At 41.1% G+C, this 247,298-nt stretch overlaps 1 protein-coding gene across 1 annotated transcript; it reads right to left on the reverse strand.

Annotated features, from left to right (window-relative positions):
* Nucleotides 1–22,438: 22,438 nt before the first annotated feature.
* Nucleotides 22,439–235,993, reverse strand: LOC124796407 (nucleoporin Nup43). Its single transcript, XM_047260584.1, has 8 exons — nt 235,774–235,993; nt 196,708–196,815; nt 178,152–178,282; nt 123,609–123,730; nt 66,363–66,511; nt 58,050–58,188; nt 38,049–38,168; nt 22,439–22,703 (listed from the first exon to the last, which is right to left on the reverse strand). Exons 1-8 carry the CDS (start codon nt 235,882–235,884, stop codon nt 22,519–22,521), a joined length of 1,065 nt encoding a protein of 354 aa, XP_047116540.1. The 5' UTR covers nt 235,885–235,993; the 3' UTR covers nt 22,439–22,518.
* Nucleotides 235,994–247,298: the final 11,305 nt, after the last annotated feature.

The raw sequence follows: 247,298 nt of genomic DNA on the forward strand, positions 1-247,298 counted from the left end.
ACACGCTATTTATGCTGGAATAACAACTTGTAATGAACACTATGTGAAAGTGAATACTGTGCAAGATTGTCATAACACAGCGATTTTGAAACTGCCGCACGCGAAATTCAGTGATGCTATTGTGCATGCGCAACGACTTCGTGCTGCCAGAGATGCATTGGGAAACCAAGGCTGGAAGCGCACAACATTAACTGCGCTGGAGAGCAGCTTGTTCAAACTCTATGTAAACATATATTAATTGTGTAAAAAGGATCAAAACTGTAACAATTGTATGTAGTATATAGATTTAGAAAGTAAGTATTGACAAAGATAATCCCCTATGAATGCACATGGCCTTTCCTATGAATATATGTATAATTGACATTTAGATATATCTATTCTATTGTTTGCTAGCCTGCCACGCTAAATGTTTTAACGTGACAGTCGAGGCGGCGATGTAGCGGGACTTTGAACTCCGCCGCGCTACACTCGTTCCCTCAGATAAAAAATATCCCGTCGCAGCGGTATGAGCGCTCGACGGCAGAGAAAATACTAAAATTGTAACTCTCTTTTTTGTTTTCTATCCGTTTCTTGATTGTCTCTTGATAGCCGAAGCTTAAGGCAGACGTGATCTGATGACAACGTAAAAAAAATTATTAGCTAGTCTTGATCTGATTTTAATGTGTAGAGATATTGTGGAAGTTGTTAAGAAATTCGGAGGATGGAAGTAGCAAAGTAAATTAAATTGCATTTAATATCAAGGCGGTTTTTGTATACATTAGAAATTCCTGGACAATGAAACTTATTGCAAGATTTCGGAGCAGACTTTTCACGCAGAAATAAGGGAGATTTTTGAAGACCTGGACGCCGCACGAAAGAAGGCAAGTTAACCTGGTAAAGGACAAACTCTTATCTACGCCACTTTCCCCTGTCAGTTACATTTTGTTATTCTCTGTTTCCTTTCAATAATTTTTGTAGTGGAAATTGGTTTAACTTTTGCTTAAAAACGCCACAAGGACCACACCAACAATAGCTTTTCTGAACCACGAAGTCCGATAGCTTTTCTGCAATACGAAGTCCGATCTGCATTTATTTATTTCTTTCTTTCCCTTTTTTCACAGTCATTATCGATTAAAAAAAAAACCATTTTCACTTACGATTTCTTCCCACATTTTCAACCTTTTTCTTTTCTTCTCTCTTTTCTTTTTTTATTAACCACTACAACTGGCGACCGTCACAGGACGCAATTTTTGGATGTGTCGTTTTTGAGCAAATTTGAAACTTTAATTTGCATTTTTTCCCAACAGAGAATAACCAAAAATCCTGAAGTTTAAAGGGTAACGAAAACACCAACTTTATTGTACCTAAGCAAATGATTATACAACAATGTTGTAAAGAATTTTTGTAACTAATTCAATCTGTTTTCTTTTCATGGCATATATTGATGCAAAACTGTTATTCTGAGACCTTTTGGTGATTATCCGAAGGAGATGTATTAAGAAAATCCATATTTTGACAAATACGATTTACACAGAAGTGTTTGACCAGCCGCTGCAGGACAGAAAATTTAATGGTGAGTCACACAACTATGTTTCATTCAAACATTCAATAGCCAACTGCAGAATCCATTTTTCCCTTTCCTCGCATCCTGTAGTTTTCTTCTAGATTTTTCCAAAATTATCTATCTCTATTGTAGTTTGTGGTAACCATAGTATTGTTGTAACATATGAATATCGTGAATTTGACCGACAAACAGTCATTTGTTACGAAAAATTTTGTCCGCCCTCCTGCATCTTTCTCAACCATTGTTTGCAATAGAGCAATCATTTACATTGACGAGAAAATATTTCATCCTAAATTTGAGTCAAATCTTTATTAATCAGACTTATATTATTCCCTTTTTGACTTACGATTATACATCCTATTACAATGGAACGCGGTAAGGTAGAGATAATTTCGGCAGATGAGTTAAGTGAAGTAGATTCATCGTTCAACCAACAAGAAAGTCCGCGTTTCCCTCCATTGACGAGTTCACAGATCAATGCAATGATTTTGCCTCAAACTCGCAACATTTGTGATAATACACAGATGGCGACTTTAAATGACGAAATGTGGAATGGACGCGAGACTAGGCCGTCAGCGCCATTGTTAACATCAATGTCAGAACCGAATATGAGACAAATTCAGCAATGTGACACACATCGGACACAGGAAACTGACAAACTGGACCGACTATTAGAGTTATTTGCAGACATGAAATGAGACGTTAGTCAGAAAACTGACATATTAAACCATACTATGACCAAAAATTTTGAACGAACGACAAAACAGATGACAGAATTAAATAACACCACTCAACAGCTCAGCCAGCGATTTGAGACATTGTCCGACCGAGTCACTAAACAGGAAGAAACTTTGGTTACATTCACACATGAAACAAAAAACAGTATCACCCGATGTGAGAATCAGTTAACTCAAATAGTTAATGTGCAGCAGGAAGTGAACACCCGTGTGGAAGAGTTAGCTCAGGCCCACACTTCAGCTAGCTCCACCCAAAAAAAGGTGACTGAAGAAGTGGGAAATATTACCCAACAACTCACAATGGTAGTTCTTGAACAAACCCACCTCAAAGAAAAGACTGAAAACTTGGAAGACCGAGCGGACCTCGCGTCACTAAACAACGACATCAAAATGGCCGAATGAATCGTACATGAATGTAAATTGTGTGACGACTATCTGGACAAAAAACTTGAAACAATTACACAGGACATACTTTCAAACACAAAGATACATGTTAAAGATGAGACAAAACACATAGAAGACGAAGTGACAAAATTACGAGACAATGTTGTGCCGTGTTAGGCGATTGGTGCAAACGAATCGTCAGGGAACGGCTAAAACCATGGCTAATGACACAGACAGAACACCTATTGTGGAATCACTTTCCCCTGTCAGTTACATTTTGTTATTCTCTGTTTCCTTTCAATAATTTTTGTAGTGGAAATTGGTTTAACTTTTGCTCAAAAACGCCACAAGGACCACCCCAACAATAGCTTTTCCGAATCACGAAGTCCGATAGCTTTTCGGTAATATGAAGTCCGATCTGCATTTCTTTCTTTCTTTCCATTTTTTTTCACTGTAATTAACGATTTTTTTAAAAAAAAAAAAAAGAATTTCACTTACGATTTCTTCCCACATTTTCAACCTTTTTCTTTTCTTCTCTCTTTTCTTTTTTTATTAACCACTACAAATGACATTGTGGAAGTTCTGAAACATTGCTTTAAGATTAAGTCATTTGAGTTTGGGTGTGTGGCTTGATGTTTTCCTCGTCTCCCTAACTACGTACAGCAATGCCAGTGTAACTGCGGCAGCTATTCTCTGTTTGTGTTGACTACTTCCATTTACAAATGCAAGACCTTGTCGCATCAGGAGGTGGAGATTAGAACGTAGCTCGATAGAATGAAAACTTGTGACTTATGCATATTATAACTTTTAATTAAGTCGAGGAGAGGAATTAGAGGTACATAAAAAAGCAGTTTAATAAGACATGGCTGTAAAATACTAACACGAATTCTATACAGATGAATGGGGTAGAAGCCAACCTCGGGGAAGATCACTTTGAATTCCGTTGAAATGTTGTAACACGCAAGGCAATACTGACCCTACGAATTATCTTAGCAAATAGATTAAGGAAAGGAAAGCCTACGTTTCTAGCATTTGTAGACTTAGAGAGGGCTTTTGACAATTTTGATTGGTTTACACTCTTTCAAATTCTGTATGTCGCACGGGTAAAATACAGGGAGCAGAAGGCTATTTACAATCTGCGCATAAGCCAGGTGGCAGTTATACGATTCGAGGGACATGAAAGGGAAGCAGTGGTTGGCAAGGGAGTGAGACAGGGTTGTAGCCTATCCCCGATTTTATTCAGTCTTTATATTGAGCAAGCAGTCACGGAAAGAAAAGAACGATTTGGAGTAGGAAGTAAAATCCATGGAAAAGAATAATAACTTTGAGGTTTGCGGACGACATTGTAATTCTGTCAGAGACAGCGAAGGATCTGGAAGAGCAGTCGAACAGAATGTGACGAAGCAAGCTGGGATAGTTTTAATTCCCCTGTTGTTTTGCCATCTGCCTCGTTAAAATTCATTTTGTTCTTAACAAATTACCATTAACATACGAAAATAGAATCTACATTTATCATAAACGAGAAAGATTGGCCCTCAGTTTTAAAGAATATAACACCAGATCTAATTTTGTGCTTAGTTTTATGTATGTAATTGCTCTTCTAATTTATTTCGACTATTCCTAGTTAGTATCTTTCATTACAGGGTGAAATCAGTGATTGTTTCGTAACTTGAATTCCATTGTTGACATGATGATGATGTCCCACACTCCGAGGAGCGTAGGGGACGAAGCGGGAGAGCTGCACCGCCGACTAGGCAAGGTCCTAGCGGAGGCGGTTTGCCATTGCCTTCCTCCGACCGTAATGGGGATGAATGATGATGAAGACGGGACAACAACACCCAGTCGTCTCGAGCCAGGGAAAATCCTTAACCCCACCCAGAATCGAACCTGGGACCCCGTGCGCGGGAAGCATGAATACTACCGCAAGACCACGAGCTGCGATATATAAACAAATAAAAATTCTGTAATAATTGTAAAAATTTAGATGGCGAACTGCTAGTATTTTTAAAGTATGTATTTGTCTCTAGTTGGAAACAAGTTAGCAAAACCAGGCTTTAATTAATTCCAAAGTAATTTCCAGTTTCGTCAAAAGCATTGTTTGCGTAACTATATTTCTTAATTTCATAATTTAAACAAATAATTCGGATAACTCTTGCAGTAGAAGAAACTGTTAAAAAGAACCAATTTTTCGATATATTCAGTTAATATAATGAATTAAGTTTTAATTGTAATTTCTGTCAATGAAACTTCGAACAATGCTTAGTTTCAGCACCTATTATTGTGATGACATATGAGGGACCGATTTTTGGTCATGAGACAGTCAGTCCACAGCCGAGTTTCAGACGAGGAACCTGTGCTGGTTAGAACAACGACAATGCTTCACTTTAACTGTGGAGTAAGTGTTAAACAATTAGGCCATGTGTAAAAACAATAACAGTGTCTGCTCCATACGTACTTGTTTATTCTCAAAGAAAGCTTCATAACATGAAATCATGATAAGTTTACATACCTACATTTAGCTATGCCTCTGACAAGTTTACTAGGATGTGTCTACTGTTCTAGAGGAAATTTTATGGGCAGGAAGAACCATTCATTTTCACTCTATTACAGCAATCCTTCGTTCATCATGATATCTACAAACCACTTACTTCATGTTTGCTTTCTAATGATACATTCTGGCAGTACAACACTGTGTTATGCAAGTGTCATCCTCGACTGTAAACAGTTTCTATTGTGCATGAATATGTCTCTACAAGAACTTTGCCACTGACCAAGTGTAGAACAATGTTGAGTCAACACTCATGTGTAAATGTACTGTATTCATGCTTGCTTGGCCCTCTTGTCAGTCACAAGAACTTGTAATGCTTGATCTGACCCCTTTTCATTTGGGTAGCGCGAGATCTAAGTTCAGCCTTTTTATACATCTGGCGTACTGTAGCTTTCTCTCTCTCTCTCTCTCTCTCTCTCTCTCTCTCTCTCTCTCTCTCTCTCTCACACACACACACACACACACACATTTTTATACATATCATTTATTTTCAGTGCTGCCCTTATGCTTTGGTACCGAACACCTAAGTATTGTGTTCTCTATTTACTTAGGCTATGGCTGTGTATTATTTATTTTAGTCCTTCTAATACTACGTGTATAGAATATATACAAGGATATTGGACATGGTTAGGCAGACTGTAAAAGCAATTATCAATTAAATATGCATTTAGTTCAGCCTTAAAACTACTGAGTTTACTTACTGATTTAATATGATTAGGCAGATTATTGCAATTTTTTTCCCAGTACATAGAGTGCCTTTTTTGGCACACTGATGTTCTCACCTCTTTCATATGAAGATCAGATTTTTGTCTTGTATTGTATGCATGTTTATCTTTATTTTAATAAGGTATCTGGGTGTCTATCAACACATTGTTTGATGAAAACTGACATTTTGTAGATAAAAATGCAAGGTAGAGGAAGATCTGACAGTTTTTTGAATATGGGTCTGCATGATTTCCTATTGTTTACCCCTTCAATAATTCTTAATATTCTCTTTTGCAGCCTGAAAAGTTTGATATTTGTTGTTGCATTGCCCCAGAAGATTAAGCCATACATAATTACAGAATGCACATAGGAGTAGTATACATTTAACAGGCTGGCTTTGCTGCAACAAGTTTTTAAGATCCTTATCATGAAGTAGGTTTTGCTTATTAGTTTTCTTTGCAAATATTCAATGTGTACCTCCCATTTTGAGTTGTTCTGGAGCCAGAGACCCAGAAATTTTGTGCTGTCAACACTTTCAAGAAGTTCCATTTGTATGTTTGGATGGTGCCTTCCTTTCAGATTATATAGCTTGTTATAGCTGAAACACTCTTCTACACTGTTCATTGTTTGGATAGCAGAGACTTTTAGTTTTTCTTCTGTTTTCCTGCTAATAAGAAAGCTTGTATTGTCTGCAAATTGGAGGGTGGTTTGGCAATACTTGTTGTACGTAAGACCATTGACATAGAGAAACAGATTGGGTCCTAATACTGATCCTTGAGGGACGCCGTATTTCACATCCTGAATAGAAGTAGCTGATTTTGTTATGTCAGTATACTGCACTTCAACCACCAGTTTGCAACCACATAGGTATGTCCTGAGCCACTTGTTGGATATACCTCTAATTCCTAATTGGTCAAGCTTCTGCAATAGGGCATTATGATCAATGATGTCAAAAGCTTTGGATAAATCAAGACATATGCCCACCACAAACTCACTCGCAACCAGTTTAGCATAGATTTCATTAAGAAATTCAAATATTAAGCTTTCAGTTGAATAGCCTTTCCTGAAACGATGCTGTGAGGGAGAGAGAATTTTATGTTTATTTAGGAAATCAGACAATCTCTTTTTGAAATACAGGAAGTAGGGCTATTGGTCTATAATTTGAAACACCTTTTGGATTTCCTTTTTTGAGGAGTGGTTTCAGTTTTGCTGTTTTTAAGCATGAAGGGAAGGTTCTAGGTGGTAATGAGCTGTTGCACAAGTGTGTCAAGCGTTCAGTTAAGGCAAGACAGCATTTTTTAATAATCACATCTGGTATTCCACCAATTCCACATGATCACCCTGTTTTCAAGATTTTTATAACTGTGGCGCTGATATTTTGTTGTGTTCGTCCAGTCCACTCACCAACTGTTCACTTGTGTTTGTAAAATATTTGTTGAAGGTCTCTGCAATTTTTCTTGGGCAACATATCATTTGTCTTTCATAATGTACGTTTATATTTTTATATTGTTTGGTTTCGCTTGTTTGATTTTTTATAACTTCCCATATAGCATTAGACTTATTTTTTTAATTTTCAATGTATTTGTCATTTGCCATTGTTTCGGCTTTCCTTACGACATTTTTGAGGAGCCTCTTGTAATACTTCAGGTACAAATGAAATTCATGAGGTCTGTTCTGTGTCTTTGCTGTGTTGCGTTATCTTATTTTCTCTGCACAGGAGATTCTAATACCTATTGTAATCCATTTGTTACTTTTGAAGTTAGGTTGACATTTCTGGTTTTTTTTTTCTTTTATTTATTTTTTATATAGAAATGCAGCTTCAAAACATGACATGAAGATTTCCATGAATTTTTCAAACTTTTTGTTGGTATTTTCACAAGTACACACTTGATACCATGTTTCTTCATTTAGTCTCTGTATAAAAACATTTGTTTGTTAGTGAATTTTGTTTCTCCTACAAGTTTATCTTTCTCAAATTTTTCGCTTGGGGTGTGTAACGCAATAATATGTGTACAGTGATCACTGAATCCAGTATTAATATTTCTGGCACAGAAATTGTGATTTACATGTGTGTTTATTAATATCCGATCAATTGTTGAGCTTGCTGTTGGTGTAACTCTTGTAGGAGAGTCTACGGTGGCTTCTATGTTAAATGTTTCCAGTAGGGCCATTAAGCTGTGCTGGTCTTTTGAGATTTCTTGAAAATCAATATTAAAATCTCCACATATGATCACTGTTTTGTTGAAGTTTTTTTATAGTATTTAAAGCTGCTTCTAGTTGATGACAGAAATGATTTAAGTTCCCATTAGGGCTCCTATACACATAAATGGTTATTAATTTTAATGCAGAGAGTTCAACTGCAGATACTTCAAAAACTTTCTCTTCCGCTAACAGTTCAATGGGTTTTATATCACAAAATCAATACCAGTTTTAACAAATATACATGACCCTCCATGACGATGTTATTCTAGAGAATGACGATGAAAGATCGAAGTCTGCAAGTTTTGTGACTGACATTGCATCTTTAGGCAGCCAGTGTTCTAAACATTACAGAAGCGTTTTTTAGCTCATCAGTAAATAAAGTTTCAAGTTGACTTAATTTATTTAGCAATGATTGGACATTTTGATGAATCAGCATGAAATTAAAAAATTTGTTAGACTTTGGTATATTTAATTGATCACTTACCTTTATCTTGTCAATAAAAAATCATTCAGGGTACTGGAAGTACTGCTTTTCTTTTCCCTATTCATTCTTCTATTATCATATGCTGCAGAATTTTCTTCTGTGTCTGGCTCATCTGTTAGTTGTTCAGCTGCTCCAACTGATGATTTTGCTGCCGATGTTAGAGCTGTTACTGCAGACACACACACACACACACACACACACACACACACACACACACAATGGGTAGAATGTCACACCTTTCACGCAGGTCATTAACAATCTTACAAATTCTTCCACTGGTTTTACACCAAATGAATTAATGTTTTAAACCAGACAGAAGGACAAATGGGAGTCACCCCTACCAAAAACACCAGTTGTGGAAATGACATTGGAGGACAAAATTAAACACGCAGCAATCACACTGGAAAGCAGGGCTGAATGTAGGAACAAAATCTATGATCGGAGACTTAAGTGTTTTACACAGTTTACTGAAGTGCAACGAGTTCTGTTACGAACCCATCCTAATCAAGAAAAATTGGATAATAAAAGAAGAAGTGGCGATTACCTTATACAGGGAAAAATATATCTAAAAGCAAAGATGATGTAACTTACCAAACGAAAGCGTTGGCATGTTGATAGACACACAAACAAACAAACAAACAAACACAAACACACACACAAAATTCAAGCTTTCGCAACCAACAGTTGCTTCGTCAGGAAAGAGGGAAGGAGAGGAAAAGACGAAAGGATATGGGTTTTAAGGGAGAGGGTAAGGGAGTCATTCCAATCCCGGGAGTGGAAAGACTTACCTTAGGGGGAAGAAAGGACAGATATACACTTGCGCGCGTGCGCACACACACACACACACACACACACACACACACACACACACACACACACTATCCATCCGCACATACACAGACACAAGCAGACATTTGTTCTTTTTGAAGTTAGGTTGACATTTCTGTTTTTAAGGCAAGGCCTTACAAATGTCTGCTTGTGTCTGTATATGTGCGGATGGATGTGTGTGTGTGTGTGTGTGTGTGTGTGTGTGTGTGTGTGTGTGTGTGTGTGTGTGTGTGCGCGCGCGTGTATATACCTGTCCTTTTCCCCCCTCTAAGGTAAGTCTTTCTGCTCTCGGGATTGGAATGACTCCTTACTATCTCCCTTAAGACCCACATCCTTTCGTCTTTCCCTCTCCTTCCCTCTTTCCTGACGAAGCAACCGTTGGTTTGCGAAAGCTTGAATTTTGTGTGTGTGTTTGTGTTTGTTTGTGTGTCTATCAACATGCCAACGCTTTCGTTTGGCAAGTTACATCATCTTTGTTTTTAGGTATATTTTTCCCACGTGGAATGTTTCCCTCTATTATATTCATATCATTACTTTATAAAGGACCGTATATAATTTCCAAAATCCTCTATCCTAGAGATTATAGATTGATTTATGAGAGGGCTGGTCGAGACAAAGGTCTCTACCCCCACAAGGACTTGAAGATATTTGTGGAATAAACATTTTTGACAAGTATTTTTACTGAAAACGACTGTACATAGTGTACATAATTGTAATTTAATACCTGTTTTCTTTTGAATTCTAGTGTTAAGGAAACATGTTTAGATATGAGATTTTTACTGTATTTTGACATATAAAGTAGCAGGTAAATGAAATTGAGAGGGATATTAAACGATACAGTGCTTCGCTTGATGTGAAGAGCGACGAAGCAGAGCAGAACTTACAATGCACACTGTAGTGTAATTGCAACTGTTATTACATCAGCAGACAAGGTGAAAGCAACAACTCTCACGCATGTGCAGTAAAGACGGCCGCAGGAGATTTCATTATTAGACAGCTGACATGATAAACGACTGCCAGCTAACACAATTAAACACAACTCCCCCTCACACATATTTATAAGAATTATATACATGTAGGAAGGAAGAAGGAATAACTATATTATAGATATAAACTTAAGGTGGACTACATCTAATATATACACACATCAAAATTAGTTTTGCATCACCTCAGTTCCGGGAGTTCCGGAACATGTACAAAAAATTGGAACAGAGATCAACATAAACATCATTTCCGCCCTTTTTATTGCTCATGAAAACCACACATTGCATGTTGTACCATCATACAACGAAACCTTCAGAGGTGGTGGTCCAGACTGCTGTACACACCGGTACCTCTAATACCCAGTAGCACATCCTCTTGCATTGATGCATGCCTGTATTCATCATGCCATACTATCCACAAGTTCATCAAGGCACTGTTGGTCCAGATTGTCCCACTCCTCAACCGCGATTCGGCGTAGATCCCTCAGAATGGTTGGTGGGTGACGTTATCCATAAACAGCCCTTTTCAATCTATTCCAGGCATGTTCAGTAGGGTTCATGTCTGGAGAACATGCTGGCCACTCTAGTCGAGCAACGTCGTTATCCTGAAGGAAGTCATTCACAAGATGTGCACAACGAGGGTGCGAATTGTTGCCCATGAAGACAAATGCGTCGCCAATATGCTGCCGATAGGTTGCACTATCAGTTGGAGGATGGCATTCATGAATTGTACATCCATTTCAGCGCCTTCCATGACCACCAGCAGCACACGTCGGCCCCACATAATGCCACCCCAAAACAGCAGGTAACAGTCACCTTGCTGCACTCGCTGGACAGTGTGTCTAAGGCGTTCAGCCTGACTGGGTTGCCTCCAGACACATCTCCGATGACAGTCTGGTTGAAGGCATATGGGACAATCATCGGTGAAGAGAATGTGATGCCAATCCTGAGTGGTCCACCTGTCTCGTGCTGCATGGTGTCACAGTTGCCAAGATGGACCTCAGCATGGATGTCGGGAGCGAAGTTCCGTATCATGCAGCCTATTGCGCACAGTTTGATTTGTAACACGATGTCCTGTGGCTGCATGCAAAGCAATATTCAACAAGGTGGCATTGCTGTCAGGGCTCCTCCAAGCCATAATCCGTAGGTAGCGGTCATCAACTGTGGTAGTAACTCTTAGGCGGCCTGAGAAAGGCGTGTCATTGACAGTTCCTGTGTCTCTGTATCTCCTCCATGTCCAAACATCACTTTAGTTCACTCCAAGATGCCTGGACACTTCCCTTATTGAGAGCCCTTCCTGGCACAAAGTAACAATGTGGACGCGATCGAACTGTGGTATTGACCATCTAGGCACGGTTGAACTACAGACAACACGAGCGATGTACCTCTTAACTGGTGGGATCACTGGAACTGATTGGCTGTTGGACCCTGTATAACAGGCAGTGCTCATGCATGGTTTTTTACATCTTTAGGCTGGTTTAGTGACATCTCTGAACAGTCAAAGGGACTGTGTCTGTGATACAATATCCACAGTCAACATCTACCTTCAGGAGTTCTGGGAACCGGGATGATGCAAAACTTTTTTTGATTGTGTATTGGAGCCCCAAGAACATCCTCTTTCTGATACATTAGGGCCCTCCTCCAATCATGTCAGCAGGTGAACTTCCAAGAACAGTCTGGGCATTGGCCACATGAGTCGAGCAGGCAATGTGTAAGGCGCAAGTAAACAGTCACCCACAATACTCTATGTTGAACGAAGGAAATCTACAAGAGACTGTCAGTAATATCTACATACAATGATAATGTTAACCTACTCTATACAGATATGTATAGGTGTTTATAGAAAGTGAAGTGTAACATACATTTAAGGATATGAATGATGACAGCGAAGATGAAAGCAGGATACAGAGATGAGGAACATAAATATCTCACGCTTTACAGAGTAAAGGTCAGTGAAGCTGGTGATGTACTGGCAATAACTGGCGAATAAAACAGCTGCATACTGACGTAAAAGAATTACTGTATCAGTGGCCACTGAGGTACTACACATCTAGTTTAAGTTGTAGTGCCTCAAGAATTTTGGGGTAAATTCTAGAGACACTCGGTCTCCCACCATCTCGAACTCTCAATATTTTAAGTACGAGTGTGGCAGAGTGGAGATGTGTCTACCATGCCACCAGTTTTTGTGTGTGCAGGATTGACACGTATCGGGAGAATACTGCAATCATGGAAGTCGATCGGCGCAAACAAGTGTTTGCCGCTCACGCCATGAAAGCTGTATTTGACGTACAAGGAAAAAGCATGTGTTATTCCTTGACGGTGTAATGATTGTAATTGTTATGAACAAGTGTAATATAATTTGACTAGAGACTCTTAATTCGGGTGTTAGACTTGCTAAAAGCAAGAACTGTCTTTGAATTTCTGGTGGTTATTAAACTCACCACATTGTAAATATACTAAATTGTTTTTAATTAATTGTATCTGACAGTTAATGATGCAGTTGACTTGCAAGAATTTGTATACTTATGTGAGATTTGTGGAAATGGAAATATACTAGAACTGAACTGAAAGTATTATGAGAGTACCTAGTTATTTCACAAACAGAGAGAGAGAGAGAGAGAGAGAGAGAGAGAGAGAGAGAGAGAGAGAGAGAGAGGTTTTTTTTTAATCCCTCTAACCAGCATTATTTCTTCAGAGAAGAAGTTGTGGAGATCAACGCATGTCAATTGTAATAAGAGAAAAGAAAGTTCACAATCCAGTTTTGCACCGCTTCTCTTGTCACCGAAACCATTAGAAAGTCTTTTTATTTCAGGGACCAGTGCATCGACATGGCATGAAAGAAGAGACGATAACCGTCGAGAGGGGCATGGTACCATACAAGTTTAAACACACCTCAAGCAAATAAAATTTAGTTGTAAAAAATATCTATATATAATATGAATGAACGATTCAAAGTATACGCAGTACCACTCCGGTAAGTGATGTCTTAATGACAGGTTTGATGCTACCGAACAAGTAAAGGGCTGACCTACACACAGGATACAGTCACTGCTACAGAAACAACTAACACCAATTTTTTTCCTTACAATGTGTGTACAACAACAATTATGACAAACATGTGTCACGAGTACTTAAATTACACATCGTATAAAGTAAACAATTTCTATTTAATGTAGTAGGAACATAACAAGAATCTACCGTGAACAATGCTAATTGAGTCTTCTTGTAACACATGCCCTTTTCTTAGTAATCCCAGACTGTTGACCTCAGATGTTAAGCCCATAGTACTTAGAGCCATTTGAACCATTTTCGATGTATTCAGTTAATTTAATGAGTTAAGTTTTAATTGTGATTTCTGTAAATCAAACTTTGAACAATGTGAAGTTTCAGTACCTATTATTGTGAGGATATATAAGGTCCCAATCTTTGCTCCCGAGACAGTCAGTCCACCGCGAGTTTCAGACGAGAAACCTGCGTCGGTTATAACAACAACAATGCTTCAACTTAACTATGAAATAAGTGTTACGCAATTATGCTGTATTTTAAAACAATGACCGTGTCTGCTATTTACATACCTTTCTATTCTTCAAGAACTGTGAACTTTTGGGTTAGGTTTTTACTACTTGTAGATGTTCAATAGTAAGCTATTGTAGCAGTATGTGGAGGTTTACCTGCAAATTATTAATAAGGCTTACAGAAAGTTAAAACAATAGTGCACTGGCCATATATAATTGTGTATTACTGGGGGGTTGTCAACAGTGAAAGTAAACTATTGAGAAACACAATTTGCACCTGTCAGCTACATTATTTAAAGTAGTCAGTGTTGTACTTCCACACCCCATTTATCAGACAGTATCACAACGTAGTACGTCGACACTGAGGACAACAAACGAAGAAATAAATGAAGTGAACAGTCACACTAGTCCTCCACAACTGTCAAAATTGGGTTCACACTTACAAATCAGAATAGAAAACAAATACTGCATCTGGGCCATCCACTGACAATTTGAATGGTTCAAGTGGATATATAAAATGAATTATTGAATGACAAGAACTTACGCTACATTCATGAAAATATGAAGAAGCTCATTACATACTAAAATATATGGCAGAAGCAGATTCAGACAGCACTACCTATATTTTGCACAGTTCAACGCAGCTTGACAATCGTCAGTTGCAACGCTGTTCAACCCAGATGCAGCAGTCATTCATCAAGCAACAGTGCAACACAGATTCATCTGTCACTCACAGCACAAACTCAATGAAGCTGCAGTCCAACACAGATTACTCTTTCATACAAGGGCATTGAAGTTTGACGCACCGCTACCAGACAGCACTTGCAGTGCGCAGCCACCCTATCAACAATATCAGCTTGTAGCCACACCAAAGAAGGCAGTTACAGCAGCAGACGACACATGATGTGATCCATCTTCTCCCACTATTGATTAACCCGGTGGGTGCAATCATTTCTGAAGAGCGAAGTAATGTGATTTGTGGCCAAAAAGGTGGTGCTGAATCACAGATAATCATAAACATAAAACTACAGAAATTTTCAGTTTCATCTTAACTTCATATAGAAACCACATAGTTACCAGTAGTATTTGACAAAAAGATATCCTAATTAGCAAACATTTTATTACTAAATAATTATTCATAAAACGAGGGTGGCTTAGGTAGAGGGAAATATGATTATGAAAGCATTTATGCGAATGGTGCTCTTTCCACACACAAATACAAAAATTTCAGATACAGATGGCAAGTTAACTCTGGCAGGTAATAAATTTTCTCAGGCAGACAGCAAGTTAAATAGTGTAATAACGAATCTACATAAACAGAAAACTGAATACAACTAATGGATATTTCAGTGCAAGATTTCAACTCCAAATTAAATGAAATGATGGACAAAACGGATACTACAATACACTTAGGAAAAATCATGTTATCAGATTGCAAATGATCGCTTAACAGGGTGTATACGTGGACAAGGAAAAAAATTCCCGGATTTTTCCCGGAATTCCCGGTTAAAAATACACTTCCTCCCGGGTGAAAACACGCTTTTTCCGTGTTAAGTGACAGTATATTTTCCCTTATCAACCTTTGAATGGTTATGGTTTTGTACATGGGAGTAGAATTTCCCGCTATTTCAGAAAACGAAACTCAGGGAAAAAGACACGTTTTGGAAATATCTTTGATGTGCAGCAATCTGTACGCTGCGTATTTTTGTATCACGAAAGTATACATTGGAATTACACCAAACACCGCATGTTACTTTCTGAATCATTGAAATCGAGATTGCAATGCACTTTTGTTAAGTCAGTCATAGATCAGGTCACGTGATCTCGCCAGCCGATGGCAGCGGATATTCAGACCATAGGACACGTGATGTAGTCAGCCAATAGCAACATCACTGTTAAATAGCAAGAACACACAAACGGGGAAAGTTAATAGTTTAAATTAATATACATAGCGTTCCTACAAAGAAAGCAAAGCTTTCACATATAATATTGGTCTCAAGCTGCAAGAGAAGCTAAGGTTCGCATATAATGTTGATCTTTTTTGCGCGTATTACACTTTAAAATATATCACACAAATGTGCCAGTAAAATTTTAAGCAATGACATAAAAGTCTGATCTTCAGGGCTCGAAGTTCTTCTAAATGGCTTGTCATCAAAGAGTTGATTTTTAAATGAGAGTGAAATGCTCTGAGATACATGGTACATTCTTGCACATAGCTCAAATTAAGTAAAAGGATATTTACTTTAAAAGTAACGCTTTTCAAGCCACTATTTGCAATCTTTTCCCGCGACCTGTTAGAAATAGGTTCGTTTCAGCAGTGGCCAGAGAGCGCAGATTACAGGCGACATGCGCAGCTTTCATGACGAAGAAAGCCCGTATGTACGTACGCGTAAAAAACATTGAAAGATCATACATTATGTCATAAAAGAAACAAGACAACAGACGATACTCCAAGAGCATCAGAATTTCGTGAACCATATTAAAAATGTGCACAGTTAAAGGGCATAATGCACATTCGTATGTCCAGATTCCCAATGAAGTAGACCTCGACCTGATATGAAGCTTTTTAGTGTGGTTTTCGGGACGTAAATATTCTTGGAGCACCAGTACTGTATTGTATCATGTTTGGTTCTTTATTATGGCATAATGCCATACGTGCTAGAAAATGAAAACGTGCACTTGAAATGCAGCAAACAGTTGAAATTAGCCAGTACTGGGGAATGAAACATTTCATTTCAAATACATTGACTGCCTCTGCCGAAAAGGTTAATAAAAGTCAAATTTCTTTAGCAAACAGACAAAAATAACTTCCTTGTTCTGCAAGGCGACTAATGCTTGACTGTCAGAAAGGAAGAAATAAAATAAAATCTGAAACTAATAACATATTTTAGCCTTCCATAATTATGTGAATTTATTTTAATTCACTTGACAGCTCCCGGCCTCAGATATCACTTTGTTTTAATTTGACGTGAGAGTAAACGAAGGGGGAAACCTAAATCACTAAATGTAAACACAGGTCACGTGGAGACTACCCACTATAACTCAGACTGCTTTGCACATCAGCCCCGGATCTACGATATTTGCGAACCGGGTCAATACTAAAAAAAAATCAAATTTTCAAAAATATGTTCATCTTGTAGCGCACCTCTTTCTGAAGAGTCTGAAACATATGTCTTCGAGGAAATGTAAGGCATATTATTTGGTCTTACGTATGCCGAAGTGCAGTGCCACGCCTCTTCATAAAGCATTCTTCTACCGCATGTCACTGTATTTCGCTCTGTGGAATTAAAAAATGTATATTTTGTAATGGATGCCACCAAACTACATTCAGGACAGCAGCCTATCCCTCTTTTTTTTTTTTTTTAAAAAAAATCTTTCGGTTAATAGCAGATGGGATTATTTGTAATCGGGAGAAGCAGAACTCCTCAGAAAATCTGAACTCTTTATTGCCTATTAGCTATTAACTTGCTGTTTTGTGGGACATAAAATTAAATATAGGATACATAAAACCAATAAAGACAAGAGATAAGCAAGAAATTACACATTTTCTTCAATCCTTAGCTCCTGGCATTTTCTCTCACTAATCTTGCTACAGCTTTACAATGTCGTGCTTTCCTTTCTGCGAAAGAATCTATTACGTCATCAAAGTTCGTCAAACGCGTTGCTACATGAATAATCAAAATGTCGTTATCTAAAACTGATAAAGCTGTTAACACAAATACTACTCAAGACTGGTGTGGTTTCTCGATCTGATTACGTCTATTTTGTCACTGTCTGCTAGATAAAACAAAATAGGCCTTTCTAATATGGCAGCAATTTTGTAACACACATCAAACAAACGAGACTGTTTTGGCACAAATGGTCGTTTTTATAACACGACAGAATATAATTCACGAAGTACCAATATCAAATGCCTATTAGGCCTACTACAAGCAAAAAGCTTTATGTTAGGAAATAGTTTCACATTTCATTCATACGCACCAGTTTCTCAAGCAAGAGATCGAAAAGTAGTATTACGAAATTTTTATATACATTTGGAATCGTCTTATTCTTCCATAATTTGTCTGATGTGCCCGTTTCTTCTCCTTCCTCGTCCTAACAAACAATTTTATCACCAACTCTTTAGCTATTCCTGCCATTTGTCAAAATTTGTTCGCCAATTAACTTCATTAAACCTGCCAGAATCACAGGTTTAGTTATCCCACAATTATTTACATGTTAGGCGTTATTACGTGTTCGTACAACACGTTTTCCGCGTTACTACCAGAATAGAACTTAACCCGCTGCTAGCCGGGGACTGGTACTGCTGGTCCTTACTACTATAGCGATCTGGCCAATAATTTTCTGTCAAAATTTCATTTATTGGTATACACCGAGAAGATAATACGTAATCAATCCCACCTGTTATTCCTGTAAGTCGTTTATTTCCATTCTGGTAGTCTGAATCTATGGATTTCACTAGTAATTATAACAACGCTGATCGTTCGCAAACCCAACCAACCACATAATCAGACAGCGATTGGCATTCATCCGTTCGGCTTTACTCCCCTCAACTCTTATAGCCCCGTCCCCTTTTGTCTGCGGGGTGCAACGAGGACTCTCCTGACAAACACATCACGTACGCTATGCATGCATTCAAAAATCAACTTATGAGTCATTCAGAAATAAACTTAAAATGGGTCCAAAAATGTTCAACAACCAACAGGGAAGCGTTTCAAAATCATATGAATAAGTGATAGACAAACGTGCGCTGGATGCTAGGTGCTTTGTAAAACAAGTTTTTTTTTCCCTCAAGAATATGAATTTGGCGCCCACTCTTCCCGGTAGCATCTAGCTGCTTGCTGCGACTGCTTACACAGCCAACAGCCACATTCCTGAAACCAGAAGGGAGAATCTACTACTCAAACACGACTCAACTGCGCATGTGCATGAGCCAGCTCTTAACTGCTAAAACGAATCTAATGTAAACAGTTGCGACTTCACGCTCATTGGAGGCAATTTGTTGTTATGAAGCATTGCATAGTCTTCCTAAAGCCTTTAACACATTATGCAGTTGGCAGGCGTTTGCATGAGCACTGTTTGTCGTTGTTGTATATGGCGCATTTCCTTTGCAATTTAAGTTATTTTCATTTTTTCTCTCGTTTGTTTTATTGTTGAAGTATTATTCTGCAGTAGCAGGGTACAGTGATATCCTTTGTTAGAGTATCGGTTATTACCAGTCAAAATTACAAAAATTTAACTGAAAACTAAAACAATGAAAAATTCCCGGAATTCCAAAAAAATCCCGGGTTTTTCCCGGTTTTCTCCCGGATGAAAAAATTCCCGGGTTTTTCCCGGATCTCCCGGGTCGTATACACCCTGCTTAAATTTAGTGGACGAAACAGCGTAAGCCATATTGGGTAAGTAGTTTCTATTAATTTGCTACAAGACAGTAAACAGGATGAGGAACACCTTAGAAGCAAAATCATTAGAAACTTCACATATTTTAGAAGATGTTACAATTAAGAATGTGGAGAATGTTACAGTAATTATAAATGATATGCAACAACTAGAGAAGTTACAAACTATGGAGAACCATGTGACAGTGAGATAACTACTCATAATGTAGATTTACTAGATAAAAGGCTATGATATATTAGTACTGAGACAGTGATAGATATAGGTGCTACTGACAAATTTTTACCATGTATTCTTTCCGGGAACTTACAGTCATCTGTTACAACTGAGTACATGCTATCTTCAGTATCTACTGAGAATTTACCACCTACTGGTAGCACAGAGCATTTACCGGCATTTGCAGTTAGCAGGAATTTGCAATTAGCAGGAATTAATTATCTTCAGCAATTACAGAAATGTATCTTCGTTTGTTGTTAGCACAGAGCGTTTACGAGCATTTGCAATTAGCAGAAATTATCTTCAGCAATTACAGAAATTTATCTTTGTCTGTTGTTAGTAGTAACTTAATAAGTGCAATCACTACTGGCAAGATACAGCGCTCTTTTATTAATATGAAGTTAAAGTTGAAAGATAATTACTTATTGCTATTACTGGTATCGTATGTCACTATTGTACAAGTTGATGTTGGTGATAAGAAATTTTTTTATTACATATAGTTAATGTTTAGTATTGCAAGAAAAATGGTGAACTGTGGTGACCCATTGCTTCATGGCCTGTGAAAGCATATGATGACCCATTGCCTCATGGGTGGGGAGAGTGGCAGGCACTCCCACTGGCATTAATTTATACTGCTGATACACAGTTAGTGTAAGGAGATCTTACAGATGACATAAGACATAATTTCTGATTTGTGACAGTCTTTAAGGAAACCTTTCCAAATGACCAATGTACACAACTTCTAAATTTTGATAAAACCTGTAGCATCGGAAATTCTCAACTACATATTGCGAACTTAGGTGGAAGTAATATTTTGGCTAGATGGGAAATAGGGCATAAAGCAATTGCACTTGCTTCCCACTTCGAGGATCAAAAGAAACAAAGTAATGCTTAGGCACAATGGAGAAAATGTGGTAATAATTAAGCAACACATCTGTATGCTTTTGACAGACTTATTCTTTTTCTTACGAATCCAAGCAAAGGCGCATGTGTGACGGTACATGATTTTCACGATTTTAATTTAAGGAGAGCCTCATGGATTTCTTTGATTTAAAATTTCTATACTTTCAACATTATATATGAATGAATAAATGTTATAAATTGTTTGACATAACATGAATAAGAATTACATAAGGTTTCAATTTTGATAACCAATGATTTATTTACATACGAGAGTAAGTTTCTACTTGTGTTCTGTAATTTCTGTTTGAGGTATTTGTTGGTCATCCTGCAGTGTTGTGGACAGAGTGACAATGCTACGATGTCACAATAGGGGTACATGAGAGACCTCGATGTCACCATTGCACTGAATACTTCAAGCGCAGAGGCCTTCCTTGAGAAATGTTAAATGTCAGGAGACAGAGAGAGAGAGAGAGAGAGAGAGAGAGAGAGAGAGAGAGAGAGAGAGAGAATTGTCTGTCACATAAAATCGTTTATGTTGACGAGGTCTACGTATCCAAAATACAACACTTACACTGTTTGTTATATGAAATTCGCCAGTTACTCTTTGCAGTAAACTTGAATAACATCAGCAGGTCTATATTTAAAAGAATAAAGTGGATAAATGTTCTGCAGGTCCAGAAGACATAATTTTATCCCCCTGGACCATCACAAAAGGTTAAAAGTACTTTTGGACTATGAATATTTATTGTTTGGTTGATGTTTCACAGTAGTGATGACATCATTCATCTATGGGGAGAAATATGTAGTGTAACATACCACTTTGGTGAAGGGATATCTGCACAAGCATCTTTCAAGCCAACGAAGGATAATAACCACTATAGAGGGTTTATTTCTGTAATGAATTAGTTAAACTACTGTTCGATGTGTTTTATTTATGTGCTCGTGTTACATAATGGATGGATGCAGCACATCTGCAACCTGTGACAAAACTAAACATCGTACAACATTCGTAGTACCTGCTGACTGAGCAGTTCATTTGGTGTCGTCGGGTCTTCCCTCGGAGGTATGGTGCAGGCCAGGACAACACATATGATGTCACAGGGAAAATAGAAAACTTGTTGTATACTCACTCAATTGGAATCTGTTAAATAAGACAGACTGCTTCTGGACTTAGTCCTTATCAATGTAATTGTGATGTTCCGAATACTGATGCAACTTTATAATTTACGTTCATTGTAAACAAGCATACAATATATGAAACACTGTTCGTGAGAAGCCTCATATTTATTTTGAGGATTGAGTGTCGGGTTGGCACTCTTAACTTCTAGAAGAAAATGCAGCTATTTGAGAAACAAAGTTCGATTAGAAGAGCGTGGCAAGTGCGCCAGAATAGTAAGTATTAGCCCCTGATCAGACATTATTTCATCACTCAATGTCACAGTAAAGAACCAGTGGAAAATCAAACACATTAGAATAGCAGGGGTGGACCTACAGACTACAGGATGAGAGAAGAGCCGCAACAGTGTAACGGGACTTAATGTGGCTGCTTAACGTGCTTTCCACAGTAGTCACATAAAACAGTTCTGTTACAGCTCCTATAGCAACATATAACTGTTGCCCAAGTTGTAGGCAGCTATGGCTCTACAGCAGTACTGGTAACTTTTCACACACCACACTTCAAAGTGGGCGACAGTACTACCAGCTCTCAGCCTACCTCTTTCACAGTATGGAGTACAGTATTCTAAGGCTATCCATCACCCCTCCCCAGTGCCTATACACTGCATTTTGTACCAACATTTGAAAACCTCTGAATCATCCTGTCAATCTCCTATCCCAACTAACCACTGTTTGCAAGGTTGTCACGGAGAAGATGTCAACACTAGTAGTATCAGTATATAATATTATAAAGTGTGCTGACAATTACTGCAAACAAGTATTCCATTCAAGATAGAAGACTACGATAGAAGACTACACCTAATGAAAACCCAGCAACTAATGACAAAGTATTTTTAATGTGCTTGTGAAATACAAATATTTGAGTACAAATCAACATTTTAATAAATAATTGTTAATTTACTGATACACACTTGTATTCTTACATATGTACACGGCCTCATTGTCACAACCAAATATAACATTTGCCTTGCTCACATCAAGGGAGTTGATAGGTTTATGCAGCTGTGGCATCAGTGCATATATCTGAATTCTTTGCTTTGCTACTGCACCACTAACCCACGGGCTTTCTTCTGCAGTCATATCTGGGGAAGAAAAATGAAAATACAACAATCATGTCATTTTGATTTAACATTAGGTAAGGAGCTATAAATGAAAATAAAATAAAATTGTCAACAGGGGGGAAGAGGGGGCGGAGGAGGGGGGGGGGGGGGAGAGGGGAGGAGGAAGAGAGGTGGGGTCAACCTACTCGAACTTTAGAGGGGGTAGAGAGAAATCCCTGAGAATTTCTGACTAGTATTACAAATTACCAAGTGAATATATTCATTTCATTGTTGTATATCATAAATAGAGCCTGGATTTACACACATACATTTGAAATAATTTGCTCTTTGGAGAGTAATTTGTATTTTGAAGATTTCTATTATATAACTGCATAAATTTAGACCAGTGGTCATCAAACTACTGGGCGCACATAGCCCGAATGAATATTCATTAAGCCCATGGTTCTCAGCTGTATTTTATAATAATATTCATGTAGCAACTAGCAACTGAATCCAAAAACATCAACAAACATTAATAGCTTGTTATGAGAGTAGTTTTCTCACTCAGTAACAAATAAAAATAGTTACAGAGGCAGTAACATTTTAGGATGTGCTCAATTTTAATTGATGGTGAATTTTGCCATGAGCTAGGTAAAGTTGGCCACTTACCTCAGGCCAGAGCTGTAAGTAGCACAGAACCTGCAGGGTTAGAGGATGTGAGAGTGGTAATGTTTGACTGTTTATTTACCACTACTGAGAACTCACAAGCACGTGCAACTCACGCCAATCAGTTGCTGTGGTATAAACTTCAGACAGAACTAACATTGACTCATGAGTGATCATTATAGAGACGGTCATCTTCAATTGTGATGCTTATTTGTAACAAGGAAAATGAAATTAAATTAAGGCTGTTGTAATACAAAACAATGAGCAGAAATAAAATGACATTCAAAACATTAAGTAATCACTTGGGACAACATTGGGGCACTGCGGGTGGCAGCTATTTGACACAGTCAACACCAAGCATTCTCGGATGGTGCAGACTTTTGACGGCCAGTACGTGGAGGCGGCTGGCAACTTATTGCACCCTTACTATAGCTAGTCTATTGAGGCTGATAACATAGTAATTTATGTACGTTACTGAGTAATAATAAGATTGGTAAATGAGCAGCCAGAGGTGCCTTCCCCCAATACCAGTATAGGCTCTAGAGTAAGAAAGGTTTAATGACCACCGATTTACGCATTTATATGGCCCTCAAGGGTCTCAGTTTGGCTCAGTAGATGCAGGCAGAAATCAATATACCTCATGCCAATAAATTTAAATAAAAACAGGACCTACTCTTGTTAAGTTATGCTGCCCCATATATGGATGAAGACGTCAGGAAAGCAATTAAATTATGTTATCCTAACCTAAACCACGTTACACAATTAGGACATGTGCTATATTGTGTAGCTGAAACAGTGTGACTGCGCTGATATCCTCCACAAACAAGGTAAACAGATGCACAAAAAACAAACTCTGACAGCATTAAGTCAGTCATCTGTATGCTGACTCTTTTTTCCCTATTGAACGTATCCTTGGAAGCACCTGTCCATGTTGCTGCACTTGCATATCTACAGTCAGATTTATCTTTGTCACAACCTATTTTAATCAGATGGGGCATTAGGATAAATGCCATCATCTTTCACTGTGATGATTCTGATGAAATTTTGTTGCTAATAGACCATAAATTACTGTACATTTATTGAAATTCATATCTGTTTCCTTCATACTATTGAAAATCTAAGTTACTGCTCCCTTGATTGGTGTTTTTTCCCCTTTCTAATTCTGGCTCATAGACACTTTCAAAGCCACTAAAGCAGCTTGCAGAAGTGGCATTCAAGAAGCCAGATCTGATCTACATCAGGTCGAATTTTGCACATTTGCCTGTGGCCGTATCAAAGTTGGAAGTTTGTGGAATCTTTGACAATTATTGAAGATAGTGAAAAATCTTTTCACGCATTGTACTGAAAAGTCAGTGTTGCAGCCTAAGATACAATGAACAAAGTTATCAGATCAAATCTCGATTTTGAGTTTATGGAGATGACAAAAAATATATTGTGGCAAAAATGTAAAAGACTTTCAATTTGATCTGACTTTGTCCAAAATGTATCCACTGAAGTATGCACCAGACACTTCTGACATAGACAGGTGATTTTCTATGCACAAAAATGTTTTGTCTGATTAAGCCTAACTGAAGAAAATTTGGAGAAACTGGTTGTTGTGTACTGAATTGAATAGTATGCATCTCTTGGTCTCCCTCAACAATTTTTATACCACCCCCCTCCCCCAATACAAAATTGGTGATCCCTTGATGTCTATCAATTGATCCCTTCTTCTATTCAGGTTGTGCCCTAAACTAATTTTCTCCCCAAATCTGCTCAATATCTCCACATTAATTACATGATTACCCAGCTAATTTTGAACATTCTTCTGCAGCATCACATTACAAAACCTACTATTGTCTTACTGTCTAAACTGTTTGTCTTCCATGTTTCACTTCCATACACAGCTACACTCCAGACCTTCACAAAAGACTTCCTAACATGTAAGTCTATATCCAATGTTAACAAATTTCTCCTCTTCAGAAACACTTTTCTTGCCACTACCAGTCTACATTTTATATCCTCTCTACTTTAACCATCAGCAATTATTTTGCTGCGCAAATAGCAAACTCATCTGCTACTTTAAGTGTCTCTTTTCCTAATCCAATTCCCTCAGCATCACCTGATTTAATTTGACTACATTCCATTAGCCTTGTTTTGCTGTTGATGATGTTCATCAGACCTTGCAAGACACTGTCAATACTGTTCAACTGCACTTCCACAAGTCCTTTGCTGTCTCTGACAAAATTACAATGTCACTGGCAAACTTAAAAGTTTTTATTTATTCTCCCTGAACTTTAATTCCTACTCCAAATTTTTCTTTGGTTTCCTTTACCACTTGCACAATGCACAGGTTGAATAACATCAGGATACACTACAACCCTGTCTCACTGACTTCTCAACCAGTGCTTTCCTTCCATGCCCCTCTACTATTATATCTGCCATCTGGTTTCTGTACAAGGTGTAAATAGCCTTTCACTATTTGTATTTTATCACTGCAACCTTTAGAATTTCAAAGAGAGAGTTCCAGTCAACTTTCTCAAAAGCTACTCGAAGCCTACAAATGATACAAACGTAGGTTTTCCTTTCCTTAACCTACTCCCGGAGCCTTGTTTCAACCTAAGTCTTTCAGTGCTGAGTCAAACTCTTCTTGTAATATCATATCTCCCACTTACCTTCACCTATGTTCTCTTCCATTTCTACAATACCACCTTCAAGATCATCTCCCTTGTATATAGTACGTAAACATAGGCTATGAGAAAGGAGTGAAAGAGGAAACCAGCAGGTAGAATGTAGCACAGAGCATAATTTAATCATCACAAAAACTTGGTTCAAGAATCTTGAAGAGAGGTTGTATTCTTGGGAGAGACCTGGAAACACTGGAATATTTCCGGCTGATTATACGAGTTAATGGTAAGATAGAGATTTTGGAGCCAGATTTAAAATTGTAAGACATTTCCATATGCAGACGTGGACTCTGACCACAATTTATTGGTTATGAACTGTAGATTAAAACTTGAGAAATTGCAAAAAGGTAGGAAATTAAGGAGATGGGACTTGGATAAGTAAAAAGTACCAGAGGTTGTTGAGAGTTTCAGAGGGAGCATTAGGCAATGGTTGACTAGAACAGAATAAAGGAATATAGCAGGAGTTGAAGAGCTGTTTTAAGAGATGAAATAGTGAAGGTAGCAGTGGATCAAACAGGTAAAAAGATGAGGCCTAGTAAAAATCTTTGGCTAACACAGGAGATATTGAATTTATATTATGAATGGAGAAAATATAAAAATGCAGCAAATGAAGCTGGTGAAAGAGAACACACATGGCAAGCAAGCAGCCTTATACAACATAATATAATTTTCTGCTACAAAAATAAACTCTTCAAATACTACTTGCAATTACAAGTAATGTGTACTTACACAATAGAGTGTAATGATTCGAGAATTTCTGTGTAAATTCTAGAACCATTCACCCTTCAACCGACTCAAACACACAATATTCTGGATATGAGTGTGGGATGGTAGAATCCTACCTACTGCGTGTCACATATTTGTGTGTGCAGGTTTAAAATCACTCGCGGGAAGAAAGTAGACGCGGTGGTCAGACGGTACCGACAAGTACCTGTTGGGCAACCCATAGATGTTTTAGTGAGTGTGTAAGGAAGACCCATGGAGTTTATATGCAGCCCTGCACTTACTGCGTCATTGGCTATTATTATTAAAACAAGAAAAAGTACTTGTGTAGACTCTTGACGCAAGAACATTAGAACATGGCGACCTGTGTGAAAGGACTGAGAAAACAGGACTTTTATGTCAAAAACGAGAGAAGTAGCTGTTATGTATTGCCATAGCACCCAAACATAAAAAGACAAGGGAACTACTCTAGGACATTGTAATATGTTCCAGTATCCAATGGAGCAAAATTTAAATGGAAAAACATTGAAGAAATGAAAAATTCACAACAATAAAAATAGTAAAGAAGATTTTGACATATTTCTCTAAGTAGTAGTACACACAGAACGCTTCAGCTAAGAAGATCCAGTGCAGGGAGTATACAGCTCTCACACACATCGCGCGGATGCAGACGCTGAAACCAACATACATTCGACGCCGCAGACACCAGCTGCTGTTCACTAGTGCTGACCTAACTCCACAGCTGCTCACCTACGCAACGAGAATTCTACACTGGGTGAGCGTGAAACAAAACTTGATTACTTTATTATGAAGTGGTACAAGATACTGTTGAGTGAACTGTTATTGTGTAATTATCATATTTAAAGTTAGTTTTCAATGTTTACAAGAGCTAAGGCATATAAAAGTACGGAAAATATACAACAGGTTGGGGAAACTCAAGGCCCAGCTATGGCCATGATGATTAGCAAAGAAGTGCCTGACTAGGCTGAGTTGATAAATTTAATCAAAGCTCGAGTCTTATGAGTTAAACTCATTAAATTCTCAATTAAAGGCTCAGAGTGTGACTCTTAGTAAAGAAGTAGACTTGATAAATTCTCAATTAAATACACAAACGACAAATTTAGGTTTGTTAAACACCAAAGTCCACTCTCAAAGCAAGGAATTTAGTAATCTAGGCGAAGGCATGGGTACTTTGAAGACTGAATTCGACACCATAAGTAATAAAGTAGAGAATTAAAAAGCAGATTTAAAGAACGACTAGAGAAATTCCTTGACCACTCATATAAATCATATGTTTACCGACATTAGTCAGAAACAGAATGACACTTTTCAAGATTTATTGAAAATGTTAGAAGTTGACATTGAGAACAAATGTAATAACATAGAATTAGAACTTCTCGAAAAGTTAGGATCTTTTGAAAACAGGTACAATATTAAATATAATGATGTAAGACAGGGAATGAACACTTTGAAAGAGTGGGTAGATAAGCATAATGAATTAATGCCAATCATTCAATCGCAAATTACAGGTGTCAATACACGGGTAAATAATGCAGAAAGGAATTTCAAAGGGAAAATAGCTAACTCCAATATTATAAAATAATTAGTTTGAAGGAACAATTTGGAGATATTATAGAGCAAAAGGTTACCTAGGGCATAACATCTGGAAACGTATCGCCTATTCCTTCTTCTGAACTTAATGATACCATGAAGGGTATGGACGACCTGTGGAGAGAAATTAAGCTTATCCAAGACAAAGTAGAAAAAAGGGTAACTTCAACTAATGTTGTGTTAGCTAGTGAAGCACTGACTAATTTGCAATGGGAAGCTAATTCAGGGTTATCTAGACAATTCCCTAAATTTAAGCCAGATGTACATCTGACCCACTTCTTAAAAAAGATTAAACCAAGCTTTGTCAAAAAATTGGGAAGCTTACAAGATCAAATTTGCTGTGGAGTACCTTCTAGTGGAAGCATCAGAATGGGGAACAGTAAATACTGAAAATTTTTCCTCTTGGGAAGACTTTCAAAAGACATTTAAAGAGAAGTACTGGTCTGCCAGTGCTCAAGAAAAGCTAATATACGATCCATGGGACCTAAAATATTATAATAATACTTGGGGCACTATGAGGAAATATTTCAACTGGCATTTAACATTAGCAAAGTATTTAGATAAGGCAATGGAAGAAGAAGGATTAGTATGTATTTTAATTAGACGATTGCCAATCTTTGCGAGAAAAGACATCTTATGTATTGTTTGGAAAACGATAGAAGAGGAGTTGTCTTTTGTTGACGCACTTGATGCAATAAATAAGGACCGCAACGAAACTTTACACCAAAGTGAAAGTTCAAACTATAAAAGAAATAGCGGAAATAATTTTAAAACCATGAGGCAAACTTAGCACAAGTACACCAGTACAATAAGAAAAGTTGTAGTGACAATTGTCAAAAGAAGTATCCACATTCAAATTTAGATCCAGCAGCTTCTCAAGAATTTGTACCGAGTAACCATAAAACACAGAATGGGAATGTAGTATCTCATTTCAGTAACCAACCCATAATTGTGAATACAACGTTCATCGACCTGGATCCAGGGCCGGGGCCCAGGTCGAGGAGATACATTAGGAGGCTTTATTCCACGTATGTATGTTAACTTTACACACAAAATACCCAGAAAGGAATGGCTGCTGCTTGAAGAACCAAGCTTAGCCACTAATAACCCACAACCTATAATAGCAGGGACAGTGGAAAATTCCAAGGTTAACATATTTATAGATTTTGGAAGTGAGGTATCACTCATGTCAAAACGCATTTTTTAATTCACTACAGAATAAACAGCACTTACCATTTTTGCCAGTGACTGGAGTATACATAATTGGGATAACGGGAACAAAAGTAAACTTGTAAAATACGACTCTCAAGGGAACTGCAGTGTTGGAAATATGTAATTTCGTCAAACACTATTAATAGTAGAGAATATTAATAGAGATGTACTATTAGGTTTAGATTGGTTGTTAGACTTTAAAGTCACCTTAAACTCTGATGATCATCATCTTTGTTTTGGTAGAGGGGACAGTAGATGCTGGGCACCATTTGTGACAAATGGTCACATTGAGGGACAAACAACTGAGTGTCAGTATCTGTGATTAACAGCTACAGCTCAATTATCACCAAAATTCAACAATGTGGATCAAGGAACACATCAAACTGATGTACAAGACAAAGTTAATGAATCCCGAATATTAACCGATCAACAAAGGCGAGATTTATATAAAATTTTAATGGAGTATGAAGGGGTGTTTTCCGATTATCCAGGTAACATCAGTGACTATATCTGTAAGTTCAAAATCAAAGATGACACTCCATTCTTTTGCAAACCGTATCCAATATCAGGGAGTTTGAAGGAAGCAGTTTGGGATGAGATTAACAAAATGATTGATGATAATATTATATAACGAAGTTCCAGTGTAATGAATAATCCTCTGGTCATGGTGAGGAAAGCTACATGCAGGGTATGATTAGTCTTAGACGCTCTCACCTTGAATCGACATATAGAGACAGAGAGAGATCGACCGATTAATATCGATTAATTGTTATCCAAATTTGAAAAGGCAAGATTCTTTAGCACAATGGACTTGACCACGGGGTATTGGCAGATAAAATTACATCCAAACTCCAAGAAGTATACAGCCTTTCTGTTTGATGGAAAACCTTATCATTTCAATGTATTGGCATTCGGACTTAATATCTCTGTGTCCTTATTTATATGTGCATTAGATGAAGCACTAAGGAGAGACTTATTGAAGGATTTGATAATATACGTAGACGATATCCTAATACTAGTAGCTACTTGGGAGGAATATTGTCTAGCTTTGTGCAAAACTGAAAAAATTTATAGAGGAAGGTATTACGGTGAAGCTGTCAAAATTGTTTTTTGTGCACCAAGAACTTACGTTCTTAGGTCATATTATACGGGTAAAGGGAATTAGACCAGACCCTGAATGCATAAAAGCTATCAAAGAATGTCCGCACCCCAGAAATGTAAGACAATTAAAAGGATTTATAGGTATGGCTGGATACTATCGATGGTACGTAAAAGGGCAAGAGTTAAATGACCCAAGAATTTTACGTTTATTAATAAAGGGAGTACCATTACATGGGATCAAGGTGCAAATGATGCATTTGAAAACGTTAAAAGAACGCTTGTTGAGTCACCCAAGTTACACCATCCAATTATGGGCGAACTGTTTAAACTTTCGACAGATGCATCTGATTATGGTGTTGCTGCCGAACTTCGGGCGAATGGGATCCAAGTGATGTAGAACACAGAACCATAGCTTTTGCTAGCCGTAGCCTAAATAAGCACGAACTAAATTACACAGCTACCGAAAAGGGAACTATTGGCAATTATGTGGAGTATTCAAAAGTTTCAAACACTAGTATGGGGATCAGAAATCCATATTTATACAGATTATCAAGCTTTATCTTTTCTTATGAATAGTCGATTACTACACAGTAGGTTGATGCGATGGATGCTTTTCCAACAGGAATACGATACAAGATATGATACGTAAAAGGTTCTGAAAATATTGTACCTGATGCTTTATTGAGGCGAACCATAGGAACAGAAGAATTAAAACATATGGAAGACCCCGGTATTATTTTTGCCATTAATTTTAGTCAGTAGAATATCATAACTTCACTGTAAAGGGGATTGCTCAACCATCATGATCCTTATTTCACAGAAATATTTTCTATCTGTATCCAGAACATATTACCTCCTAATCAATTAGGAATATGGAAAATTATAGGTCATAACTTGTTTTGGAGCGACAGCGTAACATCACAGTGTTGGTGCTTGTGTATTCCGAAGGTAGTGGAAGACGCACTTGTGTGGTATGTTCATACAGGATATGGACACTTTGGTTTCAAAACGAGTATAGCCCATATGAATAAATTTTATTATTTTAAGATGCTAGGACACAGAATAGCATCTTTGATAAGAACTTGCGAAATTTGCCAGAAAGTGAAAGAGAATAATACTCATATGAAATACAAAATGTATCCTATTATTCTTAAGTCATTGCACAATCTCAGAGCGGCAGATTTTTTTGGACCAATCCTATAAGGAAAGGGAGGAGTATCATACATTTTGGTCATCATAGAATGATGGTCAAAATATGTTAAACTATAGCCCATTAAAAGAGCAAATACACAGATGGTTATACACTGTTTGCAACGATACATTCTAGAAGTAGGTAAAAAAAATTGGAAAAACGGTTTCTTACGGGTAATGGAGCACAATTTGAGTGTAACGAATTTAGAGAATTCCTAGCATTGGAAGGTGTTCAGCAAGTGTTAATATCCAATTATAACCTGTCATCAAATCCATGTGAGCGAGTAAAGAAGGAAACTGGAAAATTATGTCGTACTTACTACCATGAAAAACATATTTCATGGGCAACAAAAATTAAGGACTTTGAACTTATCCCAAATGAATTACCCCATTTATCAACTGCGTTGACACCTTTACTAGTTATAGGCAAACCTTTTGTAGGAGAACCTCTAATTAAGTGTTTTAATTGGCCTGAACAACCTAGTGTCAATTATGAAGTAAATCAGGAAATAGTTTCTAAAAATTTAATTGAAAAGGCGCTACAAGGAGTAAGTAAGCATAACGAAAAGGCTGTGGAACCTCAGTACCAAGTCGATGACCTGGTTCTTATAAAACAACATCTTCCCAGCTCGACTCTGAAGAAGACTCTTAAGTTTTTCCAAAAATATGAGGGACTGTACCAGGTACAAACAATGGTCCACCCTAACACATTATTTTTAATAGATCCCACAACTGGATTAGAGAGGGGTAAATACAATGTAAAGGATGTAAAATTTTATATCCCCCAGGGATGTTAACATTCTGAGTTAACGGGTGGAGTAACGACTGACGGATCCCAAGTTGTTTTTGGTGTTTTTTCCAAATAAGTTTCCTGTACCAAATTCCTTTAAAATCTAGAACTATTCTATAAACGTATTGCTTAGAAAACCAGATATGACTATGAAATAGAGACCAACTTAAGAGAATCAAGAAAAAAGTGATATCTAGATGAAATAAACTAAATAGAATATTATATTTATGGAAAATATAATAAGATGTGACCAGCAGAACAACTGTTATACCGAAGGGTATAGCTTTTCTATTTTGTATAGAGTATTTTATACCTTTTATGACATGTGATATAGATGGGAGGGTTTGTATAAATTTTGAAAGGGGTGGGTATTGCAGTTAAAAGCATGATTTACAAGAACAGATAAATCATGACCAACACAAAACACCCATCACACCTTTCAGATTTCCTTCGGGGACCTCAAAGGGTGAAGGTGGGACAAATCCATTCTGTAGGGGATGATTTAACACCAAATCTCCTCCAGCGTCTCACTGAAGTACCTGAGGGGTAGGGATCGTAGGGAATGGAAGGGTTTCCTGTCTTTGGGGCTGTCTTCTTTCTCTTCTTTGATCCTAGCATACATATCTGTTTTTTACTTTCTTACTTCTCATTTGAGGACCTTTCTATTCTTTCCCTCTTTCCATATTCACAAACTTCTATCACTGAGGTCCTTCCTTATTTCTGTGGTTACTAAAAACCTAAATCTTATCTTTAGATAAGAGAATCAGACTACACAAACACACATCCACATATACACAATTATACACTTCTACACACAAATTAAATCACATAAGAGGAAGCTTGTCACAATATGAGAACCACAAGGTGTTGTAGGGAAAATGTGCGTACATATGGATTTATGCGGACATATGTAGGAAGCTATGATGGGTATACATCAAATAAACATAAGAAGAGGTGCACATACATAACGAACAATTATGGAGTAGTAATAAGTAATGGATAAATAAGAAAGAGGCGTGGAAAAAAAAAAAAGAAAAGGGAAAGTAGGAGAAGAATTAGTCATGTTGATCATTGAGAAATGTCAGCGTAATGAATACTCTGATGAATTGAAGGATAGTGGGACGTAAATAGTATATGTTGACATAGTATCTATTGAAAATATAGAAGTTGATAAGGAGAGAAGGACTCTAGGGAGTAAATGATATATTAAAGAATGAATGCGAAGATTAAGATAGACTTATAACTACCAGAAGATACTTAATTATGGTATACATATAAGTGTTTACTAGGGTACTGAACCGTGAGGCTTACTCAGGAAGGATAAGGGGGGCGTACCCAGCATTCACCGAGTATAAAGGGCAGGCATACCTATGTGGAGATAGCACGATCTGTGGCCTAAAAAATAGAGATGTTTTGTATGGGGCGTATCTACCAGAATGGAAAGAGGAAGTGCTCTCATAAGGTCAACCCACAAGCAAGGAATAGGTACTGATCCTAGGAGAAGGGAACAGTGTCATGACAAAAGTCACAAATTTTATAGGGATTATTCTGGGAAGTGTGAATTCTATGAAAGACTAGCATTATTATGTTTCATGGAACTAAATGAGAGTCAAGAGAACACTTTAATTTTGTCCAGAGTTCCACCAAGCTACAAATAATGAAAATAGTACATACTAGGAAAAAGGTAGTACAAAAGATAAGAATAGAAAATAGTTTACTTATGTGTCATGAGTCTTCACAATTCCTAAATATTAGTAAAGCTGACTAAAACCACGAGTAAATGCTCATTTCTTAATAAGAAAGTAAAATAAGATTCTACAACCACTCAGCCTTCTACAGTCTCGAACACACAATATTCTGGATATGAGTGTGGGATGGTAGAATTCTACCTACTGTGCTTCACATGTTTGCGTGTGCAGGTTTAAAATCAGTTGCGAGAAGAAAGTAGATGCGGCAGTCGGACGGCACCGACAAGTACCTGTTGGGCAATCCATAGATGTTTTAGGGAGTGTGTAAGGTTAGAACCATGGAGTTTATATGCAGCTCTGTGCTTATTGTGTCATTGACTATTGTTATTAAAACAAAAACAGTTGAATAAAGTACTCTTGTAGACCCTTGACACAACCTTGTTAGAAACAAGACTCTTTATGATTATGTTAAGAAAGGTCATGGTATCCAAGCCAATTTCTTTTAACTTTCACTCAATGTGTTTCTAACGTCCGACTGTACAAGAAACTCGCAGAAAGTTACATACTCACATGGAAAGTGAGATTTTTATTGTGTATGGAGGTCAAATATATCGTTAGTTGATGAAAAATAAAGTTTGTATGTCTACTTATTTCATAAGTAGACAGAGTCTAAAAGTTCCTGTACCTAGTGTTATTCGACGGAGAAGAAGTCACGAGGGTTCCAGTAGCCAGCTATTCAGTACAGAAGAAAGGCTGCAAATTCCAGGTAAGTCACCTCGTAAAGAAGTGGAAGGTGGTTTGGGGGAGTAAGCTGATATAACCCAAATCCACACTCGCACTGTAAGTAGTGAGAACATTATAAGATATATTTTGGAATGTTTCATTTATGCGATTTCCAGTCACATAAAAGGTCTATTTAGAAATTTTGAAAGGTAAAAATTTTGGTCTTTGTATGATAAATTTTGAAACATGGTAGTTTGCACAATGCCACTTTGCATTCACTACACTGGTGGCTTGCGTCTTTGTGCCATACTTTCCCAGTAAGCTTTTTGCCTCTCAGAGAACACACTATGCATTGTTTTTGTGTCTGTTTCTTGCCTATTTCTGTCTCAATCTTTCCCAGGAAAAGGTTTCCAGTTGATAGTCTGGAGAGTCCCGGTGTACCAGGTTGTGGTTGAAGATCTGTGATGTTGTGAGGCATTTCCCAATTACCTTGTTGTACAATATACTTGAATTTATTATCACCATTAGTATTCTGTGGAATGACAACTTTCTCCACCACTTCACTGTTTGATGCTCAAAAGCCCTGTATGATAGTCGTTGGTCTGGTAAATCAACACCCAACTTGTTTTTATTATAGTCCACCACACAGGCTCATTTTGACTTCTCTCTGCTTCTCTAATCAATAAACATCACAATCTCAGCAGCGTGCCTTTTACTTATCATGTGCACATTTCTTTTGTCCTTCCAACAGAATGCCAAAATATTTCCTTTAAGCCTAAAAATTAGTTCACCTCGCTGAAGTTTCTGATCTTTTATAGCAAAAGGTAATCCCTGTCTAGATTTTCTTGTAGTTCCCACAAGAGCAGTTTTTGCAGCTTCCAGTTCTGACGCAAGGGCTGGACTGGTGTAGAATCTGTCTGTAAACAAAGTATAACCTTTTCTTGACAGATTCCCAAGCAATGTCTTTACGAGTGTCACTGTGTCAAACCTCTCACCTGCATAAACAGAAAAATTCCAGATGTAACCTGTCTCTGACCCTGACAACGTGCACAGTTTTATCATATTTATTTGGCTTCTGTGGCATGCACTGCTTGAAATACACACGGCCACGAAATTTGCACATGGCTTCATCAATTGTAACGTTTTGAGAGGGTGTATATGCTCCCTGGAAATTAGGAGACACCATATCCAGGAGGGGTCTCACCTTGTGCAGTGGGTCATAGCCAGCTTCTCCATTTTTTTTTAGCAACTGAATTGTCTCTATGTGAAAGGTTCTCAAAATAGAAAGAAACCTGTCATGTCTCAGGATGTTTGGACAGAAATTACATGACACAACAGGATTCTTGGACCAGTGCTCTCGTGTATGGGGTCTCACACTTACACACATATGGACTACAATTGCCAGAAACTTTCTTATTTCTACGACAGTGCCTCTTTTCCACTTTGACAGTGAGCAGGTAGGAGAAAGGGAATTTGTGTTTCGTAATTTCCTTATGCTTTGTTGTGCATACAGATTAGTTTGCTGCTTTATATGATTCACCATACTGTCTGTAAGTAAACACAAAAAGAAGTTTAGGGGTGTGCTGTTCTGGTCTAGACTGGTAAGGTTGCGCTTTCCAGAGTGACCCGAGAACGGATAGATATTTGGCACATGAACAATTGTAGTCCAGCCTTCCTCAGAACTGGTACGGCGCGAAGTTCTCGGTCTCACATTCACTCTTGGTCACCCACGCACTTCAGGTGTGGTATCACCAGGGACATGCTTCTGAAGAACTTGGACACTTGCTCTCCTCGTCTAAATTTACCATAAAAGTAGTATTTGCAAATAAAATCACTAACTACAGTAGTAATGTACTGAAAGCTCTTTCAATTGAAATCTGAATAAAAATATTGCTTATTTTGTTATCTGCATTCCTTATCTGAAGACTCAGAATCTTCTTCTTGAATATAGTCTACGTCATCATGAGAATCAAGCAAATCATCATCCTCCGAAAAATCATCACTTTCTTCAAACTCGCACGATTTCATTATCCATCAAACCATCTTCGCCATGACGATGCAACAGAGTGCACATGCAACAGAATATTCCCACTCGCAAAGCCTCACAAAAAAAAAAAAAAAAAAAAAAAAAAAAAAAAAAAAAAAAAAAAAAAAAAAAAAAAAAAAAAAAGTGGTTCTCCCTTGTTCAGCATGCCTGCATTATCTAGTGTCAAATACTTCAACTATAGCCTCTGCCATGCCTCCCAGACCATTAGGAGCCTTATGAACATGTAAAGGGAGGAAGGGGAAGATCGAGCACATGCGCCTGTAAAATTATGGGCGGTGGATTTTTGGGTTGGTCAGGCGCGCCCGTATTTTTATGGGCATCGGCTCCAAAGTATTAATGACAATACTACTGTCACTTGTTTGTGTATGCAGCTTGAATCAGTAATTAAATGCTGCCTCACAGCAGGAAGGTCTCTGAATTCATACGTGAGAATTTCCTGTTTCAAGTATGTTTCAACGTTAACACTTGGTTGAAAGTAACTTGCAACTGTCCCCTCACAACAAAATTACATGTTACCCCCTTCCTTTGCATCTTGTCCTGTGCCTAATGACGCTACAATGAAGTTTACGATCCCTTTGGAATCACTGCTTATTTTATTTCTGACTTTACAGTATACTAATTAATACTTCAATATACTTATCCTTTTTAAATTTAATTATCTTTCTTATGAGCAATCAAAACCACTTGCTTCATGGCAAAAGTTCATGATCGGAACAACTACAAGAGGCAGGCAAATGAAAATGACACAAAATGGAAAAACAATAAACTAAACTGTTTACTATTTCAAAAGTTATCACCGTAACAGTTAATACATTTACCACAATGTGAGACAAAACAGTCAACACAAGAGTGCATCAAAAGTGAGAATAAATTGCTACAATTTTCATAAGCATGCTTCCAAAACAAATAAATTGCTTATCCACTACCGATCTACTTTCATCATGAGATATACTGCAAAAGATAACAAACCTGTCATCTTTGTGAGCTGAGAGACTCTACTTCCTTCAGTTTTCCAGTGCCATATACCACCATCAGCAGAACATGAGAATAAATGTTCAGGGCGATCAGGATGGAATTCCAGATCTTTTACTGAAACAAGAGGAAAATAAATACGGGAAGAAGACTAATTACTCAACTTGAAAATATTAATTGAATTTGACCAACATACAAATGTAAAGAACATATGTTGAGCTTTTAGAAAACTTTCTTCTATAAAATATACACATTACAACTAAAAGTCTTAAATAATTTTTAGTAATCTGACAAACTGCATTTGGGACTAAGTTTGATGTTTTAGTGCAGCAGCACGTTTCTTTCAGCACGACCAAGAAATATGAAATAAGGTAGAAGACTACTTGTTGTGCAAGCTAAGATTTATTTAGTTCACTTGTCTTTGTATACAGTGCAACTTTTTGGCCATTTCACTACATGTAATTTAAGACCCTTCATTGGTGTTACTGTAATCGGAGGACAGGTACATGTAAGCATTTTTGCGTGTACTAAATGTTTGTTGCGACAGGTCTTGGTTTAACATGGGGACCTTACAGATTGGCCCCTCTTCAATTTTATTCATATGTATAAGATTGAAGGTCAGTGCCTAGACATCAATTTTTAAAGTCAGTATGACAAACTTTTCGAAACATCTCAAAAAATTGTCTTTGAAGATTTTGGAATGTCCCATACTTATTTTTCTGCCACTACTGCTGTTGAGACTGAAACAAGAAATTTGTAGCTGCATTTCGTAACTACTGTTTCTTTCTCCTGCAACTTACTTACAATTACGGTAAAAGACACAATTGTGCCTTCTTTTTGCATTTTATAACTTTAAAATGCAAATTCAGGCAGTCTGCAGCACAGCTGTTATTCATTTGTTTGTTCTGAGGTATGAAGATTAGCATCTCCAAAACGAAAGTAATGTCAGTGGGAAAGAGATATAAACGGATTGAGTGCCAAATAGGAGGAACAAAGTTAGAACAGGTGGATGGTTTCAAGTACTTAGGATGCATATTCTCACAGGATGGCAACATAGTGAAAGAACTGGAAGCGAGGTGTAGCAAAGGTAATGCAGTGAGCGCTCCGCTACGATCTACTCTCTTCTGCAAGAAGGAAGTCAGTACCAAGACTAAGTTATCTGTGCACCATTCAATCTTTCGACCAACTTTGTTGTATGGGAGCGAAAGCTGGGTGGATTCAGGTTACCTTATCAACAAGGTTGAGGTTACGGATATGAAAGTAGCTAGGATGATTGCAGGTACTAGTAGATGGGAACAATGGCAGGAGGGTGTCCACAATGAGGAAATCAAAGAAAAACTGGGAATGAACTCTATAGATGCAGCAGTCAGGGCGAACAGTCTTAGATGGTGGGGTCATGTTACACGCATGGGAGAAGCAAGGTTACCCAAGAGACTCATGGGTTCAGCAGTAGAAAGTAGGAGGAGTCGGGGCAGACCAAGGAGAAGGTACCTGGATTCGGTTAAGAATGATTTTGAAGTATTAGGCTTAACATCAGAAGAGGCACCAATGTTAGCACTGAATAGGAAATCATGGAGGAATTTTATAAGGAGGACTATGCTCCAGACTGAACACTGAAAGGCATAATCAGTCTTAAATGATGATGATGATGATGATCTGAGGTGCCAGCAACCATTCTCTAACTGTTGTTTGTTACAAAGCTGCACAGTAGTAAGTTACATACACTGGTGTCCAAAATTACTGATATTTTGCAAAGGCTGCATTTATTTTGGCACAAAAAAGGATAATCAGGTGACAATAAGGCAGAAACAATATAAAGAATACAGAATCTAAACAACTTTAACATGCATAATGGTAGACAAAAATATTCTTCATTTTTTCCAACTTAATGTATTTACACACACATTCAGACAACTGGTTAATGTGCTCACTCTGGGATGTGACAACCTCCGACAGCAATAAAGCCTGACAAATGATGGGACACACTGTGAATGATGTCATCAATCTGATAGTGAGGCAACAACGACCATTCTTCCTGCAGCACAGTTCGCAAGTCTTGGAGAGTGGTTGGTGGATGCTGCAGTGATGCAACCTGTATCCCTAGTGCATCCCAAAGATGCCGTATGGGATTCAAATTGGGAGTGCAAGCAGGCCATGCTATGCGTGCAATATCTTTCATTTCCAACAAAGACATCAACCATGCATGCTCTACGAAGTTGGGCATTATCATCCTGCAATACGAAGTCTGGGTCCACAGCACCACGCTACAACCACACGAGGTTCCAAGATCTCATTATGATACCTGACAGCAATTAAAACCTTGCCAATTTAACAGCACAATTTCGTGAAGTGTTCGAGTGGTCAACAAAATCCCTGCTCACACCATTCAGGAACATCCTTAATATCAGTCTCTTTCCACACTGGTTGGGTTCTGAAATCGTGTTCCACATTCCATCAACATGCGAATATCAAGACTCACTGTCCAGACCAAATCGGGAGTCATTCTGGGAAAAGAACATTGACTAACTGTTCTACCGTCCAGGTGGCATGTTGACGGCTCCAGTCTAGACTTTCCCTTCGGTGAAGACGTGTCAGAGGTACAGGTCTCCAACAATCAAGGCCACTCTGCCGAAGTTTTCTATACACCGTTTGCCTCAGTTCAACACTTGAAGTGGATGCTGCGAGGTCAAATGCCAGTTACCGTTGTAATGGGGCTCCCTTTTCTAAATTAACTTTTTTTTTGTAGAAGTAGCTCATACCAGGATTAATCCCGAATCTGGTGTAGGTGAACATTCTTGGCTGTTTCACTGAAAGAATTTCATTTGATTTTGTATACGATGTATTATATTTCAGACTGAAACGTATAAAAAGAAATTAATTAGTTACACTCTGTATGTACAATTAAAATTACTCTCCTTGTAGAAATATTTGATATTACGAAATTTCTGGTATACTTAAAATTCATATTGTTAATTGCACAGTCTAATGCAAATTATTAAATTTATTTCTGGACTCATTTATAAAACAGTGTTATATCTTGGTGATAATTCTTCTTTTGTCAAGAAAGTTTGTAAACTCTTTTGAATATTGTGAGTTCGGCAGAATGTTAGTAGTAGTGGGCAGGCCTCTAATGAAGACAAGACGTATTTTTTTTTTTTTTTTTTTTTTTTTATGACTGACACTAACAATGTAATTTGGAATATTAAGTGTAAATTGTAAAGATGGTGTGATATTGAAAAATGTGGCAAAGAATAAAATTCAAGAATAATACCGCCAATCTTCATGAGTTATTTAGTCATCAGAAACCCACAACATTATAAATCAAAACTTCAGCCTCAAGAATGTATCCCTAGATGCAAGAATTGGAGCCAACTACAAGGGAAAATGAAGATAAGTAAAAAGTTTTTCTTTTGTAAACCTTACACCTCTTGAAGCTTTTGAAACTAATGAAGGCACTAAGAAAAATTTAATAGTGATGTGTGGGAGGCTAAGATTACACAGTGCAGTACTAAGGTGGTACCGTTGTGACCTCACAGTTCTCTCTCTCTCTCTCTCTCTCTCTCTGATATTACATGTGGTTGGCCCTACGATGGTCTCCAGGATACGGTTTTGATCTCTATAAACTGTCACCACACCCAAAAAACAACAGAACGATTCACATTAAGTCATCGTGCCACATCAGTTTGTGATTGTCCTGCTTCCATTCTTCCCATCGCGCTCCACTGCAGAAAGCCTCTAGGCATCTTCTCTGAGCCATACTGCGCGGTCTGCGATTGCGTGTGCAGCTACTGTGGATGTGGGGCTACCCGGCAAACACTATCCCATTTGGTAGCTGCCCTGATGTCGTTGTTGGCATGCTTGTCCATCAACCAGAATTCCATCTTCCATGCAGGACACGACTGTATCAACATCTGTTGACAGTTTGTATGATTATATCGTGAATTAGACACAAGTGGGGAAATAGTGGTTTGTTGCTTTAATTTTGGACACCAGTGTATTTAGCTTCTTCTGCATTTTCTTAGCAGTACTGGGATGGATAGGAAGTGTCTATACGCTGTGTGCGGATGCAGGAGCAGCTGGCCGCAGATGCAAACAGCTGACGGTGCTTATGGCTACAATCAGCTGACTTCAGGCTGCTGCCTTAAGGTGTAGCAGCAGTGGATTATCTGCATGTCACATGAGACACCTCAAGTGTCGCTTGTTTCACCCATGGGAATTGTAGTTGAAGCACCTTTCAGTGGATCCGACATGAGGGACCCGTCCTCATTGCAGGGTGAGTGGCGGGTAATAGCGTGTTTGTGTCACTGAAGGCAAAAGGCCAATGTGGAGGCTGGTCTTGTCCTTTCACTTGGTGAGTGGCCAGCTCCTTTAGTAAGACCTAAGCAGGCACATGGGGGGAGTGGTTCACTAGTTATCAGGAGATCTGATGTTAGGTGCATTATGGAGCCTCTTATGAGAATAGCATTCATGGCTGGAAAGAAAGACATATGCATTTATCTCTGCCAGGGGACCTCATCCAAGACGTAGAGAAGGCCTTGCCTGCGGCTATTAAGCATGCAGTGTGCAGTCATCTGCATGCTGCAGCTTATGTTGGCACCAATGACGCTTGGGTTTTGATGCCACCCTCAGTTCATATGGGCGGATGGCAGAAGTGAAGAAGTTGCTGGCCTCATACATGGGGTGCAAGCAGAGCTTGCAATTAGCAGCATTGTTCCCAAAGTAGTTAGGAGCCAAAGGAGTGTATCAAGCAAAGACTTTGTCGACTGTGTGATGATCTTGGCTGCAGGTCTCTGTACCTGCATAATTGGATGGAGAGTTATAGCTAGGACACTACACAAAGGAAGCAGCTATGTGGGTAGCAGAGTACTTGTGGAGTACAATGGAGGATTTTTACACTAGCTGAAAGTTTCAAGTACACAGATGAACACTTGCCAGCCAACACACAGATACCAAAATCATACCACGTTCAGAATACAGATACTTTTGCTACCAAAATTTTGTCATTAATTTGAAGTATTTGTTACAAAACACATGAATTTACTGTCCTGAAAGTATGCCATGCTCAAATCATTCTCAGGAACAAGAGCTGGCTGAAACCCGAAGTAGAAAGCTCTGAAATGTTTAGCAAGTCATGGAACATACAATGGACAGACAGATTAGACGCGAGAGGAGCGGGAGTGTACGCTGCAGCTGCCGGACATATTGTCTCCAATGAAGTCAATTTTGAGTGTGACTGTGAAGTTATCTTGATGAATCAAATTAATTGTTGGATGTTTTTAATGGCCACCTGATACTGGGGTGATAGCTTTAGAGTCATTCAAGTTTTAAATTTCACGTTTAACATCCCACACGCGGAGAAAATCTCATACCCAGCCAGGAATTGCTACATGACAGACAGACATGCTGACAACTCAGCTAAGGGAGCAGACTAATGAACAAGAAATAAACTGCATATGTTACCTTTACTGTCTCAGATCCAATACCCAACATCTATAAAGATATATTCAATGGTATGTACTAAACTGAGGTCATTCCATAGAGCCTTTACTGTCAACTAATGGCCAAGTATTATTTTAATAAGATTTGGTAGTCACTTTAAGCCCCTCCGTGAACCATGGACCTTGCCGTTGGTGGGGAGGCTAGCGTGCCTCAGCGATACAGATAGCCGTACCGTAGGTGCAACCACAATGGACAGGTATCTGTTGAGAGGCCAGACAAACGTGTGGTTCCTGAAGAGGGGCAGCAGCCTTTTCAGTAGCTGCAGGGGCAACAGTCTGGATGATTGACTGATTTGGCCTTGTAACACTAACCAAAACGGCCTTGCTGTGCTGGTACTGTGAACGGCTGAAAGCAAGGGGAAACTTCAGCCTTAATTTTTCCTGAGGGCATGCAGCTTTACTGTATGGTTAAATGATGATGGCATCCTCTTGGGTAAAATATTCCCCATTCAGATCTCCGGATGAGGACTACTCAAGAGGATGTCGTTATCAGGAGAAGGAAAACTGGCGTTCTACGGATCGAAGCATGGAATGTCAGCTCCCTTAATCGGGCATGTAGGTTAGAAAATTTAAAAAGGGAAATGGATAGGTTAAAGTTAGATACAGTGGGAATTAGGAGGAACAGAACTTTTGGTCACGTGAATACAGGGTTGTAAATACAAAATTAAATAGGGGAATGCAGGAGTAGATTTAATAACGAATAAAAAAATAGGAATGCAGGTAAGCTACTATGAAATTTTTTTAAGTGCTTTATCTGAAAACTACCTTGAGCAGTTAAACAGAGAACCGACTCATGGCGATAACATATTAGACCTTCTGGTGACAAACAGACCCAAACTATTTGAAAAAGTTAACGCAGAACAGGGAATCAGCGATCATAAAGCGGTTAAGGCATCGATGATTTCAGCCGTAAATAGGAATATTAAAAAGGGTAGGAAGATTTTTCTGTTTAGAAAAAGTGACAAAAAGCAGATTTCAGAGTACCTGTTGGCTCAACACAAAAGATTTGTCTCAAGTACAGATAGTGTTGAGGATCAGTGGACAAAGTTCAAAACCGTCGTACATAATGCGTTAGATGAGTATGTGCCAAGCAAGATCGTAAGAGATGGAAAAGAGCCACTGTGGTACAACAACCGAGTTAGAAAACTGCTGCGGAAGCAAAGAGAACTTCACAGCAAACATAAACACAGCCAAAGCCTTGCAGACAAACAAAAATTACGCGAAGCGAAATGTAGTGTGACGAGGGCTATGCGAGAGGCGCTCAATGAATTCGAAAGTAAAGTTCTATGTACTGACTTGGCAGAAAATCCTAAGAAATTTTGGTCTTATGTCAAAGCGGTAGGTGAGTCAAAACAAAATGTCCAGACACTCTGTGACCAAAATGGTACTGAAACAGCGGATGGCAGACTAAAGGCCGAAATACTAAATGTCTTTTTCCAAAGTTGTTTCACAGAGAAAGATTGCACTGTAGTTCCTTCTCTTGATTGTCGCACAGATGACAAAATGGTAGATATCGAAATAGACGACAGAGGGATAGAGAAACAATTAAAATCGCTCAAAAGAGGAAAGGCCTCTGGACCTGATGGGATACCAGTTCAATTTTACACAGAGTACGCGAAGGAACTTGCCCCCCCTTCTTGCAGCGGTGTACCGTAGGTCTCTAGAAGAGCGTAGCGTTCCAAAGGATTGGAAAAGGGCACAGGTCATCCCCGTTTTCAAGAAGGGACGTCAAACAGATGTCCAGAAATATAGATCTCTAACGTCGATCAGTTGTAGAATTTTGGAACACGTATTGTGTTCGAGAATAATGACTTTTCTGGAGACAAGAAATCTACTCTGCAGGAATCAGCATGGGTTTAGAAAAAGACGGTCATGTGAAACCCAGCTCGCGCTATTCGTCCACGAGACTCAGAGGGCCATAGACACGGGTTCCCAGGTAGATGCCGTGTTTCTTGACTTCCGCAAGGCGTTCGATACAGTTCCCCACAGTCGTTTAATGAACAAAGTAAGAGCATATGGACAATCAGACCAATCGTGTGATTGGGTTGAGGAGTTCCTAGATAACAGGACGCAGCATGTCATTCTCAATGGAGAGAAGTCTTCCAAAGTAAGAGTGATTTCAGGTGTGCCGCAGGGGAGTGTCATAGGACCGTTGCTATTCACAATATACATAAATGACCTTGTGGATGACATCGGAAGTTCACTGAGGCTTTTTGCGGATGATGCTGTGGTGTATGGAGAGGTTGTAACAATGGAAAATTGTACTGAAATGCAGGAGGATCTGCAGCGAATTGACGCATGGTGCAGGGAATGGCAACTGAATCTCAATGTAGACAAGTGTAATGTGCTGCGAATACACAGAAAGATAGATCCTTTATCATTTAGCTACAAAATAGCAGGTCAGCAACTGGAAGCAGTTAATACCATAAATTATCTGGCAGTACGCATTAGGTGTGATTTAAAATGGAATGATCATATAATGTTGATCGTTGGTAAAGCAGATGCCAGACTGAGATTCATTGGAAGAATCCTAAGGAAATGCAATCAGAAAACAAAGGAAGTAGGTTACAGTACGCTTGTTCGCCCACTGTTTGAATACTGCTCAGCAGTGTGGGATCCGTACCAGATAGGGTTGATAGAAGATATAGAGAAGATCCAATGGAGAGCAGCGCGCTTCGTTACAGGATCATTTAGTAATCGCGAAAGCGTTACGGAGATGATAGATAAACTCCAGTGGAAGACTCTGCAGGAGAGACGCTCAGTAGCTCGGTACGGGCTTTTGTCAAAGTTTCGAGAACGTGCCTTCACCGAAGAGTCGAGCAGTATATTGCTCCCTCCTACGTATATCTCGCGAAGAGACCATGAGGATAAAATCAGAGAGATTAGAGCCCACACAGAGGCATACCGACAATCCTTCTTTCCACGAACAATACGAGACTGGAATAGAAGGGAGAACCGATAGAGGTACTCAAGGTACCCTCCGCCACACACCGTCAGGTGGCTTGCGGAGTATGGATGTAGATGTAGATGAACAGCATAGCGAACGTATTATTGTGGCCAAGATAGACACGAAGCCCACATCTACTACAGTAGTACAAGTTTAATGCCAACTAGCTCTGCAGATGATGAAGAAATTGATGAAATGTATGATGAGATAAAAGAAATTATTCAGATAGTGAAGGGAGACAAAAATTAAATAGTAATGGGTGACTGGAATTCGATAGTACGTAAAGGAAGAGAAGGAAACGTATTAGGTGAATATGGATTCGGGGTAAGAAATGAAAGAGGAAGCCGTCTGGTAGAATTTTGCACAGTGCATAACTTAATCATAGCTAACACTTGGTTCAAGAATCATAAAAGAAGGTTGTATACATGGAAGAATCCTGGAGATACTAGAGGGTATAAGATGGATTATATAATGGTGAGACAAAGATTTAGGAACCAGCTTTTAAATTGTAAGACATGTCCAGGGGCAGATGTGGGCTCTGACCACAATCTATTGGTTATGAACTGTAGATTAAAACTGAAGAAACTGCAAAAAGGTGGGAATTTATATGGAGATGGGACCCGGATAAACTGACTAAACCAGAGGTTGTACAGAGTTTCAGGGAGAGCATAAGGGAACAATTAACAGGAATGGGGGAAAGAAATACAGTAGAAGAAGAATGGGTAGATTTGAGGGATGAAGTAGCGAAGGCAGCAGAGGATCAAGTAGGTAAAAAGACTAGGGGTAGTAGAAATCCTTGGGTAACAGGAGAAATATTGAATTTAATTGATGAAAGGAGGAAATATAAAAATGCAGTAAATGAAGCAGGCAAAAAGGAATACAAATGTCTCAAAAATGAGATCGACAGGATGTGCAAAATGGCTAAGCAGGGATGGCTAGAGGACAAATGTAAGGATGTAGAGGCTTATCTCACTAGGGGCAAGATAGATACTGCCTACAGGAATATTAAAGAGACCTTTGGAGAAAAGAGAGCCACTTGTATGAATATCAAGAGCTTAGATGCAAACCCAGTTCTAAGCAAAGAAGGGAAAGCAGAAAGGTGGAAGGAGTATATAGAGGGTCTACACAAGGGTGATGTACTTGAGGACACTATTATAGAAATGTAAGAGGATGTAGATGAAGATGAAATGGGAGATATGATACTGCATGAAGAGTTTGACAGAGCACTTAAAGACCGAAGACGAAACAAGGACCAGGGAGTAGACAACATTCCATTAGAATTACTCATAGCCTTGGGAGAGCCAGTCCTGACAAAACTCTAACAACTGGTGAGCAAGATGTATGAGACAGGCAAAATACCCTCAGACTTCAAGAAGAATATAATAATTCCAATCCCAAAGAAAGCAGGTGTTGACACATGTGAAAATTACCAAACTATCAGTTTAATAAGCCACTGCTGCAAAATACTAACATGAATTCTTTACAGACGAAAGGAAAAACTGGTAGAAGCAGACCTCGAGGAAGATCAATTTGGATTCCGTAGAAATATTGGAACACGTGAGGCAATACTGACTCTACGACTTATCTTAGCAAATAGATTAAAGAAAGGCAAACCTATGTTTCTAGAAATTGTAGACTTTGAGAAAGCTTTTGACAATGTTGACTGGAATATTCTCTTTCAAATTCTGAAGGTGGAAGGGGTCAAATACAGGGAGCAAAAGCATATTTACAATTTGTACAGAAACCAGATGGCAGTTATAAGAGTCGAGGGACATGAAAGGGAAGCAGTGGTTGGGAAGGGAGTGAGACAGGGTTGTAGCCTCTCCCCGATGTTATTCAATCTGTATACTGAGCAAGCAGTAAAGGAAACAAAAGAAAAATTCGGAGTAGGTATTAAAATCCATGGAGAAGAAATAAAAACTTTGAGGTTCGCCGATGACATTGTAATTCTGTCAGAGACAGCAAAGGACTTGGAAGAGCAGTTGAACGGAATGGACAGTGTCTTGAAAGGAGGATATAAGATGAACATCAACAAAAGCAAAACGAGGATAATGGAATGTAGTCATATTAAATCGGGTGATGATGAGGGAATTAGATTAGGAAATGAGACACTTAAAGTAGTAAAGGAGTTTTGCTATTTGGGGAGTAAAATAACTGATGATGGTTGAAGTAGAGAGGATATAAAATGTAGACTGGCAATGGCAAGGAAATCGTTTCTGAAGAAGAGAAATTTGTTAACATCGAGTATAGATTTTAGTGTCAGGAAGTCGTTTCTGAAAGTATTTGTATGGAGTGTAGCCATGTATGGAAGTGAAACATGGACGATAACTAGTTTGGACAAGAAGAGAATAGAAGCTATTGAAATGTGGTGCTACAGAAGAATGCTGAAGATAAGGTGGGTAGATCACATAACTAATCAGGAGGTATTGAATAGGATTGGGGAGAAGAGAAGTTTGTGGCACAACTTGACTAGAAGAAGGGATCGGTTGGTAGGGCATGTTTTGAGACATCAAGGGATCACAAATTTAGCATTGGAGGGCAGCATGGAGGGTAAAAATCGTAGAGGGAGACCAAGAGATGAATACACTAAGCAGATTCAGAAGGATGTAGGTTGCAGTAGGTACTGGGAGATGAAGAAGCTTGCACAGGATAGAGTAGCATGGAGAGCTGCATCAAACCAGTCTCAGGATTGAAGACCACAACAACAACAACAACAACAACAACAGCACATTTATACGTACTGTCTTCAGACAGACTTTTATGACAATTATATTTGTTCTACATTTGGCTGGCACACACATGACAAAAATGTATGTTTGATTCATTGCTGTACACTATTTAACTACTGTGGTTTTGAAAATAGCCTTTTTTTATTCCTCCATGGTGCTTGTGTATATTCTATATTTATCTTTTTTGTACCGTCAAATGGGGTGATTTCGATCACCAGGGCGAATTCGGACAGTACGGCTTATTTGCTCTTTGCCACTGCATAGAAACAAAGAGTTACTTATTTTAACATCCATGCGCCAGTTATTTTAAGTGCAATATTACATTTATCGCTTTCCACAACTTTTATTTTGTGTCAATTGTTGCCTTAGGTGAATAACTGACAAACAGTCTCAGTGTTAAAAATCCATGCATTATCGTAAAGTGGAAACTTTCTATTGTTGCGCTGAGTGGGAATAGTTATTGTAACCGTAATTGTCGACGCGGTCAGTAGCTAATAGCATTGAGACAACTTCTGTTAAGTTTTTCGAGTTTCTCGTGCAAGGTTATAAAATAATGTCGGTTTTTGTAAAACTGTGTACTGTTTTAGAGGTGCTACAGTACGGTGTAAGTATGACCCAGAACTTTTAGATAAAGCTGTTCGTGATATTCAGAGTGGTAAATTATCGTACAGAAAAGTGTGTGATTTGTATGGTATACCCAAATCAACCCAACAAAATAAAGTACAGGAAGCACATCCGAAAAAAAATGGGAGGACAGCAAGTGCTAAATAAAGAAGAAGAAGAAGAAGAAGAAGTATTGAAGCAAGGTATCTTGAGGGCTGCACATTGAGAATTTCCCTTCACTAAATTGGATATTAGATATTTAATTAAAGGCTACCTTGATAAATCTGGCCAAAAAGAGAAGAAATTTCGTAATAATTTGCCAGGAGAAGAATGGGTGCATTTATTCCTCAAACGACAGTCAGAAGATCTTTCCGTTTGCTTAAGTGAAAATATTAAACAAGCTCATGCAGAAGTGAACAAAGAGACTGTTAAGATGTTTTTCTCCAATATCAAGGCAAAGCTGGAAAATCTCCCACTTAGCAACATGATCAACTACGATGAAACCAACATGTCAGATGATCCAGGCAAGCAGCAGATAACTACAAAACAAGGAAGTAAGCATGCTGAAAAAGTGATGGACTCATCAAAATCTAGTGTCTCAATAACGATGGCAGCTAGTGCTGATGGTAAACTGCTTCCTCCATATGCCCTTTACAAATCAGAGCATTTGTAGGACACGTGGCAAGAAGGTGGACCACAAGGAACTTGTTTCAATAGGAACAAAAGTGGATGGTTTGACTTGCCAGAATTTGAAGACTGGTTCTTTACAATCTCTTTGCCCTATTTGAAGAGGCAAAACGGGCGGACAGTCATGATTGGAGACAACTTATCCAGTCACGTGTCTTTACATGTTATTGAAGAGTGTGAGCGGAACAATATTTCATTCATTCTCCTTTCCCCTAATAGCACGCAGCCCCTCCAAATGCTCAATGTAAGCTTCTTAAGGCCAATGAAAGCAGCGTGGTGAGCTGTATTAACTGATTGGAAGAAACACACTCGTGGGACCATTTCCAATGATCCCTTCCCATCTCTTCTGATGCAGACACTGACTAAGATTTCAGCAAACTCCAAGGAAAACATAAAGGGTGGATTTCGCACCACGGGCCTAATCCCTTTTGATCCAGATCATGTTTAACGAAAATTGCCTGATAATGAGAGCAGCCAGCAAAGCAACACAGATGCATGGTCTTCCACTTTCCAAGAAATGCTCAAAAAAATTCGTTATCCTCCAAATAAGCTTGGTAGCTCCTGCCGCAGCCGCAAATTATAGACGTTCAACCTGGAAAATCAATCACTGGCCGAGATTTTCAAGGAAACGAAAACAGTGCTGAAACAAGTGACAGTGATTCTAGCAGTAGTGAAAGTGAAAATGACACATCATCCAATGAAGTTTTACTGCTGAAAGAAGAGGATTTTCTTGTTGCAGAGTACAAATATAAACATGGAAACATGGAGCAAACAAGGCAGTATGTTGGAGTGGCCACAAAGGTTGGTGCTACGCAAGTAAGTGTGAAATTCTTCCGCCCACACGATAACAGTAAAAATATATTTGTGTTTCCGAATATCCCCGATGAAGACACAATAGAAAAATTGCAAATTTCGAGAATACTTCCCATACCAGTTGAGAAGAGAGGAATGTTTATTTTTCGAGAAGATGTGCTTTAGACTTGAAGACAATAGTTTATTTAAAGTGTTTGCAACTTAATTTAGAATGATGAGTGAGAATTTTTTTATTTTTTTTTTATTTTTTATTTTTAGTTAAATTAATTTGTTTGTTTCTGTCTGTTTCTAATATTTCAGTTAAGAACTGTAAAAAAAAATTATTTAAATTCTTGCAAAATAAAAACTTATGGAAGGATATAATGAATTTTCTTCTTCTTCTTCTTCTTCTTTGTGGATGGATCACTTAGGACCACGTGTAATCAACATTTGTTGGCCTTTCTGTTCGCTCAGTATTCCTTCATAAACAACGAATGGGCTAGCTTTCGTTGCGTAGACCGCGTATGTCGGTTAGTTTTCCTCTCTTCTTCCTCAAAACCCCGTGTGTTTGTGATTTTTCTGATCTCATTTCTATCATGTAGATTTGGAGACCCTAATTCTCTCAGGTCTCTTTCCGTCTGTTTGTACCAGTTCGGTCTTGTAGTTTTCTTCTTTAAAAATGTATGAATTTTGTGCGTTAACCTGTTTGAGTCCATTCTTTCTAAGTGCCCCATGAATTGGATTCTTCTCATGCGCATTGTGTCTGTTATTTTGGAGGTATTTTTATATATTTCTGCATTGGGTTTTGGATAATGCACACCATCTTTAGTTCTTGGTCCTAGGATTTTCCTCATTATTTTACGTTCTTTCACTTCTAATTTCTCTTTTAGCATTCTGTGTTGAAGGTTTAGTGTCTCAGATGTGTAGAGAGCTTCGGGTTTAATTACTGTTGTATAGTGTCGTATTTTGCAGTTCCATGAGAAACTCTTTTTGTTGTAAATGTTTTTTGTTAACTGAAACGCCGTCTCCATTTTCTGGACTCTTAATCTGACAGATTTCTTTTCGTTACAATTTTCTGCAATCCATTCACCTAAATATTTAAATTCTTTTACTCGAGAGATGTAGTTATTAACCAATTTTGAGATCACAAGGTGCATCTTTGATGTCAGTAATAACTTTTGTTTTTTCAAATGAAATTTGTAATCCTATTTTGGCTGCCTGCTCTTGTAATAATTCTAGCTGTTTCTGTGCATCGGTAATGTCTTGTGCAATCAGTGCCATGTCATCAGCAAATGTTAAACAGTCTAATTCTATGCCCTTACGTCTTGGTCCCAGTCTGTGTGCTGGTGCACCTGCTTTTCTCCATTCTCTAACAACTTTTTCAAGAGCACAATTGTAGAGCACTGGGGATAGTACATCTCCTTGTCGTACTCCTGTGTCTATTTCAAATTCTGTGCTCAATTCTCCCATAAATTTTACTTTGGATTTGGTCTCCATGAGAGTTTCTTTTATGATGTTTGTTGTCGTTTGATCTAGTCCAAATTCTGCTAATACTTCAAAAAGGGATTCTCGGTCTGTACTGTCATATGCTTTTTTAAAGTCGACAAACGTGATGACATAACTTTTGTTTGAAGTACTATGTAAATATTTCATTGAGTTTTTCAAGTTAAGGATTTGTTCTACACATGATCGACCTTTTCTGAACCCACCTTGGTATTCGCCTAGTTTTGAATCCAGCTGAGGTTCTGCGCGGTTTAGTAGGGCTTTAGACAGAATTTTGTATGTTGTTGACAATGAAGAGATTCCACAATAGTAGTTCGGGTCTGTTTTACTTCCTCTTTTGTACAGAGGATGTATGACTGCTGTCTTCCAATCTGTGGGGATTTTTTCAGTTTTCCAGATTTCATGTATAATTTCTTTGCGTTTTGCAATAAGATTTTCTCCTGCCTTTTTCCGTAATTCTCCGATGTTTTGGTCTTCTCCTGATGCTTTGTTATTTTTCAGTAACTGAATTATCTCTTTTACCTCCTGTAAACTTGGTGGCTTTGAGTCTGGGTTTCGTTGTGTATGATGGAACTCAAATTTTTCTGCAGGCTTTTCACAATTCAGTAATTTAGAAAAGTATTTTGCAAGAATTTCACAGTTTTCGGTGTTGGTATGGGCAATTTTCCCATGTTCATTTTTGAATTGGAGTGATGGAGGGAAGTACTTTGTTAATTTTTGTTTGAATACTCTGTAGAAATTTTGGGAATTGTTTTTCTTGAAATCATTTTCTATGTCTTGCAATTTTTTGTCTTCGTGTTGTTTACGGACTGTTCGCATTGCTTTTGTGACTGTTTTCCTGGTATCTTTGAGATCTTCCAGGGTATTTTGATTATTGTTGCACAACCAATTTTGCCACGCCTGTTGTCTGAGATTTATCAGTTGGTCACACTCATCTGTCCACCATGGGTGTTTACGTGTTGTTCTTTGCGGTGCTACTGTTTCAGCTGTTTTTAAAAGTCCTGCTTGCAGTTGTTGCCAATTTTGTGGTTTTAAATTTTGTGTTTCCTTCATAAATTTTTCATTACCATTTATCTTTTGTACATCATATTTACGGTGTGGAGATTTCTTAGTGAATTTTCTTTTTTCTGGAATGACATCCAGGGAGAATTTTGTTGGGTAATGGTCGGACTCTAGGTCTAGTCCATTAAGGACTTTAAGTTTCATGATTTCTACTGTATTTACGCGGGAGATCATTACATGATCCAACTGATATTTACCTAGTAATGGATTAGGTGAGATCCAAGTTTTCGTTTTCGAGGTTCTTTTCTTGAAAAATGTTGATTTGAAAAATAGGTCGTGGTTTTTGCAGATTTCAATGAGTCGCATGCCATTCCGGATGGTCTGTGTATGCCCTGACCATTTACCTACCCAATATCGATATTTCTTTTCTTTACCGATTTGTGCATTGAAATCGCCCATAAGTATTTTGACATGGTTATTTGGGATTTTTTGGAGAATATTATCTAATTGGTTCCAGAATTCTTCTACTTCTTCTACTTTGTTTTTGTTAGTGATGTTAGTTGGTGCATTTCCGTTGATTAGGGTGTATATCTTATCAGCTGATTTTATTGTCATCATGGAGAGCTCTCCCGAGTATGATTTGAAAGTCGTGACTGAACCAAGTATTGATATATCTACTATAAATCCAGTTCCACATTGTGGACAATTTGCCATGGCTTGTTTTCCAGGTTTTCCTTTGTATATCCTGTATCCTTCTGAATCAAAAGGATTTTCATCTGTATATCGTGATTCCTGAAATGCAATAATTTTGATTTTATGTTCTCTGGATTTGTCCAGGATGTTTTTTAGTTTTCCCATTTTTAAGAAAGAATTTACATTAAATGTCAGAATGAATTTTATATATTACGGATATCACTTATTCCTAACAAAGGACTACCTTAAAATGTGTAATATGTCACCAAAATAAAAAAAAAGAAGAAGGCAGTAACTGTCCGAATTCGCCCTCTATATATTGTAACTTCAGTCAGAGATTTAAAAAACAGGTGTCTGAAATCACCCCAATCCATGGGGTGACTACAGACACTTTATTTAACTGCCTTAGATAAATATACCTACACACACACTTTCTGGTTCTGGGATATTTTATTCGTTACACATATACCCTACCACTTCCATATCAATCAATTTAATCTAACAATATATACGAAAGTTATAATTAAAGTAACAGCACAACCATCCAAAATCACCCCGTTTGACGGTACCCTACAGTTTTCTCCTGTATCCTCACAGGAAACCAGTACAGAACAAACATACAAGTGTACAGCTGAAGGCATAACAAAAAAATGTGATTAAAAGTTACCATATTGTGAACAGTACTTGTGAAAGGGCGATGTGTGAAATTTAGCTCCACTGAGTTTCTCTCTTTTTACTTTATCATACTTTTTAAAATCACCCTCAATTTCCGAATTTTCTACGAACATCAGTTGTGTCTCCACCAAAATACAAGTTTACCATAAGTTATTGCGTAACGACATAATGCACCTCACAACAGTACACCAGGTGTAGAAGTATGAAACCAGAATTTCCCAACAGACGGTGCTAGCCGTCAGCGTAGGGCCCATGAGAACGCGTCTGCAGGGCCATCTGCTTCCTGTAACAGCTGACGACGAATATCAGCACACAGTAACCCAAGTTCTGTACATCAGTATCTGTTTCAAACCTGTAAACATGTCGAGTTTTGAGCCTATGAACTAAAATTTGTGGACAGCACTGGTTTTCTGTAATTTGAAGAAAACTGCTGCAGTATCACATTGAGTGTTTGTCGAAACTTTCAGCAAACTTGCTCTTGGGAAAACACAGAGTTTCAAATGGTTCAAAAAATTCATAAGTGGTAATTTTGACATGAGAAATGACGAGCATGGGAAACCACTGAAGAAGTTAGAAGACAGCAGATTGCAGGCCTTACTGGATGAAGATGATACACTCAACAGGGACTCGTGGAACAATTGAATGATACGCTGAAAGCCATTTCTCTTTGGTTGAAAGCTATGGGAAAGGTGCATAAAGTGGGAAAATGGGTTCCGTATGAACTGAATGGAAGACAGCCAGCAGATTGAAAGACCACTTGTGAAATGCTGCTCACCAGATACAAAATAAAATCATTTCTCCACCGAATTGTGACAGGTGGTGAAAAATATTCTGAGAATCCTACGTGTCATAAATCATGGGTGAAACCAAGCAAACCATCGACATCCACTGCAAGACCAAATTGGTTTGGAAAGAAGACAATGCTCTGTGTTTGGTGGGATCAGAAGGGTGTAATCTATTATGAGCTGCTAAAACCTGGTGAAACCATTACCACTGATCACTACCAACAGCAAATGATCAATTTAAATTGAGCGTTATGTGAAAAATGATCAGAATATGGAAAAAGGTGACACAAAGTCATATTGCTCCAGGGTAACACCCCATCACACACAGCAAAACAGGTCAGGGATTGCTCCATCTGATTATCATGTATTTGCATCACAGGGACATGCTCTTGCTGAACAACGCTTCAATTTGTATGAAAATGTGCGAAAATGGCTCGCTGACTGGTTTGCTTAAAAAGAAGTGTCGCCCCCCCCCTCCCCCCATGGCATTATTGCAACCAAATTCTGATTTCATATTTCTACACCTGGTATAATCATGTGGTATCTAGCACAAGCTGCTTCTGCTGTACAGATCATTTAGCTGATGTGTATCCTATAGATTTTGGAATGAATGTAACATCATATAATAACAGAACTAGAAATCTAAGGCTGTTGCTTCCTCTAATTCACCTACAATCTGCTTATTTATGTTTATGTTCTACACATTGCGTACACACTCGTCTCCCTATCTTTACATCTGTTTCACGGTCTAAGGTATCTTTGTAACAAAAGCCTCTTATGTAATTCTGAATGTTGTGTAATTCCACTGTAACAAAAGAATGTTCCCCTAACTCTTTTACTTTGCATAAGATTGCTTAAATGGGTGGAAATACTCTTCACAAAATAGGTTCCTTTACAAATACACTTCAATAATTTCGAAGTTCATCACAATCTTAGGCCTTTACACATGTAAACAGGACACACTTCTTTCAAGCCCCTCAAGATAATTAATTACAAAGAGACACTGTTACATGAAGACAGGGTGATGCCATTTTTCTTAAATCTGTATGTTCACGAGAGCCATGCTACCTTGCTTGGTTAGTTTTCAATACTCCTTAGAGGTCCGTTAAAGCCTCTGGGATTTTAGAAGTAGTTCACTTGGTGCCAAGGGGTTTTACTTTTACAGAGATTTCTACCACAGTTGTAAACCAAAAAATCAAGTTAAGCTCAATGATGGAAAAACAACTAAAACTAGGAGAGAGGCAGCACTGACTAATCACCAGTTTCAGCACCCCAGGTTTGCCAACATGAACGTAGTCACATTCAACCAAGCTCTGAGGAGTTAACCATTTAGCATCAGCCAGAATGAGTGCATATTCATCTTATGGAATATACATATGTGAAGAAGATTACCTCTGCTATAGCAGATTGGTACTTCTGTTAGTTAATGACAAGATATTTAAACAGAGACGAGCAGCAGGATGTCCCAAAACATATGAATCAGAAAATGTACACTTGTTCCCGTAACACACAACGCAGACATTACGAACATATCTAACAACTACAATGGAGAAAGCCTATGAGCTTCCAGTCCCTCCCACAACCCAGTACTGTTTCCCTTTGGTACTATTCTGTATAGCTTTACATTACTCAGTGCCCGTCCTTTTCTTTCTACACTTTCCTGAGTTTTACTGTTCCTAATTTTTAGCAAGAACTTTGTCCAAAAGCTTAAATATTTCTAGTTTTATTTTTCATTGTGCCTGTCTGCCACTGAACACCACCTCTATGCAGTGAGTAGCAATCTATCCTTTCCATATCTTCACTAAAGGTCCTCAAACTTTCACAACAAAACTAACAAGTAACTGATACATTGACACTTTTATACCTAACTGTCCTGCAATACCGTCCCACCTAATGTCAGAACTTCTCATTCGAGAATTGACCAATGAATTTTATTTTTTCTATTTGTAAATCAATTGATTAAAATCTCTATTGGAATATAAAAGTGCATGAAGGATTAATATATTTAAAAAATAAATAAACATAAAAGAAAACACAGGGACTTCTAACAAAAAAAGTACACTAATGAAGTAAAACATTCATACTACTGCTTGAGTGTGCGTTGAGCACAGTGATTGGGTATATACTGTGACGTAGATCCCATACAACGAGAGCACCTTCCTCACCACCCGCCAACACCAGGTGGCGTTGTGTTGGATGATGAACGACACAAGAAGCAGAAACCTGGAACATAATTTTGTCATACATACATCAAAATATTTTAAGGAGCATGTCAAATTCTTTTGAGAAAAAGCTTATTTTTACCAAAACTATGCACATAAAATATAAATAACAGAGACAATACCTTTTGGAATCAGGGATTCCTTCCTTCAGCAAAAGAATGCAGACAGTTTGAGGAATATAGCAATTAATTAATTAATTAGGTGTGCTTTTTACCTACTATGCAGGATGAATTTTCTATTAATCTAGTGCCACCTGTAAGCAAAAGGGTGTTCCTCTTTCACAAATTAATCGTTAAGAAATAATTGTTTGTAGAAGATAAATCTTCAGATAAAACAAGAGAGTAAATGCAAATGATGTTTCAAAACTAGCTGTAGTATTTAAACTAGTAGACAGTACATGTTGCATACTGGAAAATCAAGGCATCATACTGTGATACTCTATTCCAAAGAAGTTTAACATAATCTCATCTCTTGGGAGATGCTGAAAGGTAGATAGCATCTCAGCCGCTGGCTGTGCCATGTAAGTGTTTCAAACAGATGAACTTTATATTTTATTTTCTGGACATCTAACAGGCCCAGTATCCAGCATGATAATATCTAAGAAGAGTAGAAAATGTCCTTGATATTCAGTACATCTTTCTCGGCTTGTTTAGAGAACTCTGAGAGTAAAGAAAAATAATAATAGTAATAGCAATAATAATAATAATAATAATAATAATAACCCTCTCCCAACTCAATTTCATATAATTGTGCAATGTGTCAGCTCATTTAAAAACTAAAGGTTACCGTGGGGGGAGGAGGAGGAGGAGGAGGAGGAGGGGGGGGAGGGGGAGGGGGGGGGGAGGGAGAGGGAGATAATGGATGCTGCTGTTGCTGATGACCATTCACCATCCAACAACAAACTTATTCCTGAGATGAATCCTAATAAATTTATTCTGAACAGGAGTTCTAAAGACAAGAATATGAGAAATGAATTTGGGGTTGCCAAAAGCATGAAATAGAAATGCAGGATATGGATATTGTGAATGAGGGGAAAAAAAATTAGGTGGTGACAGTACATGTAGCTTCCAGTGATGCTAATGAACTGCATCACTATTTGCTCCTGCCCTTTCAATCAGAATGACAAGAAAAATATTTCTCTCAAATGGTAGAAACAAAATTATTTTATAACAAGCGAGTTTATCAAATAATCAAGATGGAAAAAAATACAGATCAAAGCAGACAATTATTGTTATAATAATAATAATTATTATTAACTTGATTGGTCACATTGGACCACCTGGGTGACTCCATGTTCACTTTCTCTTTGAAGTTTGACCACTTGCTTCTTGCACTCAGCCCAGTACTAGTTCATTCATTCCAAATTCAATTTTCTTAACTCGTCTGAAATCTCTGAGGGTCTTCTGTGTGTCATTTCTGCTGCAAATTTATGATTCATAAGGAAAGTGTCAATTTTGTTTTTGTTCTCTGCATCAGTAATTCTAAGTCTTCATTGTGCTGATGATTGGGTCAATCTCACAATAGACAGTTTCATTAGGCAGGATTCTCCAGAATCCATCAACCTGGTATTTTTTATTGATGCATGTTCTGATAATTCTTCGTTCAGTCTCGAGGAGTCGATTGGTTCTTCTGTCATTTTTAATTTGGGGAGAGTTACAGTTTTGTAATGTTTGATCTTGGTGTCTATTGACAAGCATTTCTTATTATATGTTGACCAGGTTAGAAACTGTGCTTTTTTTAGTTTTGTTGGTTCTATTTATCCATGTTGGTTTCTCACCCAAGTTGTGCAAAATAATTTCTCCAAGATATTTAAATTTTAGAACTTTTTTAATTGCTTGATCATTTATGAAGATTTTATATATACAAAGAGGTTTCATTGGCATGATTTCAGTTTTCTCAAAGGATATTTGTAATCCTATTCTTGAAGAAATTTTCTGGAGACTTGTGTCCTGGCCACAAATTTCTTCCATGTCAAGGGCTAAGAGAGCTAAGGCTGTTTGCTCTTATTGCTGATTTTCCTCCAATTTTACATGGATTTTCTTTTTGCCAGATTGTCATGATGTGATTAAGAGCCACACAAAAAATGTAAGGGGACAATCCATTACCTTGTCTGAGTCTTGTTTTTATTGTGAAAGCTTTTGACATTTCCTCTCTAAACTTTACCTTTGAATTTGTGTTAGTTAAAGTTAGCTAAATGAGTCGTACCAGTTTGGGATGGTGGCCATATGATCTAAGGATTATTAGAAGTGTGGGTCTATGAACACTATCATATTTTTTTTTTTTTTTTTTTTTTAATCTACGAATGAGATTTAGCTCGTGGTCTCGCGGTAGCATTCTCGCTTCCCAAGCACGGGGTCCCAGGTTCGATTCCCGGCGGGGTCAGGGATTTTTCCTGCCTCTTCATCATCATCATTCATCCCCATTACGGTCGGAGGAAGGCAATGACAAACCACCTCCACTAGGGCCTTGCCTAGAAAGGCGCCGCGGGTCTCCCGCGTCGCTCCCCTACGCTCTGTAAAGAAGTATGGGACTCATCATCGTCATCACGAATGAGATGAATAACTGTTTGTTTCTATACTTGTAATACTCCATTATTAGTTTCAGGCTAAGAATTTGGTCTGAGCAGCTTCTGTATGGTCAAAATCCTTCTTGATATTCTCTAAGTTGTGGCCCCAGAACATTTTTGATCCTATTGTAATTTATGCGGGAGAAAATTTTGTATGTGCAGTCCAGAAGGGTTATTCCTCTGTAATTATCTGGGTTGGTTCTATATCCTTTTTAAAATAATAGATGGATTATTCCTGAGGACCAGTGCTCTGGAATTTTCTCTGTGATCCACATTTCAATAAGATGTCGGTGGAGATTTATTACTACAGGTTTTCCAGCATTGTTCCAGTTTTCTGCAAATACATGGTCTTCATGACATGCCTTTGCAAGGATCTCTGCATTTTCTTGATTACTATGCGCAAACTTTCCTGACTTATCTCTCAGCACCAATGTCGAGGACTCATACTTTTTAAGATATCTCCCAAAGGTTTTGTAGTAATCTCTTGACTGTTTCTTCTGGAAGTTCTCTTCTATCTTTCCTAGGGTATTTTTAAGATGTTTGCGTTTTGTCTGTCTGATGATTCATGGGTTGACTTTCTTTGTTTATTTCTAGATGTGATTCTTCAGACTTTTGGGTTTGATACTTTATCCAAGCTTGGTGTCTTCTTTCTAATGCCTTGTCACATTCTGCATTCCACAACTCATGTTTCTTCCTGGGATTTACTGGAGGCAACTCTTCTGCTACGGATTTTAATTTGGTGGTTAATTCTTCTAGTGTGTTATAGTTGATAGACCCTTCACCTGATTTCCTAGTGTATTCATCCTTTTTTGTTAAGATGGTTGGGTTGAATTTTCTTCTGGTTTTTTTTCTGAGCTCTTTTCCTTACCATTGGTGTTAATTTTATTTTGATCTACACAACATAGTGATCTGACCCTGAGTCTTCACCCCTTAAAACTTTGACGTTGTAGATTTCACGATGGTGAAATTTATCCATGCATACATGGTCCAGTTGCCATTTGCCCTTTTGGAAAACAGGGTGTTTCCAGGTTTTTAATTTGTGAGGTTTCCTCTTAAAACATGTTGATGTTAAGACCAGGTTATGGTTTCTACAAGTTTCAATTAACCTTTGACCATTTTTGTTGGTCCATTTATGTGCTGGCAATTTTCCAGAGATATCTCTGTATCTTCTTTCTTGCCCCAGTTGAGCATTGAAGTCACCCAGGAGAATTTTTATGTTTGATGGAGGAATGTTGATTAAGACTTGATCTAGGAGATCCCAAAATTTCTGTGTTTCTTCTTTGTCCTTCAGAGTATTATTTTTCTGATTGGTGAGAGCATGTGCATTGATAATTGTGTATTTCTTATTTGCAGATTTCAAAGTTAGAGTTGCAAGTCTGGGGGACTGAGATTTGATCCTATGACAGAGTCGAAAACTTTCAGATCTGTAAGGCAACCATTGCCAAATTGTGGACAGTTTTTCAGGACTCTTTTTCCAGGGATTCCTTTATAAAGTCAGTATCCCTGTGATTCTGTAGGGCCTTGATCACCATTTCTGATTGCTTGAAGAGCTATGTTTACAATTTTGTGTTTCTTTATGATGTCAGTAATGATCTTTAATTTTCCAGCTTGGCACAAGGAGCCAACATTGTGTATCGAGAAGAACAAGATTTTTTTAGGTTTAATCCTTTGATGTTTAAGGTTTGTACGAACTGTTGAGTTTCTAGACGCTCCGATCCACCATTATCTTCTGAATGACAGTCCACCGAATCCGAATGCTATCTTTCCTGCAATTTATGGTTGCAGTCAGTGGAATTATTCTTCAAGACTGTTCATGGTCGACTGTCTATGGTATCACCTTGGTGTGAGGATAAATCCTCGAATTACAATTCTGAATGTTATTCAGAAAGGTGGTGATGAAGGATGAAAGATGACAACATGAAATTGTGAAGATGGAAAAAAAAAAGGGGTCTGACACTTCGAGAATTGAAGAAATCGGCCAAACAAAGACAAGGACGATTAAAGAGCGTGAAAATAAAAGACACCCTAGGCCTCCATACGTAATACCGTGAGGGTCACAAAAGAACAAGAGAAGTCAGATAGGACAGACAATATTACACAGCAGCCAGTGAAGCAGGTACTGAATTATTGCAGTGACATTTCAATTGCTAAAATCACAGGAAATTATTCTGTGTCAGGTAAAAAGTAATAAAATCCACTTGCTGGAGGAAAACTACAGGGACAATGACAATAGGGGCAGGAAACTGTCAGCCAGATGTTGCATTGCAATGGCCAAAAACTGTGTTCACTTCAGTAACACATAACAATTCTGAAAAAGCTTTTGTAATGCAACTGGGTCTTTAGTGTTCTGGATCCTAATGTGGCAGCAAAACAGCACCATCAATCGTCATTATTTTATAATTAGCACTCAAGAACAGAAAAAAGAATTTTAGTGAATCTAATAACATATATTTGATATATAATACAGGAAGTTGCTGCTCACCATATAGCGGAGATGCTGAGTTGCAGAGAGGCACAACAAAAGGACTCTCATGACTAAAACTTTCAACCATTAAGACTGCAGTCGTTCGTGTGAGTTGTGTTTGTGAGAGTGTGTGTGCGCGTTTGTCTCTCTTGTTGATGAAGGCTTTAATGGCCAAAAGCTTTAGTCGCGCAAGTCCTTATGTGGTGCCTGTAAGTTACTCAGCATCTCCGCTATATGGTGAGTAGCAATGTTCCTTTTTGTAATAGTGATATAATATTTTTATTAATGGCAACATTAAGATGAAAATTTTGGTGGCAGTTGTTGCACTGGTTAGTATACATAGGAACTATTGTAAATAGCTCTTTGGCTCTTCTCTTTGCACGTACTACCAGGGTATCTTACAAAATTCTACTATTATACCACCTCTATGTATTAAGATGCGCCTAATAAAACAGTTTGTGAAAGATTTTTCCGAAGACGAAGAATGTTTCAAGTACCTCTGCAAGAAGCTTCCTCATAATTCATTTAACCTGTCAGTCAAGAAATGATGTCCAATTCCTAAGCTGAATCAAAAATGACAGGGAGAGATTTGGGTATTATTCAGTGTTGATAATTCATTTTTTAAGAACACAAAGAACCGACTTTATATATCTGTTTCAGCTAACATGTTGGAGAAGCGGGGCAAACCCGAAGTTTGGTACAGATTTATTGATGACATCTTCATGATCTGGACTCACAGTGAAGGAGAACTCCAGAATTTCTTGTCCAACCTCAACTCCGTTAGTTCCATCAGATTCACGTGGTCCTACTCCAAATCCCATGCCACTTTCCTTGACGTTGACCTCCATCTGTCCAATGGCCAGCTTCACACGTCCGTCCACATCAAACCCACCAACAAGCAACAGTACCTCCATTATGACAGCTGCCACCCATTCCACATCAAACAGTCCCTTCCCTACAGCCTAGGTCTTCATGGCAAACGAATCTGCTCCAGTCCGGAATTCCTGAACCATTACACCAACAATCTGAAAACAGCTTTCGCATCCCGCAACTACCCTCCCGACCTGGTACAGAAGCAAATAACCAGAGCCACTTCCTCATCCCCTCAAACCCAGAACCTCCCACAGAAGAACCCCAAAAGTGCCCCACTTGTGACAGGATACTTTCCGTGACTGCATCAGACTTTGAATGTGGCTCTCCAGCAGGGATACGACTTCATCAAATCCTGCCCTGAATGAGATCCACCCTTCAGGAAATCCTCCCCACTCCACCAAGAGTGTCTTTCTGCCGTCCACCTAACCTTCGTAACCTCTTAGTTCATCCCTATGAAACCCCCAAACCACCTTCCCTACCCTCTGGCTCCTACCCTTGTAACCGCCCCCGGTGTAAAACCTGTCCCATGCACCCTCCCACCAACACCTACTCCAGTCCTGTAACCCGGAAGGTGTACACGATCAAAGGCAGAGCCACGTGTGAAAGCACCCACGTGATTTACCAACTGACCTGCCTACACTGTGAAGCTTTCTATGTGGGAATGACCAGCAATAAACTGTCCATTCGCATGAATGGACACAGGCAGACAGTGTTTGTTGGTAATGAGGTTCACCCTGTGGCTAAACATGCCTTGGTGCACGGCCAGAACATCTTGGCACAGTGTTACCCCGTCCAGGTTATCTGGATACTTCCTACTAACACCAACCTGTCAGAACTCCGGAGATGGGAACTTGCCCTTCGGTATACCCTCTCTTCTCGTTATCCGCCAGGCCTCAACCTCCGCTAATTTCAATTTGCCGCCGCTCATATCTCACCTGTCTTTCAACAACATCTTTGCCTCTGTACTTCCGCCTCGACTGACATCTCTGCCGAAACTATTTGCCTTTACAAATGTCTGCTTGTGTCTGTGTATGTGTGTATGTGTGTGTGTGGGCGCGCGCGCGCGCGCGCGGGCGTGCGCGCAAGCGACCGAGTGTATACCTGTCCTTTTTTCCCCCTAAGGTAAGTCTTTCCGCTCCCGGGATTGGAATGACTCCTTACCCTCTCCCTTAAAACCCACATCCTTTCATCTTTCCCTCTCCTTCCCTCTTTCCTGATGAAGCAACCGTTGGTTGCGAAAGCTAGAATTCTGTGTGTATGTTTGTGTTTGTTTGTGTGTCTATCGACCAGCCAGTGCTTTCGTTTGGTAAGTCACATCATCTTTGTTTTTAGATATATTTTTCCCATGTGGAATGTTTCCCTCATCTAGATGTGTGAAGCTCTATGAACCCTTGTTAACATATATAAATGAGTAATCATGTCATTTAGTAATGTTATAGTAATAGTTTTGAATAGTTCACAGGTCTGCATTTTGTTTATGATGATGTGTGTCAATATATATATTTGCTTGTGCTGTATTATTGTTCTGTTGAGGTACTCCTTGGATGGTGTGACGCTGTTGGAGTTCGCCAGCAGATGCCTTTACGCCACAGCAAGTAAGGCAGAGAGTTTCCCAAATATGCAAGGATGTCATAAGGAGCAACCTCATTAGAACAGATATGTAAGATCAATGACAACTACACGCAAGAATGTATATTTAAAACTTGCACACAAAAGCTGCAAGCTTGTTTCCGTATTGAAAGTTGAACTCCGATGTCCACACAGAAAGAATGTTGTACTAGTTCATGAAGTTAATGTACACTGTTATTTAACCCTGTGGATAATTATTTACAGTAAATGGACAAGTATAATATAAGGAATTTATCAACACCAAATAATGCAATAATATTTTTTCCACGATTTTACTACCTAGAACCCTCTCAAAACAAGTTTTGGAACTCAGTGTGTCCATGTAAATTATATAAATTATACTTAAGTTACCATACATTTTCCATCCCCTCTGTATGAATTTCAAGGTACTTTTCTGTATACTACAGTTCACTTAAAAATACTTTCAGAACAATAATGAAAATCATCAATATTACAGAGCTTCTGCAACATATTTTGTTTTACATCATTTTCATGGCTGAAAAAGGAACTGCCTCTATTGACATTGCTGCCCCCATCTAGTTACCACAGTATACATTACTACAAAAAATGTTTGATATTTCAAATAGCTAAATGGATAACTGATAATCTCCAATATCATGCATCTAAACAATTGTATACGCACCTGCTCATGCGGCATTGTGAATGACATGGTAGGCCTAACAGTTGAACTTTTCAAGTCCCAAATTTTCAGTATGCCACGCAAATTTCCAGTAAGAATTTCACTGTGTTTAAGGAAGCAAACACATCGAAGTGTACTGCTGTCAGCTTCATCTGCAAAGTACAAGAATACTATTGGCTAACAAAAAGTTAATTTCACACAATACCTTGTTATGAAAGCATGTCTGAACAGATGCAGGTATCACTTGCATTGTGGCATAACTGTAGCATGGGCAGGAGAGAAGTGATTCATGGTTCTAGTTACCTGGTATTAAACAATGAGGGTTCAAAGTGTTTATCTTTGTCAGTTCTCTAATATGGTAAAATTCATCTTACTGCATGGGAAGAGAGAACTTTTACATCATCACTGTACTGGTTGTAGCTATGCCCAGTCAGCTGTAAGTGTGGTGACACCACACATAGTAACCTACCTAGGCTGCATCGACAGACAGAGGAGAGTTGGTGGTTTACAAATCTCTGCTGTAATTAATGTGTGATTGACGGTGTGCTTCTGCATAATCTGCAAGTTGCTATTTGTGTGATTTAGAATTTCTCTGGGAGATGCACAAATGAAATTTTGGTGAGGACTGGGTTTACAGCCATTACATAATTATTGAATGTGGCCTGCCACTTATGGCTGTTAAATATAATTTTCCAGTACAGTGGAATGTTAAAACTCAATCTACAAGCTGGAACATAGTTTCCAGCAGTCTGAATGCAAATTTGTATGGTGGTGTAAGTATATCCTAGCTTACACACAACTATGAGCATGAGTCAATATTCTCATCAAGGAGGGGGGGGGGGGGGGGGGGGGAAATATCTGGCACTCTACAGGTCAGAGTGTGGAATGTTAGATTCCTTACATGGGTAAGTGGGTCAGAGAATCTAAAAATGTAAATCGATAGTTTGAAGCTTGATATAGTGGGAATTGGGGTATGGAATGGCAGGGAGAACAGGACTTTTTGTTAGGTCAGTACAGGGTTATCAATACACAATCAGATAGGAGTAATGCACGGAGGTCTAATAATGAATAAGAAAACAGGAATGCAACTGAGCTACTATGAGCAGCACAGTGAACACATTATCGAAGCGAAGATAAACACGAAGCCAACACCCATGATATTAGGACAATTTTCTACGCCAACTAGTTCTGTTGATGAAGAGACTGAAAGGATGTATGATGAGACAAAAGAAATTATTCTAATACTTAAAGCGAGCAAAATTTGTGAAGGGGACTGGAATTTGATAGTAGGAATATGAAGAGATGTAAAAATAGAAGAAAAGGGGACTTGAGGGGAAACGAATGAAGAGGAAGCCACTTGGTCAAGTTCTGCACGGAGTGTAATTTAGTCATTGCTAACATTGCTTTTGAATCACAGAAGGCCTGTGGGTACATGGAAGAGATTGGAGATGCTGGAGGTTTCAGACAGATTTCACAATGGTAAGAGTGTTATGAAACCACTGTCACTGCAATTCATGATGCCCCCAGACATTATACAAGGCGGAATATTGTTCTTAATAGGGTTTGTGATCAATATGGACTCTGCAACATGCTCCAATGTTGGTCAAAAGTAAGGAACTGTTGTGATAAGAGTGTTCCATTCCTCCATCAGTGCGACTGTCAAACGCTAGATTGCTGTTGGGGCATGTGGACATGCTTCAATACATTTCCCCCAATACAGCCCACACATGCTTGATGGGATTTAGGTCACAGAAAAGTGTAAGCAAGTTCATTCACCAAATATCTTCTTGTTCCAAGAGACCTACACCTGCACCAGTTTATTTGTTCACATAACATCATCCACAAATATGAAGTAAGGGCCAAACGCACTCCTGAAAAGATGCACATAGTGAAGGAGTATAGCGTCACTATAATGTTGACCTGTGAGTGTTCAATGGTATGGATGTTAGTACACCCATGCAACATTACTCCCCCCCCCCCCCCACTTTAACCCCCCCCATACTTTTAACATCTGGATCGCCAAAACGATCATGTTCAATAATGTTCCTGGGTGCATTGTGTGTTCTCATATCTAGCCATATGAGGGTACGTCCAGCTTGCTGAACATGATTTTTTTGGTGGTCCAGAAGTTATGTTATGGGGAGGCATAATGTTGCATGGACATACTGACCTCCAAATCTTTGAAAATGGTACACTCCCTGGTTCACACTGTTGTGACACTTCACTCTAGATCTACATCTATATTCTGCAAACCACTGTGAACTGCATGGCAAAGACTACATCACATTGCACCAATCATTAGGGTTTTGTTCTTGTTCCATTCACATATGGAGGGCAGGAAGAATGACTGTTTAAAAGCCTCTGTGTATGCTGTGAGTAATTAAATTTTGTCTTCATGATCCCTATGAGAGCGATAAGTAAAGGGGTGGGGTGAACTTGCAGTATATTCCTAGAGTCCTGAAACACTGTAAGTAGGTTTTCTTGGTATACTTCCTCAAGAGCCTGCCAGTTAAGATTCTTCAGCATCTCTGTGACACTCTCCCATGGATCAAAAAACCTGTGACAATTTGTGCTGCCCTTCTCTCTATATTTTCAACAACACCTGCTATTCCTATCTGGTACAGGTCCCACACAGTTGAGCAATATTTAGGATGTCACACAAGTGATTTATAAGCAATATTGGATCACACGAGTGATTTATAAGCAATATTGTTTGTAGATTGACTGCATTTGGCTCTGACTTAATTTTTACAGATGACAAAGTGCAACCGCATCAAACTGCTTACATGGATGAGCTCTTGGAATGAGTGGATATTTGGGGAATGGACTAGCCTGCCTCTTCCCTCAACAGAGGAGCTCTTGCAACAAGAGGATATTTGGGAATGGACTGGCCTTCACCCCCCCTCCCCCCCCCCCCCCACTCCCCGGGGCTTAAATCCCATCAACCATGTGTGGGATGTTTTGGGGAGAAATACTGCAGCGCATCCTCGTGCTCCAATGACCATCCAGTAGTTGTCAATCATGATAGTGGAAGAATGGAGTGCCCTAAAACAAGAAATTGTAATCAACTTTTCGGCTCCCTACTTAGAACCATGTCCTGCCTTTTGTAATTTCCAGGGAACAATCGTGAATCACAGTGACTTCAGTGTCATTATTGTCTATGAATAAAAGTGTCTTCTGTTCATCTCACTGGGTATTTCTTTCAGTTACATCCTGTTCTGTACCATAACAGTACTTTCTATGTATGGCCCAAGTTTCGTCAAGCAATGTTATTTGACAGTGACACATTGTGCAAAAAGTATTTTTGCTTTGCACACCAGTATAGTTAGAAGGATCATACTGATATTCGTAAATATTTCTTTTAGATCTATAACAATGACATGAAGATGGCATAGATCCACAGTAGATGAATGTCTGGCTGACCGTGTAATGAACTACTGGGAAGAGGTCACAGAAGAGCAAGCAGACTATTCAGAATTTGGAGGAGACTCTGATGCAGATGATGGGGCTAGTACTTCCAGAGTTTTAAACACTACTACAGACACCAATGGTAGTTTGGGCAACATAGTGTCAAGGGGACCTATGACAAACGTCTAGCGCAGATGCAGCAGGTATGGTAAACTGTTTGCCTATACTTGAGGAAGCTACTGAAGTGTCTGCAAATGTTGATTTATATGTATGGTCTCTACGGATCAGAGCATGGAATGTCAGATCCCTTAATCGGGCAGGTAGGTTAGAAAGTTTAAAAAGGGAAATGGATAGGTTAAAGTTAGATATAGTGGGAATTAGTGAAGTTCGGTGGCAGGAGGAACAAAACTTCTGGTCAGGTGAATACAGAGTTATAATAATGAATAAAAAAATAGGAGTGGGGGTAAGCTACTACAAACAGCATAGTGAATGTATTATAGTGGCCAAGATAGACACGAAGCCCATGCCTACTACAGTAGTAGAAGTTTATATGCCAACTAGCTCTGCAGATGACGAAGAAATTGAAGAAATGTATGGTGAGATAAAAGAAATTATTCAGGTAGTGAAGGGAAACAAAAATTTACTAGTCATGGGTGATGGAATTCGAGAGTAGGAAAAGGGAGAGAAGGAAACATAGTAGGTGAATATGGATTGAGGGTAAGAAATGAAAGAGGAATCCGTCTGGTAGAATTCTGCACAGAGCATAACTTAATCATAGCTAACACTTGGATCAAGAATCATAAAAGAAGGTTGTATACATAGAAGAATCATGGAGATACTAAAAGGTATCAAATAGATTATATAATGATAAGAGAGAGATTTAGGAACCAGGTTTTAAATTGTAGGACATTTCCAGGGGCAGATGTGGACTCTGACCACAATCACTGTAGATTAAAACTGAAGAAATTGCAAAAAGGTGGGGATTTAAGGAGATGGGACCTGGATAAACTGACTAAACCAGAGGTTGTACCGAGTTTCAGGGACAGCATAAGGGCACAATTGACAGGAATGGGGGAAAGAAATACAGTAGAAGAAGAATGGGTAGCTCTGAGGGATGAAGTAGTGAAGGCAGCAGAGGATCAAGTAGGTAAAAAGACGAGGGCTAGTAGAAGGTTGGTTGGTTTGTGGGATTGAAGGGACCAGGCTGCGACGGTCATCGGTCCCTTTTTCCAAATCCTAAAAACACCCACAGAGAATAAAAACGATGAACAGAATAGAGCACAGACGACACAGAACAAGAGAAACGTAGATAAAGACCAGACAAGAAGAACTAAAATCACACAGAGTGTGACGGTGGTTGGCCGACCATAGGAACAAAAAAAGGAAAAGCCAACCACCGAGAACACATTAAAAACTGAGTTTAAAACTGTAGGCCAAAGGCCAGAATCAACACAAAACAATAAAACAAAACACAAACACTCAGATTAAATGATAAAAACCCCCTGCCCGAATAAAACGTAAAACTAAGCCAGCCATAGCAGGGTCATCAGATAAAAGGGCAGGGAGCGTGTCAGGCAGTGCGAACGTCTGCCTGAACACAGCTAAAAGCGGACACTCCAATAAAATGTGCACCACAGATAAAACGGAGCCGCAGCGACACAGAGGTGGGTCCTCACAGCAAAATAAGTGGCCGTGTGTCAGCCGAGTGTGCCCAATGCGCAGCCGGCAGAGGACAACAGACTCCTGGCGGGAGACCCGAATGGACGACCGCCACACAGTCGTCGTCGCCTTGATACGACGGAGTTTGTTTGGTACGGGCAGGTTGCGCCATTCAGCGTCCCATAAATCGAAAATGGTGCGGCGTAATAGTGCCTGCAAATCAGTCGCCGGGAGGCCAATCTCCAGAGGTGGTTGACTGGTGGCCTCTTTCGCCAGGCGGTCAACATTCTCATTGCCGGGTATCCCAACATGGCCTGGGGTCCAAACAAAGACCACAGAGCGGCCGCAACGGTCAAGAGTATACAGGGACTCCTGGATAGCCATCACCAGACGAGAACGAGGGAAACACTGGTCAAGAGCTCAGAAACCGCTCAGGGAATCGCTACAGATCACGAAGGACTAACCTGCGCAGGAGCGGATATACTCTAGGGCACGAAAGATGGCGACCAGCTCAGCAGTAAATATGTCGCAGCCAGCTGGCAATGAATGTTGTTCAGAGTGATCACCTAGAGTCAGAGCATAGCCGACATGACCAGCAGCCATCGAGCCGTCGGTGTATACAACTCCAGAGCCCTGATATGTGGCCAGGATGGGATAAAAGTGGCATCAGAAGGCCTCCGGAGGGACTGAGTCCTTCGGGCTCTGTGCCAAATCGAGCCGAAGGCACGGGCGAGGCACACACCATAGGGGTGTGCGCAGAGGTGCCCGGAAAGGAGGTGGAACTGGGAAAAACCCAAGCCCAGAGAGGAGCTCTTTGATGCATACGGCGATCGGACAACCTGACCGGGGCCGACGGTCTGGCAGATGGACGACTGACTGCGGGAACAGGACATGGTAATTTGGATGCCCGGGCAAGCTAAAAACATGGGCAGCATAAGCCGCCAGGGCTAGTAAAAATTCTTGGGTAACAGAAGAAATATTGAATTTAATTGATGAAAGGAGAGAATATAAAAATGCAGTATATGAAGCAGGCAAAAAGGAATACAAACGTCTCAAAAATGAGATCGACAGGAAGTGCAAAATGGCTAAACAGGGATGGCTAGAGGACAAATGTAAGGATTTAGAGGCTTATCTCACTAGGGGTAAGATAGATACAGCCTACAGGAAAATTAAAGAGACCTTTGGAGAAAAGAGAGCCACTTGCATGAATATAAAGAGCTCAGATGAAAACCCAGTTCTAATCAAAGAGGAGAAAGCAGAAAGGTGGAAGGAGTATATAGAGGGTCTATACAAGGGCAATGTACTTAAGGACAATATTATTGAAATGGAAGAGGATGTAGATGAAGATGAAATGGGAGATACGATACTGCGTGAAAAGTTTGACAGAGCACTGAAAGACCTCAGTCGAAACAAGGCCTCGGGAGTATACCACATTCCATCAGAACTACTGACGGCCTTGGGAGAGCCAGTCCTGACAAAAGTCTACCATCGGGTGAGCAGGATGTATGAGACAGGCGAAATACCCTCAGACTTCAAGAAGAATATAATAATTCCAATCCCAAAGAAAGCAGGTGTTAACAGAAGTGAAAATTATCGAACTATCAGTTTAATAAGTCACAGCTGCAAAATATTAACGCGAATTATTTACAGACGAATGGAAAAACTGGTAGAAGCCGACCTCGGGGAAGATCAGTTTGGATTCCGCAGAAATGTTGGAACACGTGAGGCAATACTGACCCTACAACTTATCTTAGAAGAAAGACTAAGGAAAGGCAAACCTACGTTTCTAGCATTAGTAGACTTAGAGTAAGCTTTTGACAATGTTGACTGGGATACTTTCTTTCAAATTCTAAAGGTGGCAGGGGTAAAATACAGGGAGCGAAAGGCTATTTACAATTTCTACAGAACCAGATGGCAGTTATAAGAGTGGAGGGGCATGAAGGGGAAGCAGTGGTTGGGAAGGGAGTGAGACAGGGTTGTAGCCTCTCCCCGATGTTATTCAATCTGTATATTGAGCAAGCAGTAAAGGAAACAAAAGAAAAATTTGGAGTAGGTATTAAAATCCAGGGAGAAGAAATAAAACTTTGAGGTTCGCCAATGACATTGTAATTCTGTCAGAGACAGCAAAGGACTTGGAAGAGCAGTTGAACGGAATGGACAGTGTCTTGAAAGGAGGGTATAAGATGAACATCAACAAAAGCAAAATGAGGATAATGGAATGTACTCGAATTAAGTCGGGTGATGCTGAGGGAATTAGATTAGGAAATGAGACACTTAAAGTAGTAAAGGAGTTTTGCTATTTGGGGAGCAAAATAACTGATGATGGTTGAAGTAGAGAGGATATAAAATGTAGACTGGCAATGGCAAGGAAAGTGTTTCTGAAGAAGAGAACTTTGTTAACATCGGGTATACATTGAAGCATCAGGAAGTCGTTTCTGAAAGCATTTGTATGGAGTGTAGCCATGTATGGAAGTGAAACATGAACAAGAAATAGTTTGGACAAGAAGAGAATAGAAGCTTTCGAAATGTGGTGCTACAGATGTTGAAGATTAGGTGGGTCGATCACGTAGCTAATGAGGAGGTATTGAATAGGATTGGGGAGAAGAGAAGTTTGTGGCACAACTTGACTAGAAGAAGGGATCGGTTGGTAGGACATGTCCTGAGGCATCAAGGGATCACAAATTTAGCATTGGAGGGCAGCATGGAGGATACAAATCGTAGAGGGAGACCAAGAGACTAATACACTAAGCAGATTCACAAGGATGTAGGTTGCAGTAGATACTGGGAGATGAAGGAGCTTGTACCGGATAGATTAGCATGGAGAGCTGCATCAAACCAGTCTCAGGACTGAAGACAACAACAACAACATGTATGGTCTAAAGTTGGTTGTGAAACTCAGACCTTTGGGAAATGTCTTCCTCCTGAGGGCGTAAGCTTACTAACGAAAGTCGAAATTGCTATTCCTTGCAGATTTTTCAAAATTTTTCAGTGTAAACTTCATGATTGCAGTTCACTGGTATGAATATTTGCCACCCCATAACTCATGGTGGGCTCAGAAATACATAATAAACTGAGTAGGTTTATTGATCATTATCCTCAAATTACATATGAACATGTATTGCACTGTTATACTTGATAAAACATTTTGTCACTAGAAGGGTTAACTGACAAAAAGAGAAAATATAACAATGCATGAAATGAAAGCTGAAGATGCACAGGGTTGTAGCCTATCTGAGATGTTGAGCAAACAGTAAAGGAAACAAAGGAATAATTTGGAGAAGGGACTGAAGTACAGGAGAAGAAACAAAAGCTTTGCAGTTTGCTAATGAGATTATAATTGCGTCAGAGTGTTATGGACTTAAAAGAGAAGTTGAATGTAGTGGACAATGTCTTGAAAAGAGACTAAGACAAACATCAATAAAAATAAAATTATGCTATTTGGGCAGCAAAATGAATGACAATGACCAAAACAGAGAGGATATAAAATGTAGATTGCCAATACGTAGAAAAATGTTTAAAGAGAAATTTGTTGATAGTAACGATTCAAGTGTTAGAAAATCTTTTCAGAAGGCATTTGTCTAGTGTGTAGCCTTATACTGAGATGAAAGATGGGCAATAAACAGTTCAACAGGAGTTTTTGATATGTGGTGGTGCCGAAAAATGCTGAAGGTTAAATGGCTAGATTGGATAACTAATGAGGACACACTGACTGGAATTATGAAGAATAGAAATTTATGACATATTCTGAGGCAACCAAGAATCATCAGTTTGATAATGGAGAGATACAAAGTTTAGAGGAAGACCAAGCTTTGACAGTACACAGGTTCAAATGTATGTATGCTGCAGTGGTTATGTTGAGATGAAGAGGCTTGTACAGTATAAACTAGCATGGAAAGCTGCATTAAACCACACGGTGGACTGGGTGTTTTGTATTAGGTCCTTTGTAGCTGGATTTCTCAATCACAGGGTTGTGACTATCATCAAAAGATTACCCTAAACTTTCCAGGTTCAAACTGCAAATTTCCACAAACCAAATCTGGTTGCATTTTTTCCCATGTAAGTGATTCATCCTTGACAAAAAGTACTAAAGAATGTGGTGTTTTCACTTGGTTTTGGTCTTAACTTGACCACAGGCTGGATGTGTGTGCGCATCAAGCTCACACACTGAGCTATTCAAGTTTCTCTACTCCTTGAAGTCCATGTCTGCCTGCCCGACAACTTCAAATATGTGGTTGTTATTATTATTGCTGTTCTGTTCAAGCCTCTCTTCTTCTTTGTGCCACAGTCAGGTCTCCTTCTCCAAAGGGTTATGGAATAGACTGGAAGAGAGCTTAATTCTTGATCTAGCTACAAAAGCATCTCAAACAACAAATTCCATTTAAAATTTATATTCTCCTCAGTTAATAAAACAACTTGGTTATACTACATCACTCAGCCTTCTGAATCTCAGCTCAAACATTTGCCTGCACCTCAAGTACTTGTTCCATACAAAAAACACTTTTCATGTCACTTTCATTCATGTCTGCACGGAACACCACACACTAACTACTGCAGGTAGAGATATGCGCTGAATGTTTGCTTCCACTAGGCAAACTGCTCTGCACAGACACACAACCTATACCCCCGCCGGCGAAACATTGCACTTGACAGTTCGCTTTTTGTCTATTTAGGTTGGCTACACTGTAATAGCGATGTTGCAACAGCAGCCTCTATACACACAGCAGACGATACAGTTTTCCGTCCAGTCCCGTAAATGCAAGCGATTGAGCAATTACAGTGTGTATAAAAACTCGTTTTTAGTTGTACTACAATGACAGGAAGTAAACAACCGTATAACAATGCATGTAAAAGCATAGCAATGCGCACCCTTTCGATAACGGAGCAAAGAAATACAAAAAACAAGCATCTGACGACTGGTACTTTCAAATCAATAATGTACGTAGTTTACAAAATAAATAATAACCGAGATTGCAATAAATAACCAATATTAGTAATTTTTCACTCACCAATTTACAGTGATAATGGCGCAATTCCATCCAGCTCGCCATCGTCACTGTTGTCCGACTCATCGCCAAAACCGTCATCATCAGCAAGACAAATCATTAATTGTTCATGGCCACTGATAATTCCTTCTATTGTCTGTGCTGCTCGTATAAGCTTCTCGACGTGCTCTACTTTTTTTCTCCATGAGGCAGCATCCACAGTCACAAGAGCTTCACGCAACAGCTTTTCCACCTCTGTTATTGTAAAGGACTTGTTGTTGTTCCTTACATACATTTTTACATCACTCCATATTAACTCAATAGGGTTGAAATGGCAGTGATATGGTGGCATCCTTATTACAGTATGACCCTGCTCCTTGGCAATTTCGTCTACTTCATATGTAGGTGTCATAGGCTTATTTTCTTTAACAAGAGAATACAACAGAACCTTTGTCATACTCTTATGCGCTGCAATATTTCGAGCCTGTAACCACTGCACCTATAACTTCTTTACGATCATTTGTGGTTGGGTCTTTGTTCTGTATCACCGAATGATATGGAGCATTGTCCATTACAATTGTTGTAGGGACAGGAAACTGTTTTAAAAGGTTCCTGAACCACTCAACAAATTGTGTGTGATCCATATCTTCATGGTAATCACCAGTCTTTTTCGATCTAAAAACCAAAAGTGCGTCAGGGACAAAACCACTGGAGGAGCCTGCATGAACCACACTAAATCTAGCTCCTCTTCCCGTCGGCTGATGGCCGCTACTGCTGGGTGTGTTATCCGTCCAACATTTACTGACAGCTTCCCCGGCATTAACCCACGTTTCGTCTAGCCAAATTATGGAATGAATGTCTCTGACCACAAGTTTGTGCAAGAAAATGCTACGAGCGGTAACAATATGTGCCCTCTCTAACAGTACTTTGCGTCCGTCTAGTGTTTTGTAACGGAAACCCATATTTTTTAGCACAATTTTTAGGCCGCTTTTTCTTCTTTCCCGGGGTTGATAAAAATGTATTATTTGATCCAGACAGCTCGGAATCATTATGGCTCACTTCAGTATCTTCCAAGTTTTGTAGTAATACTCCCTTACTTACTACGGTTCTTGCACTAATACCAAGAGTTTTCGACGTACGTTCCACCACTTTGTCGGCAGGAATTGATGGCTGTCCATGAATGCTTACGTAGTTTTTCTCCTGCTCGTGAAACTCACGAGTTCTGCGTAATAACTCCAGTGCCTGGCTGTTTAGCGGCACCCCTCGACGCAAAGGATTGTCACTAAGTGAACGAAGTCTTTTCGGTGGCATTTTCCAAGTATGTACACTCACAACGTAACAAAAGTCACAACGATATAGCACACAGTACAACGAAAACACGCGGTAAACAACATACAATTCACGTTGTATCAATGTTGCCAACTCTAAAAAACCCGTGTCGCTAGGTTCAATATCAAAAGTCACTAGAAAGTCGCTAAAACTGGTTTTACTAGGGGTGTGCTGAAAATTTCGTGCTATGAATGATGCAATAAGCCAGTGGGGGGGAGGGGGGGGATAATGAAATATTAATAAAAATTCTCATACGTAATTGCTATATTGTCTTAATTAAATGACGCATCGCTTGCAACAACATACATATAAAATACGTTAACGTTTAATTAAACATGTTATCATAACTGACACAATACCTAAATTGTTGTTGCAATCACATTAGTCAAATACACTAGAAATATACAACTATATTTGTAACAAAAGAAAGCAAGAACTCCAATTAGGTTACAAAATATATACATACAGGTATGTGTGCTATTCATCGTCGTCACTCAGAAGATCGAATGACTCTTCTGTTTCATGCTCTGACAGAACTGTAGTTCATGTAGAGGGTTGAACGTCGCTCAAAAGATGATGTTGCAGTTCGACTGGTTTTGTCGCAAAAGAATAACTTTTGTTCGTTCCAATAAGCTCCAATACGTCTGACGGTATGTCAAAAGATGCACAATCGTTATTTTGTTTCTTCAGCTGGTCTCTCAATATGATCAAGCATTAATTGTCTTTAACGATAATCTGTTACGTTGTTTAGTTTTTATAATGTTCATAGACCTGAATATTCTTTCCACTTCTGCATTTGAATGCGGTCGGCATAGAACAGTCATTGCTAGCTGTGAAATCAAAGAAAAGGGATTCTCCCCTGCGGCATTTTTATACTGCACAACCTCACTCCAAAATCGAACAGTGTTAGTAGTGTTATTCCACATAATGAAGTTGATATTATGCCATTCTTGCAGCATACTGTCTATGAAATCGCCACTAAAAGCCAATTCTTTGGCTTCATCCGCTACAGCATTATTTTTATTCACTTTTAGTGTTTCTTCAACATTCAGCATTGACTTTTTTTCAGGATCGTAACGTTACTTGGCAGTCTTTGTTGAATTTCTTTAATGAGTTTCAGACTAAACTGAATGCATCTCTTCTTCAAATAAACTTTGTTTTCTTCAGACAAACTTGACTCAGACAATTTCTGTTCAAACATAAAGCCAAGGTTCGGGTTTGCGTACATACATTCGCTTGAAACTGGTGTTGTCAACAAATCAACAGTTGTTTCAACTGTTGATTTGTTGACAACACCAGTTTCAAGCGAATGTATGTACGCAAACCCGAACCTTGGCTTTATGTTTGAACAGAAATTGTCTGAGTCAAGTTTGTCTGAAGAAAACAAAGTTGTTTCAACTGTTGATTTGTTGACAACACCAGTTTCAAGCGAATGTATGTACGCAAACCCGAACCTTGGCTTTATGTTTGAACAGAAATTGTCTGAGTCAAGTTTGTCTGAAGAAAACAAAGTTTATTTGAAGAAGAGATGCATTCAGTTTAGTCTGAAACTCATAAAAGAAATTCAACAAAGACTGCCAAGTAACGTTACGATCCTGAAAAAAAGTCAATGCTGAATGTTGAAGAAACACTAAAAGTGAATAAAAATAATGCTGTAGCGGATGAAGCCAAAGAATTGGCTTTTAGTGGCGATTTCATAGACAGTATGCTGCAAGAATGGCATATGTTTTGTCCGAGTGACTGCATGAGAAATACAAGTGTATCTAGTAATTTAGTGGGGTCATTGTCTTCTCCTTCAAAAGCTTTTATTGCTATTTGTACGTCTTTTAAAGCATGTTTAAGGTAAATCATGTAAAGATGATTTGAGTCGTCACAATACATCTTGTACAAAAGATCGGCAGTGTAACAATTGTCTTGAACCATGGCAAGTGATAAATGTAGCCTTAGTTCTTCCCACTGCTCCAGAATTCTTCGTATTGCTGGTTCAATTGAAAGCCAACATGTTGCGCAGACATTCAAAATTTTTAGTGGCTGTTTTCCACAATTTATTGTCTCATAAACCTTTTTATATTCCTCTTGTCTTTTGGGTGAAATGGAGAACCAATTGTAGGTTTCCCGTACAAGAAACTATGTTTCTAGGTATGGTATTCACTGAGGCGTGCGAAACTGCAAGCTGAAGATTGACAAATGCAACGGATCAATACCAAATGCTGCAAACCGTATTCTCTCTTGAGTTGTTCGAAAAGCCCATTGTTTATTCCAACCATTGCAGAAGCATTATCTGTGCCAATTCCTACCATATTAGCGACTGGAAGTTTGAGATCTTTCAAAGAATTCACAAGAACAGCAACCAGATTTCTTGCATCTGCAGTTTCTACTACAGCGAGTTTGAGAAATGCTGATCTAATGATTTGGTTGTTTACAATATAGTACCGTATAACGATACCTAGAATTTTAGATATTGATGCATCAGTGGATTCATCTATTAGTACACTGTATTTTTGGTTACCTATATCTTCAACCAATAATTGTGTAAAATAGGGAGCCAAAACTTAAGTTATACTGTTAGTGCACTTTGTACGATGTAATTGCATGTTTTCAGCGCCCTCATCACCAGAAAACACCATCTTGCACAGTATTCCTAAATGATCTACAGCTAAAATAGAACGATTTTCAGCAATAAATAAAGAAAGGGCGCCTTCCGCCCTGCTTGCTATTCTAACTGTAGTTTTCGGAACAATTTTCACAGGTAAGGTGGTTTGTGTTTCTTTTTAAATCAATTTTTTTATGCATAATAGTTTTCGAATGCTTTCTAATATCACACAATTTAGTGTAAAACTCTGTTGCTCATACTTGACATCTTGCCTTGGATATGTCTCCAACGACTGGTTTCAGCCATCCGTTGAATTCAGGTTCTGCTTCCCACGCATCCCGATATTTTTGAGCGTACTGCTTCTTCTTCTGCGGTAAATCCATTATGTAAGCCACCACAACATAGGTTTCACCAATTTATAATCACTGAAAATACATTAAAACTCAGGCGAACTAGAGGTCAAGAAACAATCTACTCACTTGGTAACTCAATATCAGTCCTATTGTTCATTGTTTAAAACGTAATAATGTCTGAGATACCCCTACCGAATTATTCTTGTGTTACCACTGTGCATGTGGTAATAATTTGACTGCGAGTTAACATTTCGAAAAATTGAGTTTGCTGGACAGAAATGTATTTTATTGTACTTAATATAACGTATGTTTCTCGTCAATTCGAAAAATACATGGAAATTCAAAAGTTGAAGAATTATAGATCGATACGCTATCGACGATAACAGGCTAATGGGTAATGAATAATGAATTGTTCTATAGTCAAGGTTTTCTTACTCTGTAGGCAATTCCCACATTCGGGCTTACTAAATGCTGAACAATGCTACATGATATGCTAAGAACTTAATTTAACTTAGTAAATCTAGAATAAAGTCAGTGTAGAACCCATTCTATCGTTAAAATCTTAGTTTTGTTAATGAAAGTACAGGCCCAAAATAGTTTTGATTTGTGCTTCAAAAGTCGTCAGTACTCCAAAAGTCGCAAGATTAGTCACTAAATAATTTTTGTCGCTAAAAAGTTTTTTTTTTTTTTTTTTTTTTGTCGCGAAGACGAGGGCAAAAGTCGCCATTTCTAGCGACAAAGTCGCTAAATTGGCAACACTGCGTTGTATACACATTCACTAAACAAAGCCAGCAACACGGGAACTTTGACGTCACAGCACGTGAGTAACAGCAGTGCTCACTGCGCTGTGATTGGCTGGCGCCCCACGCTGAATGCCTAGCGCCTATCGTTCTTCATTTGTTACTCTGTTACGCTGCCAACTTCAACTTCATGCGCAAACGTCAAGTGCAATGTTTCAGCGGCCTGGGTAGTCTACTCCTCCATTGTTCTTCCTTAACTTAAATCCTTTCTCTTTCTTTGTGCACATATTTTACATCTCTTGGAGGGCCTAAAAGGTGTATTCTGCCATTTTCCATTTTAAATAACACCTAAAATCACAACAAAATGCAAAATTTATCAAAAAGTGTCCTGTCATAAGAATTATTATTATAATTCAGTTTCACATGCAGAATCCTCTAAAATATTATACTCATCTCTGTGATTGATTATGTGCAAAACTTTATCACCGAAAATTTGATTTGCTACTGCTTCACATCTGTTGTTTTTCTTAACCTCTTTTTGGGCATTTGTTAAAACTTTGGTACATTTTGACATCAACTCATTTACTACAAGACGACACTCCATATCTTCAATATAACAAAGTGAGTGTGTGTGTGTGTGTGTGTGTGTAACACCAAATAGAAGAGACTATTAGAGCTATATTCTCTGCACCATCCTATTACATGATATCATGATATATCTGACTAGATGTAAAACCGAGTTTCTTTTCACATTCTTAAAAAAGGCACTTTGTATTCACAGAGAAACCTCTCTCTACAATCACTCTGTTGTGAAAATATTGATTAGGAATACATATGAACAGCCAAGAGCTGCATTGCATTCCTGCTTTGGTCCATGAAAGAACACTATAGAAAATTTCTGATGCTTATTCGGAATGATCCAAAATAAAGAATTTAGAGTTACATGCACGGTACAATTTATTTGCAGTTCTGTACATACTAAAATAACTCTAAGCTTCTTAAGCAGCAAAGTTGGTGAGCTGTTCCATTCTTGAGGTAAAACATTAACACACACCACAATCATTACAAAATGGTAATTGTTCATCTGAGTCCCAAAACATATTGCTGCTTACAGACATTTATTAAAACATTGTTCCATTAGTGACAGAGCAATGGTATATTATTTTGATGCCTGTGGCACCTACAGAATTTTATAAGCTTGCTGGACCACAATAAATTGCTATTTTATGTAAAGCTGCTAAGTTGGTGGATGTTGTGGGTAAAGGTAGCATTGGCATGACTAACAACTATGGCCAAAGGATCATACTGGTAACACTCGTTTCTAATCTACACAAATGATCTTCCAGTGACTTAAAAAGATGTTTCAAAACTAGTAGTGCATGCTGATGATACAAGTGTATTAATCAAAGGTATAAACTCAACCTTACCAGACAATTCAGATGAAAGATGAACATGCCTACAAGTGGTTCTCAGCTAACAGCTGAAGTCCTAGTATCACAACGTCTTATATTAAACAATTTGAAACCAGCAGTAATGACCTGTTAGCAACAGAAGAGACAGTGGGCAAAGTAATGAAACAACCTGTGTAAAATTCCTTGGGGTCTAGTGGAATAACAGGTTAAAATGTAGTTAATAACTATGTAATCGTGGTACTTGGCTGAAAGAAAGACTACACTGGTTACACAAAACACAAGTACAGTACTCAAAACCAAGTCCAGATGTAGTCAATGATATGCTCTAATTGTGAATCCAGCCAGTGCAGTAAACCTCACAAGTCCGAAACTGTCACAGTGGTCATCATATAAATAACAGCCAGATGACGGAGTCTGAGTAATGGTTAGGAATAACACTCAAGTGGTCCTCCACCAGCATGCTGGCACCTATATTGTGTGTTAGATGAAGCTCGCTGGTGTCACATCATTCACAGTATAAATGCAGTGATTTATGTTCTGTTGGTGGTGGGATCACACAAACCCAATTGCTTGTATTGATATGCAAATTGCTGGATACAGCAACATGAACTAATTCAGAAGTAAAGTTCTGCATGTTTTTCTCCTAAATGGGTCACCACTGGAAGGCAAGACTGTTGACTTATTTCACACATTTTCACACTGTTCGATTGTGTTACTTTCTGGAACAGTGCACCTGAAGTAAACAGAGTGTTTATTGAGCTGAAGTGAGCGTAACGATACGCTGTAAAGTAGACAACTGCACATCTTGCACAAGCCTTTTTAAGGATCTTGGAATTCTTCCCACTCTCTTCCCAATAAATTTATTCTTTAATGGTTTTAGATGATGATCAGTTTCAACTGAATTGATTCAATGAGTCACAAAGGCACAACAATTATTTTCATGCAGACTTTACCTCTAAGGTTTAAAATGGAGTCATGTGCTCTGCTGTATGCTGGGAAGATTTTCAATGAGCTCCCATCTAACAATGCAAGAAATTAAGAATCTGTATCAATTCCATGAAAATTAAAAATTATTTTGCTAGCCGCTCTTTCTGCAAATTACCTGACACACTATACTCAGGGACTGAAATGTTCTGTTACCTTCATGGCAATTAGCAGTGCGCATTGTAATGCTGTCTGAATGTGTAGTGATGTGCTGGAAATAGAACTCACTATTCACAAACTCATGTACATACACTGTGGTGATAAAATTCATGGGATAGCGATATGCAAATATACACGTGATGGAAGTATGATGTACACGAGGTATAAAAGAGCAGTGCATTGGAAGAATGTCATTTGTAATTAGCAGATCTACGTGAAAAGGTTTCCAACATGATTATGGGTGCATAACAGGAATTAACAGACTTTGAACACGAAATTGTAGTTGGAGCTAGATGCATGGGACTTTCCATTTCTGAAATTGTTGGGAAATTCAATATTCCGAGATCCACAATACCAAGAGTTTGCCAATAACACAAAAGTTCAGGCATTTCCTCTTACCATGAACAATGCAGTAGGGATAGCCTTCATTTTAACAACTGAGAGCTATGGCGTTCGCGTAGAGCTGTCACTGTTGACAGACGAACAACACAGGGTGAAATAACCACACAAATCAATGTGGTACATATGACAAATGTATCTGTTAGGACAGTGCAGCGAAACTAGACATTTATGGGCTATGTCAGCAGATGACTGACGCAAGTGCCTTTGCTAACAGCATGACATCACCTACAGTGCTTCTTCTGGGCTCGTGACCATATCAGTTGGAGCCTAGACACCAGTAAACACGTGGCCTGGTCAGATGTGTCTCAATTTCAGTTTGGTAAGTGCTGATGGCAGTTCAGCTTGGCAAGTGCTGATGGCAGTTCAGCTTGGCAAGTGCTGATGGCAGAGTTTGAGTGTGGGGCAGACCCCACAAAGCCATGGACCCAAATTGTCAACAAGACACTGTGCAAGCTGGTGGAGGCACTGTAATGGTGTGGGCTGTATTTACATGGAACAGACTGGATCCTATGGACGATTTGCTGAGTACACAGCACGTTGAGTTGCTGCACTACACTGGGCAAAAGAAGGTCTGACAATTTTAGGAGGTGTCACATGACTTTTGTCACTCACTGTATTTCCTTTGAAAAATGCCATTATGCATAAGTAAATATTTTTTTTATTTCCTTTGTCTTTCAAATTCATGGGCTGTGACAGATGGAAAAGCTGAAATACAGATGTGATGTCCACAACCTTAACTGTTTCTTTAAAATTTTAAACAGTGGCCATGTCCTTAAGGAAAAGGTAATAGAATAAGGACAGCTACAAAGAACACAATCACGTATCTCAGCTGAGAACTTTGTATCTCTCTACTCCATCCACTTCTACTTCCTGTTGTGGTGTTGCTGCACTGGAGGCACAATATGAAATAAATCATCTGCAAGTAACAAACACTGGCCAGAATCGGTGTAATAGGTGTTGTACTGTTTGAAAGTAATTGCAAAGATACTGTCATTTCCTCTGATTTTAGGGACAACAGTGTCACTTGTTCAAAGTTCAGGAATGATGTTAGCTATCTGATATTAAAAATAACACAGTGAGAAGAAGGTCCTATTTGTGTAGCTGTCTGTCGATATTATACCTCAAAGTAGTTAAAAATCAGTCCACCAGGAATTTAATTTGCCTGTGCAGGAAAACCTGTTGTGCAGTCTCCTACACTAGGACCAGGTTTGGATGATTGAGAGAGAGTTCATAAACACAAACTGAATGAAACTTGAGAAGTGTTAATAATCTAACTTGACAAGGTAGCAACTCCTAAGCATATTCTACACAGTTGGTACAGGGTAAGTCATGGTAGCTGTATTTGTGTGTATGTACCTTCCTACAGGGTGTATATGTGGATGAGGAAAAAACAATTTCTAGATTTCCCGGTTAAAAATACACTTTCTCCCGGATGAAAATACACTTTTTCCATGTTAAGTAAGAGCATACCTTTCCTTGGAACTGGAAAACTTATTAATCCTTTCAATGGTTGTGGTTTTATACACCGGCGTAGAATTTCCCAGTACTTTAGAAAATGAAACTCGGGGGGACATGTTTTGAAAAGATGTCTGATGTGCAGAAACACGTACACTGCATTATTTTCGTATTGCGAAAGTATAAATACGAATTCCACAAAACATCGCACGTTACTTTCCAAAGGATTCAAATCGAGATTGCGGTGCGCTTTTGTAAGCCAGTCGTAGCTCATGTGAAGCCATCTCGCCGGCAGATGACAGCGAATATTCGGAGCATAGGACACGCGATGTAGTCAGCCAATAGCGACATCACTGTTAAGCAGCGCGAATACACGAATAGGAAAAGGTAATGGTTTAAATTAATATACATAGCGTTGCTACAAGAAAAGAAAAGCTTTCACGTATAATGTTGGATTAATAAGCTGCAAGAGAAGCTAAGCTTTCACACATAATGTTGATCTTTTTTGTGTGTATTGCACTTTAAGATACATCATACAAATGTGCCAGTAAAATTTTTAACAACAACATAAATGTCTGATCTTCTGGGCTCGAAAATATTCTAAATGGTCATCCTCAAAGATTTGATTTTTGAATGAGAGTCAAACACTCTGTGATTTAAGAAATTCATCGGACATTCGCACACAAAGTTCATCTTGTGTAGAAGGAAATTTACTTTACTTGAAAATAACACTTTTCAAACAACCATTCAGAAAATTTTCCCACGACCTGTTAGAAATAGATTCGTTTCAGCAGTTGTGCCAGATGACAGGCGTTGCCGCGCTTGTGCAGCTACGATGACGCAAGAAGCCCGTACGTTTGTATGTGTAAAACATTAAAAGATCTTACATTATGTCATAAAACAAACAAGGCATTAGCGGATACTCCAAGAGTACGGGAATTTTGTGAACCATATTAAAGGGTAATTCGACATCTAGACATTCGTATGTCTAGATTCAGATGTATATTTTCTTGGCGTACCAGAACCGTAATATTTCATGTTTGGTTCTTTATTATGGGATAATGCCATACATGCTAGAAGATGAAAACGTGAACTTGAAATGCAGCGAACAGTTGAAACTAACAATAGTGTGGAAGTAAAACACTCCATTTCAAATAAATTGACCGCCTCAGCAGAAAAGATTGATAAAAAGTCAAATTTCCTTAACAAACCAACAAAAAACACTTCATGGTTCTGCGAGGCGATTAACGTTTGACTGTCAGAAAGATGGAAATAAAATCTGAAACTAACAATGTATTTTAGCCTTCCGTAATTATGTGACTGAATTTTAATTCACTTGATAGCTGCCGGTCATAGAAATCTGTTTTGTTTTCATTTGACGTGAGAGCAATAAACGAAGAGGAAACAACAAAATCACTTAAACATGGGTCACGTGGAGACTACCACCTGACCACTAAAACTCAGACTGCTCTGTGCATCAGGTCCAGATCTACGATATTTCCGAACCAGGGACAATATTAGATAGTGGCGCTCCCCCTCCCTCGAGCGTTTGAGGCAGGCCGCCAAAAATTTAAAAAATCGACTTTTCAAAAAATCTTCAATTTGTAGCGCACATCTTTCTGAAGAGTCTGATATATGAAACATATATGTTTGAGGGAACGTAAGAAATGTTATTTGGTCTTAAGCGTGCCGAAGTGCAGGGCCACGCCTCTTCACACAGCATTCTTCCATCGAACGTCACTGTATTTCGCTCTGTGGAATTCAAACGTGTAATATTTTGTAATGGGTGCCATCAAACTATATTCAGGCCAGTAGAAATTAAAATGTCCTGTGGTGCCTCTCCTGCCCCAGTCAGCCGGTTTGTAGAGATGGGTAGTTCGCGAACGAATGGGTGCAAAGGAACTGTTCACCAAGATGAACGAAAGGACTGAGGAACGAATTCCAAGGAATGATCGGTTCATAGTTCACTTCGGTCGTGGCGGTCTACTAATAGTTTCTGGGAACGATGAACGATCGGTTCATAGTTCACTTCGGTCGCAGCGGTCTACTTATAGTTCCCGGGAACGAGGAACGATCGGTTCATAGTTCACTAGTTCACTTTGGTCGCAGCGGTCACTTTGGCAGTTCTCGTTCCAGCCTTGGTCACATGCTCGACTCAGTCTCGGTCTCCCTCGGCGGCACTTGGCGTTCTTCACATGACCACCTGTCTCAGTTCCACTGCCGACTGCTCCTAGTTAGTTCAGTATCCAGTTGTTCATTTCGTTCACTGTGCTCGCCCATTTTACATGTGTTCCAAACTGTTCTTGCACTTGGGTCTGGCTATTCAGCGTCCACGACCGATAATCAAAAAGTATTTTATAGTTACGTAAATTACATAAAAATTACGTTGTATGTAATAGGTACGTCTTTTGCGATAACAAAAGGGCATATCAGCTCACTTCATTATATCGATGAACAGCAGAAGACATACTTATACGAAGGCAAGTTTTTTTTGTTATTCATATATTTTTTGGTTTCATCGACTTGATTTAGCAACTAACTTTCAATAATTTTCGCAATTTTTAGTGTAAGAAAATTCATATAAAATGAGTTTCCTGTATCTTTCATATAGAAAACATTAGATTTAGGAAGGCTCTAATTATTTTTAAGTTTGGTTGTTTCCAATTTGCATTACCTGCTAGTTTGGTTTCTTTGAAAAAAAAAAAAGTGGGTTGTGTGTCATTTTGGCTCAGTAGGAAAAACGGTGCCTCTCCATTTGAAAAGACAGAGTGCCATAAAATCGTATTTACTTATTATCTCATAAACATTTGTTCAGGAGCTTCCAAACCAAAAACTTTATTACTGCGAACTTAATTATTATTATTATTATTGCTGCATTAACTTTAATAATGCAACATAAAAACCTAATTTTTACTAAGCGTGGACACAAGTATGATGAGAAAACCACATTTTATTTTATGCTTCCATAAAGTCTACTTCGCCTACGAACTCAGAGACAACGTGAAGTATATATAGGGTGTAAACGATTATTGTTTACAACGTAGCATAGCTATGTAGTGGAAGTCGAAATGAAGAATTTTATACAAGACACTTGTGATCTATTAAGCTGGGAAACAGCCACCAACAGGTTTACAAGACTAAATGTTCTATAGCCCATGCACGTCGCGTGAGATTTACATGTTCTCTTCTCCAGCTCTCTACACATCATCATCGATTGTTTTGCCAATGTTGCTTGCATTAGCTTGTTATTTCTTCACTGCCTAATTATTAGATGTTTGTCTGTTTGTTTGTTGTATCTGCTCGTAACGGGCAACACATCGTCCGTAATTGACGAGCAGTCTGTACTCGGGGCCAGTTTTCCATGCGCCACCCTATATTATTTCCCTGCGATCAGCCACACAATGCTACAGTTGGCTAAACGAGAGGTTCTGCAGAATCACAGAAATTACTTCTGTAATGAACAAAAACTCTATACTCCAGGGGGGAGGCAAGTGCCCCTTCTTGGTGCCCTCCATCCTTCAGTCACCTACACTACTAGTTTTCAGTTTTTCATAAGAACCATATACCAAGCACAAATGAACGGTGAACGAGTAAAAATGAACGGTTCCCAAAAAAGAACGATCAGCAGTGAACTAGTTCCCAAGGATGAACGAGTTTGCCCATCTCTACCGGTTTGACATCCACATCTACATCCATACCCCGCAAGCCACCTGATGGTGTGTGGTGGAGGGTACTTGGAGTACCTCTATCGGTTCTCCCTTCTATTCCAGTCTCGTATTGTTCATGGAAAGAAATATTGTCAGTATGCCTCTGTGTGGGCTCTAATCTCTCTGATTTTATCCCCATGGTCTCTTCACAAGATATACGTAGGAGGGAGCAATATACTGCTTGACTCCTCGGTGAAGGTATGTTCTCGAAACTTCAACAAAAGCCCGTACCGAGCTACTGAGCGTCTCTCTTGCAGAGTCTTCCACTGGAGTTTATCATCTCCGTAACGCTTTTGCGATTACTAAATGATCCTGTAACGAAGTGTGCTGCTCTCCATTGAATCTTCTCTATCTCTTCTATCAACCCTATCTGGTACAGCTCCCACACCAGTGAGCAGTATTCAAGCAGTGGGCGATCAAGTGTACAGTAACCTACTTCCTTTGTTTTTGGACTGCATTTCCTTAGAATTCTTCCAATGAATCTGTCTGGCATCTGCTTTACCGACGATTAATTTTATATGGTCATTCCACTTTAAATCACTCCTAATGCCTACTCCCAGATAATTTATGGAATTAACTGCTTCCAGTTACTGACCTGCTATATTGTAGCTAAATAATAAAGGATCTTTCTTTCTATGTCTCCACAGCACATTACACTTGTCTACATTGAGATTCAATTGCCATTCCCTGCAACATGCGTCAATTCGTTGCAGATCCTCCTACCCCTCTTAAAATAATAAACTCACAATTAATACTGGATGGTATTATTTGTAACTGGAAGAACAAAAATTCTTTAGAAAATTTGCACTCTTTATTGCCTATTAGCTAATAACTTGCTGTTTTGTGTGACATAAAATTAAATATAGGATACATAAAACCAGTAAAGACAGGAGACAAGCAAGACAGTACACATTTCTTCAATCCTTAAGTCCTAACATTTTTTTTCTCTCTAATCTTGTTACAACTTTACATGGCGTGCTTGCCTTTCTAGGAAAGAATCTATTACCTCATCAAAGTTCGTCAACGTTTTGCTGCACAAAAAAACGAAATGTCGTTGTCTAATACTAGAAAAGCTGTTAATTCAAATAGTAACCAAACTGGTGTGGCTTCTCGATCTGATTACGTTTATTTTCTGCCTAATATTCCAGCAATTGTTACACACACAAAGTAAACGAGACAGTTTTGGCACAAATGGTCATTTCTATAACACGGGAGAATATAATTCATGAAGTACCAATATCAAATGCCTATTAGGCCTACTACAAGCAAAAAGTTTTACGTTAGGAAATAGTTTCACATTTCATTCATACTTTCTAGCTTCTGAAGCGTGAGAACGAAAAGTAGTGGTACGATATTTCTATATAAATTTGGTCGTCACATTCTTCCGTAATTTGTGGGAGTCCCCGTTTCTTCTCCTTCCTCGTTCTAACAAACAATCTAGTCATCACTAATTCTGTAACTATTCCTGCCAGTGTCAAAATTTATTCTTTGGTTAACTTCACAAACCCTGTCACAATCACCGGTTTAGTTATCCTGCATTTATTCTCCGGTTCGGTGTTATTACGTGTTCGTACAACACTTTTTCTGCGCTAGTTCCAGAATAGAACTTTAGCTGCTGCTAGCCGGAGGCTGTACAACTGGCCCTTAGTAGTGTAGCAGTCTGGCCAAAAAATTTCTGTCAAAATTTCATGTTCTTGGATCACTGAGAAGACAATATGTAATCTTTGTTGCCTGTTATTCCTGTTAGTCGTTTATTTCCACTCTGGTAGTCTGAATCTCTGGAATTAGCTAGTAATTACAATTATTTGCAAACCCAGTCAACCACATAAACAGCGACTGTCATTCACCCTTACGTGTACTGCACGTAGACCCGTCCCCTTTTGTTTGCGCAGGAAAGTTTATTTCTAGATAGAACGGGGATTCCCCTGGCAGAGACATCATGTACACTATGCACGCATTGAAAAATCAACTTACGATTCATTCAGAAATCAATATAGAATTTGATCAAAAATGCTCAAAAACCAAAAGGGATGCGTTCAAAATCATAATCGATAGACCAATGTGCACTGGATGCTAGACGCTTTGTGAAACAAGGTCTTTTTACTCAATAATATGAATTTGGCGCCCCCGAAACTACTGCCTGGGGTAGATACCTTGGTTTGCAGACACTTGTATGAGCACTGTGTTTTGTTCTTGTATATAGTACATTTCCTTTGCAACTTAAGTTTTACTTTCATTTTTTCTCTCTCTCGTTCGTGTTTTATTGCTGCAGTATTACTCTGCAGTAGCGAGATACAGTAATATTCTTTGTTAGAGTATTCGTTCTTACCAGTCAAAGTCACAAAAATTTAACTCAAAACTAAAACAATGAAAAATTCCCGGAATTCTAGAAAATTCCTGATTTTCTCCCGGAAGAAAAAATTCCTGGGTTTTTCCCGGATCTCCCGGTTGTCCCGGGTCGTATACACCCTGTCCTAGAATTCAAGAGGGGGATTGAAAGAGAATACCTCCGCAAATCAGAAAACTGTTCTGATACTCAAACTAAAGTATAAAGAGTGAGGTGGATATCTTTACTTCTCCCAGTGAGATGCAATGTCATCTTGTAATTGATCATACTGTGACTTGATAACATTGACAACATTTTTGTACTTATTCGAGCCACTTATTTTCATCTTATTACCGTGACAATTCCCGTACCATTCTGAGATGATTATCCTTTTTTGTATAGATGAGAAAATAAATGAGGTACAGGGAATGTCTGTGGCACAACTCCATGACCAAATTATCAGCCTGATTGCAGGTGGACTGCAACCCTCATCATCTACCACGATTTTGACAGCAGGCTGAATGGACCTGGGGCCATTCTGGAGAGATTGGAATGAGGAAAAATCCCTGTCCCCACTTGGGATTGAGCCCTGGGCCTTCAAGGGCAGAATTTAATGCTCCACCATCTAGATCACCTTGGGCAAATACATACACAAATAAATAAAATGTAAATAAAATTTAACTGAATAAGTTTTAAACATCATGGAGACATGGACTTTAAATATAATGACCATTCAAAAACTGAGTTGCTAAGTGAGCAATGGAGAGATCCGTGTCAGGAAAATCTGTGACACACGTAAATTAAAAAAATGGTCAGGGAGCAAATTTGAGTGGAAGATGTAAGTATGACAGCAATGAAAATAAAATGGAGGAGACTGGGGTATAAAGCTAGGTGAACAGAGGTACATGAATGAAAGGATTCCAAGATGTAAGTAAAAACTGAGATTATGAGCAAACAGAAAAGTGGGGAGAGGAATCTAAAAATACACAAGAGCACCATGGATGCATACAGCTCCAGATAGTAATATGCATAGAAAAGTGACAAGGGGCCTCTGCCCAGCAATAGATTTCAAATGTATAATCAGAGAGTAGGCTGACTAACAAACACTCAGACTCCAGTAGTGCTGCTTGTCAAGATTGTGGACTTTACATACTTTCCAAGAGAAGCTATGAACATATAAATTGACTCAGTTCTCCCCAAAATTAACAAATCTAATACAGCTGGGGTGGGGCAGGTGCCTGTCATCTCTTTTGCCTCAACAGCCATCCACCTGATCAGTATGAAGTTCAAACTGGAACTGACATTTCTTCAAGTTTCAATACTCTCAAATTGTTAAGAATATTCCCTTTACTTGTATCACATCAAATTCTACAGTCGCACTGAAGAGTGGTCACTGAAGCAGGAGAGACTTAATGGCACAGCATGGATGGATGGTTGTGAGAACAGCTGAAAATGCTCAAGTGCATTTGTTCACAGAATAATTAAGCAAACTTTATAACACACCACATTTGTTGAGTTAACTGTATAACATCCAAAATATGTCAAAAGCTATTTCTGCACTGTTTTGCAGACTGAAGGTTCAGAACAATTAATTTGGCAGAGCAGTAATTTACAGATCAGCTTTAAAAATGCTGGTATAATTTTTTGGAACTGCAATTGTGCATAATTTTTACACTGTACTTCAATTGTTCACCAAAGAACAGACTGTCTAATCGAATGCCAACAACAAAACTCAACACGAAATCTCGCATCTCACAAACAAAGGCCGCAAATATTGTCTGAAATAGCGAATAGTTTCAATTTTACTACACCAGCTTCCAATGGAAATACTCAGTGCTATCAAAAATCTTGCTGGAAAAAGGACATACCCACCCATCCGTCTGTCAGTCAGAAGTGGTTTCAGAAATGGTACTGGTGACAACTGGGCTTTTGTAACAGGCTGAGGCACAAAGTTGAGCATTTCTGAAAAATTCTGGCTTGATCGTGCTTAAAGTCACTGTTGTGCTCTTGCTATTTAATAACAGATTGAGTGTGTGGTCTCCTCTTTTCAGTATCTGGGATGGTCCGGCATATGTTGGCTGAAGCACTGGTAGGGCACCATCTGCACGTTAACATCACATATGAACAACTTTTCTAAAGTCCTGATGGACAAAGGTAGATACAAAAGCCTACCTGAATGTCAGATAAGGGTGAATGTTAGTGATGTGGTCACGCAGGGGTGCAACAAAATCTGGGCGAGTGTTTCATCGTATCAGGCAGGCAAAATGAATCACCATAAACCAGTTCAGTTGACAAGGTGTCATAATCAACTTTATGTATGTGGCACTGGCATTAACATATGCACAAGCCAACTCACAGGAACCATTTTCAACATGCAACTCTCCCTGCAATAATTCCTACATTCCCGCAATCATCCTGACCACAACCACCATTAGTCACTGTCCTTCACCCACCTATCCTCCTCCCAAACCAGCACTAAACAGCCCTCTATTCCAACAATGCACCCTCAGGCTTTTTACTTTTCTCCTTTTCTGCTACACCTTCCACCTCCCCTCTGTCTAACTACCCTACTGCACCTAGCTGCCCTACCCTCTCCCCACTTTGTCCTTATTGTATGATCCCACAAGCAGCTCTTAACCATCCCCCACGTCTACCCTGCTACCCCTCCCTCTCCTCACCCCAACCTCCCCCTTATCACCAACACTCAGACTGCTTCCCTCATCAGGTGCTGTAGCTTGCAGTTGGGCTTCAGCAGCTGAATACAGTGGTTGTGTGTGCGAGTTGTGTTGTGCTTGCATGAATGAATGTGTGTGTGTGTGTGTGTGTGTGTGTGTGTGTGTGTGTGTGTGGGTGGGGGGGTGCCTTTTTCAATTCAGAAGAAGTCCTTTTGGTTGAAAGCTTACTTGTTTAACAGTCTTTTTGTTGTGCCTGTCTGCAAATCAGCATCATCTTAACAATCTTTCATAAATAAGTGTGGACTCTTATTAGGATATTCTTTCCTTCTTCTATATGGTGTTCTCAAGGCATATTAACTTCAATCCATAAAACTTTCTCTCCTTACAACACTTTATATGTTTCTTCAGTTCCTACATAACCTTTTCAACATCTACGGAAAGTATGTCTTGTTTTCCCAAAAGTCTAATTGTTTTAGAAAATTCAGGTAAAGTTGCTTTTAAAAAATACAGAACATACTTTGCTAATGTTAAAGAATATTTGTTTATTTTGTCTTGAGAATCAATAAATTTCCAAATTAGGTTTTTTTCCCTTCACACCATGCTACCTACTACATCTTTAAAATTCGCCACATATTAAAAGATGATCCACAACTGAATGCAACCATTTGCAACACTAGCCCAGAAAAAAACATACTGTAGCCAACAAGGCTGATGTACCAACTCTGCGGTGGCTAATATTTGCAAGGTGTTGAAGACACAACACCTAAATTCAGCTAGAAAGAACGGTTGAGACTTTCCAGTGAAGATGTCATGAAGAGTTGAATGACAGATCTGGGAATGTCGATGAGTCGCAGTTAGAAGCCTGTGCAAGCACTTTTCTTGTTTGGAACCAGTTTTCCGGGTCTTAGCAACCTCTGCAAAATCCAAGCAGCTGAAGATGGTACTAACACAGGAGAACCAATCTGTGATGATATTTAGTCCAACACCAGCATAACGATTTCATAAACACAATGCGTATAATGTGAGCAATTTATGGTCAATAAATAATTCTTTACATGATCTTGTGTCCACCTTGGCAACTAGCCCTATTGATCTTTTTAGCAACAAGAAAACTCTCTTTGCATAACTGTAAAAAGTGCCTCCACAACACCAAACCATTTGCAATGTAAGGAAAAATTTTCCCAAAATATACCATCATTAAAGAACTGAGTTGGTGCACATGTTTGTAGGTTTTTCCCGGAAGTTTAATAAACTTAACAGATACACAAAACAGACTTTTGTCATCAAGAATATATTCTCCTCCTCTATTTACAGCAGTCTGCCAACATCCAGAAAGGAACTTCCTTAATGGTTGTTCGATAAAGAGCAGAAAAGGAGAAAATCTGAGGTGCGCAAGATCAGGTGAACAAGGTGGGTGTGGAATGACTTCCCCACCCAACTCGTGGTTTTTTGTCAGTCTAGCACAATGTGGGTGGGTGTTATCATGAAGTAGCATTACTTCACGCTGTCTTCCTGGTCATTATTCTACGACTGCATCTGCAAGACATCTCAGTTGTTGACAATAAATATCAGCAGTGATGGTCACACCTCAGTGAAGCAATCTGTAGTACACCACATTGTCACCGTTCCACCAGATGCAAAACATTATCTTTTGTGGATGTGCTCAGGTCTTTGTATGGGGAGTTGTTGCTTCAGGCTCAACCATTCCTTTCTTTTCCCTACGTTAGCACAGAGAAACCATTTCTCGTCACCAATAACGATACATGATAGTTGCAGTTCATGAGTCAGTTGATGACGAGCAAGCAGAGACGCACACATGGGTACCCGCTGATTTTTGTGAATTTGGCTCAGAGCATGCAATACCCAAATAAGAGATTTTTTTTAACCTTTCCCATTGCACAAATATGTCTCACGACGATGGAATGTTCACAGTTCATCATATTTCCCAGTTTTTGAGTACATTGATGTGGATCATTGTGGGTTAATGCGTTTAAATTGTCTTCTTCATAACTCAAAGCTCTTTCTGAACATGGAGAGTCACTAATGTCAGAACGATCCTGCTCAAAACGAGAACACTAATGGCAGTATCCCCATACATGGCACAAGCGTTTCTGGCTGTATCTGCTGCTGTCATCCCTCCACTGAATAACAGAAGAATACGTTGGAAATGTCCAAATTTCTCCACCTGACGCTTCATTTCCTGGTTTGCGCTGCTCCCCTCAGCATCTCCAAACAACAAATTGACTATATATAATATCAAATAGCAACAGTGAACTACAAATAAAAATGAAAATTGATAAATAAACCCATTGCAACCAGAATACCATTGTGAAAAATAAAAAAGCTACAAACTTGAGCACCAACATAAAATATGTTAACATCTTCAATTTTTGCAGTCCTGTTGTCCTCAGCTGCATATAATATTACAGTATGTTGTTAATTTATAATTTTGGACTGTCTAATTACAACTGAATGAATCAAAATTTTGGTGTAATACATGTTTAGCCTTTATTCTTTCAAGGCATCTTCAGTGGCCTGGAATATGCAAAAAATTTTGTTTACACTGTTTAGTTTACATTTGGAACAATAGGTGTATAGGTTATAACCAGTTTTGGTGGTTTGCCTTTCTATAATGTAGTAATTATTTAAAGTTCTGCCTACAGATTTTGAGGATGTTTTACATGTTGTGCTTGTTCCATTTATTGCACTGTTCTTCTTCTTATAATTGTCATTGTTTTTCAGGCTTCTCAGCACTAGAAACTGAACACTAGTTTTGATTTGTTTTGGAGGGTGCTGCCAACTGTTGAATGTTATTGCCAAGTGATGAATGTGTTTTCTGTGAGACCTGTGACCGATTTTAGAGAGAGAGAGAGAGAGAGAGAGAGAGAGAGAGAGAGAGAGCTAGCTGCAAGTTTTTATCTTACTTTCTTTCATTAAGTTTAGCAGAGTGTATTGATGTGTGTATGCTCATTTATCACGTTTGTTCTCATCAACTGCTTTCTGGATGTAGTAATTTGCCTGCATTTTTATGAGGTATCTGTCATGGTTGTTTATTATGATTATTGTCATACCATGTTTCATATTTCTGGGACGATGATTGTGATGTGTTACGTGCTCTGGAAATGTGGAATGGTCTGTTTCATACTTCCAACTCCTGATGTGTTCTTTGTACTATTTTTTTTTTAAATTCCTGCATGTCATGCCCATGTGTATTACATCACAACTTTGACATTTAACAATATATTCCAGAGCCCTAGAATTTGTTCTCTTGATTGTCAGTTGGCTTACGTTTGATTAGAGGGTTTACATAGTTGTATATGCTTTTGGAAGTCCTGTTTCTTTAGTATATTCACCACTCTGTGCATTAATTTGTGTGTGTAAATCATAGTGCCCCCCCCTCCCCCCCAATGAACCATGGAACTTTTGTCATCGGTGGGGAGGCTCCCGTGCCTCAGCGATACCATAGGTGCAACTGCAGCAGAGGGGTATCTGTTGAGAGGCCAGACAAATATGTGGTTCCTCAAGAGGGGCAGCAGACTTTTCAGTAATTGCAGGGAAACAATCTGGAGGACTGGCTGATCTGACCTTGTAATGAAAATTTAATAGTCATGGGGAACTGGAATTTGATAGTAGGAAAAGGAAGAGAAGTAAAAATAGTAGATGAATATGGACAGGGAGGGAGATGGGGAGGGGGGGTGACCAACCTTGTAGAATTTTGCACAGAACATAGCTAGCACTTGGTTTACGAATTGTGAAAGTTGTATACATGGAAGTTGCCTGCAGACAATGGACGATTTCAGATAGATTAGATCATGGTAAGACAGAGATTTAGGCACCAAGTTTTAAATTGTGAGACATTTCCAGGGGCAGATCGGGACTCTGGCCATAATTTATTGGTTATGAACTGTGGATTAAAACTGAAGAAACTGCAAAAAGGTAGGAATTTAAGGAGACGGGAATTGGATAAACTACAAGAATCAGAGGTTCTAGAGAGATTCAAAGAGAGCGTTAGGGAATGATTGACAAATACAGTAGAAGAAGAATGGGTAGCTTTGAGAGACGAAATAGTGAAGGCAGCACCCATCTAGTAGGTAAAAAAGATGTGGGCTAGTAGAAATTCTGGGGCGACAGAAGAGATACTGAATTTAATTGATGAGAGGAGAAAATATGAAAATGCAGTAAATGAAGCAGGCAGAAAGAAATACAAACTTCTCAAAAATGAGATCGACAGGAAGTGCAAAATGGTTAAGTAGGGAAGGCTAGAGGACAAACATAAAAATGTAGAGGCATACACCACTAGGGGTAAGATACATACTGCCAACAAGAAAATTAAGAAATTAAGAGAATCACCTGTATGAATATTAAGAGCTCAGATGGAAAACCAGCCCTACACACAGAAGCGAAAGCAGAAAGGTGTGTATAGAGGGTCTATATAAGGGTGATGCACTTGAGGGCAATATTTTGGAAATGGAAGAGGGTGTAGATGAAGATAAAATGGGAGATATGATACTGTGTGAAGAATCTGACAAAGCATTAAAAGACCTAAGTCAAAAAGGCCTTGGGTGTAGACAACATTCCATTAGAACTACTGATGGCCTGTGAGAGCCAGCCATGGCTCTACAATCTGGTGAGCAAGATGTACAAGACAGGCGAAATACCCTGAGACTTCAAGAAGAATATAGTAATTCCAGTCCCAAAGAAACCAGGTGTTGACAGGTGTGAAAATTACCAAACTATCAGTTTAATAAGTCATGGTTGCAAAATACTAACATGAAATGGAGATCAGTTTGGATTCCGTTGGAATGTCGAAACATGCAAGGCAATACTGACCCAACGACTTATCTTAGAAGAAAGATTAAGGAAAGGCAAACATACGTTTCTAGCATTTGTAGACTTAGAGAAAGCTTTTGACTGGAATACTCTCTTTCAAATTCTGAAGGTGGCAGGGGTAAAATACAGGGAGCGAAAGGCTATTTACAATTTCTACAGAAACCAGATGGCAGTTATAAGAGTCGAGGGGCATGAAAGGGAAGCAGTGGTTGGGAAGGGAGCGAGACAGGGTTGTAGCCTATCCCCAATGTTATTCATTCAGTATATTGAGCAAGCAGTCAAGGAAACAAAAGAAAGATTTGGAGTAGGAAGTAAAATCCATGGAGAAGAAATAAAACTTTGAGGGTCACTGATGACATTGTAATTCTGTCAGAGACAGCAAAGGACCTGGAAGAGCAGTTGAATGGAATGGACAGTGTCTTGAAAGGAGGATATAAGATGAACATCATCAAAAGCAAAACAAGGATAATGTAATGTAGTCAAAGTCAGGTAATGCTGAGGGAATTAGATTAGGATGGTTCAAATGGCTCTGAGCACTATGGGACTTAACATAGGAGATCATCAGTCCCCTAGAACTTAGAACTACTTAAACCTAACTAACCTAAGGACATCACACACGTCCATGCCCGAGACAGGATTCGAACCTGCGACCGTAGCAGTCGCGAGGTTCCAGACTGAAGCGCCTAGAGCCACTTGGTCACAGCAGCTGGCAATAAGATAAGGAAATAACAAACTTTAAGTAGTAGATGAGTTCTGCTATTTGGGGAGCAAAGTAACTGATGATGGTCGAAAGACAGAGGATATAAAATGTAGACTGACTATGGCAAGGAAAGTGTTTCTGAGGAAGAGAAATTTATTAACATCAAGTGTATATTTAAGTGTCAGGAAGTCTTTTCTAAAAGTATTTGTATGGAGTGTAGCCCTGTATGGAAGTGAATAATGGACAGCAAATAGTTTAGACAAGAAGAGAATAGAAACTTTCGAAATGTGGTGCCCTAGAAGAATGCTGAAGATCAGATGGGCAGATCACATAAATAATGAGGAGGTACTGAACAGAATTGGGGAGAAGAGAAATTTGTGGCACCACTTGACTAGAAGAAGGGATTGGTTGGTAGGAAACATTCTGAGGCATCAAGAGATCACAAATTTAGTCTTGGAGGGAAGTGTGGAGGGTAAAAATCATAGAGGGAGACCAAAGAACGAACACACTAAGCAGATTCAGAAGGATGTAGGTTGCAGTGGTTACTCGGAGATGAAGAAGCTTGCACAGTATGGAGTAGCATGGAGAGCTGCATCAAACCAGTCTCCAAACTGAAGACGATGACGACAATAACAACAACAACAACAACAACAACAAAAATCACGGTGTACTATCTGCTTCTTTTCTATGTGATGTGTATTCATTTCTTTTTAATTTTTCAGTTTCTCTTGCCGAGTGAAATCCTGTTTATTCTATATAACATGTGTCTTAGTGCTGCTAGCTACTGGTTGTAGGGATAGTTAGATGTGGAATGTATTATTGTGTCTATGGCCGTTGGTTTTTCTGAAAGTGTTAAAAGAATGTTTGCCATTTTCTTTTATTATTGTAATGTCACGAAAGTTTGTTTCATGTTTTCTTTTTCACGTATGAATTTTATGTTCTGATGAGCTTTCTTGATTTTGGAGTTCATGTATTTTTCATTTGGTTCACCAACCGGACAAATAATGTCATCCATGTATTTGTACCAATATAGGATTTTTAACTTTCCTCAGGGGTTATTTTTTCAATTATTTGACTTTTTAAGTGACTGACAAAAATGTTTGTTCGTGTTCCATGGGTAGCCCATAACTTTGCAGGTAACATTCATTCTTGAACTGGAAGTAGTATTGTCCCGTTATCAAACTGAGTATACTTGTTATTTCTGTTATTGCTTCTTTAGGGCATGAGATCTTGTGCTATGATATCTATTGTTTACGTTACAGGAATGACGGTTGTTGTTGTTGTGGTCTTCTGTCCTGAGACTGGTTTGATGCAGGTCTCCATGTTACTCTATCCTGTGCAAGCTGCTTCATCTCCCAGTACCTACTGCAGCCTACATCCTTCTGAATCTGCTTGGTGTATTCATCTCTTGGTCTCCGTCTACGATTTTTACCCTCCATGCTGCCCTCCAATACTAAATTGGTGATCCGTTGATGCCTCAGAACATGTCCTACCAACCGATCCCTTCTTCTAGTCAAGTTGTGCCACAAGCTTCTCTTCTCCCCAATCCTATTCAATACTTCCTCATTAGTTATGTGATCTACCCATCTAATCTTCAGCATTCTTCTGTAGCACCACATTTCAATAGCTTCTATTCTCTTCTTGTCCAAACTAGTTATCGTCCATGTTTCACTTCCATACATGGCTACATTCCATACAAATATTTTCAGAAACGACTTCATGATATTTAAATCTATACTCGATGTTAACAAATTTTTCTTCTTCAGAAACGCTTTCCTTGCCATTGCCAGTCTACATTTTATATCCTCTCTACTTCGACCATCATCAGTTATTTTGCTCCCCAAATAGCAAAACTCCTTTACTACTTTAAGTGTCTCATTTCCTAATCTAATTCTCTCAGCATCACCCGACTTAATTGGACTACATTCCATTATGCTCATTTTGCTTTTGTTGATGTTCGTCTTATACCCTCCTTTCAAGACACTGTCCATTCCATTCAACTGCTCTTCCAAGTCCTTTGCTGTCTCTGACAGAATTACAATGTCATCGGCGAACCTCAAAGTTTTATTTCTTCTCCATGGATTTTAATACCTAATCCAAATTTCTCTCTTGTTTCCTTTACTGCTTGCTCAATATACAGATTGAATAACATCGGGAAAGGCTACAAACCTGTCTCACTCCCTTCCCAACCACTGCTTCCCTTTCATGTCCCTCTTCTCTTATTACTGCCATCTGGTTTCTGTACAAATTGTAAATAGCCTTTCGCTTCCTGTATTTTACTCCTGCCACCTTCAGAATTTGAAAGAGAGTATTCCGGTCAACACTGTCAAAAGCTTTCTCTAAGTCTACAAATGCTAGAAATGTATGTTTGCCTTTCCTTAATCTTTCTTCTAAGTCTTAGGGTCAGTAGACTCACGTGTTCCAACATTTCTATGGTATCCAAACTGATCTTCCCCGAGGTTGGCTTCTACCTGTTTTCCCATTCGTCTGCAAAGAATTCGCATTAGTATTCTGCAGTTGTGACTTATTAAACTGACAGTTCGGTAATTTTCACATCTGTCAACACCTGCTTTCTTTGGGATTGGAATTATTATATTCTTCTTGAAGTCTGAGGGAATTTCGCTTGTCTCATACATTTTGCTCACCAGTTGGTAGAATTTTGTCAGGACTGGCTCTCCCGAGGCTGTCAGTAGTTCTAATGGAATGTTGTCTACTCCCAAAGCTTGGTTTCAACTTAGGTCTTTCAATGCTCTATCAAACTCTTCATGCAGGATCATATCTCCCATTTCATCTTCATCTACACCCTCTTCCAGTTCCATAATATTGTCCTCAAGTACATCGCCCCTGTATAGACCCTCTACATACTCCTTCCAACTTTTTGCTTTCCCTCCTTTGCTTAGAACTGGGTTTCCATCTGAGCTCTTGATATTCATGCAAGTGGTTCTCTTTTCTCCAAAGGTCTCTTTAATTTTCCTGTAGGCAGTGTCTATCTTATCCCTCGTGAGATAAGCCTCTATACATTTGTCCTCTAGCCATCCCTGCTTAGCCATTTTGCACTTCCTGTCGATCTCATTTTTGAGACGTTTGTATTCCTTTTTGCCTGCTTCATTTACTGCATTTTTATATTTTCTCCTTTCATCAATTAAATTCATTATCTCTTCTGTTACCCAAGGATTTCTACTAGCCCTCATCTTTTTACCTACCCGATCCTCTGCTGTCTTCACTATTTCATCCCTCAAAGCTACCCATTCTTCTTCTACTGTATTTCTTTCCCCCAGTCCTGTCAATTGTTCCCTTATGCTCTTCCTGAAATTCTGTACAACCTCTGGTTCTTTCAGTTTATCCAGGTCCCATCTCCTCAAATTCCCACCTTTTTGCACTTTCTTCAGTTTTAATGTACAGTTCATAACTAATAGATTGTGGTCAGAGTCCACATCTGCCCCTGGAAATGTCTTACAATTTAAAACCTGGTTCCTAAATCTTTGTCTCACCATTATATAATCTATCTGATACCTTCTAGTATATCCAGGATTCTTCCATGTATACAACCTTCTTTTATGATTCTTGAACCAAGTGTTAGCTATGATTAAGTTATGCTCTCTGCAAAATTCTACCAGACGGATTCCTCTTTCATTTCTTACCCTCAATCCATATTCACCTACTATGTTTCCTTCTCTCCCTTCTCCTACTATGGAATTCCAGTCACCCATTACTATTAAATTTTCGTCTCCCTTCACTACCTGAATAACTTCTTTTTTCTCATCATACATTTCATCAATCTCTTTGTCATCTGCGGAGCTAGTTGGCATATAACCTTCTACTACTGTAGTAGGCATGGGCTTTGTGTCTATCTTGGCCACTATAATGCATTCATTATGCTGTTTGTAGTAGCTTACCCGCATTCCTTTTTTCCTATTCATTATTAAACCCACTCCTGCATTACCCCTATTTGATTTTGTGTTTATAACCCTGTAGTCACCTGACCAGAAGTTTTGTTCCTCCTGCCACCGAACTTCACTAATTCCCACTATATCTAACGTTAACCTATCCATTTCCCTTTTTAAATTTTCTAACCTACCTGCCCGATTAAGCGATCTGACATTCCACACTCTGATCCATAGAATGCTAGTATTCTTTCTCCTGATAACAACGTCCTCTTGAGTAGTCCCCGCCTGAAGATCCGAATGGGGGACTATTTTACCTCCGGAATATTTTACCCAAGAGGACGCCATCATCATTGAATCATACAGTAAAGCTGCATGCCCTCGGGAAAAATTACGGCTGTAGTTTCCCCTTGCTTTCAGCCATTCACAGTACCAGAACAGCAAGGCCGTTTTGGTTAGTGTTACAAGGCCAGATCAGTCAATCATCCAGAATACAACTACTGAAAAGGCTGCTGCCCCTCTTCAGGAACCACATGTTTGTCTGGCCTCTCAACAGATACCCCTCCGTTGTGGTTGCACCTACGGTACGGCTATCTATATCGTTGAGCCACACAAGCCTCCCCACCAACGGCAAGGTCCATGGTTCATGGGTGTGGGAATGGCGGTATACATGTTTTAATGACATCAGTGATGCTGTGTGTGTGGTAACTGTATGTTCTGGATGTGTTTATCACTGTTCTGTTGTTTTTTTTATTTTATAGTGTTTTGTGGTTATCTTTTGAGATGTTTGATCATAATATATGTTGGGGCTTTTCTGAAATTAAAAACTGTTATCACCGGTATATCTTGTTTGTGCATCTTTGATTGGCTGCAGAGTGTTGGTACTTGTAGGTTCTTCTGTGTTATGTAGTCTCTCTGTTTATCAATGAGTGCTTGTTCAATGCTTTTCAGTGTACTTTTCAGATGACATAAATCATGTGGTTGTCTCTACTTTCAGTTTTTGTATGGTATTGGCATTTGTGTATTCCTTAGCTTTTGTAATGTATTTTTCTTTGTCCATAAATACTGTTACTTTCCTTTGCCTGCTCTTGTTGTTATTATGTTACTAGTCATTAACTTCTGTTTCAACATTTTCGCATTGGCTGCCTCTCTGTGGTTGTTCTTATTATGTGCCTTCTGTATTTGTTTAATATGCCATTTATTTTCTTTTTACAAATTCTCTTGTCAGTCCGTTGTTTATATCACAATTATTTTGTTGATTTTCCCGTGCAAGGACATAGTCATTTCCTAATATGAGATTTTCTATTAATGGATGTTTAACTTATGTTGTTGCAGGGTTTCAATCATTTTTCCAAAAGCTTTTTTTTTTTTCTTTTTCATGCAGTTCTGTCTTTGTAAGGTTAACTAGACATGAGTGAAATGTGTGTTGATGTTCTTGTGATTTCACATTCCATATGTACATATATTTTTGCTTTTTACTGTTAGTATCATTATTTTCTGCTTATGACTGTTCTGTAGATTTTTCACTACATTGTATATGTTGTGTTCAGCTTTTTTTCGATCAGCGCCATGAGGACAGTGGGGTTCCCTGTTCTGTGCTAACTCTAAATGGGTCTCATACAATATCATGTTTAGGTACTTTTTTTAAATAGCCTCTTAATTTCATTAAACAGTATCTTCATTTCATTTAGTAACCAATACCTTTCTGCATATTAATTCAACTTTTGTGCCACTGTAGAACTATTCTTAACCTTCACAATAATGTAACTTGGTATTAAGTTGTTCTTTTTACAAGTTTTGTTGAATTTTATGTACTGTATTGACTTACGTAGCCCACATGAATTCTCTTGTACTTGTATGTGTTGACAGAGAATGCTTGTCTTGGCTGTAGTAACTTCTTCAACTTTGTAGTCCTGTCCAAATAATGGGAAAGCCTTCTTAGCAGATAAATACTGCTGAACATGCTAGAGCATATATGATCAATACACTTGTCAAACATAAAATTTTTAACAAAAAACATCCCTAAAAATGTACAAAATGCTTGCTATCAAAACTTATGCTACTATTTACAATCAATAAGGTAGGATCATTATTTCCTATGCCAAAGTTAACTAGTTTAGTCTTGTTTAAGTTTGTTAAATGTCTTTCCAGGAATGAATCACATAGGACAGCCTTCAATTCTAAGTAGTTACTTGTCAAGCACAGCCTAGAACTGTCATCACCATACATACTGTTGGTTACATTCTCAATTGACTGGAAGTCGTTAACATTGTAAATGTACAGATAAGGACCGAGGTGAGAGCCTAGAGGAAGTCTCTGAACCGCCAATGCAGTTACTGGATCACACACTCCTTATCATCCTTACAGTCAGTAAAGTGAATTTTGGTGCACTAACTTTTGTTTCGAAGAAAAGGAATGGAGAAAGCCAATGTCATAATAAGAAATTAGTTTATCTGTCTACATTTACATGGATACTCTGCAAATCACACTTAAGTGCCTGGCAGAGGGTTTATCGAACCACCTTCACAATAACTAACTATTATTCCAACTTTTAACAGAGGATGGAAAAAAACGCCTATATCTTTCCATGTGAGCTCTGATTTCCCTTGTTTTATTATGATGACCATTTCTCCCTATGCAGGTCAACGTCAATGAAATATTTTTGCATTTGAAGGAGAAATTTGCAATTGAAATCTCATAAGAAGATTCCACCGCAACAAAACATGCCTTTGTTTTAATGATGTCCACCCAAACCCATATCATATCAGTCATACCCTCTCCCCTATTTCACGATAATACCAAATGTGTTGTTCTTTTCTGAACTTTCACAATGTACTCTGTTAATCCTATCTGGTAAGGATCACAGACCCTGCAGCAGTACTCCAAAAGAGGATAGACAAGCATAGTGTATGCACTTTCTTTAGTAGATCTGTTACATTTTCTGAATGTTCTGCCAATAAAACACAGTCTTTGTTTTGCCTTCCCCCACAACATTTTCCGTATGTTCTTTTCAATTTAAGTTGTTAGTAAAGAATTTTATGACTGACCCAGTCAAAGGTCTTTGATAGGTCAAGGCACAGACCCACTACCTTGCAACCAGAGGGTGAGTTTGTCTAGTCCTATTTACAACCATCTCATTACTGACCAAACGGGAAAGTAGCAAAACCGTAAGTCCACACGGTCAGAAACTATTATGCCAATTAATAGCTAGCTGAAACAGTAATAAAAGGACACATTAAAAGTTGGGTCAGTTTAAAGCATGCTAACTAAAAGTCGATAACTAATAGAGGCTTACATAAGAACTGAGACAAATTTTATGTCATGAAAAGAGACAGGTAAATTTTAAATTAGTGAGGACACACAATGATGCAGTGCAATAATGCACATAGTCATAGGACAAAAATGAACAACATGCAAACTTATATTAAAAGAGGACATTTTCCAGCTATGTAAAATGAACTGGATGGATGCTTGTAAATAACAACATGTGTATGTTCTTTTAACTGATGACTGTGGTGTGTTTTTCCATGTAGCCACATATATATCCCCACTAAATTAAGAACTTGAATACCACTTGTGTAAAGGAAAAAATTTCACTGCATTTCTTGGTTTGTATACGAATTTTATGTCGCCAGCTTCCACTCAGTTTTACTGCAGTTCTGTACTGCTCCTTTACGACACATAATGAACTTTCTGTATAATGTTTCCTTTTTTCATTTTAAATGTAAATTACTAATTCAACTGAACATCTGGGCTAGTGACCCAGTGTTCTTATTCCTGTCAACAGATGACAGTACTTTTGCCATTCTGGTTTACCAGTTGGCTCCCTCCTCCATGAATGCTAGTCTACGCTCTGGACTCGCTGGTAGCACACCACATCTTGCACTCGTCCACCGCGGCACTCGAAGTCACAGCACCAAGTGTAGGTGTCCTGGTATTCTTGGCATATTTCTTTACCCAGGCAGTCTTCTGCAGTACTGTCTGGTGTTACTTTGGCATTGACTTGCGTTTTAGAGGACCTAGCCCGACCAGTGGTTTTTAAATTTCAAGAAATTTTTTGTTTGTGTATTACTGCATGTAAAAATTATCTCCTATCTCTTGCTATTTTCTGTACGACATCTGAAGATGGCCGGATAGGAGCCCCCAACTGGTCGTGTCCTAAATAAAAGAACTTTACAACCGTAACGGTATTTTCAAGCTCTGGTATAACGTTCAGTTGCGGATGTTCCTCCAACAGGATTGTTTGTGTATATATTCAGTTTTTGCTCATCTATAACTATCTTTGTGCAACCCATTTGCAGTATTTACAAAGAGGTCACACAAGTTACACATTTCATATAGCACACTAAGTGCGGCAGCACCTAGAAATACCTTACCTTTTTTACTGTTATTTATTTTACAGACCTCTGTAACAGAACAATTCATATCTAAATGCCATATGATGATGATGATGATGATGATGAAGTCCCATACTCCTTGACAGAGCGTAGGGGAACGATGCGGGAGACCTGCACTGTCGTACTAGGCAAGGTCCTAGTGGAGGTGGTTTGCCATTGCCTTCCTCTGACCGTAATGGAGATGAATGATGATGATAAAGACAACAACAACAACGACAACAACAACAACAACAACACCCAGTCATCTCGAGGCAGGTGAAAATCCCTGACCCCACCGGGAATCGAACCCGGGACCCTGTGCTCAGAAGTGAGAACGCTACCACAAGACCACGAGCTGCGGACATGATTCTACTTCTAATGCCATGTGAGAATATTAAAAAACCTTCAATTGATTGTTTACGTCTTGACACAGGAAAAAGGGTCCAACTTTTCTGAGGCTGAACTGTATTTAATAAGTATATCTGAAAATTCTCTCTTTATCTTCAACTTACTTAAAACAGCCTACACCTACATAGATAATCTACAAGCTACCATAGGGTTCCTGGCAGAGGGTACCCTGTACTACTACTAGTCATTTTCTTTCCTGTTTCACTTTCAAATAGAATGAGGGAAAAACAACTACCTATATGCCTCCATATGAGCCCCAATTTCTCATATCTTATCTTCGTGGTCCTTATGCGCAATGTATGTTGACGGCAGTAGAATCATGTGGCAGTTAGCTTCAAATGCCAGTTCTCTACATTTTTCTCAATAGTATTTCTCAAAAAGAATGTCACCTTCCTTCCAGCAATTCCCATCCGAGTTTCCGAAGCATCTCTGTAACACTTACGTATTGTTCGAACCTAACAAATCTAGCAGACTGTCTCTGAATTGGTTTTGTGTCTTCCTTCAACCTAACCTGGTATGGATCCCAGAGACTCGAGCAGAACTCAATAATAGGTCACACCATAGTCCTATATGCAGTCTCCTTTACAGCTAAACCACTATTTCCTAAAATTCTCACAATAAACTCAGACTGACCATTAACCTTCCCTACCACAGGCTCATTCCATTTCATACCACTCCACAATGTTATGCCTGGATATTTAACTGATCTGACTGTGTCGAGCATCGCACTAGTAATATTGTATCCCATCATTACAGTTATGTTCTTCCTACTTATTATCATTAACTTACATTTGTCCAAATTTAGAGCTAGCAGCCATTCATCACACAAACTAGAAATTTTGTTTAAGTTGTCTTTTATCTTCCTACAGTCACTCTACTTTGACACCTTACTGTACACCACCGCATCATCAGCAATCAACTGCAGGTTCCTGCCCACACTGCCCGCCAAATCATTTATGTATACAGAGTACAACAGCGGTCTTATCACACTTCCCCAGGGCATACCTGGTTTTTATTTTATTTTTATATACACGTCAAGTTCCAGTACATGAAATTACAACACAAAAGAAATAACAGATAAAAATAAAATGTTTATAAACCTTGAAAAAATCACGCCATAAGTTTAAGTGAACACAATCAACAATACAACAAGAATCAGCTAATTTTTCAACGAAATCCTCGACAGAATAGGACGAGTGACCCATGAGGAAACTCTTCATTTCCAATTTGAAGGCGCATGGATGAATGCTAAAATTTTTGAATTCTTGTGGTAGCTTACTGAAAATGGATGCAGCAGTATACTTCACACCTTCCTCCACAACAGTTACGGAAGTCCGATCCAAATGCAGGTTTGATTTCTGCTGAGTATTAACTGAGTGAAAGCTGCTTATTATTGGGAATAAGTTGACACTGTTGACAAGAAACGACAGTTAAGTATATATGTATTGAGAGGCCAATGTCGAAATACCCAGACTCGTGAACAGGGGTCAGCAAGAGGTTCGCAAACTTAGACCACTTATTGCCCTAACTGCTCATTTCCGAGTCAAAAATATCCTTTTAGAATGGGAAGAAGTACCCCAAAATATAATACCATATGACATAAGTGTATGAAAATAAGCAAAGTAGACTAATTTTCATGTTGAACAATCACTTCTTCAGCTACCATTCGAACCGTAAAAACGGCAGCATTAAGTCTTTGAACAAGATCCTAAACGTGGGCTTTCCACGACAGTTTACTATCGGAACACCTAGAAATTTGAACTGTTCAGTTTCACTAATCATATGCCCATTCTGTAAAATTAAAACATCACATTTTGTTGAATTGTGTGTTAGACACTGTAAAAACAATCTTACTGTAAAAACAGTCTTATTGTGATTTAGCATTAGTTTATTTTCTACAAGCCATGCACTTATGTCATGAAATGCACTATTTGAAATCAAGCCAATGTTGCACAGAACTTCCTTTACTGCCAAGCTAGTGTCATCAGCATACAGCAACATTTTAGTTACCTGTAATACTGGAGGGCATATCATTTATATAAATAAGGAAGAGGAGTGACACCCTCCATTTGACTGTATCCCACTCAGACCCCACATCACAGCCATTCTCAACACTGTGAATAATGAATGACCCTTTGCTGTCTGTTGTAAAAGTAAGAGGCGAACCAATTGTGAGCTTCTCCCTTTATTCTGCAATAGTACAGCTTCTGGAGCAATATTTTGTGATCAACACAATCAAATGCCTTAGTTACATCAAGAAATACACCCAGCATTCAAAGCTTTTCGTTTAACCGATCCAGTACCTCACAGAGTAAAGAGAATACAGCATTTTCAGTTGTTAAACCAACCCCAAAGTTGAACTGTACACTTGATAGCAAATTATGTGAAATAAAATGATCAATTATCCTTACATACACAGCCTTTTCAGTAACTTTAGCGAACACTGATGGTATTTAAATAGGTTTAAAATCGTCTACATTTTCCCTTTCTCCCTTTCTATGGATTGGCTTTACTACTGAGTACTTTAATCGTTCAGGAAACTGAGCATTCCAAAAGGAAAATTACAAATATGGCTATATACAGGGCTAACATGTGCAGCACATTACTTTAATATTCTGCTAGGAACTCACTTTAATATTCTGCTAGGAACTCCACCATGTCCATGAAACCCCTTGGTCTTCTTTATGGATTCTTCCATTGCTTCTTGATAGAACATTTCCATATTGAGGGTTGAATAACACTTGGGCAGTTTTTCGTTCTACTGATTTTTATTTGTATGAACTAGTTTTTGGCTTATTAGGCCATCTAGAGATAACTACTGGCTATTGTTTACAAGGAGCTTGTGTTCTTGTGTAATACCTTAGTCCAGAATGTTTGGTTCTTGCATTGTATCTCAGTCCAGAATGTTTGGTTCGCAAGAACACAAGCTCCTTGTAAATAACAGCCAGTAGTTATCTGAAGACGGCCTAATAAGCCGAAAACTAGTTCATACAAATAAAAATCAGTAAAAGAAAAAACCGCCTAAGTGTTATTCAACCCCCTTAGCCTTCAATGATTTAATTATTGACTCAATCTCCCCCTTGTCTGTATCACAGAGGAGTATTTCAGACATCAATCTTAAATGCATTTGCCAAGAGATTTATACGATTCCCTGTAGAAACTAAATTTTTATTTAATTCACCACCAATGTTCAGAAGATGATCATTAAACACTGTATGTATATCTAACTTATCAATAACACAAATATTTTTGCTATGAACTGACTTTATATCATCGACCTTGTTCTGCCGACCAGACAGTTCCTTCACAACTGACCATATGGTTTTAATTTTATCCTGTGAATTAGTTATTCTATTTGCGTACCAAATACACTCTGCCTTCCTAATAACATTTTTAAGCACCTTAAAGTATTGTTTGTAATGGGCTACTGTAGCTTGATTGTGACCACTTCTTACATTTTGATGTAATTCCCGCTTTGTTCTACATGATATCCTTATCTTACTTGTCAGCCACCCAGTCTGCCTTTTACTGCTAGTGCCCCATTTAAAACCTTCTAATGGAAAGCAACTCTCAAAGAGCATGAGAAATGTGTTAAGGAAAGCATTAAATTTGTCATCATTGATATTGGCACTATAAACATCCTACCACTCTTGTTCCTTGTGAGTTTTAAAAAACTCTCTATTGCCATTGGATTAACTTTTCCTACATAATTATATGTGTCATTTGTTTGAGTACAAAAGCCTTTTAGTGTTAAAATTTGTGCATCAGGGTCTGACAGGCCATTCACCCTTTTACTAACAGCATGTCCATCCCATTCACCCTTTTACTAACAGGATGTCCGTCTGGTACAAGGGTAGTTTGAAAAGTTCTTGGAATGGAGAGAATAGAATAAAGTACTTACATCACTGAACCTTTTTTTTATTTTTCAGTGTAGTCTCCTTGTGGATTAATGCACTTGGTCCAACAATGATCCTGTGACTTGATCCCATCTCGAAAATGAGTTTCCTCCAGGCCTGCAAAATAGTTGTCAACTCCGGCTATCAATTCTTCATTTGACATGAATCTTCATCCACCAAGAAAAATTTTCAGTTCTGGGAAGAGATGAAAGTCTGACAGAGCCATATCAGGTGAATAAGGTGGGTATGGCAACAATTCATACTTTACTTCACATAATTTTGCAATGGCAAGTGTGCAGGCTTGCACTGTCTTGATGGAAGAGGACTGTCTTCCTCGCTAAACCTGACTTTTTCGTGTATCTTTTGTTGCAATTTGTCCAGGTTAGCATAGTATTCTCCAGTAATTGTTTGCTCAGTGGGGAGATAAGAATCCCCTTCGCATCCGAGAACACGGATGCCAAGACCTTTCCCATCAATGGAATTCTCTTTGCTTTTTTTGGTGGCAAAGAATCAGCATGTTTCCACTGCTTTGACTGTTGTTTTGTCTTTGGGGTATAATAATGCACCCATGATTCATCTATGGTCACAAACCCGCACAAAAAAATCTTGTTTGTTCCTCCTAAAACAGGTCAAACATTGTTCCGATATGTCCATTCTCATGCGTTTCTGATCTAGCGTCAAGAGTCAAGGCACCCATCTTGGAGATAAGTTTTTCATTCCTAATTCTTCAGTTAACATGTGATACACCCTTTCAGATGACATCTGGCAAGCGTGAGCAATTTCACGCACTTTCAATCAGCGATCTTCTGTGACCATTTTGTGCGCTTTTGCAATGATTTCTGGAGTAGTGACACAGCTTGGCTGACCACTGCACAGATCATCGTCTAAGTTGTCCACTTGGCAACAGTTGAATATGAAAGAGCAGAGTCCCCCAGTGTATTCTGGAAATTGGCATGAATGTCCTTTGCTTTACAAAGTACTCAATCACTGCTCGAATCCCAATTTTTTCCATCTCCGCAAATCGCTACGTGGAACAACAACAGAGCCATGTCACTGCCACAGCTCTCTTCGAAGAGTGGCACTTGCTTACAGGCAACAGTCCAATGAATATCACGTGAACAAATCTTGTGGCGATTCCGAGAACTTTTCAAACCACCCTTGTAATGAAGAATAAATAAAAATACTGTCTATGGCTGTGCTACTGTTCCCCTGCACCCTAGTTGTAAAAAACAGTCTGCATCAGATCATATGACTTTACGAGATCTACGAACGTCCTTTTTCTTGCACCATCGTATACAGAATTTATATTGAAATCACCACATATAACTAATTTCTGGTACTTCCTACAAAGTGAATCAAGAACCCTTTCTAGCTTGAGCAGAAATGCTCTGAAGTCAGAGTTAGGGGGCCTATAAACAACAAAAATTAGAAGTTTAGTTCCACTAAATCCAACTGCCCCAGCACAAATTTGAAATATCTGTTGAGTGCAGTGCCGTGATACATCTATGGACTGAAATGGAATACTGCTTTTTACATACATGGCCACTCAGCTACGAACTCCTCGAAAAACAGAAAACTAATCTGTATCTTGGTAAAGGAAGCCTCTGAATTGTCAAATTATTTAATTGGATACCAATAATTTCAGAGTCAACATCTATAAGCAGTTCACTAACTTTATCTCTAATAGATCTCATATTCTGATGAAATATGCTAATTCCTTCTCTACTTGGAAACCTGTTGTCCTCTGAAGATAATTCCTTAGTAAGAGGGACTTCCTTTAAGCAGGTATACCTATCAGCTTGTGATGAAGCAAGTTGGGATAATTTTACTTCCCCTCTTGTTTTGCAATTTCCCTACGTAAAATTCATTTTGTTCTTAACTATGTACCATTAACATACACGAGTATAATCTGCATTTTCATAAAAGAGAAAGGTTGGCCCTCAGTTTTAAAGAATATAACACCAGATCTAATTTTGTGCTTAAGTTTTATGTATGTAATTGATTTTCTAATTTATTTTAACTGTTCCTAGTTAGTATCATTCATTACAGGGTGAAATTGGTAATTGTTTCGTAGCTTAAATTCTATTGTTGACTGATAAATATAAATTCTGTACTAATTATAAACATTTAGACGAACAACTATTAGTATTCCTGAAGGATTTATCTGGCTCTATTCAAAAACATGTTAGCAAAGTCAGCTCTTAATTAATTCCAAAGTAATGAACAGTCTTGTCAAACGTATTGTGTGCATAACGATATTTGTTAATATCATCATTTAAACAAATGATTCAGCCTAAAACTCTTGTAGTAGAAGAAACGGTTAAAAAGAACCATTTTTTTTATGTATTCAGTTAATTTAATGAGTTAAGTTTTAATTGTAATTTCTGTAAATTAAACTTTGAACAATGTGTAGTTTCAGCACCTATTATTGTGAGGATATATAACGGCCCCATTTTTGGTTACGAGACAGTCAGTCCATGGCCAAGTTTCAGACGAGAAACCTGTGTTGGTTAGAACAACAACAAGAATGCATCACTGTAAATGTGAAATAAGTGTAACACAATTAGTCTGTGGGTTAAAACAACAAATACCCGATTATTCCGAAAGGACTGTGAATTAGGTGGTTATGTTTTTTACTGCTTATAGATATTCAACAGTAAACTACTGCAGCAGTATGTGGATGTTCGCCTGAAAACTATTAACGAGGCTTATCAAAAGTTAAACAATAGTGCACTGGCCATATTAAATGTGTATATGGGGGCTGTGAAAAGTGAAAGTAAACAACTCTGAAATGCAAATGTGCACCTGTCGGCTACATCATTTACAGTAGACTGTACTGCACTTCCACCCCCTATTTTTTCAGCCAGTACGTCGACACAGAGGACAACAAATGAAGAAATAAAAGAAAGCAGGGAATGTCATCACAAGCTGACCTCAATCTAAAAAAAGGTTCAGCTCTAACACCAACCACTACAGGAATTTTTCCATGAGTGATCCCATCACCACCCACTACACTGTCACCTATAAGCTCTGCCAGCCTCCCCCCCCCCCCCCCCCCCCCAGGCCATGCCTAGTGAAACCCGATCAGCTGACAGACTCAACTGGCACTGCTGCAATGTGACCCACGCCCTCTGCCATCAGTGCCTTCTCCAACCCCCTGTTAATGTGACTAACAGCCGCATTAAGATGAGACCAATCATGATGCTTAAACAGCTGCACGAAATACACATTAGTGTCACCAGTTTGAGTAGCTATCTTTACCAGGTCACCACCTACCACATATTCCCTATCCCTATCAAGACTGTCCCCTGCTCCACCTACTATCACCACCTGATCCTCTTTCATAAAATTCCTACACAACTCCCCTATCCTGTCAGTCACCTGAGTCAACCCTGCACTAGGCTTCACAATGCTGGTGACCTGGTACTCACTCCCCAAAACTTCCTGCAACTGCTGGCCCACACCTCTAATGTGTGAACTACTTAGCAGAAGAACCTTCTTCTTTCTGTTAGACTTAGCAACTGACCCAGGCTTCTTAACTGCTGAGAATTGCTGCATGTTTCGTACACCTACAGCTAAAGAGGCTCCTCTCCACTCAACTCAACTCTGACAGTTGGTCAAATCTATTGCATATACGCAAAGTACAACTGTCTGAATACCACCTCCTCCTCATCCTAGTTGTCTTCTTTCCAACTGCCATTTCCCATTCCCCACCACCCTTCACCCTCCTCAACCTATGTAGTTCCTCCTTTGCATATTTTAACAGCACCTGAAGGGCACGGATCTTAGGCTCCTGCTCCTCTACCAATTTATTTCTACTACATATTCTGCAGACCCAAGAGAGGATCTCGCCAGAACGCCAACTGGCTTCCCCACTGCATTCCCCCCCTATGAAAATACTTTGAAAAAATCCCACACCATAATCACTACTCACAGACCTACGCACTTCTCACTCATGGTAAAATTTTACAGTTATGGGGGTGGGACGGGGGGGGGGGGGGGGTGAGTCTACGTTACCTAAGTTCTGTTACACCAGTAGAACTATTTATAGAACTAAAAATAGCGGTCTCAGAATTCTCTCTCTCTACTAAGAAAGCAACTACTTTTATTAATATTACAAACAACAACTAATACCAATATCAACAAAACTTCACAAAATTATTAGTTAAAATCAAAAATTGAAACAGCCACTGGAACACTCAACGAAGTTAAAACAGTGACTCAAAATTTTACTGAAATATTTCACTATAAACAATAAGAAACATCAGCTGAAAACTAAAGCACGAAATTTACTAAATAACTTCAACGCACAGAAAACTCTGAAATCCACAGAGCGCTAATGTTTCCAAAAGTTTATTAAATCGTTATTCTGCCACAAACAGCACAAAACACCACTGGAAACTAGTAAATTGAATAACTGTATAACAGTGCACAAAAAACTTTGTCGGTACTTAGCTTTATAACTGCTACAGCTGCAACCGCACACCACAAAATGTAAACATACCACTGAGGTGTGAGGCTTGGATGAGCGACGTAAGTACACTCACAAATAACAGACAACTCGAGTCAATAACACAGGAAGAAAGACTGAGATTAATGAAAACCCACTAATAAGTTACTTTTACAGCAAATATTAACACCAATAAACTGGTGATACCCTTGTCTCTGATGAACACTCGTCATCAAGGAAAACGCATTGCGTTCTATTACTTAACAAGTCTTCGAGCCATTCATGTATCTGTGAACTTACTCCATATGCTCAAACCTTTGTTAACGGCCTACTGTGGGGCACCGTGTCAAATGCAACCCGAAAATCTAGATATATGGAATCACCCTGTTGCCCTTCATACATAGTTCACAGTATATCATGTGAGAAAAAGGTATGCCGAGTTTTACATGAGCAACGCTTTCTATAACCCTGCTGATTTGTGGACATAAGCTCCCCACTCTTAAAGTTTAATATATTCAAACTGAGAATATGTTCCACAATTTGGCAGCATACTGAAGTTTGGAATAAAGCAAACAATGGAAAATCCAGGATGGAACGTAACAATATTATGAAAGGAAAGTTGCTACTCACCATATAGCAGAGATGCTGAGTCACAGATAGCCACAACAAAAAAACTGTCACAAATAAAGCTTTCAGCCATTATGGCCTTCGTTAACAACACACACACACACACACACACACACACACACACACACACAGGTATGCGCGCGCCCCACGCGCCCGCTTGCAGTCTCAGGCAACTGAAACCACACCACAACAAGTGTGGTTTCAGTTGCCTGAGACTTCAGTTTGTGTGTGTGTGAGCGTGCGCTTTTTGTGTGTGTGTGTGTGTGTGTGTGTGTGTGTGTGTGTGTGTGTGTGGGCACGCGCTTTGTGTGCGTGTGTGTGTGTGTGTGTGTGTGTGTGTGGGCACGCGCTTTGTGTGCGTGTGTGTGGGCACGCGCGCTTGCACGCATGTCTCTACATCTATTGTTGAAGGCCTTGGCCGAACGCTTTATTTGTGACAGTCTTCTTGTTGTGCCTATCTGCGACTCAGCACCTCCGCTATATGCCGAGTAGCAACTTTCCTTTTCATAATATTGAAGTTAGGGATATTGGTCTGTAATTTTGCGGGTCTGTTCTTTTACCCTTCTTATATACCAGAGTCACCTGTACTTTTTTCCATTACTTGGCACTTTGTGCTGTGTGACATGTTCACGACAACTGCAGGCTAGGTAAGGGAAAAAAGCTGCTGAGTCCTCTTTGTAAAACCGAATTGGAATTCCATCCAGACCTGGTGATTTACTTGCTTTCAAATCTTTCAATTGTTTCTCTATGCCAGAGATGGGTACTACTATGTCATCCATACAGGAGTCTGCTCGATGGTCAAATGACAAATTGTGTGCACGATTCTCTAGTGTGAACAATTTTGTTTTGCAGTGTTCAACTGCCACAGTGTACTGGTCAACGAGGGACTGAATAGAAGACCTAGACCTGCTTAGCGATTTTACACAGGACAAGAATCTTTTACGAAAGTGTGACAGTGGCAACTGTTGCATGCTTTGCACTTCGCTCTTTCCACAGATGAATTAATCTCTACTAATCTTCACTTGTCGTCATTGGTGCATTCTCTTTAGAACTGAGAATGAAACAGTCTCTGCTTCCTCAGCATCTTCCGAATTTTGTTACTAAGCCATGATGAATCTTTTCCATCCTTTTCCCACTTACTCGCCACGTGACTCTCCAGACTACGATTTACAGTCTGCTTAAACTTGCCAATAATTCCTCTACATCCATCTCACTGGAACTAAGTGATGTTAATTCACTGTCTAAGTGAGATGCTAATGGCTTCTTACCTGCTCTATCTAGCAGAAACACTCTCCTGGCCTTCTTGACTGATTTATTAACTTAAGATCTAAGATATTTCCACTGTGTGTGGGCTGCCAAGCTAGCTGCTCCAACTGTGTTCAGAAGTATTCCCCCAAAAAGAATACACCAACATCCCAGTCTATAATGAGTAGATTAAAGTCGCCTCCAACTAATATTGCATGATCTGGGTATTTACTCACTACTGACTGTAGACTTCCTTTGAATGACTCTAGAACTGTCACAGTGGAATTGGATGTTTGGTAAAAACATCCAACATCTAACTAGGTTTCACCAACATCTGTTATTCACAAACAGGTAACTTCACTGTAACATTCGACTTTCATATTTTTGTCAACTGCAACGAACACTCTCCCTCCTATGGCTTCTAATCAGTCTTTCCAATATACGTTCGATGACTCACTGAATATCTCAGAGCTTTCCACCTTAGGTTTCAGATAGCACTTGGTCCCAAGAACAATTTGAACATGAGAACTTTCCTGGCGGGCAATAAATTCTAGAACTTTACTACAAATACTTCAACAGTTTACTGATAAAATTTTTACAGTCAAGGTGACTTTATTCTGAATGCTGTCTGACTTCACTTGCTGCATATCGACTGGCGAGTGTTCATCAGAGCACCTGACACTACCATCTAGTCAAAAAAAAAACCTTCATGTGCACTCCGCAAGTACTCTGCTACCCGAGTAGCTGTTTCCTCAGTGCAATGCAACACAATAATGTGTATCTAAAAATCTGTAGTCAAGACTGTCATAGAATCAATGAAGCTTTTTGTTGAGACTCTCCACTAGGCTCCAAACCAAAGGACCCCAATCAACTCTGGGAACAACGCTACAAATTGTGAACTTTGTTTGCACCCCAAGCGTGAGGCTAGTAGCCTTCACTACCTCCACCTGCTGGCTGTATGAACTGAGGATAGCCTCAGAACCCACGCGACAGGTGTCGTTGGAGCCAATGTGAGCCACAATTAGCAGACAACTGCACCCTGCATGCTCAATAGCCATAGGCAAGACTGCGTCAACATTTTAGATGAGGCCCCCTGGCTGTGAATGGGTGAGGCCAGGCAGCCAGTCTTCACAATGGGTCTCCACCTCAAGCAACGCGAATGCATTACCACCCGCCACTCACCCTGCTGTGAGGATGGATCCACAGCATTGAGTGCACTAGGAGATGCCTCAGAAGCAGAGCCCATGCACAAAACAAGCAACATCTGAGGTGTCCCTTGCAACATGCCATATGCTCCGCCACTGCTACATCCCGACGCAGCAGCCTGAAGGGGGATCATAGCCAAAGGCACATTCAGCTCTTTGCGAACTGCAACCAGCTTCTCTTCTATCCACAAACAGCATGCACACATCCTAACCATCCTAGCAAGACTAACTGACGAAGTAAACTACAAAAGCACACAGAAACCTAGATAATCAACTTGCTACCCTCCTGACATGTCAGCAATGGATGCTGATGCGTTAATGAGCTATGTAGATGGCTGTTCAGTGAGCAGCTATTGCACTACAGAGTGAATGAAATTACTCTTACAAAAATGCAAGATTAAGCCTCTTAAACAGAAAAATATGCACGGAATTTAATACTGTTTGAGGAAAACACAGAAAAAGATAAACACTTGCTGCTCTGTAGACGTGTATCAGTACAGAGCTGGAGCCTGACTGATTGTCTTGCTAAATAGATTTTCAATCTTTGCTCATTATATTATTAAAATCAATTAACTTGACAAAGTGGTCAGCTACAAAATCATTTAGCACAATAGCATCAAAACAATTTGTAACAGTAATTAAACAATCAGTAGACGAGGAACTATTGTAGGTACTTCTAGGTGACAAATGGCCACGACAGACAGCCCGAAAGACGTAATAGTATCCATGAACTTAGTCCTATCATTGTTATCCTTAAGAGTATCCACATTAATATAAAAACATGAGCATTTTCATTTTTATAAATACTGCTTAAAAACCTGTAGATTTTCACTAAAGATAGAAAAAGTTGCATTAGAGAAACCATAGATCCCTAAAATGTAGACTACAAATGTGCAAACAATGAACTTAACCTTAGCTATTTCAAAGTCAAGATCCACATAAGAATTGTTCACCCCACAAATTTGTGAAATAAAACTTAACAGGCCATCCCTCAACACCTTTATATACAGTTCCACAGGACGAAGATATCAGGGTGAAGTTCTTAAATTTAGAAAGTTGTAGATCATCTAGTGAATGTTGATCCTCTGTTAAAACGAAACAGTCAGGAAGAAGATCAATGAAAAACTGTTCTACATAACCAAACTTATTTCCTAGTCCTTCAACATTTTGATGAAGTAGGTGTTGATTTATCTTATGCCTCTCTTTTTAGGTTAGTATTATTTACTTCAAGAGACTGCTCCCTAAAAAAGGAGTCTGTGTTCTATTTTCACATGGCCCGAGAAACCTAGGCTGAAAGGAGTTTCTAGGTAATTCATACTCCTTCACAAAAATACCAATTGGCCAGAAGTCGTCTTCAAGTAAAGTAATAAAGCCCTTTTCAGAACGATTTACCTTGGAACTGTTCAAAGAAAAACGTTTGGTTCTAAGTTTGTTACAACTGAAGTTTGAAATACCTCCACCCTTAATATAGCTTCAACATCTAGAAATAAAAATCCATTTCTTTTTCACTGCAGGTTTGCTGCACATTTTCCGGTATTAGGTCCAATTACTGTCTTTTAATTTTTTTACCTTTCCCTCACAGTTTAACTCTGCAACTTTTACAAAATTTAATATCTTTTTTTGCCCAAACATGTCTATGTATGACAGCTGAGCTGTAGAGTTGAAGCTTAAAAGTGTACTTGTTGGCAGTTTGCAATTTCACTAGTGTTTGGTCGTGCTGATTTCACTAATAAGAAATGAAAATTTCGCCAAACTTACATGGGAATTTTGCGAAAAAAGGATGTCAGTTTTCAGGTTCCTCCAAATAATATGGCTGACAATGTGCATAGCCAACAAACATTAACAACCTGTATGACAGATTCAACCATGGTATGAGCTGCATTCATGTTCATATATATGGATGTGATGAATGTCAGTCACAGCAAAGTACTGACTGTCAAATGCACAATATAGCTTGTTAATGTTTATTCGCTGAGCCCAATGTTGGCCATATTGTGCGTCTTTGGTATGTACTCAAATTCCATAATACAACAATTGGTTTACAAGGCTAGATATGTTATTTTCCAGAAGTCAGACACTTTGAGATTACAACTTCCAGTTGAGAAAGGCTATAAAGACAATATCATGATTGTGTGAAACAAATTAGTAGGAATGTACAGAGTTCTACAAGACTGTTGTGCCCACGAATGTAAAGTCAGTGATTCATGCAAGCTTTAAATTCTGTGGTTTCAGTGCTCTTTAAATGTCTTAAAGTATGACAAATATTAGGCTGAAATTTTACACTGCTGTTAGCTACTGAAATGTGAAAAATTAGTGTGAAGTTTTGTTCTATTTGTTATATGGTAAATGGTGCATTTAATTTTACAATTGCATTTGTAAACAATATTTTGTTGCCTGTAAAACAGTGACATCTGTTGGCCGGAGCTAACGGCTGCTGGCAAAGAGCTGGCTCATATGAATGAACATCTACGGAGAAGCGATGACTCACCATCTGTAGGAAGTTAACTCCTGACTGTTCGATATGAGCAGTGTATGGTGCTATGCCGCATTGTCCAGTACAGTTAAGTAAAATTTGTAACTGACCACACTCATTGAATTAACAAAGCTGGTTGTGAATCATGGATATTAAAGACTTGATGAACATTTTCAGAACTGTAATCACATTATTTACACCAAACTCCAATTGTCTACCAAAAAAGTCTGTCTTTCATTGCACACCAATAACAGTGTTCAATGCCAGTTCTCACACCATCTTTGGTGGCAAGGCTGTGAACACTGTACAAAATAGTGATCAGCTTTCAATCAGACTACCTGGAATAGTGCCAGCACTGACAATCTTACAGCCCAGTCATTCTTCACAAAATGTGCTTATCATTTGATATGCGGCAAGAAACATGGTTGTTTATCAAATGTTAAAAGATGGTGAAATGGTCCCATGTTCTGATGAGATGAAATACATGCAACAAGTGAAGGACATTTTGAACATTTTGATGAACTTCTGAAAAGTAACTTCAAGATCTGTGCTGTTTAAGGGCACTGTTGTCAATTAAATAGCAGCCAACAGTTACTATGTGACAACGGTGTTTGTGTACTAGATCAAAAGCTTCTACAGTTTGAGTTACCCAACATTCGCTCAAGTGTTAGAATATTTTGGAATTCATGTGTACCCAATTACTTTGATAAAGCCCCATTTCTCCAGGATTTTATTCTTGTGCTAATTGCGAGAGCTAGAAAATGGTACAGAGGAACAGTAATGTATCTTCTTCCATCATCTACAGTGAATGAATAAAAATCATCTTCCAGTCTGACTAATGACTAAATGCTTAATATAATAGTAGTAGTAGTAACTGACGCACTATTTTTCCTCTAGTAAATACCAGTTATATGATTGGATGTCAGATAGCGTAATATCAAAGAACAATAAATCAACAGGCACAAACATACCTACAACATGTACTGGTTTTTGTTGCCTTAAAGTGAGCAAATTCAGTTTCCCATCTTCTCCCACTGTGACTATGTCTTCTTCAAAACAGGACAAGGATGTGCATGAGCATCTTGTTCCATACCTGAAAGATATCACAGAAAATTCCTTAAGATATTAAAACGAATTAACTGTTCCCCAAGCTGGAATACCTGTGTTGATTTTAGTATACATAATCTGACTGAAGGAGTGACGAGTAATCTATGACTTTTTGTTGATGACTCTATATGTAAGAATATACACGGTTACTAGGATAGTATATTTACTTGGTGTGATGAGTGACAGTTTGCTACGAAAGTGGAAAAACCTGGTGTGTGTGTGTGTGTGTGTGTGTGTGTGTGTGATAGGTGCCCAATGGCATGGTCATCAGCGCCCTTACACTTATAAAAACAAACGAATGTGGAGATGAACTAAAAGTGTTGTACATGCATGCACTCTAAATATGAACCCAGACACTCTGTATAACATGCACTCTCACGTGCACTAAAACCAATTAGGAGGGAGGAGAGCTAACCAAGAAATTAAAACACAAATAAAACAAAACACACAAGACCTAAAAGAAAAGCACAGGGAAATGTGACTGGTTGACCACTTACAAAAATCTAGGGTGAGCCAGCCACCCTCTGACACATTAAGAACATCTCTCTGAAATCTTGATAAAAATGTTTGAAAATTTACAAAACTTTAAAACCTTAACCACATTTGTTTGATCATTACATAAAATAGATGGCAGATCAGCTGACAAATCCACCACAGGCCGTCGGTCGGCAAATAAAATGCATCCAATAAAATGTGCCGCACCGTGATCTGCACACCACAAGCAACACAAATTGGAGGGTCCTCTCAATGGAGTAAGAAGGACCTCATCCTGCCAACGTGGCTGGAACGAAGTACTCCGTGGCTGAGTTGTGGGCTCGATGACACGGAACTTGTTATCAGTCACTGCCAACCACATGTCTTCCCATCAACACATGACTCTGTATCTCAACAGCGACGTGATAGCACACCGAAATACCAGAGGCTCACGACACGCCTCCTTGGCTACTCAATTCGCCCTTTCATTCCCTGCAATTCCAATGTGCCCAGACACCAAGCAGAAAGACACCTACTTCCCCAGTCATTGTAGTTGTAGGTGGTCATCCTGGATATTCTGGGTTACTGTATCTGCTGGGTACAAACGTTGGAGAGAGTAAAGGGCACTCAGAGAATCTGAGCAGACGAGAATTTAACATGGAGAACATCTCATCTGCACCAGTGCTCGCAAGATCGCATATAATTCTGCATCAGAGGCAGTCTGACCTTGAGGGCACAATCCGGGGAAATGAGAGAGCAACCAACAGTCCCCCCACTTTGACCCATCTATAAAAACAGCTATATGGTCGTGGTACTCAGACAAAATATAGGAGAATATCGCATTAAAAACAGAAGCAGGGATGCTATCTCTTCTGTACAGCATCAAATCTAGAATCACTCTGGGTCTCTCCAGTAACCAGGGCAGCAGGCAGGTAAAACCGTGGATTTAGGGTCATATTGGCTTCAAACCGAGTGACTCCAGCACACGCCACATGCAAATCCCAAATGGCATCGTGGCTCATTGACAGTTGGAAAAAAAGCATTCCAGAGATCGACAGGCACCAGTATGGTGTGTGGGTGAAGTTGGAGCAGCAAGGAACTGACATGCCTGACACACTACGAGGAGCTGGTGCCAGGTGGTAAGTGGCAGTTACCCCGCCTCAGCACAGATGCTAGGATTGGGACTTGTCCGATAAGTGCCCATGGCCAGCTGAATCCCCTCATTATGTACAGCGTCAATGATAAGCAAGTAAGAGGGCCTTGCTGACCCATACACCGTACAACCATAGCCCACGCGCGAACGAACAAAACCCTGATAAAACTGAAGGAGATGCACCCTGTCCACTCCCCCAAGGCCTGTGGCTACGACACTTGATGGTGTTCAGTACCTCCAGGGATCTGGCTTTCAGGTCTCGCAGGCGTGGTAACACACACACACACACACACACACACACACTTATCTGCAGAAAACTGAAAACCCATTTTTGCAGCCCACTCCTCTAAACGCCGCACTGTAAGTTGCAACAGACAGCTTGCCATTGCGACACCGGAAAAGGAACAGAAAACAGCAAAATCGTCTACAAATAAGGAGCACTGGACAGCTCTCCTTACCATACATGTGATACTGTTGATGGCTATGACAAAGAGGGTAACACTTAAACGGGTCTTAAAAAAACCACTGAGAAAGGAAAGGCTGTAGAAGATGGGGAGGTGGCCATGAAAGCCCCATTGATGCAGCTGTGCAAGAATACAGTGTCTCCAAGTAGTATCGTATGCCTTACTTGTATCGAAGAACATGCCAATAAATACAGTGATGCTTATGGAGGAACGCCTTCTGAAGAACCACCTCTAGGAGTGTCCAATTGTCGACAGTGGACCGAAATCTTCGGACACCACACTGAGAGCGGTTAAGGTGTTGCCTGGTCTCGTAACAACCAGGCCAGACGATGGTTAACCATTCGCTCCAGGGTCTTTCCCACACAGCTCGTTAAGGCAATACTGGGACATTTACAGTCCTTTCCTGGTTTGAGGAGAGGGATCAGAATTGCCTCCCTCCACGATTTGGGGAAGTTGTCTGTTTGCCATATTAGATTAAAACATTCGAGGAGGATTTTCTTTGATTCCGTTGGCAAATGTCGAAGCATGCAGTACCGGGTTTGGTCATGACTGGATGCAGTGTCACAAATCTCAGTCAGTGCCGATTAGAGCTCCAACATCGAGAAAGGGGAGTTGTAGGCCACAGAACTGTTGGACCTGAAGTCCCACCTTTCCTTCGCTACAGTCGCACGATAGCGATGAAATCCTGGATCCTGGCTTGGATTGGCAGTAGTTTGTGCAAATGTTCGGCCAGCGTCTTAGCACTGTCTCTGGGTGTTGTTTGGAGGAACCCCTGTTTCAGTACTGCTGCGATCAGTAAACAGCTGCATTTACTGGAAAACCTCCGGATGGCTTCCCATACTTTTATAGAAGAAGTGGAACGACTGATGTTTTATAGAAGAAGTGGAACGACTGATGAAGTCCAGGAACGCTTGCCATGACCTTTTCTTACTCTCCCTAATAACATGTCAAGCCTTGGCCCTCACGACTCGAAAAGCCCCAAGGTTGTCTGCTGTTTGTCGGCATTTAAAATGTTTAAGAGCCACACGCCTTTTCCGGATCACGGAATGGCACTCATCTGTCCACCGAGGTACTTGTCACCTTCTAAGATGACCTGAGGATGGAGGGTCAGTGGCACAATGGATCATGTGTGTGATGTGGTCCACTCATCCCTGGATGCTGTTGCAGTGTTCAAACACAGCCAGCTGCCTGAAACGCGCCCAGTTAGTCCTGCTGACCATTGATTTTGGGGGCTTAACTTCAGGTGATGAGCCATTTAGCAGGTGAAGGAAGACTGGGAAGTGGTCACTGGAATGAATGTCGTCAATGACCTCCCACTGAACAGAGTCGGCAACGGTGGGAGAACAAAGAGAGGTTGATGGCTGCGAATGATCCAGTAGCAGTAGAGAAATGTGTGTGAGTACCCTTGTTGAGGAAGCACAGCTTGTGAGATGTCATGAGGCCCTCCAAAACCAGACTCCTAGGGCAAGTATTGGTCAAGCCTCACAGGACATGATGGGCATTGAAGTCTCTCAAGAAAGGAATGGTCGCAGGTATTGTGAGATAAGATCGGTAAAAGCCTCAGAGTCTAGTGTATCTTGCGGAGGTAAATACAATGACCAAACAGTGATCCTTCGACACACATGAATTTGAACTGCAACTGCTTGCATGTCAGTAGCCAATGGGAGAACAGAGGAGTGGTGCATATTAGTGACAAACACTGCGACACCTCCCTGGTCCTTTCCCCCGATAGTTCATATTTGCGGTATAGCATATATCCCTGTAGCACAGGGACATCTGTATCATTAAAATGTGTTTCTTGTAAACATAAGCACATTAGATGTGCCTGTGCTAAAAGTTTCAGTTCCTCCCCATGAGCCCTGAACCCATTCATGTTCCACTGTAGTATGGAAGTGATGTCATCGGTGCAGTTTTAATTTATCCCTATCTTTGCACCGGGGAAGTGAAGCACTTGAAGAGCAAGGGCGGAGTAGAGGGGCTGCCTGGGTCCAATGCATCTACCTCCATGATATCCTCCTTATCAGTCAGACGGGAAAGAATAACGTCTGGCAGCACTCGGGACAGTTTTTGACATTGTGAGCCTTTCCCTGCATCCTGTCCCTTCGAGGATGAGGGGGAAAGGGGGCGTTGAGAGGCACTCTGCTTTTCTTGTACCTTCTGGATGCTCGCTGCAGAACTGTTGTTGGTCTTTACTGGTGCAGCTCTCTGATTGATTTGTCTTTACTCTTCTTCCCTTGAAACGTACACATGCAAGTACAGGTGCTTGTGGTGGATACAGGCACACTAGGCGCTGTCTGGTTGAAGTGTCCATCTTGGGAATACATTTTCAGCATCATTGAAGAATACGAGGCGGCAAAGATGAGGTTTTGTCACCTTACATTCTTTTTTGGCTTTGGTATAGAGGATCTGGGTGGTCACTTATCTCCTGTATTTTGTGTTCTTCAGCAAAAACGGGGCAGTCTTGGCTCCAGACTGAATGGTTCCCAGAGCTGTTGATGCAGGTCACCGGAGATGGGCAGTCAGTCCCAGCGTCATCAGTGGCTTTTCTGCAGTTCCCGCAGATCGCTTCACCTCCACAACTCACGGTTGAATGGCCGAATTGCTGGCATTTATAGCACTGCATAGCTTCGAACACAAAGTCGAAGGAACCCTGCCATAAGATGTTCAGGCAGTATCAGAGAATTGAATGTGACAATGAAAGTGACAGTCTTTTCAGTTGCTCCATTATTCCTGCACATTCGTTGTTCCACTTTGACTATTCCCTGGGATGCCCATTCTTGCTTCAGTTCTACTATGCCCATGTCCATGATATCTTGGCATTTGACAACATCCGTACTGGAGTTGAAAGAGGTGTGCACCTCAACAATGATATCATAGTCATCCAGTTTCTGCGATTTCTTAAGGTCTACCTGCATTGACCTGTTAGTTTCGACTGACAATGAGCCTTTGCGCAATTGTTTTATAGATTTTAATGTTCCAGTGAGGCCTTCTAAACCCTTAAGGTTACAAAAGGGGGACACTTTTTCAAATGTCCCTTCCTTCCCCTTTATCACCAGAAATACAATGTTAGTCATGACTCCATGAGCCCTGTTACTGCAGTCCAAAGTATTTTGATTATCGAGATGACTAGCTTCTCTCATTCTTTTCGATGAATGGGCACGAATACTCCCAGGAGGTACAACCTTCCCACTGGGAGGAGAAGAAGATTTCGAGGGTTCCATCTCAGACCCACGAGCAGCTAGGAAAATAAAGAGTCCCTCGGACAGAGCCCAACGTGCCTCAGTAAGCCTTATACAACTGAGGGGTGCCAGGTTCAAAACAGGTTGCCCACTAATGGCTGTTCATCTCAACAGCCATGCATCTCATTAGTACGCTGCACACCTTGAGATTGAGGTGGCTTTTATAGAGGTTTATCCCATCCTTGCGATCTGGGTGCTCAAGCCAAGATCCCCGTTCCCTGAGACACACAACATTCCACCACCACGCTGTGCAGTGCTCGCTGACACATGCAAAGAGCTTATGGTGATGGAGGACTGGCAGCACTTATTGGTCCCCAGCTCAAACATCACGGGCATCAAGCCCGTACGCAGAAAATCAATGCTGAGCCCCTGAGGGCAAAAACAATGTAAGTTAATGCAGATGAGTGGGAGAAACAATCTTGTAATGTTTGAATATACACACATCAAAAAAAGTTTTGCATCACCCCAGTTCCCAGAACTCCTGAAGATAGACATTGACTGTGGATATTGTATCACAGACACAGTCCCTTTGGCACTGTTCAGAGATTTCACTAAACCCACTGTAATATGCAAACAACCTTGCATGACCAGCACCTATTGGATGGAGGGTGTCCGACACCCGATCAGTTCCAGTCATTCCACCAGGAAGGAGGTACACAGCTCATGTGTCTGTAGTTCAACCATGCCTGGATGGTCAATACTGCGGTTTGAACGCGTCCGTGTTGTTACTTTGTGCCAGGAAGGGCTCTCAACAAGGGAAGTATCCATGCGTCTCAATGAATGGAAAAAAAAAAGTTATGACATGGAGGAGATACAGCTCAGGCTTCCCAAGGACTACAAATGCAGTGGATGACCGCTACCTGTGGTTTATGGCTCGGAGGAATCCTGACAGCAACATCACCATGTTAAATAATGCTTTTCATGCAGCCACAGGACGTGGTGTTACGATTCAAACTGTGCACAATAGGCTCCATGTTGTGCATGATGCACAACTTCACTCCCGATGATCATCTTTGCAACCACAACACCATGCAGTGCGGTATAGATGGGCCCAACAACATGAAGAATGGACTGCTCAGGATTGTCATCACGCCTCTTCACCGATGAGTGTTGCATATGCCTTCAACCAGACAATCATTGGAGACATGTTTGGAGGCAACCCGGTCAGGCTGAAAACCTTAGACACATTGTCCAGCAAGTGCAGCAAGGTGGAGGTTCCCTGCTATTTGGGGTGGTATTATGTGGGGCCGACATACACCCTTGGTGGTCATGGAAGGCGCCGTAATGGCTGTATGATACTTGAATGCCATCCTCCGACCGATAGTGCAACCATATCAGCAGCTTATCGGCTACGCATTCGTCTTCATGGACAACAACTTGCGCTCCCATCATGCACATCTTGTGAATTACTTCCTTCAGGATAATGACATCGTTCGACTAGAGTGGCCAGCATGTTCTCCTGACATGAATCCTATCGAAAATGCCTAGGATAAATTGAAAAGGGTTGCTTATGGACAACGTGACCTACCAACCATTCCGAGGGATCTATGCTGAATCGCCGTTGAGGAGTGGGACAATCTGGACTAAGAGTGCCTTGATGGACTTGGGGATAGTATGCCACAACGAATACAGGCATGCATCGATGCAAGAGGATGTACTACTGGGTATTAGAGGTACCAGTGAGTACAGCAATCTGGACCACCACCTCTGAAGGCCTCGCTGTAAGGTGGTACAACAGGCAATGTGTGGTTTCATGAGCAATAAAAACGGTGGAAATGATGTTTATGTTGATCTCTATTCCAATTTTCTGTACAGGTTCCGGATCTCTCGGAAATGAGGAGATGCAAAACATTTTTTTTTATGTGTGTAGTATTAGTTATGTGCTGCTCGACACAGCTATGTCAATTAAAGTGACGTGAAATCGAAGAACTACGTAAAGTTGGGTGTATGGATGGCAAACTGTCAACTTCGTTTCATTGGAAGAATTTTAATAATGCACATGTCATCTATAAAGGAGACTGCATTCAGAACACTTGTGAACCATTCTCAAGTACTGCTCAAATGTTTGGCATCTCCATCATGTGGAATTAGGTGAAGACACTGAGGCAATATTGAGTTGAGCTGCAAGTTCTGTTACCAATAGGTGTGATCAACATGTGAGAGTTATGGAAATGTTCTGCGAACCAAATGGGAATCCCTGGAGGGAAGAAGACTTTTTTTCTCAAAGTACTACTAAGAACATTTAGAGAACCGGCATTTGCAACATACTGGGAAATGATCCCACTGCTACAAACTTACATTTCACATAATGCCTACAAAGACAAGATGGTTGGTTGGTTGCCCCAACAAGGTTATCAGTCTCTTGATCCAAGAGTGATGCATCCAGAACTAAAGACGTCCACTGCGATAATTTTCTGATCTAGTCAAGAGCTTCACAACAGTAAAAGCAAGAAGGATAAAAATGTAATGGGCATCTTTCATACCCTCAATAATAAAAGTAAAATGAAGGAAATTGGTATGTCAGTAGGTGTGTGCCCCAGAGCTCTGCATGTGACAGGAAATGTTGTATCCACAGCTGTCCCATGCATGATCAATTACAGTCCAGAGTGCCCACTATTCAACAAAATATGACACCCAGAACAGAAAATTGTGTGCAACAGAAAGGAGTAAACAGAATCTAAAAGCTATTAAAGCAGCATAAAAGAGGGTTGAAAGAACAGCCTGGTCAAGGAAGTAAGGTGGGGGAACCCTCACACCCACCACACTGCAGGATATGCCCCATCACCAACCACCCTGTCCCTGTTCCAGAGGTACACTAAAACTTTATAACTGAGAATATAAACTGCTTTCACAGAGAAAACTTAGAAACAGTTCCACCATCCATGAATCATCTCCCAATATTACAGGCAGAAGTCCATGATTAGCAAGGAGGTCAAAATGAAAGGGGTATTCCACCTAGATACCAGGTAATTTCGTGAAGTGCAGCTACTCATGGAGGGCCGCCAATGTGCACTGTAATTATTGTATGTGAGCAAAAGTTGGTAAGTTGGTACATATGCTAATGTGTTACTGCAGAAGCGATTTATGTTGGAATGAAATTAATTCCAATGTTGGCCACCGGGTGCAAATCTGGCACTGTAGGTCACCTCATGAACTACTCAGGTGCTCATACTGAACAAATTGTGTTCTGTGGTGGATAATAATAAAATCAGTATTATGTATTCCTCACTTGGTTGATCTTTTATGCCCTTGGCCCGTTCTTACTCTATTACATATGGAATCACTTCCATGCGTCTCTCTTGCATTCACAGAGCCTGGTTTGCACCTGATGGCGAAAATTCCCAGCATTCCTTCTTACTGTGTTACATTAGATGGTGAGACTTATTGAGTGACTGACTGATTAAAGGAGGGTTATGGGACTAAACAGCGACGTCATCAGTCGCACTATTCCAAAGTTACTTGTGTAAGAGAGAGGGTCCGCTAAAAGTGGCTTGATCCAGTCAGAGAAGTGACATAATAAAGCGAGGAAGTTAAAACACACACAGTAGAAGGAATAAAAGAGTTTGCTAAATCTAAAAACTGGAAAAACAGAGGGATAAAAGAAAGGTCTTTGCACGAGGGAAAGGCTATGAGTCCCAGACCTAGAAAACACGAAGAGAGGTGCCAACCACAAAAACCCTGCCCCTGGAGTGAAGCAAAACCTTACACCTGAAAATAAAAACCAATTTCATGAAGGAAGCTAAGGACCAGTTCAACCATCTGTGAATGATTTGCTAATATTAAAGACAAGGAATGTGGAAGAGTATACTTAGTACAAAGTGTGACGAAGCAAGCTGGGATAATTTTACTTCCTCTCTTGTTTTGCCATCTGCCTCCTTAAATTCATTTTTTCATTTTTGACTAGTTACTATCAACATGCAGGAGTATAATCTGCATTTCCATAGAAAAGAAAGGTTGGCCCTCAGTCTTAAAGGATACACCACCAGATCTAATTTTGTGCTTAGTTTTGTGTATGTCATTAATTTCCTAATTTATTTTGACTATTCTTAGTTAATATCTTTTGTTACAGGGCAAAATCAGTAATTGTTTCAGAACTTAAATTGTATTGTTGACTTATAAACAAATACAAATTGTATAATAATTATAAACATTTGGAGAGGAACAACTAATAGCATTCTCTAGGTATTTATTTGGTTCTATTTAAAAACATGTTAGCAAAGCTAGCCCTTATTTAATTCCAAAATAATGACCAATTTTGTCAGAAGTATTGTTTGTATAACCTTATCTGTTAATTTCATCATTTAAACAAATAAGTCAGCTTAACCCTCGTAGTAGAAGAAACTGTTAAAAAGAGAGAATTTTTCTATACGGTCAGTTAATTGAATGAGCTACGATTTAATTGTAATTTCTGCAACTTAAACATCGAACAATGTATAGTTTCAGTACCTATTATTGTGATGATATATAAGGCCCAATTTTTGGTCTCAAGACAGTCAGTCCACAGCCAATTTTCAGACGAGAAACCCGTATTGGTTAGATCAACAACAATGTATCAACTTAAGCATGAAATAAGTGTAAGACAAATAGGCCGTGTGTTAAAACAATGACTGTGTCTGTTCAATACATACCGTATTATTCTGCAAGAACTGTGTGGATCAATTTTTGCTGCTCATAGATATTCAACAGTATACTTTCATAGCAGTGCGCTGATGTTTGCCTGCAACCTATAGTCAACTGGTCATACTAACTGTGTAATATTGTGGGGTTGTGAACAGTGAAAGTAAAGACCTATTAAACGCAACTGAGCACTGTCGGCTACATTATTTACAGTAGTCAGTGACGGACTTCCACCTCCCATATTTCAGCCAGTATAGCAACACAGTATGTCGGCATCAAGGACTATCAATGAAGAAATAAAGCAGGCGAACGTCACAAAACAGCCAAAAGAAGGGGACATTCTGCCAATGTACAGGACACTGTCAGTCTGGCTCCACAGCCAAATTGTGGGGATGGCTTGTTACACAAGAGGAAACAACGGGTGACCCTGCGTTGACCAATGCTTAGATGGCATAGGACAGTGGACTCCTTCCGAGATGAGAGGAAAGAAGAGTGCCAAACTGCAGTAGTCTCCTTGATTGTGCAGAGTTTATTACTGAGAGCAGTAGTGCACCAGATGCCATTCCACTTTTGGGCAAAGAGAGATCTGATGTTGATCCACATATCTGCACCTGGAATCATGAAAGGGAATTGGGGGGGGGGGGGGGGGGGAGTAAATATCTGCCCCTCTAACCAAATGGTCTGCCAGTTCATTCCCTGGGATGCCCACAAGACATAGGATCTACAGAAAGACAACTGAGCAGGTGGCACGGTCAAGGGCAGGGATGTGGTTATTGGCAGCAGTGAACAAAGGGCGACTGGAGAAACATTGGTCTATAGACTGCACGCTGCTCACAGAGTCAGTACATATTAAAAAATTGGGGGGCAGGCCTGTATATAAAAACGGAGGGTCCTGTTAATAGCTAGTGTCTCTGCTCTGAACACACTACGTGATTCCGGCAGTAAATGGTGTTCCATGCCAGCAGCAGACATAAAGGCATATACCACCCTATCTATCGTTTTAGAACCATCAGTGTAGGAAATGGCAGCACCCTGGGACTCTTCGAGGATGGAACATACAGGACGGCGAAATATCACAGTTGTGACAGAGACCTTAGGACCCTGGAACAGGTGGGTCCTAAACTGTGGTTGAGTCACCATCCAAGGAGACATCCCTCATTTGCAAAGAGAAGGGGGTGAACAGGATGGTCAGGAAATCATCGAATGGCGATTGCACAAGAAACCAGGAGGTGGGTCCGTTGTATTTGTAGAGGGGGAATCTCCACTTCTGCGAGGAGACTGTCAACAGGATTAGTGCGAAAGGCACTGATAGCCAGATGAGACCCATACAGACAAACAGGGGCAAATAGTTTCAGAGTAGAATGCATCACTAAGCTATAAACCTGACTACCATAATCTAGTCTGTAAAAAACCAGAATGCAGCAAAGATGATGAAGAGTAGAACAATCTGCACGCCAAGATGTGTGGGTCAGGATGTGCAGAGCATTAAGCTTCTGCATGCAGGTAGTCTTCAGGTGGCGAATATGCGGCAGCAATGTCAGCTTTTTATCAAAAGAAGGCCCAAGAAGTGGAACTGTGCTACAATGTCTAGGAACTGGTCGCCTAAATAAAGTTCTGGATCAGAGTATACACTGAGTCGATGGCAAAAATGTGTATCCCAAGTTTTGGAGGCAGAAAACTGGAAGCCTTGGGAGAGGTCCAACACAGAGGTCCTTCAAATGACGTCTTGGAGATGACATTCAGCAGATGCTACCAAATGGGAGCTGCACTAGGTGCAAAAACCACTGACATACAACACTGCTGTAGCCAGAGGCCCAACAGAGGTTGCAAGCCCGCTGATGGTGATTAAGAGAGTGACACTTAATACAAAACCCTGGGGATACCATTCACCTGGATCTGAAGGGTGCTGAGTGAAGTGCCAACTCGAACCCAGAAGATCAGGTGGGATAAAAAGTCACAGATAAAAATTTATGCCTTATGTAGGTCAAAGAAGACCGCGAAAAGGTGACAGTGGTTAGCAAAAGTCTGTCAGACTGTTGTTTTCAACTGGAGTAAATGGTCAGTTGGAGATTGTCCTTCCCAGAAGCCAGATTGATACAGGGACAAAGGGCCCAGAGATTTGAGTATCCAACATAATATGAAGCTAACCATTCTCACGAGCACTTTACAAGTTACAATGGACAGGCTAATTGGTCTTTAGCTGTCAAAAGACTTTGGGTTCTTCCTTGGCTTAAGGACGGGGATAACTATGTTATCTCGCCATTGATGGGTACGGCACCCATGAGCCAAATGCGGTTAAAGACCCTGAATAGATGTTGCCTCTGGGTAACTTCCAAGTGTTAGACTGCCTCTGTGTAACATCCAATTGTTGGATCATCTGGCTGTGAATGGAATACAGGCCTGGGACCATTTCATCTGAAGAGGTTCCTGCAAGAATTCCCATTCAGTGTAGTGTTCGTTATATGATTCAGCTTGGTGGGGGTTGAAACAGAGGGGGTTGAAACTTCCTGGCAGATTAAAACTGTGTGTCGGACTGACACTCGAACTCAGGACCTTTGCCTTTCGCGGGCAAGTGCTCTACCATCTGAACTACCGCCAAGCGCAGGGGTTTCTTCAATTTGTCGTTCTGTTGGAGAAAGGTTGCAGGACAGAAAGAGGACACCAACGCTGTCACAAACTGTGTAATGAGGTGTTCTGCAAGGACCAATGGATTAGTACACATAGCACCCTATAGGATAAGACTATCGACAGTTGATTGTCGCTGGTAGCCCAGAATGCTACATGGCTTGGACAACACCTACAATGAAGAGGCATACATCCCCAGGGAGGAAACACAGCGCTCCCAGCTTTCCTTTGTACTCTGCTTAATAAGGTACCAAGCCTTAGCAAGGAAACACTTAAAAGCGATAAGGTTGGTCTGGAAAGGGTGTCATTTAAATTGCTGCAGCACCCATCGGTCATTGAGGAGACACTAATCAAAGTCTGTAATAAGTTGGTCGATTAGAAAACACCTACTCGTCAAAGTGGCACTCCCCCCACAGGAGGTGGTGTGCATTTAAGCCTCTGAGGAGGTAGTATGGGGGATAGAGTTGCTGTATTATGGTAGGGAAGTCAACATGAGGACATGGCCTAACCTGGAGGGAGGTAGAAATTGCATATGGCAATTGCTGAGGTTGTTCTCACTCGTACTTACAGGTTGCTACAAAGGGAGAGCCAATCACTGATGACATTGGTACGAACCAATGTGCAGACCCCTTCAGAAGCTATCCCGGGGCTGGCCCGGTTCTGAGAGAATGCCTGATAACCACAAAATGTCAGAGAGTGGTTACCACAGAAGTGCAGTTCTTGAATACAGAACACAGAGCAAGAGGGAACAGCTTGTTGTATTTCTGGTAGATGACTGTAATATCCACTGCAATTCCACTGGATTGTTGTGTGACGAAAATAAATAAGATATCAGACTCAGATTGTGAAGGGAGATGGCACCTCCAGGAGGGCCTTGTCCTGGGACTTCTATTTCAGAAGCTGAGGAGGGCAGGGCACTGACGGAGAGCAGGCTTCCACAAGATCTGAAACTGAAAGAGAGAGCGGGTGACCTCGGGGCACCAGATGGTGCATCCCATGGCCGAGTTGTGGGAGCAGACCTCGAGCCTCAAGGACACTGAGGGAGGAGGGGTCCTGGAGGGGGGGCCTCACTTGCGGGTGCTGAAGAAAGGGGGCACTTCTTCGGCTGGGAAGGGAGAGTGGGAACCACAGGGGAAGGGGAGATGAGAGAGGGATAGGGCTAGGAAAGGAAGAGGTAGGACTGGGAAAGGGTGTAACCGAGGCAAAAGTAGAAGAAATCGACACTGGATGGAGGCGGTCATATTTTTGGCAAGCCTTGGCACAAGACAGAGGATCTAGGGACTTGTACTCTTGAATCTTCTTTTTTTTCTTGTGAACCAGGCAATCTGGTGAGTGTGGAGAGTGGTGGTCACGACAGTTACACACAGGTGGCAGAACACAGGGGCTACCCTCATTGAGTGGGTGGCGATGGTCACCACAGAGAGGGTCTGCCATACGGCAGGAAGACAATGACCAAAATGCAACCACCAAAAGCAACTCATGGATATCGTGACATACGGCTCGACGTCGCATCAGTAACACATATAACCTTGACATTCTCTGGAAGGGTACCTCCTCAAAAGCCATAATAAAATTGCCAGTGTCGGTGAAGTTATCTTTACAACCCTTCTGCACACGCTGAACAAAATGAATGCGCGTCGCTTCATATTAGCCCGGAGTTCCTTATCAGTTTGCTGGATGAGGTCCCTATGAAAAAATCACTCCCTGGGCCACATTCAGAGACTGCTGAGGGCTAACAGATACCAGAACCAGAATGAGCTTTTCACTCTGCAGCGGAGTATGCACTGATATGAAACTTCCTGGCAGATTAAAACTGTGTGCCCGACTGAGATTCGAACTCAGTTTCATATCAGCGCACACTCCGCTGCAGAGTTAAAATCTCATTCTGGATACATCCACCAGGCTGTGGCAAGCCATGTCTCCACAATATCCTTTCTTTCAGGAGTGCTAGTTCTGCAAGGTTCGCAGGAGACCTTCTGTAAAGTTTGGAAGGTAGGAGACGAGATACTGGCAGAAGTAAAGCTGTGAGGACCGGGCATGAGTCGTGCTTCGGTAGCTCAGATGGTAGAGCACTTGCCCATCGAAAGGCAAAGGTCCCGAGTTCGAGTCTCGGTCGGGCACACAGTTTTAATCTGCTAGGAAGTTTCGTATCAGCGCACACTCCGCTGCAGAGTGAAAATATCATTCTGGAAACATCCCCCAGGCTGTGGCTAAGCCATGTCTCCGCAATGTCCTTTCTTTCAGGAGTGCTAGTTCTGCAAGGTTCGCAGGAGAGCTTCTGTAAAGTTTGGAAGGTTGGAGACGAGATACTGGCAGAAGTAAAGCTGTGAGGACCGGGCGTGAGTCGTGCTTCGGTAGCTTAGATGGTAGAGCACTTGCCCGCGAAAGGCAAAGGTCCCGAGTTCGAGTCTCGGTCGGGCACACAGTTTTAATCTGCCAGGAAGTTTCAGATACCAGAACGTCGCCAAGGCAATCACAAGCATGAAGGGCTGCAGGTTTGGTGGCAGAAGCAGCACGAGTCTGACTGCATCTTACTGAGAGACTCCACTTTGCCAAACTTGTCCTCAATATTCCCCACAAAAAACAGGAGCTTTGTGGCAGTGAATGTGTCCCCATCCATCCTAGTACAGACCAGTTTGGTCCTCCTCCCAGGCTGTAGACAGCAAAGGGAAGGCTGCAGGGTCATACAAAGCAGCATTCAATAATCCACTACCACTCGAACAGATGGCTGTTTGAGAACGGCTAGATTTTTGCACCTTGGTATATTTCATGTGCCAAGCATCTGCTCTGATAACACCAACTCTGATCAGGGGCTCTCCCCATGGGTGCCACCCAGCCACAGAAAGGCCGTTTGGCACAGTAGCCACTGCTGGGTGTTCCAATGCTCCAGGATGCCAAGCAACCAATCCTTGGCATACAGGGGAGGAAACAGCTCATGTATCACTAGTGTGATTTCTGTGTCGTCAGGGGGCTGTGATCCCCGTGTTGCCAGGTGGCTCAGCCAGATGGGTACAATAACTGCTTTACCACAAAGAATGGCTACATGTGCTCATGAACTAGTGGCGTGGAGCAGGGGCTATAGCAAGGAAGGAAGGGAGAAAAAAAGGGGGAAGAGGAATGCATACCACAGATGCTACAGAGGGAGTTCTTCCCCAAATGGCTCACACTAAAGATGGAAAATTTAGAATTTGAGGTCAAACCCCAAGGGGGAACCAAAACGCTAAAATGGATGAAAGAGAATAGGCAAAATGAACAAAACTGCGAGGAATGTGGGGAACCATGTAAATAGCCAGTTCAACAGAAATCAGAACACCGAGAGAGGGGAGGGAGGATGGTTATGATTTGAGGTAAAGGACGCTCAACATCAAGGTCATCGGCATCCTGACGAAAAGTCAGCATGCCACTCTCATGGGTGGGGACAAAGGCTGTCCCCACATGCAGAACAGTTTATAATGTATTAAAGTCTGCCTCCCTTCCCCATCAATTTAAGGACGAGGCCTGACAGTTCACAAAATATGAGGAGGGTGGGCATATCTGAGGGCTGCCCTAATATTAGTATATAGGACACAAATTACCAAAATATGCTGAACTGAAACTGGTACACCACAAACTTCACAGAGTGGTGGATCTTCCCGCCACAGAAGGAAGCCATGTGTTAAAGGACTATGTCTGATGCACAGTTTGGTAAGCAGAAATTCCTTCCAGAGGTGAGGCTGACGTGAAGTCCCCCGTGCCTGTGTGGTTGATTTGAGTGACCGCAGTTTGTTTTCTGTCACCTGCAATCATTCAGTCTGCCACTGACGCACAATGCGTCTGTCAGGTTATGAGATGATGGCGTGCAACGGGATGGGACACTGATGGACAGCACCATCCCAACATGCTTCCTTGGCAGCTTTGTTGGCCATGTTGTTTCCCTGTCATCCCAACATGCTTCCTTGCCGCTTTGTCAGCCATGTTGTTTCCCTGTATTCTGATGTGGGCAGTTACCCAGCAAAAGATCTCCTCCCTGCCACGGTGTTGGAGCTGCTGTAAGGAGTCACGGATGAGCTGAATCAGCTGGTCTACTGGATATATTTGGTGGTGCTTCCAGTGCACTAAGCGAGTCAGAACAGACAAGAAATCTTGAACGGTGATATCTGTGAATCCCATCCAGTGCCATCAGAATGCAACGTAATTCTGCAACATAATTTGTAAATTGTTCAGGAAGACGCACTTTAAAAACCCTATCAGGGAAAACAGCAGAACAACCAAGGACATTCTGTTGCTGCGGTCCATCTGTATAAACAACGATAAAACTGTGGTACATACTTAAAATGGACAAAAAGTTGTAAATACATAATGTGGAGTACAAGTTTTACATCTACATCTACATCTACATTGATACTCCGCAAGCCACCCAACGGTGTGTGGCGGAGGGCACTTTACGTGCCACTGTCATTACCTCCCTTTCCTGTTCCAGTCGCGTATGGTTCGCGGGAAGAACGACTGTCTGAAAGCCTCCGTGCGCGCTCTAATCTCTCTAATTTTACATTCGTGATCTCCTCGGGAAGTATAAGTAGGGGGAAGCAATATATTCGATACCTCATCCAGAAACGCACCCTCTCGAAACCTGGCGAGCAAGCTACACCGCGATGCAGAGCGCCTCTCTTGCAGAGTCTGCCACTTGAGTTTATTAAACATCTCCGTAACGCTATCACGGTTACCAAATAACCCAGTGACGAAACGCGCCGCTCTTCTTTGGATCTTCTCTATCTCCTCCGTCAACCCGACCTGGTATGGATCCCACACTGATGAGCAATACTCAAGTATAGGTCGAACGAGTGTTTTGTAAGCCACCTCCTTTGTTGATGGACTACATTTTCTAAGCACTCTCCCAATGAATCTCAACCTGGTACCCGCCTTACCAACAATTAGTTTTATATGATCATTCCACTTCAAATCGTTCCGTACGCATACTCCCAGATATTTTACAGAAGTAACTGCTACCAGTGTTTGTTCCGCTATCATATAATCATACAATAAAGGATCCTTCTTTCTATGTATTCGCAATACATTACATTTGTCTATGTTAAGGGTCAGTTGCCACTCCCTGCACCAAGTGCCTATCCGCTGCAGATCTTCCTGTATTTCGCTACAATTTTCTAATGCAGCAACTTCTCTGTATACTACAGCATCATCCGCGAAAAGCCGCATGGAACTTCCGACACTATCTACTAAGTCATTTATATATATTGTGAAAAGCAATGGTCCCATAACACTCCCCTGTGGGACGCCAGAGGTTACTTTAACGTCTGTAGACGTCTCTCCATTGATAACAACATGCTGTGTTCTGTTTGCTAAAAACTCTTCAATCCAGCCACACAGCTGGTCTGATATTCCGTAGGCTCTTACTTTGTTTATCAGGCGACAGCGCGGAACTGTATCGAACGCCTTCCGGAAGTCAAGAAAAATAGCATCTACCTGGGAGCCTGTATCTAATATTTTCTGGGTCTCATGAACAAATAAGGCGAGTTGGGTCTCACACGATCGCTGTTTCCGGAATCCATGTTGATTCCTACATAGTAGATTCTGGGTTTCCAGAAATGACATGATACGCGAGCAAAAAACATGTTCTAAAATTCTATAAGAGATCGACGTAAGAGATATAGGTCTATAGTTCTGCGCATCTGCTCGACGACCCTTCTTGAAGACTGGGACTATCTGTGCTCTTTTCCAATCATTTGGAACCCTCCGTTCCTCTAGAGACTTGCGGTACACGGCTGTTAGAAGGGGGGCAAGTTCTTTCGCGTACTCTGTGTAGAATCGAATTGGTATCCCGTCAGGTCCAGTGGACTTTCCTCTATTGAGTGATTCCAGTTGCTTTTCTATTCCTTGGACACTTATTTCGATGTCAGCCATTTTTTCGTTTGTGCGAGGATTTAGAGAAGGAACTGCAGTGCGGTCTTCCTCTGTGAAACAGCTTTGGAAAAAGGTGTTTAGTATTTCAGCTTTACGCGTGTCATCCTCTGTTTCAATGCCATCATCATCCCGTAGTGTCTGGATATGCTGTTTCGAGCCACTTACTGATTTAACGTAAGACCAGAACTTCCTAGGATTTTCTGTCAAGTCGGTACATAGAATTTTACTTTCGAATTCAATGAACGCTTCACGCATAGCCCTCCTTACGCTAACTTTGACATCGTTTAGCTTCAGTTTGTCTGAGAGGTTTTGGCTGCGTTTAAACTTGGAGTGGAGCTCTCTTTGCTTTTGCAGTAGTTTCCTAACTTTGTTGTTGTACCACGGTGGGTTTTTCCCGTCCCTCACAGTTTTACTCGGCACGTACCTGTCTAAAACGCATTTTACGATTGCCTTGAACTTTTTCCATAAACACTCAACATTGTCAGTGTCTGAACAGAAATTTTCGTTTTGATCTGTTAGGTAGTCTGAAATCTGCCTTCTATTACTCTTGCTAAACAGATAAACCTTCCTCCCTTTTTTTATATTCCTATTAACTTCCATATTCAGGGATGCTGCAACGGCCTTATGATCACTGATTCCCTGTTCTGTACATACAGATTCGAAAAGTTCGGGTCTGTTTGTTATCAGTAGGTCCAAGATGTTATCTCCACGAGTCGGTTCTCTGTTTAATTGCTCGAGGTAATTTTCGGATAGTGCACTCAGTATAATGTCACTCGATGCTCTGTCCCTACCACCCGTCCTAAACATCTGAGTGTCCCAGTCTATATCTGGCAAATTGAAATCTCCACCTAAGACTATAACATGCTGAGAAAATTTATGTGAAATGTATTCCAAATTTTCTCTCAGTTGTTCTGCCACTAATGCTGCTGAGTCGGGAGGTCGGTAAAAGGAGCCAATTATTAACCTAGTTCGGTTGTTTAGTGTAACCTCCACCCATAATAATTCACAGGAACTATCCACTTCTACTTCACTACAGGATAAACTACTACTAACAGCGATGAACACTCCACCGCCGGTTGCATGCAATCTATCCTTTCTAAACACCGTGTGTGCCTTTGTAAAAATTTCGGCAGAATTTATCTCTGGCTTAAGCCAGCTTTCTGTACCTATAACGATTTCAGCTCCGGTGCTTTCTATCAGCGCTTGAAGTTCCGGTACTTTACCAACGCAGCTTCGACAGTTGACAATTACAATACCGATTGCTGCTTGGTCCCCGCATGTCCTGACTTTGCCCCGCACCCGTTGAGGCTGTTGCCCTTTCTGTACTTGCCCAAGGCCATCTAACCTAAAAAAACCGCCCAGCCCACGCCACACAACCCCTGCTACCCGTGTAGCCACTTGTTGCGTGTAGTGGACTCCTGACCTATCCAGCGGAACCCGAAACCCCACCACCCTATGGCGCAAGTCAAGGAATCTGCAGCCCACACGGTCGCAGAACCGTACTGTGTCAAGCTTAAAATCGCTAAGGGCATCTGAAGACACCAAGGCGACAATGCGTTCCATCCCTGGCTGTGTATTTTGATGTGTGATAGATCCAGATCCTTGAGACAGTCTGTAGCACGTATCCCAATTGCTTTGGTCCCATCAGACCATTTCCTGAACAGCTGTTTAGAGGTGGGGTGGATTACAGCACTAAATGCCAATGAATGAGTGACAGAGAGATTTTCAGTGCCTGTTGAGCCAAAGGCTACATCACCGAAGGGGATGATGGGATTGATAACAAAGCTGCAGAGGTTGAGTTTTTAAATGAACAGAAAAACTTAATGAGAACTGATTCGGTAGATGATAGTGGTTATAAATCAGACAAGAGTGTAAATTTGAATGATGGAGACGAAAGTCATATTGTAGATGAGATGATAAAAGAGTAATCTACATTGTGTGGTGATGTGAGCGAAATAGACGAAAACAGTACCGAACTGGGTGACATCGTTAAGGCTGAGGAGGAGGAATCTAGTAGCAAAAGTCAGCAAAAGCAAAAGTTTATGGCAGACAGAAAATTGGAAGCAATGTAAAGGCAAATTATGAGTAGTTTGACTAGTACTAGTACAAAAGAAGACATTAGTAGGGTGGAAAACAAAACTGATAGCATTAAAACTGACACAACTAGCTTAAAGGATGAACTGAAGAAAAAAATTAAAAGGAAATTGAGGTAGTCAGCTCTAATCTTTCAGAATTAAATAAGAAGGTTGAGACAGCAGTGAAAGATTATGATGAAAAGATAAAGAAAATAGTACAGAATACTAATGAGAAGTTAACATTTATAAGTAGTAAATGTGTAGAAGAGTGGAAGGAACTTAGTGATCACTATTGTAGGAGGCTTCCAAGAAACAGTGTAAAGATGAAGTCAAAGTAGCCACGAAATTTTGTGCTGAAAATAGGATTAAACTTGAGAATGGAATCTATCAGATTAAAAGAACGGAATCTATCAGATTAAAAATGAGGAAGTTACTATAATAAAATTAAGTGTTGAAACAGAGTGTGTTGCTGTTGCTCAGGATGTCTGAAGTGTCAAGATGGATGAAGAGTTTAAGAGAACATACAGAATTTAGGTGTTTTGCTTTGTGATCTAATACTGGAAACAAGGATCAACTAATTAGCCAGATATTTGAGGACAATGAAAGTGACAGTGGATCAGATTCCGACAGTAGTAGTAATGACGATAGCAATGACGAATCCAGTAGTTATGAGGATGAAATATTTGAATTTATCATTGATAATGATGGCAATGAAAGAATAGGAGGAGGATAATATTAGGCCTGATGAAGAGTTAGAATTTAATGAGAGTGGTAATGAGGAAAAGGACAGTGCTCTCTGTCATTTGACTGTGTCTGATAATTGTTTTGGTAAGCAAGGTGATAGTTTTTCCAGGGAAAGGATTAATGAGGATTTGTTGTATGAAGATCAATTGGTAAGTAAAAAGAAACTGTGACAAGCCGTAATAAAACCAAGTGTACAAGGCATACATGTTCAGTGTTTAATGGACAGTGGTAGTGATTTGAATGACATTCCACAAGCATTTTTTGAATCTATTAAGAACATGGAGGGTATAATAGTGACACATGTTTCTGGAATAAAAAGATTGGAGCTACTGGTAAGCTATCAAAGAGCATGAAACGAGAGGTACTATTAACTGCGGAATTGACAAGACAGCTGTTGGACCGCAATTTCTTGGTGATTCAAAATCTCAGCATAGATGTAATATTTGGAACTAATTTCTTGTGCAGATGATGTGTAAATATTGATTTTGCTAGTGGTAAGTTTAGTTTTAAGTGTAATGGAAGTAGGTACGAAGTATCATTTTTAGAAAGTATTGACAAGTGTGTGTAAATTGAATTAGATTTGCCATTAAGAGTGTTGACCACTGGGCAGCTTACTGAGGAAAAGAGGAGGAGAGAGAGTAAGGTGGGAAATAATAAAGAGGGTTGTAGATATTGAAGGTATTACAAATAATCAAAAGGAGGAATTAAAAGGTATTCTTCTGAGCAACTGTAAGGCATTTTCAGACAAGCCAGGTTTGGTAAAAGTTTTTGAGTGCAAATTAAAGTTTGAGGATCATGAACCATTATTCAAGAAGTCTTATATTATTCTATTTTCAAAAAAGGAGGCTGTGAGAAAAGAAATTCAAAAGATGGTCTCAAGGGGGATTATTGAAAGGTCAACCAGCAGGTATAACAACTCACTTGTGGTTGTAAAGAAGAACGGTGGTGTCAGGTTGGTTCTGGGTGCCAGTAAGTTAAATGAAATCGTAGTAGGGAGAGTGACAGACCAGCTAACATAGATGAAACTTTGCAAAAGTCCCATGGATGTAAATTTCTGACTTCTTTTGATGTGACTCGTGGCTACTGGAATATCAGCTTGGCCAGGAATCTAAGCCATGTACAACATTTTTACATGAAGTGTTACCACTACTGTTTGGTGCAATTTGGTCTGAACTTTTGTGTGTGTGTGTGTGTGTGTGTGTGTGTGTGTGTGTGTGTGTGTGTGTGTGCGCGCACGCGCGCGTCAGAGGGATGGGGAGAAGGGGAGGGGGAGAGGGGGAGAGGGGGAGGGGGAGAGGGGGAGGTGGAGAGGGGGAGGGGGAGAGGGGGAGGGGGAGAGGGGGAGGGGGAGAGGGAGGGGGAGAGGGAGGGGGAGAGGGAGGGGGAGAGGGAGGGGGAGAGGGAGGGGGAGGGGGTTGCAGTAATGTATGCTGAGATGTTAATTTTTGTTTACTCAGTCCTGAACGTAAGGAGGGGGGCGGGGGTGTGCTTACTCTGGCTTATTGTATAATATATTCTCCATGGTTGACTATTTCATAAAATTATATACTATCCAGATCATCTAGTAAAATCCGAATAAACGTGTTTCTGCTCTGGCTGGCAGACTACTACTACTATGCAGTGTCTTCAGTGCAATAGACTGAAAGAAAGCTGGAATCCTCCTCAAGTTTATGTACCAACAATATTTCTTCTTTCAACACTGATCTACTTAAGCTTCTTTGTACAATGAGCTAACTATCATCAGATATCTATATTACAACTTATCACAAATGTTTGGATACAAATTTATTTTACAACGAGAATACACTTAGACACGAGAAATGTCAAAGAATATAAGCCACAATGACAGTTTTTAAAACTTCTTTTGTTCTTGCTGCTACAAAGTCACTACTGTTACTGTGAGCACCATTCTTCCATGGCTGCAACGCACCTCCAAGCTGCAACGTCTAAGAAAAAGCAACCCACAGCCGGCAGATACACTGGACTCATCGACCCAGATTCCATATATGCTGCATCCATGTGCATTGCATTACCTGCATGTAATAATAAACCATTTCTCTGACAATACACTGCCCAAAAATTAACTACTAATAAGAATGTTTATTAAATGTCACAATCTTCATTCACTGTTTAGATGGACCGAGAGTGTACCTCATCATCTTACTTAAAATGACAAGTTACACCTCACCGTACTCATTTTCTCTCTCTGGTTCATTATTAGTACTCCCAAATGTGAATTTCATTTTTTTTTATAAATCATTGTCACTTTTAATCTCTGATAATTTAGGGATTCAACTTACCATACACTTGTGTACTCCACGAGTCTTTTGTGGTGGCATACCTGAATAAAATCTTACTGAACAGCTTCCCTTCCTTTGTATTTAATATTACCCAGTATTTGAGATAATGCACTAGTATATGAAGTTCACTGCTGACAAGGTACACATTTCAGTGGTGCCAGTTGAGAGTGTCCATAGGTCAGGCTATGCTAGACATGGACTACACCTGAATAGGATTGGGAAGGTATGGTTGGTGAAGATTGTGGGTGAGTTAAGTGGATCTTGTCCCACTCAAGGCCATATTTTTGTGGTAATGTGTAAAAGGGCTAGACCATTTTTAGGATGAATTCAGGAGAGAGGTACCTCTATTTCAGGAGGTTCCTCTAATGCTGGGACATAGTTTAATAGATGGAAAATGCTGATCATTCGTCAAATTGTTGAAAAATTACAAGTAGATGGATTGCTAACAGATCTTCGCACTGACATTATCTGCATCTCATAATATCATTTACACAGCAAAATAACACGAAGGGTTCCTTTGGAGGGGAGCAATTTATGCAATTTCTATGCAAGAAGTTCATTGCAAAAGGAAGGAGTGGCTATTCCACAGATGCAATGTTTCATTTGAAAGAGCTGACATAACAAAACATCCTGAAGATAAAACATCCTGAAGATCAAATATCTGAAGGTTGTCCAGCACAGTTTGGATTTCTAAGGAATACACTTTTCGTTATAGGCCTTTTTCTTCATTTTCTGCAAAGAACTTCCAGCCTGTTCAATTCTAAAGTGAAGTTCTTGAGAAAAGTCCCATTTTCATTGATCTGACACCCCAAATATTTATGTGACGAAACTTCTTCAATCCCCTCATTACTGAGTGCAAGAGTATACCGAATTTCATCTCAGTTTCTGTTGACACCCATTCATTTTGTCTCTTTTACATTTATAAGTAACACTGCCGTACTGCTCCCTTCAGTAAAAGTGTTTAGTACTTCTTGCAGATCTTCCAGACTTGGTGCAAGTAAGACAGTATCCACAGCATATTCGATAATATCGATAACGCTACTGATTATCAGCCCTAATACTTCCCATGACGAGAATTTCAGAAAATCTCTTTCAGAATACTTGTTTAAAAGTAAGTGACAGAGACTGCAGCCCTGGCAAACTCCTTTCATAATCGATGCTGCTTCTTACAGCTAACTATCGAAGGCACACCTGCAATTTTGTTCCAGCACACATTTCAAATCAATCTGATGTTACAAAGATCCAACCCCAGTTTACCTATGATTTGCATCAGTTTGTTATATTGAACATCATCAACAGCTTTCTCATAATCAATGGGACGAGCATGAACAACAAAATAAGCATCTCAACATAATTACATCAATACCTGAAGATTGAGCAACACCCCGAGTTCCATAACCGCTCCTGAATCCAAAATGTGTCTCTAATGCTCGTCTCACATTTATGTTACATCCTTAAATGCAGTATTTTAAGGAACAACTTGACAGTGTTACTTATTAAACTGATCATTCTATAGTCATTGCAGCACTTTGCATTGACCTGTTTGGGAAGTGCTACAAAAACTGATTTGAGCCAGTTCTATGATATGCTTCCATTTTTGGAAGATGCTGTTCAACAAATGAACCAACAAGGGAGGAGATCTTTCATCCTTTGGCAGTTTTAGCACTTTAAAGCAGCTTTTGTCAGGACCTGAAGTCTACCAACTCTGACATTGTTAAGTCACGCTCTTCTTTTGCTCTTGCGATATACGTACCACACCTCTCCCAGACCCCATTGTACCATAATCAACATTCTGCTGTCCTGTAAGTAATTTCCAATGTATTCCTTCCACTTAACCAGTTTCTCTTCAGTACTACAGAAGACATTGTCATCTCTGTCTACGAAAAGCCCACTTCCTCTGCTGTTGTAGATCACTGTTGCTTGCCTTGATTTCGAGCACATTTTGATTCAGTTAATGTGAAATAATGCCTCCCGTGACTCAGTAGAAATTATTACCTATTTACGTCAAAGGAAAGATATATTTTGCATTAACTGCAGCGATCACGTAACACTGATTGTCCGAGTGTTAATGCCAAGCTTACTGTGATTGGTGTGGTATTAACATCTCTGTTACTACTATAAATTACGATGCGTGACCGATTTTGCACTCTCTATTGTTCTAGCGATTTTCTGTTAGCCTCTCGAACTATCAGATTCTATCTTGTCAGACATTTTAGCTCTAGTGAGCTCTATTTCTTAATATTGTAATTATTATTTTTGTCTTATGACATATTATTCATCGCAATTACCCCAATATTATTATTTCCCACAATGATTTGTTCTGCTGATGAGCACTCTAATTTCTAAACATGAAATATTGAACTTTATTAACAATAACTAATTTTCACCGTAAGTTGGCACATTCCATTGTGTTTTCTTTGCAGAAGACGTCTGCCATGAAACTTGTACATTTGCCAAATAATTTTTCTAAATAATAACCTGAATTGCTCTAAGAAAAATGGGGTTTTCACAAAATTATTTAGTACTTAGATTTCCAGAGTATCAGATATTCTATATTTCATCATTAGTCAACCCCACTTCTGGACACTAATAAGAAAAAATACTTTTCTTCGCAAAGTTTTACCCAGCTCTTTAAAAGCTAGTTGTCGTACAAACCAAAAAAGATATATTTACCGCTGAATGACTTCTTCCAGAACTTTGCTACAGAAACTACAAAAGGTAAATCTTATGCTGTTAACTTAACTTATAAAAGTTACTATTTACTGTCAACAGAAGTCACCTCAATTATAAAACATTCTCCCTATATCAAGATTTAACATTCTTTCAAGCAATGTAAATAGAAAGCTATATTTCATCAAGCTCTGCATTTGGTTCTTCCATTCCACTACATGCCTTTGAAAGATGTTGCTCTTATGCCATAGCTGTATGTATTTCCTTCTCTATTACTTTCTGAAATACTATGTACTTTACCAAATATTTTCTCTTGGAGGATCTGCGATCAATCAATTATAGGATTTCCTCTGTCATCCTGGCTTGCATTTTTAACTCTGCAATCTTTTGTTTTTCTTGCCTCACTCAATTCAGTATAGTATCTCAGAAAACCCATTGAGAACACATATCAAATGGGAAGTGTCAGGATGCAGCCCTGGCACTCCTTTCATAACTGATACTATTTCTGACAGCTGACCATTGATATGCACACCAGCAGATGGCTTCAACATTATTTATACCTATGTTTGACAGGATGAAATCTAGTTTTGTACTCAATGCTGTCTGAACGATGTTCCTCAGTATTGGATCTTTGATTGTATTGATTGCAATCATCTCCAGGGGACACCATCATGTTGAAACACTGAAGCACTGACCATGCAACTGGAGAGGTTTGCACGTTCGCATATAGTTGCAGGCTATGCTGGCTGTAGCGCAACTACTGGCAGTGTCTGTCCTGCCAGACAGGACTCAGCAGATGAACCAGATGAACAGTGTTCCACAGCGACCCACCTCGCACCAGTCCATTCCCACTGTTCTTCCCCAGTTACCCAAGTACCAACCCAAGGTGTGACGCGATACATGTCAAGGGGTTCGTGGCACATGGGAGGAAGTATCATGAATGGAGCCTCAGGTATAATAGGTGATCTCTCTGAGTAACTAACCTTGTAGTGCTGAGTAACTACCATTGTAGCATGTGAGGCTCCGTAGTGTCAACATAATTAATCCCCATTTCTCGTGGGACCGAAATGGCAAACACAGAAAGAAGCAAAACACAAACTTAGAGACTTGATGGGGTCTCAAACATTCAAGCACTGGGGCTAGAACTGATGGAAGCTGTTTCCACAACTGGATTGGGTGACAGACCACTTCAAGAAGTGCAAACTGTCATTGGGAAGTTGGACCAGCTCAAGATGAAATCTTTGTCTGTGGTCAGAAGAGAAAACTTCTCAGAAGAACAGGAGGGCAAAGAATGGCTTCCTAAACAAAAATGGAGGGAATTAAAAGGTCTCGACATTAAGACCCCCAATAAAAGACTGTCTCAAGGTGAAAGGGCTAAACACATCCTTACTATCTCCAAGACAGGGAACATGAGAACTAGGGAGCGTTCTAATACTCCCACTTTTCAGGATAATCAGATCCAGAAAAACCCAAAGCAAGAAATACAGAAACAGATAGAGTATTGCTGTCTCAGTTTTCAGGATGGCAGTTATCCAACAGAGATATTCACTGCTCAACATAACTTTGCAGCAGGAGGAGCTTATTCAGATGGCTTTCTTCAAGATCATTGGGGGAGGAGGGAGGAAGTCCTGGGCCCAAATTCAGGAGGGTCTATCTGGACAAAAGTACTCTAACATTTGTTTGTGATGGTGTGGGAACAGTGGGTTGGCTTAAGGAGATAGTGTCAATGATATATCTGTGACTGGAGGTGAAGCTACTGTCAAGAGAGCAGCTGAGCTCTTCAAGACTGCAAAGATATTAATTTGGGTGCCAAAACTTCTTAACCACACTTCTCCAAAGACTCCTTTCAAGAAAGTGTGGCCACAGAAATAGAAGGTCTTGATAGAGCATTGGAGGATAATCAACCAATAGATTGTACTGGATGGCCAAACCCTTGTGGTTGAAGGCAGTGAAGAATACCTGTGTGCAATGTGAGGACAAAACCTGAAACTGTACTTACGATTCTTACAGGTGACTGTCAGGATAATCTAAGATACTGGAAGTGACCATGGTGGCAAGTTGGAAGCTGCAAGTGTTGCAGATAAATCTGCAACATAGTAAGGTGGGCAAATGCTGCCCTGAGTCATCATCTGGGAATACAGGAGTTGTAAGTGGCCCTGATCCAGGAACTCTATTTACATAAAAGGGATGTATCTGGCCTTGAAGGAACTGGAGGTAAGTTGATTTATGCTAGAAATCTAAAGAACTCCAAATTATGGATGAAGCAGCAAAAGGAAAGTAGCACAAGAGAAACTGTATTGGCCTCAGCCTACCTTCCTTATGAGGACAGTGCTGCTCCATCCCAGTAAGTGAGGAGACTGGTAGACAGCAGTTCACAGCTGAATGAACAACTGTTGACTGGTTGTGATGCTAATGCCCACAACCTGGTGTGGGAAAGCAGCAATGCCAACAGTCAAGGTGAACATATTTTCTAATATTTACTCAAGAGTAGCTTGGAGACCCTGAATAGGAGCAGAGAACCTACCTTCCAGAACACGAGAAAGGAAGAAGTAATTGACATAACTTTTAGGTCCACATTAATGTGTAGTTATGGCAAGCAATAGCTTGTAGAAGTGGAGCCATCCTTATCTGACCATGTGTGAATAAAGTTTGGGATTAAAATGAAGGGCGAAGATAGTTACAGAGCAAAGAATGTCTTCAAGCTGGCGAGTCGGAACAGCAAAAGTGAGAGGGCTAAAAATGTAATGGGCATCAGTTGGACCATCAATAATTTAAAAAAGTGGAGAGCAACAGGTAAGGCAGCATGTGGGTGTCCAAATAGAAAATGGGATGCAACGGAAAAGGAGACAAACTAAAACGAAGAGAGGGATGAAAGTTTGAACACATCAAGGAGGTAGGGTACGGGGTCCCCCAGACTCAGCATACAGCGGGTGATGCCCCAATCCCAACTGTCCCATCCCCTGCCCTGGAGATAGCTTAACACCCTATACGTAAAAATAAAAAACCAGAGATGTCCCTACCCCAACAATCCAACCCTGCTCCGAAAGCAACTTAACTCCTTATATGGGCGGGAGGGAGGGTCAACACTTTCTGTCCCAGAGTCATCTGCCAGTATTTAAGGCAAAGAATTTGAAAGGCCATGCTTAGCATGGAGGGACAGAGAAAAAGGGGAAATTCCACCAAGATATGAGCTTCTGCCTGTAAGGCTCCACAACAACATATGGGTGGATCGCTACATAAAATAAATAAATAAAACGATGGGTTACCCTGGTGTGACCAATGCAGATGTGACATAGGATGGTGGACTCTTTCCAGGAGGAACAGAAGGAAGAGTGCCATGAAGCAGTAGGCTCCTTGGTAGCGTTGAGTTTATTACAGGGGGCAATAGCCAACCAGGCATTGTTCCATCTCTGAGTGAGGAGAGGTGGGACCTGCACAAACAAATCTGCAACTGAGACCAGCAAAGGGAATGGGGGTGAATAACCACTCCCCTAGCCAAACTGTCAGCCATTTCATTCCCTGGGACACCCGCATAATTTGCAAGCAAGACAATGACAACCAAACAGTCAACATGACTAAGGGCATAAAGCCAGTCCATAGGTCATGGACAGCAGAGACCATAGAGCGACTTGAGTAACATCAGTCAATGACCTAAAGACTGCTCATTGAGCCACTATGTATTAAAATGCAATCAAGAGAGGTTTGTTTAAAACAGCGGAGAGCTCTGTTAATGGCTACCAGCTACACCATAAAAACAGATGTTTATGGCAATGAATGGTGTTCCTGACCAGCTGGTGGATGTAAAAACATATTCCATCTTATCCGTAGTCTTAGAGCCATCAGTGTAAAAGATGGCTGCACCCCAAAACTACTGAAGAATGGAACTTAACAGACAGTGAAAGACCTGACAATTGTCTTTAGGACCTTGAAATAGACTGTTCCTAATTCAAGGCTTGAGCATGAAAAAACACTGGGAGCATGTACCAGGGGGGAGAGGTGGAGACTGGCAGAGAGCTGCGAGATACATTCCAACTAGCAAACCCACCACAGGGAGGGCATCAGGAGTTACACACTCTTGTTGTTGTTGTTGTTGTTGTTGTTGTGGTCTTCAGTCCTAAGACTGGTTTGATGCAGCTCTCCATGCTACTCTATCCTGTGCAAGCTGCTTCATCTCCCAGTACTCACTGCAACCTACATCCTTCTGAATCTGCTTAGTGTATTCATCTCTTGGTCTCCCTCTACAATTTTTACCCTCCACGCTGCCCTCCAATGCTAAATTTGTGATCCCATGGCGCCTCAGAACATGTCCTACCAACCGATCGCTTGTTCTAGTCAAGCTGTGCCACAAACTCCTCTTCTCCCCAATTCTATTCAATACCTCCTCATTAGTTATGTGATCTACCCATCCCATCTTCAGCATTCTTCTGTAGCACCACATTTCAAAAGCTTCTATTCTCTTCTTGTCCAAACTATTTATTGTCCATGTTTCACTTCCATACATGGCTACACTCCATACAAATACTTTCAGAAACGACTTCCTGACACTTAAATCTATACTCGATGTTAAATTTCTCATCTTCAGAAATGCTTTCCTTGCCATTGCCAGTCTACATTTTATATCCTCTCTACTTCGACCATCATCAGTTATTTTGCTCCCCAAATAGCAAAACTCCTTTACTACTTTGTCTCATTTCCTAATCTAATTCCCTCAGCATCACCCGATTTAATTTGACTACATTCCATTATCCTCATTTTGCTTCTGTTGATGTTGATCTTATATCCTCCTTTCAAGACACTATCCATTCCATTCAACTGCTCTTCCAAGTCCTTTGCTGTCTCTGACAGAATTACAATGTCATCGGCGAACCTCAAAGTTTTTATTTCTTCTCCATGGATTTTAATACCTACTCCGAATTTTTCTTTTGTTTTCTTTACTGCTTGCTCAATATACAGATTGAATAACATCGAGGAGAGGTTACAGCCCTGTCTCATTCGCTTCCCAACCACTGCTTCCCTTTCATGTCCCTCGACTCTTAAAACTGCCACCTGATTTCTGTAGAAATTGTAAATAGCCTTTCGCTCCCTGTATTTTACCCCTGCCACCTTTAGAATTTGAAAGAGAGTATTCCAGTCAACACTGTCAAGAGCTTTCTCCAAGTCTACAAATGCTAGAAACGTAGGTTTGCCTTTCCTTAGTCTTTCTTCTAAGATAAGTGGTAGGGTCAGTATTGCCTCACGTATTCCAACATTTCTACGGAATCCAAACTGATCTTCCCTGAGGTCCGCTTCTACCAGTTTTTCCATTCGTCTGTAAAGAATTCGTGTTAGTATTTTGCAGCTGTGACTTATTAAACTGATAGTTCGGTAATTTTCACATGTGTCAACACCTGCTTTCTTTGGGATTGGAATTATTATATTCTTCTTGAAGTCTGAGGATATTTCGCTTGTCTCATACATCTTGCTCACCAGCTGTTAGAGTTTTGTCAGGACTGGCTCTCCCAAGGCCGTCAGTAGTTCTAATGGAATGTTGTATACTCCCGGGGCCTTGTTTTGACAGGTCTTTCAGTGCTCTGTCAAACTCTTCATGCAGTATCATATCTCCCATTTCATCTACATCCTCTTCCATTTCCATAATATTTTCCTGAAGTACATCGCCCTTGTATAGACCCTCTATATACTCCTTCCGTCTTTCTGCTTTCCCTTCTTTGCTTAGAACTGGGTTTCCATCTAAGCTCTTGATATTCATACAAGTGGCTCTCTTTTCTCCAAAGATCTCTTTAATATTCCTGTAGGCAGTATCTATCTTGCCCCTAGTGAGATAAGCCTCTACAACATCCTAACATTTGTCTTCTCGCCATCCCTGCTTAGCCATTTTGCACTTCCTGTCGATATCATTTTTGAGACATTTGTATTCCTTTTTGGCCTGCTTCATTTACTGCATTTTTATATTTTCTCCTTTCATCAATTAAATTCAATATTTCTTCTGTTACCCAAGGATTTCTACTAGCCCTCGTCTTTTTACCTACTTGATCCTCTGCTGTATACATCACCCACGACTATTAAATTTTCGTCTCCCTTCACTATCTGAATAATATCTTTCATCTCATCATAAATTTCATTAATTTCTTCGTCATCTGCAGAGCTAGTCGGCATATAAACTTGTACTACTGTAGTAGGCATGGGCTTCGTGTCTATCTTGGCCACAATAATGGGTTCACTCTGCTGTTCATAGTAGCTTACCCGCATTCCTTTTTTTTTTTATTCATTATTAAACCTACTTCTCCATTACCCCTATTTGATTTTGTATTTATAACCCTGTATTCACCTGACCAAAAGTCTTGTTCCTCCTGCCACCAAACTTCACTAATTCTCACTGTATCTAACCTTAACCTATCCATTTCCCTTTTTAAATGTTCTAACCTACCTGCCCGATTACAAGATCTGAGATCCCACACTCTGATCCGTAGAACACCAGTTTTCTTTCTCCTGATAATGACGTCCTCTTGAGTAGTCCCCGCCCAGAGATCCGAATGGGGGACTATTTTACCTCCGGAATATTGCACCCAAGAGGACGCCATCATCATTTAACCATACAGTAAAGCTGCATGCCCTCGGGAAAAATTATGGCCGTAGTTTCCCCCTGCTTTCAGCCGTTCGCAGTACCAGCACAGCAAGGCCATTTTGGTTAGTGTTACAAGGCCAGATCAGTCAATCATCCAGACTGTTGCCCCTGCAACTACTGAAAAGGCTGCTGCCCCTCTTCAGGAACCACACGTTTGTCTGGCCTCTCAACAGATACCCCACCATTGTGGTTGCACCTACGGTACAGCCATCTGTATCGCTGAGGCACGCAAGCCTCCCCACCAACGGCAAGGTCCATGGTTCATGGGGGGAGGTCCACACTCACAGGATATGTTGATCAGGGAATTGTAAAGGCATAAATTCATGAGAGACCAAGAGTTCATACTATCAGAACTGAAGAGGTAAAATCCCCACTTCAACAAGGAGACTGTCAATAGCCCGGAAGGTGCCAGAGGCCAGATGAACTCCATGAGGATGGACTTTGTCTAACAACTTCAAATCTGAAGGAGCCACCGAGCCATAAACCTGTCAACCATAGTCCAGTCAGAATGAGATCAGCAACCGGTAAATATGGAGAAAAGTAACGCGATCCACACCGGAAGAGGTGTGGGCAAAAAAGCAGTGAACATTAAGCTTCTGCATTCAATTAATCTTTAGTTGATGAATATAGGGCAATTAAGTTAACTTTTTATCAAAAGTAATGCCCAAAAATGAGACTGTGCATCAACTTCCAAGTGCAGGGTTACCATGTAGAATTCTGGTTCAGGATGGATAATGGCACGGTGACAGAGATGCATGACCCATATTTTTGCAGAAGAGAAGTGGAAACCAAGGGGAAAGGTCCAAGAAGAGGCTTGTTGGATGGCACCTTGGAGCTGCTGTTCAGCTGAGGCTAGTTACTGAGTGGGAGCTGTATGAAATTGAAAAGTCGTTGACATACAGCACAAGGATTGCCAACAGGTGAGGTCACTAGCCCATTAAAGGCACTGATGAAGAGACAGATATTCAGGTCACATTCCTAGGGGATAATGGTCTCTTGGACCTGTCTAGAAACAAACAGTGTGATGAAAACTGACAAAATTTAGTAGGAAGCCTCGAACGCCCCAGTAATGGAGGGTAAGCAAAATGTGATGGCACCAAGCAGTGTCATATGCCTCACGTGGATGAAAAAGACTGCAGATTGCAGTTTCCAGCCAGACCAGATGGTCAGTTGTGGGTCATACCTCAGGAAAATCACACTGTTAAGGGAACTATGACTCCAAGACTCAGGAACCCACCATAACCTGCAGGTAACCATCCCTTCAACCAGTTTTCAGAGCACATTGGTGAGGCTAATCATTTGGTAGATGAGAGATTGTTTTTGCCTGGCTTAAGGATTGTGACAATAATACTATCTCGGCATTGCAAATGGAAGACATCTTTGAGAGAGATATGGTTGAAGACCCTGAGTAGAACTACTTCGGTAGAGATTCGCCATAGGCAAGGTGATCAACTGCTTGTGGGATGCGATGCCAATGCCCACATCCTAGTGTGGGGCAGCAAGGACACCAACAGTAGAGGTGAGTACCTTCTTGAATTTCTCTTAGCTAACAACTTAGAGGTCCTGAACACGGGCAATGAACCGACATTCAGGAATAGCAGAAGGGAAGAAGTAATTGACATAGCCTTTGGTTCCATGACAATGGGTAGCTATATCAAATAATGGCATGTGGTGTTGGAGCCATCATCATCAGACCACATGTACATCAAATTTAAGGTTGAAATGGGAATCAGACAGACCATGACCTATAGGAATCCCAGGGAAACAGACTGGGAGACATATAGGAGGGACCTCGACTTAGGCTTATCGGACATTAAAACCTCGATAAGGAATCCAGTAGAATTTGAGGAAGTAGCAGAGGCTGTTACCTCTGCCATAATGACATATCAGGACAACTGCACAATCACCAGGAAGTGCACAAATAGGAGTGTTCCTTGTTGGAATAAGATACTGGAAATGCAAAGAAAACAGGTACAGAGATTGTTTAATATTGCGAGACGTAAAGGACAATGGGCTAAATGTCCTGAGGCCCTTGCCAATTACAGTCTTGCAATCAGACAAGCAAAGCAGGCATCCTGGAAGGCATTCTGTGAGGAAGTGGAGGGCACAGCTGCACAAGCCAGACTTCACAAGATTCTCAACAGAGTACCAACCAATCCAGGAGGTATGTTGAGGAAGGAGGATCAGGAATATACAAAGACAGCACATGAGATGCTGAAATTGCTCCTCAAAACTCACTTTCCTCAATATGCTCTGCCAGACAACACAGACCAGTATGTGACCCCAGAGAGACAACAGTTCTCAGGCACTCGAAGAGAGGACTGGGAATCAGCCAAAGAGTGTGTGGACTTTAATAAAATCCTATGGGCGGTGGGGACATTCCAACCATTCAAGTAACCTGGCCCAAATGGAATTTTTCCAGCTCTTCTGTAACAGGCTGGAGGAAAGCTCATAAGAGTCCTATGCAGGCCATTCAGGGTTAGCCTAGCAGTAGGAATCATTCCCAATGCTTGGATGGAAGTGAAGGTTGTCTTCATTCCAAAGCCAGGGAGAATTGATCATACCAAGGCCAAGGATATGAGACCAATCAGTCTGTCCTCCTCCATTCTCAAAACATTGGAAAAACTGGTTAATGTATATGTTGGGGAGAGGAGGCTAAGTAGGGTCCCTCTACATTCAAACCAACATGCATATCAACCAGGTAAATCATATGAAACAGCTCTCCACTAACTCATTGGGAAGGTGGAGAAAGCACTTCACTTCCAAGAAATAGCCCTCTGTATCTTCCTGGATATCGATGGGGCCTTCAGTAACACAACCTTCGATTCCATGGTAAGGGTAGCAGAGGTGCATTACCTGGGGACCACTATATGTAGGTGGACCAGGGCCATGCTTAATGGAAGGAAGGTAGAGGCTACCATGATGAACGAAAAGAAGGTAATTAACACCACTAGAGGCTGCCCACAAGGAGGAGTTTTGTCTCCGCTATTGTGGATTCTAGTGGTGAACGAACTCATTGAGGAATTAAATTCTAGACAATGCTTCTGCCAAGGATATGCATATGACCTTGTCATAGTAATACTTGGCAAATTCACTGACACAGGAATATGGCACAAGGAGGATTGGACAATGTGCAAAAATGGTGCATTAAGCAGGATTTGAGAGTTAATCCTAAAAAGACAGTTGTGGTGCCATTTCTGAAGAGACATATTCAGTATGCAAGTTGGAATCTAAAGCTCTTCGATGAAACTCTACCTGTGAAGGGGATAGTGAAATATCTAGGGGTAACCTTGGATGAGAAGCTAACTTGGACCCCTAAAATTAAAAGTATCTGTTCCAGGGCAAAGAGTATCTGCTCCAAAGCAAAAAGTACTCTAGTGAGTACTAGGAGGGCTTGTGGCAAAAACTGGGGCCTAAGCCCCTGGGGTACGCACTGGATATACACCACAGTGGTTAGACCTAGGATTTCCTATGGGGCCGTAGTGTGGTGGAAGAAGGTAGAACAGTGAGTTGCTGCTAAGGAGCTTGCTGAGGTGCAGAGACTGGCCTGCTTAGCCATAATGGGCAGAATTGCAGCATACCAACTGCTGGAAAGGAAGCCATGCTATCCTGGATATGCCTCCACTCCACCTTTGGGTCAAGATGGAGGAAGCAGCTGGGGCACACAGACTTAAAACTGGCAAAAACTGGGTCTCATTCAGATATCCAGAATCACACACTAACATAGTGAGTGAGGTAAATATGGGAATGGCTGGGGAAATGCCTGCTGACTAAATAATAACTCCCAACTGCTACGATAAACCTTACAACATAATAATTGGAAGTAGGTAGCAGTGGGGAAAAAACAGTTCGACACCGTATGGGGGACATAGTTTGGTTCACCGATGGGTCGAAAACAGACCAAGGCATTGGGGCAGGGGCGTACGGGAGTATGGGAAACTGGCCTCTGTATTCCAAGCTGAAATTACTACAATCAGGGCAAGTGTGGAGGAGAATATGCGTAGGTGCTACAATGACCGTAGCATCTACATCTAATCAGACAACCAGGCAGCCCTGACATCATTGGCAACTCCTGCAACAAGATCTAAGATTGTGCTTCGCTGGACATCTTCAGAGGGGTGTTTCTCCTCCGGAGGAGAAACACCCCTCTGAAGATGTCCAGCGAAGCACTGGACGAAACGTTAGGAGCTGAAGAGTTTCATGGACCACGACCTTACATCCCGCAAGGTTTACCAGAAGATATGTCATCCGGTCGTGAAAGCCTTCATACGAAGATCTAAGATTGTTGCAGATTGCCACAGGGCTCTGGTGAAGCTAGGGGGGAAGCAATAGGGTAAACCTAGTGTGGGTCCCTGGCCACTCAGGGATCTGTGGCAATGAACAAGCCGATAGATTGGCTAGGATGGGGGCAAGGCTATGATCAAATTAGAACTACGGAACTGGCTTAGGAAGCAGCACGTAGGATATTGGACCAAGGTCCATAAACAAAAACATGGTAAGGCAGGCTCATCCACGAATTGCGCCCGTGCCCCGCACAGCACTGCCCTGCGCTGGACTGTCCCGCAGTCAGATCCAACGTAAACAAAGTAACAGAGGAAGTGCAACTCTGTAAAAGTGGTCCATGAGCAGTAAAACAAGCAAACCATTTACTGTTTGGATAAGAACCAGTGTTCGTGTGGCAGAATTATTACGCAAGGCTTTAGAAAACTATATCCAAAACACGAATCGAAGAACAACTTAGTAGTATTCTGACCCATAGGTTGATTCTACTAGTACTGCACATGCACACTCGTCATATGAACAATAGGCGTCTTCTGAAAAATATATCAGTTTCTTAAATGAACTAGTGTCATAAATATTCTATTTTAGTAATAATTTTACGTAAGGGATATAGAATCTAATTCTCACTGTTAGTAGTTACAAGTAAATATTTTTGTTGTACTTCGTGCTACAGCTTTTTGCAGCCCTTTTCAGAGTTTAGAAATCAGATGCTTAGTTTGCTGTTTTGTGCGCAATAATTTTAACTGACCAAGTTTGAAAATAGAATTAACGTCATAAAGCTCTTTAATTCCTTCAGTCAACATTGTTAAAGAAGACGATTAACATTTTATATGTTTTTCGAGGAAACGATTTTGCCTAGGTTTGGTAGAATATTCCGTGAGACTGCTAACCTCAAAGAATTAGTCAAATTTTTATTGCCAAGGAATGAACGGTTCTTAGTTTTAGCAAGCTTTAACAGAGAGAAAAAACGCTCACAAATATATGTGGAACCAAACATTGAGAGAACTTCGGCCACGTGCTTGTGCAAAAGAGGATATTTCTCTCGTGGAAGACAGCTATAAAAGTCATCCAGAGTTTTACACTAAGAAAGCAGTCCTTCATGCGGATATCGCACTGCAGGTCAATCAGCTCTAGTTGAAGCACTTGTGAGACGTCCTCACAAAAAAAACGGGCGAACAAATATATCTAAGGCTGGTTGAAGCTCACTTATCTCCAAAAATCTGTTTTCAAACTGTTCTTGTAATTCAAAAATGATTTGAACATAATCTGAAAAACCTACATCTTCCTTAACACTGTCTAGTGCGGGAAAGTGACCACAATTCTTCTCGCACAACTGTTTTTCCCACAAAATAAGATTTTTTTGAAATGCTTGAATTGTCTGCACTAAATCAACAACAGAGTCATTTTCGCCTTGGAGTGAAAAGTTCAAAGTATTTAAACGACCACTAAGATCACTCAAGAAAGCCAAATTCGCCACCCACATAAGATCACAAAGTAATTCTCCTGGACATCCTTTCATTTCCAAAGAGGTATTTATTTCACCCCTCAAGGAGAAAAACCGATGAAGCACTTTTCCTCTGCTCAGCCATCTTACTTCGGCATGGTAGGGGATGTCGGGGTATTCCGCTTCGATATCAGCTAGAAATTCTTTAAATTGACGATGTGTGAGACCATGCAATCAAAGATAATTAACCGTTCGAAGAACTGTGTCCATAACATTTTTTATCTTGACAATCTTCGCACAAATTGCCTCCTGGTGTATCAGTCAATGGACTGCCGCATATAAGGAACAGCCGACTTCAGCCATTTTTGACCTAACAAAACTCAGAAATCTAGTGCGTATCCCTCGTAGCGCAGGAGCTCCATCCGTTGTTACACTGGTCAGGCGTTCCCATTTTAAACCCACTGACTCTAAAATATCCTCAGGGAGTCACACCTAGTGATACGTGGCTGGCGACCACGGGGCCCCGAGCTGAGTCCTGGCATTGCTTCCACTTACTTATGCCAGGCTCCTCACTCTTATCTTTCCTATCTGGCCACCCTCGGCCAGCTCTTGTTCTTTTCCGACCCTGACGCTATTAGGTTTCGAGGGCTAGGGGTCTTTCATTTTCCAACCTATACTTCTCATGCAGCGTCTGACCCAGAGCGGGCGGCTGCAAAAGGCGTCTGTATCCCATGTTAGGGGCGGCCTCCAGAACTGCGGAAGGCAACGGAATACCACCGCAGATTATCTTCCCTGCATAATGCAGTCTCCATTTTATGCACAAAAAATGGCTTCCTCTCATGTTAAATCAGTGTCCGGAGGTAAAATAGTCCCCCATTCGGATCTCCGGTGGGGGGGGGGGGGGACAACTTGAAAGGAGGCAAAAAATCAAAATGAGAATTGGTACCTGGAATGTCAGAACTCTGCTACAAGCAGGAAAACTAGAAAACCTTAAAAGAGAGATGGAAAAGAATCATATGGACCTCGTAGGAGTTGCTGAAGTAAGATGGAATGGACATGGAGAGTTGCAGTCAGATGAATATGTATTCTACTACTCAGGAGGAGAAGTAAAAGGAATTAATGGAGTAGGAATGATTATGACAAAGGAATTGGCTAAATGTGTGGAATATGTAGACTATGCAAATGACCGGGTTATTGGTGTAAGGCTGAAAGGAGCACAAAAAGATTTACTGATTGTCCAGGTGTATATGCCAACTTCAGAACATGATGACCAAATTGTAGAGGAAGCATACAATGTAATAGAGAGAATAATGGACGAAAATAAAAAATGCTGCAAAATAGTAATGGGAGACTGGAACGCCATTGTGGGAGAAGGAAAAGAGGGAAACATAGTAGGCAGTCATGGTCTTGGAAAGAGAAATGACAGAGGTGAATGGTTAATTGACTTCTGCAGGGAAAGGCAGCTGATAGTGACAAACACATGGTTCAAGAACCATAAGAGGAGGCTCTACACTTGGAAATCACCAGGGGATAAATATAGAAACCAAATCGATTTTATGCTGGTAGAAGAAAGATACAGGAATGGAATCAAGAAGGTGCACACATTACCAGGTGCAGATATTAATAGTGACCACAACTTACTTATGGCAGAAACAGAAATAAGAATGAAAAAACTGAAAAAGGCGACAATGGTGAAGAAATGGGATCTAGAGAAGATAAGGTCCAACAAAGAACAAATTACAGAAATGCTGTCTTGAGACTTTCTAAACACATTACGAGACAAAGAAGCACCTGATAATGCCAATGAGTACTGGAATATGCTGAAAGAAGGAATCATTAAACCAGGACAGCAAAATATAGGATATGTAAAAGGGAAAAGGTCAAAAAAACCATGGGTCACACAAGAAATGATTTCCAAGATGGAGGAGAGAAGAAAATTGAAAAACAAGAACACTGAAGATGCAAGAAAGATATACCGAAGGTTAAATAACGAAATGCGAAGAGAAACAGAGCAGGCTAGGAAAAAATGGCTAAAAGAGGAATGTGATGAAACTGAAGAACTGGACAGGAAAGGAAGATACGACTTACTATACAACAGAGTAAAGACTATGACATGGGAACAAAACAGAGCAGGAAGTGCTACTATGGAAATTTTGAGTAAAGACGAAGAGGTAGTGTATAAAGATCGTGACGATGTCCTCCAGAGATGGGAAGAATATATAAAAGAGCTATATGACACAAATAGCAAACCAGAAACTCTGGAACTTGAACCACACAACAGTGTAAGTGATGAAGAGAAAGGACCGACCATCATAATGGATGAAGTAAAGTCTGCCATTGATGCAATGAAAAATGGCAAAGCAGTAGGTACAGATACAATACCGGGAGAAATACTAAAATGCTTGAACCACAATGGAATAAGAGAAATATTGAGGTTATGTAATAAAATATATGACAGTGGTGAATGGCCTGAGGACTTTTTGACAACAGTAATGATTCCATTGCCGAAAAAACAAGGAACCAAGAAATGCAGCGAGCACAGGACAATCAGCCTCATTTCACATGCAGCCAAAGTGATGTTAAGAATAATTAATAAAAGACTTGAAAAAGTAATAGAGGAGAATCTCGGCGAGGAGCAGTTTGGCTTTAGACGGAATACGGGCACCAGAGATGCAATAGGGCTCCTACGAATCTTGGGAGAAAGGTTTATTGAAAAAGGAAGAGACCTATATATGTGCTTCATCGATTTAGAATAGGCATTGGACAATGTGGTTTGGGACAAGCTGGCGACTATTATGAGGGAAAAGAGAGTGGACTGGAAAACCAGAAGACTTATAAACTCATTGTACCTTAATCAAAAAGTTTCAGTTAAAGTGAGAGGAGAAAGTACAAACTGGATCAGACTAGGGAAAGGAGTAAGACAAGGATGCTGTTTATCACCTACTCTTTTCAACCTGTACTTGGAAAATATGATTGACCAATGCTCATTAGATGACAAAGGAGTAGAAATTGGAGGAAGAAGAGTAGGGTGCTTGAGATTTGCTGATGACATGGTCCTTCTAGCCACAGGGGAAAAAGAATTACAGGATTTGGTGGACACCATTGCAACTAACGGAAAAAAATATGGAATGAAAATTAACACAAATAAAACAAAAGTATTGGCAATAGGAGGAGATAAGGAAATAAAAATTGTGCTGAATGGAGAAACACTAGAACAGGTGCAAAATTTTAAGTATCTTGGAAGCAGGATAGACATCGACTGGAAGTGCACCACAGAAATTAAAACAAGGATAGCAATGGCAAAAGAGGTGTTTTATAAGAAAAGGAGAATCTTCTGCAGCGGTATGGACAGAGAACTCAGAAAGAGACTCATAAAATGTCTTGTATGGAGTGTTCTTCTATATGGCGCTGAAACATGGACTATGAGGAAAAAAGACAGAGAAAGGCTGGAGGCTTTTGAGATCTGGACATGGCGGAAGATGGAAGGAATAAGTTGGATGGACAGAGTAAAAAATGAAGAGGTACTGAGAAGAGTGGGAGAGAAAAGGCAGTTACTAGATGTAATAAAGAGAAGAAAAAGAAATTGGATTGGGCATATATTAAGAAAGAATGACGGACTGATAAAAACAGTTTTAGAAGGTTATGTAGAAGGGAAAAGGAAGCGAGGAAGGAAGAGATTCCAGATACTGGATGACATGATGGACGGTACAACATACAGCAGCCTTAAGAAGGAAGCAATGGATCGCAGAAAATGGAGAGGCAAAGGACCTGCTAATATAGCAGATAACTGATGATGATGATGATGATGATGATGATGATGATGACTCTAAAATGTTTTCCACAGCTAGAAAAATATCCAAACCCATGGTTGTGTCTTTTAATGGTATAAGGTCGATAAATTCTTCGGTGACATGCAGATTGTCGTCGACACCTCGAATGAATATGACGAGGTGAGATATGTCTGCAACCTCCGTGGACTCGTCAAGTGCGATAGAAAACGAAATAAAGTTTGCCGTTCTCTCCATTAATTGCTGTTCCATATCTGAGGCCATATCTTCGACTGGGCGAGCAACAATTTGAGGAGAAAGAGTTATTTTTTCAAATTTTTCCGTGAGGTCTGCTGGACAAATACAAGCCGAGTCGACCAGGCAATCCTCGATGAGATTCCCAGCCAAAAAGGGTTTCCCTGCTTTTGCAATTCTCAGCGAGCATTAGTAACTTGCGCGAAAACTTTGCCCACCTGTTTCCTGCTCCTGCCACGGCAAAAAAAGAACATACAATTAATTTTGTAAAATCCTGTTTAAAACACTTATCATTTTAACAATGGTTTCATTCATTGAAACTCAAATAAAAAAACTAACAAAAAAAGATTGGTTTTAGGTGTGTTTTCCCCCAGTTCCTCCGAAAAGTGGCCTTAGACGCTATCCACGACAGCGAAATGTGGTCGCAAAATAAATTTTTATATATTGGAATATCTGCGTTTTAATTAATTTAAGACCTAGATCAAACTGCAACATATGGTTTCCCATCCATAAAAACACAAATATACAAAAACAATGAATGACTCTTAATGACACTTTGCTGCCCGAGAGAACGTTTGTGACGGATTTTCAGAAAGTGGCAAAAAATAGCGCACCTGAAACTTTTTCCTATGTCTGTGCAAAGCGATTTAATGCAACACAACTATAAAAATTAACCAAAAGGAAATGTTCCTTGTTGCTGACAATCTGATATTCGATAACTGGTACATTGCTAAGTGACAGATTATAAAATATAGTTTTATTTACCATCTTTATAAATTATAAAGAGTCATACGATAGGAAACGCTTACTTCACTGTAATGCTGCTTGAAATTTTCTTTCAGTTCTTCAAGCTTTGACAGGTGTTCCTCTTGCGACAAATTTTCAAACTGATCTTTGTGACAGGTATTACAGTGCCGTTCAATCGAGTACTTGTTTAAATACATGAGGTTCCGATGTCATACTAAACATTTGGCATGATTTTTGACAGCAGTACGAAGGAAATTATTTTCCCACTCGGGTTTAAATAGTGCGGACGCGCCGCTCCTCTTTCTTTTTGTCTGCTGCTGTTGATCATCCATCTCGATCCACCTGTAGCCTTACGTCTGTTGACTAACGGCTTTTGTGTTGTTTTTGACCGCTGCTGGCGCATACAGGGGCACGGCGCGGTGGGCAGTCCGCACGGCCAACTGAGCAACACGGCCCGGCCACTGCAACAACATACGAATTCGCCCGGGGCATCGGCTGCGGGCGATCGCGGGTACTGGCGCACCGGGGGCACAGTTTGGACAAGCCTGTGGTAAGGTAATGATGCCCAAGCCATGTTCTAAAAGAAGCTCTGTAATCCTGGGATTGAACAGGAAAGAGATCAAACACATGACTGGACTGATGACCGACCATGGGAATGTCAAAAAACACCTACACACAATGGGTATAACGGAAGAGGACCCTAAATGTAGGATCTGTGATGAGGGTTAAGAAACTGCATCACACCTAATCTTCGAATGCATGGCATTGGAGAGTAAAAGATACAGAATCTTCGGGACAACCAGACCGGAAGAAACTGTGTCTAACAAAAAACTGGCAGAGGGACTCCTTGCACTATTTAAGGGCACTGGTTGGCTTTACTAGATATACAGGGAGCAATATCGTACAAAAAACCTAGTATCGGTGCGGGCAGTGGCAGGTCAGACCTAAGCTGTTTTAGCTTCCCTGTTAAAACCAATCAAGCAAACAATCAATCAATCCTAAAGAGCCTCATTGCCTGTTACGAAAAAGCCTTTCCAGTGGAGGCTGAGCGACGATATGGTAGGCGGATGTGAATGGTGTGGACATTCCTCGCAACATCGTAAGTAGCAGTCATCTGACGTGAAGTGGTGGTTCACCAGCCTCTGCACAGACGATTGGTACAGGGCCTGTTCTGAATGCCCCAGTGACCAACTGAATCCCTTCATGGTGCACCACATCCAACATCTTTAAATAAGAGGGTCTCGCAGACCCAAACACCATGCACCCATAATCAAACTGAGATCACACAAATGCCTGTAAAACTGGAGCAGACAAGTCCTGTCTGCTCCCTGCTCCCTATGTACTGTGGCTAAGACATTTTACAATACTTAAAGCCTTAAATGGTCCTTAAGATCTGGTAACCACATAAGCTTAGAGTCAAATATGCTGTCAAGAAACCTCACTCTGTATTTAAAAGTAAGGACAGGGTCCCTCATCCTCAACTCAGGAAAATTTTAAATGGAACGAGAATGGTTACAAAGAACAGACACCGACAGGTGGAAAACTTGACATTCATCGAAATGTCGAAGAGTTATTTGAAACTGGACAGGACTTTTCACTATGGACATAATGCTATTAATAGCTATGACAAAGACAGTCACACTTAAAACGCTATCTTGAGGGACACCGTTCTCCTGCTCAATACGATCAGATAGGACTTCACCAACTCGGTATCTAAAATATCGTGGTGACAGGAAGACAACCACAAAAAGCCCATTTGTGAAGCAGTTCCAGAATAAGATGCCTCTCTGTGAAAAGAAAACCCTAGAAGGTGATGCCGGCATAGGAAATCCTGTTGTATAGCCACCTCCAGGAAGGCAAGGTTATCACAGGTGGTGCGATACCTCCTAAACCCACAATGAAAGTGAGTAAGGAGTTGCCTGGATTCTAAGATCAAGACAAGGTGGCAGTTGACCATCTGCTCCAAGGTCTTCCCCTGGCAGCTAGTGAGGGCAACACTACAGTAACTACTAGGGCATGTACTGTCTTTCCCAAGTTTTAAAAGAGGAATTAAAATTGCCTCACGCCACAAGTCAGGAAAGTGACCCGACACCCAAATGGCATTAAGAAGTGCAAGGAGGATATCTTTGTTTAGCCTTGTGAGGTGCCACAGTATACTGTAATGGATCCTGTCGTGACGGGGGGATGTCTCTACGAGCCGTAGACAATGCAGAATGCAGGTCCAACAAGGAAAATGGGCAGTCGTAATCTTCATCAGTGGTGGAGCGAAAGTCCAAACTACACCTCTCACCAACCACTCTATGGTGCTGGAAACCTGGAACCTGGCTGCTGTTGCAGTAACTGTGGCAAAATAAGTCGCCGTAGTCTGATGCTCTCCCACACAACAGAACTATTGGTGAAATGATTAATGGTATTCAGGAATTGTTGCCACAACCTCTTCTTGCTCTCTCGAACAATTTGGCAACACTTTGCCCTCGCCACCCAAAAGGCTGCAAGATTCTCTGCAGTTGGCCGACCCTTGAACCTACGCAGAGCAGCACGCCTGGTCCTGATTGCAGAATGGCATTCGGCGCTCCGCCAAGGGACAAGCTACTACCTCTTCTGTTGTCCCGTGGAATGTGGAATGGATGCTGCAGCAGCATGGTGGATCATTTTGGTAATATAATACACCCATGTCCTGACATTTGCACAATGTTCGAACTGGACCAAATTGCTATAAAGTGTCCAGTCAGCTCTACCAAGCACCTATCGCAGCAGTTTCCTTTTGAGTTCCACCCAACCTGGCAGGTGAATCCAGAGATCACTTTCGTGCAAGTATCGACCACTTCCCATTAAGCAGTGTTAGCAAGAGGTGGAGAGCAAAGCAACAGATCAGTGGCAGAGAACGGCCCAGTTGCTGAGCAGGAGTGAGTGCTATATCCCGCATTCAGCAAGTATGAGTACGATGACACGAGAAGCCTCTCAATTGCTCTACCCCTTGGACAGGTAGTTGCAAAGTCCCAAAGCACATTGTGTGCATTAAAATCACCACAGAGGATGAAGGTGTGGGGGGAGCTGTGTAATAAGGTTAGTTAGGTTTCCTTCATCAAGTGCACCATGTGGGGGCAAGTAAATGGAACATATTGTCAACAGATCATGCATGTGCACTGATACAGAAACTGCTTGTAAAGTTACTGTAAGTTACAGGCAAGGAGTGGTAGTCGATACTGATGAAAGTACCTATGCCTCCTCTAGCTCTCTCTAGACTCAGGTTGTCCTTTTTGTGGAGTACATAGCCTTGTAGCTCAGGGGTGTATGATTGATGGAAATGAGTCTCCTGGAGTCACAGACACAGTGGTCTACCCTGAGATAAGAGACAGAGTTCCTCCACATGCGTTCTGAAACCCTGCAAGTTCCACAGTAGGATGGGAGCTATTTCATCAATGTGGTTTTAATTTACCCCTTATCTTTGTACCGCAGAGGTGAAGCACTTGTAGAGTGAGGGGGAGTGGAGGGGCTGCACGGATCCAAGGCATCCAACTCTACAATGTCCTCCTCATCAGTCAGATATGAAAGAATGATGTCTGACAGTGCTCGGGACCTGCTTTTGACCTGAACGTCGTGAACCTTTCCCTGCACCCTGTTCCTTCAAGGATGAGGGGGAACACGGGCGTTGAGAGGCAGTCAGCTTGTCATATGCCTTCTTGACACCCATTACAGAACTGTTGGTCTTTTCTGTGATGGCTGCTTGGATTGCTTTATCCTTACTCACTTTGCATTGGCATGTACACATACAAGAGCAGGTGCTGGTAGTGGCTAGTTGTACACTGGACGATGTCTGCGTCAAGCCGTCGACGTTAAGAACAGGTTTTTGCACCATGGAAGCATAAGAAATGAAGACGGGAGGTTTCATCGCCTTACATTCCTTTTGGGCTTCAGCGAATGGGATCCGCTTGGTGACTTAGTTCCTGAACTTTCCGTTCCTCTGCAAAAACAGGGCAGTCTCAGCTCCAAACTGAGTGACTCCCAGAGCAGTTAACGTACACTGCTGGAGATGGACAGTCCATCTCACGAAGTCCTTCTAAGCCTTTATGGATACAGAAGGGGGACACTTTTTCCTTCCTCTTAATGACCAAAATCACATTTTGATTTATGGCTCCTTGAGCCCTGTTACTATGATTCAACTGATGTACATTACCAGTACACCCCACAGCCCCGTGTGCCTGAGTAAGCCTTACACAACTAAGGTGTGGCAGGTTCACCAGAGGCTGCCCTTATAGAGGTTTTTACCATCCTCGTGATCTGGGCAGTCAAGCCAAGATCCCCATTCCCTGTGACACACAACATTCCACTGCTGCGCCATACAGTGGTCGTTGAAGCATGCCCAGAGCTTACAGTAACACGAGACTGGCGGCACATACCAATCCCCAGCTTAGGAACCCCAGGGTCACCAAGCCCGTACTCAGCAGACGAATGCTGTGCCCCTGAGGGTTCTATAGCCTGAAGGCTGCTAAGGGAGTCACTACAGAGCAGGATAGTCTTGTCAGTGCAAGAAAGAACATGGCTAAGGGCTAATTTAATGGCCAGAAATTCAGCAGTGAAGACACTGCAGCTGTTTAGCATAGAGTGGACTTCACTACACTGTGCATTTGTGTATGCAAAGCCCGTTCGTCCATCGACTGTTGAGCCATTGGTGAATACTGCTTCCAAAACCAGATCTTCAGGACAGCCAAGCACAGGTGGCAAAAAATCATCAGGTCAATGGAATCTTTTGGCTCAAAGGAGACTTCAAGGCAAATCCGAGGTCAGGGCACCAAGCCATGAGGGCAGACACAATGACTCCCTGACCAGAGGCGACAGTGTAGGAAACAGCAGTTCCGCATTGACACACTGGAGGCATGCAGCAATTGTAACCCAATTGTGGGTCGCTGTTGTTGGAGGTGGAGCTCCCTTCCAGGGAAAAAGGACATAGTAGTTGTGATGTTTAGGGGAGCTACAAACATATATAGCATAATTCAGCAGCAGCTGTTGTTGTCTGATAGGTAATGGAGGGTCTCCAGTCTCGACTAGCAGGTTGTCCAGAAGGCTCCTGTCACAAGCTGGACCCCACAATGGTGAATGGAACCCAGTATCTGCAATTCTGAGGGTGATGCTGAACCATATGCGAGACTTTCATAATCAAGACAGAACAGAATCAGGGCTTTGTAGAGCTGCCAAAGGATACAGCAATCTGCACCCCAGCTAGTGTTACTTCAAGCAGTGACATGTATTGAGGTGCCGCCAGCACTTTCGCTTAAGTTGATGAAGGTGGGGAAGCCACATCAGCTGAGAATTGAAGACTAGTCTCAGAAAGTGGTGCATCTCAACTTCAAGAAGTAAATGATCATCTAGGTAAAGCTCTGGGTGTGGGCTGGCAGCATGACAGCGGCGACAGAAGTGCATGACGTGAGTCTTGGCAGCTGAAAACCGAAACCAATGGATGAGAGTCCATGATGGTACCTTTCATATGGTGTCCTCTAGGTGATGTTCAGCAACAACCACACTAAAGAAGCAATAATAAAAGAAAAAATAGTTGGCATATAAGGAGTGCAATACCAAAGACCCCACAGCTGCCGCTAGACCATTGATAGCCACCAGGAAGAAGGGGACACTCAGTACAGAGCCCTGCAGAACCCTGGTCTCTTGGATATGGTGGTACTGAGTGAAGTGCTCACTTCAACTCTGAATGTATGGTGTGACAAGAAGTTCTTGACAAAAACTGGGAGTGGAACCTGGAGACCCCACTCACGTAAAGTAGTAAGGATGTGGTGACACTACATTCTTGTCATAAGCCTTCTGTGGATCGAAAAAGACAGCAATGAGGTGCTGATAACATGCAAAGGCTGTCCAGATAGTGGACTCCAGGAGAACCAAATTATCAGCAGTGGGGCAGCCTTTGTGAAAACCGCCCTGAGATGTAGCCAAAAGGCTCCAAGACTCAAGGAGCCAACACAACCGCTTGCTCACCATGTGTTCGAGCAACTTACAGAGAATACAGGTAATGTTGACTGGGTGATAACTGTCCACCTCAAAGCACAATAGTTTCGGCTCTGAAACCAGGTAAGAAAACTATCGTGCTTTCTCAACACTGAGATGCAAACTAACCACCATTTCAGATTCCATTAAAGAGGGTAAGGTTGTGATGCTGGCAATCCTCTAAGAGACGTTTCAGCAATTTTGGTTGTAAATGTGGTATGGCCCTGGGGCCATATCAGGACAATAGGATAGGGCACTGGAGAGTTCCCATTCACTGAATGAAGCATTATATGGCTCCAGGAGACAGGTAGTGAAAGATAAGTGCATTCACTCCCCCCACTGTATTATGAGGCAAAAGGCAAGATGGTAGTCCTCAGATGCAGATGTGAGAGCGTAATGCTCAGCAAAATACTCAGTGGCAGCTTCTGAATCAGTATAAATGGCACTATCTAAGAAATACTTTATAAACCTGCAGGGGAGTGGAAGCCATAGGGTTCTCCCATCTTCGCTGTTACCTGTGATGGAGAGGTATGTGTTCCAAAGATGGATACGTTCCATTCGCAGAATTATTTCTTTCGTCATTTTATGAGGTAGTGAACACAGGCATGGAGTCATTTATAGTAGTCAGGTGCTCCAGTGAAGGGTGCTGATTATGACATTGGAGAGTCCACCTATGACCTCCAATGGCCACAGCAATCTCTGGCGTCTATCAGGGTAATGTCTTCCGACGTGGGCGGGGTTCCCAAGGAAGAGGGGATGCTTGGTTGGTTGCCAAAAGAATGGCTGCCGCTGTATGTCGCATCGATACTGCCTTGCGATGGGGAGCTAAGGATGACAGCAGAGGTGAACCCATCCCAGTCAGCATTACGTAGAACCCATCTGTTTGGGCATCCCGGGAAATAAAACTGACGGAGGGCCAGGGAGATCAGGTGATGGTCACTATCATACAGGTCTTTGTGGGACCTCCAGTGGATAGATGGTAGCAGACCAGGGCTGCAAAAGGTCAGATCAATGGCTGAATAAGTCTCGTGTGCAACGCTGAACTGTGTGGGGGCCCCAGAATACAGGAGACAAAGATCGAGTTGTGCCAGTAAAGTTTCGGTGTCTTTACTACGGCCAGTGATCATTGTTCCATACCACGAAGGGTTGTGGGCACTGAAGTCGCCCAACACTAGGAATGATTGGCGCGGGGGAGGGGGGTGGGGGGGCTGAGACACGACATCATCGGGAGGGAGATAAAAGTTAACTGAACAGCCATAGTCTAAAATGGAGTATCATGTGGCGCAAGGTCACTGTACACAGAGTCCAACACTTATGTACGAAGTCCAGGTGGTGTCTTCTCATAGTCGGTATGATTCTTAAAGTAACCTTGGTCGCCATATGAGGGGCAGGCGTCCAAGTTGTTGGAAATCACACTTCCTGGATGGCAATACAGAATCCAGGTTATGCGCTTAAAAGTGCCATAATTCAGCCAGGTGGTAGAAAAATCTGTTACAATTCCTCTGGAGGGTAAGACTGACTGAATATGGAAGGCACATAAAGCGACAAGGGGGAAGGGGGAGGGAGGGGCCGTTTATGACCCAGGGTCATGTACTGCCACCAGTTGAGATGTCAGGAGATGCACTAACGTGGTTCTATGGCACACTGCCTGGGGAGACCTGGTGCCACAGGACCACTGGGTTCTACATCTTGGGCACAGAAGGAATATGTGCAGAGTCCACTGGCATGCAGGCCACTGGAGTTTCTTCCCCTTAGAGGACTTCTTTTTGTCCTTTGTCTCCTTAGAAGACGAGGACTGAGAAGGTTTCCCTGAATTGGTTTCAGGTACAGAGGAAGAATGAGAAGTCCAACAGCCAGCAGCCTATTGTTCCTTCGGCCACTGGATGGCGTCTGGCTGTGGACCGGCAGCAACCGTGAAGAAGAGTTCCAAGGGACCTCTTCCTAACTACAGAAGCTGGAGGAGGATGATGTGCCACCAGCTGAGGGATAGGCCGTGTGTCCCCAGCAGGTGGAGAGCCAATGCTCCCAACAAGGATGTGGCAGAAGCCTGAGGGGGAAGGGGGAGGGGAGGAGGAGGGGGAGGGGGGCACATATCAGTGGGCATTTCTGAGGGTACACTGAGAGGTGCAGCAGGGGAAGGCACTGTTGACAGAGAAAGTGACTATGTTGTGGGTGTAGTGTAAGATTGTGTCATTCTTAGCACTAGAATTTACCAAGTGACCTTTCGCAAGAACAGTTAATTTGTGAGACTAATTCATGGCCCTTTGGTGTAAATATTCAGTTTTTAATAAAAGTGTCATCTTTTATCCATGTGCAGAACAGTCCTTTATACAGCACCTAGCAAGCCACACTCTGCTACATTGTATTTAGTTTCAGAAAATTAGATGTGGAAACAATCCTCACACATGAAATGAAAATACAGCCCCAATCAATTTCAGCACAAAGTTGAAAATCTGCCAATTACTGTTATTGTGATAATAAGTTAGTTGACAATTTTTTATTTAATTTATCTTCAGACTAAGTAAAAACTCAATTGCACATCATCCAGCCGAGACCTAGAGCTTTCCAATTAAGTTAATAACTGTCTTTTTTCTTCTTTTTCTTTTAATATTGGTTTGTTTCTAATACCGAAGATTTACGTATTTTGTTTCAAATAGAAGCAGAAATTAAAATTGCAATAACTTTTATACCTTAAATACCAATCGGATCATTACAATCAGCTTAATAAAGGAAGGTGCAGTACGAAGCTGCAACCACTGTGCCACTGGCTGCTTCACAGCCTGTGCCATCTTAATTCTTCCCACCAACACCAGCTTTTTTGAACTGTGCAGACGGGAACTCTTCCTACAACATCATATCCCTTGTTCCCATAAACCCCCTTCATTAGTCCCTGTCTCCCACCTATCTATCCCCTCCCTTCCCCCATTCCAATGCTACACATGTTTACTATGCCATCAATGCATCTACATAGTCCTTTACTTTGTCTTTATCCCCCCCTTCCCCCCTGACACACCATCCCAATGCTGCACCTGTCAGGCCTATCCTGTCCCCACGAAGTCCCTGCTCTCTCCCACATGAAGCACTAGCATTTTCCCCACCCCCTCCCTGATATTTCTCCCCCTCCCGGACCCAGTTAGACTGCTGCTCATGTGAGACGTAGTTGGGCCTTAGTGTCCAAAAACAACGGACATGTCGTTGTCTGAGATACGTATCACATAAAAGCTTTATAGGATGAGGCAAACATGTTCTACACTTATAACGAAACTTCTCTCTTTATGAAAAGTCTATTATTGTTCAAAAATTCTTGTTTGTTTTAACATTAAGATGGTTTCAAATGAGCTAAATGAAAAATATGTAGCATACAACTAGAAATGTAAGCAACAAAAAATAATAAAATATGTATGGTTTTTTATAATTTAATCAATGTTATTGCTTATGTTTCTCATTGTACGCTATATCTTTTATATGGCCACTTCATGAAAGTGATAGGTTACTATGTCTCCTTTACCATCAAATAATGTTTGTCAGCTGCAGATACAAATTTTGTGTGAGAATTCATTTGTATGTGCATGTAACTGGGAAGCTAGCTGTCGTGTTTCTACAATCTGATAACTGGTTCCTGGTTTCCACGACACAACACTCATTGGGTTAGCAGTTGTTCCATGGAGGTACGCCCCTTCTTAGACACACTTAGCACTCCAGAGAATCCTGAGTTCTTAACAGTGAATGAGGACACTCGAAGAAATCATTCTATCTTATGATATGAAAAGACTGATGTATCAATGTATTGAATGTTAATGTTTAACTACAGAAAGCATTATAAGAAGTGCTCCTGGATGTAATATTTAAGCAAATATATGAAGTTTTATGAAGAAGTAATATCTCATTTCATAGACCCAAGAAAGAGTTTGGACTTGTGAGCTTTCAACATCAAGATTTCTGCATGTGGGGACAAAATTAACTGATAAAAATAAGTGTGGCATATAAGAACAGCAAACTGACATGGGATCTCAGCTGATCATCTTGTACACTCTCAGCTTAAATTCCCAACCTAACTGCAAATTAGCTGAGGCAGAACTAGGTAAACACTTCACAGTTAAAGTGAAAATGTATTGCCCAAAGTTGGTCTAATAGTCAGTGAAGTCTCAATTTATTATGACTGAGTGTAGATGCTAGGCTTTCTTGGAAATGCCACACTCAAGATCTTGTTCAGTAACTGAATGCTGCTGTCTTAGCTATAAGTACGATCTCTACTGCCTCTGACATTGAAACACAAATGAGCATTTACTTTGCTTACTTACACACTATTATTTTATTTGGAATTATACATTTTGTGCCAACTATTTGCATTCACCATGAACATTCTTAGCTCAGGTAAGTTCAGTCACACTAGTCTGCAGTGTCAGCTCAGGAACTTCATATAGGCTGTTATTCAGGTCTCTCCAACTCTGCCATCCCTGTACTTACACCTGTCTGATTTGTTGTTGGCTATATTGACTCATTCAGAAGAAACTGCTTCATTCATTTAGTGAATATTATATGCAAAAGCAAATTTTACTTGGATAACAACTGCCTTAAGCATTTTACAAAAGATGTACACTATTATAGTTGGTTACAGTTTTAATACACTTCCCACAAAACTGGAAAAGTGTAGTGACAAACTCCAAGTATTCAAATCCCAGTAGAAACGATTCCTTGTAGCACACTACTGTTCCTTACTAGAATTCGTCACAATGCTTGAGAACTTTTCCCTGGACTGTGTTGTTCATTCATATACTCTTACAATTCCTTCATATTTTCTTAATTCTTTCATTTATAAATTTTATAATTAGCAGTCCGTAAATTATGTACTGACTCTTTCTATGGCCAAGTAGCTGTGGCTTGCAAAGCCACAAGGGACCTTTCTGTAAATAAAATAAGCTGGCAAATATCATCTCCATTTTTTTAAATTTAAACAATCATCTTTTCACTAAGTGACAAGACACAACTAAAACTTCCAAAATAATGTAATTATTTTTTATACAACAATATAACTTACGGTAGAAAATGAAGTTTTTCCCATGATGTAACTTCCCTAAGGTCTGCACTCTGTGGATATCTAACATCAACTCTAAAGCATCTGACAGAGCCCCCTGAAGTGGCCACAACACATGTACTGCTGTTCACAAACTGTAAGAGAAAATTTGTAAAAACTGATATACTGTGATTGAGTTTCACAAGAGACGATAATAAAGAGAAAAATCTTTAACTTATAATGACAAAACAGAATTAATAGATTTTTAATTCCTCTTAGTTTACTTATAAATTTTGCAGCTCTTCATGCAATTAAGAGTTACATCTGCAAGTATATTTCCACTTCTTCAAAATGAGATATACTATCAATGGGAACAACATAAGACAATATGTCTATTCAAAAATTGAAATCAAAATTAAGTCACAAATTATTTCTATCACATAATTTGAACCAAGTTTTATTATGCAACTAACAACAAGTAATACACAAAATGCAGTTTTGCGTATATGTGACTGAATATGACACAAAATAATATCTGATAACTTTGTGTTCAAAACTTCCACTCTTTTGTACCCAAATCAAGCCCCTTTATACTGTTTATCAATGAACATTGTACAACAGGGTGATCAGTCTGTGGATTTCAAAGTAATTTCCTGTTTTGGGATTTTAATGCCTACCATTTTCTGCAACCCTTTGCTGCTCCTGTCTTACGATGGGGCTGAGGGTCAGAGGAATGCTTGATAGCACTATTACTACCTTTAAGTGTGCTTCACTATACACAAACATTTTCCCACTGCCTCCTAAGAACTAGCTGCAAAGCAACGCCCTGCCCACCATCCATTGTCACCACAGACTGGAGCAACTGAACCATGTTCTTCAAGAGGGCTTCGACCATCTTCATCGAATTTGGAAAATAGGGACATCCCAGCCATGATCATTCTCAAACCACCTTAAGTGATATTCCACAGCCCATTCAATCGACACAACATCCTGGTCCATCCCTTTGCCACTCCCAACATCTTGCCACAGAGGTCATAATCCCTGTGGAAGATCCTGATGCAAGACTTCCACAATACACCTATCCCACATGCCCTACTGTAGTCCCATCACAGGTTTATCTTATCTGATCACTGGCAAGGCCGTGTGTCAAAGTAGGCCTGTCATGTTTCAGCTCTGCAATAATTTCTTCATAGCAGTTTACATGGGCATGATGGTCAACCAGTTGCCAACAAGAATGAACACCCACCACCAAACTATGCCCAACAGCAAAGCTGACCACCCAATGGTGTGACATGCTGCTGAGCACACAGGTTTAAGTTCATGACGGCTTTACAATCCATGCCACCTGGAATCTGCTCTCCAGCACCAACTTCTTAAGCACAGAGACAGGAGTTATATAAGCAATACATTCTTTGTTCTTTTAATACTCACAGCCTCAGTCTCCACTAATCCAATGTACTCACACCTTCTACCCAACAGAATCGCTTTCCTCTGTCTCTCCAAATCCCACCTTCAAGTCATACTCGTGCATTTTGCCTGTGATGGGACTACAACAGGATGTGCACAATAGGTGAATTGCGGAAGTCTTGCATCAGGGTCTTCCACAGGGATTACGACATCTGTGGCAAGGTGTTGCGAGTGGCATAGGGACGCACCGGGATGTTCCGTAACTTGGATGGGCTATGAGTACCACTTACGGAGGTTTGACTTCAGAGCATTTCCACTCAAGCTAGAGAGGGTTCTTGATTAACTTTATAGGAAGTACCAGAAATTGGTTATATGTGGTGACTTCAATATTAATTTTGAATGTGACTGTGCAAGAGAAAGGATGTTAGTAGATCTACTAGTCATATGATCTGATGCAGATTGTGTATTTTTCAACTAGGGTCCAGGGGAACAGTAGCACAGCCATAGACAATATTTTTATTCATTCTTCATTACTAGATGGGCATTCTGTTAGTAAAAGGGTGAATGACCTTTCAGACCATGATGCACAAATTTTAACACTAAAAGGCTTTTGTACTCAAACATATGTCACATATAATTACAAACTATGTAGGAAATTTAATCCAATGGCAATAGAGAGGTTTTTTTTTTTTTTTTTTAACTCATCAAGGAACAAGAGCAGCAGGATGTTTATAGTGCCGATAACACAGATGACAAATATAATGCTTTCCTAAACATATTTTTCATGCTCTTTTTGGAGTTACTTTCCATTAGAACGTACTAAACCGTGCACTAGCAATAATAGGTAGCCCAGGTGGCTGACTAGTGGGATAAGGATATCATGTGGAACACAGTGGGAATTATATCAAAATGTTAGAAGTGGTCACAATCAAGCTACAGCAGCTCATTACAAACAGTATTGCAAGGTGCTTAAAAATCTTTTTAGGAAGGCAAAGAGTATGTGGAATGCAAAGAGAATAACTGATTCACAGGATAAAATTAAAACCATATGGGCAGTTGTGAAGGAAGTGTCTGATCAGCTGCACAAGGTCGACGATATAAAGCCAGTTCATAGGAAAAATATTTCTGTTACTGACAAATAAGATGTATGTACAGCATTTAACAATCATTTTTGAGCAACACTGGCGAGTTAAATAAAAATTTAGTTTCTACAGAGAATCATACAACTCTCTTGGCAAATGCCTTTCTGAGATTGATGTCTGAACTACTACTCTGTGATACAGACAAGGGGCATAGTCTATATCAATTGAAGCAGCCTACAAAAAAAATCTTACCTTCATAGTCTCGGATGTTATTGAATTTAGCGTATGTTAAAATGTAGGACTAAGTAAGGAACACACATTTTTTGCTTTCTCCAAAAAACTTACTGCTCTAAGATACAGCCCTCCATAGACAACACTGCGCATACCATTTTGAATATGCGAATTTTGGAAAAAAATTTAAAATGCTGTATCTCTGGAACAGTTCTAGATATTTTGTTGGTTTTTTTTTTTTTTTTTTTTTGAAAGATAATTGCTTTATGATTCCAAAAAAATCCTCCTCTTGGACTCATCTGTCAAAGTTCTTTTACTACAGCGTTCCAAACTTTTTTATAATTTATGAAAAAAAATTTTTTTCATAACTGCCAACCTGCACAATTTTAATTTTTTCCTGTTGGTTAGTACCATACAGTTCTACTTTCCCTGAAAAGGAGAGCTTCCACTTTTAAGTTGAACAGGTTTTATAAACACTTGAAATTTTTGCCATACATGAAACCTGTTTTATTACCACATTATCATATAACAGGCTCATAAAAATCAAAATATAGCCTTATTTAACATAAATTTGATTTTGTAAGATGAGTAAGAGACTCATTTTTCAAGCATTTTAAATGGTTCCAAAATGTATGTGAAAGGCCCAAAGACTTAAAGGTTTCAATTTATACAACTTCTGTGCACTCTGTTTTGTACTAAAATTAGCCAGGCAATGAACTAAAAATGTGTTCCACAGCTTCAGTATCTTCCTTTGATATAGAGTAATGCCTTCCTGTTGAACCAAAAGGCTTCCTTTGATATAGAGTGATGCCTTCCTGTTGAACCAAAAGGAACTGAAGCACTTACAGTCTTCAAAACATTGTGAACAGGAAGTGACCACTGATGGCGTTGTTGTTGTCCTTCAGCTGGAAACCTATATCCAGCAGCTGGTCCACGTGGTAGCATAAAGTTCACTACAATTTCATTTACCTCATAACTGGTGTCTATAATCTTTGCAATTTACCATCACAGTCATACAAATCTGCCACAAACACCCCCTTCTCAGGTTGTGAATCTGAATATTATCCTGCTGTTTCTGAGGTGTTGGCCGAACGAACAAAATTTCTTCTTTCTTGCTCTTTAAAGTGCGTGCAGTATGAGTTCGCCAATCACTTTAAGTCTTCTTCTGAATTCCTTTCACAGGAGTAGTTTACTTGGACCACTCTCCTTTTCTCGGCTCACAGAATTCTTAGATTTCCTCTTTGGCTCACAGAATTCTTAGATTTCCTCTTTTGACAAAAGAGTGAGGACTGTGGATGTGTAACGTTTCACAACTCTCTTAAAATCCTCAGCATTCTGAATCGCAGCTGTATTTGGTGTGGAAAGATTATGTTTTGTAGCATTGTGCTTCAGCAGGCCTCCTACATCATCACAAGGCCCCTTCCCATGACCAGTAGCACTGTATACCCAGTCAGTTGGCACAAGCGACTTACTCAATTCAAACAGCTGGTAAAGATTTTTAAAATGACTAGGAGCAATACCGGAAATAATGATGCCAGTTTGCAGCTGAAGAATTTTGCGCATTGCTATCGAAGCATACGCTGAATCATGTCCTGTGTCATCACTTATAGCTGCAACACTTATGGTCTTGTTTTGAAAATATGTCACTCCTGTAAAAATTGAAACTTGGTCATTATTGCAATGATACTGTTCACTTCTTGTGGGAGAATTACAGACCAGTTCTCAGCAAAATCACAGTGAAGCACACTAAACATAGTTCTTTAGCCTGTACACACCCTTTCAATCCTGCAATGTGTTACTGTTGTAATTTCTTCAGTTGCTGGTGTGTTGCTGCTTTCACTGACCATTTACCAAGTTCATCAATGAAACTGTCAAAGGCAACAGTTTTCTTAATTTATTTTCCTCCCATGTCACATACGTAATTTTTGCAGCGTTATCTGTTACATCTTCCAGGCCCCGTGTCTGTAAAGACAGTCCTCCCTTTCCATGGCAGTCACCACATTTCTTGCTTTATATTTCAGACTACTAATGACGTCACACACCAACCAAGGTGTCATATGTCACATGCTCCAGTAAGTTCTTCAAAGTTCAAAATTCGAGCAGTACATATACATAAACAGACATCTCTAGGTGGGTGTGGAACTACCCACTTATGTCGTAGTGCATAAAATTTTGATCTTCCAATATGTGAGGTTGTATAGTTGCCTTATAAACTGCAAAAGTTTCTTTAATACTTCTAGTCATGTACCTCTTCACTTTAGCAACTTTTTGATCTTCAACTGATAAAGGTACAGTGTATTTTTTGTTGGCACTCTGGCAAGAACAGTCCCATTTATCTTCCATATAAAATGACTGCACTGTTTGAACAGGATGACCATAATAGGGATCTGGTCTTCCAAAGACTCCTTTTACAGATGTCACACTTCTTGATTTGTCTACCATGTACCTTAATACTGATGGAAAGTGGTTCAAAATTGTTTTCTTTAAAAATGTCTCTTTTCACTGCAGGATGCACAATATTCGACAGCTGAATTGATATTTGTGAAAAATTCCTGGCAAGAGGTGCAAGAGAGCTTTAGTTCATTTTCTTCTGAAGATGGAATTTCTACTTTGAAAAGTGTGGTCAGTTTTGCTGTAGTGTATTCATCCATAGCTTTAGTAATTTCTCTGCACTTTCTTGATGCATAGAGCTTACCACTTGACGTCACTGACCCCAGTTTCTCAACAGGACTAACACATACCTCTGTAGTTGACTGATCCAGGGTATCTAATTCTTCCTCTATTGATGCAAAATCTGCATCATCTGCACAATGGGAGGCTTCACCTTGTTCAGATACTATCGTTGTTATTCTGCCAAAACATTTAGAGCACAAACAGTTGTCACTGGAAACATCTTCACTTTGAAACAGTCTTCAAACGTGAACACTAATTCCCAACAAGCACAAACTCAGTTTCTTTGTCTTATAAAAAACTCTTTTATGGATATGCAAATAGTCAGTATGCTTCACACTCCTGTGGCCCCAGTCGTAAGACATTTCAAACAGTCCTTTTCACAAAACACACCACAACTTTGTCAACTGGCAAATTCCTCACGAAAACACAGAACTCACTGGATGGTCTCAGATTTCTTAGAAGCCTCTCCAGTTAACAAATTAGCACTGAACAACTACAATACAGAAACCTGCAATGAACAACCACGACAAAGAAACTGACAAGAAACTACGACAAAGTGAAAGAAATATCTGCAACAATAAAAGTGAAAAGAAAGAACTGCAACAAAGACAATAGAAATAAACATTGTAACAAAGAAATTAGTAAGAAACAACTTCAGTGGAGGCACACATTGCCCTTGAAAGTTTAAAAAAAGATTTTTTTAAATAAAAAATGTCCATCTTAAAAGTGGAAGCTTTCCTTCACATACAATACGGTACTACATGGAGCTAATCAACAGAAAAAATCTAACTTTTCTGGATTGCATTTTTGAAAAAAAAATTTTTCTGTAAACTATAAAAAAAATTTGAAAGGCAACAGTACAAGAACTTTGACAGATATGTCCAAACAGAGGATACCATTGTAATCATAAAGCAATTATCTTTCAAATAAGAAAATCTAACAAAATACCTAAAACTGTTACAGAAAATTTTCCAAAATTAGCATCTTGAAAATGGTATTCGCAGTGTCATCTTTGGAGGCCTGTACCTCGGGGCAGAAACTTTTTGGGAAAAAAAAACCCAAACATTTCTTACTTACTACTGGAATTTTAACAGATGCTAAAGTCAATAACATCTGAGACTATGAAAGTAACCCCCATGCCTGAAGTGATACGGATTATGCCTTGGTGAGATTGAGTCAATAATTAAATCACTGAAGACTAAGGACTCTCATGGATTTGATGGCGTGCCTAGTGGACTATTGGAATAGTACAGCCGCTTTATAAAAAGGGAGAAAGCGATAATGTAGGCAATTTTAAACCTATTTCTATGCCATCAGTGTTTGCTAAAGTTATTGGTGGTGGTGGTTTTGGGGGAGGAGACCAGACAGCGAGGTCATCGGTCTCATCGGATTAGGAACGGATGGAGAAGGAAATCGGCCGTGCCCTTTGAAAGGAACCATCCCGGCATTTGCCTGGAGCAATTTAGGGAAATCACGGAAAACCTAAATCAGGATGGCCGGATGCGGGATTGAACCGTCGTCCTCCCGTAAAGTTATTGAAAAGGCTGTGTATATAAGGATAATTGATCATTTTATATCATATAATTTGCTATCAAATATACAGTTCAGCTTTCTAAGTCATTTAACATCTGAAAATGCTATATTCCCTTTTCTCTGTGAGATACTGGATGAGTCAAACAAAAGGCTTTGAATGCTAGGCGCGTTTTGATTTAACTAAGGCATTTGATTGTGTTGATCACAAAATATTGCTCCAGAAGTTGGACCATTACAGAATATGGGGAGTAGCTCACAATTAGTTCACCTCTTACTTTTACAACAGACAGCAAAAGGTCATACATTATTCACAGTGTTGAGCATGGCTGTGATGTGGGGCCTGAGTGGGGTACGGTCAAACAGAGAGTGTCAGTGTTGGGGCCATCCTGTTCCTTATTCATATAAATGATACGCCCTCTAGTATTAAGTGTAACCCTAAAATATTGCTGTTTGCTGATGACACTAGCTTGGTAGTAAAGGATGTTGTGTGCAACATTGGCTCGATTTCAAATAGTGCATTTCATTGCATAAGTGCATGGCCTGTAGAAAATAAACTAACACTAAACCACAGTAAGACTGTTTTTACAGTTTCTAACACACAATTCAACAAAACCAGAAGTTTTAATTTCACAGAGTGGGCCTATGATTAGTGAAACTGAACAGTTCAAATCTCTTGGTGTTCAGATAGATAGTGAAATCTGGAAAGGCCATAGTCACGATCTTGTACAAAGACTTAATGTTGCCATTTTTACTGTTTGAACAGTATCTGAAGTAAGTGATTGTTTGACATAAAAATTAGTCTACTTTGTTTATTTTCATTTGATTATGTCATATGATATAATATTTTGGGCTAACTCTTCCTGTTCTAAATGGATTTTTTGGCTCAGAAACAGGCAGTTCGGGCAATAAGTGGTGTAAGTTCATGTACTCAGCAGAAATCAAACCTGCATTTGGATCAGACATCCGTAACTCTTGTGCAGAAAGATGTACAGTATACTGCTGAATCCATTTTCAATAAGCTACCACAAGAATTCAAAAGTCTTAGCAGTAATCCATGCACCTTCAAATTGAAACTAAAGAGTTTCCTCATAGGTCACTCCTCCTAGTCTGTCGAGGACTTCCTTGAAAAATTAAGCTGATTCTTGTTGTATTGTTGATTGTGTTCACTTAAACTTATGGCTTGACTTTTTCTGGGTTCATAAACATTCCATTTTTATCTGTTATTGCTTTTATGTTGCAATTTCATGTACTAACACATTCCATGACCTGGGAAATTTGCTCCTCAATTTGGTCCTACAGAACTATACATGTAAACAAATAAATAAATAAATGCACCAGGTCCAGTGCCTGTGTGCTGAATTCCAGTCCCATATACCTGCTGCCTCTCCTCCCGGAGGCGGGGCGGGGGAACCAGGGGGAGGCAGGGGGTTGGGGTGGAGGAGAGCTGGAGGCAGATGGGAAAGGGACCACTCTTCTGTGGGGGGAGCGGCAGGACAGAGGAGGGGCCCAGCAGTGGAATGGGCACGGGGCCCGGCAGCGGAAGGGGAGGGTGGGATACGGTTGATGGAGCTGTATAATGGAAGGTAATTCATTCTACATGGTGTTTTCACAGCTACTTTTGTAAAGAAGCTAATAAGTATGTCACTTTGCCATATTCTTAATGTAGGGTATGGAATGTTTGGCACAAAGTTGAGGAGTAGAAGTATTACAATGTCTGAAGTAGCTTTTGCAACATGTTGTTGAATTAGAGAAAACGTTGAAGCAGACTATGGCAGTCAGTCAGCACACGAAATTTTCATTACATTCCAGTAGCTCCAAATTTCCAAGACCTTTGTATATTGCCCTATTGTATTGTGTGGGTCCTAAAACTAAAGAAAAGTGTAAAAAGTGAGGAAAATTACAGAAAAAAGACTAACTTTTAAAGTAGTATGTCTTGTGTGCACAGAATAGGCACTTGTTAATGGATTGTGAATTACAAATTTCTAGTATGTGTAATCATTACATTGAATTAATTGTTTTACAACACAAAGGAGAGCTACATGCAAATGAGGTGAGGCATCCAATATAATACATGTAACTGGGTTTTTTCTACAAATGGGATGGGGCATGACAAATCCAGCTTTTATAACAAAAAAATTCAATGAAAAAATGAAAGGAAAAAAGGAAAGTTCAAGAGAAAACTGAAAGAAGCTGTGAGGCTACATAATGCCTCACTAAGTATTGTGTAGAATGTTTTGAATTAAGAGTCCTCTCAAGATTTTTATGAGAAATAGTGAAATAGTCAACTAAGATACTGAAAGGGACTGGCCCAGACACAAAACAATACCCACTTCCATTTCCCCAGCTCTAATCGTAACCTCCTTAACTGACCTTTATAGGCTAAGAAAACAAAACAGTGATTTATGCCAGATGGGTCAGATTCATATGTCAATTTCAGTTCACCTTTTATGTATGGTTAGGAAAGTTTTGGCAGAATGTAAATAGTTTTAGAGTAGAGGAGACAACTCAGTGAATAGTGGGAGCACTGACACATCGAAAGGCACACAAAAAAGGATGGAAGCTTCACACACACACACACACACACACACACACACACACACACACACACACGTACACGTGCAGAACAAACAATGACTGGGGTCTGATGGATTGTTTTGGGTAAGGTGGTAGATGGGAAAGAGGGGCAGCAAGTGGGTAGGGTGAGCTGGGAAAGGATGGCTGATGCTCAGATGGAGGCAGTAGGTGTGGGGGTGTACGAATGTGGCACACAGACACCACAGCCTGTGAGTTCTTGTGGCACGAGTTCATGTGGCAGATGATGATGATGATGATGATGATATGATGACAATGGATTGTTTAAGGAACACAAATGGATTCAGGAGGGGGTGACAGGACACACGAAGGGGATACTTGGGTACAGGGGTGTGTGTAATGTGTTGGTAGAGACTGACACAAGGAGGATCAGTGGAACAAAGAATGTGTTGCTAGGATAACTCCCATACACACAGTCTAGAAAAGATGGTGCTTGAGGGGGGAAGGGGGGGAAGAGGGGAAGGAGGGGGGACCCTGATGTCAAGGGTTGTGAAACAGCCACTGAACTAGAGTTTGTTGTGGTCAGCAGCATGTTCTGGCACCAGGTGGTCAAGTCTGCTCTTCGCCACAGTTTGACAGTAGTCGTCTATTCTTGTGGAGGTGTCCACACAAAATGCTGTGCAGAAATTTGCAGTGGAGCTGGTACACAACATGGCCACTTTCACAGATGGTCCTGCTTCTGAGGGGACAGAGTAAACCAGTGACATGGCTAGAGTAGGACGTATTGGGTGGGTGAGTCAGATACATCTTGTAAGCCCTGTGACGAAGAGTTGGAAAAGGTAGTGAGATAAAGATGGACTGGGATGTTGTGCACGTTGGACAGACAGCAGAGTACCATTTTAGAAAGGTTGGTAAGGACTGTGGGTCTCTTTTCTGGATATGATGATTGATAGCAAACCCTAACAGAAGATGTGGTTCAGTTGCTCCAGTTTGGGATGATATGGAGTGATGAGAGGATTGTTCCTTTGCAGCTGGTTCTTGCAGGTGGTGTAAGGATATAGCACGGGAAATCTGTTTGTGGGCTAGGTCTTGAGCAATAGTGCCTGTCTGTGAAGGCCTTTGTGAGATCTTCAGCATACTGTGCAAGGAAATTCTCATCTCTGTGGATATGCCATCCACAGATGACCAGGCTTTATTGAAGTGATTTTTGCTGTGGAAGGAATGACAGCTTTTAAGACAGAGGTATTTTGGGGGCTAGTGGACTTGGTATGGACAGATATATGGATGGAGACATCAACGAGGTGCAATGTAGTGTTTCAAAATATGAGCTGAAACACTGCCACCTTTTTCCACCTGAGCAGCATCAGATAAGTAACAATTAATTATCTGAATTTATATTATTAAGAGTTTATCAATGTACTGAACAAGTGTGTATTTTCTGTGTGTTAAATGTCAAACACATCAGTTCATGACAACATGGTCCAGTGGTTACCCATGGCTGCGGCACGTGGTAGTGCAGGTAACTTCAAGTAATCAGCAATGAGCCCGTAAATAGGAAAGACCAGAATTACATTGTCAAGAAAAGTGGTGCATACTATTATAGAGAAACAATTTTTAATTTTGTAAGGAAACATTTCAGTTCTGTATGAGTTCTTACTGAGTTCTCTTCAGCTCTGTGTGAAGCCTTTATTCAGTCATTATACTGACACAATAAAATCTCAAACACAGAAAGTTATAAGTGAATGAAAAACTTTTTGGAGTTTTTTATTACCAATAACTTCTACTGAAATACTTAGATTAAAAATCTCACTAATCTACATTACCTATGGAAAAGAAAGGTAATCTTCAAAATATAGTAATGGGTAGTAAAGAAATACTGCAAATAACAGTTGAAGAAATTATATCTCTGGCAGAGACTTTACTTGACTTAACAAATAACAATGTGATTTTGTTTAACTAATATGTTTAACTAACACAAGCATTTGAAGTCCTAACTTGCGCAAAATCTCTATGCTCTCTGCTGAATGGCAGAACGAATTTGATTCAAGATAAAAGTTAACACATTTATAAACATTCAGGTTATACAAATTGTCATAAAAAAGAGGAAAAGATATATTCATGATGTTAGTGGTGTTGCTACTGGTGACATGGTCCTGCATGAGTGAGGCATCAATAAATTAAGAATCATCCATTACAACATTAGGAAAAATTACTACAGACTTTAGCAGCAACACCAAAGGAAATCTATGTCTAGGAAGAAGGCATCTTGGGCTAAGAAGGACGTGGTGAAGTGAATAAGGGACAAGGTTTAGGGGCCACAGAGGAACGAGGAAAAGGTGTCTTGTCTCTGGGTACAAACCATGAAAATATCATGAATGAACCTGAAACACACAAGGGATTTTTTTGGGTTTTGAGAAGCTAGAAAACCTTCTCCTAGATGGCCAATAAATAGATTAGCATGGGAGGGTGCCACACAGGTACTCATGACTGTGTCAGAAGTTGGTTTATACACCTTAAAGGGAGAAGTAGTTATGTGTGAGAATATGTAATCACATATGTAAGGAATGAGGTAGCGGGTTTGGAACCAGAAGGACAATGGGGGAGGTAGTGTTCGACAGCAGCAACTCCATGAGCATGGGGGATGCTGGTGTAGGGGAGGTGGCATCAACAGTGATAACTAGGGATCTAGGTGACGATGGGCTGGGAATGTCAAGAGTCAGTGAAGAAAGTTGTTTGTATCTTTAATATGAGAGAATAAGCTTCAAGCAATTAGTTGGAGGTGTTGATCAACGGGATTGGAAATTTTGCCATTAGGAGCACAGTAACGAGGTACAAAGGGTTGTCTAGGATTGATGGGTTTATGCAGTTTGGGAAACATGTAGAATGCGTGTTCATCAATTTTGCTCAGTGGTCAATTCGGATATGCAAATATGCTGATGCGTGGAGCAGGCCACTGGTGGGATTTCAACTCTAAACTCTGTGGAGTTACAGAGGCAGTTTGGAGGTCAACAGAAAAAATGCTGTGAATGGCCAGTGTTGCGATCACGTGGTGTGTACAGGCCCCTAGTGGCAGGACAGCACAAGGAGAGATGGGTGGCCACCATCAATGGAAGTGTATGTGGCTGAAATCTGTTGGTGCTGGGGCTGTGGCCTCGGCACTGGACTTCTAGTGCCCAGTCCTGATAGAGGTTGTAATTTGGCTTTGATTACACCTTGCCTGTGGAACTAAGGTGAGCATTCTCAAACTTTATCAATAAGTTCCTCTATTTTTGCCCAGCTCACCTTAACCCTCATCTGTGTGTAAGACTTCAAGAGGTCCACTTTGAGCTGTGGAGCCGAGCATGAATGCGAGTGTGTGCTCTATTTTCCTGTACTTGAGTTACATGTTGAAATTTTGAAAGACACAGATATGATTGGGCTTTTTATGTCAAAGACAACTGCGTTCAGAGTTTCATTTGTTAAGGTTGCCTTACGGCAATCATGCGACATAATTTATGCTGTACTTAATTCTATTCTGTCTGTTATAGTGTTCTATGTGATTTGGCCATCTCCTGAAATTACTTTCTACAGTATGCTGATGCACTGGCAGCAGCTAAAGGTTACATTACAATGGCACTATTCACTGTGAGTAAGTTGGCTGAAAGTTTTACATGCCATGTAAAGTACCGCTGATAACTGCATAAAAAGCTCATATGTCTTTATTTGAGGTTTTCTATATTATTAAGTCTATTGTTCCGCACTTAAAGAGAATTCAGGGCCTTGTGGTTATCTATCTTGCTATTTGTTTTCCCTTGGTTATTCACAGCTGTGATCTTGAAGAAAAGTGACCTTAAATGAGTTATCTAACTGTCAGTTTTTTCTGGCCACTGTTGCTTAAAGGACACTCCTGTCTTCAAGTGCCTTAAATTGTTGTGTGTTCGTCACTGGCTGGTCAGACCAGTTTTATTTAAGAAGATTAATTTACTTGGCTATTGACTAATGACAACCACACACTTAATATTATGTTATATTTCCTTTTAAATATTTAACCTACCTGATTTTACTGGTCAATTACAGCTATCTCTGCTTAATGAAAATTTGCATTCCACCTTGTGTTCTGCTGACGTCACTGGCCTGTTTAACATTTTCGGTCGCAGCCATTTTTTTGAAGAAATTGGTGTTATTAATGGTTCCAGCCATTGCTCTCATTATTCTCAATGAGATTTGTGCGGTTTGTAACTAATTAAATTTGCTCAAGTGGGTTTGAGTCAGCTGTGGTCATCTTGCCTACTGCTTTACTACTTTAAATTTACCTTGCTCATTTTACTGTTGGTCAGCTATGGTCATTTGAGGATAAAGAAAAATTTTAACAAAAATAATTTGGAATGTCTACATGGAGATGTAATTGAGATTGCTCTCTGGAATTAGTGGACTTAAAATCATTTTTAAGAAAAGAGTAATTGTTGGGAAAATGCTTGAGACAAATTTAATGCCAGTACAGATTTAATTGAAACTGCTTGTATATTATAACACAAGGGCTTCAATTGTAACTTATGTGGGAATAACAGTACAGGTTTTTTTTAGGAAGGATATGTTTTTAATTATGTAGGTCTTTTTCTGTATTTCTCAAGTACCAATATATGAACCGTCTGCTTTGGAGTTAAAATAAATTTTGGGAAGAGTTAAGTGGCTTACCACTCAGGGACCATGGTGTCCAAACAAACTACCTCCAAAATTTAGTACCACCCATCACCACCCCATCCTGGGTGAGTTTCAGTTGGGGTGAAAAGGGAGACAGAGTCACGCAAGATACTCTAGGATAGGCCTAAGTATTTGAGTAGAGATTGGGGGTTACATTGGACTTCTGGGATTGGATTGCTATGGTAGAACTTGTAGGTGGGGGAGTCAAGATAATTGGCAGAAACATTCTGTCAGGTAGTAACTACAATTCATCATGACAGTGTTGAAGCCTTTGTCTGCGCAGAGGATGATTACATCAAGGTTTGTCTTGAGGTTTTAGATGGCTGTTCTTTCTTCCACTGAGAGATTTGTGTTCCAGAGAAGTGACCTGAGGAAGGAGGCCAAGTTGGAGGTAAGGGATTCTGAAAGCTAACTCAGGATCAATCAGTTGAAGAAGAGAAGGTCCAATCAAATGGTGGTATGAACTGGAAGAGTCTAGTTCAATGTTGAGATTAGATGGCTTAGGTTGGAGGAATTGATAGTAAAGATGTGTTTCCACTGCAAGGATTGGGAGAAGAAGAGTAGGCCTTTGACAAGTCCAGTGTGGTTGAACTTAGGTGGGGGACTGATGGTGAGGACCTTAGGTAGAACTGAAAGTTCTATTGGATTAAGGTTTTCAACGTATAGGTTGCAACAGTGTTTTGTGTTTTGTGGAATGTTAGGAGGAAGTTTTAGAGGAAGTTGTTGATGGGAAACATCAGCAAGGCAGTGTTTGGGTGCCACGAGGGGTTGATGAGAGGTCAGGTTTCACTGAGTGTAGGACAGGTATTGATGGACAGTAGTGCTCTGAGGTGGGAGTAACATTTTAATAAATTCTGATAATTTCTGGAGATGGTGTCTGGAGTGTTCTTTGAGGTGTTGGTGGACAAGGATTTCAGTTATGGAGATATGGTGCAGGTACTTCGGATTGCACAGTAACAGTATCTTGTAATGGGAGTAGAAGTGGTCCTGGGGTGCCAGTGAAAGCAGCTGTATCATATCAGCTTTGCTGCACTCACTGCACAGCATTTCATGCGGCCTTGACTACCAAACAGCTGTCTACAAGAATAAATAACCACTGTTAAACTGTAGTAGAAGAGCAGTGTTGACCACACAATTGCAGAATATGCAGCTAAGCACAACATAATCAAGTTGAATGGTTCATTCCCAAACCATGCCCACTGGATCCTTCCCTCCAGCGCCAGCCTTTCTGAGTTGCGTTGATGGGAGGGTCCTTGCAACACATCCTTTGTCCCCATAATCCTCCTGCTCTCAATCTTCACTAAGCTACTGCATCCACACCTACCCAGCCATCTCCCCCCTTTCCCTGTCCTGTCATTATCTCCTAAACCCATTCCACCGAATCATCATCGTGTATGACACATATTCACCAGCACTAGTGCCTGTATTTTGCTTTTCTATGCCATGAACTTGATGCCTCTGTGTCCTGCATTCCGATATAACACATGTATTTATCTCCCTCAGAGATGCCACCCACCTTTCCTCAACTCTCATTCTCATCTCATTTCTCCCTGTACCCCCCTCTCACCCCACCTGACACTAACTCTCACCCCAGCCTACTGACTGATATGCAGCCCCAGCACTACTTGCTGACCTGCATCCACAGCATTGTGTGTTCAGTTGGCACAATGTAACTGCATATAGGTGTGTGTGTGTGTGTGTGTGTGTGTGTGTGTGTGTGTGTGTGTGTGTGTAAAAGAGAGAGAGAGAGAGAGAGAGAGAGAGAGAGAGAGAGAGAGAGAGAGAGAGAGTGTTTTCATTCTTTTTTGTGTGCCTGCTGACAACTCATCAACTAACCTTCTAGTAGTCTGAATGTAAACACTTCTCATCTATGAATTGAGTTTGTCTTCTAATGTGGCTAGCAACAGGATAGATCTAAGTTCCACACATACGAAATGCTCTGTTATGATAACAGTTGAAAAACTTCCTGTCATGCATCTGAGAAGTAGACACAAAGAAGCAGCGGAAAAGAAGAGAAGTAAAAACACTGGGTGTGACGATGAAATGAGGGCTGTGTAGTGCTGGAATGTGAAGAAGGAATGAGAAATGCCCTGCCCACTATCCTTCCCACCCCTCCCACAGTGTTATTTCGCCATCCACCAAACCTACACAATAATACTCGTCCATCCCTCACAGCCCCTGCTTCCAACCCCCTATCTCATCAGAGTTTCAGGGAGAGCATAAGGGAACAACTGACAGGAATGGGGGAAAGAAATACAGTAGAAGAAGAATGGGTAACTTTGAGGGATGAAACAGTGAAGGCAGCAAAGGATCAAATAGGTAAAAAGACAAGGGTAACAGAAGAAATATTGAATTTAATTGATGAAAGGAGAAAATATAAAAATGCAGTAAATGAAACAGGCCAAAAAGGAACACAAATGTCTCAAAAATGATATCGACAGGAAGTGCAAAATGGCTAAGCAGGGATGGCTAGAGGACAAATGTAAGGATGTAGAGGCCTATCTCACTAGGGGTAAGATAGATACCGCCTACAGGAAAATTAAAGAGACCTTTGGAGATAAGAGAACAACTTGTATGAATATCAAGAGCTCAGATGGAAACCCAGTTCTAAGCAAAGAAGGGAAAGCAGAAAGGTGGAAGGAGTATATAGAGGGTCTATACAAGGGCGATGTACTTGAGGACAATATTATGGAAATGGAACAGGATGTAGATGAAGATGAAATGGGAGATATGATACTGCGTGAAGAGTTTGACAGAGCACTGAAAGATCTCAGTCGAAACAAGGTCCCCAGAGTAGACAACATTCCATAAGAACTACTGACAGCCTTGGGAGAGCCAGTCCTGAGAAAACTCTACCATCTGGAGAGCAAGACGTATAAGACAGGCAAAATACCCTCAGAATTCAAGAAGAATATAATAATTCCAATCCCAAAGAAAGCAGGTGTTGACACATGTGAAAATTACCGAACTATCAGTTTAATAAGTCACAGCTGCAAAATACTAACACGAATTCTTTACAGACGAATGGAAAAACTGATAGAAGCCGACCTCGGGGAAGATCAGTTTGGATTCCGTAGAAATGTTGGAATACGTGAGGCAATACTGACCCTACCACTTATCTTAGAAGAAAGACTAAGGAAAGGCAAACCTACGTTTCTAGCATTTGTAGACTTGGAGAAAGCTCTTGACATTGTTGACTGGAATACTCTCTTTCAAATTCTAAAGGTGGCAGGGGTAAAATACAGGGAGCGAAAGGCTATTTACAATTTCTACAGAAATCAGGTGGCAGTTTTAAGAGTCGAGGGACATGAAAGGGAAGCAGTGGTTGGGAAGGGAATGAGACAGGGCTGTAACCTCTCCTCGATGTTATTCAATCTGTATATTGAGCAAGCAGTAAAGAAAACAAAAGAAAAATTCGGAGTAGGTATTAAAATCCATGGAGAAGAAATAAAAACTTTGAGGTTCGCCGATGACATTGTAATTCTGTCAGAGACAGCAAAGGACTTGGAAGAGCAGTTGAATGGAATGGATAGTGTCTTGAAAGGAGGATATAAGATCAACATCAACAGAAGCAAAATGAGGATAATGGAATGTAGTCAAATTAAATCGGGTGATGCTGAGGGAATTAGATTAGGAAATGAGACAAAGTAGTAAAGGAGTTTTGCTATTTGGGGAGCAAAATAACTGATGATGGTCGAAGTAGAGAGGATATAAAATGTAGACTGGCAATGGCAAGGAAAGCATTTCTGAAGATGAGAAATTTAACATCGAGTATAGATTTAAGTGTCAGGAAGTCGTTTCTGAAAGTATTTGTATGGAGTGTAGCCATGTATGGAAGTGAAACGTGGACGATAAGTAGTTTAGACAAGAAGAGAATAGAAGCTTTTGAAATGTGGTGCTACAGAAGAATGTTGAAGATTAGATGGGTAGATCACGTAACTAATGAGGAGGTATTGAATAGAATTGGGGAGAAGAGGAGCTTGTGGTACAACTCGACTAGAAGAAGGGATCGGTTGGTAGGACATGTTCTGAGACATCGAGGGATCACCAATTTAGTATTGGAGGGCAGCGTGGAGGGTAAAAATCGTAGAGGGAGACCAAGAGATGAATACGCTAAGCAGATTCAGAAGGATGTAGGCTGCAGTAGGTACTGGGAGATGATGAAGCGTGCACAGGCTAGAGTAGCATGGAGAACTGCATCAAACCAGTCTCAGGACTGAAGACCACAACAACATAACTGATATTACTGTGATATTACAACCTCTTACTGTTTTGAATCAAAGTATGTAAAATTTTATCCACATATTTTTGGTTAAAACAGGATAAAATTAAATTCTCATGTTCTTTAAGCAGTGCTTCACAAATCTGAAGAGCATTGCATGTATTCGTCCAACTAAAATAATTTTAACTACATAACTTGCATTTATTAGTAAAATACTTACTTTTATTTCAGTAATATCACCACAATTGGGAATAGTTCTCAGTTTTGTAGGAATACTGTATGACTCATCTTCATCAGATGCATATGACCATAGTGCTAAGTGGCAAATCTGAAAAGGAAAGAAAAGAGGATTAATACCTTTTATTTCAGTATCCAGAAGAATGGCTGACAACAACAAAATCAATTAAAGAAAAAAAGCACTGGTCTGGATGATGTGGGTCATCAACTTCCACCTTCATTACTTGAATTCCAGTCCTTGAACAACACATTGGCATGTATCTCACAGCACTGGTGGGTTCCTCTCTCTCTCTCTCTCTCTCTCTCTCTCTCTCTCTCTCTCTCTCTCTCTTTTAGCCAGTCATCAGTCTTCTTACTAGTTTAATGCAGACTGACATGAGTCATGAATTCATCATAGTATATACCGCAAACTATATCATCAATTATTTGTTACATGTATTCCAACCTCTCCCCCCTCCCCCCTACAGATTTTACCCTCTGTAGCTACCTCTATTAGCATAAAAGTTAATCTCTGATGTCTCAATAGATGTTCCATCATCCTGCCCTTTTTTCACTGTTTTCCATATATTCCTTTCCTCACTGATTCTGTGGAGAACCTTCTCATTCCTTTATCTTATCAGTCCACCTAATTTTCGACATCTGTCTGTAGCACCACATCTGGAATGCTTCAATTCTCTTCTGTTCTGATTTTCTCACAGTCCATGCTTCACTATCATACAATGGCGTACTCCAAATGTACATTTGCTGAAATTTTTCTCAAATTAAGGCCTATGTTTTATACTAACACATTTCTCTTGGCTCAGAATGCCCTTTCCACCAGTGCTAGTCTGCTTTTTATGTTCTCCTTGCTTTGTCTGTCATTAGTTATTTTGCTGCCCACATAGCAGAATTTTGTAACTTCATCTACTTTCTAATCCCCAGTTCTGATGTTAAGTTTCACACTCTTCTCATTGCTGCTACTTCTCATTACTTTTGTCTTTCTTTGATTTACTCTCAATCCACATTCTGTACTCATTAGACTGTTCATTCCATTCAACATATCCTGTAATTCTTTTTTACTTTCACTCAGGATAGCAACGCCAGCAGCGAATCTTATTATTGATATCCTGTCACCCTGAATTTTAATCCCACTCTTTAACCTTTCTTTTATTTCCATCACTGCTTCTTCAATGTCCAGACTGAGTAGTAGGGGCAAAACAGTAGTCTACCCTGTCTTACACCCGTTTTTATCTGAGAACTTCATTCCTTGTCCTCCACTCTTATTGTTCCTCTTGGCTCTTGTACACATTCTATATTATCTGTCTCTCCCTACAGCTTACAATATTTTTCTCTGAATTTTGAACATCTTGCACCATTTGCCCATTGACGAATCGACAAAGAGAGCAATATAAAAACAACTACATGTTAATCGCAATTGATGGAAGAGAAGACAGCTAAAAACAGGGACACAGAGAAAGGTCTACAAAATACGCCATGGAGAAATGGAGGTCTTAAACTAAAGATTTAATGTCCTTCACCATATTGCTACAATGGATAAAAAGTAAAACGCAGTCGACAGCCCACACATCACTCGCTAGAACGGCTGGTAACTCAGATAGTAAACACAAATGAGAACGTAGGTGGTTAAAAAAAAAAGGCATTCCGTCACGAAAAGGTGAACCATCAAAGGTTGAGGGCAATGGGCACAAAGTGGTGGGGGGTCACAACTTAACAAATGGAGAGGGCTAAAAAGACAGTGCCCAATTCGTAACCTACCTAAAACGATCTCCTCACCGGGAGAGGGTCGAGAGGAGATCATCCAAGCTGCTGGGAGACGTTTAATTTCCCAGAGCTTGTCCCATGAAGGGAGGACCTACGGTGATGCCAAAGTGACACCACCTGCTGACGGACAGCAACACAGAGATCATCAGAGTGAATGTAAGAACCAGCGGGCTGAGGTAAGAGGACTGCAGCCTCGGCAGCAGCGACAGTGGACTCAGACTGACATGACCAGAAACCCACACAAACATCACAGTGGCTCCATCAAGAGTGAGCAAGTGACAGCCTTCCTGGAACCATTGTACTATGGGATGGACAATGTACAGCAAACAGAGGCTCTGAAGGGCACTGAGAGAGTCAGAGCTGACGGCACAATTGAAAAGCCTATGTCACTGGACGTATTGCATAGACTGACAAAGGGCTAAGAGCCTGGCTGTGATTACAGAGCTGTGTGTCAGAAGCTGATACCGAAAAATGTCGGTGAATATGATGAAGGCACATCCAACACCACAGTCAGTCCAAGATCCATCAATGTACATAAAGGTACTATCATGAAATTCTGTGCGAAGGTCGGGAAACTTAAGGCAATAGAGCGGGCTGGAATAGTATCCTAAGAAAGCGAATGAAGGATAAGGTGAACACAGGCTGCCACACGAAGCCAAGTGGTGAAGGGTGCACACCCATCGGGAAAGTGGCAGGTAGCATGAAGTTAAGCTGCCGGAGCAACAGCTGAAAATGAATGCCAGGAGGTAACAGAGAAGAGGGATGCACCTCGTACTGGTGATCAAAGAAGTCATCGAAGAAGAAGGTGTAGGATGGGTGCCCACGCATGGCAGACAAACGACATGCATATGAGTCAATCCATACCAAGTGGTCCAGCACTGGTTGCTTGACCATCTCAGAAAAATTTTATATTTGTTGGGTGGATTCCCCAATGTTTAGTAGTCACAAAAATATTTTTACAAAAATTTATTGTTTATTATTTTGAAATGGCAACCATATTTGTTCCAGGCTGCATGTGTTTTCTCGTATTTGCAAGCATCTACATTTTTTACAATTATTCAGTAGTGGATTGTCCTAAGCCTTTCAGATAAAATGCATTTAGTTCAACACACACTGGGCTACAAATTAACATCATTATGACTTAGCTGAATGTATTCTTTAATATATTTTTAGTAGTTCAAATTTATCAGCCAAAAATTTTAAAAAACTCAATTTTTGAACGGTAGTTTTTTCAAAGAAAGATTAATTTCTCAGCTTTAATATTTTTTCTGCTATTACACTGTATAGTATAGTTACTTTTTATAGAGTATCAATGGTGAGCAGCTTACACTTAAAAAATACACTATTATAAAAATTGATTTTTTAAAATTTTTCCATTTTGTGGTCTGCAATATCTTTGTTGGGGGACCAGATAAAAATCTGAAAATTTCACAGTTAATAGACATTTATGATATCAAACTTCAGTATAAATTTCAACTTTGAGAGTCAACTGGAAGTTATGGAAAAAAGATTAGAAACACGAGTCAAAACTATGTTTTTGAACATCTGCTATATCTGGTAGGCTAATCAAATAAAGTATACCAACTGCATAATGTAACACACCACATTACACTTGCTAACGATGATTTGTCAAAACAATGCTGTGGTAATTGTTTCAGCAGGCTAACAATTGCATCTGCAAGCCTATACAATTCTGGTTGTTGTCTTCCCCTTTACACCAACAACTGTCTACTCACACTCATTTAACTAGAAGTTCTTGAAGTGTGCGCTTGAAAAATGGTGTCTCAGTGTTCTGTTGGTGTTGTTATTAATGAAGCATGTCATAAAAGTGTGTATGGAATGTATCCTAAAAACATTACTTTAATCAAAGATTACACTGAAGAAGAAAAGGTGTTGTTTTACTTACGAGTCAGCCCAGAGGTCAAATCAACATGCAAGTACCGTGAAATGAAATACTTAAAAAAATTTCATCACCTTTTTGGTCAGTCTTGCATGGACCCTTTTGAGAAACGTAAGAAACCTATAACAAAAGGTTGCGAGAAACAAAATTTGATCATTATTCTAAACATAAAAGCCCTTTTGTCAATCTCATACCAGGAAAATCATTGTGTCCAACATGTTATTCTAAGATATTTGTAATTCACAAGAGAAAGGATAGTGAAACCTCAGATACAGAATTTTGTGACTCATCAGCAACCATTAAAAAAGAAGATACAGCTTGTGAAATCCTGGGTATATCACCTGCTAGTAAAATTAGGAAACTAAGTCAAGATAAAAGACCAAGAGCCTTGAATACAAAAACTGAGAAAGTGGCAGCTACAGTCAAAAAGATTTTGGAAGTTTCATTTCAAAATACAATTTGTACTAAAACAGATGGAAGTTCTAAAACTTCACCAACCGAATATGATGATTTGATAGAAAAACTAAATGGATTAGTTCAAACAAAGAGTGTAAAATTAAGATTATCAGTTTACTGCCGATAGCTAGAAGGAGGGTGTTAATCCTTACCAGGATTAGGTATGGGTATAACAATGGCTTCATGCTAGCTTCTGGGAAACATGACCTCTGCCCAGATGCACTTGTATGTATGAAGGAGAAAGTGCTTGCCCACAAGAGAAAGGTGCTGCAAAATTGGAGTGTGAATTTTGGCTTGCCCTAAGATGGAGGATCGGAATGAAGTGAGAGCATGATCTAGCTCCCTCATAGTAACAACTCACTATTCTGAGAAGAAAATGGCATCACTCGAGCATCCTCCACTCAGTTTCTGATGGAGGAACGCAGGGTGATAGTGGGAAAAGCTCAAAATCTGCACAAAATGGCGGCCCAAGGTGCTGGAGATAGCAGTAGGGTCCACTATGACATCATCTGCTACTGTCAGGCGGAAACTGGGGAATGGACCTTGGCCCCAGAGAGCCTTCAGAGGTTGGCCCACATGACGAAAGAAGAACTGGAATTATTAAAAGGATTAGTAAATGAAATCCAGCTAGCTTTTTTTGCTATTCCAAAGAAAGTGACGACAATATACACACAGTCATTTACAAGGAAAGCGGTTTGTCGTCGTAGGATGACGGCTAAAAATCCGGTGTGCATGTCTCCAGGTGCGAATAGCATCGTGGCATGCCTCAGTCCATCAACGAACCGGGACATGGAGTGGTAAAGAAGAAGTGTGACAAATGGAACGTTCTGCAGCAGTAAGGATAATATTTGTAAGATATTCCACTTCATCATCGCAACTGGGGAAATGTTCATTGAAGGTCGCCAGGTAGGATTGATTAGTTGGTTGGTTGGTTTTGGTATAAAGGGGCCAAACTAAAGGGTCGTCAGTCTCTTTTTTCAAGGTACAAAAACACCCAAAGTATGTTTGAGAAAGTAATACAGGAAAAAGGAATGGGGAACCACAGCTAAAAAGAAAACTAATGGAATGAACAAAAAACGGGGAAAACATACACCACAAGGAAACGTAGAAGAAGGTATTAAAACCATAGAGCAGATGATTTGGGCTGGCTGATCACAAGAATAAAAGAGGATGAGCCAGCCACCCTGCAACACGTTAAAACGTCCACCCCAAAAAGACAAGGCGAGATGAACATACACAGGGAAAAGATGACCACTACGACAAACCAATGCAAAGAAAGTGCGACAAAGTTAAAGTGGAGGGAGGGTGGCAGCCTCGGAGAGAAGGATAATACCCACCCTCAGATGGTACGATAAAAAAAACCCTCACGAATAAAATGTAAAACTAAAGCTGCTGTTGAGGCATTGTCATCCAACGGCGAAAGTAGGGTGTTGGGAAGGTTACAAGTCCGACACAGAGGGGCTAAAAGTGGGCAGTCCAGCAAGATACGGACGACAGTTATATGTGAGCCACAGTGACACCGAGGTGGGTCCTCGCAATGAAGGAGGTTACCACGTGTTAGCCACGTATGGCCAACACAGAGCCATTAGAGAACGACAGAGTCCCTGCAAGAGGCCCACATGGAGGACTTCCACATATTTGTAGGCTCCTTAATGGCACGCAGTTTGTTGTGCGTACTGAGATTATGCCCTTCTGTCTCCCAAAACTGAAAAACCTTGCGGTGTAATAATGATCGCAGGTCAGTTACAGGGATGTAGACCTCCAGAAGGGGTTTCCGTGTAGCCTGTTTGGCCTGCCTGTCAGCAAGTTCATTTCCTTGGATTCCGACGCGGCTTGGGGTCCACACAAACACCACGGAATGACTAGTCCGTTCCAGGGCATAGATGGACTCCGGGATGCTCACTACCAAAGGATGGCGAGGTTAGCATTGGTCGATAGCTGGTAAGCTGCTCAAGGAGAGAGTACAGAAAAGGAATGACTCACAAGGACATGAGTGGATGTGCTCAAGAGCATGAGAAATGGCCACCAGCTCTGCAGTGAAAACACTGAAGCCATCTGGGAAGGAGTGCTGTTTAGTATGTCCTCCATGAACATATGCAAAGCCAACGTGACCATCAGCCATCGAGCCATCGGTGAAAACTACTTCATCACCCCGGTACATGTAGAGAATCGAGAGGAAGTGACAGCGGAAAGCCGCAGAGTTAACGGGGTCTGTAGGGCCACGTCAAAGGACCAGGCAAAGCTTCAGCCTAGGTGTACATCGTGGAGACGTACATTAATGGACCTCAAGTATAGGTGCTAAAGGCAAGGACTCCACTTCAGACAAGAGATCGGACACGAACCGCAACCATAAGCCCTGACCTGGGCCGCTGATGCGGGAGATGAATTATTGTGGGTGGGAAAAGGATATGGTAATTCGGATGTTCAGGAAGACTTTGAATGTGTGCAACGTAACTGGCGAGCAGTTGTGCACACCTAACTTTCAATGGAGGGACTCCGGCCTCCACCAGGATGCTGGTCTCCGGACTCGTCCTAAAAGCTCCCATTGCCAGTCGAACACCACAGTGATGCACTGGGCCGAGTAAACGCAATGCTGAGGGTGCCACCAAACCATAAAGCAGACTTCCCTAGTCTGTTGAAGATGACGAGGAGATATCGCTTGTAGTCGGACAAGAGATGTTTGATCATCTGACTGTGGATCTGATCTGGCCCAGGAGCTGTGTCAGGGCAATGTGCGAGGGTGCTGAGGAGCTCCCAATCTGTAAATGGAACATTATAGAGTTCACTGTCATGTTCAGTGAATGAGAGGGCTTTCCTTTCCATCCGCCATTTGAGGGTGTGAAAGGCTGGGGGATAATTCTCCGATGCAGAGGCTCGAGCATAATACTCAGCAAAGTGCTCGGCAATTGTGTTTGCATCTGCAGATAGGCCATTGATGTTACTGTCAGTGACACCTGTCAGGGTCTGGTACCCAAAAACACGTCTGATCTTTATCCAGACTTGGGAAGGTGACGTATGGCACCCTATGGTCAAGACATACCTCTCCTAACATTCCTGTTTCTGTCTTTTTATAAGCTGGCGAACGGAAGCGCAGAGCCATTTAAAAGCTATTAGGTGCTATAGGAAAGGGTCTGCAGTTACGTCACTGTAGAGCTCGCCGAAGCTCTTTAATGACCTCAGCAATTTCCGGCGTGACTTTCACCAGGGGCACCCTAAAGGACAAGGGATCGTGTTTTCCGCCAGAAAAAAGATCGTTCTAGTGACCCGCTCAACCACCGCAGTGATGGTACCATGCAGGGGAGATTCAATGGTGACAGCAGAGATGAAAGCTTCCCAGTCTGCCTTGTTTAAAGCCCATCTGGGTAGACGTCCAGGAGAATGGGGCTGAGGGAGTGACAGGAAGATGGGGAAATGGTCACTAGCATACAAGTCATCATGGGCTCTCCAGTGGACAGATAGTGGAAGTCCTGGACTGCAGAGGGATAAATCAAAGTGCCATGAGCCACACTTAATTAAGTGGGGGCCCCAGTATTTAAAAGTTGAGACAGTAAAGTTTCAACATCTCTACCTCGGTCAGTAAGCACCGTGCCACCCCACAAGGGGTTATGGGCATTAAAATCTCCCCAAAGTAGGAAAGGTTTTGGGAGCTGATGAATCAGTGCAGCCAATGCATTCAGGGGGACTGCACCATCTGGAGGAAGATAAACATTGCAAGCAATTATTTCCTGTGTCATCCTGATGCTGACAGCCACAGGGGGCACAGACTCACTGCATACGGAACTCGGGACATACACACAAACTCCATCTGACACACTATCATAGTCGCTACGGTTCTTGTAATATCCCCTACAGCCGCAGAGGTCAGGGGTCTGCATTGCCGGGAGAAAGGTTTCCTGGAGTACAATGCACAAAGCAGTTGTAATGCTTAACAGTTGCCATAGCTCATACAGATGGTGGAAAAAACCACAGCAATTCCACTGGAGGATGACATTATCGTGAGGCTGGGAATGTATGAAGCGTGCAGGTTATGTCTTAGGGTTGTATGCTGCCACTGATTGAGTATTTGTATCCATTCCTATTGGGGATGAGGCATCAGTGAGATCCAGGTCCTCAGGGGACACTAAGATCTCCACCTCATCCTCAGGTGCAGAATTGATAGGGAGTGGTGGTGTCGGGGCCACCGGAGGGTCCTTTTTCTTAGCAGACTACTTCTTTGTTTGCTCACTCTCTCGCTTCTCTTTAGGGGCTTGCTGGGAGGACTTCTCCGAAGTAGCTTCACACACGGAGGAAGACGGTGAAACTCTTCATCCAGCAGTTTTTGGCTCCTTTAGCCCCTGGTGAGTGTCCACTGTGGAATTAGCGGAGACCTTGGGAGAGGGGGTTCCAAGGGAGCCCTTCTGCATGAGAGGAGCCGAAGGAGGCTGTTGCTTCTCCAGCTGGGGAGGGGGGGGGGGGGACCGAAGTCCCCTGCATTTGGGGGGGGAGGGGTGTGGGAGGGGGGGCGCTTGCGGCTGAAATAGGTACTTTGGGAGCAACGGAAGGAGATTTCCCCCCCCCCCCCCCTACCACCAATGGGGCAGATGTATTCTGGAGGCCAGGAGGGCCCACTGTTCATGGAACCAAGTGTGGTATGACTATTACTTGTGACTGTTACGGTAATGTAGCTGCAGCATATGTGGAGGGTGTAACAATTCAAATTTACGTTTAGCCTCTTGGTAGGTCAACCGGTCCAGGATCTTTTACTCCGTGATTTTCTGCTCCTTTTGGAGTATTGTGCAGTCTGGCGAGCAGGGCGAGTGCTGCTCTACACAGGTGATAGAAGTGGAAGGAGGCATATATGGTGTATCTGGATGCAGTGTTCATCCGCAGTCTCTACATGTGGTACTGGAAGTGCAGTGGGAAGATGTGTCCAAATTTCCAGCACTCGAACCACCGCATAGGGGGAGGGATGTATGGTTTAACTTCACAGCAGTAAACCATCATCTTGACCTTTTCAGATATGGAATCACCCTCAAAGGCCAAGATGAAGGCACTGGTGGCAACCCTGTTGTCTTTGGGTCCCCTGTAAACACGCCAGATGAAATGAACATCCCACCATTCTAGACTGGCGCGGAGCTCATCATCAGACTGCAGGAGGTCGCGATGGAAAATCCCCTGGACCACATTGAGGCTTTTACGGGGAGTGACGTAAACAGGAATATTACCCAGCTGGTCACAAGCGAGTAATACCCGGGATTGGGCTGTGGATGCTGTCTGAATCAAGACAGCACAGCAGCTGATCTTGGGCAGCAATGTCTGTTCCCCAAACTTATCCTCAAGATGTACAACAAAAAATTGAGGCTTCGTAAGTAGAAAGGAGTCCCCATCCATTCTGTTATGGACTAAATACCGAGGCAAATATGGCTCTCTTCTTTCTGTAGCCTTACATTCCTCCCATGGCATAGCGAGGGAGGGAAACGACTCCGGGTCATACCTGTCAGCATTGTAACAGAGGTTGAAAATACCACTTAAGTTGTAAATTTCTTTATTTTCACACGACCGGTTTCGGACTGTTATAAGCCCGTCCTCAGGTGTTGTAGCGGTGCTGTGGCCCCCAAGCGCCGCATCTACCAGGTGCGGTGTGCTGCCTATGAGTGCAGAACAGGGAACCTACACTCATAGGCGGCACAACGCACCTGGTACATGTGGTGCTCCGGAACCACAGTACGACTACGACACCTGAGGATAGGCTTATAATAGTTCAAAACCAGTCATTGGATTGTTTGTGTCTAATTGTACTTGATCTTGCCCTTTCTTAGAGACTGCTGGCACCATACAGTCACTAGCAAGAGATGACTTAGTCCGCTTCATTGCGGGTCATCCGCCCTGATGCACCTACTCCGATCAGGGGCTCTCCCCATGGATGCCACCCAGCCACAGCAAAGGCAACCTGGCATGATGGCCTTTGCCGGGAGTCCTGATACCCCAGGAAGACAGGCATCTACTCCTTGGCATTTGTGGTGAGTTTACAGCTCAGGCATCAACAGCGCAATCCTTGTGTTGTCAGGGGTCTACCACCAAATGGGTAAATGAAAGCCCCAACACAGTGGACTGGCTACCGTGCTGGATATTGGGCGCAGAGAAAGTGTTCTCGCCCAAATAGCTGAATTGCAGGTGAAGATGCATAGCCATGACTACAAGGAGTTCAGGAGATCGAATCTAAGGGCACTATGCATAACTCATGAACCACGTACGGCATCCTTCCCCATATGGCCCGCACTTCTGTAGAATTTGGCATGTGGCAGGTCAAACCATAAAATGGGTCGAAAAGTGCTTTTAGTCACCTCTTACAACAGGCAGGAATATCTCGGGCCTATTCTAACCCCTGGATCCGCAGGGGGGTTGCCAGGTAGGAGTAAAGCCTACTGTCGGCCTTAGAAAGCTGCCGTTTGGATGTGCACATAGGTGGGGAAGGAGTCAGCAATTAGATGGCACACGAGAAATGGTTGCTCGAGCACATACCACAACTGACCACTCAAGATGATGGGCAAGCTGGGCAGTGCAGAGAGAAGTCCAAATGGTAATAGGTGTGAGTGGAGTCTGAAAGGAATTTGGGTGCTGCCATGTTAAGACAGATGAGGTTAAAGTGACTGGGAAGGTCACCCAACAGGGCACCTTTCTGACAGTTCTGGGCGAGCCCCAATGGGGATGGTGTGCATTTAAGTCACCGAGTGGCAGAAAGAGGTGAGGAAGATGCCCAGTAAGCTCAAGGAAGTCTACCCTGGTGACACTGAATGATGGAGGGATGTAACAGTACAAAGGGAAAAAGTCAAGTGAGGAAGAAAAATGCGGACTGCAACAGCTTGCAACTGGGTGTTCAGAGAGATGGTTTGACTATGAGCATCATCTCTGACAAGCAGCATGACTCTCCCATGAGACAGAATGCCGTCCTTGGGGAGGGGGGGGGGGGGGGGGTCGAAGTGGACCGGGAAGAAATGCAAGAGCTCAAAGCAGTCATCAGGATGCAATTTTTTGTTTCCTGAAGGCAGAGTGCAAGTGGACCCTGCGATTCTACGAGCAGCCGTAAGTCCTTTTTGTTGGATCAAAGGTCGTAAATGTTCCACAGGAGGAGAGCAAAAAATGAAGGGGTGTCACCTCAGCAGCTGCTGAGTGCCAGTCTTCGAAGACTAGCTGCTACAGGGCACAGAAGCTGGGGGATCCTGCTCCATGAGGTCTAAAGAGAGGTTGGTATTTTCCTTCCATCAGTCTGCAGAGTCCAGGGCAGGAAAACTGTTGGTCGTGCGCACAGATGACTCTGTGGTCGGCCAGGCAAGGGTATCACACGGCAACACCATCAAAGAGGATCTCCGAGTCAGTGAAGGAGAAGACAGTTTCCCTTTGTTTGACTTCTGGGAGCCTTTCCAGTTGGCAGAGGAAGATTCAGATGTTTGTCGGCTGGAGGGACGTAGGAAGTCTTCGGGGGAGTATTCCTTCTGTCTTTTCCGGCCTGCTGGTTGTGTAGCAGGTGACTTCGCCCCATGAGGCAAAAGTCTGGTGGTTTGTTGCAGAGCTGGGGGAGGATATGGGGATGCTGTAAGGTTACATGAGTATGTCCAATATAGTTGGGTCTACTTTGTGCCACGTGAGTTTAGGGGAGTGAAAACCAGTAGTGACCCATGACGTCGTATCAACTTGCGATTTTTTTTATACATGTAATTCATTTCTAAATTTTATTGATTATTTACAGAGTAAAGAATTTAATTGTGTACAACATTTAATGAGTTTTAATGAGACAGATATAAATATGTTTTGACACAGCAAATCACCTTGTTGCATTATGCATGATATGTTTTCTCTTTGTAAGAAAAAAAACTTTCGCGTTGCTCGAGTACGTGATCAAGTAGTCGTCGAGTGCGGATCTGATGTAACTTTCATGAATGGGCAGAGAATTGTTAATTTACAACCCGGAGTTGATTTAAAAATTATTCTAGGGAACCATGGCCCAACACTGGTGCAAACAAATTGTGCGCGAATTCTCAAATATCGGCATGGAGTTTAAGATACGTGGCTGGATATCGGGCATTATCGTTGTATATACGATTCAGTAACATTAACCACAATTTACAGACATTAGCTTGATAATAACTATCAAAGACTTATATGAGCAGCATAGTAATCGTCTTGATGCTTAAAGTAAGCGAGAAGCGATTTCCTGTCAGGATGCGACAAACATTAATCATTGCATAGTCAGTTCGTTGATACATTGCTTACCGACTCATAAATGGACAGTCATAGAATTACTGAAATGATCTTTTAAGTATCAATGACCACTACACACACATCAGAAACTAATTACTCTAACTGTGAGTGACTTCTGGATTGGATGAGGATTGTTAGCGTCATGTTTAGTAGACGTAGACTGAGAAGAAGATGTTTAGCTCATTGCAAGAAAATCTCCCATGATTACCAGCATCTCCAATGGTGCACTCCTTCCAACCTGGGCGGCCCCCTCATAACGGGGTGCACCCGCCTTAGCTTACTGTTCACACCCCCGAACGCCTTACAGAGAGACCAATCAGCAATTTAGGAAGGTAGCAGCTCAGACAATCACCCTTCCCTGGGCTTGGCCTTTAATACGGGTACGTGCGAACCCTACTTGTTAACCCAGCATTGGAGATTGCAAGTTACCCAGTCACCTGTTATGAGTCAGACGTGTGGGCTGGCCTTTAGGAGCACACAGGGAGGAAGAAGCAAAAGAGGAACCTCAAATGCCAAAGCAGATGAAGGATATGAGAAGGGGAGCAAAGAAAGAAAGAAGGAATGAAAGACGGTGGTGAGACTGTTCTGGTATCTGTGACTAAATTTGCAGAACACATTGCCAACAACATCCCAGACATGTTCTCCAAGGGACGGGAAAAAGAATAGCTAGATGATAGACATGCAGCACAGAAGGGAGATATCCCGCAAAAGCTGGGGGCCTGTGGTAGCCAAGCACGAACCCGCCAAACCACAATGTCAGAACTCTCTCTATGGATCCTTTACCTTTCCTAAAACCAAACTGATCGCCATCTAAAAGATTCTCAATTTTCTTTTCAATTCCTCAATTCCCATGTATATTATTCTTGTCAGCAACTTGGGTGCATGAGCTGTTAAGCTGATTGTGTGGTAATTCTTATACCTGTCAGTTCTTACTATCTTTGGAATTGTATGGATGATGTTTTTTCCGAAAGTCTGATGGTATACCACCAGTCTCTCACATTCTACACACCAACATGAATAATTGTTTTGCTACCATTTCCACAATGACTCTAGGAATTCTGATCGAATGTTATCCACTCCTTCTGCCTTATTTGATCTTAATTCTTCCAGGAAGGTCTATTAAGTTCTGATTCTAATACTGGATCACCTATCGCTTTTCTGTTGACATCAGTTTCTTCTTTGATCACATTGTCAGACAAGTCCCCCTCTCATAGAGGCCTTCAATGAACTCTCCACCTATCCCTCTCTCCTCTGTATTTAACAGAGGAATTCCCATTATATTGTTAATGTTACCATCCTTGTTTTTAATTCCACCAAAGGCAGCTTTTACTCGTCTATATCCTGATTCAATTCTCCAATCATTTTTTTCGATTTTTTCACGTTTCAAGTAGCCATTCCACCTTAACTTCCCTGCACTTCGTATTTATTTCATTCCAAAGTGACCTGTATGTTTGTGTTCCTGAATTTCTCAGCACATTTTTGTAATTCCTCCTTTGATCCATCAACTGAAGTATTTCTTCTGTTATCCATGGTTTCTTCACAGTTATCTTCCTTGTACCTATGTATTTTCTCCAGCTTCCATGACTGTACTTTTTAGAGATGTCCATTCCTCTTCAACTGAACTGCCTACTGAGCTATTCATTATCGCGCTACCTATAGCCTTGAAGAACTTCAAGCGTATCTCTTCATTCTTTAGAGCTTGTATATCCCACCACTTTGCACACAAATTCTTCGTCACTAGTCTCAAACTTCAACCTATTATTGATCATTAATAAGTTATATCTGCTCCTGGGTGAGCCTTACAATTAATTGTCTCTACCTGACCATGATCTAATCTAACTGGAATCTTCCCGTATCCCATTGCCTTTTATAAGTACACCACCTCCTCTTGCGATTCTTGAACAGAGTATTTGCTATTACTAACTGATATTTACGGAAAAACTCAATTAGGCTTTTCTCCTCTCTCATTTCTACTATCACGCCCATATTGTCCTGTAACACTTTCTTCAACTCCCTCCTCTACAACCGCATTCCAACTCTCCATGATTATTAATTTTAATCTCCCTTTACATACTGATTATAAATTTTAATCTCCCTTTACATACGGAATTACCCATTCAATATTATCATATACTTCATCTATATCTTCATCCTACACTTTCAACTATGATATGTACACCTGAACCGTTACTGTTGGTGTTTACTTGCTGTTGATTCGTGTTTTGCTTTGTTTTGTTTTGTTTTAGGGCACACATGTGCCCATATCAAAACCACAGAACACCAAGGTGAAAAAGAAGTTAGAAGTGACTACACATTACACTCATTCAAGAGAAGGAAAGACAGCTCAAAACAGGAACTTTCTGTTGGAGAAAGGTCCATAAAACACGCATTGCAGACAATGGAGGTCCTGAACTAAAGACTAAATTTCCGCCATGCTGCTATGATGAGTAAGTGAAAAACACAGTCAACAGCCCGCGCGTCTTTCACTAAAATGGCTGGTAACTCAGATAGCAAATACAAATTAGAATGTAAGTGGTTAAAAAAGGCATTCCGTCAGGAAATGGTGAACCGTCAAAGGTTGATGGCAATGAGCACAAAGAGGTGGAAGGTCACCACTTACCAAATGGCGAAAGCTAAACAACTGTGCCCAATATGCAATATAACTAAAATTATATCCTTACAGCAAGAGAGCTGAGAGACAGTCGGCCAACCACTGGGAGAAGTTTCATTCCCCAGAGCTTGTTCCCATGAAGGGGAGACCAGTGGTGATACCAAAGTGACACCACCTGCTGACAGAAAGCAATACAGAGATCATAGGAGGGAATGGGAGAGCTAGCAGGCCAAGGTACAAGGATTACAGTCTTGGCAGCAGCATCAGCATTTCCCACCAGACCGACATGACCAGGAACTCACATCAACATTACAGTATCTCCATCAAGAGTGAACAAGTGAAAGCTTTCCTGGATCCGTTGCACTAAGGAATGAACAATGTACAGAGCACAGAAGCTCTGAAGAGCACTGAGAAAGCCGAAGCAAATGATACAACTGAAAAGCCTGTGTCACCGGATGTTCTGCGGGGCCTGACGCAGTGCAAAGAACTCTGCTGTAACTTCTGAGCAGTGTTCAGAAGCTGACACCAAAAAGTGTTGGTGCCAACAACAAAGGCACACCCGACCACAGTCCAGGAGCCATCAGTGTCCACAAAGGTACTATAGCAAACTGCTGTGCAAAAGTCAAGAAATGTACGCAACAGAGCAGGTCTGGATAGTGTCCTTAGGAAGCGAATGAAGTCTGAGGTGAACACGGGACACTGTGCAAAGACAAGATGGTGGTTTTAGTAGGGTGCAAAACAGCTACGGTCATTAGCGCACGGTCTGTGACTTAGGAAAAGGTAAAAAAAACGAAACTGGAAACCAGCAGCAATGGGAATGAAACTCAAAAAATTGGAGAAACTAAAACCAGAAGGAAAGCTTAAAAAACCACTATAGAAGTGTGTCGGTTGTCCCCAAGAAAGCTTCAAATGACTGACGTCATCTTACTGGCACTAAAACTCAAGAACACGATCGGCTGAGCGCGTGTCATCATCTAAAATAGAAGATGTATCAGGCGACAGCTGTAGATGGGCGCGTAACGGAATAAAATAGGGGCACTCAAGTAAAAGGTGTCTTACCATCCACAGCTGAGAGCAGTGGGGACAGAGTGGGGGAGGATCGCCACTTAAAAGATGTCGATGGCTAAAAAGACAGTGCCCTATCGGAGTCTGGTTAAAATTACCTCCTCCCGATGACGCGTTCGGGAGGAAGAGGTCCAAGCACAGGGAAGAGCTTTCACGTCCCGCAATTTATTATTGGGAAGTGTCGACCAATGTGCGTGCCATAAAAGAACAACACGACGACATAAAACACTCCGTAGATTGGTGAAGGGAATTGTGCGAATAGCTGGTCGAAGAAGAGAGACCGCAGCCTTGGCCGCTATATCGGCCGCCTCATTTCCACAGATACCAATGTGTCCTGGGATCCAGAGGAACACCACAGAGACGCCCCCCAAGTGGAGCAAGTGTAGACAGTCCTGAATCCGGTGGACCAGAGGGTGGACAGGGTAGAGAGCTTGGAGACTGAGTAGAGAGCTGAGAGAATCTGAACAGATAACATACTGTATCCGCTGATGGCGACGGATGTATTGGACCGCCTGGAGAACAGCGTAAAGTTCCGCAGTATAAACCGAACACTGGTCGGGAAGCCGAAATCGAGTTGGGGTGTCGTCAACAATATAGGCACTCCCTACACCAAACAATGTTTTTGAGCCATCAGTGTAAATAAATGTGGCTTCCTTCATTTGTGCACATAGAGCAGCAAATGCCCGATGATAAACAAGTGCAGGGGTCTATCCTTGGGAAACTGACAAAGGTCACGGAGCAGGCAGGTCCAGGGACGGAGCCAAGGCGGTGCTGTACCCCAAGTTGTCAAGAAAGTTTTAGGAAAGCGGAAGGAAAGAGAATGGAGCAGTTGACGGAAGCGGATTCCCAGTGGTAGTAGGGAGGAAGGGCGGCCTGCATACCCTAAATCCAAGGAGGTGTCGAAAAAAATGTCATGGGCCGGATTAGCAGGCATGGAAGACAGATGGCTAGCATAACGACTCAGAAGGACAGCTCGCCGATTGGACAGCGGAGGTTCAGCAGTCTCAGCATAAAGGCTTTCCACAAGGCTGGTGTAAAAAGCTCCAGACACTAAACGTAATCCACGGTGGTGGATAGAGTCAAGACGCCGAAGAATAGACGGCCGAGCAGAGGAGTAAACTATGTTTCCATAGTCCAATTTCGAGTGCACTAAGGCGCGATAGAGGCAGAGAAGGACCACTCAGTCCGCTCCGCAGGAGGTACCATTCAGGACACGGAGGGTGTTGAGGGATCGCAGACAGCGAGCCGAAAGACAGGAAACATGGGAGGACCAGCACAGTTTTCTGTCAAACATAAGACCCAAGAATTTAGCGATGTCCGAAAACGGAAGGTTGACAGGTCCTAGATGTAAGGAAGGTGGAAGAAACTCCATACGACGCCAAAAATTAACACAAACGGTCTTACTGGGAGAAAAGCCTGTTTCAATGCTCCCAGAGTGGAGGCGATCGAGACATCCTTGAAGACGTCATTCAAGAAGGCTGGTCCGTTGAGAGCTGTAGTAGATTGCAAAATCATCCACAAAGAGGGAGCCCAAGACATCAGGAAGGAGACAGTCCATAATTGGATTTATGGCAATGGCAATGGCAAACAGTACAACACTTAACACGGAGCCCTGTGGTACCCCATTTTCTTGGGAGAAAGTACGGGAGAGAGTAGTGTTCACCCGCACTCTAAATGTGCGCTCTGCCATAAATTCGCGAAGAAAAAGGGGCAGCCGACCTCGAAAGCCCCAGGAGAACAGTGTGCGGAGGATGCCTGTCCTCCAAGAGGTATCGTATGCTCTCTCCAGATCAAAAAATATTGCTACTGTTTGGCGTTTCCGGAGAAAATTGTTGAATGATGCTTTCGGAAACCGCATTGGGCAGGTGTTAAAAGACTATGGGACTCCAGCCACCAAGCTAAACGGAAATTCACCATACGCTCCAAAACCTTACATACATTACTCGTGAGAGCAATGGGGCGATAGCTAGATGGGAGATGTTTGTCCTTTCCAGGTTTCGGAACAGGAACGATGATAGCTTCCCGCCATCGTCTGGGAAAAGTACTGTCGGTCCAAAGTCGATTATGAAGGCGAAGGAGGTAACGCAGACTATGGTATGATAAATGCAGCAACATTTGTATGTGGATACCATCTGGTCCTGGGGCAGTGGAGCGAGAAGAAGAGAGTGCATGTTGGAGTTCCCGCATGGAGAAAAAAGTATTGTAGCTTTCGGGATTTTGAGAGGAGAAAGCAAGAGGTTGCACTTCCGCTGCACGTTTCTTGGGAGAAACGCTGGCAGGTAATTTGAAGAGCTCGAAATCTCAGCAAAGTGTTCACCCAATGAGTTAGAAATTGCGACAAGATCCACTAATGTATCATGCGCGACAGTGAGCCCAGAGACCGGGGAGAAACTAGGCGTGCCAGATAACCGTTGAATCCAACTCCAAACTTCTGAGGAGGGAGTGAAGGTGTTAAATGAGCTAGTAACGAAGTCCCAGCTTGCCTTCTTGCTATCACGGATGACGCGATAGCTATGCGCACGGAACTGCTTATAGCGGATACAGTTGGCCAAAGTAGGATGGTGTCTGAAAACGCGAAGAGCACGTTGCCGCTCACGTATTGCGTCACGGCATGCCTCGTTCCACCAACGAACTGGGGGGCGCCGGGGCAATTCGGAGGTGCGAGGTATCGAACGTTCCGCAGCTGTAAGAATAACTTCTGTAATATGAGTGACCTCATCGTCGACGCTAGGAAAGTGACGGTCATCGAATGTCGCTAGAGACGAAAAAAGTGCCCAATCGGCTTGGGCAAACTTCGAGCGTCTCGGGCGCATATATGGCAGTTGTGGCTGCAATCGAAGGACACATGGAAAGTGGTCACTCGAGTGTGTATCAGCAAGGGCGAACCATTCGAAGTGCCGAGCTAGCGGAACAGTACCGACCGAAAGGTCCAAATGAAAGATATTTGTCATGGAGGCAGACAAAAATGTATGGTCAAAAATGTAGGGTCCCCAGCGTTGAGGCAAACAAGATCCACTTGGTGGAAGACGTCTATCAATAGTGAGCCACGCGGACAAGGATGTGGAGATCCCCAAAGTGGGTGGTGGGCATTGACGTCCCCAACCAGCAAATAGGGGGGGTGGAAGCTGACCAAGAAGATGAAGGAGACCAGCTCGTGCATTGGTGTAGACAATGGAAAGTATACAGTACAAAGAGAGAAGGTGTATCCAGAAAGGGAAAAACGGACAGCGACTGCTTGGAAGGAAGTGTTTAAGGGGATTGGGTGATAATGGAGAGTATCATGGAAAAGAATCATGAGTCCTCCATGTGCTGGAGTGCCTTCAACAGAGGGGAGATCAAATCAGACTGACTGAAAATGGGTGAAAACAAAGCGGTCGTGGGGACGCAGCTTTGTTTCCTGAAGACAGAAGATGACTGGCAAGTAGGATCGTAAGAGGATCGACAATTCATCCCGATTGACTCGAATGCCGCAGATATTCCAATGGATAATGGACATAGGGTGGACAGAAAATGGAAGAATGTGACCAAGGTTGCCGTCAACAACTGCTCAGAGCTGGCGACCGACAGCGTGGAACAGAATACAGCCGAAGGCAGAAGATCCTGATCCATAGGTTGTTCAAGAACAGCTCCTGCCACCAGTGATCGGCCGGTTGATCGGCCGCCAGCAGTGCGCCTCGGCGACACAGAAGATGGCAGAGCGCGGCTACCGCCAGGTGGTGCTGTAGACGAGACACACCGTGGCGGAGAAGGAGAGGAACTGGGTTTCTTACTAGCCTTCTTGGAAACAGGATGTTTCGATGAAGGAGGAACCGATGGTTGTGAAGTTGGGGTACGTAAAAAATCTTCACGAGTAGGCTCTTTTTTGGAAGTCCGTGTGCCTGACTTTTGGACTCGAGATTTAGCAGAACCCGATGAAGGGTGTGCCCTAGAGTGAGCAGGCGAAAATGGGGAGGTTGAACGGGTGATGTTTGCGCTGGCTGATCTGACGACCGTGTCACTAAAGATGAGATCACAAGTCTGCGTGGCCACCTCCTTTGATGGCCGAAGAGAGGCGAGGACAGTGCTGTATTTACCTGTCTGAGGCACAGTGGGCTTTCAACTGGCGAATAATTTTCGAGCAGCAAAGGTCGACACCTTTTCCTTCACTCTGATTTCCTGAATGAGCTTTTCATCCTTAAAAATGGGGCAATCTCTAGAGGAAGCTGCGTGGTCACCCATACAGTTGATGCAATGAGGGGCTGGAGGTGGACAAGCACCCTCATGGGCATCCTTGCCACACGTAACACATTTGGCCGGATTGGAACAGGACTGGCTGGTATGACTGAACCGCTGACACCGATAGCAACGCGTAGGATTTGGGATGTAAGGGAGAACGGAAATTATCTCATAGCCCGCTTTTATGTTCGATGGGAGTTGAACTCTGTCAAATGTCAAGAAGACAGTACGGGTTGGAACGATGCTCGTGTCAACTCTTTTCATGACTCGATGAACAACCATTACGCCCTGGTCAGACAGGTAGTGTTGAATTTCCTCGTCGGACAATCTGTCAAGGGAGCATGTATAAATGACGCCAAGTGAGGAATTTAAAGTGCGGTGCGCTTCCACCCGGACAGGGAAGGTGTGTAGCAGTGATGTACACAGCAATTTTTGTGCCTGGAGGGCACTGACTGTTTCTAACAACAAGGTACAATTTCGTAATCTGGAACAAGACTTTACAGGACCTACAACTGCGTCGACACCTTTCTGAATAATGAAAGGGTTGACCGTGGAGAAGTCGTGACCTTCGTCAGACCAAGAAACAACAAGGAACTGTGGCAACAATGGAAGAACTGTCTGTGGCTGAGACTCAGTGAACTTACGCTTGTGAGCAGACATAGTAGAAGATGAGGAAGCCATTGCGGAAGTATCCCCCATGATTACCGGTGTCTCCGATGGCGCGCTCCTCCCTTGTGGGGGCCCTCTCTGAGGGCACTCCTGCCTCAGGTGATTGTTCACACCTCAGGTCACACCTCCCGAGAAACGGACGGAGGGACCAATCGGCACTTTCGGAAGGTATCAGCTCGGGTAATCACCCCTCCCTGGGCCTGGACGTTACCAGGGGGTACGTACGTGTCCTACCTGTCTAGCCGGGGCGGGGAATTATGCGTTACCCCGTCACCGGCAACGCATGAAAATGCCTTCAGACACGCACAGGGAGGAAAAAAGAGAAACGGAAAAACAAAGAAAGGGAAAGGAAAGAAGAAAGGTCTCAAACGCCGCAGCGGAGAAAAGGGTAAAGAGAAGAGGTAAGGAAAAGAGAAGGACAAAGGAAGGCTGAAGACTTGCAAGCAGAGAAAGCGAAGAATGTGTTACATTTTCGAGTGTCCGTCTCCACACGTAGGCACAAAACATACTCCCAGAGGGGGAGAAAGGGAAGGAAAGAGGCGGAGGTGGGGGTGGGCGGGGGGAGGGGGGGGGCGAAGGTGGGGGGGGGGGGGGGGGAAGGACGCGAAAAAGGAAGGTATGAGGCCCGGAAAGAAAGGAGGGCCACATCTCGGGGTCCCGTGCTCACTACGCACGTATCCACAAGAGAGTTGTGGACCCCCTGGGGGGCATGGGGAAAATGGCAGGTAGCGCAAAAATAAACTGCCGGAACAGTAGCTGAAAGCAAACCTGGAGGTAACACGAGAGAGATGCACCCCACACTGGTGGTCAAAGAAGTGATTGAAAAAGAGGCATAGGATTGGTGGCCAGGCATGGCAGACAAATGGCATACGTATTCACCGAGGAGAACATCATGTTAGTATGATAGTGGTAGTTCAGCAGTTTCTTCATCGACACTCCCAAACGAGCTGGTGTAAAAGGCACCAGTGAGCAAACGGGTGTCACAATGGTGGATTGTGTTGAGGCAGCAGAAGATGGGCGGACGTGCAGACACACAAACGAAACACCCCGAGTCTATTCTCAAATGCAGGAGGTTGGCCCAATTCACTTCACACACTGAGGACACTGAGGGATTGGGTACAGCGGGTAGCCAGGTAAGACACATGGGAGGATTAGTAAAGTTTCATATTGAGCAAGAGCCCATATCGAGCAAGAGCCTCAGGAATTTCATACTTTCAACAAATGGAAGAGCAACAGGCCCAAGATCTAAAGACAGTGAAAGAAAATCATTGCGCTGCCAGAAATTCATACAAACAGTTTTGTCAGTGAAAAAGTGAAAGCCATTATCAATGTTCCATGAGTAAAGACAATTGAAACAAGACTGAAGATGCCGCTTAATAAGCCAAGTCTGAGGAAAACTGCAATTGACGGCAAAATCAACAGAAAGGGAGCCAGAGATGCCCAGTGAGAGATAGGACGTAATAGGGTTAATGGCGATAGCAAAGAGGACGACGCGCATTACGGAACACTGAGGCACATCGTTTTTCTGGACGAAGGTGTCCAACAAGAGAGAACCTACATGTACCTTGAAAACACTGTCATTTAAAAATTCCTGAAGGAACTGGGGCAGGTGGCCTTGTAAACCCCACATGTTGAGAGTACAGAGGATAGAAGTCCTCCAGAAGGTGTCTAGGCCTTCTCCAAATCAGAAAACCATTCACGGGATGGATTAACAAAGTAATGAGACGGTCAATTGCAGAATGGCATGCTCGAAATCCACACTGTGCAGTGGTTAGTAAATTGTGAGACTCAAGCCACCACACCAGCCAGGCATGGAGCATACATTACTCTCACCTTGCAAACACAGCTGGTGAGAGAAATGGGACGGTAGTTAGAAGGAAGGTGTTTGTCCTTACCGGGCTTAGGTACGGGTGTGATTGGTTGGTTTAAAAGAGGGGGGAAGGGACCAAACTACGAGGTCATCAGTCCCTTGTTCCGAATGAAACAATGCCACAAGGGTGAGAATAAGACAATGAGACCTACAACACAAAACAGAATAAAAGGAAAAACCACAACAAGGACTGAAGGGCAACGAACTTTTAAATGGACAAAAGGGGAAAAGAAAACTACAAAGATGCAAGAAACAGGTAGAAGTGGTTAAAACAAGAAAGCAGGTTACCATGGCTAGCTGACCATGAGGATAAAAAGGAAAAGAAAGCCACTCTGCAAAACATTAAATCCTCCACCCTGAAAGCACTAGGCTGGAGGACACACAGGGACAACGGACATGTGCTCAAACTTAGAGTAAATGATAAAACCCACCCTCACGTATAAAACATAAAACTAAAGCTGCTGTTGAGGCATTGTCGTCCAAGACCGAAGATAGAGTACCGGGAAAGTTAAAAGTCCGCCACAGAGTGGCTGAAAGTGGCCATTCCATCTCCCAAAGCCGCAAAACCTTGCGGCATAATACTGAACACAGGTCAGTTTCAGAGATGCCCATTTCCAGGAGCGGTTTCCGCGTCGCTTGTTTGGGCAGCCTGTTAGCAAGATTGTTGCCTGGGATTCCGACCTGTCCTGGGTTCCACACAGACACCACTGAACGACTGGACCATTCCAGGGCAGAGATGGACTCCTGGATGTTCGCTACCAAAGGATGACGAAGGCAGCACTGGTCGATAGCTTGTAAGCTGCTCAGGGAGTCAAAACACAGAAGAAAAGACTCACCAGAACAGGAATGGATGTACTGAAGTTCACTAGATATGGCCACAAGCTCTGCAGTGAATACACTGCAGCCAACGGGCAAGGAATGCTGTTCAATATGGCCTCTGTGGACATAGGCGAAGCCAACATTACCATCAGCCATTGAGCCATCTGTGTAAACAACTTCAGAGCCCCTGAACATGTCAAGAATCAAGAGGAAGTGACATCAGAGAGCAGCGGGGTCAATGGAGTCCTTAGGGCCATGCAAAAGGTCCAGATGAAGCTTCGGCCGAGGTTTACACCATGGAGGTGTACGTTAATGGACCTCAAGTAGAGGTAGTAAAGGGAAGGATGCCAGTTCGGAGAGAACCACAATCGTGAGCCCTGACCTGGGCCACCAATGCGGGGGATGAAATGCCGTGGGTGGGAAAAGGAGATGGTAATTCGGATGCTCAAGAGAACTACAAAAGTGTGCAACATAACTGGCGAGCAGTTGGGCACGTTGGATCGGCAATGGAGGCACTCCGGCCTCCACCGGGACACTGGTCTCTGGACTCATTCTAAAGGAATCTGCTGCTAGGCGAACACCACAGTGGTGCACTGGGTCAAGGAAACACAACGCTGCGGGCACCACCAAATCATAAACCAGACTCCCACAGTCACGGCGGGATTGAACAAGGGCTCTGTAGAGCTGCTGCAGCATAGAGCAATCTGCACCCCAATTGATGTTGCTCAGGCAGTGGAGAGCATTGAGGTGCTGCCAGCATTCCCATTTAAGCTGATGAAGGTGAGCTAGCCAAGCAAATCAGGAAAACCAGTCCTAAGAATCGATATGTCTCCACTACAGCTAGTGGATCGTCATTAAGATAATGTTCAGGTTCTGGATGAGCGGTACGACACAGACAGAAGTGCATGACACATGACTTCAAGGCTTAAAACTGGAAGCATGGACTAGAGCCCATGACTGCGCCTTGTCAATGGCTCCCTCTAGGCACTCCTCAGCAACACCAGTACTGGAGGAGCAATATGACATGTGGAAGTCATCCGCATATAGAGAAGGGGAGACCGATGGTCCTACAGCTGCTGCTAGGCCGTTGATGGCCACTAAAAGTAGAAATACACTCAATACGGAACCCTGTGAAATGCCATTCTCCTGAATAAGGGGGAGGGGGGGGGGGGGGGGGGGGGAACTATGGGAGGTACCAACTTGGACACAGAAAGTATAGAGCAACAGGAAGTTTTGGATAAAAATTGGGAGCGGGCCACGGAGACCCCACTCATACAATGTGACGAGGATATGACGTCTTCAGGTCATGTTGTATGCTTTACTTAAGTCAAAAAAGACTGCAACCAAATGTTGGCACCTGGGAAAGGCTGAAGAGATGACAGACTTGAGGGACACAACATTATCAGTGGTAGAGTGACCCAAGCGGAAATCACCCTGACATGGAGCCAGTAGGCCACATGACTCAGGACCCAACCCAACTGCCGACACACCATACATTCCAGCAGCTTACAAAGAACGTTGATGAGGCTGATGGGCCATTAGCTATCCACATCAAGAAGATTTTTACCAGGTTTTAGCACCAGAATGATGGTGCTCTCCTGACATTGCGATGGAAAGACGCCATCGCACCAGATCCGGTTGAAGATGACGAGGAGGTATCACTTGTAGTCAGATGAGAGATGTTTCATCTTCTGACTGTGGATCCGATCCAGCCCAGGAGCTGTGTCGAGGCAATGTGCAAGGGCACTGAGGAGTTCCCACTTTGTAAATGGGGCATTATACGGTTCACTGTGGCATGTAGTGAACGAGAGGACTTTCCTTTCCATCCACTGTTTGAGGGTGCAAAAGGCTTGGGGGTAGTTCTCCGATGCAGAGCCTCAAGCATACTGCTCAGCAAAGTGCTTGGCAACTGCATTTGTGTTGGTAGAGAGCATACCATAGATGTTAACGCCAGGGGCTCCTGTTGGGGTGTGGTACCCAAAAAGATGTCCAATCTTCATCCAGACTTGGGAAAGTGACATATGGCACCCAATGGTCGTCACGCACCTTTCCAAACACTCCTGTTTCCATTGTTTTATAAGCATGTGAACGAGGGCACGGAGCTGCTTAAAGGCTATTATGTGCTCTAGGGGAGGGTCCCCGCTTATGTCACTGTAGAGCTCACCAACGCTCTTTAACTCCCTCAGTGACTTCTGGCGACCACCAAGGGACTGTCTTTCGCCAAGGGCACCATACAGAATGAGGGGTCGCGTTTTCTGACGCAGAAATTATAGTTGTTGTGACCTGCTGACAACATCGATGACATCACGTGGGGGGAGATTCAATGGTGACAGCAGAGGAGAGCGCTACCAAGTCTGCCTTGTTTAAAGCCCATCTGGGTGGGCATCCGGGGGAGTGACAGGAAGATGGGGAAGACGTCACTGCCACACAGGTCGTCATGTGCTCTCCAATGGATAGGTGGGAAGAGTCCTCGGCTGCAAATTTATAAGTCAATGGCCGAGTAAATACCATGAGCCACACTGAAATGTGTGGTGGCCCCAGTATTGAAGAGGCACAGGTCGAGTTGGGACAGTAAATTTTCAACATCTATGCCACAGCCAGTAAGCATGGTGCTAACCTACAAGAGGTTGTGGCATTAAAATCTCCCACAAGAAAGGAAACATTTAGGGAGCTGATCAATCAGTGCAGCCAATACGTTCAGGGACACCGCACCATCTGGAGGGAGATATACATTGTAGACAGTTATGTCCTGTGTCTTCCGTATCCTGACAGCCACAGCTTCAAGAGGAGTTTGAAGAGGCACTGGTTCACTGCATACTGAGTTCAGGACATAGATACAAACTCCATCTGACACACTATTATAGTCGCTACGGTTCTTGTAATATCCCCCGTAGCCACGAAGGGCAGGGCTCCGCATTGCCAGGAACCAGGTTTCCTGGAGGACAATGCAGAAAACAGGTGTAAAGCTTAACAGTTGCCACAGCTCAGCCAGGTGGTGGAAAAAACCACCACAATTCCACTGTAGGATGACGTGAGCATGACACTGGGAAGGCATGAAACACTCAATAAGGTAGTCTACACGTCAGGGTCACCTGCTGCCACAGACTTATTTCCTGAACAGACTATATCCATTGTGTCCGAGTGTCTGGCGAGATCTAGGTCCTTAGCAGACACCAGAATCTTCACCTTATCCTCAGACGCAGAGCTTGTAGGCAGCAGTGTGGGTGCCACTGCAACTCCCTTGGTCTTGGGGGTCATCTTTCTGGATTTCTGTTGCTGATGGGTAGGTTCCTCTGACTGGGAGGGCTTCACTGATTCAGTCTCTGGGACTGAACATGATCATGAAGTCCTACGACCAGCTGCTTTTGGGCACTTCAGTCACTGGCGGGTGTCACTTTTCCCACTACCAGAAATCTGGGAAGGGAGTGACCCAAGGGACCCCTTCCTCACGAGAGGAGCTGAAGAAGACTCTGGCTGAGAAGTGTGGACTGGTGTCCCAAATGGTTAGAGGGACAGTGCTCTCGAGGTAGGTGGTGTGGGAGCAACAGGGAGGGAAGCGCCCCCCACCATCAAGGGGGCAGGTGTAGTCTTCCGGTTCTGAGAGCCAACTGAAACTCGCGGAACTGATGGGGCTACAACAGTTCTCATAGTGGCAGCATAAGAGGAGACCATAGCCACACGATGTAGGTGCTCAAATTTCCTCTTGGCCTCAGTGAAGGTCAGTCGGTCCAGGGTCTAGTATCTCATGATTTTCCTTTCTCACTGTAAAATCCTGCAGTCTGGTGAGCAATCCTGCAGTCTGGTGAGCAAGGGGAATGATGCTTTCTGCAGTTGACACAGATGGGAGGCAGGGCAATTGGAGTATTGGGATGGGACGGATGTTCACAATCTTGACATGTGATGCTGGATATACAGTGTGAAGACATATGGCCGAAATTTCAGCACTTAAAGCACCACTCTGGGGGAGGGATATATGGCTTGACATCACAGTGATAGACCATCACCTTCACCTTCTCAGGTAATATGTCACCCTTGAAGGCCAAGATTAAGGCACTGTGATGGCAACCTGATTATCTCTCGGACCCTGATAGACATGCCGGATGAAATCAACTCCTTGTCGCTCTAAGTTGGTGCGCAGCTCGTTGTCAGACTGTAAAAGAAGGTCCCTGTGGAATATAATACCCTGGACCATATTTAAGCTCTTATGAGGCATGATGGTAACAGAAACATCCCCCAGCTTGTCACAAGCGAGTAATGCCTGTGACTGGGCAGAGGATGCCGTTTTCATCAAGACTCACGCTGACCTCATTTTGGACAAGCCCTCCGCCTCCCCAAACTTGTCCTCTAAATGCTCTACAAAAAACAAACTTCATCGAGACAAAGGAGTCCCCATCGGCGCTTGTACATACGAGGTAACGGGGTGAATAAGGTTCACTGCCATCCTTAGCCCGACATTCCTCCCATGGAGTGGCCAGGGAGGGGAATGATTTAGGATCATACTTCCTTGCATTGTACCGAGACTTGGAACGCTTAGAGACTGTTGGCGTTTGATCACCAGTAAGTGATGATGTGGTACACTTCAACGTGCATCATCCATCCTGATGCCACCCACTCCAACCAGGCGCCACCCAGCCGCAGCAAAGGCCCCTTGGCAGGATGACCACTGCCAGGAGTCTCGATTCCCCAGAGTGACAGGCATTTACTCCTTGGCATATGTGGGGAGTTAACGGCACAAGCATCAGCAGAGTGATCCCTGTGTATTCAGTGAGCTACAACCAACAGGGTACACAGCAGCCCCACCACAGCAGACTGACTACCATGCTGGATATGAGGTGCAAAAAATTCCATGGTCCCCCGTCGGCGCAGAATACGACACTGCATAGTGGGTGGAGGAAAATGCACCCAGGAAGGTGTCCTCGCTGAAGAGATGGAAGATGATTGGGACTGCAATGCCATGACGAGAAAGTGGGCTACAGATCTCAATGCACGATGGACATGACACCGCCAAAGAATGGTGCGCCTCCGGAAGGGGGGGGGGGGGGCCAGGAGCCTTCGATTCTGGTGAGAATAACCGTATCACTGAACTGTTCACATTAACTCACACTCTGCCCTATCTTACTATTCGTAATGAATCCTACTCCCGCTATACCGTTTTCTGCTGCTATTAATATTATCCTATACTCGTCTGACCAGAAAACATTGTCTTCTTTCTACTTCATTTCACAGACCCCAACTATATCTAGACTGAGCCTCTGCATGTCCCTTTTCAGATTTTATAGCTTTCCTACCATATTCAAACTTGTGACATTACACGCCCAAACTCATAGAATGTTACTATTTCATTGGTAAATCGATCTTTTTCTCATGGTCACCTCCCACCTCCCCCTTGGCAGCCCCCTCCTGCAGTAGATCTGAATAGGGGATTGGTTTGCAATCCTTTTGCCAATGGCGAGATCATCATGACACTTTTTCAATTAAAGGCCACTTGATTTGTGAACACACATTGTGTGTGTCTATTGTAGTGGTGTCCTTTGCCTTTTCCATCTTTATGCTGTTGATCATTCTTCTGCCTTTTAGAGGCAGTTTCCCACTCCAAGAGCACGAAAGTGCATGATAGTAGAATGAAAGCCATTCTAAAACATCACCTTGGGAAGTAGATGATGGCAGCAACATTCATCAAATCTCCTGCATTTTTCATCAACTCACTTGTAAACCAGTTTTTTATATCAGCTGGGACCCACACTTAAGATCCTTCTTAACAACAAATTTCACATACCACATTACTTTTAAATTTCCTGAATTAATGGCAATAAAGACAGCACAGTGGTTAGTAACACAATTAGAGCCTTCAGGTGAAGCTATATTACTTTCTACTTAAGACAGTACTTGGGCATTGAATGATAGACATCAAGCTAGTATTCTCAATATTATTCACTTCTGTTACCCTCAACATTCTGCAAGGCCTCTGACAGAGATGATAGGTTAAATCCCAGGTATTGGTATGTTGTTGGTCAATATCTGTGGTTAAGTTGTTATGAATTTCTACAGCAATGGTGTAATTTCCAAGCTAACTGGCCTGCGGTAACTGCCTTCCTGGCATAGGATAACGGTATCTGTTTCACTTTAGTTGTTTGTTATTACATAAGTGCCTAATAAATCTAAGATGCCTTACATTTCTACCTATTCTTTTTTGTGTGAAAAATAATGTCTCAATTTGTTTACAAGTTCTTGGTTTTGCAGTCGAGCTGTAATTTTATCTTTAACAATAATTCAACAACTTCCTTACTGGTTTGACAAGTTTCAAGCAACAAAACCTCTACTTTACAACTGAAGAAAATAACCAGGGACATTGTCGAAATATCAACTGAAGAAAAAATGACATCGCAACTCAAACCCGAACACCTGTAAACCATCAATTTTACTGAGAGCGCCTGAAGGATTATAATTTTTCAATTGTACTTGTAATTTCTTTAAGAGAATGAATGCATTACTGCATGATGGTACTGCCAACAATGGCCAACATCTTTGCTTCTGAAGATCAAGCCTTTTTAAGTCTTTCAGTGGAATGAATGTTAGGGACTGGCAATATTTGTCTTATTTGTGATTCACTGTAGCATTTTTGTTCTGGTCTTTGTAGTTTTGTTATTCATAAGTATCTCACTTCAGCTGCCTGGAAAACAGTGGGAACAAAAGTACTGCCACATTTGCCAAATAGTTATACTTTCTCTATAATTTAGGCCGTCTCCTCTCTCCACATTTCCTTAGCCTTTCTGTTTATATACATTAATTTCACTATACAGAGAGTGGTATATAGAATAAATCAGGTGTTGATTCACAGATACATGAATCTTTTTAAAACTTGTGGGCAGGTTAAATCTTATGCACAGCAGTGTAAGCAATGACTTCATTTGATTAACTTTTATAAATTTGTACCCACAATGCCTTACATAACATGCACAATTTATTCTGAGAGCTGACAATATTGTCTGTCTTGCCCTAGGTATGGACAACACTCACAAAACATGCAAAAGCAAAAACACAAGTGGTACAGCGCATTGCAAGCAAATTATTAATTTAGGCTGCAGCCAGGAGATATGTAATATTACTTCCTTCATCCCTTACACTGGGAGTTTGTCAACTTTGGTAGTTAAGAGCTATTTGAAACGCTACAATAAACAGAGAACTAAACTATTCAGCAAGACATAGTGCACTAATTTAGGTATACTTAATATAAATGGTGTACGGGAAGTGTTGTAGAACTTACCCAGGAACAACTACTCTGTAGCACAATGTTTCACCATAACACATAATAAAGCTCACGGTACAAAAGATTCTTGTTGCTGACCATTTCCTAATACATAGGGGAATCAGGATTTCCAAAAAGGAACTCTTCCACTGCCAACTATACTTCCTGAGAGTTACTAAGAGGTAGCTGGAGTTGGCATTCAGGTTACACACTTGACAATGACAATTCCCTCCTCTTTTAACCATCTGCAAATGATGGTGAGAATGTTGTTGCTGATGGTCTGTCTACAGTATGAATCACCTCCCAACAACTTGATTTACATAAGCAAGTAATGGTGCTCATCAGTTACGCTGAACTGAATGACTGGATGCTAAGAATATTGGTTCTTTGTTTGCAGGGCAGACCACTATTGGGATCAATAGAGCAGTACATTGAGACGAAAACCACAGTTTGGCCTCAGCCATACGTTTATGTTTCTTTATGCAGCGTTGTATTTCAGTACTTACACAAAACAACTCACTTAGCTATCTTTGCTGCCAATTGATTGGTGATGCTGAACTTTGTATGGCCCAGTGTACAGAACAACGATTGAGGGCTTGACTCAAAATTTCACTTTTGTCTGTATATGGCAATGATTCCCAAGTTCAGGACAATAAGCCCTGGAGAGTACAACGAAATTATCCGAGGGGTTAAAATTAAGAGTGAAACTTCCTAGCAGATTAAAACCATGTGGTGGACCGAGACTCAAACTTGGGACCTTTGCCTTTCGCGGGCAAGTGCTCTACCAAATGAACTACCCAAGCCAGTACCTCGTCTCTCATTCTGGAAAATTAAGAGTGTTTATTACAATGTAATTGCACCATTCTTTTCAAAAATTCTCTTTGTAACACTATTTCATTAGTGTATAGCAGGGCTTCCCAACCTTTTCAGCTGGCGGACCCCTTCTACAGTTGAAAATCCATGGCAGACCCCTAGTCAGTTAAGAGCACAGTAACTTTAAATTTCAGAGCGAAATCCATGGGAACTGAAAGCTTCTTAATGCAAGTGCCATGTTTCCAATGACCCCCCTCCCACCCCACCCCCACCACGAAGTATCAACACTCTTGTGATTGTTCTTCCTTTGGTCGTCCTCCCTCCCCATTCATTTCAACTGGAAACTTCCCTTGTTGTGAAGGCGATGGAGAAACCGCACCCTTCTTCAATGATCCTGTCTTCAGCCACGGATCCATGTTAGAAGTAATAAACCGGTCAAAAATCGACTTATGAAATAGGTAGTGCACTGACAAAGCAAGTTTAACATTAAACGATGCCTGGGGCCGCATACGTGCCAGCAAGAACTGTGATTGGTCGACAAAGCTTGCTCCGCGCAAGGTTTCACCGCATCTAGCACCGTGAGCCAGCGCACAAACGACCCCCGTATTGTTGCGAAACAGTCTATCAGAGAAGCTGCATTCTCTGGCACTAAACTGTGTATGCGTTCTCACTTAGTAACCGCAAAGGCTGCTTGGGAATATGACATGAAGTAAAAGTACACATGTTTCTCACACGAAAAAAAATAGTGATGAATTTGATTTTCACATTTTTATTCAATAATTTTACTCTTTATTTTACAAGATTTGGTGAAAGGTGGCCGTGGACCCCCTAGAAAGAGCTGGCGGACCCCTAAGGGGTCTGCGGACCACACGTTGGGAAGCCCTGGTGTATAGTATTTATTAGATCACCATTGTCCATGTCATCAATCATGGTTACTAATTTGACATCCATTGTTAGGTAAAGACTTCATTAAACTTTTTTAATGCAGTCATGTGTTCACTAATACCCACTCATGCTGCTTCTACATATTTTCTAATCTGCCTTCCTTTAAGTTGCGAACCTGTTCTTTTCTTGTTTCAGATTCCAGTGGGGGGAAGAAAAAAAATCACTGTTTCATTCCTCTTGCTACTTGTCCCACCAACCTCCACATAATTTCCATAACAATCTTACTCTTTGGCATTGGTCTGTTACTTTGCTTGCATTTATCATGAATCTCTTGTCCAGCAGAAAAGTCCCAAGCAAATGTAAAAAAGTGCAAGTGACTACTGTATATAACAAGGTTAAAAGAACACACCCACAAAATATAGGCTTGCTGCAGAATTCTTGAGCATATTCTGAGCTCAAATGTGATATATTCCATTTACACAGAAAATCTTCTGTCCAAAAATCAGCACAAATACAGAAACCATAGCTGGTGCAAAAATCATCTTACTGTTTTCTTGCACGATATCCTGTGAACCGTGGATGAAGGGTTACAGGCAGATTCTGTGTTCCTGTATTTTTGGAATGTGTTTCACATACCCCCCTCTGCGGACTATTAATGAAGGTCTGATCATATGGAATAGGTTTTCAGGTACATGAGTGGTACAAAGACTCCTTAAGTAATAGAACCCAGCATTTTGTCCTGGACAGCACGACTATTGCCATGGGTGCCCCGTGGAAGTGTGATGTGGCATCTCTTGTTCTCAACATACACAACAAACTGACAAATAGGGTGAGCTGCAATCTGCAACACTTTGCTGATGACACTGCAGTGTTTGGGAAGGTGTCATCATTAGGTGACTGTAGGAAGACACAGGACAGCTAAGTGTAATATTGTGTCCTGCCCGTGACGTATTAATGTACTATTTTCCTTTCCTGTTGAAACATCAAAAGTTAAAGATATAATTTAATCTTTGTGCCAATTAACTGTGCTGCAAGTCAACGAATATGTACGCCCAGGATAATGAGAATGGCATAGCATTATCATTTGTATTTTCTCCTATATAAGAATGCATGTTTGTCTTTTCTTTCTCTCTCTTTAGCCGCGCGCCTTTCTGACAGCATCTTACGTTATCAGATTCCTATATTCTTCCCTTTTGTTTCAAATGAACTGAAATTGTAGTCCTGTTAGGAATTTGTTTAGTTGTGTAATTATTATTGGCAATTGCAATTACAGAAATGACTTTACTATTAATATTTTTCTTTCGCTCCAGAATCGAGCTGAGATTACTGTAATTTCTACGTGTTTCACTGAAATACAGCACAATTCTTAATTTTGTTCAAAACAGTGAGATTAGTGTTTGAGATGTCAGATGTCTGTATAAAAAACTTACTTTGTCGAATTGCTTAATTTGGCATTTCCACTTTCATTTCATAGTAACGGTTATCAATCCCCACTTTATAAAATGTTACAGATTTTGCTTTGCTACATTTTTTCTTACATTGTCAATGTGATACCTATGAAATTAATTTAGGACTGATCTGAATTTTCTCGCAAGGCGAGAAGACAATTTTCCATTCCCCTGAGATTTTAAGATCGCAAACTAAACGTTTTTCCAGCACATTAAGAGTCTACTGTTCTTCACTTCAAACAACAAAAAAGATAAAGTGATTTGTGTATGCGAATGAGATATTTAAATTTATTTTACTTTTCATTAGCTTTCATCCTGACTAATCAATTATTGATTACACATTCCAAAAAAAACTAACTTATTAATTTTACAGACCTTTTATTTATTATTATATTAGACAAAACTTCTATTAGGTGTGATAAATGGCAGAAAAATGCAGATGAGTAGGAAAAACAACCCTGTAACATTCAAATACACTATTAGTGGTGTGGTACATGAAAAACCACATCAATTAAATCTCAATACATAGTGTGTAACAAAGCAAAGTAACTGTAATGGAAAGAGCCAGTAAAGTGGGTTAGCAGGAAGGTGAATAGTCAACTTCAGTTTCCTAGAAGAATTCTATAAAAGTCTAGTTCACTTTTAAAGGAGACCGCCTACAGAACACTACTGTGACTTTTGAGTACTGTCCAAGTACTTGGGAGCTCCACCAGATCAGGTTAAAGGAAGACATCAAAGAAATTCAGAGATGAGCTGTTAGTTATTTGTGTGTTTTATTCATATGTGAATATTACTTTGTGATCTTAAATGGGAAACCCTGGAGCAAAGACGCCATTCTTTTCATGAAATGTCACTGAGAAAATTTAAAGAATTGTAAGTTGTGGCTGAATGCAGAGCAATTCTTCTCACACCAATGTGAATTTTGCATAAGGACCATGAAGACAAATATGAAAAATAACTCTCATACCGAGGCATACAGGCAGTCATTTTTTCCTTGCTTTCGCAAGTGTAGTAAGAAAGAGAATCATTAGCACGGGTTCTAGGGTATCCTCAGCCGAGCACCATAAAGTGGCCTGCAGAGTGTGTATGTAGTTAATATATTGGTTTTCACGAGTTACCCAGTAATTCCTATTATGCATGTATCTCCTACTCACACAGCAAACATCAGTATTTGAATGGTTTTTTCACATCTGTAGTACATAATTCCTAAGTGGGGATACACATGGATCTTAAGCTATCAGTTTAGACACAATGTAAGATTTATTTAGCTTGTCCAACGCATGCCAAGTAATTTTTTGTCTCATTTTCATTTATGTTGTTGTCCATCAAGGGAAATATGGAAGCGTCCGATCCTGCCCATCTGCTTTGACCCATGACGTCACAAATATGGCAGAAACGACCATAAACCACGATTCCAATATGGCGCATATAAAGTCGTTACGTACACATTATGAGGACGAAAAACAAACACACACACACATTCCACAAAAAGCCTAATGACGCTAACGGGACAAGCACGGGAAATAGGAGGTTTTTGGGTGGGGGCAAACTAAATATAAACAAATTTAGACACCCATCCCCATACAAAACCACGCAAAATGAAGAAAAAAACCAAAATCACACAACTCCCCAAATACCACTAAACACAATATCATCTGGAATCGGACACTTCCCTTGACCTATATAGCTCAACAGCAGCTACCGATCTCATAAATTGGGATCGAACACTTCCCTTGACCTATATAGCTCAACAGCAGTTCCCGATCCCGTAAATTAGGATCTAACATTTCCCTTGACCTATGTTGCTCAAAAACATCTCCCGATACCAATACCAACATTCACAGCCACACAGTGGGATTGAACACTTCCCTTGACCCGTTATCCTTACGACATGGTCAGAGACGCCAGAACTTTTAAGTAAGCCTCATTTCTTCATGACATACGGAACACTTCACGGCTTCATCCAAAAATCCGAATAGTTGAAGAAATTTTATTAGAGACAACGCACTGTCCCCCATCATAGCTGACAACCGAAAACTGTTGACCCTGTCAGTCATATCCATACCTACCAAAGACATAAAAAAAGCAATTTACCAAAATTCACACACGACGCCACACTCGCAAACTAAGCCAAAAACATCACCTAACACACCATCAGAGAGCACCACCGATCGCATCAAAATGACACCTACAAACACGCCACTCTCACAAACTAAATTCCGCGCCGTAGTGACACCACAACAGCCTAACGTCACGGGTCAAAGCCGACGGGTGGGATCGGACGCTTTGGTCGACCTGTTATCAGTAACAACATATAATAGCACCTTCCTTCCTCATCTGAAAAACCGAAAATAAATTCCTGGATTGTAAGAATCTTTTTCTGAGGATGAAAATAGATTTAGGTACTGAAATGAGAACCAAAGTTGAACTACTTGGGCTCTGTAAAGAAAACAAACTGAAAAACAGACTGTGGTGATGAAGTGACATATGGGTGAAAAGTTGGTCACTGGCATCTAATACTGGAAAAAAAGGTCTTAAGGATACCAATTCCAAAAAACCACAACTTCCATGTGTAAAAGGAAACATTCAATAATACTAGCAAAAAAGCGAGGAACTGAAAGAACGGTAAACATAGCTTGTGATGTACGTTACTTGACAGTGTACCAAATATAACCCGTGTCAGAAAAAAGCTGTAGTATAAACCACCTCACTGATGGCTGAAGTTACGTATTGGACCCCGTGATATCTTGGTTGTGGTGACAGACTGATTTGTAGCACAGCCCGAGGTCTAGGTTAGGTTGGAAGGTGACAAGTTGGTTTTGAGTTGGTGAAGTCAACAAATGTGAAAGCAAAAAATATGGTTATGGTAATAAATTGATCGGTAGCGAAGTTTAATGTTTACGTCCGTGCCTTACTGAAAAATCCAATAAATCTATATGTTTTATTCCTTTTAAATTTGCACGTAATATTTATTTACAAATAATGGTGTTAGATTTTTTCTTTTCCATCTAAACTCTTCATTTACTGCCAGCTAACAAACTTTATTGGGATGTTGGCTAAGAACTGAGTTTTCTCAGAAGTATACCTAATGGTCTCCTAATGCTTGAAAACCGCTGGGATAGAGCATTATAGCTAGCCCAGAATAAGACAGTAAATCAAGATTGTCACTGTGAGAACAAGTATCCTGTAACCTGGTGTGGCTATGGCATTCACATTATAAGAACAGAATAGTGTTAGGCAGCTTTCAATGGCATGGAACAGCGCTCTCACCATTCACTTAGGGCTACCATCATGTGTGATACGACCAAATCTTTGATGCCTACACAGTCAGTAGTTGGCCACTACTGCTGAACCTGTGCAGTGCATTGCCAGAGAACTGTCAGGCATCTGTTGCAGAGATTATGTATGAAAAGGTAAAGTTGCTACTTATTACAACAGCCTTACGTCATGGGTCAAAGCCAACAGGTGGGATCGGACGCTTCGGTCGACCCCAAAAATAGACGACACACACACACACACACACACACACACACACACACACACACACACACACACACAACTGCATCCTCTGGCAGCTGTAGTCACTCAGCGAGGAGCAGCAGCAGCAGCAGCAGCAGCAGCAGCAGCAGTGCGTGATGGGAATGGCAACTGGGTGGGTGTAACGAGGAGGCTGGGGCGGGAAGGGATAGCAGGGCAGGGGTGGGGAACAGTGCTGTGCCAAATACACGGTAAAAAATCACATTTGTGTGTGTGTGTGGTGTGGAGGGGGGCGGGGGGGGGGGGGGGGGAGGAGGGAGAGAGAGTGTTTGCATCTCATATATTTTTAGCAAAGGCCTTTTTAGCTGAAACCTTATATTGTGACAGTCTTTTTGTTGTGCCTATCTGCAACACAGCATCTCCACTATAGGGTGAGTAGCAACTTTCCTTTTCATAATACTGTTACATTCCATCCTGGATTTTCCAGAGCTCGTGTATGGGGAGTCTCTGCAATTTCTTAGTGTCCAACTCATCATTCACATCTACATCCACACACCCAGGATTCATAACAAACATCTGAAGTGAGATTGAAGACATGTGACCAATGCCAGCCATCTTAACAACATAACGACTTTCGTTTTTTCAGACATGGCCATGGAAAAACACATCTTCCAGTGCTGAGGATTGATATTAATAGCTTTGGAGCTCCCATAAATCATCCCTTTCTGGTCAGAGAACATGGTGACACGAAGTTTACCCTCCAATTAAAATGAAAAAACTATGTTGCGTCCATTGGTGAGTGTAAGCTTACGTATTTCCTTTTGAGTGGGCACCAGAGCCTCAATAAATTTGAAGACAAACATAATTCATCCAGGCTGTATTCCTAATTACTTTATCTGTACTTCTAGTTTCAGGGCATGGGCCATTCTCAAGTGCACCTATAGCAACAGATGTGGGTGCATGGTTCTCGTCTCATCATCAAAACCTTGCGTGCCATACAAAGTGCACAACACGATGGTGGCTACGAGAACAATCACCATCATGTCATGTGTCTTAAATATTTCTTTAGCTGTTCACTGTTGACAACCATGCTATGTGCAAATAGACATTGTTTCATTTTTTGGCAAAGTGAGACGTATCCACATCTGTGTGGTCTTGAGACTGGACCACGCCAAAAATTTGGTGCGCAAATAATGGGATTTGGAATACTTTCCTGTGTAACTGTGTCCTTTAAAATGGTACACTCGAGTGACAGAGAATTAGGCACCCGCTACTGGGCAACTGCAAGCGGAATCCCATACCCAGCAATTCCGATTGCAGATCCCCCCTGTTCGGATATAGTCTACACAGTGTAACAAAAAATCAAGACAATGGAATACAACTGCAGTGACAAGGCACAGCCGATGAGCGTCGTTCTAGCTGAATCACAATTGCAGTATTCTCCTTCGCCGGAGGTTCTGATTAATTTGAATTGACAAATACGGGCATAAACTTTAGAGCGTCAGTTTTACTGTAAAATATATATGCACCAAACACAGCACGAAAACCATGTCAAATCAGACACTTGAGCATATACCTGTTCATCCCAACTGCCAGTAACAAAATAGCTGGAACATGATAAAGCCTCGGGTTTCCATCTTACTTTATTTATTTTTTCCCCGACAAATACTGCTTGAACATCATCCATAGTTAAAGTTTTTGCAAAAACCAAGGTAAAAACTTTCACTCGTAAAATCTATTTAGTTTTTACCGCCACTCGCAAAGATACTAGCATCAGTAGCAGACACTCATAGAAATTAAATGTGCATTTAATTTTATCAGTGAACTCAATACTTAACTGAAGAGACTACACAGAGGCGTCTTTGCCTAGAAAACCTTGAAGGTCTTTGGTGGAGTCGGCGTATTGTAGCGGGGCAATTGTTCTTCTGCTTGCGACTTTGAAGTCCATCTGTTTCTTTTTCAAACAAACACTTTCAACAGTTATGCTGCATACGGCTGCAGTAATCGATGAACAACAGGAAGTGGTACTCAATTTCACCTGTAAGTTACATATGCTTTGCTATATGGTAAATGAATTACTGTTCGGGAAATACTGTAAAAAGCTATCTAAATTATTTTTATTTTCATCACTCGCTCTAGAATTCTTAAAAAATGAGTGCATGAAGTACGAAGGGAATACTGGACTCCATCGAAACATAGCGTCATTTGTATTTCACACTTTACAAAAGACAGCTGCATGTTTCGATGGGGAACTGATAGACAGCTGATGAAGGATAACCCCATACCAAGTTTGTTCAGTTTTCCTGGTCATTTGCAAATGAAAATCAGTCGGAGAAGGCAACTTGTTAGGAATAAATTATCGGTATCTGAGGTAAAACCATGTATTTAACTAGAAATAAGTATAGACATTGTTGTTAGTGTCTCTTTCTGAAGTTCTAGTACCTCGTAATTGTTGTTGATGAATTCTTTTAATTTTGTTTCAGGAAATGAATGAGCTGCAAACGACAAATACGTTGTGTGAATCCGATAGCAACCATGAGAAGTGCAATGCAATTGTTCAGGTTGATGTCTCTCACAGAACTGTGGCCCTTAAGTGAAAAAAATGAGGCGATTGCAGATGAAACTTATGCGGCGTGGAAATACTGGCAGAATTAATTACAGTGCTGAAAAATAAAAGAAACTGAGTAAATGACAACCTGGAAAGTACACTTCATGAACGTTTTAGTGCCTTTCCTTTAGACTTTATTCTTACCCAAATCAGAAACAGTGATGCAAAGAAGCAAACCAGGCGAGACAGTGAACTGACCAAACAATTTGCACTCACTCTGTATTTCTATTCGTCTAGGGCATATAGATTTGTACGCTCTATATTTCTTTTGCCCCACCCTAATATCCTTTGTGGTTGGGTGTCATCAACAAATAGTGAACCTGGCTATTTACAAGAGATTTTCAACTATCTAAAACATAATCCCAGTGACGAACGATATCTTAAGGAGTGTGTAATTATTTGTGATAGTATGTCAATTAGGAAGCAGCTTGAGCGGAACAACAAAAAAAGTGCATAAAGGCTATGTTGATTTGGGCTACATTGTGAATATAGATGCAGAAGAAATGGCTACTGAAGTTTTAGTTTTTCAGATAGTGCGATATATTGAAAAGTTTAAGTGCCCAATTCCATATTTCTTTGTGAATAAACTATCATCAGATGTAATGACAGAAATTATGAGATATTGTAAGTCGAAATTATTTTCTGTGTGTGTTTTTGTGAGGTCAGTGACATGGAATGCTGCTGCTGCCAACATACTGTGAACATACTGACAATGAGTAATCTTGGGCACCTACTGAAACTGAAAAATGTTCATACAATTCTTGATACATGCCATATGCTAAAATTAGTTCATAATACTCAAGCTGAAAAGAAAATTATTAACTGTGAAGCTGGAGATGTGAAGTGAGATTTTATTTTGAAGTTACATCATCTGGAAGAGAGTGAATCTTCAAAATTTCCCAATTCAGTTATTAACCAATTCCTTATTAGCATGTTGGATGTTCCCAAACAATTCTTGTGAGATGCCCATTTCCATATCCAACATTTGTGTGTGCGATTTTTCTTCGTCAACGGCACTGCAAACTCTCCAGCTAGAAGCTGCTGACCTACCATACAAATACTTTCACTTGTTGTCATCCTGAAAGTCATGTAAGCAGCATTCCCAACTTCAACGTGTGGAAACGCTAATGTGCATGTAAGGTTAGTGGTGAGAGGATGCATATGTAAGGCATTCATACTTGTGCGAACCTGGATTTATACACAGCCTTGTTGTAAGTCTTGCTGTGTGTGAGGCCTGCAGCTTAATTTCATGTTCTTATTGTGGAAGAATTGCTTTCAGGTGGCTCCTACATATGGTACACTTTATTTCCATAATTAGAGTGCTCCCACATTACAGGAATTACAAGCAAACATGAAAATAGAATTAACATAACTGGAGGGAACAATTCGTCGACAGACACTAGAGAACAAGCACCTCAGAAAGTGGCCAACAACAGAACCATCTAAAATATAACGCTTAAAAACCACAGAATGCCCACATGCCATGACAATGAGTAACCACAAGTCAGCGCTCCTAGTGGACAGTGCACTAACTCAGTTGCCACTCATTAAACACTTATTTGATCACAAGTGGACAGCTGTGTGACTGCCTGTCGCTATACAACCCCTCCTCCCCCCCCCATGTGGAAGCGGAATGTCATCTTCATTATTTGTCTCAGGTGCTATTCTTGAATGTTGTCAGGAAGAGCACCCAGTGTCTGGACCACATCTCCTGTTTGATGACAGTGTTGATCAGTATAGGGAAAAGTGATCATCTAAAGATACCTGCAAGACAAACGCAGGTTTAACCGAACCACCAGGCAGTGTTTCTCTTGCTATTAACCAAAATGCACACTGTCTTATCTTGTATTGCTGCTACAAGGTGTGGTGGTATGAGCATAGTGCGACACGGGTGCAACACCGCGTCTCTTTTTGGATGAACGTTTGCTGCATGCCATATCATGATGCAGTCATGTCATGGCATGGTTGTGGTCGCATGTGCGAGATCCGATCTCTCAAATGTGCTTGAAATGTAGTGATTTTGATATATCCCCTGTCAAGGCACCCAGATCGACAAACTATTCTGGCAGCCATAGCGTTTCCCCACAGACTGATTTAGTAAGAGATGCATCAATGTCAGGCTTGCTTATGGTGCCAAGGCTGAAATGAATTAATGGTAGAACCATCATCCACTATGATTCTTGATACACGTAGGTGGCTTTAATGGACCGGTGCCACTGCTTGCCCATCCCATTGCTGGCTGGATGATAACTCGTTGTTATATGACGTGATGCACTACAAAACTTGTTCAGTTGTGTAAACGAACTGGACTTGAATTGGTGTCCTCTGTTAGTTATTATATGGAGTGGACATCCGAACTGAGTGATCCAGTTAGATATAAGTGCGGCAGCTGGCGTCTCGGGGGACATATTATATATAGGAGCAACTTCCAGCCAGCATGTGAATCTATCAACAACAGTTAATAAGTATCGTTGACCTGATTTTGGTAGTGTCCCAGAATATTAATATGTATGTGGGTCAATCTCTCGATCATGTTCGGGACTGTACCTACTGGTGCATGAACATGACTTGAAATTTGATGTGTTAACAATTCACGCTTGCATGAGACAATGATGGCAATCCTTTTGTATCTCAGGCCACACATAACGATTGGATACAAGCTTCGTCATTACCCCAGGATGACGTAAATAATGGAGACCGTGAAATACTTCTGCCAGAATCGATGGGCGAGTTTTTCCATCGCAGGTGTCGCAATACACCATAGTGTTTGCCTTTGGTAAGTCAATGAGTGTGAGCTGCAGGCCTGCTGTAGTGTCATTGAGGCAGTCTTGAAGTTCTTGATCAGTCTGCTGTGCTTGAGCTAGACATGTGAGATCGATTGTCTCCATCATGGCGTTGATGTGCTACAGTCTGCCACTACATTGTTCAATCCTGAGATATGTTGAATATTTCTGAACAATTGGGCAATAAACTCCAGTTGATTTCATGGCCTTGGAGAGCATATGTCTTTGTTTGGCAACAGGTGAAAGTCAGAGGTTACTACATCTACATCTACATACATACTCCACAATCCACCATACGGTACGTGGCGGAGGGTACCTCGTACCACACTAGCATCTTCTCTCCCTGTTCCACTCCCAAACAGAACTAGGGAAAAATGACTGCCTATATGCCTCTGTACGAGCCCTAATCTGTCTTAGCTTATCTTTGTGGTCTTTCCACGAAATGTAAGTTGGTGGCAGTAAAATTGTACCACAGTCAGCCTCAAATGCTGGTTCTATAAATTTCCTCAGTAACGATCCACTAAAAGAACGTCTCCTTTCCTCTAGAGACTCCCACCCGAGTTCCTGAAGCATTTCCATAACACTCGCGTGATGATCAAACGTACCAGTAACAAATCTAGCAGCCCGCCTCTGAATTGTTTCTATGTCCCCCTCAATCCAACCTGATAGGGATCCCAAACGCTCGAGCAGTACTCAAGAATAGGTCGTATTAGTGTTTTATACGTGGTCTCCTTTACAGATGAACACTTCCTCCCAAAATTCTACCAATGAATCGAAGACGACTATCCGCCTTCCCCACAACTGCCATTACATGCTTGTCCCACTTCATATGGCTCTGCAATGTTATGCCCAAATATTTAATCGGCGTGACTGTGTCAAGCGCTACACTACTAAGGGAGTATTCAAACTTTACAGGATTCTTTTTCCTATTCATCTGCATTAATTTATATTTAGAGTTAGCTGCCATTCTTTACACCAATCGCAAATCCTGTCCAAGTCATCTTGTATCCTCCTACAGTCATTCAACGAGGACACCTTCCCGTACACCACAGCATCATCAGCAAACAGCCGCGCATTGCTATACACCCTATCCAAAAGATGATTTATGTAGATAGAAAACAACAGAGGACCTACCACACTTCCCTGGGGCACTCCAGATGATACCCTCACCTCCAATGAACACTCACCATCGAGGACAACGTACTGGGTTCTATTACTTAAGAAGTCTTCGAGCCACTCACATACTTGGGAACCAATCCCATATACTCGTACCTTAGTTAGGAGTGTGCAGTGGGGCACTGAGTCAAACGCTTTCTGGAAGTCAAAGAATATTGCATCCGTCTGATACCCTTCATCCATGATTCGAAAGATATCATGTGAAAAAAGGGCGAGTTGCGTTTCGCAGGAGTGATGCTTTCTAAAGCCGTGCTGATGCATGGACAGCAATTTCTCTGTCTCAAAGAAATTCATTATATTCGAACTGAGAATATGATCGAGAATCCTGCAACAAACGAATGTTAAGGATATTGGTCGGTAATTTTGATGATCCGTCCTTCTACACTTCTTATAAACAGGCGTCACCTGCGCTTTTTTCCAGTCGTTCGGGGCTTTATGTTGGGCAAGAGATTCACGATAAATGCAAGCTACGTAAGGAGCCAATGCAGTAGAGTACTCTCTGTAAACCGAGTTGGAATCCCATGAGGACCTGGTGATTTATTTATTTTCAACCCATTCAGCTGCTTCACAACCCCAGGGATGTCTATCACAATGTCCTCCTTACGGGAATCTGTACGAGACTCAAACGGCGGTGTGTTTTTACGATCCTCCTGCGTGAAAGTTTTCTCAAATTTTAAATTTTAAATTCCAGCTTTCGTTTTGCTGTCTTCCGTTGCCAGGCCAGACTGGTCAGTGAGTGACTGGATGGAAGCCCTCAGCCTGCTTACCGGTTTTACATAAGACCATAATTTTCTTGGGTTTCCAGGAAGATCTTTTGCTAAGGTATGACGGTGGTAGTGGTTGAATGCTTCGCACATCACTCTTTTTACAGCAGCAAGAATCTCCGCTAACTTTTGCCTGTCCTCATTCTCCCGATCTTTCTTGTACCGTGAGTGCAACTGCATTTGCTTCCTGAGCATGCTCCGAACTGCGCTGTTAAACCACAGTGTGTCTTTCCGGTCCATAACCCACTATTTCGGCACATACTTGTCCAATGCATGATTTACAATGTGTTTAAAATTTGCCCATAATTCTTCCACGTCCATCGTACCGGAAGTAAATGAAGTCGATTGATTTACTAAGTGGGATGATAACAACTGCTTATCTGCTCTTTCTAGTAAGAATGCTCTCCTAGCTTTCTTGACCGACTTTTTAACTTTCATAACCAAAGTCGTAATGACAATATCATTATCACTAATCCCTGTCTCAACACTGACACCGTTGATGAGGTCTGGTCTGTTTGAGGCTACCAGATCTAAAATATTTCCATTACGCATTGGCTGTCGATTTAGCTGCTCAAGACAGTTTTCGGATATGGTGTTCAAAAGTAATTCACACAACGGCTTGTCTGTACCACCTGTAATGAATCCGTAGACATCACAGTTTATACTAGGTAAGATGAAGTCGCCTCTGACTAATAAAGCATGATCCGGGTACTTCTACGATACAGAATGTAGACTCCCTCTGAATGATTCTAGAACTGTCACGGTAGAACCTGGTGGCCCGTAATAACACCCCACAACTAACTTTATTTCCCCTAGCCCTGTTAAACGTGTCCAGATAACTTCACAATCACACTCTACTTCGACCTTAGTAGACACAAAATTTTTGTCAACTGCAATGAAGACACCACCTCCTACAGTGTCTAATCTCTCTTTATGATACACATTCCAACCCTCACTAAATATTTCAGAACTTCCTATCTCAGCATTCAGCCAGGTCTCGGTCCCGAGAATAATTTGCGCGCCACATGCTTCCTGGAGGGCAGTAAATTCAGGAACTTTATTCCGAACACTCTGAAAATTTACTGCTAATATCTTGATAGCTAAAGTGTCTTTACACTGAGCATGTCCTGATTTCCCTGCATGCACGTTGACTGGTGAGTGTTCATCAGGACACCTCGCACTACTGCCTAAAAAAACTCCATGTGCATGCCACAAGTTCTCTGCTACCCGAGTAGCCGCTTCCTTTGTGTAGTGCACCCCTGACCTATCTAGTGGCGTCCTACAATTCTCCACCGAACAGCGCAAGTGCAGAAATCTGCAACCAAGACCATCACCGAGTCGGCGAAGCCTCTGGTTGAGACCCTCCACTCGGCTCCAAACCAAAGGACCCTGATCCACTCTGAGAACGGTGTTGCAAATAGAGAGCTCTGCTTGCACCCCACGTGCAAGACAGCGGTCTTCACCAAATCTGCCAGCCACCCGTACGAACTGAGGATCGCCTCAGAACCCAAGCGACAGGCATCATTGGTGTCAACGTGAGCAACTACTTGCAGACGACTTCACCCCATATGCTCGATAACCATAGGCAACGCCGCCTCCACATCTTGGATGAGGCCCCCCCGGCAGACAAACCAAGTGCATGTTGAATTTCTTTCCAACCCTGTACGCTATTTCCCTAAGGGGCTCCATCACCCACCTAATGTCCTAATGTTGGAACTCCCAATAACCAGCAAGCTTTTGCCCCTGTGTGCCTGCTCGGGCCCTGCTGAAGGAGCGGCCACCAGCCCACTGACAGGATGAACGGGAGAGGCCAGCTGGCCAGCCTTCACATTGGCCGTCCGCCTCGAGTGACACGAATGCGTTGCAGTCCGCCACCCACCCTGAGGTGAGGCGGCTCCAATGCACCGGGTACACTAGAAGGTGCCTCAGCTGCTGAGTCAGCAGACGCAGCAAGCGACACCTTGGGTGTCTCAAGCGACGCGCCAGACCCTCCGCCGTCGCTGCACCTCGAGGTAACAGCCTGAAGGCGGCTGACCATGGCCAACAGCATGCTCAGCTACTCGCAAACTGCAGCCAGTTCCTCCTGCGCCCGCACACAGCACACACACACCCTATCCATCCTACTGCTAATATCTAACGACTCTGCGCATTTATACTCCATGCCTATCAATAAGCAATATTATTCCTCTCAAATACGAGAATATGCAAGGATTTTATGTAATTAAATATGCAAGTGCACAAACACTCGGAAAGAAATTAAGAATCAAACTACAAAACAAATATGAAAGCTAAATATGCGACTCGCTACTGCACTGCTGCTGCACTGATGCTTCACCAACGGCTGCTCAAGGCTCACTGAGCTGTGTCAAAAGCGCACTGGCTGTCCAAAACAAACAACTGACTAACGACTCTGCGAATTTATACTCTACAGCAATCAATAAGCAATATTACTCCTCTCAAATATGAGAGGTTTGCTGTCGATGTACATTGTAAATACTCTTGCCTCCAGCTGTGGACAGAAATATTTCATGGATGCATAGATTGCCAATTCCCAGTCACACAAGCTCCATTGTTATTGAGCTGGACACTTTTTTCCAAGAGATAGAAGCAAGGGAGTGCCAGGCCTCGTAAACATTCTTTTGCATTGCTACACAGATGGCTACCTGCCTAGTGCTGACCACTAACGTGAGGATTGCATCTAAAGCAAGATGCAGGATGAGTGAGAAGCACATCCTCAGTTGTGCTCTTCTTTGCAACATCAAAGATGTCTATCACTGACTGTGACTACTGCACAGGCATACTACCTTTTGTTTTCAGACTGGCTGGAGCTGCATAAGTTGTTATTGATGTTCTGCCACATGTGGCAGATGGCAGTAATTGAAACAGAGAACTCCAAGGAGCCTGGATAATTCTTTGACTGTGTCTGGCTTCAAATTTCTCCAGCAGAAGGCGTGATACTATGGCTCAAAAATGTTATCTTTGATTGCCCAACACACATTTAGAGAAGTTCAGAACAATGCCTTACCCGTCAAGGTGCTCAAAAATATCAATGAGATGCCGCTCATGTTCTTCTGGCGTTGGTGAGAATAATATAAGAAACATGGCAATCCTTCTAACAATGAATCAATAATCGTTGCGATGTTTGCCCAACATTTCTCAGGCCCAAAATCACGAATAACCCTTCGAACGATCAAGAAGGTTTTATAATGGCCTTCTGTGGAATTTCTTTCTCAGCAACTGGAATTTGCGTGCACGCTTTGACACAGTCTACCACACTAAATACCTGTTTCCCACACAATGCATGATTATAGTCTCATAGCACAGGCACTTGGGATCGTTCTAACCTTTAAAGCGTGGTAGTCGCCACACGGCTACAATGCACCAGTCTGTTTTGTGACTAAATGCAAACGTGATGAACACTCCCTTTAGACATGGGTATGGTGCCCTCAGTTTGAATGGCCTCAAGCTCTGACTTAGAAATTGCATACTGGTCAGGAGCTAAACGTCTGCACCTGGGTGAAATTGGAGGGCCTACCATTCTATTAATGTAGTGCACAGTATCGTGACCTACCTGTTGTGAAGCCCTGGATGCCTTGTGAGAGCAGGGAACTGGTTCATAATCTCGGCATACCCATTTCCTGTAGCCTGTGTCACCTTACAAGGGAACCTCCCCATCGCACCCCCCTTAGATTTAGTTATAAGTTGGCACAGTGGATAGACCTTGAAAAACTGAACACAGATCAATCCAGAAAACAGGAAGAAGTTGTGTGGAACTATGAAAAAAATTAGTAAAATATACAAACTTAGTAGTCCATGCAAACACAGGCAACATCAAGGACACTGTGAGACTAGGAGCGCCGTGGTCCTGCGCATAGCGAGAGCAGCTACGGAGCAAGTGGTCCTGGGTTCAAGTCTTCCCTTGAGTGAAAAGTTCAATTTTTTATTTTCAGTTTATGTGACAAACTCTTATGTTTTCATCACTTTTTTGGGAGTGATTATCACATCCACAAGAAAACCTAAATTGGGCAAAGTAGAAGAATCTTTTTACCCATTCGCCAAGTGTACAAGTTAGGTGGGTCGACAACATATTCCTGTCATGTGACGCACATGCCGTCACCAGTGTCGTATAGAATATATCAGACGTGTTTTCCCGTGGAGGAATGGGTTGACCTATGACCTTGCGATCAGATGTTTTCGGTTCCCATTGGAGAGGCACGTCCTTTCGTCTACTAATCGCACGGTTTTGCGGTGCGGTCGCAAAACACAGACACTAAACTTATTGCAGTGAACAGGGACGTCAATGAACGAACGGGCAGATCATAACTTTGCGAAAATAAAGAAAGTAAAATTTTCAGTCGAGGGAAGACTTGAACCAAGGACCTCTTGCTCCGCAACTACTCACGCTAACCACGGGACCACGAGGCTCCTGAGCTCAAATTCTTCTTGATGTTGCCTATCTTGCCCATCGACTACTCAGTTCGTATATTTTACTATTTTTTTTCACGGTTCCACGCAACTTCTTCCTGTTTCCTCGATTGATCTGTGTTCAGTTTTTCAAGGCCTATCCACTGTGCCAACTTATAACTAAATCTGAGGGGGGTGCGATGGGGAGGTTCCCTTATTAGAGTCATATGCAGCAGTATGAAACTGCAATCCAGTGGTGGACAGCCCGGGTACAGTGTCCAGCAGCCAAGCATTGGTGACATCAGGAATCAGGCGATAATGTTCCAAGAAGTCTGCACCAAAGATAGGCTCCATCACATTTGCAATTATGAAGTTCCATACCAAAGTGTCTGGGGGCCTCCCCCATGGATACTACAAAATGATCTTGCCAAAAGCCTTTCACCACAATAGCAGAGCTTTTAGTGGCCAACAGTCTAAATGTGGAGCTGGGATTGTACTTGTGTAGCTTATCCATGCCAGAATGTTAAGATCAGATCCCATATCTATCTAAAACTTTTGCCCCGACTTGCGACCCACTATGAACAGGTGTACAGAAGGATGACCTGGTGCATCAACCTCCATCTGAGGTTTAAGGCTGACGTACCCGCATGGCAGATTACATTTGCGTGCTAGTTTCCAAATCGGTGGTAATATCAACATCTGCTCACTGACTGCGAGTTATCGGGGGAGGGTGCATATGATGAAAAGTTACTTTGTGGTCTCTCAGGACTGTCCTCCAGCGTTCTTGCTGGCGAGCAGCCCACTCATCTGTTTACCGAGGGCATCAGCCATGATCAAAGGGCTGTGATTCAGCAGTTTGTTCAGTGCCTCAACTTTATTCAATAGACTGTCGTAGTTGGGCCTGGTTACCATTGAAGTGCTGCTAGACACTGTCGCTGCATCAGAACGGGAGGTAGGCTCAAATGTGCCTTGAATGTGGTCAGCCAGATTGGCTATGCCATCAAGTGGCATATCTGTTTTTGATGCGACGATATCTCTCATCTGAGCCAACAGTCTACTACTCCACAAGGTACAAAATAATGTGTCTGCAATATGATGCCAATACTAATTTTATTATTTCCGGCTTGAGTTTCAGGAACGCTTCTGTTTCGGGTGATGAAGTTATAATATCTTGCACTTTGGCAGCATATCGATGATCTACATCTACATCTACATGGTTACTCTAAAATTCACACTTAAGTGCCTGACAGAGGGTTCGTCGAACCATTTTCATACTACTTCTCTACTATTCCAGTCTAGAATGGCATGTGGGAAAAAGGAACACCTAAATCTTTGCGTTCAAGCTCTAATTCTCTTATTTTATTAT

This window comes from Schistocerca piceifrons, chromosome 4 (genome assembly GCF_021461385.2).
Source record: "Schistocerca piceifrons isolate TAMUIC-IGC-003096 chromosome 4, iqSchPice1.1, whole genome shotgun sequence".
NCBI lineage: Eukaryota > Metazoa > Arthropoda > Insecta > Orthoptera > Acrididae > Schistocerca > Schistocerca piceifrons.

Coding starts and splice junctions, on each gene's coding strand:
- LOC124796407 (XM_047260584.1), bottom strand. CDS start 235,884: ATGGATGATGTTCAAGCAGTATTTGTCGGGGAAAAAATAAATAAAGTA. Junction 196,816..235,773: donor CTGGCAGTTGGGATGAACAG/GTATATGCTCAA, acceptor TTTCCTTTTCAG/ATTTGCCACTTAGCACTATG. Junction 123,731..178,151: donor GAAAAACTTCATTTTCTACC/GTAAGTTATATT, acceptor GATATCTTTCAG/GTATGGAACAAGATGCTCAT.